At 47.4% G+C, this 286,849-nt stretch overlaps 5 protein-coding genes and 1 non-coding gene across 9 annotated transcripts; all 6 read right to left on the bottom strand.

Moving 5' to 3' along the window:
* Nucleotides 1–24,592: 24,592 nt before the first annotated feature.
* Nucleotides 24,593–24,733, bottom strand: LOC129483568 (U4 spliceosomal RNA). The gene has a single exon (XR_008658093.1). It is a non-coding gene; the product is annotated as a U4 spliceosomal RNA (small nuclear RNA).
* Nucleotides 24,734–29,602: 4,869 nt separating this feature from the next.
* Nucleotides 29,603–29,758, bottom strand: LOC129483241 (large ribosomal subunit protein eL39-like). Its single transcript, XM_055280343.2, has one exon. It carries the CDS (start codon nt 29,756–29,758, stop codon nt 29,603–29,605), a length of 156 nt encoding a protein of 51 aa, XP_055136318.1.
* A 33,972-nt stretch (nt 29,759–63,730) lies between these two features.
* LOC134736573 (spectrin beta chain, non-erythrocytic 5-like) lies at nt 63,731–65,917 on the bottom strand. The gene is made up of 5 exons (XM_063638514.1): nt 65,869–65,917; nt 65,415–65,680; nt 65,027–65,194; nt 64,032–64,046; nt 63,731–63,805 (listed from the first exon to the last, which is right to left on the bottom strand). Exons 1-5 carry the CDS (start codon nt 65,915–65,917, stop codon nt 63,731–63,733), a joined length of 573 nt encoding a protein of 190 aa, XP_063494584.1.
* Nucleotides 65,918–69,160: 3,243 nt separating this feature from the next.
* Nucleotides 69,161–148,231, bottom strand: EHD4 (EH domain containing 4). 3 transcript variants are annotated; one of them, XR_010120852.1, is made up of 9 exons: nt 147,871–148,195; nt 129,954–130,130; nt 119,303–119,400; nt 91,150–91,562; nt 81,932–82,096; nt 72,408–73,553; nt 71,343–71,513; nt 69,320–69,587; nt 69,161–69,216 (listed from the first exon to the last, which is right to left on the bottom strand). XR_010120852.1 is itself a non-coding variant. In XM_055278845.2 (6 exons), exons 1-6 carry the CDS (start codon nt 148,104–148,106, stop codon nt 73,017–73,019), a joined length of 1,626 nt encoding a protein of 541 aa, XP_055134820.1. In that variant the 5' UTR covers nt 148,107–148,231; the 3' UTR covers nt 69,161–73,016. The 3 variants fall into 3 exon arrangements, 1 of the variants encoding a protein (XP_055134820.1); XR_010120853.1 differs by having other exon boundaries at nt 69,161–69,587; XM_055278845.2 differs by having other exon boundaries at nt 69,161–73,553; nt 147,871–148,231.
* An 11,549-nt stretch (nt 148,232–159,780) lies between these two features.
* On the bottom strand, nt 159,781–229,148 carry PLA2G4E (phospholipase A2 group IVE). Of its 2 annotated transcripts, none has more exons than XM_055276934.2 (20): nt 228,966–229,148; nt 191,031–191,103; nt 184,485–184,621; nt 182,607–182,738; nt 181,554–181,594; nt 179,110–179,152; nt 177,605–177,668; nt 176,553–176,731; nt 176,366–176,449; nt 175,974–176,011; nt 173,584–173,719; nt 171,834–171,970; nt 169,168–169,390; nt 166,210–166,324; nt 165,512–165,649; nt 164,155–164,262; nt 163,279–163,482; nt 161,928–162,094; nt 160,521–160,704; nt 159,781–160,057 (listed from the first exon to the last, which is right to left on the bottom strand). In XM_055276934.2, exons 1-20 carry the CDS (start codon nt 229,146–229,148, stop codon nt 159,837–159,839), a joined length of 2,607 nt encoding a protein of 868 aa, XP_055132909.1. In that variant the 3' UTR covers nt 159,781–159,836. The 2 variants fall into 2 exon arrangements, with proteins under 2 accessions (XP_055132909.1, XP_063495671.1); XM_063639601.1 differs by lacking the exon at nt 228,966–229,148 and adding an exon at nt 198,581–198,676.
* Nucleotides 229,149–244,385: 15,237 nt separating this feature from the next.
* PLA2G4D (phospholipase A2 group IVD) lies at nt 244,386–270,965 on the bottom strand. Its single transcript, XM_063640003.1, has 20 exons — nt 270,818–270,965; nt 265,077–265,149; nt 264,749–264,885; nt 263,649–263,780; nt 262,920–262,960; nt 262,522–262,564; nt 261,128–261,191; nt 260,609–260,745; nt 259,691–259,801; nt 259,218–259,255; nt 258,900–259,035; nt 258,416–258,552; nt 256,961–257,183; nt 249,652–249,769; nt 249,150–249,287; nt 248,819–248,926; nt 248,498–248,692; nt 248,091–248,257; nt 247,282–247,468; nt 244,386–246,324 (listed from the first exon to the last, which is right to left on the bottom strand). The coding sequence occupies exons 1-20, from the start codon at nt 270,860–270,862 to the stop codon at nt 246,098–246,100; spliced, it is 2,457 nt and encodes an 818-aa protein (XP_063496073.1). The 5' UTR covers nt 270,863–270,965; the 3' UTR covers nt 244,386–246,097.
* Nucleotides 270,966–286,849: the final 15,884 nt, after the last annotated feature.

Raw genomic sequence — 286,849 nt, 5'->3', positions numbered from 1 at the left:
GTTGAAAGTTAACGTTTCTGTAGTTAAACATGCTAAATTTTAAGTAATCTCACCTTCTTCATTTTAAATAGTTAAATCTATCACAGAAGTGAGTTTATTAAAAATTTAAACTGCCCAGAAAGTTTATGCATAACCTGTAATTATGAATACATAAAATGGGAGATGGATGAAACAACATTTTTTGGTTGTGACCCACTAAAATCACTTCAGGATTCACTAACAGGTTGTGAACCACAGTTTGAAAAACCCCTGTTCTAGGCTCTTGTGATCACTTGCCTAAGTTACAGTTACTTCCCGTCTTGTCTCTTTGTCTCCAGTCTGGCTTCTGTGCAGCACCTTTCTGAAAAAAGACAGCTCTAACCCTGTCACTTTCCTCTTAGAAAAAAAAAATGTCCTTGGAGTCTGACTCATTATTACCTGTAAAGTAAAATCCGTATTTCTTTTCTTTTTTTTTTTTTTTGAGACAGAGTCTCACTCTCTTGCCCAGGCTGGAGTTCAGTAGTGCAATCTCGGCTCACTGCAAACTCCAAGTCCCAGGTTCAAGTGATTCTCCTGCCACAGCCTCCTAAGTAGCTGGGACTACAGGCATGCGCCACCATACCCGGCTAATTTTTTGTATTTTTAGTAGAGATGGGGTTTCGCCATGTTGGCTAGGCTGGCCTTCAACTCCTGACCTCAAGTGATCCGCCCGCCTCAGCCTGCCAAAGTGCTGGGATTACAGGCGTGAGCCACCACGCCTGGCCAAAATCCATATTTCATAGCATGATATCTAAGGTCCTCCACAACCAGCCCCACTGTAATATTTCACCCTTATCTCTACCCAGTGCCCTCACTCTCCACTACACCTCACTTCCATGAACTTTCCCCCTACTTGCTAACTCTCCTATCTCCATCTTTTCACCACTGCTGTTCCCTCCACTTGACATGCCCTTCCCCTCCGGATAGGTCTGTTAATCCTACTTTATTCTTCCATAGCCAAGTATCAATGGCATTATTTCTTTATACCTTCTCCACTTTCACCCTCACCTCCGAGAGTCTAGCAGATTAATTGCTCCCTCATTCAACATAGGTACCATCATGTTGGACACAAAGTATGACAGGGTTGAAACTGTAAAGTGCAATATAGGGTTTATTACCTGGAAAATAAATGAGAAAAAAATGGAGAGTTAATTGTTGTATTTAAATCTTGAGTAGATTCCCTCTCTTAGTTGCATTTTGCAAATTGTTCACATCTCATGTAAAAGTGACTTTATTAAAATTTGAACTGCAAAATGCATTTCTTGCGTCACAGTGTAAAATGTATTCTTACCATGCCTCATGGTCGAAGAAAGCTTAAAAATACAGAAGATGAGGGCAGTGGCTACAGGGTGAGAGAGAAGGGTCAAATCAGAGAACTTTCCCAGGTAAAATAATCAGGACTTATTAAGGACTCGTTAAGCCTTGACAATTTTGGCATTTATCATAGTTGGCTTTATATGAATTTTAACAGGTACCTGTGTCATCCTTCTAAGTATGAGCCTCTTGAAGGCAGTCTTGGCACCATTAAAAGAGATAAGACTGTAAAGCACTTGGAACAGAAGTCGGAAGGATCAACAAATATACATTTCTTTTCATCTTCATTCATATTTTGTGTCCTGTCACCTAACCACATGATGCTCAATAAATGTGTGTTGACTTTCAGTACATAACTGAATACAGTTACATTGCACATTAATAATACCCAATATTTATACACTACTTTACATCTTACAAACTATTTGTGACAATCCATGGGGTATATTGTAGGTAAGTAGGACAAAACAAATTCCAGTTTACCAAGAATGAAGCCAAGGAAGGACCCAGAGAGGCTGTGCTATTGGTCGAGGCCACATTGCTAAACTCAGATCTAGCCCTGACTCCAGATCTGGCTGTATCTTGTTTTCTTTTGGGCAGGACTATCCTAGGCCACGAATGCCTGCCTTGCAGTCACCCACTTACCAGTGGAGCCATGCCAAGACTCAGAAGTGACATGGGTCTCATTAGGTCCCAATGTACACCTTTATATCCCCAGCCTTGACTCTCCCGAGTTTCAGTCTTACTTCTTCAAAGACATTATGAATAAAGTTTCTTTTCTGAAGGTAGCTCCCCTCAAAAAAGAATTTTGGGAGCCATGTTCCTCCTTAAAAAACAACCAGGCCGGGTGCAGTGGCTCACAGCTGTAATCCCAGCACTTTGGGAGGCTGAGGCAGATGGATCACTTGAGTCCAGGTGTTTGTGACCAGCCTGGGCAATGTGGCGAAATCCTGTCTCTACAAAACAGCCCCCCCCAAAAAATCAGCAGGGCATGGTGGTGTATGCCTATGGTCCCAGCTATTCGGGAGGCTGAGGTGGGAGGATCACCTGAGCCTGGGAGACAGAGGTTGCAGTGAGCCAAGATAGCAGCACTGCACTCCAGCCTGGGTGACAGAGTGAGACCCTGTCTCAAAAACAAAAAACAACAAAAAACAAAAACGAAAAACAACCAATAAGCAGACCAACAGAGAAAATAAATGGAGGCAGTTTGCCTACTAACAACAGAGTGGCAATAAAAACTTAGGCCTAGGTTTCATAAGGTGTCTTAAAATAATAAGCGATAATGATGCGGCATGGCTAGGAACCCACTCTAAACATCTTTCCCTTTCACTTGGAGGATGAAGGGTGACAAGGATGACAGGCACAAAGCATCAAATGGTAACTCCTAAGCTCCATTTTAGCAAGTGGCGGGAAAGACAATCCAGATTTACCCAATGTTTTTTACATCCTGAGGACTCAATGCACACATTTTTTTCTAATTCTCTCATCCCCCAATCAATCAAACAGGTTCTTCCTGAGTGCCTACAACCATACACCTTGCCCTGTGCCAGGCACCGGGGAAATGGTGGTGACAGGACAGCTGCAATGTCTTTCCTGTGCAGCTGCCAGTCTAGGGCAGTGGCTCTCAGCCTTTCTCCCACCATGACACACTGGAGGGGTGCAGCACAGGATTAGAACCAGGGGCACCCTGTGCTCAGTACACACTCATGGCAGACTGGGAGTGGGGAGGAGTGGATGAGGTTTTGGGTGCAGATTGACAAAGTATCCCCAGTGACTCTGCTGTATCCCCCTTCCATAGGAATAAGGACACAGATTCAGAAAAGTTAAAAGACGCTTAGAACACAGTGTACAGGTGCTGCGACGGGAAGTGTTTTGAGCAAGCTGTAGGAGCACCTCCAGTGGAGCTGGGTGGGGTGAGGGACAGCTTTCTGGAGGAAGTGACATAGAGTAAGAAATGAAAGAGGCCGGGCGCGGTGGCTCACGCTTGTAATCCCAGCACTTTGGGAGGCCGAGGCGGGCAGATCACGAGGTCAGGAGATCGAGACCACAATGAAACCCTGTCTCTACCAAAAATACAAAAAATTAGCTGGGTGTGGTGGCGGGCACCTGTAGTCCCAGCTACTCGGAGAGGCTGAGGCAGGAGAATGGCGTGAACCCGGGAGGCGGAGCTTGCAGTGAGCCGAGACTGCGCCACTGCACTCCAGCCTGGGTGACAGAGCGAGACTCCGTCTCAAAAAAAAAAAAAAAAAAAAAAGAAAAAAAGAAAAGAAATGAAAGAGTAGTTGCAGCTGTTTAGTCAGAGAAGGGGCATGAGGATGGGATGAGACAGGATGACAGCATTCATTGTAGGACTAGCCTATGCTAAAGCTCAGAGAAACAACAGGAGGATTTGGCATCTTTAGAGGAACTGAAAGCACTAAGAGAGGCTGAAGGGTGGCATGCAAGCAAGAGGAGCAGTGGGAGACCCAAGTGTGGCCCAGTTTTGAGGAGCTTTGTAACCCATGCCATGCTTCATTCTGAGGGCAATGAGAGCCACTGAAGGGGAAAGATAGAGGAGATACAGCTGCTGGGATTTTAGTAGACAGAAGGCAGCTGACGGCCCAACCCGTGTTTAGCAGTTGGCCGTTAATTTCATGAGCTGGGTAAGGCAAAGAGGAGTAATAGCCAGGCTTTGACTTGAACATCTGGGTGGGGACATAAATAGGTGGGGTAGATTCTTATCAGACATAGCTGGGAGACAGATAATGAGCATTTCAGCTTGAAACATTTAAGTTTGAGGTATCAAAGAGGGAATGTTCTATATACAGTCAGATACAGAGGGCTAGAGCTCAGGAAAGAGGCATAAGCAAGAAAGAGAAGCTGCAAGTGGTTACAGGGGCATGGCATGGGCAAAATCACTCTAGGAGAGTGTGTTGAGTGATAAGAGACTGGATTTAGGGGGGAACACTGAGAAACACCAGCATTTAAGGGACTAGAGGAAGCCAGGTGGCTCACTCCTGTAATCCCAGCACTTTGGGAGGCTGAGAAAGGAGGATTACTTGAGTGACCAGCTTGGGCAACATAGCAAGTCATTTTCACAAAAAAAATACAAAAATTATCCAGGCATAGTGGTGTGCACCTGTAGTCTCAGCTACTTGGGAGGCCGAGTTGGGAAGATTGCCTGAGTTTGGGAGATCAAGGCTGCAGTGAGCCATGATTGCACCGCTGCACTCCAGCCTGGGCCACAAGACAGCAGAGAAGAGTATCAGGAGTAAGGCTAACAGCAGATGGGTGGCAGGTTAACTTCCATTTTACAGATGAGGAACTGGGTCTCAGACTCCACAGCTTATCTAAGGCCATCCAGCTGGGATGGGGCAGAGCTAGTATCAGGTACTTAGCTTCCAAATCAATCATTTCTATTATAGACAATTGTCGTTGTACAAACAGCTACAACCCCCCCCCCCCCCCCCCCCCCGCCCGTAAACGTTTCCTCATTTGAATTTCCCTTCCTGGACACTACTCACAGGCAATATTTCCAAACCACTGGCAGTTTCCCTTCCCTGGCTCTTTCTTGTCTAGATGCTAATGATCAGAAGATAAGGCAACCAAAGGGGAAAGCAAAGAGATTTATCTGAACTTGATTTACGTTATCAGCTAATTCTGAACATAACCTCACCCCTAATTTACATGATAAATCACTCAGTTCTTATTTTCATTTATTTAGTTTGAGACAAGGTCTCACTTTGTTGTCCCGACTGGAGTGCAGGGGTGCCATCTTGGCTCACTGCAGCCTCAACCTCCAGGGCTCAAGTGATTCTCCCTCCTAAGCCCCCCAAGTAGCTGGGACTACAGGCACGCACCACCACACCTGGCTCATTTCTGTATTTTTTACAGAGACGTAGTTTTGTCAGGTTTCCCGGGCTGGTCTGGAATTCCTGGGCTAAGATTATCCACCCGCCTTGGCCTCCCAAAGCTCTGGGATTACAGGAGCGAGCCATCACGCCTGGCCAAATCATTCAGTTCTTTAGTTTCCCTGTAGATTTAATGAGGAGAAAAGAATCTGCCATTACCCAATGGCCTGAACTAGGAGTAAAGTGCTATATAAAGATTAATCATTAAGCGACTTTATTATAGGATACTGTTGCAAACACGAGGCAATGAGAAAATGAGCTTAAGTATCTTGGGTTTTCCTAGAGTATCTCTTACATGAGGACACACAAAAAAACATGTCACCTGACACCTTCCGTGTTTAACTGGGACTAGGTTTATTAAGTTGACAGTAAAGCAGGATTGAATGAAGGTCTTTGCCTTCCGGGTATGAGGTGAGCCTGGAAGGTCCCCACCCAGACCTCTCTCCCCACCGTGATAATACGAAAGAGGTTAAGAGGCTTTGGAGTCAGACTGCCTGGGCTCACATTCTCCCAGCTGGTGGACACACGGATCCTCAGAGTCTGTTTGCTTATCTGTAAAATGGGGTAACAGTACTGGCTTCAACCAGCTACTATGACAATTAAATGGGATGATGACTGACAAAGCAGGCAGCATGCTGCCTAGAACATAACAGTCCATAATCATTAGCTATTATCGTCACCTTCGCGTGTGTTAAGCTTTGCCCAGGGGTGGAACGGGGCAGGACCCTAGAAATGGTTACTAAGGTTATCTTCTAATGACCCTGAATCTAGGAGTGAGGGAACGGCGGAGCAGGTGAAGCTAGTGTCAAACTCTTGAACGTGTTCCAAGAGGTCAAATGTACTAAATCACAACATTCTGTTTCACGTTTGTCCCTAAGGGATTTTTAACGGCAGCGACAAAATCTCAAGAGAAGGGTGCCTGATAGAGAACAGTCTTGTGATCACATCCTTAAATACCGAGATATGAGACCCTTCACAAGGTGTTAAGAAATCGTCCAGTCCTGCATGCTGCTAGGATCTCTCACCATTCACCACTTGTATTCCTGGGGTTGACGTGAGCTCGCGCTAAAACTAAGGACACCAGCCGAGCATTTAGCGCGCTTCCCTACGCCCTCCAGGAATTTTGGAAAGCCATCCAAGCGCGGGGCTATCTTTAAAAGGAATTAGTTGTGGCTCCTAACTAGCTTGCCGAGGAGAGCGTAGGGCGACACGGGACGGGGGCTCAGGGCACTGAGGCCAAGAGTTCCCGAGTTACGCCAGTGCTCGCCCCTTTGCCTTTGCCTAAAATCCTGCGATGCCTCGCTGGGGCAGCACCCAGTGCCAGCACCCACTGCCAGAGCCTGCGGCCCAGATAAGCTGCTCCCTGGAAACGCAGAAAAAAAAAAGGGGGTGGGGTGGGGAGAGGGAAAGGTTTAGGTTTAGGAGAGGAAGCCAGCCAGCCAGCCCTGCAGATGCAACCGTTGCAATTTGGGTCTCTTCTGTCTTCTGACGTAATGCCAGTTTCCTGCTTTCGCGCTGCAGTGTGCAGTTCGCTGGCTGGGAAGTCAGAAGATCAATCGATTGAACGCCAACATCATCACTGCCACTATCTTGTGATTTATTTTCCACGAATACACTTTAATTGGCCCAAGAGCCCCGCCCCCAAATTCCACGACTTTTGGCTTTTCAGGAGGCATTGTTCTCCCCTCCCCCCAGGAAGGCCGCCTCTACGCACAGCCAGCATCAGGAAACCGCGCCGCTCGGGGCTCCGAAGGAGGGCCGGGTGGGGTCGGCTCAAACCTTCTGCCCCCAGCTCTTTTGAGATTCCTGATCCCTGGCTTTATCTTAAGCAAAAGTACTGTAGAAGCTGCAGCGTTTCCTCCCCCTTTCCAGAAACCCAGCGAGGACGTGGGGGAAAAGCCACCCTGGAACGTGTAAGGACGCTCCCCCACACCCAACACGCCACAGGGCCGGGATGCGCGGCTGCCGCGCCGCCACCTCACGCGCGCAGCGCTAACTGCAGCTCCGCAGCCACCGCCGTCGCCGCCGCCCAGCCGAGCCCGGGGAGACTCCCAAGGGCTCTTTAAATACGAGCTATAAATACTACAGGCGCTCGGCGCGTGCGTCACGACACATCCGGCTCCCGATTGGGCGGCGTAACCTCGCTTATTTGCATAGGCCGATTGCACAACCGGGCGGCGACCTCATCCCGGTGCTCGCGCCACGCCTTCCCCACCTCTGCGGGCACGCTGGGCCGCGGGCGGGGACAGCGGTGTGGCGATTGCGGCGTCCAGAGTCCCTTGAACTCGGGAACCTTTCAAGTCCTGAGTCAGGCGGCGGTCCTCCCGGACGCCAGTGTCTCTCACAAGGCTCAGTTTTGGCCAGCCAAGGGCTTACCGTTTAAACTGGGTCTTTTTTATTTCTACAGAAAAGGACAGTTTTCAGAGTGACACCCCAGCAAACGCTCTGGGTGGCCCGCAGAGGCTGAGTTTAAACCACCTGAGACCTGGCCGCGGCGAGAGTCCTGTCCAATGACTTGCGACTTGGGGTGTTCAAAAAGGGCTTTTTGCATGATCTCTAGTAAGACCTCGTTATCTTGAAAACGAAACAGGGAGGATTCGAAAACGCAAGATGTGTGATGCCTTCTGGTTAAAACCTAGTTTTTAAAAAATGCACCAATGAGCCAATATGAAACAGCGACATGGAGACTTTCCCCCACTGCGGTTCTGGGGTTAGAGAATCTCTTGTAGCAATGGAAAATGTTCAGCTCCTTGACCCAGACCCGAGTGGATTCGCTCCAGGGAGCGGGTGGGGTGGCGAAGGTCAGAGAGGGGAAAAAAGACCACGCTTTGGAATTAGGGAAGCAACCCAGTGTTGTGGGGTGTAGAGGCACCGAGGATTCTGTTGCAGGGGGTGCCAGTGATTGCTTTGTAGAAATAGGCAGATACTGTTATATATTAATATTAGGTTGTTACAAAATCGTCTGTGTCTTCAGGATGCAAACTGAAAATAATAGTTGTTTCTGCTATTTGCTCCAAACACCGCTATACTATAGTGAACTCTTTACTTTTGAGTGGGATTAAATACGGTGACTTTTAATGCCTTCGCTTTGTTTTACAATGTTCTAACCTTAAAGTGCTCGTGGCATATTCTAAAGTTCTAAGCCTTCCTGTAGCGATACGGGGATGACTGCTTAAATATATATGTTGGTGTCTTACACAGTGGGTCTTCAGCAAATATTAGTGGAATGAATCAGACATAAACATTGATTCAGAAGAGACTAAGCATGTACTAATAACAAAGACCTTATTAAATTATATTTCATAATTGTTCTACTTTGACATCCCCCCCACCGCCCCGAATAAAACTCAAAGCTCAGACGGACTCTTGTTATTTGAAGACAATACTTTGAACTACTGCTGAAGGTTGGATGTGTAGCGAATATGCTGTCCTAACAGCTTTCTAAAAAGAACTGCGGATTTTAACAGAAGAGCTCCCCCTGCTGTCAAATGGCTTATGGGCAACGCGCTTGGAACGTCTAGAACACCTGGCATGGGCCCATTGCAAAGCTGGAAAGCTGAACTTCAAGATAGTTTTCACTGAGACTCATCTCTTAAAGTTACTTTTAATCATTTATTGACAAGCAAGTGTGATCATTCAGTAGGGAATACTACCTGAAATATCTTTCTCATATCCACAGCAATCGAAACCAGTTTAAAACCAATCTTGATTATATTAAAGTAAAAGATGGATTTGTGTCAGTCATTATTCTCTGGATTGACATAAACCAATGTAACAAAAAAACTTTTAGTCATCAAAATAGTTTTTCCGCCGGGCGCGGTGGCTCACGCTTGTAATCCCAGCACTTTGGGAGGCCAAGGCGGGCGGATCACGAGGTCAGGAGATCAAGACCACGGTGAAACCCCGTCTCTACTAAAAATACAAAAAATTAGCCGGGCATGGTGGCGGGCGCCTGTAGTCCCAGCTACTCGGAGAGGCTGAGGCAGGAGAATGGCGTGAACCCGGGAGGCGGAGGTTGCAGTGAGCCGAGATCGCACCACTGCACTCCAGCCTGGGTGACAGAGCGAGACTCCGTCTCAAAAAAAAAAAAAAAAAAATAGTTTTTCCAACAATGTTAGTACTGTACGGGTTGAATCATCAAGATGGACTGATTTGAATGCACACCGCTTACACCAGTCTTACACCAGTCTTTCCCTTCTCAGCTTGTTTCCCTGGGCCTTCATTAGTTTCTAGTATTCCAGACCAAGAATAAGTAGGCTTATAACCACTGCCTTCTTGGTAATAGTCTTATTTTTCTTTTTCCCTAAGTGTTTTAAATGTGACATTCCTTTTTACTAATTCGTTTCTTTGTTGTCCTTATTAATATGCCAAGATGAAAACATATTTTTAAAAAGTCCCGAGTAACTGTGTAAGTTGAAAACTGCACATCTTGGCTGTTAGCTTCCATTGGTTTTCAGAGCTGTTCATCTTGAGGAGGAAAGAGCTATCTTCAGAGGTCGGCTGCTGGTACAGCTTTGAGTCACTAGGAGGTAAGAGGATAACTGGTAAACCACGAATGAAGCGATAAAGGAGGTGTGTCTCTACCATAAATGCTAATGTGGGCAATTCAGCTGCATTTTTCACAATAAGCACTTTACCACACTTTACAGAAGCATACAGATAATGATCACCAATTATTCTGTGGTTCTCCATGCTCTCTCAGTTGCAGAGGCAGCGATGGAAATAAGAGTTGGTCTTTATGCAGCAACATGTATTTAGAAAACGCTTTGGTATTCTCCAGGGCTGCGAAGAGACTCTGTTCTTTTGTTAGCCAGAGGTAAACAGGCCAGCACTCTCATAGAAGTGACAAGTACTCCTGTTACTCTATGAACTGGGCCCTGTTATGGGCTGAATTGTGTCCCCCCAAATTCATATGTTGAAATCCTAACTTCCAGTCCCCCCAGATTTGTCTGTTGAAATTCTAATTTCCAGAGACTATATTTGGAGATAGGGTCTTTAAAGAGATAATTAAGGTGAAATGAGGGCATTTGTGTAGGCCCTAATTCAGTATGGCTGCTGTCCTCATAAGAAGAAGAGCTTGGGTAGGGCACGGTGGCTCACACTTGTAATCCCAGAACTTTGGGAGGCTGAGGCAGGTAGATTGCCTGAGCTCAGCAGTTCGAGACCAGCCTGGGCAACACAGTGAAACCCCATCTCTACTAAAAAATACAAAAAATTAGCCAGGCGTGGCGGTGTGTGCCTATAGTCCCAGCTACTCGGGAGGCTGAGGCAGGAGAATCGCTTGCACCCGGGAGGCGGAGGTTGCAGTGAGCCAAGATGGTGCCATCACACTCCAGCCTGGGCAACAGAGTGAGACTTCGTCAAATAAATAAATAAATAAATAAATAAGTAAATAATTTTTTAAAAATGAATAGCTTGGGATAGAGATAGGTGCTTGCATAGAGGAAAGACCATGTGCAGACACAGAGAAAAGGCAGCCACCTGCAAGCCAAAAAGAGAGGCCTCAAAAGAAAGTAAACCTGCTGACATCCTCATCTTGGACTTTTAGCCTCCAGAACTATGAAAAGATCAATTTCTGTGGTTTAAGCCACTGAGTCTGTGGTACTTTGTTATGGCAGCTCTAACAAACTAACACAAGCCCATTTTCCCAGTTAATAGTCCAGGGACCACATCTTTTTCATATGTGTAGTCATGAGTTCACCACGCCTCAAGCCAGTTCTAAAGTTAGAAAATGGATATTGGATGTTGGTGCCATCAGAATATGCCTGGCAATGTGTTTGCCTTTTTAGTGGTAATTTTAAAAATTGTCATATCTATAGAAGTTCACATTTCTATTGTACATGCACAGTAGGTAAAAATATTTCAAGGCTTGGGGGTAGATTCGCTGTGTGACAAAAGGCTTATGAATTGGCCCAGCTTCCATGAAGTTAGGACTGCAAGTACCTGAGGTCAGGGAATGATTAGTCAGTTAGTTAATCTGTAGTAGACTGCAATGCTTGCTTCTCAGATCTACCAGCTGAGGGATAGCCTCTGAACTGTAAGAAACTGTAAGAAAAGTTCAGCCTCCCAAATAGCTGGGACTAGAGGTGTACACCACCACACTTGGCTAAATTTTTTTTTTTTTTTTTTTTTTTTTTTTAGTAGAGACAGGGTTTTGCCATGTTGCCCAGGCTAGTCTCTAACTCCTGGGCTCAAGAATTCCTCCTACCTCAGCCTCCCAAAGTGCTAGGATTACAGGCATGAGCCATTGCACTCAGCTAAGTGTCACAAGTATTCTTAACACTTCTGGATTCAGATGGTATAAAATAACATCATTAATTACACTTACTCTACTCCAGGGGTGTCCAGTCTTTTGGCTTCCCTGGGCCACACTGGAAGAAGAAGACTTATCTTGGGCCACACACACTAACACTAATGAAGAACTTTAAAAAAAAATGGCCAAAAAAATCTCATAATGTCTTAAGAAAGTTTACAAATTTGTGTTGGGCCGCATTCAAAGTCGTCCTGGGCTGCAAGTTGGACAAGCTTGCTCTACTCTAAAGCAATATAATTTATTTTATCACCATATAATGATTTTGAGATGATCTTTATGGGACTCTGAAGCTTCTCTTATCCTGAAGACATTTCCCTAAAGCCCTATAGAATAAATATCCAGTACCAGCCGGGCGCGGTGGCTCACGCCTGTAATCCCAGCACTTTGGGAGGCAGAGGCGGGTGGATCACGAGGTCAGGAGATCGAGACCATCTTGGCTAACACAGTGAAACCCCGTTTCCACTAAAAATACAAAAAAATAGCTGGGTGTGGTGGCGAGTGCCTATAGTCCCAGCTACTTGGGAGGCTGAGGCAGGATAATTGCTTGAACCTGGGAGGCGGAGCTTGCAGGGAGTTGAGATGGCGCCGCTGCACTCCAGCCTGGGCGACAAAGTGAGACTCTGTCTCAAAAACAAAACAAAACGAAACAAAACAAAAACAAAAGAATAAATATCCAGTACCAGTGGCAATCAGCCCCAAGACACAGCAAAAATGAAAACATCTTCTGAATCACCAAAAAAGAGGCAGTATAATCTATGGTTCACAGCACATGTCCTGAGGTGTGGCAGACTTGGGTTCCTATCTCAGTTCATGGACACAATAGTTGCATGATCTCAGCATATTTATTCTCTGTGTCTCCGTTTCCTCAACTAAATTACATTAAAATAACGTCTACCTCAAACAGGTGTTAAGAGGATTAAATAAGATATTCTAAGTTTAGCTCTGAACACAGTGTCTTACACAGAGTGCTCATTTTTGTTGATTTTATTTTTATTAAATAGCCCTATTTTAATCTATATAAGGTATGACCCAAGAGGAAGCACTACTTAGCCTAAAGTATTACTGAATTGTTTCCCCAAAGATTTTATTTATTTATTCATTTATTTATTTATTTTGAGACGGAGTCTCTCTCTGTCGCCCAGGCTGGAGTGCAGTGGTGCAATCTCAGCTCACTGCAAGCTCCGCCTCACGGGTTCACGCCATTCTCCTGCCTCAGCCTCTCCGAGTAGCTGGGACTACAGGTGCCCGCCACCACGCCTGGCTAATTTTTTTTTTTTTGTATTTTTAGTAGAGATGGGGTTTCACCGTGGTCTCGATCTCCTGACCTCGTGATCCGCCCGCCTCGGCCTCCCAAAGTGCTGGGATTACAAGCGTGAGCCACCGTGCCCGGCCTGTTTCCCCAAAGATTTAGTAGAGCCCATTGACATTATGTGTAAGTGAGTCAATTACTTGGAAAATGGAAAAAAGGGAAAACTCGGTTTTTTCCTCGGAACCCTTCTATGGAAGGGTTTTCCTTGGAAGGATAACCCTTGAAAGATAACCCTTAGAAAGGCTATCTAGTGGATATTTATCTGCTAGAGCCTGGGTGTGACCTGGAAAGTCTTCGCAGCCTCTTGCTCCACAGAGAAAGAGGCCACTGCTCAGTAGTTAGGATGAAATCTAACCCCAAATCCTGTGTGGATGGGATGGAGGTGGCAGAACAATCTAAAAAAGGTTTTGCTGGCCAGGCGCGGAGGCTCAGGCCTGTAATCCCAACACTTTGGGAGGCCTAGGTGGGCGGATCACAAGGTCAGGAGTTCGAGACCAGCCTGACCAACATGGTGGTCTACTAAAAATACAAAAATTAGCCAAGTGTGGTGGTGGGTGTCTGTAATCCTAGCCACTCAGGAGGCTGAGGCAGGAGAATCGCTTCAACCCTTGTGGCGGAGGTTGCAGTGAGCCGAGATCACGCCACTACACTCCACCCTGGGTGACAGAGCCAGACTCTGTCTCAAAACAAACCAAAAAACATATTGCTTTCTTTCCTTTTCTGAAGTTACCATAGTCCAGGAATAAAAGGGAAGCTGTTCAGGATGCCCATTTTGATTTTTCAATGGCTTGATTTTCCGGTATTTATGGTAAAGATACATACTTTCTTTTCCCCTTTATTATCAAAGGAGTATTTACTTGTAATAAACTCAAAAATACTGAAGTGTCTAAAGTAAAACATGATAGTTGCCCTCGCAACACTTACTTTTAAACTCAGAAATCTCTCTTCTACTTCCAACTTTTATCCTTATGAGTATATTAAAATAAATATGAAAGTGTGTGAACAAAAGAAATTGGAATGCATTACTTTAAACTGAAATTAATTCAAAAGGCTAATTAAGGTTGAAATTATTCTAAATGACTCTAAGTGAAGATTCAACATTCATTCATTCAGTAAAAAAAGGTGTTTCCATCACATTCATGGCCTCATAGAAAGTTGCTCCTGAGGACACACTTCGCTGGCTGTCTCCTCACTTCCTTTTTCCTTTGACCTGAACTTACATAAACTGCCATTTGCAAACCATTTCTTCTTTTTCAGCCCTCAAAAACTCCAGCTTCTCCGAAGTTATTCTATCAGCTTGATGGGAGCCTACCCTTTCTTGTGCTGTCATCTATGATCTCTTAAATTACTTCATGTCCTTCATTGAAGATTGCAGCACATGGCTTACTGTCTCCTTCTTCACTCCGCTTTGGTCACCATTTTTAGCAACTGCGACATCCATGTGCTGTCCCTTTCAACATCACACCTTCACAGTTTCCAGATCTCCTTCTTTCTAATGATCTTTTTACCTTCCTCCATTTCATCCTCCTACTTCCAGTGATGACTTCACCTTACCGTTACCAACAATTAGATTACCTTCTAAAACATTGATTGTTTCAAGCCTTTCCTCTCCTGCCAGTGCATTTACCCTTGGAACTCCTACTTATTGACTCTACAACTTTTTCAATATCCGTTACCTAATGAATGGCTTCATTTCTGCCCCCGCCCACACCACCTTTTTTTAAACTTTACTCTCTATCTCTACCCAGTAAAATGTAAGCTCCATGAAGACAAAAGTCTACTTTTTCACTCTTAACTCTAGTGCCTGGACCAGAATCATGTCTGATACATAGAAGGAACTCAATAAACATTAAATAAATGCATGAGAGGCCAGGCGTGGTGGCTCACGCCTGCAATCCCAGCACTTTGAAAGACCGAGGCAGGCAGATCACCTGAGGTCAGGAGTTTGAGACCAGCCTAACCAACATGGTGAAACCCCATCTCTACTAAAAATACAAAATTATCTGGGTGTGGTGGTGCACGCCTGTGATCCCAGCTACTTGGGAGACTGAGGCAGGAGAATCACTTGAACCCAGGAGGTGGAGGTTGCAGTAAGCTGAGATCGCACCATTGCACTCCAGCCTGGGCAACAGAGGGAGACTCTGTCTCAATAAATAATCAAACAAACAAATAAATAAATAAAATTCATGAATGCCTTCTGTAGCCAAGCATTTGGCAGGAATAAAGAGACAAAAATAAAACCTCTACCCTCAAGAAGTTTAATCTATTTATGCATATGTATTTGCACATGCATGCACATTTCAACTATTTTTCCTTGAATCAACTGCCTATTCTTAGTTCATTTCAAAAATAATCTTACATTTTATTATTCCAATGTCCTTATACTAGATTTGGAAAGTCTCTTACTAGTAATAAAATCTTTCGGCTTTCCAAGCATATCTTTTAGGTATGTAAGTAATTGTGCAAGGCATTGAAAAACCCTAAAAATAATTAGCTATTTTTAAAATCTACTTGGTACAAACAACTATCAAATCAAAAACACTAGAAACTGATGATGTCGGCAATCACTCTTCATGAACAGGACAGCATTCAGGTGTGTTAGGAGTTTCATATTATTTTCATCTACTCTCATCTCTAGCCCCATTGATAGCCCAAATGGCACTATTGTGCAAAACAGAAAATTCCCCTACTCAAGACACATTTTTGCCATCTCCTAGAAAATTGTTGTAATAACTATATAAATCTGCAATGATTACCAGTATGAATGGCTCCCATTAATGTTATACACTTCCACAGTTTAAAAATATTGTTCAACCCACTATTTCCAAAATGTATTTGATCATGGAAACTTTCTGTATGCTACTTAAACATATCACATGGAACTAACATTATTATTATTATTCTTTTGAGATGGAGTCTCCCTCTGTCACCCAGGCTGCAGTGCAGTGGCATGAACTCGGCTCACTGCAACCTCCGCCTCCCAAGTTTAAGCAATTCTCCTGCTTCAGCCTCCTGACTAACTGGGACTGCAGGCGCCCACCACCACGCCTGGCTAGTTTTTGTATTTTTTTTTAATAGAGATGGGGTTTCACCATGTTGGCCAAGCTGGTCTCAAATTCCTGACCTCAAGTGATCCGGCCGCCTCAGTCTCCCAAAGTTCTGGGATTACAGGTGTGAGGCACCACGCCCAGCCAACATTTGCTGACAGATAATTTGAGAAGCATTGCTCTAGATTACCCATATAAAGTGGTTAGTTTTAGGCCTATGGCTTTTATTCCAATTGTATATATTTGTAATATTATTCTCTGTTCTTTAAGGGCTAGACCTGGAGTCAAATGGACTTAGATTTGAAATCTAGCTCTGAAACTAACTTTGAGTGAGTTATACAACCTCTCTAAAGATCAATTATCGCATTTGAAAACTGCAGATGGCAATACTACTTTCCTTAGAGGATTACCGTAAGGACTGCAGGCGACCTTGCTATGGTCTCTGAGTGTGCTAACATCATTAAATGGTATTCTACTCATAATGTTCTTCAGGCTATCTGATTTATAGAACAGAATTACTTAAAAGAAAGTATGTTTAAATGAAGAAGCATAAGTTTGAAGGAGTAATTGTAAAAAATAAAAGCCAACTGGATTTTGTCGTAATTTCATTTTTTTTTTTTTTTTTTTTTTGAGATGGAGTTTTGCTCTTGTTGCCCAGGCTGGAGTGCAGTGGCACGATCTTGGCTCATCACAACCTCTGCCTCCCGGGTTCAAGCGATTCTCCTGCCTCAGCCTCCCGAGTAGCTGGGATTACAGGCATGCGCCACCACGCCCAGCTAATTTTGTATTTTTAGTAGAGACGGGGTTTCTCCATGTTGGTCAGGCTGGTATCAAACTCTCGACCTCAGGTGATCCGCTCGCCTGGGTCTCCCAAAGTGTTGGGATTACAGGTGTGAGCCACGACGCCCAGCTGTAATTTCATTTTTATAAAAACAAAAGTTGTTTTGAATTTTAACCAGAATTTCTGAGCTCTTCAATAGGCAACATACACACAACTCAGGTCGTGTGTCAATATAGTGTGTGTATATATATAAAATCCTTCCTGTAGGAGATTTAAAAAAAAGAATACTAGTGACTCTTTACAAAAAAAAAAAAAAAAAGACAAAGAAAGAAAAGAAAACAGCCTGTCAAAGAGCCCCACTGATTCTCAGTCACATGTCTGTATCAGTCAGGGTCCTGACAGGAAAGGGATAGCACACCCAGCTGGGATTTTTAAAAAAGATGTGTTTATTAAAAGGATTATTTACAGAGTTGCAGGTGGATTAAGGGATTAAGAGACCCAACAAGGGATGTTGAGGCATCCAGGGATTAGTAACAGTGGGAAGCCATTACCTTACACATCCGAAGGGCAGGAAAGGAAATGGTATTACCTGAACCAGTGAGAGTGGTGACCTTGGAAGAGGCTTCCAACAAGAGCCATGGCTGTCAAAGGACCTAGCTACTGTCAGAACAGTCAGCTGGATGAAACCTCAGTGGGAGAAAATGCTCCAACCAGAAGCCCGAGGACAATGAGAGTGAGGAGACTCCCACCCCAAGGTCACCCCCGCTAAGGTGCAGAGCAGGGTGGAGAACGGATCTGGGGGCAAACTGAGAAAAGTAACCTAATATCTAGCAAGGCCAAATATAAGGGTGATAATTTAGAGCCAAATAAGTCTCCATTACTTAACAGGAACAAAACTACATCTAATAAACAGCAATACCTTGGGAAACAACTAACATAAATAGTAATTATTTTAGCTTTGAACTAAAACTAATGAAAGGCATTTTAATGTACATCACTGATTTATAGATTCTCATTCTTTTATTGTAAAAAAAATTAAGAATTTGCTTTTTGATGCTGCTTTTTTTAAAAAGTTTTTTAATTTAAAAAACAAGAGAGATATGGTCTCACTATGTGGCCTAGGCTGGTCTTGAATTCCTGGCCTCAAGCAATCCTCCTGCATCAGCCTCCCAAAGTGCTAGGATTACAGGTGTGAGCCACCACACCCAGTCTTGTTGATTATTCTTTTTAAACTTTTTGTTTAGAAATAATTTTAGACTTATTGAAAAGTTGCAAATCTAAAATAGAAAGTTCGTGCATACTGTTTACCTGGCTTCCCCTAATGTTAATAACTTATATAAGCATAACACAATGATCAAAACCAGGAAGCTACCATTGTTACAACACTGTTAACTAAACTTATTCATTTCACCAGTTTTCTCCCTAAAGTCTGTTTTTTTGTTTGTTTTCTGGCTCCAATATCCCACACTGAATTTAGTTGTGTCTCGCTAGTCTTCTCCAGTCTGTGACAGTTCCTCATTCTTTCCTTGTCTTCAGTGACCCTGACACCTCTGATGAATCAGTTATTTTGTAGAAAGCCTCTCAATCTGGATTTGTCTGATGTTTTCTCAAGATTAGACAGAACTGCATTTTTAGCAAGAATATGCTGGAGGAATGTATCTTTCTCTGCATAAAATTTCAGGGGACCCATGATGTTAATGTGTCGTAGAAACAGTGTCTTACGCTGTTTCCTAGATTGGAGTGTAGTTGCACCATCATAGCTCATTGTAGCCTTGAACTCCTGGGCTCAAGCGTTCCTCTTACCTCAGCCTTCCAACTAGCTAGGACTATAGGCATGTACCACCATGCTCTGCTAATTTTTTAATTTTTTTTTTTTTTTTTTGGTAGAGGCAGGGGACTTGCTATGCTGCACGGGCTGGTCTTAAACTTCTGCACTCAAGCAATACTTCTGCCTTGGCCTCCCAAAGTGCTGGTATTATAGGCATGAGCCACTGTACCTGGCCTGTTATTCCTATTTTAAAGATAGCAAAACTACATTCCTCCTCCCCCTTTTTTTTAATTTGAAGAACTATTGGATTTTCAGAATACTTACAAATATAGTCATATGATTTTTGACAAAGGAATCAAAAATTTAAATTTGTTTGATACTAGAACATTCGATCGATTGTTTCTTTCATAAGTCTTCAAGTGCTGGAAATGTGCTGGAACAGTCTTTAAAAGCAAATGATAGCTCACTCTGAAGTACCAATTTAAGAGCATGGCATGTCTCCAAAACTCATTTAAGAAACCAAGTGGCTAATTAAACCTTCAATCAGATTATTTGAGTGTTTTTTAATAAGTGTGCTGTGGTGCAGGCAAAAATGATGGTGGAATATACTTTGAAAATATTATGTCATTATTTTGGGGACCAATCCAAAGTTCATTTACTACAGATAAATAATGATAACATGAATAACTATAATGAAGACAACAATTTTAAGCTAGTTAGGATAAGAATTTGTCAATTAATTTGTGGTTGAATACCTTCTGAATAGACGTTAAATTTGAGTGAACATGGAAAATGGCACATTATCTAAATTACATTTTTATTGGCATAGATAATAGTGTAACATTGCCCAAAATGACTAAGGATCAGAAGGCTAAACAGACCCAAGCATTAGATATGTGAATACTTAATAATTGCCTCCAATAAAAAGAGAGTTTAAAATAAGTTGTCTTTGAATTGTGATTTTTTATAATAAAAACAAGAATTAAAAAAACCCTAAGGCTAAAGATTTAATAAGTGGTAATCTTTTTAAAAGAGATTTTAATTCTGTACCCTCTCCATATTTGATTCCAATTCCCCAGAGGCAAACATCTTCAGCTCTTTTTAGCTCTTATAATATTTACTTCTAAATATCCAAATACCTTTACACTGGGATATGGTTTGGCTGTGTCCCCACCCAAATCTCATCTTGAATGGTAACTCCCACAATTCCCATGTGTCCTGGGAGGAACCCAGTGGGAGGTAATTGAATCATGGGGTCGGATCTTTCCTGTGCTGTTCTCATGATAGTGAATAAGTCTCAAGAGATCTGATGGTTTTAAAAACGGGAGTTTCCATGCACAAGTTTCTCTTTTTGCCTGCTGCCATTCACGTAAGATATGATTTGCTCCTCCTTGTCTTCTGCCATGATTGTGAGGCCTCTCCAGCCATGTGGAACTGTAAGTCCAATTAAACCTCTTTCTTTTGTAAATTGCACAGTCTCAGGTATCTCTGTTAGCAGCATGAAAATGGACTAATCCAATAAATTGGTACCTGGAGAGTGGGGTGCTGCTGAAAAGATACCTGAAAATGTGGAAGTGACTTTGGAACTGGGCAACAGGCATAGGTTGGAACACTTTGGAGGGCTCAGAAGAAGACAGGAAAATGTGGGAAAGTTTGGAACTTCCTAGAGTCTTGTTGAACGGCTTTGAACACAATGCTGATAGTGATATGAAAAATGAAATTCAGGCTGAGTTGGTTTCAGATGGAGATGAGGAACTTGTTGGGAACTGGAGCAAAGGTGACTCTTGCTATGTTTTAGCAAAGAGACTGGTGGCATTTTGCCCCTGCCCTAGAGATTTGTGGAGCTTTGAACTTCAGAGAGATGATTTAGAGTATCTGGCAGAAGAAATTTATAAGCAGCAAAGCTTTCAAGAGGTGACTTGGGTGCTGTTAAAAACATTCATCTTTAAAAGGGAAACAGAGCATAAAACTTCAGAAAATTTGCAGCCTGATGATGGGATAGAAAAGAAAAACCCATTTTCTGAGGAAAAATTCAAGCTGGTTGCAGAAATTTGCATAAATAACGAGGAGCCAGATGTTCACCCCCAAGACAATGGGGAAAATATCTCCAGGGCATGTCAGAAAACTTTGCAGTAGCCCCTCCCATTACAGACCCAGAGGCTGAGGAGGAAAACGTGGTTTCATGGGCTGGGCCCAGGATCCCTCTGCTGTGTGCAGTCTAGAGATTTGGTGCCCTGTTTCCCAGCTGCTCTAGTTGTGACTAAAAAAGCCCAATGTACAGCTTGGACATGGCTTCACAGGGCAGCTTCCACATGGTGTTAAGGCTGTGGGTGCATAAAAGTCAAGAACTGAGGTTTGGGAACCTCTGCCTAGATTTCAGAAGATGTATGGAAACACCTGGATTTCCAGGCAGAAGCTTGCTGTAGGGGCGGGGCCCTCATGGAAAACCTCTGCTAGGGCAGTGCAGAAGGGAAATGTGGGGTCGGAGCCCCCACACAGAGTCACTACTGGGGCACTGCCTAGTGGAGCTGTGAGAAGAGGGCAACCATCATTCAGATCCCAGAATGGTAGATCAACTGACAGTTTGCACCATGCTCCTGGAAAAGCTGCAAACACTCAACACCAGCCCATGAAAGCAGCTGGGAGGGAGGCTATACCCTGCAAAGCCACAGGGGTGGAGCTGTCCAAGACCAGGGGAACCCACCTCTTGCATCAGCATAACCTGGACGTGAGACAAGGACATCATTTTGGAGCTTTAAGATTTGACTGCCCTGCTGGATTTCAGACTTGCATGGGGCCTGTAGACCCAGTTTCTCCCATTTGGAATGGCTGTATTTACCCAATATCTGTCCCCCCATTGTGTCTGGGAAGTAACTACTTGCTTTTGATTTTACAGGCTCATAGGCAAAAAGGACTTTCCTTGTCTCAGATGAGACTTTGGACTGTGGACTTTTGAGTGAATGCTGAAATGAGTTAAAACTTTGGAGGACTATTGGGAAGGCATGATTGGTTTTGAAATGTAAAAAGCATGTGAGATTTGTGGGGGGCTTGGGGCAGAATGATATGTTTGGCTGTGTCCCCACCCAAACCTCATCTTTAATTGTAACTCCCATAATTTCCACGTGTTGTGGGAGGAACCTGGTGGGAGGTAATTGAGTTATAGAGGTGGGTCTTTCCCATGCTGTTCTCTTAATAGTGAATGGGTCTCACGAGATCTGATGGTTTTAAAAACAGGAGTTTTTCTACACAGGCTCTCTCTCTTTGCCTGCCGCCATCCACGTAAGATGTGACTTGCTCCTCCTTGCCTTCCTCCATGATTGTGAGGCCTCCCCAGCCATGTGGAACTGTATAAGTCCAATAAACCTCTTTCTTTTATAAATTGCCCAGTTTCAGGTATGTCTTTATTAGCAGTGTGAAAATGGACTAATGTACACTGTTATTTCTTGATTTTTAAACAAAGGTGTTTAATATTAGCTATTGACTTTTTACTATGGGAGGTGAGGATTTAGCTTACCTATAGTTACATGCCCTCCTTCCATTTCCCCTTTTCTAACACATTATTATGATTTTACCATAATCCTTGGTAAGATAATATTCAGTATTTATAATACTAGGAGTATGTGAAAATTACTTGTAATTAAGCCAAATAAGGGGATTATGATTCCATTTCCTGCTTTGAGCAACTTTTGGTTTTCCTTGGAATTCATAATTGTCTCGGTTGTTTGCTTAGTTTTATATCTTTAATCCTAAACCTCTCTGCTAGAAGTGTCACACCATAAAGTGATATAACAATTGCTATCTTTCCTTCTCGTCTCTCCTCCTTCCCTCCTTCCTTTTCTTTTTTTTTTTTTTTTTTTTTTTTTTTTGAGATGGGGTCTCGCTCTGTCGCCCAGGCTGGAGTGCAGTGGCGCAATCTCGGCTCACTGCAAGCTCCGCCTCCCGGGTTCATGCCATTCTCCTGCCTCAGCCTCTCCGAGTAGCTGGGACTACAGGCGCCCGCCACCACGCCCGGCTAATTTTTTTTTGTATTTTTAGTAGAGACGGGGTTTCACCGTGGTCTCGATCTCCTGACCTCGTGATCCGCCCGCCTCGGCCTCCCAAAGTGCTGGGATTACAAGCGTGAGCCACCGCGCCCGGCCCCCTCCTTCCTTTTCTTTCTCTCTTTCTTTCTCTTTCTCTCTTTTCTTCTTTTTTTCTTTCTCTTTCTCTGTCAGCACTCCTGGTGTTCTCTCTTACTTCAATCTGGACTGGTTGCTCTCTCAACCAGCCTGCTGTACAGTTCTTTTTCTTTATTCGAGACAGAGTCTTGCTCTGTCACCCAGGCTGGAGTGCAGTGGCACAATCTCATCTCACTACATCTTCCACCTCCTGGGTTCAAGCAAATCTCCTGCCTCAGCCTCCCAAGTAGCTGGCATTACAGGCGTCCACCACCACACCTGGTAAGTTTTGTATTTTTAGTAGAGATGGGGTTTCATCATGTTGGCCAGGCTGGCCTCGAACTCCTGACCTTGTGATTTGCTTGCCTTGGCCCCCAAAGTGTTGATATTACAGGCATGAGCCCCTACGCCTGGCCTTCCTGCTGTACAGTTCTTATCCTGGGATCTTCCTTCACTTTCATATTGAGTATTCTGTTTGCTTTTCCTTACAGTTTTATTGGCTTGCTTGTATTGGTGGGACCACTTCCTCTAGTATCTTCTTGGAAAAAGTAAATGAGAATTAAATCTTTTGACACCTCACAAGTCTGAGAACTTCTTATTCTATCATTGCATTTACTTGATAATTTGGTGAGGTATAGAATGCTGGGTTTGAAATAATTTTTCCTCAGTACTGTGAAAGCTGCTTACAATTTTTTATTTTTTTTTTGAGACAGAGTCTTGCTCTGTCACCCAGGCTGGAGTGCAGTGACGCCATCTTGGCTCACTGCAAGCTCTGCCTCCTGCATTCACACCATTCTCCTGCCTCAGCCTCCCGAGTAGCTGGGACTACAGGTGCCTGCCACCACGCCCGGCTAATTTTTTTTGTATTTTTGTTTAGTAGAGACGAGGTTTCACCGTGTTAACCAGGATGATCTCTATCTCCTGACCTCGTGATCTGCCCGCCTAGGCCTCCCAAAGTGCTGGGATTACAGGCGTGAGCCACCACGCCCAGCTGCTGCTTACTATTATGTTCTAGCCTTAAAGCTGCTGTTGAGAGACCAGTGACATTCTAATTTCTGATGCTGTATATTTGACTTGTATTGTTTTCTGTACTGAAAGCTTTAGGCTATTCTCTTTGTCCTAGTGATACGAAATTTCAGAAATTATGCATTTTCCCATCTATTAAATGGGTATTTGATAGGTCCTCTTAATGTGGAAAGATGTATTCTTTAGATGTAGGAAATTGTCTTCAATTTCCGAAAAATAATCTTTTAAATTTAGTTTTCTGTTTTTTCTCTTTCTGGGACTACTCTTAGTCATATGCCTGTCAGTACTTGTAGGTCATTTTCCTTGGGGTGATCAGTTTCCCAAAATAGGAATTCTCTGGGAGTGAAATGCCAGGCTGCCAGTGTTTTGAGGGCCCAATAAAAGAAAATGGCTGTGAAATTTCACCATTCAATATGTGAACCCTCAACCGTCCATCAGCTGAAAGTGGAAGCCTCAAATTCAGAGACTATCTCTCTGGTTCAGCTTCACCAGAGAGTAAGTTTCTCATTATACAGGTTAGAGGGCAAAGTAATCATTTAGCTGTCTAGGGTACAGGAGGAGACATGGAGGTCACGTGGCTTCCTATAGACTTTCAACCAATTCTACTATTTTTGGTCACACCCTCACCTCCATGAAAGTTACCATGTACTTCCAAGTTCTGAACTTTTTCAGGGTCCTAGAGTTTGCTTTTTGTTGGCATTCCCTCACTGCCTGGTTTAGATTTCCTCTTCCTCAGGTTTCTTAAGTCAGTTACCATATATGCAATTGCTTTCTTTCATTAAAAAATTTCTATGCATCTGTCTCCATTACCATTTTTTCCTTGTAATATTTTACTTTTTGAACTCTTTACTCTTATTTGAGTATGATTAAGAGAGAAGAGAGAATACAGGTTTAAAGAAACTATATCTACCATGTCTTTAATTATTACAAGGCTATATGTAATATATATATACACAATATTATATTCAGTCTCCATAGAGACTGTCAAAAATTGCTAATGCCAACTATATTACAGGTCTTCATGGCAGGATATTGGGAAATGTTTTCAATTAGCAATAATTGTGCCTTGGATAAACCTCATTGGCTATGATACTGCCACTGTGCAAAGCTTATATGTAATACTTTAAATGTGGATTGTGAGAGACTATAAGAAGAAACATTTTCAGTTGCATGAAATAAATAATCTGAACAAGAATCTTTGCCTCCTGTTATCTGAGATTTTTCATGTAAATATGCATTTTACAGCTGGAAGACCGCATAGCTTTACCACGTAGATTCATTGTTTAGCATATTTGGCAGTAAAAAACACAGAAGAAAAATGTTAAAAGTTACCATTCATACTCCCACCGTTTAAAAAGAATAACTTATTATACAAAGTAAAAAGTAAAAGTATAATTCCCACTTCCAGGAAGATGGAGTAGATATGCTTTTCCCCATTCTTCTCACTAAGAACAACTAAAAACCCTGAACATTATATACAAAACAAACATAAGAGAAGACTGAAGCTGGGAGAGAGGAAAGCAGACTGGCTAGGGACCTAGGAACCTGAGGATCAACATGCTGGTGAGTTTCCCGGGGTTTTCTTTTTGGCTTATATATCCCAGCCCTGGAGCTTAAAAACCTGGCTACCCAGAAACATTAACTGGCATCGACAAAGCAAACAAACAAACAATCCCAACAAAAGCCCGCTCTCTCTAGCTAAAGAAGTAGGAAAGAGGTAACCTACCAAAACAGAAATCTTTAAGACAATATTTACCCTACTATAGCCAAACTCCATAGAAAAAACTGTGGCCCCACCCTCACCTGTGCCAGCGGAGGCCACGTGACAGAGCCTAGCCTTCCTGCCTCAAGAGGCTGTCACATTTATTCCTGTGGTAGGTAACAAGGCAAGCCCCCTGCTGTGTCACTGAAGACCACATGGAGAGTCTGGACATCAACCTCCACCAGGCAGCAAAGGGGCTACCTACCCCTTCCCACTGGGTTGGTGTCAAAGCAGGCCTATTGGAGTCAGGACTTTCACCACTACCCAGTAGTAATGAGACCACCCCACCATGGAGAGCTGGAACTCCCACTGCTGCCCCACTCTTGAAAATACAATTTATCAAAATTTATAGGACACAGCTAAAGAAGTGCTGGGGGAGAAATTTATAGCACGAAATGCTTACATTAGAAAAGAGAAAAAGTTTCAAATTAGTAACCTACGTTCCCACCTTAAGAGCCTGGGGAATAAAAAAAGAGCAAAATAAACCCAAAGCAAGCAGAAGGAAGGAAATAATAAAGAGCAGAAATCTGTGAAATTGAAAACAGAAAGCAACAGAGGAAATCAATGAAACAAAGAGCTGGTTTTGTGTTTTTTTTTTTTTTTTTTTTGTAAAGGTCAACAAATTTGACAAACCTCTAGCAAGACTAACAAAGAAAAAGAGAAGACACAAATTACCAATATCAGGAATAAAATGGGGGATATCACTACAGATTCTGCACCTGTCAAAAGGATGAGGAAATGCTATAAACACTTTTCACACATAAGTTTGAAAACTTAAGAAAAATAGAACAATTCCTCAAAAAACACAAACTACTGTAACTCACTCCAAATAAAAGAGGTAATTTGAATATCTCTGACATTTTCAAGAAAATCAGACTCATAATTTAAAAACTCCCAACAAAGAAATGTCCAGGCCCTGATGATTTCAGTGGGAAATTCTATGAAATATTCAAAGAAGAATTAACACCAATTCTACATAATCTTTCCCAAAAAATAGAAGAAGAAGGGATGTTTACAAATTCATTTTATAAAAATACTATTAACCTCATACCAAAACCAGACAATGACAATACACAACACAAAAACGAAAACTGTGGACCAATATCCCTCATGAATATAGCTGCAAAAGTCCTTAACAAAATATTAGCTAATAGAATTTAGCAATATATTAAAAGAGTTATACACCATAACTAGCAATATTTATTCCAAGGATGCTAGGCTGGTTCAATATTTAAAAATCAATCAATGTAATCTATCATGTTAACAGACTAAAAAAGAAAAGTTACATTATTATGTCAATTATTGTAGAAGAAGCATTTATCAAAATTTGACACGTTCATGATAAAAACTCTCAGAAAAATAGGTATAGAGAGAAACTTCCTCAACTTTATAAGGAATATGTATATAAAACCTATCGCTAACATTATACTTAATGGGTAAAAAACTAAATGCTTTCCTTTTATGATGGGGAAAAAGACAAGTATGTCCAACCTTATCACTCTTATTCAACATAGTACAGTAAAGTATGAAAAGGAAATCAGTACATAAACTGGAAAGAAAGAAATAAAATTATCCCTATTTGTAAATGATATGATTGTTCACACATAAAATCCTAAGGAATCTGCAAAAACAATCCCCTAAAACTAATAAATGAGTTCAGCAAGGTCACAGGATGTGAAATAAACATAAAAAAATCAATTGTATTTCTATACCAGCGGTGAATTCCTGGACACTGAAATTCAAAATACAATACCATTTTCAATGACTAAAAAAAATGAAATACTTAGGTATAAATCTAAGAAAACATGTACAGGCCTTGTATGCTGAAGACTACACAGTGCTGATGAGAGCAACTGAAGAAGATATACATAAATGGAGAGACATACCATGATCATGGATTGGAAGTTTCAATATAGAGAATATACCAATTCTTTCCAATATTTTTCTTTTCTTTCTTACTTTTTTATTTATTTAAATTTTATATAAACATTTTAAATAGAGATGGGGTCTTGCTGTGTTGACCAGGCTGGTCTTGATCACTTGACCTCAAGCGATTGTCCCATCTCAGCCTCCCAAAGTGTTGGGATTACAGGTGTGAGCCACTGTGCATAGCCAGTTCTCTCCAAATTGATATGCAGGTCAATTTCTTTGTTTTAATTTTTTTTTTTTGAGATGGAGTCTTGCTTTGTCACCCAGGCTAGAGTGCAGTGGCACAATCTCGGCTTACTGCAACCTCTGCCTCCTGGTTTCAAGTGCTTCTCCTGCGTCAGCCTCCTGAGTAGCTGGGATTACAGGCATGTGGCACCATGCCTGGTTAATTTTTGTATTTTTAGTAGAGAAGGGGTTTCTCCACGTTGGTCAGGCTGGTCTCGAACTCTTGGCCTCAAGTGATCCACCCCCTCGGCCTCCCAAAGTTCTGGGATTACAGGTGTGAGCCACCATGCCCAGCTGCAGGTCAGTCTGTAAGAATTCCTAGAAGGATTTTTGCAGATATGTATAAGGATATTTCAAAATTTTTATGAAGAGGCAAATACTTAAGAATGGATTAAAACAAATTTGAAAAAGAGGAATTAGTCTGCTTAATTTCAAGACTGATTTTATAGCTACAGTAATCAAGAATGTGTAGTGTTGGTGAAGGGAGAAACAGACAGACCTCAGGAACAGAATAGAGAACCCAGAAATTGTCCCTCACAAATATACCCAACTGACTTGATAAAGGTGCAAAATCAATTCAATAAAGAAAAAATAGTCTTTTCAACAAGTGGTGCTGGAGCAATTGAACTTCTATGGAAAAAAAAACACCACGAAAAGAAAGAATAAAAAAAAATAGAAAAGAAAAAATACCTTTGGCCTAAGTCTTTTTTTGTTTTGAGATGGACGGAGTCTCGCTCTGTCGCCCGGGCTAGAGTGCAGTGGCATGATCTCCGCTCACTGCAAACTCTGCCTCCTGGGTTCATGCCATTCTCCTGCCTCAGCCTCCTGAGTAGCTGGGACTACAGGCTCCCGCCACTACGCCCCGCTAATTTTTTTTTTTTTTGTATTTTTAGTAGAGACAGGGTTTCACTGTGTTAGCCAGGATGGTCTCGATCTCCTGACCTCGTGATCCACCCCCCTCGGCCTCTCAAAGTGCTGGGATTACAGGTGTGAGCCACTGCACCTGGCTGGCCTGAGTCTTACCTTATACAAAAATTAACTCAAAATGGATCATGGAATTAAACGTAAAATGTAAAGCTATAACACTTTTAGAAAAAAAATTATAGGAGAAAATATTTGGGATCTAGAGCTAGGCAAATAGTTCTCAGACTTGACACCAAAGGCATGATCCATAAAAAGAAAATTGATAAATTAGATCACATCAAAATTAAACATTTTTTTTTCTGCAAAAGTTCCTAATAAGAGGATAAGTTGGAAAGTTTCAGAGCATGAGAAATATTTGCAAATTAAATGCAAATTAAAACTACAATGTGATACCATTACATAACTGTCAGAATGGCTAGAATTAAAATAGACAACACCAAATGCTGGAGAAAATGCAGAGTAACTGGATCATTCATATATTTCTATTTTGAATGTAAAATAGTATGGTTACTCTGGAAACCTGTATAGGAGTTTCTTAAAAATTAAATAACTATCATACAACCCAGTCATTGCTTATGTTTAGCCATTTCTTATGAACAAGGCTTATGTTCACACAAAAACCTACACATGAACGTTTATAGTAGTTTTATTTGTAATAGCAAAAACTGGAAGCAACTCTCAGGTCGCCCTTTCACAGGTGATTAAACATACTGTGATATATCCATACCATGAAATACTACTCAGCAATCAAAAGCAATGAACTATTGACACATGCAACACCGTGGGCGAATCTCCAGAGAATTATGTGAGTGAAAAATGGAAATTTCAAAAAGTTAAATACTGTATGGTTCCATTTATATAACATTCTTGAAATGACAAATTACAGTTGACACTTGAACAACACAGATTTGAACCACACAGGTCCACTTACGTTTTAATTTCACCTAATTTTTTTTTTTTTGAAAGGAAAGGTTTCACATATTTATTACTGAATCCAACCTACCACTACACATGTAGCACATACACAGAGAAAAAAAATATTCCCAATAAAACATGTACAACTCTCCAGATAGTGGTGACATTTTCAGCTTGATATGGTAAGATGGCCATGACCTTGACACTATGTCATGTGCAATTCCTTATAGACCCAGCTTGGTTCTTCTCCAATGTCTCCTTTTGGAGTTGTACCTGATTGTATTACCAGTTTTCATCTGAATCCACTGGGGAATGGGATGATTTTGCTTTTGTTTCTTGGCCAGGAAATGCTTAATCCTCAAAGTCTTGTGAGAAGACATGGTGATAAGTGGAGTCAAGCACACACCATCATGTCAGAGAAAAAAAGAGAGCTTTTTATTTTTTTAATTTTTATTTTTATTGCAATAGTTTTTTGGGTACAAGTAGTTTTCGGTTACATAGATAAGTTCTTTAGTGGTGATTTCTGAGACTTTGGTGCACTCACTTTTTAAAAAATTACACTTTTTATTTGGAGTTAAATGTCGATTCACATCCAGTTGTAAAAAATATTACATAGAAATCCCATGTACCCTTAACCAGGTTTTTCCACTAGTAGCATCTTACAAAATTATAGCACAAAATCACAACCAGGGTGTTGACACTGATATAGTCAAGAACATTTCCATGACCACAAAGATTCCTCATACTGCACTTTTACAGCCACATCCACTTCTCACCATCTCCTAACAATTACTAATCTTTTCTGTTTCAATGCGGATGACCCTTGAATAATGCAAGGGTTAGGAGACAGTTGAAAACCTGCATGTAACTTCTGACTGTCCCAGAACTTAACCACTAATAGCCTACTATTGACAGGAAGCCTTACCAATAACATGAACAGTCAATTAACACATAAATAGACTATATCCACACATATTTTATGCATTAGATAATATGCAGTAATAATGTCCAAGACAGCTTTGTAGGTTAGTGCACCTAGTACTTTTCTCTCTCTCTTTCTCTCTCTTTTTTAATGACTACAGAGTGGCCTGTTGCAGAAATATAGAATTTGTTTTCCCTATTGATGGGCTTCCACGTTTGTTATGAGTTGAATTGTGTTCTTCACAAAAAGCTCTATTGAAGTCATAATCCCCTCTACCGAGGAATGTGATCTTGTTTGGAAATAGGAACTTTATAAAGTGATCAAGTTAAAATAACATCGTTAGGGTGGGCCCTAATCCAATATGACTAATGACCTGTAAGGACACAGAGACAGACATGCGACACGCACACAGGGAAGACTATGAAGACAAGGGATTGGAGTGATGCATCTACAAGCCAAGGAACACAAAGATTGATTGCTGGCAACCACAGAAGCTAGGAAGAGGCAAGGAAGCCTTCTCCTTCAGCTTTCAGAGGAAGCATGGCCCTGCAGACACCTTGATTTTGGACATCTAGCTTGCAGAACTCTGAGGCCATACATTTCTGTGGCTTAAAGTCACCTAGTTTGTGGTATTTTGTTACAGAAGCAGCTCCAGGAAACGAATACAATGATGTTCTGAATTTTTACTCTTATGAACTACTGCAATGAAAAATTCTTATATACATAGCTTTACATGCTCACATAATTTCTGTAGGATAGGTGCAATTTGCGAATCATACTGTATGTATATGACACGTTAGTGTGCATATGATACATGATACAGTCCCAAATTACCCTTGTGAGCATTATTTTAATGTGTGAGACCTGGAGAAATTTTATCTGTTACGGGGATTAGGGCTGGAGTTGCAGGTTCCATTGAAAGCCACTTCCCGTATGGTAGTTACTGTACTGCCTAGCTAGAAATTGTAATCTCACTTATGTGTAAACAAGGTATTATTGCTTACCAGTTAACACTGACTTATTCTTAGAGAATAGTCATATTTTTGTACTACCCATCTTTGGATTCAATAGCAGAGACAAAAAACAGAGGATTTAACAAATACTTCAGAGCCAGCCTTAGGTCTAATTTCAGTCAAAGGTTGGGTTGGTCTTCTCTGCTCCTAGCCTGACTTTTCTAGGCTCTTTCTCTAGGCCCTTCATAAATCTCCCTTCACTCCTTTTTCCTCTGTCCTCATAAATTTGCCAAATTTATTTTCTGAAAAAAAAAAAAAAAAAAAAAACAACAACTATAGGAACAGTCATTTATAGAACTTTACATATTTAGCCAAATATGCATTTTCTTTTACAAAATTTGCTTTATAAGCCTGGAATTTTACGCATTAATGAGCAGACTAGGGGAGTGTACAGAAAAATGAAGGACCAATCCTAATGCACTAAAAAATTAGACTGCAGGCTGGCGCGGCGGCTCAGCTTGTAATCCCAGCACTTTGGGAAGCCAAGGCGGGCAGATCACTTGAGGCCAGGAGTTCAAGACCAGCATGGCCAACATGGCAAAACCCTGTCTCTACCAAAAATACAAAAATTAGTTGGGCATTGTGGCACACGCTTGTAATCCCAGCTACTTGTGTGGCTGAGACACAGAGAATCACATGAATCCAGGAGGCAGAGGTTGCAGTGAGCCAAGATTGCTCCATTGCACTCCAACCTGGGCAACAGAGTGAGACTCTGTCTCAAGAAAAAAAAAAAGAAAAAAGAAAAAAAAAATCATCAGACTGGCCTGGTGCTTGTGGCTCACACCTGTAATCCCAGCACTTTGGGAGGCTGAGGTGGGCGGATCACGAGGTCAGGAGTTCGAGAATGGCCTGGCCAAAATAATGAAACCCTGTCTCTACTAAAAATACAAAAAATTAGCCGGGTGTGGTGGCGGGCGCCTGTAATCCCAGCTACTTGGGAGGCTGAGGCAGAAGATTGACTTGAACCCAGGAGGCAGAGGTTGCAGTGAGCTGAGATCGCGCCATTGCACTCCAGCCTGGGCGACAGAGCGAGACTTCACCTCAAAAAAAAAAAAAAAAAAAAAAAAAAAATCATCCGACAGCAGAGGATCCCTTGTACCTATGTGGGCCTGGTTAGCATGGTATTTCTTACCTTCCGTCTATTTCTAAACCTTTAGGCTGTGCATATCCATGATGTATTTAGAGTGATAGTCTAATCTTCAGCCACCTGTGAACTCTTTCTTTTCCTTGCCCAGCAAAAATGTCAGGAAAGGGGAAGAAAGGAGTTTCAACAAGTAGACAAGTGATGGAGCAACTCGCCTATTTCTCGGCTCGGTTAAGTCTTTATTCTCCTGCTGCCCCTTGAAATGCAGTAGGCAACACATGTAGCCTGTGAATGGAAAAAATTCTTGAAGAATAAGCTATGAAATAACATTGAAGTCCAAACTCATCTTCAAGGAAGGCCCCACATCGCCCTTTCTTGTCCTCTCAGCTCAACTCCTCTCTTCTGGGTGTTTCTCACTTGCTTTTCCCTCCTTGTCCTGAGGTTTCTTCTTTTGCTGCTGACCATGTAAGCTACTGATTTAGTAAGGGCTTGGTTGAACTTTGGAATAAAGCTCAAGCACAGCTTTTTCCTCCTCTCCATCATTTTTTCCTTTAAGTTGGAACCTATGATATTTTTAAACATTAGCCAAATATCTATATTTTACAATGAACATTGTGTTTTGAAAACAAGAGTCTCATTTATTTTTATTAAAGAACTGAAGTACCTGAAGTTTCTAGGACTTTAGCCACTCATGGTTCTGTTGAATATTAAGAAGAAAAACACTAAGAAGAAAAATGATTCATGGACTGTTTTGAATAGGAGGATAGCTGTGGTCGTTATTTTTTTCTTTCCTCCTGCACACACCTCAGGAAGGAAAATACAAAAACACCCTTTAGACTACTCTCCTGAGAAGTGCTCCTTAAGCTCAGAATAACTCCAAACAAGCAAAACCTTTATGTTGAGCAGAGAGTGGGTGTGGAGGAGAGAGAATGTTGAAAAAGACATGGAACACTGGGCTCTTCTTAGAAAGACATGCTGTTTTCACTGTCTCTAAATGCTGTTTACCAAGGAAAAGGATGGTAGAAAATGTACCCATTATACGAGTTGTTTGAATCTCTAAATTTGACTTCAGTTTCTAAGCTGAACGACCTGTGTAAATAAAACTAAAATTACTTCAGGTTTCTGTATGCAATATTCCCCTCCCCCCACTTTTTTTTGGCCCAGGGTTGGCACTCCAGTTTGGGTCAAGCTTGTTAGTAAAACACCAGGTGTGCAGACAGGAGAGACTTCCTGAATGGGCCCCTAATTTCATCAACTCTCAGCCCCTAAGTGGAAATCACTTGTCATTTGGGGAAGTAAAATATTTTTGGTATTTGGTCTTCTTTTTGAAAGACGATAGTCCCATGGAATATTAGACTGTATTCACCTTGATGGTCCCGTATTTCCAAATGTCTATTGTAAATATTCTAACTTACTGCCTTGTCGTTATTTTAGATTCAACCTATCCAAAATCAAATTTATCATTCCTCTTATCCTGGTCACTCACCAAATTTATTCATTTATTGGGGGAAAAATTGCATGTGTTATTTGTACCAGGGACAGGGCTAGGTGCCAGCACTAGAGGTGAATGGGGCAGATATCATCCCAGCCCTTATGGAGCTTACATTCTCACTGGTAGGATCAGATATTAAACCTTCATTACCTTAATGACTGTATACTTACAATTGAGAGAAATGTGATAGAAGAGATGTACATGGACAATGAATGTGTTTACCTGAGGGGGTGTGACCTAACCTGGAGATACATGAAAATTGCATTGAGGAAGTAGTGTCTGAGCTGTACCCTAAAACGACTAGATATTTTCTGATGGGGGACTGTGGGGTGTGTTCAGGGAAACAGCTTGTGAAAAGGACCTGAACTGTGAAGAAACATGACATGTGAAAGAAATTGGAAAAGGCTGGGGTGGCTGGAATAGAGAATGAGGAGAGAGCAACAAAATTTATTTGGGGATGTAGGCAAGGCTTGGAGCATAAAGGACTTTGAGCCATCTGAGAGAGTTTGAATATTATCTTAAAAGCAATAGAAAGCCATTTAATGATTTGAAGCAGGAGAATGATATACCATCAAATTTAACTTAAAAAGGATGAAATAAAATAAGTCTGGTTTTTATGAGCAGAATGGAAACAGACTCTGGTAGTTACAATTTTTGTTCATCCAGCCACTTTCCCTTTCCCCCCAGTACTGGTGGACAGAACCCCTCTGCTGTGGGGAGCCCTTTCCATAGGACTTGGGTGGAATTGACTCTCTCTCACTGCCCAGCACAGGAATGAGGATACAATCCAGTTCTAACCAATCACAGTTCCCTGTTCTCCTGGCCTTAGTGTTTGGTTCAGGGTTGGGCACATGACCCGGGTTAGACTAACCAGTGCCCACTCTAACTTTTGCTCAAACTCGCAGGGAAGAGGTAATCCTTGTTCCTCTGGATTGCTACCTGCATGGACCAGGTCAGATCAGCAAGTAAAAGATCAACAATTTTTTACATCATTTGCAGAGAGCCATCTGAGAATAAAACCAACACAGGGGGAAGTACAATTAAGAGTTAAAGAGAAAAACAGGCAATGCTGGATGGCTCACTCTGTAATCCCAGCACTTTGGGAGACTGAGGCAGGTGGATCACTTGAGTCCAGGGGTTTGAGACCAGCCTGGGCGACATGGCAAAACCCCATCTCTACACAAAAATAAAAAAAAAGTAGCCAGGTGTAGTGGTGCATGCCTGTAGTCTCAGCTACTCGGGAGTCTGAGGTGGGAGGATTGTTTGAGCCCAGGAGGCGGAGGTTGCAGTGAGCTGAGATTACATCACTGCACTCCAGCCTAGAGACCCTGTCTCTAAAATGAAATAAACAGGAAAACTGAGTTCTGAATAAATTAGGCAAATTCATAGATCTAGTTCACTTCTTCTTGGTTATAGAAATATATTTCCTTATTTTAAAAACATTAATCTAGTTTGAAAAGAATTTCGGTCATTTGCAACCAAAAGTCCAGATCAGTGCTGGGGGTAAGAATAGATGCAGGGGGAACAATTTGGTAGGTTATTAGACTGGCACAGGTGAGAGATGATGGCTTGAACTAGTGTGGTTATGATGGATGGAAATGGAGAGAAGCCAACACATTTGAAATCTATTTAGGAGATACAAATCGGCAGGCCTGATTAGATTTGGGAGTGAAGAGGAATGAGAATAATGGTGTCAAAAACATCTGCTAGTTTTCTGGGTTGCATATCTAAGGATGCCATTCACTGAGACAGAAAACACCCAAGAAAGAGTAGTTTTCGGGGTGGTGATGAAAGGAGATTTTTTTTTTTCTTTTTTTTTGAGACGGAGTCTCGCTCTGTCGCCCAGGCTGGGGTGCAACGGCATGATCTTAGCTCACTGCAACTTCCGCCTCCCGGGTTCAAGCGATTCTCCCTGCCTCAGCCTCCTGAGTAGCTGGGATTACAGATGCCCACCACCATGCCCAGCTAATTTTTGTATTTTTAGTAGAGACGGGGTTTTGCCATGTTGGCCAGGCTGGTCTCGAACTCCTGACCTCAGGTGATCTGCCTGCCTCAGCCTCCCAAAGTGCTGGGATTACAGGGGTGAGCCAACATGCCCGGCTGAAAGGAGATCTTTAGTTCAGTTGTGACCGTAATGAGTTTGGGATTGGTGAGAGACACATGTCTGTTAATGGCAGTATCATTCTACTAACCATGTAGACTTAAAACCATTATATTCTTTAACTTAACCTCTCACTATCATCCCTGCAAACCCAGAAAAATCTTAAGGTTTATATTTTTAAAAATTCAACTTCATTGAAGCATAATTTAGAAAACTAAAGTGCATACATTTCATATGTACAGTACAATGAGTTGTGAATATGCACATACCCGGGTAACCATCTACACAATCCAGATATAGAACATATCCATCACCCAAGAAGTTCCTCTGTGCTTCTTCCCAATCCGTCCGCTGCTGTCACAACCCCTGGTCCGAGGCAAACACCAATCTTCCTTTTATCACTGTAGATTGATTTTGCTTTTGCTTAGTCTTGTATAGATGGAACTATAGAGTATGCACTTTTTTGTGTGTCTGGATTCTTTAGTTCAGTGTAATGTTTTGGAGATTGACCCATTTTATTGCAGTTACTCCATTGTATGGATATACCATAATTTGTTAATTCAGTCTACTGTTAATGGAGGTTTTTTTTTTTTTTTTTGGAGACAGAGTCTCACTCTGTCGCCCAGGCTGGAGTGCAGTGGAGAGATATCAGCTCACTGCAAGCTCCGCCTCCCGGGTTCACACCGTTCTCTTGACTCAGTCTCCCCAGTAGCTGGGACTACAGGCGCCCGCCACCACACCCGGCTAATTTTTTGTATTTTTAGTAGAGAGGAGGTTTCACCAAATTAGCCAGGATGGTCTCCATCTCCTGACCTCATGATCTGCCTGCCTGGGCCTCCCAAAGTGCTGGGATTATAGGCGTGAGCCACCTTGCCCGGCCCAATGGAGTTTTAAACTATTTCTAGTTTTTGGCTTTTGGGAACAAAGCTGCAATGAACTTCTCACCTGCAAGTAAGTCTTTGATTGGATGTATGTTTTTATTTTTCTTGTGTAAATTCTTAGGAGTTGGATTGCTGAGTCACATGGTAAGAGTGGATTTGCTTAACTTTATGGGAAATTGCCAAATTATTTTCCAAAGTGGCTGTACCTCTAGCAATGTGTGAGAGAGCCAAGTTGCTTCCACATTCTTGTCAATGCCTGGTATTGTTATTTTTTTAAATTTTAGCCATCCTAGTGCAAGTATAGTGATATCGCATTGTGGCTTAATTTGCATTTTCCTGATAACTAATGATGCTGAGCATTTTGCAAGGTGCTTATTTGCTATTTGTATGTATTATTTGGAGAAGTGTCTGTTCAAATCCTTTGTTCATTTTTTCCTTTTTAGTTGACACATAATAATTGTACATATTTATGAGATGCAGAGTGATATTTCCATACATGTACACAATATATAAGAATCAAATCAGGATAATTAGCATACCTATCACCTTGAGCATTTATCATTTCTTTGTGTTGTGAACATTCCGAATACTCTCTTCTAGCTTTTTGAAAATATACATGAAATCGTTTTAAACTATATTTACCCTACAGTGCTGTAGAACATTAGGACTTACTTCTCCCATCTAGCTGTAACTTTGCATCCATTAATCAACCTCTTCCTGTCTTTCCCTCCCCACTATCCTACCAGCTGCTAATGTCCACTTCGATGAGCTCAATTTTTTTTAAATTTTATTATTATTATACTTTAAGTTTTAGGGTACATGTGCACAATGTGCAGGTTTGTTACATATGTATACATGTGCCATGTTGGTGTGCTGCACCCATTAACTCGTCATTTAGCATTAGGTATATCTCCTAATGCTATCCCTCCCCCCTCCCCCCACCCCACAACAGTCCCCAGAGTGTGATGTTCCCCTTCCTGTGTCCATGTGTTCTCATTGTTCAATTCCCACCTATGAGTGAGAACAGCTCAATTTTTTTTTAGCTGTTATATGTGACTGAGAACACGTGGTATTTATCTTTCTGTGACTGACTTATTTTATTTTGTTAATTTTTTATAACACCTTTTCATTTTGAAATAATTCTAGGTTCATGGTAAATTACAAAAAGAGTACAGAGTGCTGCAAATCCGTCACCTTGCTTCCCAATGGTGACATGTTAAATAGTTGTAGTACAGTATCAAAACCAGCAAATTTATATCAGTATTACTATAACAAAGTTTATTCAGTTTCACCTTTGATAAAATCTGCATTCATTTGTGTGTGTGTGTGTGTTGTATAGTTCTATGTAATTTTATCTCATGTTCAAATTTGTGTAATCAAGATACAGAGCTGTTCTATCATCACAAAAGAACCCCTTCATTACTTTGTATTCACATACCTCACTCTATCCTTTTTCCTGTCCTCTAGAAAACTCTAATCTCTGTCTCTAGAGTTTTGTCATTTTGAGAGTTTTACATATTAATAAATAGAATCATACAGTATGTAACATTTTGAGATTGGCTTTTTCACTCAGCATCATTCCTTCGAGATTTACTCAAGTTGTGTCTACAAATAATCTATTCCTTTTTATTTCTGTGTAGTATTCTATAGCATGATAGATGTATCACAGTTTTCGCATTCACCCATTAAAAGATATTTGAGTTGTTCCTAGTTTTTGACTATTTATAAAGCTGCTGTGAACATTCATATACAGGTTGTTGTGTGAACATATGTTTTTATTTCTTTTGCATAAATGCCCAAAAATATTGGGTTATTTTTTCATTATTGAGTTATAAGAGTTTTAGGAATATATTCTGAATAAACTCCCTGATGAAATATGTAATTTGAAAGGGTTTTCTTTAATTCTGCAGGTTTTAAAAACTTTCTTGATGGGATCATTTGCAGGACAAAAGTGTTTAGTTTTGATGAGGTTCAAACTATCTATTTTTTCTTTGGTTATTTGTGCTTTGGGTATCATACCTAAGAAACCATTGCCTAATCCAAGGTCACAAACATGATTTACACTTATGTTTTCCTCTAGGAGTTTTAGTTTTAGGACTTGTAAAGTGCTAAACTAATTGCTTAGGTCTTTGATCCATTTTCAGTGAATTTCTGATATGATGCAAAAGAGGAGTCTAACTTCATTCTTCTAACTGTGAATATCTAGTCCCACATCATTTGTTGAGAAGACTATAATTTCCCCACTGAATTGTCTTGGCACCTGTTTCAAAAATTAATTGTCCATAAATGTATGGGTTTACTTCCGGTAAAAGTCTGTTTCATTGATCTACATGTCTATTATACTAGTACCGCAGAGTCTTGCTTGATTCCTGCAGCTTTGTAGCAAGTTTTGAGAACAGGAAGTATGAATTCCTAAATTTTGCTCTTATTTTTCAAGGTTGTTAGGTTAATCAGAGTCCTTTGCATTTCCATATGAATTTTAGGATCAGCTGGTTAAATGCTACAAAAAAGCCCGCTGGAATTTTGATAGGAATTCTATTGAATTTGTAGATCAATTTGGGATGTATTGTCATCTTAACAATATTGTCTTCAAATGCATGACCATGAAGTGTCTGCATTTACTTAGGTCTTCTTCAATGTCTGTCAACCATGCAGTGTACAAGTCTTGTATTTCTTTTAATTATTTTATTTTATTTTGAGACAGTCACTGTGTCACCCAGGCTGGAGTATAGTGGCCCAGTGTTAGCTCACTGCAACCCCTGCCTCTCAGGTTCAAGTGATTCTTGTGCTTCAGCCTCCTGAGTAGCTGGGATTACAGGCATGCACCACCACACCCAGCTAATATTTGTATTTTGGGGTTTCGCCATGTTGGCCAGGCTTGTCTCAAACTCTTGGGCTCAGGTCTCAAACTCCTGGGTGCAAGCAATCCAACCGCCTTGGCCTCTCAAAATGCTGGGATCACAGGCGCACGCCACCATGCCTCGCTGTTAAATTTATTCCTAAGTATTTTGACACAATTGTAAATGGAATTGGTTTTTTAATTTTATTATGAATGTTTATTCATATTGTACAGAAATTCATTGTTTTTTGTATATTAATCTTGTATCCTGCAAATTTTTTGGATTTGCTTATTAGGTTGCATAGCATTTTAGTGCATTACTTAGGATTTTCTGTATACAAGATAATGTCATCTGCAAATAGAGATTGTCTTACTTCTTACCAATCTGGACATGCTTTATTTACTTTTCCTAACTAATTGTCCTTGTCAAAACCTCAGTGTAATGTTGAATAAAAGTAGAAAGAGCAGAAATCCTTTTGTTCTTCATTGTTCATCATTTTAGGGCTAAACTTTCCAAGCTTTCAACATTAAGTATGATAATCGCTGTGAGTTTTCCATTGATTCCCTTTATCATGTTAACGAAATTTCCCCAAACTAGTCCTGATTTGTTGAGTGCCTGCCTGCCTGCCTGCCTGCCTGCCTGCCTGCCTGCCTGCCTTCCTTCCTTCCTTCTTTCCTTCCTTCCTTCCTTCCTTCCCTTCCCTCCTTCTCTCGTTCTTTCTTTCTTCTCTCCCTCCCTTCCCTCCCTCTCTCTCCATCCCTCCCTCCCTCCCTTCCTTCCTTCCTTGCTTTTTTTTGTTTGTTTTTACCATGAAAGGATTTGGATTTTGGAAGTGGGAGTAGGCATGGGCTATTTGGGGCTCTCTAACAGTCTCTAATACAAACTCTTATTTTAGACAAAACGAACTTTATTTAAACAGTTGATGAATATCTAGGCTGTTTTCAATCTTATTGCAAATAATGTCACAATATACATTCTTGTACACGTTTTAGGTATCTGAGAAGGTGGGATGATCATGTACACTTTCTTTTAATAAATCTAAAGGGTATAACTAGCACCAGTCCTCTATATCAGGAAAACAGATCATGGCTGAATATATGAAGAAAATTGTAACAATGCAAACTGATTAGGAAGAGAGTAGACTCCTAGATGAGGCAGTGAGCTTTCTCTCACTGAGAATGTTTCAGCAGAGGGTGGGGTGATTCCTTTGTAAAGAATGCTGTGGAAAGTATTCTTGCACTAATAGGAAGATAGGCCCAATAATTTATGATCTTTAGAATTTTACAGAATCATAGTATCTCATTATATTCTTGCAAAATATGTTCTCTTGACAATAAGAACAACTCAGAGTCGGGGCCAAAATATATTAATTCTTTAGTAAGTTAATAAAAAATCCTTTACGATTCTATTCTTTCATCTTAGAGGGCATCTGTCATTTGCAATTCAAATAATATAAACTTTTTTCTTCCAAACAACCTATTCATCCCAATCAGAGGATTTCTTTTCCCCAATCCTTTTGACAGAGATAATAAAAAAAAGATTTTTTTTCTCTCCTTCATTCAGGTCCAGGTATTTATTATCATAATCATGAAAGTCTTTAAAAATAATTTAGATTTACAGTGCTGATTTAGATGCTGTTGAGCAGAGATAATATATCAGACATACCCTGGGGTGACCGTATTTTTAGAATTATTCCTTATTCTCAGCCTTCGAAAATCTGATACTACGGTGGGACTATCGAGTCATATTTCTACCAAGAGACTCCACTTGATTAAAACAGGAATGGTCATCAAACTCAAGGGGAACCAGGCCATTGACTGGGTTAAACAAACTTAGTTCCGTTCCTCAATAATTTACACCTAAAGGCAGAGAAGTGTGGTTAGATGGTGTAGGGAACTACAAATTCAAGGTCATGTAGAGCTAGGATTAGGGTTGACACAAGACAAGACAGAGCCACGTGCAGGTTTCTCTTGTGGGCAAATGTAACTAAATAATTTGGCAAAGGAAGTCAGTCTTCAGAGAGAAAAATGTGGCAGTGGTGAAGAAAAAAAACCGAGATGAGCATCAGTGAGAGTCCAGAGAGGGAAACAGACGAGGAGTTTCAGAGCTTGTTTATCCAGCTCTAAGCCTCATGTGAAAGCCGAAAGTAATTCCTTCCTATGGATGTATGCATTATTCAGTACACTTGAGACTTACATTTGATTTGGTTTAAAAAAATAAACTTTTAATTTTGAAAGAATTTTAACTTTGCAGAAAAGTGGCAAAAATAGTACAGAGAATTCCTGTATATTGCTCATCCAATTTTTCCATTGTTAACATATTACGTTTCCATGGGATGTTTGTCAAAACAAGGAAACCAACATCATGCCATTACTATTGATACAATTCCAGCCTTTATTTGGATTTCACCAGTTTTTCCATTAATGTCTTCCTTCTGCTTCAGGAGCCACTCCAGACACCATGTCTAGTTGCTATGTCTCCTTAATCTCTTATAGTCAGTGACAGTCTCTCAGACTTTTCTTGTTTTTCATGACCTTGACAGTATTTTGTAGAATATCCCCAATCTAGGTTTGTCTGTTCTCTCATGATTAGATGTGGGTTATGGGTTTTAGAAAAGAATGCCACAGAAGCAAAGTACCCTCCTCATTACATTACAGCACATCAGGGGTACCTGATATCCACATGACATCACCGGTGAGGTTAACCTTCATCACTTGGATTAAATGGTGTTTGCCAGATTTTTCTAATTCAGTGTTACTATTTTTCTCTTTTCCTGCTCTATTCTTTGGAAGTGAGTCATCAGTTCAATGTATTATTCATAGTTCTCCAGAGAAACCAAACCAATAGGTTTGTAAATATACACAAACCCTATATATATGTGTTGTGTATATATATATATATATATATATGGTGTGTGTATATATATATATGGTGTATATATATCTGTATATACCCATACGTATATACACACATGTATAAATATATGTATATATACACATATATGTATATGTACTTGTATGTGTGCACTATATATATAGTACACCCATATATACCTATGTAAAAGAGATTTATTTTACGTAATTGGCTCACGTAATTATGGTGGCTGACGAGTCCCAGTATCTGCAGAGCGAGTCATCAAGCAGGAGATGCTGGAGAACCCATGGTGTAGTTCCAATCTGAAGGCTGGTAGGCTCAAGACCCAGGAAGAGTCAACATTTTATTTTGAAACTGAAGGCAGGAAAAAAACCAAAGTCCCAGCTCAAAGGCAGTCAGGCAGGAGGAGTTCCCTCTTATTCAAGGGAGGGTCAGCCTTTTTGTTCTATTCAGGCCCTCAACTGATTGAATGAGGCCCACCCACACTAGGGAAAACAATCTGCTTTACTCAGTCAACTGATTTAATGTTAATATCTTCCAAAAACATTCCACAGAAACACCCAAAATAATGTTTGAGCACATATCTAGGCAAGCTGTGGCCCAGTCGACACATAAAATTAATCATCACACTCCCCGTCAAAGTAGGGGCTGGAGGATTAAGCTCTACCTCTTGAAGAAGGAAATATCTCTAGATATTATGTGGAATTCTTCTGTAAGGAAGATTTGTCTCTTTCCCTCACCAAGTAGGTTTTTATCCCTTGCACCCAGTCAAATGTGCCCTAAAATATAAGGCCTAAATGTGTTCAAAGGATAAATAACCCTGCAGTATGGTTTTTTATTTTAAATTTAAGTAGTATATGTATTTTCTGTTGAGAGCTTTTCCTCATATCCTATAAAATTTAATGTCTCTTCTCGTTGACTCTTGGTGAAACAGACTCCCACTATGCTACTTTGGTTCTCCCCAGCTCATCAGATATTTACTGGATGCCTACTATGCACAGGGCTGATGCCCAGCCTAGAGACTATGACGTTAAAAGGAAATCCCTGTAGTCAAAGCATTTACCACCCAGCGCGGCAAGCAAAAGTGGAGTTAGGAGATGTAATTTACCACTTTCTCTGATTTTAGGCAGGTTAGTTTAAAATACTTTGAGCCTCAGCTTCCTCATTTGTCAGAAGAATATAATGACTGTAATAATAATAATACTCAGTTCAACAGTAATAGCAACAAAATAAAATACTATTTTTGAGGAAAAAGTTAGTTTTTACATTGCCACACAAATGCTAGTTGTTGTTCCTAATAACGACTTGTTGAGATAGATAAGAATAGATGTGTCGCCCAGGCTGGAGTGCAGTGGTGTGATCTCGGCTCACTGCAACCTTAGCCTCCCGGGTTCAAGCGATTTTGCTGTCTCAGCCTCCCGAGTAGCTGGGATCACAGGCATCCATCACCATGCCCGGCTTATGTTTGCAGTTTTAGTAGAGATAGGGTTTCACCACTTTGGCCAGGCTGGTCTTGAACTCCTGACCTCAGGCGATCCACCGACCTCGGCCTCCCAAAGTGCTGAGATTACAGGCGTGAGCCACTGCACCCAGCCAGATATTCTTATCTCTAAGGTTTATAGCTTCAGAAACCAAAGTCGAAAATGATTAAGTTCCTGGCACGGAATCATGCCAGCAGTTACATGGCAGGGCTCAATTCAGAGCACAGATCTTTCCATTCTCTTATTTCTGCACCACTACACTTCAAGAATCTTATACACTCCTGTTTATAAGAGCAGCCTATTAAAAAAATATTCTGGGACACATCTAAAAAGCCATAATATGAGCTAAGAAAAAAAATAAAAGCTCTATTTTGGATTTATCCTGGAAGCTGGGAGAGAACATGTTTTTTGGACATGTTTGGAAATGTACCATAGTTTTTGATACTTATCCTTGTGCTCCAGGCTTTCTTTGGGACACTTAAGAGATTATCTTTGGGATTCAGGAAAGCATCATGTCATTTTATTTTTCAAATCCTCAAGGTTCTAGAAGTTTTGGGTCTTATTTCCTAGTCTGACCTTTTCATTGTAGCTATTTTTTTTGATATATAATATTCATAATTCATTTTGTCGAAGAGGAGATTTTATTTAATGTCAATAAATATGTATGAGTGTTGGGAGGAACATACCTGAGCTATGAGGGCTGGCGAGAATTATAGAGGACAGTACAGTTAAATAGAATGTGGGGATAACGTCATTGACTGTAAACCTCATGATTGAGAAAAAGATGGGGATCATCTTCTGCTGAAATTCATCGTGGAAAACTTCTCAAAAGCATATTAGAAACAGATGACAATATTAAAAGGACTCAGTTTATTTTATTTGGAAAATAGTATTCCCTTGTGGGAGATCTGGGATAACAGACTTCAAAATTTTGGCTCCGTTCAAAATTCCCTGACTCATTGGGTGGCTTGAAAAAATGATTTAAATCCACTATCCTGCAAGATAGAATAATGATAATTTATAACACTGTACTTGGCACTTGGGTGTAATTATATTAATGGCTAGTGTGTATGTATGATTACTATGTGTCAAATCATATGCAAGCACGTTACAAGCTGTAACTCCGCATCCTCTGGGAAGCATGTACCATTCTTGCTCTTATTTCACATGTGAGAAAATTGTAGGGCCAGGTGCAGTGGCTCATGCCAGTAATTCCAGCACTTTGGGAGGCCAAGGCAGGCGGCGGATCACATGAGGTCAGGAGTTCAAGACCAGCCTGGCCGACATGGTGAAACCCTGTCTCTACTAAAAATATAAAAGTTAGCTGGGCGTGGGGTGTGCACATGTAATCCCAGGTTCTAGGGAGGCTGAGGCAGAATTGTTTGAACCTGGAAGGAGGAGGTTGCAGTGAGCCAAGATTGTGCCATTGCACTGCAGCCTAGGCGACAGAGTGAGACTCCTTCTCAAAAACAAAAACAGAAAGAAAGAAAATTGTAGTAGGAGTTTTTCGGTATATTGTAACAATCTATTTGCATATTGGTCTTTTCCTCTGGATCTGAACTGGTGAAAGTAGGGATTGAATCATTATAGCATTGTCTCCCATGCTTAGCATAGACTCTGGTTCGTAGCAGCACCAGATCAATAAATCTGATCTAATCTGTACTTTAGAAAATCACCATGTGTAGGATGAAAGTGTGGAAAGATGAGGTGAGGAAAGAGCTGATACTATTTCAGTTGTTTAGGCAAAATGGAATATACACTTATATTTGGGTAAAAAAGTAAGAAAGGAGAACATGAAAAAATAAAGAATTACTGATACAAGATTTTAACTAAAAGCAACAAGGTAAGCCATCTCCAATAAGGCTATTAATATTTGGAATTATGTTGATGAGATAAAGAACATGTATGTTTTATTTTAAAAATACCTTCAAGAGTATTATAAGATGTATGTTGTGTTAACTTTATTATTCTTCACACTCAGTTTGATCTCTGTCCTACATCTGAGCTTGAGAAGTCCCATGCTTCTTTATTGAGAAATCCCCAATAAATAAAAATTCCATTGAGTGTTAGAGCTTTAAGCAGTGGTTTGAAGAAGAAACCTGGTAAACAGTAACAGGATGATATAAGCTGCATTAGGATATTCTTGGCATGTATCCTGCCAGAAACCTAGCTTGCACCTATGAGAAGCATCACTCATCAATAACAGAACTCTTCCTCAATAAGCCTGGACTTGGCCTGGGAGTCCTCCTCAACTCAGTACTCCTGGTTCCCACAAAGGATACATTGAGGACTACTACTATTCCAGGGTTATTGTGTGGGACTTCTCAAGCTCAGACACAGGAGAGAGATCACACTCAATGTGAAGAATAACAAAAAGGCTGACACAGCATACGTGTTATGATATTCTTGAAGATATTTTTTTAAACATATTTTATTGGAAATGCACTTTTTTATTTTTTATTTCTTTGAGATGGAGTCTAGCTCCGTTGCCCAGGCTGGAGTGCAGTGGTGTGATCTCGGCTCACTGCAAGCTCCGCCTCTCGGGTTCACGCCATTCTCCTGCCTCAGCCTCCCGAGTAGCTGGGACTACAGGTGCCCGCCACCACGCCCAGTTAATTTTTTGTATTTTTAGTAGAGACAGGGATTCACCATGTTAGCCAGGATGGTCTCGATCTCCTGAACTTGTGAACCGCCTGCCTTGGCCCCCCAAAGTGCTGGGATTACAGGCGTGAGCCACTGCACCTGGCCACTTTTTTATTTTTATTTTTATTTTTGGAGACAGGGTCTTGTTCTGTTGCCCAGGCTGCAGTGCAGTGGCACGATCATGGTTCGCTGCAGCCTTGATTTCCTGGGCCCGAGTGATCCACCCACCTCAGTCTCCTGAATAGCTGGGATTACAGGTGAGCTTCATCACGCTCCGCTAATTTTTGTATTTTTTTGTAGAGACAAGGTCTTGTCATGTTGCCCAGGCTGGTTTGGAACTTCCAGGATCAAGTGATCCTCTCAAAGTGCTGGGATTACAGGCTTGAGCCACCGTGAAGTGCATTTCCAGCTGGGCGCTGTGGCTCAAGCCTGTAATGCCAGCACTTTGGGAGGCCGAGGCGGGAGGATTGCCAGAGGTCGGGAGTTCAAGACCAGCCTGACCAACATGGAGAAACCTCGTCTCTACTAAAAATACAAAATTAGCCGGGCATGGTGGGGCATGCCTGTAATCCCAGCTACTCGGGAGGCTGAGGAAGGAGAATCACTTGAACCCAGGAGGCGGAGGTTGAGGTGAGCCAAGATCACGCCATTGCACTCCAGCCTGGGCAACAAGAGCGAAACTCCGTCTAAAAAAGAAAAAGCACTTCTGGCTGGGCCCGGTGGCCCACGCTTGTAATCCCAGCACTTTGGGAGGCCGAGGAGGGTGGATCATTTGAGGTTAGGAGTTGGAGACCAGCCTGACCAACATGGTGAAACCCCATTTCTACTAAAAATACAAAAATTAGCTGGGCGTGGTGGCGCGTGCCTGTAATCCTAGCTACTCCGAAGGCTGAGACAGGAAAATCGCTTGAACCCAGGAGGCAGAGGTTGCAGTGAGCCAAGATCGCACTAGCCTGGGCTGCACTCTAGCCTGGGCGACAGAGTGAGACTCTGTTAAAAAACAAACAAACAAATGCACTTCTGTGGTAACTTTTTGTTTTGATATACTTTCAAACTTTCAGTAAAGTTGTAACAATGGTACAAGGAATTCCTTTACACCCTTTACCTAGGTTCACCAATTGTATATATTTTCTCCATTTGCTATTTCATTCTATCTATCCACTATATCCATCTATCTACCTACCTACCTACCTACATCTACCTACCTACCTACCTACCTACATACATACATACATAATTTTTCTAAACCATTCAAGAGAAAATTGTAGTCATCACACTGCTTTACTTTTACTTAAAGCATTATTGTTATTAAATTTTAAAAAATTTACCTAGTGTAAAATCCACTGTCTGTTTTTGGTGTATTTTTAGCACACAGATAGAGCCATGTAACCATCACCACAGCCAGGATACCAAAGAGTTCCATTACCATAAAACCCTTCCTCATGCTGCCCTTCTATAGTCAAACCCTACCCCTGTTCTTAAACCCTGGTCATCACTGATCTCTTATCCTTCTCCATAGTTTTGGCTTTTCCAGAATGTCTTAGAAATACAATCATACAGAATGTAAACTTTTAAGATTGTCTTCTTTCACTCAGTATCATGCTTTTGAGATTTATTCATGTTCTGTGTATAAATCATTCATTGTTTATATTGCTGCTGAGCAATATTGCATTATATGGATGTGTCATAGGTTTGCTTATTCATTCATTGATAAAACATTCAAATTACCATTTCAATTTTCAAGCAATTATGAATAGAGTTGCTATAAACATTCATGTACAGGTTTTTAGGTGAACATAAATTTGCATTTTTCTAGTGTAAATACCTATGAATGGGGTTGCTGGGTCATATCGTAAGTGGGTATTTACATTTGTAAGAAACTACCAAATTTTGCAAAGCAGCTTTACTCTTTTGCACTACCACCAGCAATGTATGGAAGATCCAGGTGTTCTGCATTCTTGTCAGCACTTGATATTGCTGGTTTTTGCAAGTATTCCCAGCTCATTTGTTTGTAATGCTTTGAGTAGGATTGGTATTAGTTCTTTAAATGATTGTTTCAATTCAACAGTGAAGTAATCAGGCCTTGGACTTTTCTTTAATTGGAGATTTTTATTATGGCTTATATTTTGTTGCTTGTTATTGATCTATTTAGATTATATTTTGTTGCTTGTTATTGATATTTGGCTTATATTTTGTTGCTTGTTACTGATCTATTTGGATTTCTTCATAGTTCAATCTTAGTAGGTTGTATGTGTCTAGGAATTTATCCATTCCTTGTAAGTTTTCCAATTTATTGGCATATAGTTACTCATAATAGTCTCTAATGCTCCTTTGAATTTCTGTGGTATCAGTTGTAATGTCTTCTTTTTCATTTCTGGTTTATCTTTTTTGATATTTTCGGTTTAAAAAATTTTTTAGCCATTCTGATAAATGTGTAGTGGTGTCACATTGTGGATTTAATTAGTATTTTCTCAATGGTTAGTGATGTTAAACATATTTTCATGTGTTTGTTTACCATCTGTCTATCGTATGTAATAAAGCATTCATTCAAATCTTTTACTTATTTTTAAATTGGGTTATTCATTTACTCATTGTTGATTATCAAGAGCTTTTTTTTCAATGTTGAGGTCCTTTGTTAGATGTGTGATTTACAAACATTGTATTATAGTTTAAGTTATTAATGAAGTCCAATTTATTGATTTTTTCTTTTATGTATTGTTCTTATGGTGTCATATTTAAGAATGCTTTGCTTTATGCAAATTTATGAAGGTTTTATTTGTCTTCTAAAAGTTTGATAATTTTATGTTTCAACTTTGGGCCTATGAGCTGTTTTGAGTAATTTTTATATAAAGTGCAAAGTTTAGGTTGAGATACTTTTTTTTTTTTTTTTGCATCTGAACGTTCAATTGTTTTAAAACCACTTGCTAAGAAAGCTACTCTTTCTCCGTTGAATTGCTGTTCTACTTTTGTTCAAAATCAATTGGCCATATTTGCGTGAATCTATTTTTGGATTTTAAAATTCTTTTCCATTGATACGTGTGTCTATCACTTTGGTAATACCACACTGCATTTACTATTGTAGCTTTATAATAAGTGTTAAAATTGTCTACTGTGAATCCTCTAACTTTATTCTTGCTTAAAAAAATTTTCTGACTATTCTAGCTCCTTTACTTTTCCATGTAAATTTTAGAATCAGCTTGTCTATATCAACAAAAAAATTATTCTGGGATTTAACTGGAGTTGCATTAAATCTACAGATAAATTTGAAGAGAAATGACAAGGTAATTATACAGAATCTTCCAGTCCATGAACATAGTTTGCCACTCCATTTATTTAGGTCTTCTTTGATTTATTCATAAGTGTTTCTACTCTTATTATTTCTTTTCTGTCTGAAAAACTTTATTTGGCATTTTTTTTTTTAAAGAGCAGATCTGCTATGATGTATTCTCTCAGTCTTCCTTTTTCTGAGAATGTCTTGTTTTGCCTACATTCCCGAAGAATATTTTAACTGGATATAGAATTCTGGGTTAAAAGCTATTTTATTTCAGCATTTAAAAAATGTTTCACTGCTTACTGGTTTTCATGGTTTCTGATGAGAAATATGAAGTCATGTAAAAATTATCATTGCCACCCAGGCACGTTGTAGATCAGTTCTCAATGTCTTTTGCATGCTGTTTAGGGTAAGACCTAAATGCACAGCTCAAAGATGGGCCCAGTGATTCATACATCTTGGATCCCATATCACTTTCTAGAGCTTCTTTCTTTCCATGATTTCCCCAGGGAGATCTTTCCTGCTTCCAGGTAACATCTTCCTGGTATTCAGTATTCTGACTAGATAGCCACTGCCTTAGTTTCCCTGGTCTGTTATACACTTTCCACAACTGTGTCTGCCTCAGGGACCAAGTGGTGAGAGGACAGACAGAAATGAGTAACAGGACTGATGTGTCTCACACTCTTGAATCCATGGTTCCTCTGGTCAGACAGAAGGATTCTCCTCTCTCTCATTTTTAAGCATTTGTCCAGCTATTGCTGCTTCTGTGCCAGAGTGGGATTGCCTAGGAGCTGGGACAAGAAAGGAAATAAAACCCCAGAATATTTCTTCTACTACCTCTAACCCATAAGAGACCCTTTTCCTGATCCCCAGACAAGAAAGAGGGAATGCCTCTTAGAACAATTTTTGTCTGCACCTTGTATGTACTTCTGGGTTTCAGGTTGCCTTTGAGTCCAGGCTGGGAGAAATCAGATTTAAAAAAGGAGGACTCACCCCTTACTTTAGTAGTTCTCAGAGATCTGTTTGCCTTTCCTAACCTGCTTTCTACCATTCTCTTTTTCAAAGTCCTCAATGGTTTACATGATACATCCTTTCCAAGGTTTCCAGTTGCATTCAGGAAGAGAGACAGGGTGGGGTATGCTATCTCCATCTTAATTGGAACCCAGAGAGTGCTCCTTTACTTTTAAATACTTCAATGTATATTTCCTAAGATGAACGACTTCCTCTTACATGACCACACCATAATGATCAAAATCAAGAAACTTAACATTTTAATAATACTATTATATAACCCACAGTCCGTTTGATCAATCATTCCAGTGATTTCCTTTATGATTATTCTTTCCCTGGTCAAGATCTAATTAAGGATCATGAATTACATTGAGTTACCATATCTCTTTAGTCTCCTTTAATCTGGTACAGTTTCTTAGCCTTTCTTTGTCTTTTATGATCTTGACATTTTATTTTCTATCTATTTATTTATTTATTTATTTATTTATTTATTTATTTATTTTGAGACGGAGTCTTGCTCTGTTGCCCAGGCTGGAGGGCAGTGGCACCATCTCAGCTCACTGCAACCTCCGTCTCCTGGGTTCAAGCGATTCTCCTGTCTCACCCTCCAAAGTAGCTGGGATTACAGGCACACACCACCATGTCTGGCTAATTTTTGTATTTTTAGTAGAGATGGGGTTTCACCATGTTGGCCAGGCTGGTCTTGAACTCCTGAGCTCAGGTTATCTGCCCGCCTCGGTCTCCCAAAGTGCTGGGATTACAGGCAGGAGCCACCACACCTGGCGATCTTGACGTTTTAAAGAGTACAGGCCAGTTATTTTGTAGAATATCTTTCCACTGGTGTTCGATGTTTTCTAATGATTAGACTCAGGTTATGTGTTTTTGGCAGAAATATCGCACATGAGATGTTGTGTTCTTCCTAGGATAGCATAACAGGAGGTACATGATATCTGTTTGTCCCATTACTAGAAATATTATCTTTGATACTTGGCTAAGCTGCTGCTTTGCAGTTTTCTCTACTCTAAAGTTACTATTTTTGTGAGTTTCTTAAGGGCTAGAGTTTGAATATAATTACATTGTTATGAGGAAAACTCTAGACTAGTGCTGTCCAATAGAACTCTATGCCATGATGGGATGTTCAATTCGGCAGGACAGTAGTTAGATTGGAAAACTGAGTCACAGCAGCGGACCACAGGGAGGCAGGGGCAAGGCGAGGAGGAGATGCCAAGCTCCCAGGGCTGTACCTCATATTTGAGCTGCATGACCTCCAGGGTGTCAGCCTGGGGCTGCACCCTTTGGAGCAGCGCTGTCTGCTTCTCCAGCCACGACTGGAGCTCCCCACAGGAACTGCAGAAGCCGAACAGGGCCATGGCCTCCTCCAACTGGCCCCTGCGGAGCTGGGGAGAGGTGGCCCAAGGCTGGGGTGAGGGTCAGGGCCCCTGACAGGGCTCTCAGAGCAGGTCAAAGGGATGCTCCTCCCCATCCCAGCCCACCAGCAGGGCCCAGGGTCAGGGTGAGAGGGGGTCCCTGCCTCACTGCTGGGCCCCACATCCTCTCTCAGAGGCCTCTTGGCACCACCTGGAGGGAGCTGGCAAGGGCTTATGGTAGGGTAAAGGGCACTGGCAGTGTGCTCCTGTCTGGCCTTGCCCTGCTGAAACCCTTCAGTGCCAGCCCTGCTATAAGGTGAAATCCACACTTCTCCCTCCGCTTGCTCCACCCCCACCTGCCTTTCTAGTCTCTCCTCTGGCCATGGCCTCCCCAGCATCTGTGCTGCAGGCACCCGGGCCTTCGCTTCCTCCACTGGGCCCCCTTCCTACCTTTGCACAGGTCCTGGCCAGCACCCCTGGGTTTACCTGCTTTCTGTTTCTCATTCAAGCCTCAGCTTGAAAGTCCTTCCCTCCAAGGTGCCTTCCCTGACCTCTAGCCTGACCTGGGCTACCTTCTCATGTGATCCCATCACACCTGCATCTAATGAGTTGTCTGACATCTTCTCAGCCATGATAAAAGCTCCTTGAGGACAGGGAACATGTCAGTCACTGCCTTGTCCCCTGGGATCATTGCACAGGAGCTGCTGGCACAGGGTAAGGACTTGAGCATTTCTTGAAAAAGAAGTGTTACCTCTGCCAGTGCCCGCAGACTCTCGTAGTCCTGATTCAAGTGGTCCTGTGTCTGGAGTATAGTGTTGGGATCAAAGTCAGGGTCAGGCTCAGCTGGGAGGGCCATCTTCCAGGCATCCCCAGGGCCAGGGTGGCAGGAAGCCTCACTCCAGGGCCCTGGGTTCCTCAGGCTTTCTCTTGGAGGGCTCAGGGCAGAATTCACCTGTGTGACAGAGGGCAGCGTGTCTAGAGGGGACCCCATCAAGCAGCAGGGGCTTTGGCCAGGCCACCCCTAGCCTCCGTGCCCTGAGACCTGGAGGCCCTGAGCTGTAGCTCAAAGGGTGTGTGGGACATGGGTCTGGGGGACAGGAAGCTTCCTTGGGGCTGAGGGTCGAGGGGACAAACGTGAGCACATGATCTGATGGCTTTGATTTCCACATCGTGTGCTACATACACAGCTTCTTGAAAGAGGGCTGTGAGCCAAGCTATACGTGTTTTAAAGAACTTTGGGGGCTCAATGAACTGAGCAAGGGGTGTCAGAAGGCAGTCTGGGGCAGTGATGGGGCCACCCCAAACCAACAAGGCGGGCTAAGTCAGGAGAGACAGTCACTACTGGCCTGGGTGAAAGTGGAGGGGACCTTCCTAGAGGAAAGTGCTTAACGCCCTGAAACTGCCCGCAACTGGAGCCAGGACAAGCTGTATGTGGATGCCCTCGGTTGGTGTGGGCAGACAGGATTCCACTACTTCTGGGCTAGGTCAACAGGTGAGATGCCACTGAGGACTGGGGTGAGGGACACCCACACCCACGGGAAGGCCACGAATCCCAGGCCAGAGGCCACAAAGGCCCTCCCATTTTTGTCCTCTGTGTGGCCCAGCCGCGGTGGAGCAAGGGAGACCAGGCGCCCTTCCCTGTCCCGGTCCTCACCGTGAACAACGACGCCCGGGCCGAGGCCGCCCGCCCCTGCTCCTCTAGCTGCCGCAGCTCGGCCGCGAAGGCGCGCAGGACGCGCTCCAGCCGCGCGTGGCGCCGCAGCAGGGTCTCGGCGGCCGCCTGGTCCTGACCGCAGGACGCTCTCTCCAGCGAGGATCGCCGCTCGCGCAGCCACGAAGCCGCCTCCGCCGCTTCCGCGAAGTACTGCGGGAGGGGGTCGGGGGTGGTGTGTGGGTGAAGGGGCGCGGCTGAGCGCGGGCCGGTGCTGGCACCCCCACCCCCGCCTCGCCGGGCCCGCCCCCACCCCGCCCCCACCCCGCCCCACTACCTGCAGGACCAGCAGGGCTGTCTGCAGCCGTGTGCCCCGCCCCACCACCCGGGTCTGGAGCAGCTGCCACGCTCCCTGAACGGCCTCTGCCCGTTCCCCGGGATCCGGCTGCGTTGGGGGCCTGCTGGCGCTGAGGTCGCGTCCCCTCCGCACGAGATCTACACAAACGGCCTGGTGGCGGTGGACCTCAGCTTCCAGGGCCTAGCGGGGGGCAGAGCAGGGGGCTCAGTGAAGGGAGAACAGGGGACGGGGCCAGGGGCCCGAGAGGGAAGGGCGAGGAGCTGGCGACCGGTGGGCGCGCATGGGGAGCTGACACCTTGTGTTTCTGCAGGGCGCCTGCGATCTGGTTGAGATCCCGGCCCAGGGCCGTATTCCCCACCCGCTGTCCACACTCCTTCAGCCAGGCTTCCTCCTCCTCACAGTTGCGCAGGAACTCTGCCCGCTGCAGGGTCTGCTCCAGCAGGGCCCGCCTGAGGGACAATAGGGGCCACCGAAGGACATGGGGAGTCGTGGGGCATGGGCAGTGGGTTCCCCTCGGGGGTTAGACACTCCCCTTAGACAGGATTTTTCTTTTCCCTGGATGACTCAACAGGTGAGACAGAGGCTTTGGAAGTGAGGGTCAGTGTGGAGAAAACTGCCAGACCAACAGTACTTTAACCTGGGCAGGAGATAATTTGGGTTACAGAAAAGTTCTGGGGAAGGTGGAAGAGTTGGGGCAGGCTCTTACCGGGCCCTGACAAGAGCCACCAGGCTCTGGTGGAGCTGGGCCAGTGTCCTGGCCTTGGCCTGCAGCACCTCCACACTGGTGCTCAGGGAGGAGTCCAGCTCTGCGGTCTGCTGGGCAAGATGGCTCACATGGGCTCCGTGGGCCGAGACTTGAGCCTCCAGCAGGTCATGCCTCTGCAGCAGCTCCACCACTTCTGCCAGCTGCTGCCCACAGGTGGTGGACCTGGCCGGCCCCTGGCCGGAGATGATGGTCATTGCAGTGGCCCCAAGGTGCTGTGTCCCTCTGAGCACTGGCACTGGGGAAGTCCCCCACCCTGCTGTGTTTCCCAAGGGCCCGCTGGTCCAGTGCCCACCTGCAGCTCCTCCAGCTGGTGGGAGGCAGCCTCCACCTCCTGCAGCAGGCTCAGCACAGCCTGCATGTCTGCCACCTGCTTCCTCTGTCCCTGTAGATGCTGAAGGAGCCTCTGCCAGCGCACGGTAACTTCCTCCTGCCTAGAGGACATGAGAATGAGGGAGGTCTCTAGGTTGGGGCAGGGAAGCTACTTCAGGGTTCCTGGTCTGTGGTGGGGCTTGGCTGCCCTGGAGGAGTCTGACCTCTGTGGCTGGGGCAAGGTCAATGGACTCTGAGAGCATCCTGGCAGGCGGTGGTAGGGGCAGTGTGTCCTACCTTTGGACACATGTAGAGAAGCCAGAAGGAGGGCCTGGAAGGATCAGGCCTTTGGGGCCCCCTAACTTGCATGCAGTCCCCATTTCAGTTGATGAAAACTCCATCCTTCCAGGTGCCCAGACTAAAATCTTTTTTTTTTTTTTTTTGAGACAGAATCTGCTCTGTCACCTAGGCTGGAATGCAGTGGTGCAATCTCGGCTCACTGCAACCTCCACCTCCCGGGTTCAAGTGAATTTCCTGCCTCAGCCACCTGCGTAGCTGGGATTACAGGCAGTAATCCCATGGGCCACCATGCCTGGCTAATTTTTGTATTTTTATTTTTCTTTTTATTTTTTTATTACTTATTTATTTATTTATTTATTTATTTTTGAGACGGAGTCTCGCTCCTTTGCCCAGGCCGGACTGCAGTGGTGCGATCTCGGCTCACTGCAAGCTCCGCCTCCCAGGTTCACGCCATTCTCCTGCCTCAGCCTCCTGAGTAGCTGGGACTACAGGTGCCCGCCACCACACCCAGCTAATTTTTTTGTATTTTTAGTAGAGACGGGGTTTCACCGTGTTAGCCAGGATGGTCTCGATCTCTTGACCTTGTGATCTGCCCACCTCAGCCTCCCAAAATGCTGGGATTACAGGCAGGAGCCACTGCACCCGGCCAATTTTTGTATTTTTAGTAGAGACGGGTTTCACCATGTTGGCCAGGATGGTCTTGAACTCCTGACCTCAGGTGATCCACCCGCTTTGGCCTCCCAAAGTGCTGAGATTACAGGTGTGAGCCACCGGGCCCGGCCTAACATCTTGATAACTCACTTTCTCACACACCACGTCTGATCTGTCTGTAAATTCTACTTGGCACTACCTGCAAAATCTATCCAGAAGTCCACCCCTTGTCACCACTGCTGCTCTGTCCTGGATTACTGCAATAGCTTTGTAACTGGTCTCTCTGCTTCTGCCTTTGCCCCTTGGATATATTCCCAACATGACATCCAGGTGAGCATCACAAAACAAAAGTCAGATTGTGTCACTCGTCTGCTCCAGCCCTCCACTGATTTCCCATCTCTCTGAGTAAAAGCCAAATCATTACTGTGCCCTGCAAGGCCCGGCTTGACCTCCATCCCCACCCCTCGCCCCTGTGCCCCCCTGACCTCAGCTCCCGCCACTTGTTCACTTTGGCCAACACTGGCCTCCAGGCTATTTTTCAAACCTGCCAGGCATGCGCTCGCCTAAAAGGACACTGCATTTGCCGTTTCCTCCGCCTAGAATACTCTGTCTCCTACGTCTGCATGGCCAGCTCCTCATTCCTTTCTGGTCTTTCCTTAGAAGTCAACTTCCCAGTGAATCCCCTCTAGCCACTCAAACTTAGCACCTCACATTCATTCCCTTATCCTCCTTTATTGTTACTATTTATTATTATTATTTTTGGAGATGGAGTCTCACTATGTCGCTCAGGCTGGAGTGCAATGGCGCCATCTCCGCTCACTGCAATCCCCGGTTCAAGCGATTCTCCTGCTTCAGCCTCCTGAGTAGCTGAGATTACAGGCGCCCACCACTACACCTGGCTAATTTTTGTATTTTTTAATGGAAACGCGGTTTTGCCACGTTGGCCAGGCTGTCTTGAGCTCCTGACCTCAGGTCGTCCGCCTGCTACGGCCTCCCAAGGTGCTGGGATTACAGGCGTGAGCCACCGCGCCCGGCCTCTCCTTTATTATTATTATTTTTATTACCACATGCTATGAATTTCTCTTATTTGTCTGTTTTCCTTAGTAGTGTGTAAGTTCATGAGGGAAGGAATTTTTGTTTGTTCTCTTCTCTACTAAATCTCCAGCACCTAGCACAGTGTGTGGGACATAGTAGACGCTCAATAAATTCTTGTTTAGTGGATGAATCAGAGGCTACCTAGAAAGTGCTTTACTAATAGGGATGAATTACTGATGGTGGGCTTGCAAGCATCACTGGGAGAGAGATCTTTGTAGACGGAGCCCTGAGCCCATAAACCACCCCTCTCCTCTCTGGCAAAGAATAGGCACATGACATGGAAGGATGGGGGTGTGGTAGGACAGCCTCAGCCAGCTGTGAGGAGAGTTCATGTGCTGGGGCTCACCTGCGGGCCACATCTGCCCAGCTGTGGTACTGCTCCTGCCGGAGGATGTCTGCGATCTCAGCCAGGGCCTGGAAGCGCCCCTCCTGGGGCAGGATGCCAGCCTCCAGCATGCCCAGCCTCTGGACGGCTGCCTCCACTGTGGCCAGGCTGGCTGGCGGGGCTCTGGCCTGGTCCAGCACCTGCTCTGCATCCTTAAGGAAACTCTCCCGGAGGGCTGCCTTGCGCTGGAAGCGCCGGGCCAGGGTTTCTAGCCGCTCCAGCTGCAGTAGCCTCTGCTGCAGGGCCTGGCTCCTTGCAGCCTCTGCCCACTCCAGCCCTGCCCAACACTGGGACAGCTCTGCAAGGCCCAGGCCCTCACGAGGCAAGAAGGGCCTGCGGTTCTGGGCTTGGAGTGCTGTCTGTAGCCTGAAGAGCAGGGCCTCTGCGGCCCCTCGCTGCTGCAGCTGGGGTGGCTTCTCCTGGGTGCGGAAGATGGTGAATGCTGCCAGTAGCTGCCGCATGGCGGGCAGCGAGTCTGGGAAATCCCGCGCCTCCAGCTGCGCCTGCTTCTCTGCAATCCAGCGTAGCAGGTCGGCCACCAGCTGCTCGTACTGGGTCTGCAGTAGCTCTGTCTCCTGGAGCTGAAGCAGGATCTGGTGGAGGGCATAGGAAGGGGTCAGGGTCCGTCTCGGGGCAGGCCCTGGAATGGGCACTGAGTGCCAGCCAGAGTTCCCCAGGTGGGCTGTAGCTACTTCTCTGAGCCGAAGATGCTTTGAAGTGGTGGCACCCCCACCCCAGAGAACTGGGTTTGCTTGCATTGCACACTCAGACCCAGGAGCTCGGGGATCCTCTCCATGACTGAGGGTGAGGCTATCCTGCCTTCCTCCTCTTGTTTTACCCATTTGGCCTCACTGGTGGGGGTTGAGGCCCTTCAGCCTGCTGTTCTTTTTCTAGGCCGCCTTTCCCTTCCCTGAGCCCCCTACCCCATAAAGCAGCTCACAGCCCTTGGCCTGTTTCACCCCCACCCACACCCCAAATGAGATACCCACCCTGAGAAGAGCACTTCCAGGCCTCAGCCTCTGCCATCGTGTCCAGAGAGTAAGAAAGCCCCCCAAAAACATGAACTCTGCGTAGCCCCCGCTGGCAGAACCTCTTCTGTGCCTGTCCTTGCAGAATCCTGGCCCTCTAAGCCTTTTAATCCCATTAGAAGCTTAATAGCCCGAGAGTCGGGGAGAAGGGGGAGGCCCAGGAGGGGCCATTCCTCCCCTGGCTTCCCTTGTATACCAGGCACCGTGCTGGGCCCATTACCCATGCTTCCTGGAACACTCACAAGGGCCTTCTGTTATCCAGGCATCATCATCTCCATGTGATAGAGGGTGCACAGTGAAGTTGGGTGACTTGGCCAAGGCCACACAGCTAGTATGTGGCAGGGCAGGCTTCACGCTTAGGCCTGTCTGCCTCTGGAGCCCTTGCTCACCCCACCCCTCCTTTCTCCCCCACCTTAGTGAGTCTCCTCTGCACAGTCTGCCCCTGATGCAGGCGGGAGAAGTAGTGGTAGTAGAGGGAGACGTAGGTCATGATGGAGCGCTCATCTGGCTGTGCGGCTGCCACGTCCTCGGGGTCCAGTAGCTGAGCGATGCCCAGCTCCTGCTCAGCCACCAGGAAAGCAAAAGCGAGGTTGTGCAGTGGGCAGTCTGGACGCAGGGAGCCGTAGTCCAACAGGTCTGGCCTGGACAGACAGCGAGAAGGGCTCTTCACCAGCAGGAACCTACTGCTTTCCTTTAAGTAGATTCTTAAATGCACTCATGCTCCTATTGGCCATTCACATCTTCCTGTGAATTCGTTTTCCCGACAGTTATCTGAGGCCCTGTTGAAGGAGGAGGACTCTGACAGAGAAAGAAGAGAGTTCATTCGGCACAGGGACCAGGCTGGGGGGCTGGAGGAACCTCCAAAGGGCAGGTGCTGCCAGGGTGTAAACACGAATAGAATTGAGCGGCACAGAAAGTGGAGAAGGCTGGGGTCAAAGGTAAACTTGGCCAATCTCATGGCATTGTCTAGGGAAGGGAAAGGGGCTAACCCATCAGCCCTTTCTCCATCTGTGCCCACTTTCCCCCCTTCAAGCCTAGGGATGTGAGAGAACGGGCAGGCTGAGGACCCAAACCCAGGAGCTGTTGGCTCAGTGGGCGGAGGCCTCCTGACAAGGGCGGAGTCACACCTGTGGGCGTGGATGAGGGCATTGAAGCCCAGCCCATCCCTCCAGCTTCGGGAGAAATCTGTAATGTTCACGTTGGTGTAGCTGGCCGTCTTCCGCTGGCACCAGACCAGCAGGGCTTCCTTGGTGGACAGCAGGGCTGCGCTGGCCCCAAACTCCTCCTGGTGGGACATGGCAGCGGGGTCACCATGCAGGGACGGGGTGGGGAGGCAGAGAGCCTGCAGGCTGTGGGAGAGGCAGGCTGGCCACAGCCAGATCCTGCTCCTCCCTGGCCCGGGGCCAGTGTGACTCTCCTCTCTTCAGAGTATCTGATTTTACCCAATTTCATCCATGGTGGGCAGGGATTGGGAGTGACAGCGACTGACCTTCCAAAGAAGTGGAGCAAGGCAAAGCCGTCACTACAGAGGCGCTGGCACACGGCAACAGCTCCCGTTTTTTGAGCCCTTCTGAGGGGCCAGATGCTGTGCTAACTGACCTAGGCTCATGGGATTGTGGCTGGGCTTCGTGAGACTGGGTCCCGTCACTGCAGGCTCTCTGTGAGCCAGGCCCGATGTTATGGGCTGGAGTGCAGTGGCATGATCTTGGCTCATTGCAACCTCTGCCTCCCGGGTTCAAGCAATTCTCCTGCCTCAGCCTCCCGAGTAACTGGGACTACATGGACGCACCACTATGCCCGGCTAATTTTTTGTATTTTAGTTGAGACGGGGTTTCCACTATGTTGGCCGGGCTGGTCTCAAACTCCTGACCTCAAGAGATCCGCCTGCTCTGGCCTCCCAAAGTGCTGGGATTACAGGTGTTAGCCACCACACCCAGCCTCACTTCCTGTTTATAAACTCAAAATATCAAGGCTCAGCAGGCTGCACTTCCCCTGCCCTCTGGGCCCCAGAGCTTGGGTAGGAAGGACATGCATGGTGCCCACATGAGGGGGAGTGGAGTCTCGAGGCCCTGGGCTCCAGCGAGATCAGGCCCCAGTACCCTGCATGGTGGGGCCAGGCTGGCAGACGGAACTAAGGAAAATGCTGGGACGGCTTGTGAGGGATCAGGGCTAGCCTGAGCCCAAACACATCTGAGTCAGCAGGGAGCAGGGCCGGAGGGGGCTGCAGACAGGCAGAGACGGTGCTGGTCAGGGGAGGATGCCCACCTGCTGCTCCCAAGGGCCTGGGCTGCAGGGGGCACCTGAAACTGGCCAGGGGCCTGGGGAGGTGAGTATGGCTTCCTGAAAGGGCTTGAGGTCAGTTAAAAATTCATCCGTCCCTTCAGCCTTCAAATAGATGCTCAGCCTGCAGACACACAAGACCCCTGCTCTCCTGGGGCTCAGGCCCTCAGTTTCCAGGCCGTCCTGGACTTGTGCCAGATGTCTGGCTTCTTTTCACGAGGGTTTCATTCTCCAGGTTGGCTTTCCTTACCTACTGGAATTGAGTTTTGGGTGGCATTTTGGAAATCACGAAACTATGAAAAAGCATAAGCATAAGGACTCTCTCTTTTTTTTTTTTTGAGACACAGTCTCACTCTGTGACCCAGGCTGGAGTGTAGCGGTGCGATCTCGGCTCATCACACCCTCGACATCCTGGGCTCAGGTTATCTTCCCACCTGAGCCCTCCCGAGAGCTGGGACTATAGGCATGTGCCACAAAGAGTTTATAGTCTTTCTGATCCAGTGTGGGGGAAAGCGGTGGAATGGAGGAAGCTGGGGACCATGAAAGAAATGCTGTATCTTTGGTCTGCAGGGTGCCAGGGACTTTGTAAACCTCCAGAGCTGGGACTCCCTCCACACATTTCACTTTCCCCAACAGTATATTGTGGTGTAGTGGAAGTTACAGAGCCTCAGTGCCAAGTGGGGAGCAACACACAGGGGTGAAAGTGGGTGCTGGGCAGTGACCCTGAACCCTCCCTAGTGAATGACTTGCCCAGACCTGGTTTGAAGCCCGTAGCCCTGGCCCTCACTTTAGCATATTACAATGTTACAATATCTCTGGTATCCTGGGTTCTTCACCCATGGTTGGAGAGTGAATATGGACTTTGCAGTTTCCAAGATCTCCTATGGGGATCATAAAAGTTGCGTGAAACTTATCAGTCCCCAGGGGTCTGAGGTGAGGCCAGGGCTGGGCTGGGTCACCAGGTGCTGGGTGCTGGGGACTGAACCATACCTTGTCCAAGGAGATGTGGGAGATCTGGAAACGCAGAATGATGACCCAGATGAGTCCCAGGATGAGTGTCTGGTCTCCGTCCACGATGTTCTCTGGCCCGATGAGTGGTATTGGCACCTGTGGGCACAATTGGCTGGGCTAAGCCATGAAGCCAATGTCCAGAGAGGACTCAGTCACCAAAAGCTTAGGGGGCCAGCTGTGGGATGGGAGGGTCCTGGAATCTATCCTGCCCCAGCTGGGAGTTCCCTCAGGGAGAAGCAGGCAGGGGGTAAGTCCAGGAATCAAAGGCTTCCTGCCTGGTTGGAGCCATGCCTCACGCCCACCTGGGTGAAGCCCCAACTTGGTGAACTGGGCTGGGCCCCTAGAGCAGGAGGACTCCCTGTGTGTGGGCTACAGGTAGACCTGGGCCAAGATCAGTGGTTCAGCTGCAGAGTTTGGAAATGAGGGGTCATACAGTCAAAGTGTGAGCCCAACAGACAATAGCAACTGTCTGCCTCCATCTCCCAGGGTGTCCTGGGATCTTCAGGAGGTGGCTGGGTCCCTGGGCTCACACCCAAATCTCAGCCCTCTTCATCTGTTCCAGCTCCAACAGGGCCAGCTATAAATCCAGATTCCCAGGCTCCACCCAGTCAGACTGTCTTGGGCCAGAGCCTGGGAATTTGCACTTGAACACCTTGGGTGGCTCTTAGGTACACCAAAGTTGAGACTCCTCTGCCCTACATCTTGCCATTTGGACAGGGAGGATGGGTGAGTCAAGGGGAGAAGCCCTGCAGGGTCTGGCCCCCAGCCCTCTCTGGCTCCATCTTCCACCCTGTGGAATCACACAGCTCCAAGGCCCATGGGATTTTTGCAGTTCTGTGGGATTCTAAGCACAGGACTTCAGGTCTTTGCAGGGCCGTGCCTGCTGTCTGAAAGTATTCTCCCAGGTATCTGCATGGCTGTTCACCTCCCTGCCTTTAACTCTTCACTCAGATGTTGCCTAGCCTGACCACTTTATTTAACATAGAAACTTAAGGACTATTTCTCCCACCCAAACACACACTCTCGATCCCCTTGCCCTGCTCAAGTGAGGATCTTGGCTTTGTTTTCTGGTGTATCCTAGGGGAGTGGCACACAGCAGGGAATCGATCAGTAAGTACTGAATGGAGAAAGAAAAGGAGTGAGACTTTCCATAAGACCTGAAGGGCAACTGGCTTCAGCCGGCCACTACTAGCCCTGTGGGAGGAGCTGCAACCCTAGGCGTCCCCCTGGGTAAACTTTGGTATATCTGGCTGGCCTCTAAAGGATTCCACCTGTGCTCCGGGGGTGGATTCCACCTGCCATGTCAATCACCTTGGCTTAGAGTTGGAGCCTCTGGTGAGTGGGGTGTTTGTCTGCTCCTCCCAGCTCCTGAGAGCCCAACCTCCTGACTTCCTATTGAGCGATGTCATGCTGGTGGCTTAAACTCACCGTGATGTGGGTATTAACGCCATAGGATCAGCGAATACAGCACACTGGAGCTTCTATTTCCCCCAGAGAATCATTTGTTAAACATTTACCACCACACCGCTGATCTGGGTTCAATGAATCTGTCTCCCATTGAAGCCAGGTGCCTTGAGGTGGGGGTCTGGGCTTTGCTTAGCGTAGCCCAGCACCTGCATAGAATGCCCAGGGCATGGGAGCATCTCCATAAGCGAGAGCATCCCTCATTCTGCCACACATTCCCTGTGTGTTTGTGGCAACTCCGGCATCCTTTCTAGACCACAGTTGCCACCTATGTGTATGGAGACAAGGATGTCACTCTCACAGGTCTCAGTGACATGCTGTATATTAAAGCTTGGGGAGAGCTGCAACGCCTCTGACAAAGGCTGTGGGGCTTACACCCTTCTCAGGTTCCTGGAGGGGAGATGACTGGCTCACAGGGTCATTATCCCTGGATCAACTAGGGCCCAGCATTCTGCAGCTGGCAGCGTTCTGCTCTTGCACCTGCCCAGGACGGCAGTCACTCCCCTTCCCTTTGCTTGGGTTTCTCCCCTCCCTGGCTTTCCTCCAACACACCAGTGCCCCAGGAGGCTGGATGTAAGCTCCACTCCGGGACATAGTGATGGGCACGCACAGTCAGGCTCCGTCCAGCCAGGCCCAGCTCAGTGACTTCACAGCCTCCAGGGACAGCCACCTCCAGGAGCCCTTAGTCTTCACAGTTCCCGGTTCCCAATGATCCCTTTGCCCCACCCCACCCTTGCACCGGCCCCTCGCCCTGGCCATGAGGGTCCCTCTGTCCCTGGAACTCTGACCTCCTTCTAGCGCCCATCTCTTGGCCTGTCCCTTTCTTTCAGGTGACTCTGGCTCCCCACATTTGCTGAGGCCTCCTCCCTCCTTCTCCAAGACAGGCCCTGCTCCTCTTCTCCGCCTGCCATCTTAGTGTCTGGGTCTCTTCCCTGTGTTTCCTACTCAATGCCAGGCCCCCCCCATGGCCCCACATCTGGGCTCTGTTGGCCGGTTAACCATCGATCTTGCCTGGTAAATGATTCAGGGCCTCTGTTTCCTCATCTGTGAAATGAAAAGCCTAAGAGAACGCTAAGATTCTTTTGGCCTAGAATCCTGTGAGTCTCTCTTATGACAGACAGTGACATTTTCCACCCAAGTAGGGACCTGGATTGCTCCTGCCGTGGCCAGCTGGGTGCTCTCCAAGTCAGGGGTGCTGTGCGAGGAGGGCTTGGCTTCTGCTCCTCTGTGTCCCAGCCACTCCTCCTGTACTCAGGCCCTAGCTCCTCTGCTCCGCCCTGTGGCCTGGCGCAGGAAAGGTGACCCAGTAGTTTAGCCTGTCCCAGCTGCCTGCCCCAGCACCATCCCAGACCCCTTTCCCTGGGGCCCACCTTCGCCCTGAGGAAGGCCAGAGCTCGGCTGCTGTTCTCCAGGAAGTGCACACGCAGGCGGCCACGGCTTGGGGGTGGCAGGGCCTCCCCTGAGATGAGCTCCAGCAGCCGCAGGAGGTGGATGCCGTCAGCCAGCTCTGTGTACAGGTTACGGATCTTGATGCCCATCTGGGGAGGGGACGGGGATAGGTAAGGGGTCAGCCCAGCCTCACCTGTCCTCCCATCCTGGGACCTGAGAGGTGCAACCCAGAGCAGCTGCTTTGGAAGAAGGAGCTCTGGCCTCAGCTTGGCCTCAGGCAGATGACCCCACAGCTCACCCCCGAGGCCCACTGGCCGGAGCTGGGGGCATGGTACGGGTGGGTCGTGGGTCACAGCTGGCTATACTTACCTGGCCGCACTGGAAGACATTGTTGATCCACTTGGTGAAAGTCTTCTCCTGCATCTGCATGTGCCGGGCCTGCAGCTTGCGAATGTGGCCTGTCTCGTACTGAGAGTCCATGGTGAGACTTGGACTGGGCGGGCCCCGGAGCTCTGTGCTGGGCCTCCTGCTGTGGTGCCCTGCAGCTCTGAGGAGCACCCGGGGACTGTGGGGCTGACCAGCCATCAGCCCTGCAGAGCTTTGGGGATGAGGAGCTGCTGGATGACTCCCTAAACCTGGAGGGCATGCAGGTTAGGGGATGATGTGAATGGAGATGGACCCTCTGCCAGGGGCCTGGGGTCCCGCCTTGCCAGACTGTCCTCACATTTCATGGAGGTTGCAGCTTGGAGCCCAGCCAGGTAAGGGCCAGTGCTTCTGGTCCTCTGTGCTTGAATGGCCCAGGGCCCCCTTTGCCCCACCCCACCTTCCAGATTCTTCTTCTCAGATCCCCTGCTGCCAGGTCCCTCCACCATAGTGACTGGGACAGGTGGAAGGAAGACAGGAAACTGCTTACGTGGTGATGCCTGGGTCCCGCAGACGGCTCTGCTGGATGGATGAAGATGGCAGATAGCAGGGGCTGCTTACCTTGGTGATGCCTGGGTCCCGCAGAGGCGGCCCAGCTGGACGGATGGAGATGGCAGATAGCAGGGGCTGTGCAGGGAGGGAGAGGGACATCAGGAGAGGCCAAGGCTGGAGGAGGGCCGCACCACAGCCCTCCCCTTGAGCCAGCGTGCTGGGGTGACGGCACACAGGCAGCATTGTCCTCCCACCTGCCACAGGGCGTGGCCCAGACTGGGAGGGGGTGGTTCAAGAATGCTCCAGGGCCATTGCCAGATGATCTCCTCCTTCATCATCCTCCCTTCCCTGCCAGCAACTTCCCCAACTCCAAGTGGGGGTCCTGGCTCCTAGGACGCAGAGGCCCATGGGGCAGCCCTGCCACCGCATGGGGTGCTGCAGTCTGCGTAGGAGGCACCAAAGGACAGAGCCTCTGTGGGAAGCCTGTGGACGCACTTCCCAATCTGAGACTGCCCTCTGTACCCTCGTGGGGCCTCTCTGTGAGCACCCAGGGGGAGGAGATGAGGGAGCGTCCTGGGCCATGGTCTTCTCATTCACCCCCAGGGAACAGCCCATAGACTGAGGGCCTCACAGACCCTGGGCTTGGCTTTTCAGGCCCTGCCAGAGGTGCAGCCTGCCTAGCCTGGGGCTGAAGGGTAGGCTCCCCGGAGGAAAGGGGCGACCTGGAACTGCGAGGGCTGTGGAGTCTCCACCATAGAGACATGGTGTTAACTCTGGGCTCCACAGAGCTGGCCGTGGCCCGGGTCTCGGAGGCAGGGGTGCAGAGGGAGCTGGTGGGCGCCTATCCCTTCCTGCCTGAGCAGCTGTGGACTACATGCCAGAGTGAAGGCAAGTTCTAACTCTGGGGGTCTCACCCGCCTCTGGCTAAACTCAGGGTAGCAGTGTGGGCTGGGGTGTGTGTGTGTGTGTGGGTGTCTTCCAGCAGCCCCGGAGCCTCTGAAGCGACAGTCTGCTCCTCAGAGAGGCGCTCCTGGCAGCCACAGCCCACAGTAGGACAGCCACTCAGCCCGCCCTTGAGTGCTGGGCTAGGGATGAGTCACACCTGAACCGCCTGGGCCCACTGCAGGCAGTCAGGGGCGACGCTGAGAGGTGCCATGGTCTCGGGTGGAGTGCGGCTCCCTGCATCTGAGAGACGCTTCCTCTCCTGCTGTCCTCTCCCTGCCAGGCCCCTCCTGCACCAGCTGGCTTCCAGACACCCTGCGCTCCTCCCTTGCTTGCAGCAGTTGCTGTGGCGGTCCTCTCGCGCACCCCCCCCCCTTCTGCCCTCACTGCCCCTGAGGGTCCTCATCTCTGACCCCCTAGCTCAGCAGCCTAGGCACCACCACCCTGCAACTTTCCACAGTGCAGCTCTACTCACGCCTGTGAAGCCTCCCACCGCCTGGGAAGGAAAACCCAGACCTGCCAGACCTTGCCTCAGCCAGGCCTTTGAAGCCCGCCAGCTTACCTAACCAGGCTAGTCTGCCCCCCTCACTCTGGGTGCTCTCCATGGGCCACTCACCATTTCCTGAGCAGGACCAGAGCTCTCCTGCCCCAAGGCTGGGCTTCAGCTGTTCTTTCAGCTTCGAACGTCCCTTCCCACTCTCCATCATCCACATTCACCTATCCTGTCTGCCCCAGTTAAAATCCTGTTTCTTCTAGGAAGTCCCTCATCCCACCCGCTTACTCCAGGGAGACTGAGCTTGTTCCTTCTAGTAAGACCCTCAGCCCATGGAGTCCTGTGTGATGTTGTGAGTGTGGGAGGATAGACTGAACTGCTCGGCCCGTGGAGTCCTGTGTGATGTTGTGAGCATGGGAGGACAGACTGAACTGCGTGGTGCTTCGCACATAGACCTCAAGAGAGATTGGCATTTTGAAGCTGTTGGCGGGGGCTGTGGACTGCTTTTCTTCCTTTCTAGCTCAACGGCAGCTAAAGCCACTGCACACAATGCAAGGACTGGCTCCTGTTTGGCCGTGACTGATTGCAGCCCCTGGTGAAATGAGAACCCTGTGGGTCAGAACAAAGTTTGGATTATTTATGTTGCAAGTAACCAAAATCTCAAGTGAAACTGGTTTAAACAATATATTTTTATTATTTATTTATTTGCTTATTTATTTATATTTAATTCTTTTTTAGAGACAGGGTCTTCTTAGGTTGCCCAGGCTGGTCTTGAACTCCTGGCCTCAAAGATCTTCCCACTTCAGCCTCCTGAGTTGCTGGGATTATAGCTGTGAGCCACCATGCCTGGCTTACACAGTATAAAGGGAATGCATTGGCCCACACAGTGGAAAAAAAAAAAAATCTAGTAGGAATAGGACTTCAGGTGAGGTTTGATCCAGCAGCTCAAATGTTGTCACCACAGGCCTGGATTCCTCTGGCCTTTCTCACGGTCTCTTTCATTTTCATGCTCCACAAGATGGCTTCCGCCAGGCTGACCTCCCTCCCCTGACCCCAGCAGCTCTGGACACCCCTCTCAATGCCATTTATATTGTTGCATCAATAGGCTCATTTCTATACACTGCAAGGTTCAGAGAAGAGAGAATAACTCTCTCAAGAGTTCTAACAGAAGTCTGGGGGTCCTGGCTCTCATAGGCTTGAACAGGGCCACATGTCCATTCCTGAGCCAATATTTGTGACCAGGGGGATGTGGTCAATCTCATCCAAACCTCACTTGAAGTGAGGGTGGGAGGAGTGCCCTGCAAGGAGACTCTAGGTCTGGACCACCAAAAAGGTAGATGAGATGGGTTGGTGGGAAAAGCCAGATGCCTACTACGGTAGTGGGCAGGGGGAGGGCACACTGGCGAGGTGCAGCAAGAGGCAGGGGCAGTGCTGGCCAGGCAGGGGCTCCTCCCTAGCACGACTGGAGAAAGGACTCCTGTGAAGCGGTCACCTCCATGAGTCCCTCCTGTCCTGGCTTCCAACCACTCTGAAGTGGGGCTTTTGTCTGCAGACCTGGCCTCTGCCGCCTACCCTCTTCTGCCCCCACCTGATGGGGCTGCTTTCCTTCTGAAGCAGCTGCATTTTGGGTTTCTCTCCACAGGAAGAGTTGGGGCTCACAGGCACACCCTCTCCCTAACTCTTCTCCCCCAGTTCAAACTGGATCCAGGGATCCACACTCTGCTCTGAGAGGCCAGCACGCAGCCACTGGAAAATGAGCCAGGGGGACAGGGCAGCTCCATGTTTATTGATCAGCAGACTGTGTCTTTTTGTTTGAAACTTCTAAATGAGATTACAAAAAGAAGAAAAATAGAAGCATTGTGTATTAACTGCATTGGTTAACCAACACTGGAACCCAATACTCTGGTATTAGGCCCGCATTTACCTGAGTAAACTCAGTGGTTTCCTGTCCTAAGCATGCTCGCCTGCTACATCCCATGGAGGAAATAAACAGTGAAACACTTTCCTCATCTTCAAGGCAATTGTCTCAGGCATCCTCCAGGCATAATGAAGGAGGGGGAGCGAGGGTGCGAGGTGGAAAGGTCCAGGCCGCAGCTGTGACTTCCGCAGGTGAACCACAGCTCCCCAGCCCCAAATCCAAAGATGCTCTTGCTGCATCACGACAAGTGTTCAAAAGAGAACCAGGTCCATCCCTGGAGAAATGAAAGCCAAAAGCCAACTGAATGAATGACCCTCCCTCAGAAGAGTGACCCTGCCCCCAGGCCATCCAAGTGTGGTGAGTTGAGAAAAGAAGTGACAGACGCTGCAGGGCTGGAGCAGGAGGCGGAAGCAGGTTGGAAGGCTGTTGTGCGCCACCCCTCCCTGGGAGCTGGGGAGATTCCCAAGCCTTAGTGCAGTGTTTCTCCACAAACGGGGTCAGGAGACCCTCACTGGCAGGCTGACAACTTGGAAGCAGACTGTGGGAGCAATAGGCTGGAGTTTTCATTTTCCCTTTAAACTCAAGACCGGAAGGTTTGTGTTATGCGATACCATATGCTGTGTAGAAAACACGGCCTCAGCTTCTTAGATGTTGTAGTTCTAGAGTTTAGGTACTTCCACCCCTCTCTCCTATACATATACACTCTGGGGAAGAGGTTCTTTGAAAATTGGGGTGGTGCAGGAAGGGCAACAGTGACGGTGAGCAGGCCCCAGGGTCGGCCCTGCCGTCTGGGGTAGGGAGACAGCTGGTGGTGTGGACACATTCATAGAACTTTGTACTGGTCCTGGGAAGATACAAGTCCTTACTTGGTCGCCATCCCTCATATTTTCTAGTGTTTTCTTTTCCAGTCAACTTTTCTTGATGAATGACTGCAAGTAAGAGGATATTAAGAAAAGTGGCCACATGATTTCCTTTTTTCTCTCTCTCTAAGAACATTACCAGGTGCCAGCAGGGAAAGGACTCTGCTGCCTGACGCCTCTCCCACCTGAGAGCGCAGAGGTAGGGAGATCACGGTGCCTGAGAGGTTTTCCTCCACGGAGAAATCGGAGACCTCAACCTGCTGCCCTCTAAAGCAGCTTTCTGTATCCAGACAAAACTTACATATGTACCCGTTGTTTTAAAACGACATACTTGTGACATACATGTATATAAATTCATGTTTATATATGACAATTGAGCAGAGTTAAAGAACAAGATAATTCTGGATGGCAAAATCAGTTTGCCTGGGCATCTGTAAGCCTTTGAGCAAGTGAATTCCCTCTTCTCTTCCTCAGTTTACCCTTTGGTGACCTCCACCGTGGCTGCAGACTTCAGGTGGTCCTCACGCATTCACAGAACTGTCTGCTTAGGTTACAGCACTTTGGGAGGCCGAGGTGGGTAGATCATGAGGTCAGGAGATCGAGACCATATTGACCAACATGGTAAAACCCCATCTCTAGTAAAATACAAAAATTAGCCGGGCATGGTGGCAGGTGCCTGTAGTCCCAGCTACTTGGGAGGCTGAGGCAGGGGAATAGCTTAAACCTGGGAGGTGGAGGTTGCGGTGAACTGAGATCGCGCCACTGCACTCCAGCCTGGTGACAGAGTGAGACTCCGTCTCAAAATAAAAATAAAAATAAAAAAATAAATGGTTCTTTTCTATGCATCTAATGAATTTAAGTGCTTGTTAAAACTAAAAACCACGTTATGCATTTCCTGCTCTTAAAACTAAATTATGTAGAAAGTAAGCTAGGGAGCGTGAGGGTAGGCATCTCGATATAAATGCTTCTCCCAAATCAAGATTTTCTCATCTGTGCCTTTGACCCTGTCACCAAAGGTAGGTGACAGAAAAAAAAAATTATGTGGCTTTTGGAAGATTCAGTGGGATGGTTCTGATTTCATTCACTTCTGGTGCCAGCAGGACCCCATACCATGTGGCCATTGCTGTTTTGTGTCTCTTCCTGCATAAATAATGGTGGATGGCACCTACCTCCCCAAGCTGGTGCCCACAGAGGGGAGGCACCTCCACCTGACGCAGGTGTTGCAGCAGTCCAGAGAGGTTTCCTCAGGGGATTTGGGGAGAGCACACTCTGGAGCAAAAGTACAGGTATGTGCCCGAATCCTGCCTCATGATGGGCGTTCATGATACGAAGCACACAGCCTTTAAAGAAAAGGTTTTATATGAAAGGTTCCATTTTGTTTCTGTATAAAGGCTTTTATCCTGTAAGGAAAAAAAAAAAAAAAACCCTAGACATAATAAATGCCTGTTTTCTACAAAAACAATGTCTAACTCTGGGAGGACTGATCTCAACAGCCCAGGGCAGGGCTGGTCCCTCATTCACCTGTGTCCACAGGGCCGAAGACACTGCACACACTAGAACAGGATTTGATTGAATTTAAATCCTGCCACCCACCAAGGAGACCTAGGGACATTTAATGTTTGAGGGCCACACTAAACGATCACGGCAGAGAACCACCTCTTTTCTTTACTGTAGTTTAAGTATGATAAGTGGGATTTGCTATTACTTATTGGAAAAACCAGTAAGAAAAGCTAATCTTCAGGCTTCAATGTGATTTGACATGCAAATGGGAAGTTTTGCCAGGGGTTAATAAAGGTTGTGAATTCCAGATTCCTAGCCGAATATGGCTTTGCTGGAAAGCCCCCTGGAGGGGAGGCTGGGAGGGCTGACCAGATGGTCATCGGGGCACTGGGATGGATGCACACTGGGGCCTGGCTGCCTGCTCTGCTGGAGACTGCAGAATGGATGGGAGATCCACAGTGCATCCCCCTTCCAAACCCAGGAGGCATCTGTCATCTTCTCTTTGGTAGACAGTCTGGAGACAGCAGAAACCCTCTGCTCTGTTTTTTTTGCTACTCTAAATATAGCAGAAAACAAAATAAAATAAATAAGATAATCTTTGCTGCCTCCAGGTGCCCTCTGAGGGACAGACAGCTGCTCCAGAGTTGTTCACGAGGACAAAAAGCCCAGGCAGCCTGAAGACTCAGCTGCTCCGGGTAAGCCTCGGCTCACTTCCTGTGGTTCCTGGGACTCACCAGGCCCATCCCCATGCGCGTTTCTCCAGGCAGGTTCTGAGGACTCTTTGGACAATTTCTCTTTCTTCTCAACCCTTCAATCTCCTAATCCACCCCCCTACCCCCAATATTTTCAAAAAAACTAAGGGAATTTTGGAGGTGAAAGAAGTCATCTAGGCTGGGCACGGTGGCTCAAGCCTGTAATCCCAGCACTTTGGGAGGCCGAGGCGGGCAGATCACGAGGTCAGGAGATCGAGACCATCCTGGCTAACACGGTGAAACCCCGTCTCTACTAAAAATACAAAAAATTAGCCGGGTGTGTTGGCGGGCGCCTGTAGTCCCAGCTACTCGGCAGGCTGAGGCAGGAGAATGGCGTGAACCCGGGAGGCGGAGCTTGCAGTGAGCCAAGATCGCGCCACTGCACTCCAGCCTGGGCGACAGAGTGACTCCGTCTCAAAAAAAAAAAAAAGAAGTCATCTAGTTTCCAGTGTCCACCCTCCCCATTCTACAGATGGGGAAACCAAGGCACAGAGAGCGCAGTGCCTTGCCCAAGGTCATTCGGTGAGTCAGTGGTGGAGCAGGCCTGAGGCCCAGGTCCCCCAGTTCCTGCCCCGTTCTGCGGCCCACCCCTCAGTCGGCCTTGGGCAGGGACTTCCTGTGCGAGGGGGGCACGAGGTGCGGGGGCAGGCTGCTGGGCAGCTCGTAGCCGTCGAGCTTGATCTTGATGAGGTGCTTGGCCAGTGCGAACTCCTCCTCGTCCAGCATGCCGTCGCAGTCGCAGTCGGCCAGCTTCCAGATCTTGCCCAGGACGCTGTTGGGCAGCTTGGAGGTCACCATCTCCTTCTTGGCGTTGACACCTGATATCTTGCCATTGATGGGTGACAGAGTGTAGAAGAGCTCGTCGTAGACGGGCTTGTCTTTGGCCACGACCCACTCCTCCTCGTCGGCGCCCTCCTTGGCACCCTCCCCGTAGCCCTGGTTGAAGGGGCCCTCGGTGGTGCCATCGAAGGCGCCGCCCTGCACCAGCTGCGTGGGCGTGCTTATCTCCTCCTGGCTGATGAGGTTCATGAGGGGCGAGATCTTGTTGCTCAGCATGTTGTCCACTGCCTCGATCAGCTTGGGCTTCAGCGAATGGAATTTGGTGAAGTCATAGTTCTCAAGCTGTTCCTGCAGAAGGACAAACCACAGGATGGGTTACATGCGGTCTCTTCAGGGGGAAACAGCTGGGGGCTGTCGGAGGGAGACTAATTCTACCCCAGGCAGACGTCCCACCCACTACTCAGGAGTGCACTCTTTGGGAGCTTCCTACATCCAAATGTACCACATATCGGAGTGGTTGTTTTGGAACAAGAAAGAAGTGTTTTTCCTATGGCAGCCAATCTCTGCTGGTGGCCGCATGAGTGACAGCAACCTCCGAGGACTCTGAGAAACCTCCTTTCACCTGCCTTTTAAAAAATGCTCTAGAGTTAGTATTCTATTTCTCAAGGGATTTCACTACACACTTCAGCTGATCTTCACAGCAATCCTGGGAGGAAGGAGGGGCAGGCGTTTACAACCCTATTTTACAGAGAGCTGTGAGGGGCTGTCTGGCAGAGTCAAGGTAGAGCATGTCTCCTGGCTCTTGACTAATGCTCTCTGTGCTGGAACACAGAGCTGTGACAGAAGGACTATATTTACATAAAACAATTAATTAAATACTTTGTTTTCAGAGCACCTAAAAAAATGTAGTTTAGGGTAGCTTCTCAGTGGCTCTAACCTCTTATGAATGAGCTGAGGGGGCTACTCAATAGGAACCCTGTAGGACCAGCCCCACCAGGTACGGCCTGACCAGGAGCACCCATGCTACCCCAGGAAGGTATCGAGGCAGGGCCACGGAGACCTTGCATATACAACATAATCATCATGAATCCACTGTCATTTCAAAAATATGGACAAATAAGCAAAAGCTGGAACTTGTAAGAGCAGGGAGTAGGGCTGGGAGCACGAGGGAATAAACGTAGCTGGTAAGCCTGAGTATCACTGGCCAGGTCAGGACATGTCTTAGCTCCACCTGTTGAGTGAGGCAGCCTGTCAGCAGACAAAGCAGCAGAAGCACAGGCTCTAGAGGGGGCCTGGGAAACACTGTGACTGCCCAACCAGGCTGGGGCAGACTACAGGATGCCACAGAGGCTCTGTGGATGGCACCGTAGAAACTGACCTTCCTACCTTGGTTCTCCTTGGTTACTCCATCCATCCATCCATTCATCCATCCATCCATCCAACCACCCACCTGTCCAACCAACCCTCCATCTAACCATCCATCCATTCAACCAACCCTCCATCCATCCATTCAGCCAACAATTCATCCATCCATCCACCTACCCGCCCAACTTTTATTTGTCACTTACTCTGCACCAGCCCCTGTTCTGGGGCTTGGGGATATAGAATAAATATGAAAAGCCATAATTCCTGCTTTAAATGAGCTTATGTTGTAATGGAGGAAGGACACTCCAATTGTTTAAAAAAGGACTTGACATAACACAGTGAAAAGGATAACATGAAATTTATAAAGTCATTAGAAAGAAAAAAGCCAAGTCATTAAACGGGAGATGGGCCAGGCTCAGTGGCTCATGCCTGTAATCCCAGCACTTTGGGAGGCCAAGGTGGGAGGATTGCTTGAGCCCAGGAGTTCAAGACCAGCCTGGGCATGAGACCCACACACATATATATATGTATATGTTAGGGAGAGGAAGGGAATAATCACATCAGATGGCTAAGGCTAAGGAAAACTACTGCCTGTATATGGAGAAGAGCTCAGTTGCCCAGGGGGATCCCTGGGGACCCTCACTGTCTAAGGAGAGAAAACACTTGTTTATTGCAAGAGACAAACTTTCTGTGGCTCTGAACTGTGAGAGTTACCTAGAGCTTTACATGACGGGCTTCAAAGATCTGATGAAAAATGTCTTCAACAGTAGTTTTATTAAATAAATGCAGAAATGTTCCAGGTATGGCAGGTTTTATATGTGAAGTATTTCTGTATGTACAGTTCTAGAGGGGCCAAAAGAGAAGCCATGCAGTTGTGCAATTTTCTGGAGATGAGGCAGGGAGATTTGCAAGGAAAAGTCAGACCTTGCTGTTTTGGACAGAAGCAATGTGACAGGCTGCTGGGGAAAACAAAAAAACAAACAAACTTGGTGTTATCATAAATATCATGCTTTCTTGTAAAAAAAGAAACTGAGAAAAAACTGGTAAGCAAAACTAAAAATTTAAAATAATTTATAATCTCATCATCTGGCAAAAACCTCTGCTAGCATATCTGGGCATGCATTTCTAGCCATTAACATACACACACACGCACACATGCACATACACACACACTGAAACAATACCATACTGTTAACAAATAATATGCCATATATTTCTGTGGTATTAATTTTTACATAACCTTTCTCCTAACAGCTACAGAATATTGAACTTAGACTGTAGAGCTGGGCTATTCTTCATTTACCCTGTCCCCTGTAGCTGGACACACAGGTGTTTCCAACAGAGAATCAAAATCATGGTCTCTAGGGCGGCAGGGCGGGAATTCTGGGCTGACATTTGGAAGGGGATTCCTGGGTGGTAGATGGTGGAGGGACAGAGCTGAGAAATATCAGCTAAACGGGCTGACATTTCTCTAGGGAAGGGACTCTGACATTCTTCTCAGGTAGCAAAGTTTGAACCGTGCAAACCCAGCGTGTGGCCCCTTCTCAGGTCAGAGCAGCGGGTACTGCAGGCCGGGTCTCTCAAACGCAGTCACTAGCATGTCACTCCTGACATCAGCACCAAATAATGCGGCCTGCACTTCGGGCTCCTGCCACCAACATCTCAGTTAGTCAAGGAGATGGAAAAGAGAACGCTAAGCAGGTGGAGGAGCAGGCATCCCCCTCAAAAATCCCAGTGCTGCTGGGTCAACGAGTTTGGATTCCCCGGGTGCGTGAACACCTACCCCATTTCCTTAAGAATGAGCCTGTGCTCCGACCGCACACAGAGCCCCTGTGTCTGGCCCAGCAGACAAAGGAGGGTGATGCCTGCCCAAACTTCCCACCAGCCTGCAGGGGCTGTGGATTCCGACTGCAGAGCTCTGGAAAACTGGCAGGGGGAGTGGCCGCATATTTGCAGGGGTGGACAGGAGGCAGCAGTTATTCCCATCCTGGGAGGCAGGCAAGAAATAAACCCTCCATTCTCATCCCTGTGGTCCCCCCCAGGCTTGACCGGGGACTGCGGGGGCACCAGTTAAACCATCATCATGTCACTCCTGACATCAGCACCAAACCATCATCATCCCTGCCCTCTGCCAGAGTGAGTCCAAAACAGTTCTTATTGGGATGAATACACACTGGGGAACTTAAAGGTATTTGCCCATCAACAGTTGTATCCACTGAGCCAGGACCCTGGAATTGCTCCCTCTCAAGAGGCAAAGGTCAGTTCCCAGCCCCGTCTCCGGTGGGGCTGTCCCTTGCTCATTAATTGCCAACATTCACCAGAAGAGTTTTCAAATCCACCAGAGGGTCTGAGCAGATGGGGCTGACTCTGCTGCCCTCTGCTGTTGAAACGCTGCCAACTCATGAGCTGAGGGGTCCGAATTCTCCTTTCAGTCAGAGGAGCAGAGTCAGCAGTAACGGTGGCCCTTCAGGTGCTCATCTTGTCTTGTCGTATTAACACTGTGCTGTCAGTCACGGTCCCTCCCCAGAGCGTGCCAGGCACGCACAGGCAGCCACACAGGTGGGTTGCAGGGGCCTGTGCCAGCTCAGGGAAGGGCCTTCAGAATACACTCTCCTCTCACTGCTACAGCCAAGAGTCACTCTGACCAGCTGGCTCCATGAGAGAACAGGGAGAATAACAACCTAAAGCTGGCAACAGCGAGCTCTCTGCATGACCCTGATATATGCAAAGATCACAGTGTGGTCACTTCTAAGCGTATGTCCCCCCTCTGTCAAGGCCTATGTTACAGAGGATGTTAGACTTTAACAGCCTCAAGGATGGGACAGGCCCTAACCCACACATGCGCCCCTCAAAGCTTCTGGTGACAGCAAGCTAGCTTGCCATATCAGGTGTCACTAAGCATTCCTGACAGGCTCCAGGCTGCCTTGTTCCCTGGGGATTCTCTGAAGGAATGGGGTGGTGTGACCGGGCCCCAGCTTACTTCCCAAGGGGGCCTCTTCCTGCAGCTTCCAGGGGTTGGCACTGGGAACCCCTGGTCTATAAGCCCTGTGGGAATCAAGGCTGGGTCAGGGCCTGAGAGCCTGCTGTGATATGGCCTTACACTAACTTACTAATTCACTCGGCCTGTGTTAACTGAGCACTCACCACGTCCTAGAAGCTGGGGATATGGCAGTGAACAGGGCATGGGTCACTGAACTCATGGAGTCGCAGACTTATGTGGGAGAGAGATACTAAATATCAGATATCAGATAATTCAATTACATGGAAGCACAACAGTGCTCATATTGTAACAAGAAACGTGTCCTGACAGTGGGGTTGCTGTCAATTATTTTTACCCCCATTTGTTCATTTTTTCTGTTTTTTGAGACAGAGTCTCCCCTGTTGCCCAGGCTGGAGTGCAGAGGCATGATCATGGCTCACAGCAGCCTCGACCTCCTGGGCTTAAGCCATCCTCCCACCTCACCCTCTCAAGTGGCTGGGATCACAGGCATCAGCCAACCACACCTGGCTAATTTTAAAATATTTTAATGGATATAGGGTCCCACTATGTTGCCCAGGTTGTTCTCCAACCCTTGGACTCAAGCAATCCTCCCATTTCAGACTCCCAAAGTGCTGAGATTACAGGCGTAAGCCACCATGTCCAGCCTCATTTGTTCATTTTTTTGTGTTGATTTATTCCAGGGGCCTAGAACAGTGATAGCAGCAGGAGGCAGACAAATGCTGAGGCAGATAGGGGCAGGTCTCCAGTGAAACCCTATCTTCAAGCCAAAGGCAGTTTAAAGCCTGCAGGCCAAGTTACAAGTCAAATCCATGGACCGGATTGAGAACCTGTCTTCCCATTTGGCTGCTTTTCTTTGATTGATCCTCACCCTTCACCTATTTTACATATACCTACCCTTCCCTAATTGTTTTTACACTGTCATGTCCACCTTTGACTGGTGCCTTTGTTTTAACCTTTTTTGCATACTCACAAATCAATCAGCATGCACTCCTCTATCCTGTGCCTATAAAAACCCCAGACTCAGCCACACTGGGGAGATGACCTGACTTCGGGAGAGACAACCCAATCTTCCCATCCCCTCTTCACTGAGAGTTGTTTTGTTGCTCAATAAAATCCTCCACCCTCATCACTCTTCAATTGTCAGCATGACCTTACTCTTCTTGGATGCGGGACAAGAGCTTGGGACCAACCAAACGCAGGTACCCAGAAAGGCTGTAACACTGGCCCTCTGCCCTCACTGTTGCAGGGTAGCCACACCACTCAGCAGAAGCAGTGGTGGGGTTGAGCTGGACCGGAGCCATGGGCCAGAGTGGGGCAAGGGGGTGACTGAGCTGCTAACATGACACAGAACTAAAAGAGCTAATTAGCACACTGTAACAGCCCCTCTGGGGCTTTGGGGTTGTGGGCATCCCTGCCTAGGCACTGCCACATTCCCCTTGGGGTGACACACCTGGTCTGGCTGCAGACCATGTACAGAGCCTGCTCCTATGTCAGCACTTGGAGTGGCTGGCTGGATCCTGCACTTGCTTGCTCACCCACCTTCAGTGGTGCTAAGGTACTGGGCATAGACCTGACTCCAGGTGATTCTCAGCAAAGGCTTGGCCCTCCTTGTACCCTCCGTCTCAGTGGGCCATGGCTGCTCCTGAGATCATGCTTTCCTTGTTGCCTTCCCCCAGCTCAGAGGACCCTGGTGTCTTCTGACCTGGCCAGCCCCGGCTAGCTTTGTCATGAGTAGCTCTGGTCCCAGAGTCTGCTCCCTACGTTATCGGGCTCACAGGGGACCAGCAGGAGCGGCCTGGCAAAGGAGGCCTCTGCGGAGCCCCAGGACTCAAGAGCAGCGTCTCCCTGCGGCGAGGCACTGTAGCAACCTCAGGAAGCCAGCGAGGAACAGAGGCCCCCACTGGGCCACAGCTCAGGCTCTGTATTTCTTTATAACTTTCATTGAGGTCAAGAAACCAAGTTACCTTCTGAAATATCTGAAGGGTACAAGGAAACAACTGTCTTACTGCTTGGTCATGGGATACAGGGCATAACCATGGGCGTGAACGGGGAAGTTGCCCAGGGAGAGGGCCACAACAGCCCTCCTGGAGGCCACAACAGCCCTGCAATACCACCTGGTGACCATAAAAACCCAATTCAGCTTGTGAGCACAGGAATACCCATTTCACTGCTGGAAGAAAAAAGACATTTCTCTGTTGTGTGTGTGTGTGTGTGTATATTTTTTTGAGACAGGGTCTTACACTGTTGTCCTGGCTGGAGCGCACTGGTGTGATCTTGGCTCACTGCAACCTTCACCTCCAGGGCTCAAGTAATCCTCCCACCTCAGCCTCCCGGGTAGTTGGAACTAGAGACATGCACCACCACGCCTGGCTAATTTTTTTGGATTTTCTGCAGAGACGGGGTTTCACTACATTGCCCAGGCTGGTCTCCGACTCCTAAGCTCAAGTGATCTGCCCGCCTTGGCCTCCCAAAGTGTAGGGATTACAGGTGTGAGCCACTGCGCCCAGCCTCTATGTGTATGTGTATATATATTTATTTATTTTTTGAGATGGGGTCTGCCTGTGTCACCCAGGCTGGAGTACAGCGGCGCAATCTTGGTTCACTGCAACCTCTGCCTCCCGGGTTCAACAAATTCTCCTGCCTCAGCCTCTGAAGTAGCTGGGATTACAGCCACCACACTCGGCTAATTTTTGTATTTTTAGTAGAGATGGGGTTTTGCCATGTTGGCCAGGCTGGTCTTGAACTCCTGACCTCAGGTGATCTGCCTGCATTGGCCTCCCAAAGTGCTGAGATTACAGGCATGAGCCATCACACCCGGCCCTCTGAATATATTTTAAAATAAATACAGCTAAACCATATCGGGTCAGATCAAATGTACTAGACTCATTCACTCTGAATCCAGGCGTAAAGAGCTGTCATCAAAACTGCAAGAAAAACCCACCTCTGAGTTAGTGTGTAATTTATATAAAGCTTACATTAAAAAACCCCTTAGGATCAAAGTTCCCCTCTCGCCACCTGCTGGCCCTTGCCTCTTCTGCCTGACCTTCCCCTCTCTCTGCATCTTCTCTGCTTTCACCTTTCCCTCCTCCTGCCTCCGGCTGTACCTGCTTGCAGTTTTTAAACTATGCTGGCTTCAATGCTGTCACTCTGTGGCTCAAGGCAAAAGATGGCCACTGGTGGTCTCTGTGTGCAGCCCATATGCAGGTGGGCTTTGTTTGTCCTACATACTATTTTTTTGAGCCAAAATGTGAAAATCAGGTGATCTGACATACAAATCCAGATTTCCAGCTTCTCTTGACACTTCCAGGTCTGTATTCCCACAGGGCAGTGACCACTGGGCTAGACAGGGCTTCTGCATTTTCCAATCTGCCCTGCCATGAGACCCCTGACACGTCCTTAGCACACCTCGGGATGGTTTTCTTCCTTGCTGACTAATGTTTCTTGGAACGCTCTTCTCTATCAAATGTGGGAAAACCAAACGCAGCCAGAGAGGGTGACAGAGTTTCTCTTTCGCCTGTCCTGCTCCACTGTTTGTGTTATTGGGTGGTGGCTGCAGGCATCTGAGTTTGTGGCTCCTGTTTTACACAGAGGATTGTGGCCCCCAGGGCAGAGGGGTCCCTGCACCAGATAAGACGACGGCCAGCCTGGCTCTGTGAGGACTGTCAGCCCAGAAGCCACACGGGTGACCTCGCTTGTGAGGACACGCTCATCTAACAGCAGTGCAGAGAGGTAGATATGCCGGTCAGGCCAGGGTGGCTGAATGCAGCACCCGTTGTTGCCTGGCTGGAGCCGCCTGGCCACAACTCAAGAGAGGCCGTGACAGCGGGCCAACGGCTGCCCAGCACCAGCCTTTAAGCACAGTCCTCCCTGTGCCCACACAGTCCAGCAGCGTCCGCAGAGCCCCACAGCCCCTGCTGGAGCCCTTGAGCCTGCAGCAGCAAGGCTGCCTGAGCACATAATCCAATAGCGTGGGGCAGGTCAGGGCGGGGCTGGAGGAGGCCGCCCAAGGTGACCCTCAAGGCCACTCCTAGCTCTGATTCCCTCAAGGTTCTGGGATTCCAAAAAGCAGTGTCACCGAAACATCAACCAGCCTCCTTGGACACAGTCTAAGAGGGCTGCTCACCTGACTCTCTCATGGGAGCTTCATTTACCTTTGGCCATGTGTCTCCTTTGTTTACACATTTTGGAAGACAGGCAATTTCTGCTTTATTCATAGCCTATTATCATGGATCACCATTAGAAAGATGCATTCTCCTTGATCCTAAACCATGGGACCCTCATTTGTCTCCAGCAAACAGCCAGACAATGTGGCACTGCATCTCTGCCCTCTGCCCATGACATTGTAGTGGGCTCCCAGTACCTGCATAGCCTTGACCTCGGGGAAGTCCCCTGCAGAAATCTGGTATTCTCGCTGTAGCTGAATGTAGATTTCTGGTAGCCTGCTGATAAGCTCTCTCTTCTTGTTTTCCTTTCCAAATACACTTGGCATCTCCTTCTTCAGGTAGCTGATGATGTAGGCATGCACCTGGAGGGGTATAGATCAGGCAGGGAAGGGTCATTTAGAATTGCACCAGAGAAGGAACAAACAACATCGCATTTTAACTCTATCATAACACGTAACAGGTACCCACACAAACCAGGTCCCAAGGACAGGAGGAGGGGAGTGTCCAGAGGCAGTGGAGCTGTCTAAGGGTGGCTGGAATGTGGCCAGACTTGGGGAAATTCTACGGCTACTGTTTTGTTGTGCCTCTGGGTGGCAATTCTGGTGTCTGTAGGGAGTGAGTGGTATGGGTGGGGCCTGGGTGGGAGAGCTCTTAGTTCTGGCAATTAACCAGAATACCCAGGAGGAAGTTTCACCAGGCTGGTGCCTGGGAGCACTAGGAAATGAAACTGGAGGCTGGCATCAACGGCTGATCAACATGGAAATCTGTGCCCAGTGAACGATGAGATGAGAATCCCCATAACCCCCCTGTTATGGGAGGTTTAGACTCAGAGATCTCTACAGGTGGAACTAAAGTCATTCTGCACAAGACCAGCTGCCTGGGATCAGGCTGGATGGCAGAAGATCCCCCTGGGAGAGGAACCCAGAAGCCCCAGCAACCTTGATCACTGGGGCCTGGGGTAGCCAGCAGGCAGTCATTGGAGGGGCGAGAATCTGGCCTTAACATTTCCACTCTTCTACTGATTTACAACTTCAGGATATTAAGAAATGTTCACTACAAAAGTTCTCTTTGTATATATGTATTTTTTTAGATGGAATCTCGCTCTGTTGCCCAGGCTGGAGTGGAACAGTGTGATCTTGGCTTACTGCAACCTCCACCTCCTGGTTCAAGCGATTTTCCTGTTTCAGCCTCCTGAGTAGCTGGGATTGAAGGTGTGCGCCACCATGCCCGGCTAATTTTTGTATTTTTAGTAGAGATGGGGTTTCACCATGTTGGCCAGGCTGGTCTCAAACTCCTGACCTCTGGTGATCCACCCACCTTGGCCTCCCAAAGTGCTGGGATTACAGGCATGAACCACCGTGCCTGGCCTCTTTGTATATCTTGAATTCCAGGGTAATTGTGAAGTCAAGTAAGTAACTAAAATAAGAAAGGATGAAAAACAGAGTGGTGATTACAAAAAGAAAATGACTATGTAGCATCGGAAAATCCTATTAAAGAAAACAGACTTCTACTGTAATCTTGTGGAAGTTGAAATTAAATAAAGGGGGTAAGCAGATACATTCCATAGCTCAGCTGAGGGCCCGTGTGTGGACACATGCTGGACACAGCCAAAAACATTTTGCGAGGATTTGGACGCTAACCTAAGTACCTAACGCAAGGTCTGACATGCTGAGGTCAGACAATGCCAACTTCCCAACTGCACAAGGGTCGTTTAACAGAAGCACGCACTGTGCAGCCTGGCTACCGCTGAGAGGATGGACTTGGAGAGATGACGTTAAACCTTTCTGTCACCAGCAAACTTGTTTATGTACTTCTTCTTCATACGAAGACAACTGAAATGATTTACAAGATTCTTAGAGATACCTTGAGAAATCCGAAGTTTGGGATCCATTATTAAGAATCCTGGGCTTTAACCGCTGTGATGAGCAAGTGGCAAGACACCAACTCCTTTGCCTCTGACAGTGAATGCCTGGCTTGGTGGGTGGGCTGGGGAGGGCCAGGGCTCAGGGAGCTGCCACGTTCCATCAGGGAGAACCAGCTGCTCACCAGCTGTCCTTGCATCATTTCCTTGGCCTCCACCTTCCTGGAAACTCTGGACTGGGCCTATGAATATGTTCTCTATGTGTACCTATGCATACCTCTCTCTTCTGTGCTCAGGCTCACCCCACCCTGGAGCCACTCCAAGGGAAGCTGCTCAGTCTCCCAAACACAAGGGCTCCTTATTGAGACCACTCCCTTCCCTGCTCTGGGGCCTAGCCTTGGAGCAGCTGCCTAGGCCTCTGCAGGGTTTCCCAAGACCCCTCATCACCTACTAGTAAGGTACCTCTGAGCTGCCAGGCCCCAGCTCAGGGAGGGCTTAGTTCTCGCTCATCTGGCTGACTCCTCACCCAGTCCCTGCCCCCACCCCCCAAGGTTGGGCACACTGTTCCTGAACACTCCCTGGTGCCCAGGGCCTGCTTTACCTGCACTGAACTCAGCTGATGTGCACCTGCCACACCCTCCACCCACTGAGTGGCACCTGCTCCCTCGTCTCAGGCCTCATGGTGTTTGCTGGCTGATGACCGAGGCTGCCCTGATACTAGGCCTCCACAGCCCTGATAAACCTGGGGCTGATCTCATGCCAGGTCTCAACTCCCTCCTCCTTCCACCAGCTTGGTGACACCTGAGTCATGACCCTTAGGTGACCTGCTCACACTGCAGCTGCTCTCGGCCCCAGCCTCCACTTCTAGGAAGTTCTGTTAGCCAGTTTTGTGGAAGTCTCCTGTTACGCTGCCTCTGCATGTCCACCCGCATCCTGCCCTTCCTGGTGTACCCTAAACAATAACCCAGGGCCAGCTTCTGTGCACAGACCTGCTTTCAGAAGTTCATCAAGTTGGCCAGGCATGATGGCTCATGCCTGTAATCCCAGCACTTTGGGAGGCTGAGGCAGGTGGGTCACTTAAGGTCAGGAGTTCGAGACCAGCCTGGCCAACGTGGTGAAACCCTGTCTCTACTAAAAATACAAAAATTAGCTGGGTGTGGTGGTGTGCTCCTGTAGTCCTGTAGTCACAGCTACTCAGGAGGCTGAGGCAGGAGAATAGCTTGAACCTGGAAGGCGGAGGTCACAGTGAGCTGAGATTGCCCCACTGTACTCCAGCCTGGGTGACAGAGCAAGAATCCGCCTCAAAAAAATAAAAAAAAAAATCATCAAGTCACAAGGTAAATTATAATTCTTAGCATCATGGAATACTGAATCTGGAAGTGACCCCCGATATCTACTTTAATTCCTGGTTCCAGGACATCCATGTGACTCACTCAAGGTCACACAGCTAGTTGGTAGATACAGAGCTGGCACTAGCATCCAAGTGCCTCGTTCCTGTCCCTAGAGAACTAATGACTCCCTGTGGGTATGCCTTGTGGGTATGCATTAATAATCTTACTGAAGTCATTCAAAATCTGGAATTCAAAATAAACTGTGTCCCATAGAATGAGTTTGGAAAACTTTGATCTGAGGTTCGACTTCTGCTCGTGCCTAATTCACTGAGAGGCTTTGGAAGGGCCCTTTATCCTCCCTTTCCCCACACATCAAACACGGACACAGTGACGGCACACAAACGTCAGGACACCACGTGGGAATGCGGGTGAAGACTGCGAGCTGCTGGCAGGATGGCACCCTGTCATTTTCTCAAGTCTTCTGGTAAACAGACGGGACAGCTTGAATGGCTAAAACCCACAGTCAGCCTCCAGAGCTCACTCCTGCAATTATGTGTCAAAGGTGTCTCCAAATACATGCCAGACCCAGGGCCAGACCTGGCGGTTGTCCCTGGGGAAGGAGGTGGAAACACTCGGGTCTTTTGACCTTTATAGCGAAAGAAAACTAATTGGGAAGAGGAGTAGGAAAGAGAAGAGGGGGACTAGACCTGGAGCTGGAAGATGAGGCTCAGGCCCCGTGACCACTGCCTACCCACTGAGCAACTTGGGGCCAGGCATCGATCTCCGCCTCAGCGTGCTCATCCACAAATTAGAGATGACAACAACATTCATCTCACAGAGTTATTATGAGAATAGAAGAGGTCATGTATTTGAATGCACTCTGCTCATTAGAAAGAGGAGCAAATGTAACTTGTTATCAACTAATGGCCAAAGACCAACAGCTGGAGGTGCAGTAATGAGAGACAGGGCTCCCGGCTGGTTACTCCTTACCAAAGAATTAATAAACTCTCTCTATTTAAATAGTAATATAATGAATTTGGGTTCTAAGTGTTTAATTTACATTGACCCCTGGGGGCTTTTGAACATTCGCATCTTGTTCAAGTCATCCTTTGCCTTGTGTAAACTTGCAGATGCCCTAAGGCATCTAATGGGGATGACTGGGGGAAATCAAATGGATCAAAATGACAAAATGAGTTTTTCTCTAGGCTAATAGCTCAATGAGCAGAAAGGAAAGTCCTCCCTTTTAAATGTATATGAAGGTATATGTAGTTCACACTTACACTCTGACACAGATCTCATTAATTGTGTCCAATGATGTGTGTGTGTGTGTGTGTGTGTGTCTCCAAGACTAAGACACATGTACTAAAGAGTGATACTGGCCACATCTACTTTGGGCTTGGAGGGTAACTTCAGCGAGTGCTGGATGCTGGAAGGGACCACTGCTGGAATGAAAAGCTTCATGGAATGTGAGGATCAGGCAGTAGTTTGGGGAAGGCGGGCTGGGAAGGCATGGTGACACACTGTGCCACGCTCATCCGCAAACTTAACGCGACCTGCTACAGACCTGCAGCTGGAAGCCCAGCTCTGGAAACCTGCATAGAGTATTTAAAGCCAGGGTATCAGCATGTTTATAAAGTGGGTTTATGATAATATAAAAAATTCAGTTAATAAGCCTGAGACCCAAAAGATGAACCCATGGGGTAACAAGAGTGTGAGACTGTGAGAGGCAGAGAAAGGCAGCTGACGTGTTCCCACTTGAGCAAGGGTTTGTTATTCTGTTCAGATCAAAACTGGCACCAATGGCACATGTAATTCCATGCAGCCTTAAAGGGGACCGGAGGGGGCTGCACACTTGTCTGAGGTCAACCTTCAAAGAGACAGGCTTCCATTTATGGGCTCAAGCACTGACACACACACATCCACAGTAGCTCAGGGCTGCTGACTGAGTTATTTTTAGAGCCCTGCCGAGGACTAGGCAATACCAGGATCTTCATGATCCATTATATCATGATTCTCACACACTTTAGCCTGAATCCATTTGGTGCACAAAAAATGCCTCATTTCTTTATAGGAGAATTTTTTTTTTTTTTTTTTTTTTTGAGATGGAGTCTTGTTTTATTACCCAGGCTGGAGTGCAGTGGCATGATCCTGGTTGACTGCAACCTCCAACTCCTGGGTTCAAGTGATTCTCCTGCCTCAGCCTCCTGAGTAGCTAGGATTACAGGCGCCCGCCTCCACGCCCAGCTAATTTTTGTATTTTTAGTAGAGACGGGGTTTCACCATGTTAGCCAGGCTGGTCTCGTACTCTTGACCTCAAGTGATCTGCCCACCTCAGTTTCCTGAAGTGTTGGGATTACAGGCGTGAGCCACCGTGCCCGGCCTATAGAAGGAATTTGACAGTGCAAACAGACAAGAAAGCCAGGCTCTGCACATCACATGTGACTGGGAAGAGTCTGCGTTTGAAAGAATAAGCTAAATTCCACAGAACTATAGTGAACCTTGAAAATCACTGACCTCTCCTCTTCTTTCTCAGTTTTACTTGTTTCTTCCTCAAATGTTGCCTCATTTTTGTTGAGCAAAGATCTCTAAATGGGTGACAGCCTTTCCTATTCTTGGGCAATACGTTTCTAAAGGGTGGGGTCTGATAGTGAGCTTGCATTGTTTGGGATTTGTAAGAGTCTAATTTCTTTAATTTGGCTATTTTAATTATAGCTGAATAAAAGTAAATGACATTTTCCAAACCCTTTTTTGGGCTTTCCCAAAATAGCTTCCTTTAAAGAATCATGAAATGGACCCTGACTGGCATCTCAGAGTGTGAGCCGTCTTCCAAGAAGGATGTCTACTGAGATTGTAAGAAGTGATCTTTGAGGCTAACCAAAAACCCACTCTAAAGATTCCCTGTTCCTTAAATACAGCGATGTAAAAAAAATATATAAACAGAAAAAGAAGGGAAATAAACTTCAAGAGCTCTTTGGGAAGAGTATCTACTTTTCCTATTATTAAAATGTCACCTTTATGACACTTTGAGTTTGATTAAAACGATGACGCACTTGCTTTATCTGGATGGGCCATGAATCCTGGTTAATTATGGTATTCTATAAATAAACATACTCCACAACCCAACTCAGACTTGACACCTCTTAGCTGACATCTGAAAACTTACCCTTGGCATGTTTTCAAAGTGTCAGCTTGATAAACCTAAACTTTGTAGGGTTTCTGTGGATGGAGACTTTTATAGAATAAATAGAATAACAGATCAGTGCAGAAAACAAGGACACAAGGGAGGAGGTATTGTAGCTGCCGTTCACTCCCGATTTCAGGTGACTGCTTTCTGGACTGATGCGTCACACTGACTGAGGTTTGAACGTATACTTTGCAGCTTACAGGCTGTGAAGCCTTGCGGACATAACTTCACCTTTCTGAGCTTCCGTTCCCTGAGGTGGGAAATGAGGACAAAAATGCCCAATTGTGTAGTTGTCAACAGGATCAAACAAAATAACACACGTAATGCAGACTACAGAGCTTTGGGACACTGTTGGTGTGAAAAAGGAAAACTGGATCAAGAGAAAGGTTAATAAACCAAAATAAAAGCACTTTTGGAAAATATAAACACTCCGAAAAGAAAAACTCAGGTAAGTATCTGTCCATTTAAGCAGAAATAAGTTCAGCGGTGGAACATGAAACTGCAGGTGGTGTGAGGTCAATGTCATGAGTTAGCGGCCAAGGCCGCCGTGCTGAGTCCGGCTTCTCCTCCGGGTGAGCCCGCTTCCTGTCCCTGCTCCTCAGCATGGCACTGCCCACGAGCAACTGGCACTGAGAAGCTCCAGCTGCAAATACCCATACTTCAAACATTTTCCTTTGTGAAAAGGAACAAGCCAGATACTATTCTTAGGAAGAAAAAAACCACAAGCCTTTTTCCTGCAAGTAAGCTCAGCAAGTTTGACCGTCCCCCACTCCCCACATCCACACAAGGGTTTTCATTATTCACAGTGTCAGAATACAGAGCAGCGTTCTGTGCCTCCAAACCCAGGCTGCGCTGGCCCGTTCAGAGGGCCCGAGGCTCAAGGATGGCAGGGAAGCTCTACGGGTTAAGGCACTTGGCATTTCCAGCGAGCTTTCTGCTCCTTATTTATTTATTTATTTATTTATTTATTTGAGACAGAGTCTCGCTCTGTCGCCTAGGCTAGAGTGCGGTGGCACGATCTCGGCTTACTGCAACCTCCACCTCCTGGGTTCAAGCTATTCTCCTGCCTCAGCCTCCTGAGTAGCTGGGATTACAGGTGCCTGCCATCATGCCTGGCTAATTTTTGTATTTTTAGTAGAGACGGGGTTTCACTATGTTGGCCAGGCTGGCCTTGAACTCGTGACTTTGTGATCCGCCCGCCTCAGCCTCCCAAAGAGCTGGGATTACAGGCGTGAGCCACCACGCCCGGCCTCCTTATTTATTTATATGACTGAATACAGCAGCATCTCCAGTCACTGGGTCCTCAGCAATAACTGGTAAATGAAGAATGTCCATGAGCATTTAAAAATAGTTTAAAAAAATCCCAAAATCTGCGAAGGCTATGACATGAGTCACCAACTTTGGTTATAAAATAATGTGGGGTGTCACACACCTTGAAGGTTGTTCAGTTGTACCTGCTGGAGAAAGGAAACACCACAAACCAAGGGATCGCCGAGTGGAAAAACAGCCTTCCTGCTACCAAGCATTAGGCCCAGGACAAGGGCGAGGGTGAAATCATTTCAGGAGAGCTGCACATAAGTGGATTTACAAACTAGTTAGCACAACTGCCTTGCAGAACTGAAAAAAAAATGGCTTGTAGTTCTGGAAAGGAAGCCACTTGGACCAGGAAGAACGGATAAAGAAGGGTGACTCACACAAGCGCCACATCACTGCAGGTTAGCTGAGCCATATGGGAGGAATGTGTGCACACGCACTGGGACACAGGTGACAGAGAGGGACACAGGACATCGAGGTCCTGTGTGAGAGGCAGCAGCAGCCAGGGAGGTTTGTTTTCACCCAGGCAAGAGGCTGCCCTGTGAGCACACTGGCACGAGGACAGGCTGCTAATGAGCAGCAAGAAGGAGGAAGAATTGTCCCCATCTTGGCTGTCCCCATCAGGAAAGCCCTCCCTGCCTCCTGGCCAGGCACGTAGTCACCCTCCCCAGAGCACTCGTGGCAGCGTCCACACCATGGCTGGCACATAGCCAATCACCTAGGGAGCTTTCCACACACACACACACACACACATACACACACGCGTGTTTACACACATGCATATGCACACATGGCCATATGTGCACGCACATCCCTATATCCAAGGCTCTGGGGCAGGGCCTGGGAATGTATGTTGCTTCTGATGATCAGCCAGGTTTGAACTTCACTAGGACTAGATAAAACTCTAAAGGCACTTCCAGCATTAGAGGACAATGATTTTATGAAACGTGCACATATTTTTTAAAGAGCCATTTTTTTCTCTGTATTTTCTCTTGGAGGAGGGATACGCTTTTCTCTCTTTGGAGACATGAATTGACTCTGTCACTTGAGGGATGTCAGCAGGTCACCTCTCACTACCCCATTGGGCACACACTCCTGGGGCTGCTGAAAGGCTCAGCTATGAGGCAGGCGAGCCAGGAGCCCAGGCATGCAGGCTCACAGCCCGCAGCCCAGAATGAGGATGGGGTGTGACCCAAAACCAGCACACTCCAAGAGTAAGACTGAGCCAAACTTCTTCCCGGGGCTCCCCTAGATCCAGGTGGTAACACTGGCCTTTGGTGCATGGGGACCAGCAGTGGCCTCTCAGCATCCCGTTGGTCTCACCAATGCCACCTCTCTCAGGTTTGGCTGGTTATATTCCTATCGTCCTGACATCCTAACAGCTACGATGTAGCGGGTGTACTGATTGATCCCCCTCCCTGTGCACCAGGCACTATGCCAAGTGCTCTGTCACACTGACCAACTGTCACCCCAAGTCCTTGTGAAGTGCTCTTATTAGCTCCATGGTACAGATTGGAGAACAGGGTTAGTCATCTGCCTAGGAGTGCAAAGCCAGGAGCTAGGGTGTCAGCAGGGCCACCTGACCTTGAGGCTGTATTCTTAACCTAGCGCGCGTTCATTCCTTAAGCCTTCTGGAATGGAGCCTCCTCCCACCCACCTTGCCTCTGGAGAGGAGACAGCAGAGTCCCAGCCCCTGGCATCTGTGCAGGGCGTCTCCTGGCTTACCTTGGCCAGCCTCGCTCGCTTGATGAGGTCGTTGAGTTTGCGCACCGCTGCCTTCTGGGGGAGGCTCTGGATGTCTCTGAAGAGGTCCTGGGCCTCAGCCTCGAAGAGCCGGCGGTTATCCGTGTTCTGCAGGGGCTGAGCCCAGAAGGAGCCAATGTAGACGCGCAGCACCTCGGGCGTGTTGATGACCTTGCCCAGGGACCACATGAGGGCCCCGTAGACCCGCATCAGCTGCTGCGTGTCCACTTGGTCGGCCTTGTTCAGCACGACACGGATCTTGTCGTCCTGGCCCCGGAAGGCCTTGATGGCCTCTGAGAATTCATCTGAGATGTCCAGCTTGTGAGCGTCAAAGAGCAGGATGATCCTGTCCACCCTCTCGGCAAACCACTGCAGGACCTGGCAGAAGTCATAGCCTGGGTGGAGAGAAGGACACGTCAGTGTGGCCACTGCTGCAGGAGACACATTTACCGGGAGGGCTCGGGAACAGTCTCGCTCTCCAGCAGCTGCCAGGGGAGAGCCCTGTCTCCAACCTGGAGGCAGTGGAGGCCTAGTGACATGAAAATCACGGGCTGGATGAATCCAGGCAGGAAGAACCTGGGGAGCCCTTCCATAGGAGGAGGGAGGAAAGAGAATGGGGCTCATGGTCACTTTGGGAATTGCTGACTTCCATATCTGCGATTTCATTTAGTCCTCATGAGTGTTTTATTTCACCTAATACGGACCTTTTGCTTGATGGCAAAATTGATCAATGGTTTTATAAAAACACAGGCCATGGGTCAAAAGATCTTACTTCTGAAAAGTCTCACTTTTCTGAAAGCCCCAGATAGAGAAGAAAGAGAACCAGAGGCCACCTGGCGTCCCATGGGGTATCCAGTAAGCATAACAGAAGAGGCATCGCCTTCAATTAACCCAAGTTTGTAGAGTGCTGAGGAGGTCAAAGGTCGGCCCAGCCAGCGTTGTGATCAATATTTATCTTTGGACTATTTATAGCTCAGGTATATTGTGAATTTTTTTTTAACATTACATATCACAGCCGTTGTGTAAAATGGTCTCTTGCCAATTTCTTTTTTTAAAATTGCCTGGCCCATAGCAAATTCTGTTCAGCCTATTCTGGCCACCTCCACAAATCATGCAGCTGCATAAACACTCTTCACCCCAAGGTCAAGGCTCTCAGGCCTTTCCCCAGGGAGGCAGATTCCCATGAAAAGCAAACAAGAGGAGGCCAAGCCCACAAAGTTCATTTTGAATCTCAGTCTGATCAGTTGCAGAAGCAGAGTCTCAATCCAGCCCAGCTAGTGCTGAGATGTCACCTGCCTGACCCCCATGCTAGGGGTCGTCTCCCCTCTTCTTTTAGATTTTGAAAACTTTCAAACATACATAAACATCTGTAAGTCATATAATGAATGCTGATGTACCTACCACATAATTTTAACAAATGTTGACACTTTGCTTTGTTTGCTATTTGAGATATGTTTTAAAACCAAGTCTAGTTTCTTTAGATAACGAAATACCATACAGTGGTGAGAAGGAACTAGATCTTCACTTGTCAACACAGGTAAATCTCCAGAAAAGAACAAGAGTAAAAACTTAGTTTCTTTCTCTTTTTTTTTGGGACGGAGTCTTGCTCTGTCACCCAGGCTGTAGTGCAGTGGCACGATCTCTGCTCACTGCAAGCTCCGCCTCCTGGGCTCACGCCATTCTCCTGCCTCAGCCTCCCCAGTAGCTGGGACTACAGGCGCCTGCCACCACGCCCGGCTAATTTTTTGTATTTTTAGTAGAGACGGGGTTTCACTGTGTTAGCCAGGATGGTCTCGATCTCCTGACCTCGTGATCCACCTGCCTCGGCCTCCCAAAGTGCTGGGATTACAGGCATGAGCCACCACACTTAGTTTCAAAAAGACATATACAGCATGAAAACATTCACATAAAATGTTAAAATACAAAATAACCATCTATGGATACAGACTATAGCACAAATACAAAAATGTCAACATTGATTGTGAGACCCTGGTTGGCTGTGGGAGTGGAGAAGGTGTGGATCTAAGGCAGAGGAAAAAGTATCTGAGGTGAATAATCTATTAGGTGAAAATAAAGAGGGTCTGCGGACTAAGGTTTCTATGCATTTGAAGAACAGGTGTTAGAGGAATAGCTGCACAAGCAAACTGGATTCAGGTCCATTTTTCATAAAGAAAACAAGACACTCGGTAATGCTGAAGCCCCCTGTGCACCCCTCCCTGAACCCTTCCCCCTACTAGGAGGCCGCTGTCCTGAGTGTAGTGTTTATGCCGCCACACGCATGGATACTTCCAGTTCATGCTTTTCATTTCTCTGTTCTGTCTCACTGCGGCACTCCCTGACTCCTTGGGGATAAGGAAGACAAAGGCAGTTCTCGGAATGTGGGCCAGAGTTTATTTTCATTGCTGTCAGCAGCCAGTTTAGGTCAGAGGAATAACAAAGACCTACTGACAGGGTCACACATAGTATGCAAAGATTTAGAGTCAAGGTTTCACTCTGAGTTCTGTCCCTGAAAGGTCAGAACAAACTGCCCCCTAGGGTAACACTAAGTGCTACTGTCATTTGAGACAGACGTGTGCACAGACAGCCCTAGCTCACAGGATTGTAGGTCCTCAGTGGATGAATGAACTGGCTGTTCGCTGGGTGCCAGGAAGATGCTTTGGAGCCACCCATACATGGACCTGCATGGGGACTTGCTTTTCCAGGAGAGATGATTGATTCACCATGCTGACCTGACCACTCACCCACGTGGTCTTCCTAGTGATCAGATGGGGTATCTGAAGGTTCAGAAACAGATCAAAGAAAATGCTGTGTCCAGGGTGCACATGGAGTGAACGTGAGTTGCTTTTGCTGAATACCCTTTCTGTTGGGTAGGGAGGTATCCTTTATGGGCCGTGGAGGCTGAAGGTGTGGCAGAGAGTCCCTCGCCCCATTCCTTAGCAAGCTGGGGCATAAGCATGTGATCTAGAGTTAGACATTTACTTCCTTCCACCAGAGAGGAGTGCTGAACCTTGGGGAAATGACACGAAGACACAGTGAAAATAAGAATTTATTCATGGTGGTGGCGGCTTCCTAACTCTTTTCTAAGCCTAGTTCTCCAACTTTCCCATTAATCCTGTGAAAAATTCTCCAAAACATTTTCTTTTCTGCTTAAATTAGTTAGAATCAGCTTCTTTGGTTTGCTATTGAAAGCGATGATAAGGCTGGGCACCGTGGCTAATGCCTGTAATCCCAGCACTCTGGAAGGCAGAGGCGGGAGGATTGTTTGAGGCTAGGAGTTTGAAACCACCTGGCAATATGGTGAGACGTTGTCTCTACAAAAAATAAAAACAAATTAACTGGGCGTGGTGGCGTATGCATGTGGGCTCAGCTACTTGGGAGGCTGAGGCAGGAAGATCACTTGAGGCCAGGAGTTTGAGGCAGTGAACCATGGACACACCACTATACGCCAGCCTGGGTGAGAGAGTGAGACCCTGTCACAAAAACAAAACAAAACAAAACAAACAAAACCACAATTGGTAAACAATCCTCCCCTCACCCCCATTTAAGATTTCGGAATACCTCTTACTGTCAGTTCCGAAAGAAACCTGCCACCCAAACTGAAACACAGCTGCTGCCACTAGCTGTGCTCACGCCAACCCTGCCATGCTTGTGCCAACCCAGCCGTGCAGATGCAGTCTCTCTTCCTCCCAGGGCCGCCTGGGTTGAATGGTTAGCTTTGATTGCAATACTTGTGTTTAAACTTTAACTTAAATTTGAGTTCCTAACAGTTAATTTAAATATCTTTTAAAAAGATGCCATTTCAATGCTATAGTGAAATCAAAAGTTATTAGGAACAGAGCTGCCAGACTTCAGTTTACTGTAAGTGACGCCAATACTCATGTCTGGAGGAACAGGTGCATATCCATATTTTCTTGTGTTAAAGCAACAATGAGAGCTTAATACAGTTCGAGAAGTACAGGTAGGCAGAGCTGTGTTTGTTCTGTCCCTGAGTAGGTATAAGAGGGCCGCCTGTCACACATCAGGCAACACAATCAAAGGAGTAGAAATCACCGTGTCCAAAAGAGAGCAAGGAATGATCAAAGCTGGGAGAGGTTGGTCTGCTTACCACCTCCCCCTACAAAGTTAGGATTATTTTGTCACTTTAAGCATTTTAAGTGTACTGCACAGTGGCACTAAATAAGTCACATTGTTGTACAACCATCACCACCATCTAGCTCCAGAACTTTTTCACCTTCCCCAACTGAAACTCTGAACCCATTAAGCACTAATTCTCCCCTCCTCTCTCCAGCCCCTGGCGACCACCATTCTACTTTTTGTCTCTATGAATTTGACTACTCTAGGTACTTCAGAGAAGTGTCCTTTTGTGCCCGGCTTCTTTCACTCAGCACAACGTCCTCAAGGTCCATCTGTGGTGTAGCATGTGTCAGAGTCTCCCTCCTCCTAAGGCTGAATAGGTCTGCTTGATTCTCGTGTCATGAAGGACTCAGGCACCAAATACCTAGCTACCCAAAAATCCCAGCGGATCTAACTCCCAACATGTCATTTAGTCTGCCTGCTAAAGGAAAACAGTGATTCAGAAGGACCTAGAGATCACTGATCCTCAAAGCCTGTTCCTGTGTTGGAATGAAATAAGGGGCTTGCTAAAGTTTAGACCTCTAGGCCCCTCCCCAGAACCACTGAATCAGAATCCCTGGGGCTGAGCCTGGCAATCTGCACTTGGAAGCTCCCCAGGTGATTGCAATGCACGGTGCAGTTTGAGGATCACTGTCTAGACTGAATACCAGGGTGGGGGAATTGTACAGATAGGTTTATGTTCCTGTTGATTAGCAAGCAACAAAGCAAATCAAATACATCTAAAGTAGTATTAGTTCCTTTTATTCCAAAAAGTTACCAATAGATATTTAGGTGGTGCATCACAGGTCGAGGAAACAGAACTGAAACATGCTTATTTGAAGATGGATTTTAAAACTCACCCGAGCCCCCTGCTTTTGCCCATGCTGGGCCATGGCCCTGGCGAACCCTTCCTCTGTGGTCTAGACTGAGTCTAGAAAGCCAGCCCAAACCCTAGCCATTCTTCAAAATATCTGGGCCAACTATGATTAAGTTAGACATTAGTTAATTTTAAGCTCCGGTTTTTTTCACCTGTAAGATCGGGTTGTTGAGTGATTACATGAGAAAATGCTTTTATCCATACGGCATTGAGACTTTGTTAATTTTCAGCAAATTTGAGCTGTGGTTACTCTGGTTTCCTCAACTGCTCCCCATCCTGAGTTCCCTTGCCTGTGCTGCCTATGGCACCACTTCACATAGGGTATTAAAATCAGAGGGATGGGCTGGTCTCTCTCATTAGATTATATATTCTCTAATCATAGGAACCATGTCTTCATCATGGTCACACAAGATCGTGGTAAACAATGTGGGCCTTGGACCCAGACTGCCTGGGACCTTCCTGGCTCCATCACTTACTAGTTCTGTGACCTTGGGCAAATTATTTCACCTCTCCGTGCCTCGTTTCCTCATCTGTAATAATGGTGTCTTAGTGCTACCCTAGGGCTGATAATAGTATCCACAGGCCTCAAGAGCTGCAGAGTTATATACATGAAGCATTTAGAATCACCTTGGCACCTAGAAAGCTGTCCAAAATGCTATCTACTGGTTATTTTAAAAATCTTTGTATCCAGTGTCTGGCATACAGTGGGGAAGCAAGAAATATTTGTGGGAGAAGCACAGTCTGCAGTTATAGAAGGAAATAAAATTATTTAGGGTGAAGGCGACAGTGCACTGATGCTTGAGCCAAGTGAGAGAATCAGTGCTCAGAAGTAGATAACAGAAGATACCAAGGGGACAAAAACACTGCTCATATGCGAGCAATAGAGCAGCAGACTCACAGAAGCCCAGTGGCCTTCCTTTTCTACTGGCACGTCTTAAAGATTCCAGCTTGCTCCTAAATTGAATCTATGATTTTAATCACAGGCACTCCCCAGCTCAGGAAAGTCCTGTACATACCCATGCTGGCTGGGATGACGCAGGGGACACATTTGTACCCAGAAGGATGAGAATAATGAATTTTTCCAAAGGTTCTATTAGAGGGTGCTTAGGTTCCCGGGAACACTAGAGGTTAGCTACACTGTGCTAAGTAGGCCTGTGAAAGAAGCGATCACTTAGAACAAGGTTGAAAACCAGTGGGCCTCAGACTGAATGTGGTGCTCAGCTGCTGTTTTGTTTGGTCTGCATAGCAGTTTGTCTGTTTTAAGACAGGGTCTCACTCTGTCATGTGGGCTGCAGTGCAGTGGGGTGATTATGGCTCACTGCAGCCTTGACCTCCCTGGCTTAAGCAATTCTCCTGCCTCAGCCTCCCAAGTAGCTGGGATCACAGGTGTTCGTCAGCATGCCTGGCTAATTTTAAAAAAATTTTTTATAGAGATGGGTCCAGTGTTGCCCAGGCTGGTCTCAAACTGCTGGGCTCAGGTGATCCTCCTGCCTCGGCCTCCCAAAGGGCTGGGATTACAGGTGTGAGCCACCGTGCCTGGCCTATATGGTGTTTTTAAAATTCTGAGTGGACTGTGTTTGGTCTGGACGTGCACCGTTCAGTTCTTACAGACAGCCCAGTTCATAGATGCATCCACCTGGTGCCCAGTGCTGGGTAGAGACACAACAGCTCGGACTCAGCCTTTGAGACCAAGCTCTGTGTCCTCTGAGAAGCAGTCCCTGCTCTCCTGGGCTCCTACAGGAGTCCTACAACCCTGCTGGGCCGTCAGCTGTAAGGGTGGGCCTTCTTACCTGCTGGTCACAGCCCAGAACAGTGCTGACCAGGAGAAGGTCTCAGTCAATGCTTCTGAAAGGACTGAATGTTTTCTGTGAAAAAAATCTGTTCAAAATTCCCAACACTGGCTTTAAACAATCTTTTGGAATACATCTCTCTGGACATTGAGAGTACACTGAACATCTTGGAATTTTACGAGACACTTCAAAGACAAAAGTAAAAAATGGATTGGTGAGTAATTATAGAGTGTCTAGGATGCGGTTGGAACTGTCACCGAGGGACACACTTCTTTTTTTTGAGATAGAGTCTGGCTCTGTCACCCAGGCTGGAGTGCAGTGGCGCGATCTCGGCTCATTGCAAGCTCCTCCTCCTGGGTTCACGCTATTCTCCTGCCTCAGCCTCCCGAGTAGCTGGGACTACGAGTAGCTGGGACTACAGGCGCCCGCCACCATGCCCAGCTAATTTTTTATTTTTTATTTTTTGTATTTTCAGTAGAGATGGGGTTTCACCGTGTTAGCCAGGATGGTCTCGATCTCCTGGCCTCGTGATCTGTCCGCCTCGGCCTCCCAAAGTGCTAGGATTACAGGCGTGAGCCACTGCGCCTGGCCTGAGGGACACACTTCTATAAGCCCCAAACTAGAATCAATCCCAATGTCCCTCAACGGGACGGGATGGATACACTGTGGCACAACTATTCAGTGGAATACCACTCAGCCATGAAGAGGAATGAACTGCTGACCTGTGCATGGCTGAACCTCAGACACATTATGCTGAGTGAAAGAAGCCAGACACCAGAGAGTGCTTTCTAGGGGATTCCATTCCTATGAGATTTCAGAAGAGGCAAAGCTAAACTATAGTGACAGAAAGCAGGCAGTGGCCGCCTGTAACAGGAGCCCAGCTGGTGAGTGGAATGGACAAACAGGGAGCGTCTCAGGCTGATGGAAAGTTTCTATATCTTGATGATGGCCATAGTCACATGAGTATGCAAATATGTCAAATTCACCAAACTGTACAATTAGATAGAATAGATGCATTTTTCACGGCTGTAATCCCAGCATTTTGGGAGGCCAACGCAGGTGGATCGCCTGAGGTCAAGAGTTCGACACCAGCCTGGCCAACTTGGCGAAACCCTGTCTCTACTAAAAATACAAAAATTAGCCAGGCTAACTTTTGGCAGGTAACTGTAATCCCAGCTACTCGGCAGGCTGAGGCAGGAGAATCGCTTCAACCCGGGAGGCGGAGGCTGCAGTGAGCCGAGACTGTGTCACTGTACTCCAGCCTGGGTGACAGAGAGGGACCCCGTCCCAAAAAAAAAAAAAAAAGGTGCATTTAATCATATGTTATACTTCAACGAAAATGACTTAAAAAGCAAAAGTAAATAGGAAGAAAAGAAAGAAAAATCCCAAGGCTGCTAAACTTGTTTAAAGATACACATCTCCACAAACTGCTGAATGGACCAGGAAGTTGAAATCTGTTCATCAAGGGGCTACTACCTAAGCTGGCTGTATATGGAGGTGAACGAAGCTAAAGCTAAAGTAGAAGCCTGAAGCTTTAGAGGAAATCGGCCTTAAGAACCACTCGAAGTGGCTAACCTGTATCCTGCTTTCTGGCCAAGGTGATGAAAACCTCTCATGGTGACAGAACAGGAGTGAGAATGCTCCAAGTTTGTGAGAATTGGTTTCGGCTAGGCACAATGCAACATGGCCTGGGGCATGGAACGATCTAGACCTATGTGTGTTTGCACGTACGAGTGTGTGTTGTGGGCGCAGGACTCAACATAATCATAGAACCATCCCACGGTGCTCAGTATATTTTCAACACTTATTCATGCAATTAATAGAAATTTCAATTCTTTAAGACCTTCCAGTGAAACTTGTATTAGTCTGGAACAAAAAAGAGATGTAATCAGTCCAGTCGTTTCAAAATATAGTTTCTTTCTTTGCCAAAGGACCCAAAAGCTACACAGCTTGGGGAACTAGGAGTAAGAATTTGTCCTGCGGAAGATCCCAGATTGGCATTCCTGGCTCCATGTTCTGGGAACAAAAGGAGGGGGCAGGAAGGAAGGAGCCCCTTCTACCCAATCAAGGGCTTCCCGTCACAGCCCCTGTGGAAACTGCGGCCAACTGTGGTGGCCGGAGAAAGAGCCACCAGGAAATGGCATAAGGGGTGAGAACAGTTGCTCCCTGGCTCAGGTAAATATAGCACGGGGGTCCCTAAGGAAGCAAATTTGGCAGTCTATTTTTAATAGAACAAGAGAAAAATAATGCTTACATTTCTTTTCAGAGCCAAGTTTCTAATTATGAGTTTTAAACAAGATGTGTGTCTACGGCCAGGCGTGGTGGCTCAGACCTGTAATCCCAGCACTTTGGGAGGCCAAGGCAAGAGGCTCACTTGAGCTCAGGAGTTCGAGACCAGCCTGGGTGAGTGAGGCCTTGTCTCTACTTAAATAAAAAAAACAAAGAAAGATGTGTGTTAATGAAAGGATGCAAGGCAATGGAGGGCAGGCAGAAATGCAGCCGGGCTCCCCCTGCCATGTCCCTCCTCCCACTCCTGGGGTGGGCAGGACCACTTGCCCGGTGGTGGTGACAGAACACTGCCTAAGACTCTGCTCAAACCTCTCCTCTTTTCGAGGCCCTGCCCGCCCCTCCCAGAGTCAGCAGCTCCAGTTCCATGTGGGCATTCCTACCCCTGCCCCCAGCACTTTCTGTGTGGCTCTGTCTGTGCAACCCCAGGCTCTCCTGGCTGCATGTTCACCTTTGTGTCCCTCCAGCACCCGTGCAGTGAGCGTCCGGCACGAGGCAGGCACCAAGAGTGCCTTCTTGTCCCCAGGTTCCATCTTCACCAATCCAGCCCTCAGACGATCCCCACCCCTTCTTAGAACTCAGAGATGATCTCCAAAACTGTGAGTGTCCCTGATTACTTCTAGAATAAATGTTTACAGAACAAATTCTCCATGACTAGCCTCTGCCTCAACTCTCAACCTTTGCTCATAGTCTGTCTCTTACTAAGCCCCACCCTCTCCACTGCACAAACCACACTGGGCTCTTTGCTGTTCCCCAGTAGCATCCTGTACTTCCCAGTCTCCACACCCTTGCTCAGGCTTTTCTTTCTGTCTGGAATGCCCTTTCCTCTTCTCCATCTACAGCCACTCATCCCTCTGGGGCACTTTCCTCGGGGTGGCCTTCCCCCACCCAGTGGAACAGAACCGCCTTTCCTGTTTCCTCCTGATGGGGTCTGTAGCAGCCTGAGAGCAGGGCCAAGTCTTCACTGTGTCTGTGACCCAAAGGCCCACTGCAGATGCCTCACACTATCAAATCAGGTTCCCAGGGATAGACTCTTATAGCTTTGATGAATTTTCTTCACAGCACTTATACTCTGAAATGGTATATACATTTGCTGACTATAAGACAGAAATTCTGAGGGCAGAGACTCCACTCCTTATTCTATTCACCACTATACACCCCGGAATTACTACTGAACACAGTACGTGTTCAATACACTGGTTTAGTCCTCCAAAAAAAAATGGAATTATCATATCATCCAGCAATCCCACTTTGGGTATTTGTCCAAAAGAACTGAAGTCAGGACTTTGAAGAGATATCTGCACACGCATGTTCACTGCAGCATTATTGGCATCATTTCTTTATCCATTCATTCACTGATGGATGCTTAATGGCAATAGCCAAGATGCAGAAATAAGAAAAGCATCCATCAGTGAATGAATGGATAGAGAAAATGTGGTGTACACATCCACTGGAATACTATTCAGCCTTAAAAAAAATTCTGCAATATGCAACAACATGGATGGCCCTTGAAGAAAAAAACATGCTAAGTGAAATAAGCCCATCACAGAAGGACAAACATACATAATTCCACTTGTATAAGATATGTAATAGTAAAACTCACAAAATCAGAGAGGGGAACCGTGACTGCCAGAGGCTGTGGGGAGAAGGAAATGGGGCTTTGCTAATCAACCGGCATAAAATTTCAGTTAGGCAAGATGAGTAAGTTCTAGAGATCTGTGGAACCACACTGTGCCTATAGCCACATTGTGCTTGTAATCGGTACTTAAAAATGTGTAAAGAGGGTAGATTTCGTGAGTGTTCTTATCATAGTAAAATACAGTAAAATTGGTTTAATCAAGTGAATTCACTCGAACAAGAAATGTAACTGATTTTTAGCAATTTGGCAGGTTTAGTTGCTTAAATAGTGGTATGCATTTCTAAAAAAGGGTTGTTACTAACTAGGGAAAGTGTAAATCATCTCAAAGTAAACATCTACTATCTGGGATCGCTCAGGTATTATAAATACACTTCGAAAAGAGTCCCCTTAGTTAATAATAACAGCCACTTCAGGGCAAGGAGTCTCTGCATTGTTTCCAGGCTGAGTTTACTTTGCAACTAGAAAAGTCTGCTTCTGAAAATGTCATCGTGGCAGAGAGCAAAGTGATAGCTCTGAATCAACAACCGCAGCAAATATTTACTTAGCTCTTACTACATTCCTGCACTGCCGTGTGGGCTCCACATCACTACAATCTTGTAATCCTTGCAACAATCCCATGAAGTAAGTACTTTTATTACTGCCATTTTACAGGGGAGGAAAAAAGACTCAGAGAGGTTAAATAACCGACCCAAGGCACACAGCTGTTTCTCAGGGGAGCCCGGATTCAAACCCAGGGACTCGGATCCTAGAGCCTGTGCTTTCACCCACTGCACTGCACCACATGTGCACCAGGATGGTAGAATCAGAAGTGAGTGTACTTTATTTTTTCCTTTTTGATTTGTGGTTTTCTAAGTGTTCTACAATGAATATATATTATTTTTATATCAAGAAAACAAATACGCATATTGTAAAAATTATTGGCCCACTTGTATTATTATTGAGGAGGTTGTTCTTTTTCTTCTACAATGGCACTTTTGGTGAAGGTCTGGATTCCAGCACTTTCCTGCCAGAGGCTATGCTGGGTGTGCCAAGCACCACCCTGAGGGGGAAGCAGTATCTCAGCAACTACACCCCCGAGGAAGAGGCACTCCCCAAACAGCGGGAGCAATGGGAACTGCTGATGACCAAATAAGCCACAGAATGAATGGCTCTGCTCCACTGGCCTTCTCTCCTCCCTGGCCCCTTCTCCCCAGCTGACCAGACGCAGGGCAGTGGCAGGGAGGGGCTGATACCAAAGCCAGTCTGGGAGACTGCCCGGAGGGAACACAAGTTCCCAAGCTCCTTTTGGAGAGGCTGGATGTGAGTTCACCTCGAACCTTTCAGCTGGTAATGGCCACCTCTTGGAGAATGTAACTGGCTACCAGAAAACCCTGGAGGTTGTCTCCCAGTACCTAGCCTGAAGTGGGTGTGGCCACGGAACCTACCAAAATTTAAATAAAAGCAAGAACTAGGCGTGCCCAGGGATGGCGTTGTGCTGTTTATCCGCTCTCTGCTCTTCCCACTCCTCCTTCCTTTGGGATTTTGCCCAAGACTCTGTAAATTAATTTTTCTGTGCCTGTTTCCTCATAAAATAAACAAGCTAACCTCACAGCGTGTCCCTCCTTCCTCTGGGGGATGCTGTGACAATAAGAGATGGATGAGCCACATGTCCCTGAAGGTCCCTCCAGGGCAAGGGCGGGAGAGCCCCACATCACAGGTTCGTGCCACGCCACAGACATGGGAACAGAGGAAGGTTCCACGCCAGAACTCGGCCCACTGAACGCTGCTGCTTCTGGGCATGTGACCAAGTGAAAGGGAAAATTGGGTTTCGCATCTCACTTTCCATCTCAGATTAAACACCAGATGAAGAAGCAGGCCCATTTAAAGAAGGCTGAGCCCTGGAGAAAGACAGCAACACGGTATCATCAGTCATTTTAGGCTCTTTGCTGGAAAGGGAAGTTGGTAAAAAACCTACCAAGAAAATCCTGTAAGTCCTGGAGCCTGGCTTAACAGTTTCATTCTGCTGGGCCTCAGCTTCTATACCTGTGAGTCAGATGATCAATAAGGATTCTTTCTAGATCTTACATTTTAGCTATATAGGGTGGTTCCAAACAGTAAGCTTCTTTGAAATAAAAAGCCAAATTCCCAGGAAAATTGATTTAGCTCAGCGTCTGTATAGTACAGACACGAACTAGTTACAGTGCCAGCCTAAGATGACCCTTCAGATGGCCACAGTAGATCCTTCAGATGGCTACAGGAATAATGAATGAGCAACTCTAAATGACACAATTATCAAACAGTAAGTTTCATTTTATTACATCCCTTCCACTGGATTCATGTGCTATAGCATTTGGGCCAATTTGAAGGTCCTTGAATGTTTCTATAGGTGTAATTAGTTGCCCTAAAGTTTAACTGATTGTCATCCAATTCCAAACAACTCTATACTGAAAGAAACTATCCGAGGAAGGGTTATGGAATATATGACTTCCAAGGATGCTTAAGAAGTCACCCTATCTAACCTTCTGATATTATTATATATTAGGATGAACAGATCCAGGAATCCCGTGTCACGCACAAGGAAACTGTCCATTCCTCATTTTTCAAGTGGGCTTTGTGTATAAGTCAGGCAAGAAAGTCTCATACAATATGTCTATAAATCAGACGGAGTTGGCTTGGCAAACATTACTTGCACTGAATTTTCTTGAGGCAAAATGCCAACAGACTCCACCCAAATGTGGTGAGGTCAAACATTTATAAACAAGGCTTTGACCATGACAATACATCTTGTCATTCTGTGGTTCAGAAGGGCTAAGGTAATGTTTCTTCAGGTTACAGTTTTCTAAAGAGAAATGTTAAACCAAGGGGATGACAACTGGGGTCAAAAAGGGCTAGAAAGCAACTTCTGACGTGAAGACCCCACCCCTCGCCCTGCCCTGTTCCTCTTTTCAAACATCTTGGCATTGCACAAGTGTCCTGCATGCCTGTGGACAACAGCCAGCCCTGCAGACCAGCTCTAGCAATTAAGTTATCAGCTAACCAGCTCCTCAAGCCAAACTATTACTCAGAGACAGTTATTTCTGTGCTTACGTCACAGATGGAAAGACCCAGTCAGTGGGAACCATGGGAATCCACATGGGGCTACTTATAAAAAAATGACTCACTTATTTGCTAAAATTAGTCCATGTAGTTACCAAGAGTATTTCAAAATAGTCAAATACCTCCAGAAAAGGAAATACTTTAAAAAGGTATACATGAAAAGATGCTCAACCACACTAACCATGAGGAATGAAAATTAGAATTATAATGAGATGGTGAGCATGTAAACAGGCATGCCTTCTACAGTGGCATTTTTGGCACCAGCTAACATAATAAACAGACTGCAGTTCCTTTTGATTCCAAAATTCCACTTCTAGGAATGCATCTTAGAGTTACATCTGCACATTTTTTGGATTAGTCTCTATTTCATTTATTTTTTTACATTGATAAAGAAAAATTGTATATATTTATCATGTCCAACATGTTGTTTTGCAATATGTATACACTGAGGCTGGGTGCAGTGGCTTATGCCCGCAATCCCACCACTTTGGGAGGCTGAGGCAGGTGAATCACTTGAGCCTAGGAGTTTGAGACCAGCCTGGGCAACAAGGTGAAACCCCATCTCTACAAAAAATGCAAAACATTAGCTGGGCATGGTGGTGCATGCCTATAGTCCCAGCTACTCAGAAGGCTGAGGTGGGAGGATCACTTGAACCCAGGAGGTCAAGGCTGCAGTGAGCTGTGATCGTGCCACTGCACTTCAGCCTGGGTGACAGAGCTTCGAGATCCTGTCTCAAAATAAAATAAAACATAAAATAAAGTAAAATTAAAACAAAACAAAATAAAATATGCATTCATTGTGAAATGGCTAAATTGACAATGCAATTAGCATATGCATTACTTCACATACTTGTTTTGTTGTGGTAAGAACACTTAAAATCTACTCAGCAATTTCTTTTCTTTTTTTTTTTTTTGAGACGGAGTCTAGCTCTGTCACCCAGGCTGGAATGCAGTGGCGCAATCTCGGCTCACTGCAACCTCCACCTCCCAGGTTCAAGTGATTCTCCTGCCTCAGCCTCCTGAGTAGCTGGGATTATAGGTGCATGCCACCACGCCTGGCTAATTTTTGTATTTTTAGTAGAGACGGGGTTTCACCATGTTGGTCAGGCTGGTCTCGAACTCTTGACCTTGTGATCCACCCACCTCAGCCTCCCAAAGTGCTGGGATTACAGGTGTGAGCCGCTGCGCCCAGCCAGCAATTTCTTTTTTTTAAGCTCCTCCCTACTCAGCAATTTTCAAGATATATTTGCACGTTATTGTGCCAACTGTATATACTTGCACTGTACATGCTCAACTGTCTAAATCCACTGTGGCATTGTTTGTAACAGCAAAAGATTAGGAACAGCCTGAATGTCACCCACCAAAAAGGATGGCACCTATTAATTCTGGTCCATCTATATGATGGACTGTGGGAGGCAGCTCCAAAGTACAGACATGGACGAGCTCCAGGATTTACTATAAGTGGGAAAATCACAACACAGGGCAGTGGAGCGAATCCCGCCAGGGCTGCACGTGAGTGGGCGGCTGAGCTGGGAGGAGCCCCAGGGTCTGCAGACAGGGTCTGCTCTGGGAGAGGAACTGGGGGATATGGGTGGTACAGACATTCTTTACTATCTTTTTGTAGCCTTTTGTCCTAAGCACATACACACCCACCCACCGCAGGGTGCTTCAGAAAGGTGAAACGCTGCATACATGGTCTGATTTGTGCTTTGCATCCCGATTTGGATTCCAACGGGAAGCGATTTTGAGAAAGAGACTAAGATTACAGGTGAATGGAGGTTTCTTGAGGAAACTGCATCAGGGCACATGTAAGAAATGTCCCTAGATACAAGAAAGAGGATTATGGCAAAAAGAATTGGAGGAGTGCCAGAAGCCGGGCCCCTCAGCCACAGAACACTGCTCCCGGGTCATTCTCTTCAGCAGGTTTCCCAGCTCCAGCACTTGTCTGCACTCTTGTGGCTTTCCATAGCTCTACGGTCAGGCCCAAATACTTCATGCACCCTCACCGCCCCTGCTTTGGATCTCTGGAAGAGCAAGGCCCTTGTCTGAGTCCCAGGACTCGGCCATCCTCTGCCCTCCCCTGGGAAATGCTGAGCGCTTGGCCGAGCGGGCCCTCTGAGCTGGGTCCCTCTATTCTGGGACCACCCCAGTTCTATAAAATGAATCATGACCGCCCCTATCACCAGTTATTAATCATGATCCGTGTTAAATGGTTTACACATGTTATCTTCAAAACAACCCTGGGAAGGAAAATTCCCTTACTTTATAAAAGCAGAAAGAGGCTCACAGGGCCCCATGCTGGGACTCGAGCTCAGGTCAGCCTCCTCCAGGGCCCACAGGAGTGTGCCTGCATCTCCCCACCTCCCTCCGTCTTTCTAAGGAAAACACAGACGCTCCCTGAAAGCCTTGTTATTTTCAGCGTTTCCACAACCACAGGCTTGTTTGGATGCTTGAGATGCCTGCTTACCGGGCACAGGTACATGAAACCTGAATTCAAGCCACACGTGTATCCTGGGGAGGGCCTTTTGCTATTTCCCTCTCACTCTGCGCTTCATAGATCACAGGAACGGCTGATATCTATGGAGCGCTTAGATATGATCACAGATCATTCAGATTCTCTAAGATCCCACTGTACGAGAGAAAGTACTTTCCCCTGTTTTAGAGGAGGGGAAAATGAAGCTCAAAGAGGTGAAGTCACTCGCCCAGGTCGCCCAGCTGGCAAGGGAAAGAGCCGGGGACAGGGAGAAACATGCCCGGCCAGTGTTTCTCGGCATGGACTGCCTGCTGCCTCTCTTCCACCTAGAATCCTGCATTTATAATCTTTCCCTCCCACCTTCTAGGCTGGGGGTTCCCCACTGGTGCACAGTGATTAGGAGGGAGAGAGGCTTTACCACCTCTAGCAACAGGGATTGAGGCTGTGTAACAGGAATGTCCCCATAACACCAGGGAAGGTTATTAAACGTTTCAAAGTGTACCTGAAAACTTAAAAAGAATTCCTTCTTTATTTTCATTAGGGGTTCCTAAAAATCCTAGCTTCCAAAGTAGGCTAGGTGGGGGTGCTCCTGCAAGCAGTGAGACACAGACAGAGGACCCAGCATCAGGCCTCACGCCCTCCCTGTCAGACGCCCATGAGGCCAACCAGGTCACTTGGTGACTCCTGCGGGACAGTCACATCTGCTTCCTTCCAAAGCCCTGCCCTGGGAGGAGGCTGGTTAGTCACAGAGCCTGCCCCACCCCGTCGTCTCTCTCACTCAAGTTCTCCCCTCTGTTCTCTGAGAGGGCAGCCTTCACCCTGGGGCATACGGAGATGCAGGACAAAGCCCAGGTTGGTTTCAGTAGGTTCTCCAAGTTTGCCAGCCCCTTCTTTCACTTGTTTTGGGGATGGCAGGGTATGTAGGAGGGACAGGCTCAGGCTCAGGAGTGGTGGCTCAGCCCTAACCCAGATTCCTCAAAATGGGGACCCCCTGTATCAGAACCCTCTGGACCCTGCCCAGATGCCCCTGAACAGTGTGCCAGGAAGTAGTTTTTTTTTTTTTTTTTTTAAATAAATAAATGGCGTCTTGCTCTGTTACCCAGGCTGGAGTACAGTGGCACAATTATAGCTCACTGCAGCCTCAAACTACTGGGCTCAAGAATCTCTTGCCTCGGCCTCCCAAGGAGATAGGACTATGAGAACACACCACCACACCCAACTAATTTATTTTATTTTTTGTAGAGATTGGGTCTCCCTATGCTGCCCAGGCTGGTCTGGAACTCCTGCCCTCAAGTGATCCTCTCGACTCGGCCTCAAGTTCTAGGATTACAAGTGTGAGTCCCTCTGCCTGGCTGAAGCAGCATTTTAACAGCTCCCCAGGTGATAACTGTCTGTGGACCCTGGGGCTCACTGCGCTAGTCTTCCGAGCATCATTTGCAGCTGTGTGGACTCCAGAGCAGGAGGGAGCAGCAGGGAGAGGCTGGCCTAGAACACATATGCCACACATACGACACAGAAGGAAAGGACAGCAATTGTATGGCCCAAGGAAAGAGAAAAACCAGCAACCAAACACGCCCAGAGAACTGAGTGGCAGGCCCAGGGCTGTTCCTGCCCAGTACAGGAAGACCTGGACATTCCTAATAATTCTAGGTAATCAACAGAAGATTGAAAAAGACAATCCTTCAGTGGCTTCCTGGTACTCTCAGAGAAAAATCTATGCACTTCCCCAGGGCCTACGGCTCACAGCAGGTGGCGGGGGGGGCCTCCTGATCTCATCACCCACCACTTCCTGGCTGCTCCCTAGCCTCTGCCTTCCCCGAACCTGCCAGGTCTCACCTACTGTCTACCTTTGCCAACGCAGCTCCTCCCACTGCAGAGCTCTTCCCCCAACTCTCTGCCAGGCAAACCCTCCATTCTTTACGTCCAGCCTAAATGCCACCTCCTCAGAGAGCCCTCCCTGACTGCCCACCCCTTGCTGTGGGACACATCTTTGTTTCAATTGCATTTGTTTTGTGCTTTGGCTCCTCTATCTCCCCTAGTATATGCTTCATGAAGGCAGCCATGAGGTCTCACTGTTGCTGTGAAACCTAAGGCACCTGGTACCTGACACATAGTAGGTGCTTAAGAAATTGACCAGGGGGCACAGCAGAGTGGGGTGCACAGCAGACATTCAACATAAGAAAAGCTCTTTCCCCTTTCCACTATCCTAGGAGTGAGAATGCAGGGTAGTGTGTACTGTTTTCCAAGCAAAATATATCATCAAAAATTGCTAAAGGAAAAAAATAGAAGATTTGATGTTGTTGGGGGAAAGCATCAATTACATTTTCTCATGGGGTTTGCTGCCTTCTCCATGTGTGTGACTGGCAGCTGTATTTTGCCCTGGTTTGCATCCACGTCTCTTGTGGTTAACAGCATGCACTCTGGAACCAGACTGCCTGGTTTGAATCCCACTCAGCCACTTATTGGCTATTTTGGTCATCAGCCACCTTAAAATGTAGTGGCTTAAACAATAACTTCTATTTTCTCTGGTGGTTCTGTGGGTTGACTGGGCTCAGTTGGGTTCTCGCTTGGGCTCTGTCAGAAGGTGATAGTCAAACAGCGGTTGGGGCTGGAGTCACCTGACAGCTCAACTGAGCTGGTTCTGTGATGGCCCCTTCATTCACATCTCAGCTGGACCAGTCAAAGAGGCTGCCTGGGCCTCTTGGCCTCTCCCTGTGACTAGCTTGGGCTTCCCTCACAGAATGGCGGTCTCAGTCACAGTATGACAACTACTAAGAGTAGCTAGACTTTTTAGATGGCATTCGGCTTCCCACAGAATGAACATTTGAAGAGATTTAGGTGGAACCTGCAGGGCTTCTTATGACCTAGCCTTAGGAAATAATGAAGTATCACTTCTGCAGAATTCTACTGATCAAAAGTGAGTTAGAAGGTCAATCCAGACTCATGGAGAGAAGACTCCCAAGGCACGAATGCTGGGAGGCACAGGTCTTGGCGTGGTGGTGGAAGGAGGCAGCATCTTTGAAGACAAGCTACCATACTTGCTACATGATTGTCAGCAAATTACTTAAGCTCTCTGTGCCTCAGTCTTCTCTTCTATAAAATGGGATAATTGCTCCTACCTCACAGAGCTTTTGTGAGGAGCAAATGAGTTAATAATATGTGGAAAGCACTTAACAATGCACTATGAGAGTATTAGCTATTATTATTATTACTCAAAAGAGTAAGGCGCAAATGTTTTTCTCTGATTAATCTCTGTATCCCAATGTCTGGGATATCCTGTGAAATGTTTTATATCATAAACATAAATATGAAATGCTCTATATGCAAAGTAAGTGAAGTGTCCCTCTCCCCATCCAATAAAATTTTTTGTTTTTCATGTAAAAGTCAAGGTTTCAAGTTTAGATAAAAACAGTCATTTCTCACAATCAATAATGCATTTGATATATTAACAAAAACTCAAAATAGCTGCCAGGGCTGGTGAATGCTGTTGTGAGTCACAGTGGCGATATGCTCACATCAGGGCCGGAAGCAGTAACACTTGTGGTGTGGAATTTCCCGTGGCACCAGCGGAAAAGGAGTCTGGACGCGTTTGTCAAAACTTCCCCGAAACAAAAAGAAATCAGGATTTCCTGCTAGAGGCCCAAGTGGCTAGTGATGTTCCAGGACCTCCCAACCCAACCTCAGACTGGCCTTAGCCCTGGCTGGAAAACAGGATCTGCCAACAAATCATCAGGGCTGGGCCCCCGCCTCCAGGGATGGACAATTTTCTGTCACCGCCAAATCCAGACGAAGCTCAGAGTCAGGTCACTGAATGCAAACTCTAAATAAAAAAAAGGCTTCATGATCCGTGCCTGTGGCTGCATGTTCTATTCTACAGAATTCCCTACCACGTCCTCCCATACCTCCTACCCCTCAGTATTCCATGTGGCCTTCAGGACAAATTTGAGTCTCCTGCCACATGCGCCCACCTGCCATGGACCCATGTTCTAGCCACATGCACAGCTCCCGTTCCTCCAAGGGCCCTGAGCTCACATGTCTCTCTCTGTTCTTTCACACACTCTTTCTGCTGTCTAGAAGAGATATCAACAGGAAGGGCAGCCACAGTTATCTCTCCCCCGACTCGGTGCTAAGCAGAGGCTGTGGTAAGAGTGTCATGTCTTCATCTCACTTTGTCTGCACGCTGGCCCACAGCACCCCGCCTTGGCTGGCTAGAGAGCTCGCCCATCTCGCCAGCCAGGCTCTGATCAACAGCCTTTCAGAAGGACAGACACATAGACCAATGGAAGGGAACTGAGGGTTCTTGGTCTTTTAGGAAAAAAGACTCATTTCTTTTTTGCATATGTGTGTGTTTTCCTCTCAAATCCTTCTTGTTACCAAAGCCTGAGATGAGAGGGGAAGTCATTCTTATCTGGACATCTCTAAGTGTTCTCTCTCCTTTCCCGAGCAAGCTTCAAAATCCGGTCTTTTGTCTTCAAAGTTCAAAAGTGGATGCATTTGTACTTCCCTGATTGTGGTCTGCTGGTGCCTTTTTCATTTTTTTCTGCACCCCTCTTAGTCACAGCTTGGATGTTCAGGCCCCGTTTCCTAGCTCTGTTGATTCTTTTGAGAGATGGGTTGAGTAAACCTTATCCAAAAAGGTTGGGACCGGAAGTGTTTTGGATTTCAGATTTTCTGATTGGGAAATATCTGCATATATATATAATATGCATATATATGCATATTATATATACGCATATATATTTTATATATATGCATTTATATATACGCATATATATTATATATATGCATATTATATATATGCATATATATTTTATATATATATATATATATAGAGAGAGAGAGAGAGAGAGAGAGAGAGATATTGGGAAGGGGACCCAAGCCTAAACAGTAAATTCATTTATGTTTCATAGACACCATACACAGATGGCCTCAAGGTAATTTTATAGAACACTTAAAATAATTTTGTGCATGAAACAAAGTTTGGATTGTGCCCCGTCACATGAGGTCAGGTGTAGAATTTTCCACCTGTGGCAACATGTCAAAAAGTTTTGGATTTTGGATTTTGAATTTTCAGTTTCAAGATGTTCAACCTGTATTGTGTTTGAGCACCTTAGCTATGTTGGCAGACCCTTGAAACAGCCTGTTCCTGTTTATATCACTACCCAGGTGCCTTTTTGATTGTTGAGGGCTTTCCTTAACACCTCCTTAACATTGCCTAGGAGGACTTAAAGATGTTTGTATATAAATGTTAAAATGGTAATCAGTGATTCTGAAGTTTCTGTTATTGCCTGTCATGTTATCTGAAGTGCAGTTAGATCCTCCCGGTTTCATGTACTATTATTGTCCACTGCTTTACTAGCAGGGCATTTTCTGTCCTTTTATTTTTCATTGTCTTCCCAGTTCTATTCATTGGTTTATAATGAATAGGCTGGGATTAAGAGGCAAGGGCTTAAACATCAGGAAAAGACACTCTCGAATTTTCATTTGACAGCTGTTGTTCCTGAGAGAATAAGTCGATATGTTAGAAAATTTAGATAGAGTTTTTTCCTTCTAGAGTTATTTAAATTTTTAAAAGGGAAAAGCTGTACTATTTTTATTACCAAAATCAAGTCTATTGAAGGCTACACAAAACCTCATATTCTCAAGAAACCATAGGAATAATCTGTGGCTAAAACAGCACCTTGAAAATCCCAAATGCTAAATAGATTGACAAGAATACCAGTTGCTACATTCGAATTTTTCAAAGGACGTTATGATTGGAGTCAGAATCCGGAGGTTTGTACTAAGTAGCTGTGAACACACTTGTGTTCATGCTAACTCTAGAAATAAACCTAGATTATGTTTAGGTTCAGCATGGACTCAACAGTATTCTAGGAAACAGTATTTCAGCGGCCAGCATGATAAGAGGTCGAGTGGGAAGGAAAATGCTATGCGTGTGGATAAAGGTGCTCTTCTCATCGCAGAGTCAAACACCTAGCTGCTATCATCAAGGGCAAGGGATGTTCTGAAGAGTGAACCAACTCAGATTTACCCACACACTTCAAGAAAGCAATTGGGAAACCGCAGGAATCCAAACATTCTTTCATTGGCTACTAAAATACAAGAAAAGAAATCAAGAAAAGTTTGTAGGACTTTTAGGAAGCTATTACTTGATCAGAATATTATTATTACAAATATATCAGAACACTTTTATCCTTGCTTGATGGGAATTCAACACTTCACATCAGCCAGGAAAGCTACAGGTTAGTAACTAAACTGACCTAGTCTGTTGTCCCTAAAGATTTTCTGCCAATGGCCAGGCATGGTGGCTCACACCTGTAATCCCAGCACTTTGGGAGGCCAAGACGGGTGGATCGCACCTGAGGTCAGGAGTTTGAGACCAGTCTGGCCAATATGGTTACCATACTGATTATCATTTTAACATTTATATACAAACATCTTTAAGTCCTCCTAGACAATGTTAAGGAAAGCCCTCAAGAATCAATATGGTGAAACTCCATCACTTCTAAAAATACAAAAATTAGCCAGGCATGGTGGCGGGCACCTGTAGTCCCAGCTACTCAGGAGGCTGAGGCAGGAGAATCACTTGAACCTGCGAGGCAGAGGCTGCAGTGAGCACTCCACTGCACTCCAGCTTTGGTGACACAGCAAGACTCCGTCTCAAAAAAAAAAAAAAAAAAAAAAAAGATTTTCTGCGAACCATAATTGAACTAAGGAAACTTTGAGGGGTAAGGAGTTTCCATATGGAGTAGTATACTAAAAATTATTCCATAATCAATTGCCCTCATGGGTTTCATTTATACAGCTCTTTTTTTTTCAACATTCTTTTTATTATTATTATTATTATACTTTAGGTTTTAGGGTACATGTGCACAATGTGCAGGTTTGTTACATATGTATCCATGTGCCACACTGATTTCCTGCACCCATTAACTCGTCATTTAGCATTAGGTATATCTCCTAATGCTGTCCCTCCCCCCTCCCCCAACCCCACAACAGTCCCCGGAGTGTGATGTTCCCCTTCCTGTGTCCATAAGTTCTCATTGTTCAATTCCCACCTATGAGTGAGAACATGCGGTGTTTGGTTTTTTGTCCTTGCGATAGTTTACTGAGAATGATGTTTTCCAGTTTCATCCATGTCCCTACAAAGGACATGAACTCATCACATTTTTTATGGCTGCATAGTATTCCATGGTGTATATGTGCCACATTTTCTTAATCCAGTCTATCGTTGTTGGACATTTGGGTTGGTTCCAACTCTTTGCTATTGTGAATAGTGCCGCAATAAACATACGTGTGTATGTGTCTTTATAGCAGCATGATTTATAGTCCTTTGGGTATATATCCAGTAATGGGATGGCTGGGTCAAATGGTATTTCTAGTTCGAGATCCCTGAGGAATCGCCACACTGACTTCCACGATGGTTGAACTAGTTTACAGTCCCACCAACAGTGTAAAAGTGTTCCTATTTCTCCACACCCTCTCCAGCACCTGTTGTTTCCTGATTTTTTAATGATGGCCATTCTAACTGGTGTGAGATGGTATCTCACTGTGGTTTTGATTTGTGTTTCTCTGATGGCCAGTGATGATGAGCATTTTTTCATGTGTTTTTTGGCCGCATAAATGTCTTCTTTTGAGAAGTGTCTCTTCATGTCCTTCGCCCACTTTTTGATAGGGTTGTTTTTTTCTTGTAAATTTGTTTGAGTTCATTGTAGATTCTGGATATTAGCCCTTTGTCAGATGAGTAGGTTGCAAAAATTTTCTCCCATTCTGTAGGTTGCCTGTTCACTCTGATGGTAGTTTCTTTTGCTGTGCAGAAGCTCTTTAGTTTAATTAGATCCCATTTGTCAATTTTGGCTTTTGTTGCCATTGCTTTTGGTGTTTTAGACATGAAGTCCTTGCCTACGCCTACGTCCTGAATGGTATTGCCTAGGTTTTCTTGTAGGATTTTAATGGTTTTAGGTCTAACATTTAAGTCTTTAATCCATCTTGAATTAATTTTTGTATAAGGTGTAAGGAAGGGATCCAGTTTCAGCTTTCTACATATGGCTAGCCAATTTTCCCAGCACCATTTATTAAATAGGGAATCCTTTCCCCATTTCTTGTTTTTGTCAGGTTTGTCAAAGATCAGATAGTTGTAGATATGCGGCATCATTTCTGAGGACTCTGTTCTGTTCCATTGATCTATGTCTCTGTTGTGGTACCAGTACTATGCTGTTTTGGTTACTGTAGCATTGTAGTATAGTTTGAAGTCAGGTAGCGTGATGCCTCCAGCTTTGTTCTTTTGGCTTAGGATTGACTTGGCGATGCGGGCTCTTTTTTGGTTCCATATGAACTTTAAAGTAGTTTTTTCCAATTCTGTGAAGAAAGTCATTGGTAGCTTGATGGGGATGGCATTGAATCTATAAATTACCTTGGGCAGTATGGCCTTATACAGCCCTTAAACAGGAGATTTAGATGACGTTTACTCCCCTGGAATGCTATGTATTTTTTTTTTTTTTTTTTTAATAAACAGAGATGAGGTCTCACTATGTTGGCCAAGCTGGTCTTGAACTCCTGAACTCAAGGGATCCTCGTGCCTTGGCCTCCCAAAGGGCTGGGATTACAGGTGTGAGCCACCATGTCCAGCCACTCAGCTTTTGAGGATTAATCATCAACTGCACAAAGGGGAAAGGAGGAGCAGTGGAGGGCAGTACACCAGCGGCCACCTTTCCTCCTTCCCAGGCACAATGCCCATAAAGGAGGCAAAGACCTGCTAATAAAGTCAGTGGGGGATGCTTTAAATATCTTGTGGGGTCACAATTTGTACCCAGTCTATTATCCCATGTTGACATTATTATCCCATGTTGACGTTAATTCCTGGCAAAGGTGGGGCTGTGGTCTTATGAAGCTGGTCTTACGAAGCTGGGTGTAGGTGTGAGTATACGTGAGAACATGGCACGGTTTGCAATCGTTTGAGCTGAAGGTGCTTTACAACAGTATGCATTCTTTGGGGTTAATGTGTTGAAAATGTCAGCTGAGTGACTTCCACCACCAGCTGCGCCCCTAACACCGTGTGGAACCGGGCTTGGGAACCACGCCTGTGGCCCATCGTGCTGTCATCGCTTGTGGCTCTGGGTCCTTCCCCACCTGTTGCTGTGTCCGTCAGTGTGGCAGGGACTGCTGACTGGCTGGAACATATATGCTATTACTGTGCATAGGATGTGAGTAAGTACATGCCACAGTAAGTCAGACCAGGATATGAGTCAGATCATATTATAAAGTGATACAAAGAACTGATCTTCAAAGCATTCTGGAAGCATTAATCCATGTGTCAACACTATTGTAAGGGAGCTACAGTTTGAAAGACACGATTACTAAGCAAAGGAGAGACGCTGCAAGACTCAGGTGAACAGAATTGGCTAAAGGCCTACCAGTGAAAACAAATGCATATGGTGGGAGCCAAAATCTGGAGGCCTTAAAATTTAGAGGTAGAGTTACCAGGACCACATATTTCTCCAGCATATTCAGTCAGAAATGGAGAAGCAGTGAAACATGGGCAGCTCAGAATAGCTGTGGAACTTGGGCCTGCTTTATTATCCATACTATCTGCAGAGCAACCTTTCTGGGGCTAAATTAATGGTCCTCAACTGACTCTTAAAAAAAAAAAATTGATTGGCACTGAGGTATAAAGATACACATAAAAAGACGACCATCCACAGCACTATTTGTAAGCATAAAAATGATTAACAATCATGATGTCCACAAATCAGCAAAATGAACTATATTATGTCACTTTAATGGAACCCAAGCAGCTATTAAAAGGAATGAAATAATCTGAATATACTGGCATGGAATGATGTCCAAGATAGACTGTTATGAGGAAAAATCAAGTTGTAGAAAATGTGCATGTTAGGACAAAAAACCAAACACCGCATGTTCTCACTCATAGGTGGGAATTGAACAATGAGAACTCATGGACACAGGAAGGGGAACATCACGCTCCGGGGACTGTTGTGGGGTGGGGGGAAGGGGGAGGGACAGCATTAGGAGATACACCTAATGCTAAATGACGAATTAATGGGTGCAGGAAATCAACATGGCACATGGATACATATGTAACAAACCTGCACATTGTGCACATGTACCCTAAAACCCTAAAGTATAATAAAAAAAAAAAAAAAAAAAAAAAAAAAAAAAAAAAAAGAAAATGTGCATGTTAATCCCATTTCTATTAGAAATGTGTTTGCATATGCGCAGGAAAAAGTCTCTAAGAAGTGAGAGAAAACCATTAATAATTGTTAAATGTGACAGTGAGGTTTTTTTTACATTCTTGTATTCATTGACTGAATCCTTTGCCACAAACATCTATACTTTTATAATAGAAAATAAAGCCAACAAGATATTTATGAATAGCATTAACCTGTTTTTTTTTTTTCATAACTGCAAGGTTCTTGGAGGCCTGGGAAAGGTGGCCTTAATGGCATTCCATAGCTGGCAAGTCCCTGACTGAAACAGTGAAGGCACAGCAGGCACCCTGGGAGGCCTTGGCTCAGTGCAGCCCTGAGCTCTCTGCAGGGCCCTGGAGCAGCAGAGATGGCATTCCCAAAATGCCAAGAGAAAGGAGGGCTTATTGGCCTCGGAATCCCTTTCTTGACCCCTGTCATGGGACCCTCGCTGGCCTATGTAACTGCACTTCTGCTTTGTAAGCTATGGGGTGTTCACTGCCTGGTTGTAACCTGCGACCGTGACCCCACACAGGCTTCTGCTCAACCTTGGCATGCCCAGACTTCTCAGCACGGTGCTACCGACTTGCTGTTCAAGTGGTTGTGAAGAGTTCTCAGCCAGAAGTGACGGCAGCAATGCATCTGCTCCATCTCCTCCCTCCCAGCAACCCGCCTTTGTTTCAAGGGCCAGGGCGAGGGAATGACTTGAGCTGCCTCTGGACCTGTGATGGCAGGAACCCATCCTGACCCTCCTGATCAGGCATTTCCTCTCCGTAAGTCAACTCTGTCCTCTGGTCTGTCCCTGATGCCCCCTTCCTGTAGGACGGAGGGAGACAGCAGTTCCACCTGTTTTTTTTTTTTTTTTTGAGACGGAGTTTCACTCTTACACCCACAGGCTGGAGTGCCGTGGTGTGATCTCAGCTCTCCGAAACCTCCGCCTCCCAGGTTCAGCTCTCATGCCTCAGCCTCCTGAGTAGCTGGGACTACAGGTGCCCACCACCATGCCCAGCTAATTTTTGTATTTTTAGTAGAGATGGGGTTTCACCATGTTGGCCAGGCTGGTCTCAAACTCCTGACCTCAGCTGATCCACCTGCCTCAGCCTCCCAAAATGCTGGGATTACAGGCGTGAACCACCGTGCCCAGCAGACCCATCTGTTTTGACTACAAAGCACAGGCCTAGAAGCAGCTGTTGCCTCAGCCTTGTCTTGTGAAGGCTGGAGAAGCCCAGATGTCCTCTTCTGCACAAGCATTTTCTATCCTTCACAGATCCCCTCTGAATGCTTCACAGTCTCTCCCCACCCCCACAGCTTCCCTTAGGTAATTCCTACTCCTCCTTCAGATCCTAGTTCCAATGCTGCTTCCTCCAGGAGCCTCTCCCAACATTCCAAGGCCAAGCCAGGTCCCCTCACACCCCGATACCTCCCAGTGTTTACCCGACTCCTCATCTTCGTTTACTCATGTGTAACTTGACAAACGTCTTTCTCACAGAATATAAGGCCCTGGAGAGGGCAGAGTCTTTGATGGTGTGAACTCCTGGTTGACACTTGGGGCCCCTTCAGCTGCCCAACAGCTGTCCTGGAGGATGGATAGAATAATATAGGGACAGAAATCCTCTGCTCACAGCAGAGAGGGCCTCAGCCAGCACTTGGTGGGGAGGGGCAGGAACAGGCACTGACCTCGACTGATGCGCTGCTTCTCCCCAGAAAGGATGCCGGGGCTGTCGATGATGCTGATGCTCTTCAGGACCTGATTGGGGAGCTGTGAGCACATGAATCTGGAAGAGATGGATCAAAGGAGGGGTCAGAAACTGGGCATCGCACAGTGCTCCAACCCGGGGCTCCTTGGCCTCTCTGGGCTTCCTGACATCTGTAAAGTGGGGGCCTGAAGGAGACTGACAGAAACTGAGGATGCCTAATGACGTCGTTTGTGAAGTAGGAGCTTAGAGGAGATTGATAGTACCTCCATCCTGCCACAGAGAACAGATGCTGGCCCATCGGACAGGTATGGGAGGTGCACAGGCACTTGCTGCCATCTGCCACCTGATGCCTTTCTGTTCATTTTGATTTTAGCTAACATTTATTGAACATGTAGGTATCTTACAAATATCCTCTCATTTGATCCTCATATTGACCTCATGATGTGAAGGAATTATCCTTAACCTAAGAGAGTTTAAGTAATGCTCAGGGTCACTCAGAGCGGTGCCTTAAACCCAGGTCAGCCTGGCTCCAAAGCCATGGGCCTCACCTCTCCTGGCTCCGTGCTGGCCCCTGCCCAAACATCCTGGGCCTCTCCCCCTGGGAATCCCATGCCTTCTTCAGGGTGCACTGGCCCACTGGGCTGGAGAGCCTCAAGTTCCCTGCCTATTCCCTAGCATGAAAGCTGGAGGGACTGGGGCCTGTTTCCCCATCTGATGCCCCAGGGACTTAGCATCCAGCCCAGTGTCCCCTATGGCTTTAGGGCCAGAGAGGGGCAGGCACCTGTGACACCCAACATCCTCCAGGTGCTTAGGAGTCTAGGGGAGCTGGAGAGTAGGTGAGGGGACCGGGTTGGGGGAGGCCCTGGCTGAGCATCTTTAGGCCCCTCTTGTTCCTCACTTGCCTGATACCATCTCCTCCTCCTGATCCTGGTCCCTTTCCCTGTAGTCATTGCTCTTGCATCCACCCCACAGAAGCAGAGTGGGGAGGAAAAATCTAGCCTGTGGGTCAGCAGACCTGGGTTCAAGTTCTGCCCAGCGTTTCCTGATAATCTGCTATGGGACTCCGGGTAAAGGCCTCCCTGCTCTGGGTCTCAGGTTCCTCACGTGAAAATGGTGGCTTCCCGACACGGTCTGGCAATGTCCTTTTAGCTTTCAGACTGAGTAACTCCACAAGTGATGGCAGGAAGTGCTTTGTTACTTCCACCCTGGGCACCAGGGCCTGAGCTGGACCTTTGTGAGGCACTGTGTATGTTCAAGGCAGAAAGTGTGGAATGCCTCTCCTTTTCCTCTACTATGGATGGCTGACATCTGTGTCTGTGTGGGCAGAAGGCTAAAAGCTCAATTCTTCCGTGCGGTGGAAGTGGTGGGGATTACTCACAAAGTAAAAATGCTGGGAATGCAGGACAGGGAGGCCTGGCCAGCCTCCACAGCGCACATGTGGACACCACAGCCCTGGGTATGAGCGGCCGTTACTGACATTTCAAAATCACTTTCTCTGAAGGGGCTTGGGACACGATTTTCACACAGTCTTTCCTACATTTTCAAATTGGCCCAGGAAGATATAGGAAAAGATATTAGGATCCTTTTGCAGGTGGAAAAGTTTAAGCACAAAGTAGTTATGACATTCTGAGGCCATGCTGCTAATGCACGGCTGGTTGCAGACTGCAACCTACTGTTTCTGATGTCAGTGGGGTGGAATTTAACCCACAAAGTTAAAAACCTCATAACATTAAAAGCAAAGGGTCAAGTTAGTGGAAGAGAAGCCCCCCATTTCTACCTGTCTGCAGATACTTGTGCACAGTCCCCTCCTGCACCCCAACCTTTAAATAAACCCTACTACCCAACACGGGGAGAGGTTTGTGGGAATAAAGCACATGAGGCTCACCAAGCATTCTTTGTAAGTTCACAGAAAAACCCCCACCATGCCATTATTCAATTCTCTAGAATTGGGGTAGGAACAGGGCTCTGGGTGCATCTGTGGTGAACCTCGATTCTTGTCAGGAGTGATTGTCTCTCAGTGCCATCCCATCCTTTCCATCAGATGGCCCGAGACATCTGGCAGAGCTGAACACATCACACCTATGTGAAACAATTTTCTGCAAACCATTCCCGTGGAGAGGCTGATCTTTTCCACAAACCACAAGCTCACACTCAATATCCATTTTTCCAAAACAGCCAACCCCTAGATTCTCAGGTGAGGCTAACAGAGGGATTCAAAATTTGCACACTGTTCACTCCCTGTGTGTAAAGTGACAGCCTTTCCACAGCTCCCAGGCCTCGACATGACAGCAGAGGCCAGGCACGGGAGCCACACAGCAAGCCACCGTGAGATGCGCTGACATCACCATGTGGCATACAAGTGGGCAAAGCGAGGAGCCCAGGATGGCTGAAAAGAAAGAGGACAAGGAGGAGGAGGGGGAGGCGGAGGGAGAGCTTTGGCTGGGGCACCTCAAGAGTGGGCGGCTGGGGTTTTGTGTGCACAGCTGGACTCTGCTCCCTGAAAGACAGTGTCCAGGGGTGAGGGGCAGGCAAGAGAACAGAAAGTAGCATTGAGACCCCGTGGTGCCACGCTCATGCTGTGAGGTGACAACTGCATATGAATGCATTCCTACGAAGTTATGCTGGGATCAGAAAAAATCCTAATGCTGTTCTAGCAATCATGCCTCACGCTTCCGCTCTGAGAAAGGGAGGCGCACGGCAAACGTACTTGTTGTGTGTGTAACAGCAGTGCAGTGGTAGTCGTAGCCCAGTAGTGAAGAACCTGGGCTCTGCAGTCGGCACTGCCAAGTTCATGTCCCGACCCCATCAACTCACAGCTGTGGGACTGGGCAAGGTATGTCGTGTGACTCCTCTGTGCCCAGTCTCCTCCTTTATAAGCAGAGGCTCACAGCCCTACCTGTAAGGTTGCGGTGAGCCTGGAGTTAATGTGCACGGAAAGTGCTTCAAACGGTGCCTGACACCCAATAAGAGGGCCCTGGCTGGCCCGGCTTATTGAAATGTTTCCAAGCACAGATTTGCTGTCCCAAGATGGATTTCCTACTCCTTCCTGGGGAGATTAACACAAGGAAGATCTGTGCCTTGCCTTCTACATTTCACGTAAAATATGCAGACACATGCTGGTTCAACCCAGGAGCCTCGCACGGCTTTTGTGAGTGGCCCTCAACCAAGGATGACCTGATAAATGTTGTCTTCTGAAGTGAAGAAGAGAAGAAGAGGGAGCAACTGAAGATCCTAGGCTGCCCCACCCAACTCCACTTCCTCTCCACGTCTAAGGAAGGGCCAGGGCTAGCAGAGAGTTGGGATAAAGTAATGGTCCAGGCTATGAGGTCTCAGGCAAGCTGCTAGGAGTCCTGCCACACAGTAAGAGGAGAGAGTAAAGCCAGGCACGGTGACTCTCTCCTGTAATCCCAGCACTTTGGAGGCTGAGTAGGGACGATCTCTTGAACCCAGGAGTTCAAGACCAGCCTGGGCACCATAATGAGACTTTGTCTCTACAAAAAATAATATTAGCCGGGCATGGTGGCATGTGCCTGTAGTCCCACCTACTCAGAAGGCTGAGGTGGGAGGATGGCTTGAGCCCAGGAGGTCGGAGCTGCAGTGAGCTTTGATGGTGCCAGTGCACTACAGCCTGTGCAACAGAGTGAGACCCTGTCTCAGATAAATACATACATACATACATATCTACAGAAGGAGGGGGCAAGGAGATTACTTAAAATTTCCCCCAAACACTAAAATTCCAATTAAATGATCAGCATTTTAAAAACTAGACTTTTAGAAGAACCAGAAAGTACCTTAATACTGATTTTGATTTCTCAACAAAACAGTAATATCTGTAGTAGTTATAATAATAATAAAATAGCACAAACATTACCTCACCTCTTACTGGGTGTCAGGCAGAGTTCAAAGTACTTTCCATGCACATTAACTCCAGCCTTACTGCGGCCTTATAGGTAGGGCTGTGAGCCTCTGCATTTAGAGGAGGAGACTGGGCACAGAGGAGACACACGCCATAACTTGCTGAGAAGTGATGGAGCTGGGACATGAACTTGGCAGTGCTGACTGCAGAGCCCAGGTTCTTCACTCCTGGGCTACTATCACCACGGCACACACTGGAACCACTGCTGTGTGGCATATCATGCGCAGGGCAACATCCTAAAACAAAGGGGTGACGTGCCACAGCCCTGGAACTCACCCCTAAAGAGGCTTCCTTGTGTGGTTTGCTCTCTACCTAGTGGTGTGGAGTGTCAGGGTGGGGAACAGGAGGTAGGAGGTTTGGGCTCCAGATGTGTCTCCCTTACTCATTCTGAGACCTTGACCTTGCACAGGTCTCTAAACCTCTCTGAGCAATTCTACCAGCCCTGCGGACTTCCAGGTTTGCCATTAGGTTCAAATAAACCTAAGCTTACAATGGAGAGAGTACAGAATTGTTTCAAAGTACTTCTTTTCACCAGCCCACTTTATTGATGAGGGTAAAACCAGAGAGATAATACAACTTCCTAAATTTGCAGAGTAAATAGGACACAACCCACAAAAAAGATTTTGACAACTGAACTGTAATAATTCTTATTATATGGTCCTACCACAAATGGCTGATCTTATCTTCCAGTGCCTAGGAGGAACTAGGAACTGAATTTCACATCCAGATTACAGCAAAGCCCCTGGTTGCCCTATTAGATTGAAACTAATTACCACTTTTAAAGGTTAAAGATTGTTTAAGAATGCCAATTTCATATGGTTCAACTTAAATATGTACTTTTATAAATCCCCTCCTGACTGCCACAGGGGAAAGCCCAGTGCAATGACCCAGCCAGGAAGGTCTGCCTGACCCCAGGGAGAAAGGCATTTCTGGAATGTCAGGACCAGAAAGGTACAGACAGCTGCCAGTCAAGAACAATGGTTTAGGCTGGGCGCGGTGGCTCATGCCTGTAATCCCAGCACTTTGGGAGGCCAAGGCAGGTGGATCACGAGGTCAGGAGTTCAAATCAGCCTGGCCAACACGGTGAAACCCTGTCTCTACTAAAAATACAAAAATTATCCGGGCGTGGTGGTGAGCACCTGTAATCACAGCTACTCGGGAGGCTGAGGCAGAGAATTGCTTGAACCTGGGAGGCAGAGGTTGCAGTGAGCCAAGATTGCACCATTGCACTCCAGCATAGGTGACAGAGCAAGATTCTGTCTCCAAAAAAAAAACAAAAACCGATGGTTTAGTGACCAGGGAACTACCACAAATCTTTATTATTATTATTATTATTTTAGAGACAAGGTCTCTCGCTGTGTTGCCCAGGTTGGTCTCAAACTCCTGGGCTCAAGCAATCGGCCTGCCTCGGCCTCCCAAAGTGCTGGGATTATAGGTGTGAGCCACCGTGGCTGGCCAACAAATCTTGAGATTAAAGAATAATGGGGAAAGCTTCAGCAAGTTTATTACAGATAAATGAACCACAACACACATGCATAAGACAACCCAGTTATTCCCTCAGATTAAAAAAAAATTATTTTGCTGGTGAATCAAGAGTGATTCTTGGCAAGAGCCTGTTTTCCTTAATTTCTGCAGCTAAATTGGCTGGGGGAAGCAGCACATGCTTGGACTGATGCTGTGAACTTTAGTAAGTCAGTTTTTAAAAATTCCCAGTGGTACACAGTGACTATGAAATATTCAAAACTTGGCTGGGCACAGTGTCTCATGCCTGTAATCACAGCACTCTGGGAGGCCAAGGTGGGTAGACTGCTTGGGCCCAGGAGTTCAAGACCAGCCTGGTCAATATGGCAAAACCCTGTCTCTACAAAAAACACAAAAATTAGCTGGGCATGGTGGCACATGCCTGTAGTACCAGCAATCGGGAAGCTGAGGTGGAAGGATCACTGGAGCAGAAGTTGAGGCTGCAGTGAGCTGTGATTGTGCCTCCGCACTCCAGCCTGGGCAACAGAGTGAGACCCTGTATATATATATACACACATATATATAAATTCGGTCAGGCATGGTGGCTCATGCCTGTAATCCCAGCACTTTGGGAGGCCGAGGCAGGTGGATCACCTGAGGTCAGGAATTCAAGACCAGCCTCGCCAACATGGTGAAACCTTGTCTCTACTAAAAATACAAAAAGTAGCCGGGTGTGGTGGTGGGCACCTGTAATCCCAGCTACTCCAGAGGCTAAGGGAGGAGAATCACTTCAACCCGGGAGGTGGAGGTTGCAGTGAGGCGAGATTGTACCGCTGCGCTCCAGCCTGAGCGACAGAGTGAGACTCCATCTCAAAAAAAAAAAAAAAATCAAAACTCAAAAGCTAAACTGAGTGAAGCCTTGCTTAATTACAAACACAGAAGTAACAAATGGAGTAGAAGCCCAATAATACACCTGAGTATTTTATGATGGGGGAATATCATTCAAGCATAAGACAGTGGTTGTTTATCATCACCATCATCAGGCCCAGCTAAAATGACCGAGCCCTGGAAGGGCTGTTCACATTCCTTCAGCTCAAAGGGAAGTTTCGAAATTTCAATTCCCGGGGCCAGTGATTCAAGTAATTTTTCAGAAAGAAACAGGCAATGAGGAAGTACATGAGATTAAGAATTTCTTCTGTGGAAGATAACAATTTAAAATAATTCTAGATCCTAGTTAAAAATATCTATAGCTATCTGAACTTGAAAATATACATATTACCATTTTTTAGAAAAGGAGATTGAGGAATAACATAATATCTTATTCAAAAGCAGACTGCAGGGGGAAATGTCAGACCCCAATGCCTGGCACTTCTTGAACTGACCCAAGTACCCTGGCGTCTCCGAGGATGCAATGCTCTGGGTGCCCTTGGCTGTCTCCTCCTCTGTGGGGGGCAACTGCCTCCTGATAGCAACCTCTGGAACGTCAACAAGCACCTCCCCAGAGCCGCTCCCAGATGGGCCGCTGAGGAATTCGTCCTGAGCACAGCAGTCTGCTGGAGTTTCAGAAAGTCCCACTAAAGCCATTTCCATAGACCTCTGTGTGTTCTACACTAAACTCCTTTTATTGTTCAAGTATGGAATTTCTCTAATATAAACCTTTTGAGGAATTTATCTTCATTTCTCAGAAATGCACCATAGACTCCCTTGTCGCTCCTTAGAAGCCAGCCTGGGAGGCTGTGACTTGGGCTCTGCTGGTTTGCTTAATGGTGGAGGGTGTTGTCCCCCTCCAGGTATCACCTGGTACTGAACTCTTTTAAAGATGCCCCTGGGGGCAGATGCCCAAGCCAGCACTCCTTAAGGAGAAGGCCAGGTAATGACGATCTGTTGCAGAGAGATTCTGGTGTGGCTGCTTGGGGGAGAAAGTTCTCCATAGAAAACAAGCAATTTTCTTTACTAGGTGTTACATTTTGACCTAGTTCCCAGAGAAGTATGCTATGTGAAAAGAGGTTTGCCTCTAGTGCTAACCCTGTGCTGTTCCCAGACGGAAGCTATAATTATGTACACACATTTGAACGCCCTAACTAATTGACTCTTTCTTAAATAACTGCTGTGTGACGCAGTGGTGCTGTCCTGTGGATACTACTTAATCAGGCTGTTTACTCTTAAGTAGCTATGAGTTTACATGAGGCATGTCCCTTACACGTGAGCTTGACACACACTTGGCTAGAAGGCCAGAAACTCCTCTTGGCTGGTGCTGAGCAGAGGCATGGGATGCGGGACAGGGGAGAAGGGGAAACCTGGATTCCAATCCTCTCTCTGCCTCTCCCTGATGATGGCCTCTCCCTGAGCAAGTCATGTCTTTGCTTTCTGCTTTCTCATTTGTAGATTGGCCACAGTATTGTCTGCGATATCAACCCTAAAAGAATAATGTACATGAAATTATGTAAGTGATGACTTGGGACATAATCACCGTCATCTTCATTATCATTACTGGAGGGCTATATTAGGGACAGCCTTACGAATTAAATAGGGGGCACTGAGCAGTGATTCCCAGTCCAAACATCATACTATTCATCAGCTGGCCTGGGTTCCAATCCCAGCACTGATCTCACTGGTGGAGTGACCCCCAGAAATTAAAGTAACCTCTTTATGCCTTGATTCCTTCCCCTCCACTGAGGATAACAGTAGCACCGTGTCACAGGGGTTCTGTGAGGATTTAAAGCTAATACATAAGTCTAGAACAGAACCTGACACATAAATGCCATATAATTATTTGCTCTTATTTTTCTATATGTTATTCTGAATTCAATTGACAGTTGCTTTTACTATAAGGCATGGATTATTTTCAGCAAGTTTTAAATTCTGAAACACGAGCTTTGCCTTTCAAAATCGTTCCTAAAAACTTATTTTCTGTACTCATCTGTCATGTGCTTGGGATCTGAGAAAAAAAAAACAAAACATTTTTTTTTGTTAGGAAAGTAAATCATTTGCCAAAATAAAACAAGCCAATAACCACTTTTCCTGGTTTCTCCCTTGTGAATTCGGACTTCACAAAGAGGGAATTTGAAAAAAGTGGCAGCTTATTTCATTAAGCCTTTGTTGGGCAAAAAAAGCCTCAGGCAAAGGGCAGTGGCAATGAAATCAGAGGACCCCAGGGAAGCCTTCCACAGAGACAGATCCTGTGCCTTGAACTTTCTGGGGCCTCCTCTTCTGGTCCACTTCCCCTCCACCCTGGGCCACTCTGTCCTGAGAGATCTGGAGAGTTGACCCTCTGGGGTTCTCCCGCCCAGGGCTTAACCCCCTATCTCACAGTGAGACACTCCGGTGCCAACCAAGTCAGCTCTGGAGTTGAAGAGTAAACTCCTCCTAGAAAAGTCAGCCCTGCAAGTTGGAAAAAATCACCTGGACAGTGTTCCTATCACCATCAGTAATAAGATGGAACTTCTCTGCGACTCCTTCCACATCACCTGCACGTTTCTGTTCATCCCACTGTCAAGTTCCCTGGGTGCGTTCTTTGATTTGCAATAGAAGCATCAAAAAGCCCCTAATGGAGAGTTCAGCTCCCCGGAGAGTTCCATCTTCCACAGAAGGCACCTGTGGAGGGGCCTGGGTGGCCCTTGGCCGAGCCAGTGCACAACCACAGCATCCAGCACATCATTCATTCCACAGGCCACGTGAATGGTGCCCCTGGAGCTGTGCCATGAGGTGCTTCGGCCTTTGGGAGGACAGCAGCCAGCTGGGAGGATCCGTTCCTATTTTTAAAAACTTCTAGAAAGGAGATGTGGACTGTCAGCTCTAATGCTACTTCCTCTCCCTAAAGAGGCTCAGATGACCCTCCCTAGCTCTGTGCCTCCTACAATCCACTCCCCCAAATCAGCCACATGAAAGCTAGACCCAGGAAAGAGGGAAATAAAGGGGTGGGAGAGGGATGATAGGAAAAAAGGGAAAAGCATTACACAAAGGCTAGGGGTAGCAAATGGGAGGTGCAGGAGGGAGGAAGGAAGGCAGATCCAGTGGGAAAGGGCAGAGCTGCAGGCAGTGGCACCAGCCAGCCTGTTTTCCCCACCCCTAGCAGCCCTCAGTTCCACTGGGAACTCTAATGAAAGGTTATGGGAGGAGTACAAATAAAACACATCTCCAAGTAAGGCAGAACCTCAGTGATCCCACAACTTTACATCTATAAAATAATGACCACGTAGGCTGGGTGCAGTGGCTCACACGTATAATCCCAGCACTTTGGGAAGCCGAGGCGGGTGGATCACCTGAGGTCAGGAGTTTGAGACCAGCTTGGCCAACATGGTGAAACCCCGTCTCTACTAAAAATATGAAAATTAGCTGGGTGTGGTGGTGGGTGCCTGTAATCCCAGCTACTTGGGAGGCTGAGGCAGGAGAATTGCTTGAACCTGGGAGGCGGAGGTTGCAGTGAGCAGAGATCATGCCACTGCACTCCAGCCTGGGAGACAGAGTGAGACTCTATCTTCCCCACACAAAAAAACAACAAAAAAAAACCCAAAAAAAAACCCCCCCAAAAAAACCAGGTAAGAAAATCAGCTTTTCATGTTTTTCACTGTTTCCCTGGCCCTGCTCTGATGAATAAAGAAACAGCTCAAAGCTGGGAGTGAGAAGCAAAAGGGACAGCCAGGGAGGTGAGGGGATCTGTCCTGGAGTCAGCAGGTAAAACCCGAGTGTCCAGTGAAGCTTAGGGGTCCTCTGGGCTAAGTTTTCTGACTGCAGAAGCCCAGTGCACCACGCCTGAGAGGTGTCTGTGTAACCAGTGCTTAACATTGCCAGTGACGGGGAGCTCACTGCCTCATGAGGCAGCCTAATCCATTTCTGTGCAGCTCAAATTATTAGAAATTTGTTCCTTATACTGTAAGCATTTTTATTTTTTAACTTTTAAAATTTTTTGCAGAGACAGGGTCTCACTTCGTTGTCCAAGCTGGTCTCAAACTCCTGGCTTCGAACAATCCTTTTGCCTCGGCCTCCCAAAGTGCTGGATTACAAGCATGAGCCACACACCTGGCCCTGTGCAGCCTTATAATGTCTAATCCTGGGCCTTAGCTCTGCCCTCTCAAGTTACCCAGAATAGGCATAAATGATCATTTCCTATGATAGTCTTTCAAATATCTTAATATGATAAACATATTTTGTATGACTTCTAGAGCAGAGATTCTTTGTTCTTCTGTTTTTGAACCTTTATATGTAACTGGCAGCAATTCAAAGAAAAGGTTTAAACAGGCTTGCTGGTCCTTACCGATTCAGGAAAGCGTTTCCAAAGCGACTGAGCTTTCTAAATGGCTTTTTGGGGTCCACGACTAAAGCATTCCCTGGGGTGCTGCCCTCAGTCTCTCCATACATCACGGCGATGAAGGAGTCAGTGGTGGGCTCTGGACCAATCCTCATGCCCGGGAAATCCTGCTCCAGTAGGTATCTGGGAGAGGGAAGAAGAAGAGAAAGCTTAGCATCTTATCACAAAGTAAGGGGCCAGAAAGCTGCCTGGGATTACCAATTTTTTTACATAATCATTTAAAAATGCAGAAACATAACCCCCAAGAAAAGCACAGTGATCCTTCTTTGCATTTCTGTTGATGCAACAGATGCTACCCCAAGGGAAGTGTACCGTGCTGGCTCCTGGGCATCCTGGAAGCTCTGTTCAGGCTCAGCTCCCTTAGGGGAGCCTCCCTGACCTCCATGTGGGGACTCCTCTTCTGTGGTCCCTGGGCACCCCGTGCCTGCTGCCAGCGTGGTGCTCAGCACGTGTACTATAATTACTTGTTTATGGGCCCTGCAAGGTGTCTGAGCTGATGAGGGCAGACTCATGTCCCAACCATGCCAGGAGGATGATCTTCACCTTATAAGCCTTGAAGGGGCTCAAGGGAAAAAACCTGCACAGCCTTCTGCAGCTCCCCATTCCTGCAACTAACAGTCTATTTGGTCCTAAACTATTTCTTTGTTTCTAAAAAGTTCTGACTGATTCCAGTGTAAGCCCACAATCTGTGACTATTTCCAGGGAAAGAGAGAAAGTGCTGAATTCTATCAAATGCCAAACACAATTTTTCCATCTTTAAAAGAATGAGAAATTAAGACACCATTTAGACCTATGTTTTCTACGTAAATAAAACTGGAAAAAAAATTTTTTTTTGAGACTGGGTCTTGCTCTGTTGCCCAGGCTGGCTGGAGTGCAGTGGTGCAATCTCGACTCACTGCTGCCTCGACCTCCTGGGCTCCAACAATCCTCCTGCCTCAGCCTCCCAAATAGCTGGGACTACAGACACACGCCACCATACCTAGCTAATTTTTTGTAGAAATAGGGTTTCACCATGTTGCCCAGGCTGGTCTTGAATGCCTGGGCTCAAGCTATCCACTTACCTTGGCCTCCCAAAGTACTGGGATTACAGGCATGAGCCACCGTGCCTGGCCTAAAACTGAAATTGTTTAGCAACCTTAAGGGGCTATATTCTAAACCTTTAATTGATGTCATTACTAGTTTTCACATCATCCAAAGTTTCTACATTTCTGTGAAGTTGTGGCACTCCAGAATAGATACACCATTAAAATATGTCTCCTAAATTTACAGTAAATCTATCTGATGATATCTTTTATCTCTAAATTTAGAGAAAAAATCTGCTAATAGCACACGGCATTTACTGAGTGCTCGCTATATTCCTGGTATGGCACGGAGCCTTCTATGTTGTTTCACTTCACGCTCTGAGGTGGATGATGACATTATCCTCGTTTCATTTACAGGTGGGAAAACTGAGGCATCAGAGAGGCCAAGCGGCTTGCCCAAGGTCACACAGTGGACGTTCCAGTGGAAATGGAATGCAAGCATTCAGACTCCAGAACTTGCACTGTCTTCAGAAATGGCCTTGAGTTAGTGGTTTGCTCAGGGGTGAAGAGCAAAGCAAAGTTCAGGGCCTCATCCCAGGGTGTGGCACTTGGCATGAGGGACGAGGACCCCCATTTCCTCTCAGGTGAGGGGAAGAGCTCTCCACAACATCCCCCTGCACGGTCCTCTGGCCACCCTGACAACAAAGGCCAGCTCTCCCTACTCTCCCTGGAGTAAAGCTGGGCTCAGGAGGTGCTACCATTTCAAAATGTGTTCAGATTTAATTTTTAAAATATCTTCAAAAGTTTCTCCATCAAAACCTTTGTGTCCCTAATAGCCTAGAAACGTTCGTGTTGATCAATTCTTACACATTCCACACAAATCTGAGAAATGCTGGTAAAAGTTACTGTGAGGGATGCCCACTCTGTGAAACTCCAGCCTCTGTGGAGTGTATGCAGAGCGTGTGGACTCCATATACCCACGGGAATGTGGAATTTAGGTTTTACAGCCCCTCTGGGATCTCAAGTGTGAAGTCATTCACCAGCGAGGCTGGAATTCAAAGCCAGATCACACTCTTGCCTCCACTCACGTTCAGTTTGATTTTTACGCCCTGTGGCCTGGATGGGGCTATGTCTGGAGGCTGGTAGGAGAGACCGAGGGAGGGGAGACTGCTGGGGAGGGAGGGGCTTGGGAGAACAGCAGCCAGTGTCGCCCAGCTCCCCGCAGCACACACGGTTCGCAATTCATGAAAATGTGAGGTGCGGGAGTGGGTTTGAAGCTTGACAGGCACTTTGCTCCAGAATCAGTGCTAACAGCAACGGTGGGCTGGCCAAGATGGCCTACAAAAGGTCACGCTCACTGATTAAAGGGATGAACCAGACGAGAACTGCAGCGTGTGCTTTTCGGGGAAGAGCTCAGTGTGGAGCTCCACCTTGGGTGGCTCGTGGCAACACGGCCCCTTCTCGGCACCTTCACCAAGCCTGGCCAGGATGAGGCCCTCCAGATTCCGGGCCAGGGAGGTGAGCATACGGATATCGTAGTTGAGCAGTGAGTCCCCAGCTGGACAATCACTCACACAGCACAGGTGTTGAAGTCAGACATCACTGTCAAGGAGTGCCTGAATTACTTTCTGATGTTTCATTTCTGTACAAGTACAGCAAATCCCACTACTTTTGAAATAACAGGGGTTTCAAGGAAAAATATAAATGAAAAAATTGTTTAAAGAAGAGCAGATGTTTCCTACTTTCAAGTTTATATTGTAATCGAAGCCAGAGTTTTCTAAGTAGCGACCCTATCGGACAGAACTTTAACAATAAATTATTTTTAAAGTGTGCTTCAAATGTGAAATAATTTGAAGTCAAAGGTGTCCCCCTTTGACTGTGACCTTGGTAAATCAATCTCTGGATCTCAGACACAGAGGAAGAAATAGAATTAGGAAGAATTACTGTATTATAAAGCTTGCTTGCATTATCAATTTGTTTGGTGATACTTTCTCTCACAAATAATACAAAGTTAACATTCAATGTTCAATTTCACTATCAAAGAAATACCAGTAAAGACAGAGCATATTAACAAATTTTTGAAAACTCGGAATCATCAATGCTGGCAAGGGTCCTGTGAGATAAACACCCTTATATGTGTTGGTGGGGGAATAAGTTGGTCTAACTTCACTAAAAAGCAGTTTGACACCATATGTTAGAAGCCTTTAAAATGGGGGTCTTGCTGGCAGCGGTGGCTCGTGCCTGTAATCCTAGCATTTTGGGAGGCTGCAGTGGGAGGATCGCTTGGCCTAGGAGTTCGAGACTAGCCTGGGCAACATGGAGAAAACCCATCTCTACAAAACATACAAAAATTAACCAGGTGTGGTGGCGTGCACCTGTAGTCCCAGCTACTTAAGAGGCTGGGGTGGAAGGGTCGCTTGAGCCCAGGGAGGTCGAAGCTGCAGTGAGCTGTGAACATGTCACAGCACTCCAGCCTAGGTGACAGAGTGAGACCCTATCTCTAAATAAATAAATAAATAATAAACTCAAATGGGGATCTTGCAGAGCTGACCTTTAACAGCTTGTGCTGGTGTTATTTGAGGGCCTGTTTCCTCTCCTCTCTTGGGCTGTCATTTCCTTCAGGGCATGGTCTATATACTCAGTACTTTAGAAACCTGGAGTCTGGTAGGAATGATTTGATTCAGCCTCTTATCTTTATAAGCGACAATGCTGAGGGTTAGCGCAGGAACATGGCTTGCTGCTGGTCAAACTCACAGGGTGGCCACACAGGATCCAGAACTTGCAGCCCCTTTCTCCTGGCCCCAGACTTCTGCTCTTACACCAGGCACAGCACCATCACCCTGGGGTCCCACGCTGCCCCCAGCTCCCTGGTGCTCTAAGCAGGACCTGGCAGATCCCTGAGTTGACACATGACACTCTAAGCTGATTGCCCTGAAGAAGATTTTTCACTGGGGGACTGCAGAAACTCAGATTCACTTATGTCACACTGCTGGGTAGGCAAGTACGTGTCAGTGCAGTGAGGGAACTCAGAACAACGAAGACACCAAGTATCTGACATGGAAAAAGGGAGAATGAAGTGATGGATCCACACACAGCAAGCTGGAATGGAAGAGTCTGAGCTGATGCTGAGGTGCAATGTGCATAAATGGGTCAATCACACAGCCACACGGGACAGACAGCCTGATCAACTGTGTTAGACATTTCTCACGGTGGGAGTGCCTCAGAGGCTTTCCCAAAGCTACGAGTTTCAGGGACTCTAGTATTATCTGCAATAACAACAATTCAAAGGAACAAGAGGACACAGGAAGACCACTGTGATTCAGAGCTGATTAGCCCCTCCACAGGCATCCTGTGCTTTGGAGACTTGATTTTTGTCCTTGGCTCCACTTTGCTCCCCCTTTCCTGTGTTCTCAGAGAGGCCTGCCAATTCCAGCAGTGATTGCTCCAAGGTTCTCGAGCCAAGCCATCCACATAAAAAGGTACGGACATTTGGATTCCAAGCAGCTGGGTGGAAGGGATGGTGGGGTGGATGGGAGACCTGACATCCCCTTGTCCTGGTCTGATGAGGTCCCCAGTTCAGACTCATCCAAGTGGCTCTGGGGCACCTCGGCTGCCAGCATTCAGCCCAAGCTCACAGAGCTACTTTGATGCAAGAGTATATATGGATGGTGTCTTCTTTTTTTCATTGCTTAGGCTAGAATTTTTTTTTTTTTCACTTCATAGAAGTGAATGTCATTTATGACAGGGGGAAGAAAAAAACTCTCATGATATTGAAAACAGAGATACTATCAGTATGTCCAAGCACCATCTTCTCAACGATGAGCTTAAGAATGAATGAAAACCAAACAAATCTAAGTGGCACAATATTCAAACTTTGATTCCCCTGGATATTCATCCTGCATTATCTGGATTTTGACTGTCACACTGGTGCCTGGTGTAGTGGGCAAAGCATTACACTTTAAAGAAATATACCTAACGTTTGAGGACTCATTATGTGCTAAAGTCTTTACATGAATAGTCTCATTTCACCCTAACTACCTTATGGGCAGGTACTATTTCTATCCCTATTTTACAGATGAGGAAACTAAGGCTCAAATGGGTTAAGTGGTTTATTAAGATGAAGGATTTCTTACTAGTCCTATGAGGACACTACCCACCCTAAATCAGAGCCTGAGAGGCCGACGGGTTCCACTGGGAATGTTTACAGGAATGTATCCTGTGAATCATAACAAATAAACACATGTAAGATTTTAAAAATAATACGGCACATATATTTTGAGTGTTGTATGAGCATTATTTTTAAATTCTCAAGCCAAATCTAAAGAAATGGTTTGTGTGGGCTGGGCGTGGTGGCTCACGCCTGTAATCCCAGCACTTTGGGAGGCCGAAACGGGTGGATCATGAGGTCAGGAGATCGAGACCATCCTGGCTAACACGGTGAAACCCCGTCTCTACTAAAAATACAAAAATAAAATTAGCCAGGCATGGTGGTGGGCATCTGTAGTCCCAGCTACTCAGGAGGCTGAGGCAGGAGAATGGCGTGAACCCAGGAGGCTGAGCTTGCAGTGAGCCGAGATTGTGCTGCTGCACTCCAGCCTGGGTGACAGAGCAAGACACCGTCTCAAAAAAAAAAAAAAAGGCAATGGTTTGTGTTATGATAAATGGGATCTTAAAACATGTTCGTGCATACCTTGGCATCTGTGCATGGTGTTTGGCGGTTCGATTCATTGCGATTGCCTGAAACATTTTTAAAATAAGTATTGGAAAGTTTCATGTAATATATTTTTCTTGAAAATACTTACTTGATCCACTATTTCACTAGGAAAGGGATGAAAAGGAAGGGTTAGTCCTTCTACTCTGATTTGATTCGAGCCTGGAAAGATGTTTTAAGAGCAGTTTCTGGCCGGGCACGGTGGCTCACACCTGTAATCCCAGCACTTTGAGAGGCTGAGGTGGACGGATCACCTGAGGTCAGGAGTTCGAGGCCACCCTGGCCAAGATGGTGAAACCCCGTTTCTACTAAAAGCACAAAAATTAGCTGGGCGTGGTGGTGTGCACCTGTAATCCCAGCTACTCGGGAGGATGAGGCAGGAGAATTGCTTGAACCTGGGAGGCGCAGGTTGCAGTGAGCCAAAATTGCACCACTGCATTCCAGACTGGGTGAGACTCCATCTCAAAAAAAAAAAAAAAAAAAAAAAAAAAAGGGCAGTTTCTATTGTTTAATCTATCCTCGTGTTTCACACCAGGAAAAGTAAGTGGGAGAATCAAGAATTTATTACTTTCGAAGTCTTATAAGATAGGCCAAGATATATAAATATTTCCTAGGAAAACAGTACAACCTGCACTATCACTGCTTCTAGTACTAACAAATGACAGGTTACTCTGAAACTGTACTGTACAGTTTATAATGCATTTCACACATTCAGCTTATTTCATCCTCACTGCCATGGGAGTAGGTATTTTTATTCCTAGTTTATAGAGGAGAAAACTGCTTATGGCAAGTTAAGTAGCTTACAGGAGACCACATTAACACAGGGTAATGACTACTTTTAACATTTTGATGTATTTCCATCCCATCATTTTTCAGTAAATGTAATTTTCGTTTATAAAATTGAGATTAAAGTTAAACAATTTTGCATCTTGATTTTTCACCGTTAGTTTTTCCTCATACCATTAAATATTCTTTGAAAACATGATTTTTAATGGCTGTATACTATTCCAAGTTGAATATGTATCAATTTGTTTTGTCATTTCCTGTTACGCATTTAAATAGCTTTCCATTTTTTGCTGTTATAAATAATGCTGAGACAAACATCCCTGAACAAACATCTCATCTACTTAAAAAAGTCTCCTTTGAATTACTGAAAAACTAAGGCTGATCTTCATTTACATTTTTTTTTTTTTTTTTTTTGAGACGGAGTCTTGCTCTGTTACCCAGGCTGGAGTGCAGTGGCATGATCTCAGCTCACTGCAACCTCTGCCTCCTGGGTTCAAGTGATTCTCCTGCCTCAGCCTCCCAAGTAGCTGGGATTACAGGCGTCCCCCACACACTGGGCTAATTTTTGTATTTTTAGTAGAGACGGGGTTTCACCATGTTGTCCAGGCTGGTCTCAAACTCCTGACCTCAGGTGATCTGCCTGCCTCAGCCTTCTAAAATGCTGGGATTACAGGTGTGAGCCACCGCGCCAGCCTCACTTACATTTTAAATGTGAAAACTAAGTTTTATTTTCATTTTTCCTTTAGTTAAATCATTGACATGTTATCACCAGGACTGTTTGTTCAGATGATGTCACCTTTGAAACTGCTGTGCCAACTAAGGGAATGGACATTAGGTCATTGAACCAAGAAACTGGAATTTGTTGGGTAAAACTTTTCGCATTGCAGGCTATTTTTCCAGCTGTGGACGGGATTTATACTCCTCAGGGCTGAGATGTGCTTGGAAGCACACTGCTGTCTACCTACTGCCATTACCTGTAAGTTGCTCCACTCCACCTTCCATTCTGTTTTGGGAGGAGGGTGAAAGAAAGGGAGGGGAAGTTCACTAGAATCAATCAGTTTCTTACAGTCCTATTTGTTCTTCCAGTCTTTCACTCATGCAATGAATATTTATTGAGTGTTTTTGATGTTGTGACTTGTAATTTAGGAATATGACAACAGACTTTAGGTTGTAAACTCTTTGATCTGGGAGCACTGTAAATTATCATGAGGAGGTTATGGAACACAGCATATCCCAAAGTTACTTGACTATGGAACCCTTTTATTTTCTTTGAACCCTTACAAATCATCTCCCACAACTGCATTCCACAGAACACAGGTTAAAGGAAAAGGCTAAAGGGCATCTAACAAACTCCATATCCATTTTGTTTTTTTCTCCAAATAGAATCATTTAAATGAAATCCTTTTAAAACTAGTAATAGATAATTTCTTAATGCAATTAATTTATAGATAAGAAGCCACCAGCTGACATGATCTCTTAAGATGAAATAACATAGGCAATACCATTAAGATGAGAAGCTTGATATGAATGCCTACTTCCTGGTATTATGAAATATGGAACAGAAGGGGAGACAAAGTAATCAGGAAGGTAACTGATACAGTTATCTATCTAGAAAACATAAGAGAATCTACTGACAAGCTGTCAGAATAACTTCTTGAGTCAAATGACCAGATATAAAACAAAAATGCACAACTCAGTAGCTTCCTTACATATCAGCAATACCCCGCCAAAAAAATAAGAGAAATAAAAAGCCCATTCACAAGAGCAACAGGGCATAAAATACCTAATATATTAATAAGTGCTCCATAGGACCTGTGTGAGTAAATCAATCACTTTTCCAAGAAGGTCTGCGTTAAAGCAATGGTGAGCTGCTGCTTGGGAAAAGCAAATACAAAAATGTAACTTAGAGACAGAATGCAGTTCCAGGACAAATGGATCCCAGTGGGAATTTTTGTTTGTTTGTTTTGAAGACCCTAACTAAGAAAGTTCTTCTCAAAGAATGACAGAAAATGAGAATTGATAGCATTTGGAAAATAAAGAGTAATGAGCGCAGAAGGGTCTTGAGCTAAAATTATTAAAAAGTATTTCAAAGTGACAATATTTAAGATGGTATGGTGCTGGCATAAAAATTTACAAACAGAATAACACGAGACAAAGGTCCTAACAGACTCAATATAGTATTTAATAACAGCATATGAGGAAGCCTCATGTGACAGCAGAGAAAGGTAGAATTATTTAATAATAGTATTAGAAAATGACAAAAGACAAACAAAAACCCCAAAACAATATAATTGAGACAGATTTTACTTCCAGGTGGGTTAAAAAGTTAAATATTTAAAAAGTAATACTATTTTAAAAAGAGACAGGACACGGTGGCTCACGCCTGTAATCCTAGCCCTTTGGCAGGCCAAGACGGGCAGATCACTTGAGGTCAGGAGTTCAAGACCAGCCTGGTTAACATGGCAAAACCCTGTCTCTACTAAAAAATACAAAAATTAGCCAGGCGTGGTGGCTCATGCCTGTAATCCCAGCTACTTGGGAGGCTGAGGCACGAGAATCGCTTGAACTGGAAGGTGGAGGTTGCAGTGAGCCGAGATTGTGCTACTGCACTCCAGTGTGGGTGGACAGAGTGAGAGTCTGTCTCAAAAAAAAAAAAAAAAAAAAAAAAAAAAGAAAAAAAAGAATATGAGTAAACATTTCCCGAGTCTTAAGATAAACAAGGATTTTCTAACCAAAAAATAAAATATATTATAAAAGAGGAAAAATTGTTAGATTTGATCACAAATATTAAATATATCTGCATGGAAAAATTATTACAAAAATTACAAGGCAAATTTCAAACTGGAAAAACACTTTTACAACTGTGACAAAGGATTGATATCTGTTACTGAGAAAAACACTTACATTTATTTATAAGAACAAGACCAGGGCCAGGCTCGGTGGTTCATGCCTGTAATCCCAGCACTTTGGGAGGCCGAGGCAGGTGGATCACGAGGTCAGGGGATCGAGACCATCCTGGCTAATACAGTGAAACCCCATCTCTTCTAAAAATGCAAGAAATTAGCCGGGAGTGGTGGCGGGCGCCTGTAGTCCCAGCTACTCCAGAGGCTGAGGCAGGAGAATGGCGTGAACCAGGGAGGCAGAACTTGCAGTGAGCTGAGATCGCGCCACTGCACTCCAGCCTGGGTGACAGAGCAAGACTCCGTCTCAAAAAAAAAAAAAACAAAAAAACAAGACCAACACTTCAAATGAAAATTGGACAAAGTTCACAGACAATTCAGACAATTCACAAAGTAATATGGAAGACAACTATATATTTTATAAGTTCAACGTCACTAGTAAGAAATAAACAAATTAAAATAATTCTGTTCTGGCTGAGTGCCCCATGGCTCACGCCTATAATCCCAGCACTTTGGACTTTGGGAGGCCAAGGCGTGACGATCACTTGAGCCCCGGAGTTTGAGACCAGCCTAGACAGCACTGCGAGATCCCATCTCTACAAAAAATAAAAAAAATTGGCTGGGTGTGGTGGTGCAATGTACCTGTAGTCCCAGCTACTCCAGAGGCTGAGGTGGGAGGATTGCTTGAGCCCAGGAGTTTGAGGCTGCAGTGAGCTATGATGGCATCACTGCACTCCAGCCTGGGCAACAGAGCAAGGCCCTATCTAAAACAATTTTTTTTCCTATCAAATTAATTTTAATTAGTTTTACTGGCAGTTTGGTGAATTACTGATCCTCATATTTCTGGTGAGAGTCTAATTTGGAATAACTTTCCTAAAAAAGAAAGATAGATACATAGATTTAGGAATATATATAAGCCTGAAAGAAAAAAAAAAAAAAATATATATATATATATATATATATATATATATATATTTTGAGACAAGGCCTCACTCCGTTGCCCAGACTGGAGTTCAGTGGTGCAATCTCGGCTTACTGCAGCCTCGACCACCTGGGCTCAAGTGATCCTCCCACCTCAGCCTCCCAGGTAACTGGGACTACAGGCATGCACCACCACATCTGGCTAATTTTTGTATTTTTTTTTTTTAGAGATGGGGTTCACCATGTTGCCCAGGCTGATCTCGAACTCCTGGAGTCAAGTGATTTGTCCACCTTGGCCTCCCAAAGTGCTGGGATTACAGGTGTGAGCTGCTGCGCCCAGCCTATTATCTATATTTTTTGAGGTATTAATTTATGCTTAGGCTATTCTAAGAAAAAAACTAGAAATACAAAGATTTATGGCCAAAAATGTTCAGTTCATTGCAACATTATGTATAATAGCATAAAAATAGAAACAACCTAAATGTTCCAACCTGTACTATAGATTATGATGCAGTCATTGAAGTTATTTTTGAAGACTATATAATGACATAAGAAAATGCTCATCATATCATATTAAGCAAAAAAGAACCCGATTTATTAAATTATATTTATATAATCCTCAGTTTTGTAAGCATGAATTCTATGTCTTCATCTAAGTCACTGAGAGAAATGTGAACAGATGGAGTTTGGAACAGATGGAAGGTTCAGCGAAGTCAGCCTCCCTTTTCTGGGTTGAGGCTAACCCTCTTCCATTCCTCCATTAACTGAACCTTCATCTAGCAACGGTTCCCAAATGTTTCCTAGGGGAGGGTGCATAAGAATTACTGTGAGAGATGGTTTAGAAAAACAAAAACAGATTTTGGAGCCTGACCCACAGAGATTTCGACGCAGGAGGTCTGAGGTGGGGCCCTGGAATCCATGTCAAAAGGCCTCCAAGTGATTCTGATGCACAGCCACATGCAGAAAGAACCATGGCCTTCTGGTTCGAGGTTTTGAAAAGTACACTGAACACCTTCTATAAGTCAGCTTCTGAATGTGAGTTAGGGAAGATAATGTCAGGATGGAAAAAGCCTTCCCCCTCCTACATTTCTCCAAATACTCCATTGCTGCTTGTCAGGTGGATGATGTGACGACTGGCCCAGCTGCTGGCCTGCAGCACCTCCCTGCTCAGACTGCAGCTGCCAGTGCACCCCTGCCCACCCCCCGCCCCACCTACCCGCCCTCCTGCCTACCCCTACCCCCCCACCCAGCCCTGCCTGCCCTGCAGCTCCCTGCCCTGCTCTTCAGGACTTTTGCTCCAAGTCTTGCCTCCTCTGTGTCTTCTGAGATGCCAGCTGCTCCCTCTCCATGGCTTCCCTTCTGTCCACTTGTCATTCTGCGGAGGTTGTGCTCGTCTTTACCCAAACCCCTGTGATGCCTGTGCCCAGGCCTCCTTCCCCCAGGCCTAGCTGCTGAGAATTTGATGCCTCACATCCCACTCATTCCTCAACCCGTGCCATCTGGCTTCCTTCACCACCACTCACAGGCACACCTCTTGGCAAGGTCACCTGGCTCTCGAAGGCTAATCTACTGGTTCTGTTTCAGTCCTTTTCCTGGAAGCATCTGACACTGCTGACCACCACCTCTCTCCCTGGCTTTTGTGGGAGTCATCGTTGCTTTACTCGCCTCGTATCCCCTTTTCTTGATAGCAGCATCCTCAGGAGCTGCCTTCCCCAGCTCTCAGGCCACGTGGTTGGGGTTGACCTCCCCACTCCCCACATTTCATGCCCCTGCCCCTAAGGATTGGTTCAGGGATGGGCATATGGCCAGGGTCAAACCAATGAGACTCAAGCCTGAGACTTTTACTGGGGCTGCTGAGCCAGCAGAATTCGAGGCTGGAAATGGAGGTGGCCGCCTGCCCACCCCTGAGAAGGAACCCAACATGAGGAGGGCCACAGAGCCAACAGAGTCCTGGTGTGTCTCCTGCAGTCCTGGGCCAAGCCTGAAGCTTGCACATCCTGGGTTTCAGTAAAACGTTCTTATCTTTTTATCTAAGCTATCTTTGGTTGGATTTCTGTCACTTGCAACCTAAAGAGCTCTGAGACAGCGCTGAGCCACTACCCTCCCAGGCAATTACCCACCTCTCTGGTACTTTCCCCGGAGGGTCTCCACAAGCTCTGCTTCCTCTCACTTAAGAGTCCTGTGCAAGGACTTCTATGTCCCAGATGTTGGCTACTAAATGCTGACACTCCCAAGTCAACAGACCAGCCCAGATATCCCCCTGAGCTCCAGACCCATGTCTCACCCCTCATGGACATCGCCACCTTGGTATCCACTCAAACATGACAGGTCTAAATCTAAACTTACCATTATGCCCCAACCTTCCTCTTCTTGGATTCCCATCTCAGTGAATGGCTGTACTCCCCAGTTACCCCAGAAACCGAGGCCTCATGGGTGACACTTCCCCACCCTCACTCCCTGGCCCTCTTTGGGCAGCTAATTCTCTGCTCATTCCTCAGGGCTCAGCTTTTAGGCTGCAATCTCAGGGAGGCCGCCTTTTCCAACCTGCAAGCCTGAATGAGGGGGTCCCTCCTATGCCCCCAGCCACCCTGTGTTTCTAGTGTCACAGCCCTTGTCACTCAGAGCTGTGGCCTGTTGACTCTTTTCTGTGATGGCTGGCCCCAACCCTGAAATCAAGATCATTTGAATAAATGAACACTAGCATCTGTAGGTGTGATCTTATATTGTATATTGAAAATATAGTCTAATTTTCTGTAAAAATTAAATATCTCAATATTTTAGAGAGACCTGTAAAGGGTATAGTATTTGGAACAGAAGATTGATTTTCAGGAGCCCTAGTATCTGGATGAGTGTGAGAACCACCAAATAGGACCCATAGTTTTTCTGTGTGAGATTTTATTTTTTTAAAAATAGATGAACCAGGCTGCCTATTAGTGAATGCCTTCACTTCCCTTTCCCTTAATTACTGAGTCTAGAAACTTATCAAGGGAATGAAGCAGGCCTTTGTTCCTATTCAGAATCCATTTCCCCGCTTTTTTGAAAATGAGAACATCTGCCTGCTTCCAGTGTTCCAATACTTTTCATATTCTTCACAATTTCCTAAAAGTCACCAGATACAGTTCTTTGAGCAGAAATGCAAGTTCTTTCATCCATGTGTCCGGCCAGAGATTTCCTGGGCCTCGCCTGTGGCAGGCCCTGGGAGAGCTCCTCAGCCTGTGGTTTTAATCCCCTCTTGAACACAGCTGGGCTCCCTTCTGCCATCTCTGGGGCATTTTCTTTGAGGAAAAGGAGGAAGCTGAGTAGTTCTGCTTTTTGCTAATATTGCAGCAAGAGCCCAAGAGTGGGCCGATCACTTCCTGATTCTTGTTCTAATCATACCTTAAAAGGCTTTTTAATGTCCAAGGCACTTTTACCCTCTCAGCCCACTTCGGCTTCTTGATCCTTCATACCGCCCATAAACCTTGTCTGCACCCTTGCATGTGCACCCCTGCCCCTTTTTTCCCTATTAAATGCTATAGTTCAATGTTAATATCTAAAGTTTTTAAACACAATTACGGTATCAAGCATTTTATTAAAAATTTTTATCATACTTTGATTTTACCAACTTGAGTGTTATGAACAATGAACATGTTTATACATTGACAAGAATACTCATACAGGGGTTGTGGGATGGCTACTTTCACTCCGTTTTCCCTCATCTTTACTCCTTTTTTTTTTTTTTTTTTGTAGAGATGGGGGTCTCACTATGTTGCCCAGGGTGGTCTTGAACTCCTGAGCTCAAGCGATCCACCTACCTCAGTCTCCCAAAGTGTTAGGATTACAGGTGTGAGCCACTGCACCTGGCCCCTCATCTTTACTCTTTAGTTCCTTTGCCCTTGGGTTCTTTTAGCTTATTTCTACTTTGTTTTCTTTTTGGCATCCATTTCTATTTTAAATTATTACACATAGATGCAGAAATTACTTGGCTGGCGCTAGTTGCAGAATCATGAAAATTAAATCACAGGATGCTTAGTGTTGAAAGACTGAATTGTTTTGGTTTTTTATTGAGATACAATTCATATACCAGAAAATTTATTCTTTAACAGGGTGCACTCTTTTAGTATATTCACAAAGTTGTGCAACCAATATCGTTATCCAATTTCAGAACATTTTCATCACATCAAAGAGAAACCCCACGCCCACTAACAGTCATTCTCCATTTCATTTGCATGTGGCTATCCAGTTGTCCTAGCACCATTTGTTGAACTATAGTTTCCCCCATTGTTCTGATAGTTTTTAAGTGGTTTCTTAGGATTCTCTACATAGAAGATCATGTCATCTGCAAAGAGTTTTACTTTTTTCTCTCCAGTCTGGGAGTTTTTTTATTTCTTTTCTTGCCTTATTTCCCTGCTCTCTACCCTTTTAAAGCCTATATAGTTTCTTGAGTGACTTCCCTCTTTTTTCCTCATTAGAATAAGTTTTCTGGGGAGAGGGGACAGAGCATAGGAAGGGAGAAAGTGGAGCTCTTAAAAATATGTAGTTTGGGGCAGGGCGCGGTGGCTTACGCCTGTAATCCCAGCACTTTGGGAGGCCAAGGCAGGCAGATCACCTGAGGTCGGGAGTTCGAGACCAGCCTGACCAACATGGAAAAACCCCGTCTCTACTAAAAATACAAAATTAGCCAGGCGTGGTGGCACATGCCTATAATCCTAGCTACTCGGGAGGCTGAGAAAGGAGAATCACTTGAACCCGGGAGGGGGAGGTTGTGGTGAGCCAAGATCATGCCATGGCACTCCAGCCTGGGCAACAAGAGTGAAACTCTGTCAAAAAAAAAAAAAAAAATGTGTAGTTTGAATTCATTTCAAATGGACTTCATACTTTTTCAGTGGAAATGTCTTCCTTCACAGCACCTGGGCCCAGGGATTTTCTGGAGGAATCTTTGAAATCTGTTTTCCTCAAGTTTTGGACACAAGCCTGGGTGAGCTCCATATCCATCCTTCCTTGGCTAGTACAGAGTCTAAGATGACATGGTCACTTTCCCCCGCGCCCATCTCCCCTCCTTCTCTGGCCAATTCTTCATTGCCAGTCAAAGGCAGAAGAGCCAACAGCAATAAGAGAAGCTTCCCACCAGGTCAGCACAGGTTCTGTGTCATCAGTGACCTCTTGGAATGTGCAGGAAGCCTGGGAGATAAGAATCTATGGCTATGTAGATTAGGTACACCCCACAGCCAAGTATGAACTTCTAGTGCCCAATCGCTAGAAGCAAACAACCCAGACCACTAACCAGGCTCTAACTAAGGCAGGATCCAGGATGCTCAGCACCCTGGGCCAACCCTTCCGCTCAAGATGAATCCACAGTTCATTTAGAGTGTCTGGGGTGATATTTAATTCCAAGTTCACAAGTCTCCAGGGTAGCTGCCCTTTTGTTTGGGGATTTCCTCCCGGGTGCTAAATCACTTCCTCCTAGCTCCAATCTGAAAAGCAATTCACGTCTCCTGTGGCCTCACCAAGCTTCCTGCCCACGCTGATTTTCTTCTAACCTCATCGGTCTACCTTGTGTACATCACCTAACAACAAAGCCACTTAGCTCAAGGAAAGCCTCAAGAACAAATGGCTTCCTAATAAGGTGATTCCTCGCTCACCCTAGAGTGGCCCACAGCTCCAGCACCTACAGAGAGGCGGCCAATTTGGATGAGGTAGCTGTCAGGAATCAAATCTTAGAACACTTCATAAAACTGTGCTTAGCTATTCCACAAATTTCTCCAAATAATGAAACAGAGAGAAGAGTGAGAATATAATGAGAGAGAAATCTGGAAAAATACAAAAGATAAATTCATGTTCCTGTGAGTTGTGTTCATCTTCCTGGGAGTTGATAATCAGGCTGGCTAGCTATCCAGTCTATGGGAGCAGAGAAGAGGGCTGCATTATCTCCAGGTTGGCACAGCATCTAGCAGGGGCTCCCTGATGACACCTGGGCACAACAAGGATCTCACAGCAAAGACAAACAGGAGGAAATGCCTAGGGTGCGGGGACATGCCACCACTAAATTACAAAAATATACGCCCTTCTTCTTTGTATGTTTCAATAGTACCGCTTCCCACTCTTGTACCACTTGGCCATAACACTTTATTATCCCTAGTACCTAAAAACTGGTCAGTATTACTGAGACCTTAAATGTGACATTTGTCATCTTTCAAGGTGCCAGTTACTGTAATACAGCTATGGTTCATTTTGAGTGTCTGGGTGACGGTGACATATTTAATTCTATTTTTGTCTTGTTCATAAGCACCAAATAAAGCAATTTTGAAATTACTTTCTTCACACTCAATTTATTGTCTAGAACGACATTTCAATACACAGTATATTTGTTTTGTGGAATTCATTCGCAGTATATCTGGAGGCCTGGATTTAACATATTTCCTGTAGTGATAGCTACTCTGTTTGTAGTAACTATTTAGGTCACTGGAGTGGAGAAAAAGAGGTCCCTACTTAACAGAAATGACATGTATCCAAATATAGATGCAGTTTTCTGAATACCTGTTGAACATCAAATGATGAAGAGATTGTTACAATTTCCAAAACCCTGGACCAAAACCTTAAATGATCAGTACTTTGTTTCAACTGATACACGGCTTAAGTCAGAAAAATAAGTTCTTCTTACCAAAAACAGTGAGCCTAAATATGCTGGCTGCTTTAGAAATAAAACAGGTGATCAACAAAGCAATCTGTTTCTATCTAAATAATTTCCCAGCAAAAGTCACTTCTGATGAAACTATATGATTTGAACCACAGGGCACGCACAGTGATTGTGTGCTTTCGAAAACAGGGTAAGCATGACAAATATTTTCAGTTGTCAAGGGTAAGCGAGGAGGGAATGACCCACCTAAGAAATGGAAACTAACAAATAGTAATATGACACTGCCCCTTACTTCCACAGGCTGGTGCGGCTGCTACACGCAGCTCACTTCCTACGGGCGGCTAAAGGCAGTGCATGAACTGAACGAAGGCGGCCTCTTTATCCCCTCCCCACAACACTGTGGGGTGGCACGTAAAGACCTCAAGGGAAGGGGGTCTGGGCGATACGCTCTCCTGCTGCCACTCATTTGTTCAAGAAATAGTTGAACAAATGAGTAGTTAAACAAACTCTCCAACTAGGACTCTGTCCCATTCGGATACCCCACGCCTCTCCCCCCATTTCCATCCCTAGGCGTCATTCCCTCGTCAAGAATATGCTGAATATGGCTCGCGCCCCCTCCCTCCCTTGGACCCTCCGGCCAGGGCGACGGGACAATGCCGGCGGGAGCAACGCCTTCCGATCCGCAAGGAAGGAGGGCTCGGAGTGCGCAGGGCGCGGGTTCGCGGGACCCTCCAGCGCGCGGGGCTGGCCAGCAGGGGCGGGGCCGAGGGCACCGGGCGCCGAGCTCCGGGAGGGGTCCCCGAGGTCGCGCCGGCCGGGAGGGGCAGCGGCGGGAGGCGGCCGACTGGGGCGCACACGTGGGGAGGGCGGAGCGGGGCGGGGGCCGGGCGAGGGGCGGTGGCAGTACCTGATGAAGGTGGTCTTGCCGGTGCTGTACTGGCCCACCAGCAGGATCATGGGCTTGTTCTCGAAGTCGGCGTCCTCCAGCGCAGGCGAGTGGAACTCGTGGAAGCGGTACGCCTCCTCCAGCGGCAGCACCTTGCGCAGGTAGAGCGAGCGCAGCCCGCCCGTCACCGTCTGCACCGCGTCCGCGCCGCCAGCGCGTTCGCGCCCGCCCGCCTGCCGCCCCATCCAGCTGAACATCCTGCCGCCAGTCCACGCTCGGCTGGGACCCTGCTCCGGGTTCGACCCTCCCCGGCTCGCACTGAGCCGCCCCGGCCGCGCTGGCCGCAGCCCGAGCCCGGCCCCGCCTTGTGCTGCCACAGCCAATCTTCGGCCGCTACGTCACGCGCGCTCGCCCACTATTCAGAAGAGCTCTCTAAGGTCCTTCCTGATTGGATCTCTGCCAGCGAGGGCTGAAGGCGTCAGCCAATTGAGAGGAGGTTCTTAATGAATTATTGATGACGGAGTCATTCTAGAGGACTGGGCGGGGAGATGGTGTCTCCCCAGCCGGGTGGCACTAACCAGTCATGCTCAGGTTCCCTTCTGGTTGCCGGTGCCCCACCTCTGGCCAGGTGGCATCGGCTTCCGGGTAAATCTGAACTGCCCAAAGCAAGCCTCCGTAGGCTGCTCCATCTCCTGGAACGTTTACTCATTCAGGCCTCCGGACGTCGATACTGGGGATGAAAAGTTCAGAAAGTGGACAGGCAGGTTCTGTCTTCCCGGGGGCAGGTGGTTATGACTCCATTTTACAGGCCAAGAGACCCAAGCTCACGGGCATAATTGACACAATCTTAAGGAGGGGAAGTGGACTGGAGTCTATTTGAGTAGCTGTTTCTCCTACTTCTCCACATTGCCCTCACTAAATTCTGGATCAACTAAAGGCCTTTTCCCCTTAGTTTTCTTTATTTGTTTTTCTGTACAGCCGAAAAGTTAGTCATTACTCTCATTATTACATTATCCTCATTATTACAACTTTATTTCCACATATTGACATGTGAGTCATTGTGACCTCCTGTTTTTGTTTTTTTTTTTCTGAGACGGAGTCTCGCTCTGTCGCCCAGGCTGGAGTGCAGTGGCACGATCTCGGCTCACTGCAACCTCCGCTTCCCGGGTTCAAGCAATTTTCCTGTCTCAGCCTCCTGAGTAGCTGGGACTACAGGCGCTCACCACCACGCCCAGCTAATTTTTGTATTTTTAGTAGAGATGGGGTTTCACCATATTGGTAAGGCTGGTCTTGAACTCCTGACCTCAGATGATCCACCCGCCTCGGCCTCCCAAAGTGTTGGGATTATAGGCGTGAGCCACCACGCCTGGCCTGTTTCTTTTCTAGGTTAAAAGGACACTCACTTATCTAAGTTGAGATTGGGGGAAATAATCACCTTTTGTGTCCTTGATTATAGCTTAGGAATATTTCTCAGTTGTTTTAGAGCATTTCTCAAGTGTGATCCATGGGGCCACCTGCATATATGCATTTATGAGCTGGGATGCTTGTTAAAATGCAGATTCCTGGTCTTCAGTCCAGACCTACTGAGTTAAAATATTGAGGAGAGATGGAGCTCAACAGATGCCCTAGGTGACTCTGATGTGGCCTAAGTCTGGGGAAACAGTACACACTGCAGTACTTCTCCAACCCAACAGAAATGCGGATTCTGATTCAGTAGGTATGGGATGGGGCCCATGACTCTAACAGGCTCTCGGGTATTGCCAATGCTACCCATCCATGGACCATACTTGGAGTATGAGAGAACAGGACTTTGCATCAAAAGATCTGGGTTTGAATCTTGACTATGTAAATTAATGGCTGTGTGACTTTAAATGTGATGAGTTACCTCTCTGCCCTAGTTTTCCTCAAGAGCAAAATGGAAACTCCTTTGGAGTTGTGTGGGTCACATAGTTGGAGGGAATTGTATGTAACTAGGGAAGTGAAAAGAAAGCCAAGGGAAAATAAAGTTAGACATCTGCCTTGTGTCAAAATAAAACAAAGATTGAAATGCAAAAAGAAAATGAAACCACTGCACTACTAGAAGAAGGTACAAGGGATTTATACAATTTGGGGGTGGAAAAGCCTTTCTAACCAACACTAAGGACAGAAATTATGAAAGAAAAGGCTGACATATTTGACAACAAAAGTAAAAGCTTCAATGTATTTTTTTAGAATACATAAAAACAAACATATAAATACAATCTTACCATATGATGCAGAAATCAGCTCCTTAGTATTTACCCAAATGAGTTGAAAACTTACATCCACAGAAAAGCCTGCACATGGATGTTTATAGTGGCTTTATTCGTAAGTGCCAAAAATCGGAAGCAACTAACATGTCCTTCAGTAAGTGAAAGGATAATCTGTGGCACATCCAGACAATGGAATATTATTCAGCACTAGAAAGAAATGAGCTATCAAGCCATAAAAAGACAAGGAGGGAACTTAAATGCCTATTACTAAGTGAAAGAAGCCAGTCCGAAAAGGCAATGTACTGTACAATTTCATCTTTATGACTTCTGGAGAAGGCAAAATTATGGAGGAAGTAAAAAGGTCAGTAGTTTCTAGGTGTTAGGGAGAAGGAAGGAATGAACAGGCAGAGAACAGGATTTTTATGGCAGTGGCTCTACTTTGTATGGTACTATAATGATGGATACATGTCATTATATATTTGTCAAAACCCACAGAATGTACAACACCAAGAGTGAATGTTAAGTGATAATGACTTGTGAATTTCAGATCAGTTTTAGGTTCACAGCAAAATGGAGCATAAAGTACAGAGAGTTCCCATATACCCCCACCCTCCCCGACACACAGCCTCCCCCACTATCAATATCTTGCACCAATTGAACATTCGTTACAATCAATAAACCTAACCTAAATAGACGTATCATTAAATTAACTCAAAATGGAACTAGATATAAAACTAATATAAATGTAAAACTTAATGTAAAACTTAAGATTCTAAAACTTCCAGTAGAAAACATGGGAGAAAATTGTTGTGACCTTGAGTTAGGGAAAGATTTCTTAGGTGACACCAAAAGCACAATCCTTAAAGGGAAAAAAAAAGTTAGTAAATTGGATTTCATCAAACTTGAGAACTTCTGACTTTTGAAAGCACTGTGAAGAGAATGAAAAGACAAGACAAGGCACAGAATATACTCGCAAATCACATATCTGATAAAGGACTTGTATCCAGAATATTTAAAAACTTCTTAAAACTTAATAGTAAAACCCCAATTTTAAAAAAATGGAAAAAAGATCTAACAGATATTTTACAAAAGAAGATGTATGGATTGCAAATAAGCACATGAAGAGATGTTCAACATTGTTGTTCGTTAGGAGAATGTGAATTAAAACCACAGCAAGATACTACCACATACCTATTAGAATGTCTAAAATTAGGAAAGACTGATCATGCCAATCATTGATCAGGATGTGGAGCAACTGGAACTCTTACACATTGTTGGTCAGAATGTAAAATGGTACAACCACTTTGGAAAACGTGTGGCAGTTTCTTAAAAAGTGGAACATACACTTAACACATGACCCAGCAGGGGAGGAGCAGAGGGAAGGATTGCAAAAGGCACTAGAAAGCTTTTGGGGCTGAAGGGTTTATTCATTACCTTGATTGTGGTGATGGTTTCACCATCGTATACATATGTAAAAACTCATCAAATGATGTACGTTGGATCCTCCATATCTCTGTGTTCTGTATCAATGGATTCAACCAACCACAGATGGAAAATATTTGGGGAAAAAAATGGATGGTTGCATCTGTACTGAACACCTACAGACCTTTTTTCCTTTTCATTATTCCCTAAGCAATACAGTATAACAACTATTTTCATATCATCTACATTAATAATAAGTAATCTAGGTAGGATTTAAAGTATATGGGTTCCTGATGGATGGAGTTTTAAGTTTAAAAGAAAGTATGTGGAGGATGTGCTTAGGCTATATGCAAATACCTTTTTTTTTTTTTTTTTTTACAATACCATTTTATATAAGGAACTTGAGCATCCATGGTTTTGGTATTCCCAGGGGTCCTGGACTCACGGATAAATGTACTTTAAATATGCGCAGTTGATCATATGTTTATTACACCTTGATTAGTTGTTAAATATGGTCATACTTTTTGACTCAAGAATTTTTATCTTGAGGAAATTTATCCTGAGGGTATTTAAACTGAGGAAATGATGAATGTAAATTTTTATCTAAGAGGATGTTTGTCAGCATGGAGCTGTCTATCATCATGGAGGATTAGTTAAGCAAATTATAGGTTCCTATGTGGTTACTGAAAACTATGTCATTTGAGAAGAATATTAATGATGTGCAAAAATGCTCAGAATATATTTTTAAGTGGAAAAAGGCTAGATTACAAAAGTGAATGTACATGCAGCTGCTATGGAAGACAATATGGAGGTTCTGCAACAATTTAAAAATAGAACTACCGGCCAGGTGCAGTGGCTCATGCCTATAATCCCAGCACTTTGGAAGGCCAAGGCAGGCAGATCCCTTGAGGTAAGGAATTCAAGACCAGCCTGGCCAACATGGCAAAGCCCATCTCTACTAAAAATACAAAAATTAGCTGGGTGTGGTGGCAGGCGCCTGTAATCCCAGCTACTTGGGAGTCTGGGGTAGGAGAATCACCTCAACCCGGGAGGTAGATAGAGGTTGCAGTAAGCCAAGATTGTGCTACTGCACTCCAGCCTGGGTGAGAGAGCAAGACTGTCTCAAACAAAACAAAACAAATAAAAGCTACCATATGATTTACCAATCCCCAATTTGGGTATATATCTAAAAGAACTAAAAGCAAGCTCTCAAAGAGGTATTTGTCTACCCATGCTCACAGCAGCATCATTCATAATAGCCAAGAGGTGGAAGCAAGCCAGTGTCCATTGATGGATGAATGGATTAACGAAATGTAACACACACACACACACACATGCAGAGAGGAGTATTATTCAGCCTTAAAATGGAAGAATATTCTGGTACATGCTACACCCTGGAACATGGATGAACCTTGAGGACATTATGCTGAGTGAAATAAGCCAGTCACAAAGAGCCAAATTCTGTATGATTCCACTCATATGAGGTTTCTAAAGTAGTCAAATTCACAGAAGCAGAAAGTAGAATGGTGGTTATCAGGGGCTGGAGAGAGGGGAATGGGGAGTTGTTCAATGGGTATAGAGTTTTAGTTTTGCAAAATGAAAAAGTTATGGAGATCTGTTGCACAACAGCATGAATATGCCTAACACTGCTGAACTCTACACTTCAAATTATTAAAATGGTAAATGGTGTGCGTATTTTTTTACCACACTTCTTTTAAAGTGGACGTACAGGATTTTTGTGCTTTTGTTTTAAAAAGTTTAAAGTATCCAAGAAAAAGATGGGAAGGAAAAACCCCCCAAATAATAACGATATCTGAGTTTTGGACTGGTAAATGATCTTAGTTTCCTCTTTATAAGCTGTAGCATTTTTCAAATGTTACACAGTAATCATGTTCCTGTTATAAAAGCAGAAAAAATTATCAGGAAGAAAAAAATGTACTGTCTTTAATCTTAAAAAAAAAAAAAAGAGAAAGTCCTAAAAGCACCTGGCCCAGAGGAGGCACCGGTCCCATCTTGCTTTGCTCCCTGCTTACCTTCATGCAGTTGCAGCTTTCTTGTTTATTATTTTTGTAAGCACACAGTAGGTGTGTATATTCATGGGGTAGCAGCAGCTTATTTTTGTGGGCACATAGTAGGTGTGTATATTTATGGGGCAGCGGCAGCTTTCTTATTTATTGTTTTTTTTTTTTTTTTTTTTTTTTTGAGACGGAGTCTCGCTCTGTCCCCTAGGCTGGAGTGCAGTGGCACGATCTCGGCTCACTGCAACCTCTGCCTCCCGGGTTCACGCCATTCTCCTGCCTCAGCCTCTCCGAGTAGCTGGGACTACAGGCACCTGCCACCACGCCCGGCTAATTTTTTGTATTTTTAGTAGAGACGGGGTTTCACCATGGTCTTGATCTCCTGACCTCGTGATCCGCCCGCCTCGGCCTCCCAAAGTGCTGGGATTACAAGCGTGAGCCACCGCGCCCGGCCTCTTATTTATTGTTTTTGTGGACATATAGTAGGTGTGAATATTCATGGGGCAGCAGCAGCTTTCTTATTTACTTTATTGTTTTTGTGGGCACATAGTAGGTGTGCATATTCATGGAGCAGTGGCAGCTTTTTTTTATTTTATTGTTTTTGTGGACACATAGTAGGTGTGCACATTCATGGGGCAGCAGCGGCTTTTTTTCTTATTTTATTGTTTTTGTGGGCACATAGTAGGTGTGCACATTCATGGTGCAGCAGCAGTTTTTCTTATTTTATTGTTTTTGTGGACACATAGTAGGTGTGCATATTCATGGGGCAGCGGCAGCTTTTTTTCTTGTTTTTGTGGGCACATAGTAGGTGTGCATATTCATGGGGCAGCAGCAGCTTTCTTGCGCTTGCTCTGCCCTCAGTGAAGCCGGACAGTGGCGGATCCTCCCCGCCATAGTCATGTTGCATCTGTTTGCAAATCATGCTGCTCTTTGGTTTTCTTTCTTCAGACTAAACAGTCCCAATTGCAGTCACTCTTTCATCTGAATCCAGTTGTTTTTCAGGTCAAATCCTATCACAGGCAGTTCTACAAGGGAATGCCATTAGTTGTTCGGAAATCTATTGTATTGAATGCATGCTTGAAATTAGGAAGCTGGTAATAATGGTCAGAAGATTTGCTCTAGACTGCGTTCAGTGGTTGGCTTTAAATGGTGATCAAGTCCAGCATTTTACTCTGAAAACTGGATTGCAGAGTGGTTAAAGGCCTGGGAGGCTCGTGCTGAGACCAGAGGCTGTGCTGTGGACTGGTGCTTTCACACGCTGATGGCCTTTCTCTGTGGCCACTCACCCAAGTCACTGCCACCACCCAGAGGAGGGGCTTATAGGACACACAGGTGGAGATGGCTAGGAGGTACTTGCAGGAAGTCTGCTAGTTGCCTATAAATTGTCCTCCTTTCGCAGCAGAACTGTGATTTTTAGGTGGGCAAATTGCCACCCATGCAAAAAACAAAAACTTCCAGTCTCCCTGCAGTTAAGTGTGATGATGAGACCAAGTTCTGGTTGGTGATATGTTAGCTGCAGGATGTGTGGGACTTCCAGGAAGTCCCTTTAAGAAGGAGTTCAATCTTTTTTCTCCTTCCTTCTGGTGGCCTGGAATATGGGTGTGATAGCTGGAGCTCCAGGGCTCACCCTGGACCATGAAGCCAAGGACCACATAAGGGTGGATAAAGCAAAGAGCCAGAAGAAGCAGGGTCCCCGATGAATTGTAGATGTGCCTTGAACTGCCTTCCTGTGGATGTCTTTTACATGAGTGTGTTTAAGCCACCATTTTTCAGCAATAAACATGCAATTCCTACCCAATAATCAATTTGTTACCAGAAATGGAGTCTGCCACAATGGAACCTAAAATGTGACATGTGCTCAGTGGACAAGGGGGAAGATCAATATTAAGGATTCAAATATCGTAGCTGGAATTTAAAATACGGCTGCACAGTTCTTGACATGCCCTCCATCCGGAGATGGGTTCATTGTTTCCTCTCCTTGAATCTGGACTGGCTTGTGACTACTTCTACCAATAGATTTCCATGGAAGTGGAGCTATGTAACTTCTGAGGCTAAGTCATAATGGGCCATGCTGCTGCCACTGTAACAGACACTCTTGGAACCCTGAGTGCCGTTTAAGAAGACTGACCATCCTGAGTCCATCATGCTGGGGTCACCAAGGTGCTCTGATTGACACTCCTAGCTGAGATTGCCTTTCATCTTTCTCAGACTTCCCAGCCCAGGCACCAGACACAGGAGTGAAAGAGTTGTTGGACGAGGGCCCTTCAGCCCAGGCTGTTCCCAGATCCCCAACCATTGGAGTCCTCCCCAGCAGTTCAGATCATCCGAGCTGTGGCCCCAAACATGGAGCAGTTATGCCCTTTTCAAATTCCTGACCCACAGAATCTGTGAGCATAATAAAATAGTGGTTCATTTATGCCATTATACGTTGAGGGCTTTTGATGCTCAGCAATAGATAACTGAAACAGCTGGTAATTCTTACTATCTTAAGATAAAAGTTTAGTTCTTTTTCACAGAGAAGAAGTCCGGACATAGGCAGTCCAGGACGAGTTTGGTCACTTTATAGTCAGCAAGAACGCAGATTCTTTTATCCTCCCTGCTGCCTGGAATGCGGACATGATGGGTGGGGCTCCAGCAGCAATATTGGACCAGATGGTAATCTTGAGGATGACAGAAGAGAGCAGAAAGGAGCTTTGGTCTCTGATAATAGAGAAATAACTTTCTCTCTTGTTTAAGCCATTGTAATTTTAGATCTTCAGGTTATATGGCAAAAGCATTGCGAATGGGCACAGAATTGGAATTCATGGGTTTGGAACTCAGGAGATTTGCTTGGCTAAAGCTAAAAGGTTAAGAATTTTCAAATTAGAAGTAATGGTTGAAGTCCTGGGTATAAATGAGGTTGCTTAAGGAGAGTACAGAGTGAGAAGAGGAAAGAGCTAAGGAGCCTTGAGGAATGGCAGCAGTCAAAAGAGAGGCCAGAGGAGGGGCTCCCACCTTTCCAGGGGAAGAAACCCAGACAGAAGGTGTTCACTGAACATGTCCTTTTCCCCTCTGTGGCTGGGTTGGGAGCCCTTCCTATGCCTCTTCTGGACACAGCTAACATGCAGCTTTCTCTTCATATCACAAGGGCTCTGTTTTACATGAGGGCTTCCCACATGGGACCAGAAGGAACCTCCTTAAGGTTTGGGATCGATTGTTAATTCTTCTTATGGCCCCAGTGCCTACAACAGTGACTGGCATCTAATGGGCAGGCGGTAGTTATTTGCAAGCTGAACTGAATTGAACTGCTCTTGGCAAGGAAGTCCTGGGAAGGGAAGGTTTCCAGAAGGAGGGAGTGGTCTGCAGTGCAAACACTTAGAACAATCAAGTCAGATAAGGCCTGTACAAGACTGGTGGGTTTGGCTCAGTGCATCTGGCAATGAGGAGGCCATTGGTGACCTTGAGGAGACGTGTTTTCGTGGGGAGGCAGCGGGGACAGGGTAACTGGTGTGTGGGAGCGGGTGGGGTGCTGGCTGCTCTTTTGGGAAGAAAAGGTGGAGACAAGGAGGGACGGGTTTCATTTATTTTGTCAATTTCATCATCTTCATCCTAGGCAGAGAGCAGGGAACTGGGAAGGGAGCCTCCCCTGACTTCTGCAGGACACCATGTGCTTGCCCTGTCAGAGTTGATGACACTTCTGTCATTTCCGTAGCCAACTCATCATTTAACTTCTCATGTATGCATAACAATCTTTTCATGGTTTTCTCCCGAACCAAAATGTAAGTTTCTGGAAAGCAGAGACTGTTTGCAGCTTGCTGTGCACAAAGTAGGTGTTTTATTGGTGTTAATTGCCTCTGGTTCCTCTCAAGCAATGTTTCCTGAAATATACCTGAGCTTGGAACAGCACGGATCTGTACGAGCTGGTGCCCCACTAGTTGATGACATGGCTTGATGAAAACGGAGGAGCACCTCACCACAAGAAGACACCCTTGCAGTAGGAAACAAAGCTGCATGAGAAGAGGTGGGATGGGATGGAAACGGCCTACTCACTCCCCCAGGAGTGGAGAGGAGGAAGCCTGGAGGGATAAGGGCAGGGTTATGCATATCTTGCAGCATCAGATAATGAAAGCAGATGAGTCAGCAGCATTCACCCAAGTGGCCATTTTATTCCATGCACAAATAATATGATGATTTTATGAACCTCATTTCACAAACTTTTGATGAATCCAAGGCATGGCTGCCTTCGCTTTACAATAAACAAGTCCTGTCTGTTGCTTGGCTCACTCTTTGATACTTAAAGGAGAGTCTGTTGCAGTCAGAAAGAAAAGATGTCAAAGTGGAGGCAGCCAGTTGCTCTGGTGGAGGGGAGGGCTGGTGTGCCAGGTTAGCATTACCTGGGTGGGCACCAGTTTTGTAGGTCCAGAGCTCAGTTTATCAGTGGCTCAAGGGAGCACTGATTCATACGTTCCAAGCTCATGGGAGGGAGTGGCATAAATCCAGGCCTCTCAAACTTTAATACACATAGGAATCACAGGGGGGGCCTGGGGGTGGGAATCTCCTGAAAATGCAGCTTCTGATTTAGTACAGCTGGGCTGAGCCCTGAGATTCCGCATTTCCAACCAGCTCCCCACTGCACTTTGAGTAGCAAGGATGTACGTTGGAGGCCAATTTTTCTAAACTTTTGGTACCCGTCACCACTGGTTTCCTCACAACCCAGACTGCTTAGGGAGCAGGGTGGCCCAGAAAGTGGACTCCGCCTTCCAGGGTTGCTGGGTTTCCTGCAGAGCTCATGTCTTCCTGCCTTTCTGCTTTCACCTTCTATCAGCCTGGGCCTGTCAATGGCTCCGGTTATGCATTTCCTTGGTTATGTTCCCAGCCTGAAGGGAGACCTGCTGACTTTGGCCTTCTCTGTGTCCCAGGGTTTTCCCAGAGATTCATTAGGAAGCAATCTTCAAGGGCGGGCTTCTTCCTCTGACGGCTAACCTAGTTCTTTTTGACTAATTCCTCCTAGTTTCAGTCTCTGTGGGTGACTCTCCAAGAGTTGGAATGCACTGGTCACGGTGTTGACAACACAGATAAGAGGAATCACATTTAGAAATAAGTAATCCCATCTGGCAGCCGGATAGATGGGCGGTAAGAGGCTGAGAGGCGCTCTTGGAGCAGGGTTGTCAGTGAGCACCGACAGCTGGAGTGGGCAGCGCTGGATGCATCATCTGCCTGGCACCCAACCTCACTTACCTGCAGCCTGCCTGACCTTGCTCAACTCCATCCCAGATCCTCATTTGGTGAACCTGGGCTATAGACTTAGGCTTTGCCTGGCATTTCTTTGGAGCTGGATGCTTGGGCATGGCTGCCTGGTCATGATTACATGGATCACCAGCCCTGGAGCTCTGGGTAGCTGGAGAGAGCCACTGAAACTGGCCACTTATTTGGCTTTGTTGTGGCAGAGACTGGCTTATCTCTAAGGCTCCATCTAGATCTTCCAGCTTCATGCTTCCTATTAATACTCCGATTCATAAAAATAAAAATCATGAAATATAATTGCCTATAAAAATAATGAGACTAGGGCCGGGTGCGGTGGCTCATGCCTGTAATCCCAGCACTTTGGGAGGCCGAGGTGGGTGGATCACCTGAGGTCAGGAGTTTGAGACCAGCCTGGCCAACATGGCAAAACCCCATCTCTACTAAAAATACAAAAAATTAGCTGGGCATGGTGACAGGTGCCTGTAATCCCGGCTACTTGGGAGGCCGAGGCAGGATAATTGCTTGAACCTGGGAGGCAGAGGTTGCAGTGAGCCAAGATCACGCCATTGCACTCCAGCCTGGGCAACAGAGAGAGACTCCGTCTAAAAAAACACAAAAATCACAAGACTAGAATTGCCTTAAATTTTAAAGTGTTTTTCCAGGGAAACGCCGAGTGCCTCTCAGGTCCTTCTGTGCATTTCCCTAGGCCCGCCACATGAGGTGGGGGACAGAGAGAGGAGGGCTGCCAGCCCTGGGCTGTGCCTCTGAGTCAAGGTTTCTAGGGGCCCAGCCTCTTCTCCAGGCTTTCCCTCTCCACAGACGTGTGGGGGCCTGTGGCTGTGAGACCACCTTCTCTATAGGGAAGCACTTGAAGAAACTCTAGTGGGTATAAAACCCCAACAGGGCTCCTCTCTCTCTCTCTGACTTTCTCAACTTTTTAAAATTTTTTATTTTTCATTAGAAAGCCCAGGCCAGCCTGCTTGCACCCATTGCCAGAGAGCAGAGCTGGCTGTGTAGTAACCTGGTCAGCCCTGATGCGTCCTGCGCCTCTGACGGTAGAAGCTGACCCAGAACAGGGGAGGCTCCCTGGGGCCTAGGAGGGACACTGGCCCTTCAGGCGCTTCTTCTTCTCCACCGCGAGCCGCAGAGCCTGGAGGAGAGTGTCCTTATTATTCAGGATGTTGTACTCTGAGAGTTTCACCAGCTTATCGAAGGTGGCCTCTGTGTACGTCAGCTCCTTGGTAGCATAGGGAGTTTTGGGACCATAAATGTCCACCTGGCCCTGCTCCAGCTCCTCAGGGCTTCGCTCTACACCTGCGGGCAGCAGGAGGACTTGTTATAGACCCTGTCATGTTAGGTTAGAATGACTTGTTTCCACATCTCTCCCCAAGGCCCACCAACCTGCACTCACAGACACACACACCTGCGTGAAAACGTGTATACACACCCTCACACACACCCCTGCACACCTGCAAGCTCCTCAGGGCGGGGTGCGGGCTTAACCATTGGAGGATTGTCCTAGCACCAAGCACAGTACTGGGCACATGGCTGAATGTCAGAAAATGTAGAATGACTGAAAGAATGGGGGATGACATTACCAGCCCATGGGGGTGAGGGAATGGGAGGTGCCCTTTTCTTCTTTGTGAAAGCCAAGGTTGGCTCAGGCTGGAGCTGAGCCAGGCTTCCCTGATAGTGCCCTTAGCAGAGTCTACAGATCTAAAGGCATTCCCGGGCCAAGGGCAGCGGGTGCTGGGAACTGAGCGCAGAGGCAGCTCACCTGGTGCCTTGTATTTTCGGAAAGTGTCATTGATGAGTGGGAAGAAAGTCACGATGGGGGCATCGGGTTCCTGGCGGTTCTCCATCAGGTAGCATTCCTTGAGATTTTCGTTCTCATCTGGCAGCTCATATTTGGGGAAGGGGATGTTCTGCACAGTGCAGTACTCACAAGTTTGTTTCAGGGGCTGGAATAGCACAGACGGTGTGTTTGAACATTAGGAGGAGTGGAAGTAGAGAAGAAGCACAGAGTTCTTAGCCTCAGCTTCCTGATTTCTCCAGCTAACAACTCAGCTCCCCAACTGCTTTGCCAGTGTGTGGTATTTTGAGACTAAAGCCAGGTCAAGACAAAAGGCCCAAGGCAGTAGGTGGACGCGCCTCCAGCTGCAAGCTGCTTCCCCAAGTAAAATGGACAGAAGCCCTTTCGATGGTGTTTGCATCCAAACACAAACTTGGGTGGATGTGGTGGGTAGCCTGGAAGGGTGACTGGAAACAGGCCATACACAGCCAGAGCTGCCCAGGCCCCTGTGGGATGTGCATGGGCTTTGGAGCTGACAGTAGTACAGGGCTAGAAAAGACTCTGCAAGGGCGTCTCTAAAAGCATGATGTCGCAGGAAGAGCACTGCCTTAGAGTGTCAGAACCCCCTCAGTTCTGCCCCTCGTTCCTCTGCTCACTAGCTGTGTGATCTTAAGCAAGTCTCTCTGTGCCTTGGTTTCCTCATCCATAACACGAGAAATGATAGCAGTTGTGCTGTCTCCCTCCAAGAGCTGGTGTAAGGGCCAAACGAGATCACACGTAGGAAAGTACATTGTTACCCATTTACAAACTTAGATTGTTTTCATTGTTGCCCTGTTGGTCTGTGTACACTTCCCTTCCCCTGGCTTCAGGGTAGGACCGTGCACACATAGAACTTTCCGAAGTAAATAAAAATAAATAAAAACCTCTGGTTCTGACAAGTGCCCTCCTCTCCCCACCACTCTTCCGTCCCACCTGAGAGCACTTGAGTGTAATTCATGGAGGGTCATATACCCTGGAGGAAGGGAGAGTGTGATCATTTTGAAAATAGGCTATTACACGCTCTTGAATGAAATGGGCTCTACTAAGGTTATTTTTAAAAACTCATTTTTTGTAGCTGAAGAATTGCCAAATATGGCAAATGCTCCAAGGCAAGAGTAAAATTCGAATTTGCTAAGTCAACGTGGGCCCCATGGCGTGTGAGAGCCAGCTGGCTGCCCGTGAGGTCTGGGCGTCTGACTTCCCATCATGACTGCTGCTTGGCTTCCTCTGATGCTGTCTGGCGGCTGTCGAGAGCGTGCCTCTTCCCAGTTCACAGCGAGTGAGGCCGCTGACTGCGGGGCCCATCTCAGGAGAGGCTGCAGCCCGTGCTCAGGAGGGAGGCTGCGCACTTGCCTTTGTCTGGGACCCAGCACAGTAGTTGAGGTGGATGATGAGGTCGGCTTTTCGCTCTGGCCTGAGGAGGGGCGGGTAGCTGGAGTTGACAAAGAACGCGGTGTCCAGCAGGCACAGGTGGTTCGCGGACTCGGTCAGCTGGTTTGGGAAACCATCCAGCACTGTGTCTGAAAGCCAAGCCTTCCCGTTACCGACACACCTGGTGCCCTGACCTCAGCCAATGGACAGAGGCACCTGGGGGGATGGAGCGCCCTGTCTGGAGAGTCCTTCGCCTCAGCCTGACCAGGACGCCCACTGAGTTCCAGTGCCCTCTGGGTGGGCTGAGGAAGAATAGCGTTATCTTGGGCTTTTAGCTAGTCTTTTATGGGATGTTGATACTTGTGGGGTAGGAGGGGCTTAAGACCACCCATAAATAGTGTAAACCCTGGGCCCTGGCCAGCTGTCCCATTGGCCCCAGATGGTGAGGATGAGGCTTAACAGGCCAGGCTCAAGCAGCCATTTGCAGGCCATGGCCAATTAAAATATTAAGAAGGTGAAATTCAATGCCTTAGAGCCTCAGCAGCAGAGGAGGCGGCACTGAGCTGACGCTGCAGGACCACAGTTTAAGGCCTGGCTGTGCTGCTTACCACTTGGGGGTTCCTGAGCTGGGCCATCCCTGTCCAGTTCCAAGTGGGCACCACTCACATTATCTTCTTCTTCTTCTTTTTTTTTTTTTTTGAGACAGGGTCTTGTTCTATTGCCCAGGCTGGAGTGCAGTGGCATGATCATGGCTCATTGCAGCCTTGACCTCCTGGGCTCAAATGATCCTTCCATCTCAGCCCCCAAGTAGCTGGGACTACAGGTGCTCATCATCATGCCCAGCTAATTAAAAACTTATTTTTAAGAGATGGGGTCTCACCATATTGCCCAGGCTGGTCTCAAACTCCTGGACTCAAGAGATTCTCCAGCCTCGGCCTCCCAAAGTGCTGGGGTTACAGGTATGAGCCACTGTGCCTGGCACCACTCACATTAAAGGGCATCCCCAGAACACAACTGCAGGAAGTAAGACCCCCTGTTTCCCCATCTGTAACACGGGGCCAACTTCTACCTGCTAGGGACTGCTGTACAGATTCTGTATAGAATTGCTGTACAGATGCAGTGAGTTAAGTACCCACACCACTCCCTGCTGCCAGACCCATACAGTGTTCAAGACGACACCACCAAATGTGGAAAACACCATGAGGAGAGAGCTGCCTGGCCCAGGGAACATAGCCAGAGAAGTTTTCTTATTCTTTCTGCATGGCAGCCTTGACATCCACATCTTCCTCCTCCATATGGAGGCAGGCCTCAAGGAGTAGTCAGGTAGGGTTACCTTTCCACCTAGAGAACTGGCCATTCTGGAGGTAGTTGGTGTGCAGCTGCAGCCCAGACAGGAAGTTGTGAAACTCAGACACGAAGGACCGATGGGTAAGGATTTCTCGGAAAGAATTGGACAGCCATGACCCTGGGATCACTACCGTGGTCTCCAGGATGTTAGCATCACATTTGGGGATTTCAGGCAGGATCGGCTCGTCTTCTGCAGGGGAGGGAGGGATGAAGGACAGGTCATGAGAGGTGGGGTCCCCAGATTGCCCACGTGAAGCCCCACATGGTTGCCTGGCACCCAGGGGTGAGCACTGTAAAAGCAGCTCATACCTTCCTTGCTGGGCTCTCAAGGCCCTGGCACTGGGGTTAGGAGGACCCAGGTGAGAGACATGGAGTAAGCAGAGAGGTAGTAGAGAGGGAGGGGGAGCGAGACAGCTAAGAAGTGTCCTGGAGAGGACAGGCAGTTTCAAAGAGTGACCTGTGACTGCTATAGACCCTACTCTCCTCACTTCTCCTGGGTGCTGGGAGCCTTGCCTCCGGGCCTTGGCACCAGTGTCACTCACCTACAGTCACCCTCCCCTCCAGGCAGGGAAGACACTGTAGCCCCAGCTGCCCTCCCGTGTCTTAGGCCATAAGTGACGATGCGGAAACATGTGGCAGGGGGCCTCATCCTCGGTTCGTGATCCACACCCTGCCCCCCATCACCCAACCATGAAGGAAAGCCGGGGGTCACCCATCACCCAGCCATGAGGGAAAGCCGGGGGCCGTCCCCCATCACCCAGCCATGAGGGAAAGCTGGGGGTCACCCATCACCCAGCCATGAGGGAAAGCCGGGGGCCGCCCCCCATCACCCAGCCATGAGGGAAAGCTGGGGGTCACCCACCGATGTCTTGCACTTTCTCCCTTGTCCACCTGTGGAAAAACTCCTCCGAGGTGTGTGACAGGTTCCAGGCATCCAGCAGGTTGAGAGAGAAGATGCTGCTCCACAGGCCTGGGAGCCAGGGCCAGCGTGAGCAGCTCCACCCAGCAGCCCCAGGCCCCACACTGACACTTGATTCCCCACCCCCCCACCCCATGCAAGCCAGGCTGCTCCGCAGGAGGGACCGACTTCAGACTTCCACGTCCTTCTCCCCTCCCCCGTGCAGCTCAATATAGTGACTGAGGGGCTCAGCTCTCAGCTCTTCTCTTCCCTCCCCTCAGTGCTGGGAGACGTAAAGGTGTATAAGGCACAGCCCCGGCAGGGATTTAATGCTGGCAAGTGCAGGCTTTGAGTTTAAGTCCAGCTGCCGTCAGTGAATACATCTAAAGCATTTAGGGCAGCACCTGGCACATGGTGAGCACTCAATAAATGCAAATGCTATTTGTTATTATGATTTTTAAATGTAGGGCATTAGGCATTGACCCGTTTGGAATCTCTATAAGGTAGGTTTTACTCTTAAGCCTAATTAACTAATGAGAAGATGGAGGCTTCGAGAGGTGAGGCAATTTGGCCAACTTTACACAGCTAGTGAGTGAGAAGCCAGAGTTCAGAGTTCTGTTCACGTGTTTTGACTACAGTTTTCTAAACCACATGCTCAACAGCATAGGTGTTCAGGGGAAGGAGAGGCCACCGTGGGCTGGGGGCTTCTGGGGGAAGAAGTGACGGGACTGAGTTGGATCTTGCAGGATGGGTTGGTTTGGGATAGACAGAAGGGGAGGGCACAGACAACTAATTTAAATAAGGGCTTGTTGGGGCTGTGAATGTGGGTCTGTTTCTGAAGAAGCCCTTTGACGGGCGCAGCTAAGACTCTGACGGGAAGAACTCGAGTGGGTCCTGCAATCGGTGGGCCCAGCTCCTGAAGGACCGAGGTGCTTAGGGTGGGAGGCCGGGCCAGGCTTCCCTGGTGACCCTGCCCCTTACACTGTGGTCTCCCTGGACCCTTGGGTCCCAGGTCTGGGTTGGCCCCTGGAAGCAGGCACACTGCTAGCTGAAGCCAGATGGGAGTGGGTGGGAGTTACAGAAGCTTCCTTCTGAGTCTGCTGTTCCCAGTGTGGTGCTGAGCAGGCCACAAGGAGACTGCTGGCGACCAGGAAATTGGGAGAGTCCCCCGAACAACTCTGGTCCTCAGTGACTTGGGACCTCTCCTAGGATGAGGCAATGCTGGCAAGTGCCTCGAGTGTCACATAATCAGGGCCAACCCAAGGTGGCCCAGCACTGGGGCAGCAGCCCCCTGTCATTCCGCCAGTTCCAAGGCAGTCACCTAGCATGTAGCAGATTCGAGACTCTGGGATCCTCTTCACCAGCCGCCCCATGAAGAACTCGGAGCCGAAGAGCTCGGAGGGGATGAAGGCTCCATACTTCTGCAGGCCCACCTCGTAGGGGGAGAACTCGAACCACTCTGCACATGAAGCAGCAGGACGGTGGTCAGTCTCAGGCCAGGGAGCCGTCCACACAGCCGGGCCCCCCTCCTGCCTGCAGGCACTGGCTCCGGCCTTGGAAAGCCTGGGACAGGGAGGCCGCAGTTCCCCCAAAGGACACATGGGGGCACCCTTGGCCAGCTTCTGCTGGCATGGCAAGGCTCAGCTTTGCCATGCTTTGCAAGGAGGATGGCTCGTTTGCACCTCAGAGCCTGTTGAATGGGACAAAAACTGACCCTGAAGCAGGGCAGGTCTCTGGAGTCTCTCTCTCTGGGCAGCTTAGAAATATCTTCCTTTCACAACCTTTGTCTTCCCCAGTGCCATCAAACACATGCCCAGGGAAGCTGCAGACAATGCCCGCAGGCCTCACTCATGCAGCAGGGCAGATTGGGATAGCAAAGGTGATTTCTCCAGCTGTGCACACAGTCTGGATGTAGAGGTTGACAAAGATGGATGGGATAGGGGGACCTGGAGGTGCTGGGTGCTTTTGCCCACCAAGAAGGGCCCACCCCCCTTATAAATCACCAGCCACTGGTGTTACCTCTGAAGTCCTGGTTGCTTACATCATCCTTGACATTGATGGTGAGGTAGATGGGCAGGGGGTTCTGGCCACAGCTCAAAGCAGCACGCTGATCTGACAGTTTGCATTCATTTCTCTGTGGGGAAACAAAATGTTCAAAGAGAAGCAGCAGCCCAGGGGGTGGGGGAGGCAGTGCAGAATGAGAGGACAATCTGGACCCCTGCAGCCACTTCCTGGCTCCTGAGCTCACCGGGCTGCTGTATCAGCCCCAGCTGACACCAGCCAAATCACTCTGAAAGGGCACCAATGGCATAGGCACCACCCCCTCAGGCTGCCCACCACCAGACAGGGGCCGGGACTGGATCCGCAGTTTAGGATAGTCCCTCAGAGACCCAGGGTCTTGGTCTTAGGGGTCAGCAGATACAGAGGAAGGGGTGGGAGAGGCTAGCACTGCCCCTCTTCTGCCCCATCGTCTTCCCTCTGCTAGAACTGGAGCAGCTCCATTTTTAGCAGCTCCATTTTTTTAAAAATCAGCTTGGCATGTTGAGCTCCCTCAACTGAGGGGTAAAAAGTTGGAGGAAAAAGAAGTTTCCCTTCCTTTGCTCCCCTCCCCTCCCCTCCCTTTCCCTTTTTTTTTTTTTTTTTTTAACAAAAGACTTAGGACTTGAGCACTAGATGGTGGCTGAGGTCCCTCTAATCCCCAGACTGGGGAGACTTGCAGATCAGCCCAGGCCACAGTCCACCTCCCAAAGTGAATTGGCCACTGCAGACGAGGCAGAATCAAGGTCTTAGAGGCCCAGGCTGTGACCCTAGGCCAAGCAGCTGACTTCTGGGTGACCAACCCTGGTCACCCAAGTGTGCAAAGGCTACAGAACCCGTGTGGAATGGCAAACACATGTATACGCCCAATGACATGTGGGTCTCCTTTGAAAGCAAACAGGGTCATAACTGGGCCCAGAGATCTGGGCATCAGAGAGCCGACTGTCCTGGAAGTAAAGCTGCAGGCTCAGGGAGGAGCTGGTCCACATTCATTGTCAAGGGGGCCCAAGGGAAAGGGGCTCCTGTCCTGGCCACAGTGCAAGAGCAGAGGCCTCTCAACATCAGCCCTGCCCTTGCTTTCCTGGGAACCCAGCTCCTTCCCACCAAACCCCCAGAATGCTGAGACCCCTGATGTCGGAAGACTCGGTGCTTCCTCATCATATGCGGCACTCACGATTGTTACAATATTGTTGAAAATGTTAACTGGCACTTATTGATGTAATTCCCACTTAAGGAATAGTAAAGAGCAGGGCCTGAATTTCAACCCCATCCTTCCTGAATCCCAAAGCTGACGCCTTTGGCCTCTGCCTGCTCTGCTTCATAGGGAGGACAGGTTAGGTGGTGGGTTGTCACACGGGCAGGGTGGGTGGGATCCCTCAGAAGTGGTGAAGGCCTCGGGTTGGAACATGTCCGGTTCCTTTCTGAACCCCCATTTGCCAGCACAGTGCCTGGCATGCAGGAGGCACTCAAGTAATTTAACTGAAGGAATGAGGGAAGATCGAAGATGAGGGTCTGGTCATTCTAAGGCGCTCAAACTGCCTGGCTTTCTGGAAGATGGAACACACTATTATAAAAAATAATTGCTGCAATGATTTTCTGGCAAGTTCTGATTTGAATTCAGAACTCCCCAGACACCTCTAGAGTGGAGCAGGGAAGCGTGGGCCTGGACAGACACCTCTGGAGTGGGGCAGGGAAGCGTGGGCCTGGACAGACACCTCTGGAGTGGGGCAGGGAAGCGTGGGCCTGGACAGACACCTCTAGAGTGGAGCAGGGAAGCGTGGGCCTGGACAGACACCTCTGGAGTGGGGCAGGGAAGCGTGGGCCTGGACAGACACCTCTGGAGTGGGGCAGGGAAGCGTGGGCCTGGACAGACACCTCTGGAGTGGGGCAGGGAAGCGTGGGCCTGGACAGACACCTCTGGAGTGGGGCAGGGAAGCGTGGGCCTGGACAGACACCTCTGGAGTGGGGCAGGGAAGCGTGGGCCTGGACAGACACCTCTGGAGTGGGGCAGGGAACCGTGGGCCTGGACAGAGGTTAGGCGGGAAGCTCTGCTTTGGGGTCAAGCAACAGCAAAAGTTGTTCAGCTCGGCTTGTGCAACCTAAAGGGCACAGATGTCAGCTGAGCCCACCCTGATGTCCAGGATCGAAACACCCCTTGGAGATCCCTGTGCTCTGCCATGTGTCCAGGAAAAGGACCAGCCTGTGTTGGGTCGCAGCTTTCACAGCAGCAGCCACCCAACACAGGCTGGTCCTCTTCTTGGGCATGTATTAGTCAGATCATTGGATCTCAGAATAGGAAGGAACCTCATTGGGCCCACTGGTGGCCGTGAGAACGAGCCCTGCAGACCTCCAACTGTAGAGAGTGTTATTGACTAAGGACCCCGGCTGCTGTGCTCTGAAATCCACAGCTGAGTCTGTGCTGAGGCTGCACTTCCTGTGACTGAGTGGGGCAGGGATACTGAGGCTGGCCCGTTCTGGGAGATGCGGGACACCTGTGACAGCCAGCTTTGGCTGGAGGACCCTCCAAGGGCCTTGCAGACCACATCGTGGTCTGGGATGCTGCCGCCTGACCTTTCTTCCTCTCGCCACCCCTAGGGTCAGACTCGCTTCACGGCATCACTGCTCTCCAGTCTTCCCCGGCTTCCTCCCCGTTTTTCCCTCACAGGTGTCTTGGCGTGGCTCTCAGAGGACATGCTGCCCTAGGCAGGTTTGCCTCCAACCCGAGGGTCTCAGCCATCCTCTAAAGGGTACACGGGAGACAATCCCACCACCTTCCTCCACCATAGATTCCGACACCTCATGGGTCTTCCAGCCCAAGGATACTTCCGCAGGTCTAACCTAACTCCCTGTGCGCAATGGAAGTCCTGACTCCCCTGAGGAAGAAAGAGAGCCAGGCATCAGTCAGGGCAGGGTGGGGACCGGGAGAAGCCGAGCACCTACCTCGTCCCCCAGGCAGGTCTCTATCAGCAGGCCCCAGAAGTCTGTAAAGGTGACCCTGTAGCCTTCCTGGCTGCGCTGCCGGAGCTCCTCCTGGAATTTGCGGAGCTGGTCTGGGAACAGGGAGGGTAGCTTGTCCTTTACCACATGTCTCCGGGCCTCAAAGATAGCAGGCTCCAGGTTTTTGGAGGACCAGTCAGGGTCACGGTACAAGGTAGCCATGGTCCTGGAGAGAGACAGGCACAGCTGATAGGGTTGCACCGGCTCCTGTCTGATCAGTCCTGGACCTGGGCAGGAGGGAAGGTAGGCAGGCCATTGGGAACCCTCACCTGTAAGGAGGGGAACCTGGAGAGTAGGGGTGAGGCAGAGGCCTGGCAGGCAGCGAGGAGCAGGGGAGGTGAACATTATTACTCATAATCACAAGTGCTACCAGTTCTTGAATGCCCACTCTGTGCCAGGCATAACAGTGGTTAAGATGAAGATTCTGGATCCAGATCTTTCTGGATCAAGCCAGGCTCTATCGCTCACTAGCTGTGTGATCTTGGGCAAGCTACTTAGTCACCGTTCCCTTCAGTTTTCCTGTCTGTGGAATGGGGAGAATTACAATAACTGTACCTGCTTCATAGAGTTCTGGTGAAGATTACACGAGTTAAGGTGATGTGGGGTAGCTAGAACAGTGCGTGGCACAGAACAAATGCTGGAGCCCACGTTTAAACCCAGGCTCGACTGATTTCAGGTCCTGGCTTTCCTACTCTGCCATGTTAATTCCTATAATTCTGCTGTTGACTGAGGATTTATTGCCCTTTCTCTTCTTAACTTACATGTTGGTTGTCGGGGGAGCAAAACAAAGAGGTGACCCCGCTAGCCCTGGGTCTGGCCTCGGTCTGCCTCTCCTTGGCCTGGATCCAGCTTTTCTATGTCAGGACAGGAAAGGGCCCTTTTCATTCTGCGCCTGAGAACGACCTCCCTGGCAGTGGAGCTAGTCTTCGGCTGCACATTTAAGGAAACAGGGGCCTCTTCCCTCACAGGACTTGTTTTTGGGAAGGTGGGAGGTGGTCAGGAAACTTTTCAACAAAAAGCACCCTGCTTTCCATAAGCTTCACCCATTCATTTTATCCTTTAAAACAGCTTCCAGAAGCCATTGCAAATGAGTTTTTAAAATAATACAACTTGTGCTTTCCCCAGGCCGGGGGACCCCACCCATCCCACGCCAGCTGGGCCTGAGTTCCTTCCGCTTTCTGTCTATCGCATAGTAGTCCGGGAGGACACAGGTGCCCCCCAACCTGCTGGAAGCAAGTTACCTTCTTAACCTACTACCCGGGGCAGCCATTTAGTGTGGGGGTTAAGGATGTGGGCCCGGGACTAGGTTCAAATTCCACTCCACTGCTCATTAACTGAGTGTCCCTGGCAAATACTTTGTTTCTCCAGCTGAAAAATAATGACAGTGCCTCCCTCATAGTTTTTGTGAGGAAGAAACAAGATGAGCCATAGGAAGCAGGGACTCCAATGCTTAGCAAGAGGTAAACGGCTCCTTCTGTCTCACCTGGGCTGGCGCCTCTGCCCCCTGGGGAAGTGTGTGGCACAGGAGCCCTTGGCTTTCCAAGGCCCATTCACATCTACTTGCTCACATGGGGGGCTACCCAGAGCTCCTCCAGTATACAAGGCACAGCAAGGGACCTCGGGGCTCACAGGCCCACCAGTCACAGACAGGACACGGCCCTGCTTGATAGGCTACCCCTGAACCAGGGCCACAGGAGGATTTTGATGGGCCCCACAAAAAACGTTTATATGTTTTTTATTTTTATTTTTTAATTTTAATTTTTTTTTTTAAAGACAAGACCTCCCTATGTGGCCCAGCCTGGTCTTGAACTCCTGGCCTCAAGCAATCCTTCTGCCTCTGCCTCCCAAAGTGCTGGGATTACAGATGTGAGCCACCATACCTGGCCACATAATTTATATATTTAAATTATATATATTTAATTTATATAATTTAAAATTTATATTTCATGCTGGCCACATAAAAATATTAAAATTTATATTTCATGACCGTGTTGTATAAAGACAAATGTATTCATATTATTTATTAAAACATTTCCTTCAACCTATAAGTTTGTTAATGAAAGGATCCTGATTTTAAAAGAAATTAACCTATTTTTGTGGGCCCCTAAAAGTACAGTGGGCCGCAGGCACTGTGCCTTCTGTGGGTAAGCTGACCTCACCCTGGCCTCCCTGTGGGGGAACCCAGTGCTCAGCCCCCGGCCCTGCTCACCAGCAGAGGGTGAGCAGGAGGGAGCTCAGCCACAGGGCCCTGCCCATTGCATGTCCCCAGCTGTATGGGGTCATGTTCCTGGGTCCATACCACAGCCCCAGGGAAACAGTAACACCAAGAAAGGCCAGCGCATACAGTGTCTCTGGCATGCTTAGTAGTGGGAGAGCCTCTTACACCCGCTGCATGAGGTCAGAGCTATTGTTATCTGCACTGTGCAGGTACAGAAGCCAAGCCTCCAAGGAGCCAAGCTGCGTGCCCAAGGCCACACCACTGCATGTGGGGCACTTCCCAGGCTTCAGGAGTCACTTTGGGTGGCGGGGAGGAGCTTCACCTGAGACCCCAGGCCAGCCTGTTTGGGGCTTGCCCTGGGATCCACAGACAGTGGCTCACATCTCCTTACCAGGTGGCCCCTGACAGGCCAGTGATGTAGCTGGCACAGTCCAGGAGGTTCAGCTTCTGCAGCCCCAGCAGGTGGCCGTACATGGAGGTCATGGATCTTGTTCCACCCCCAGTGGCCATGATGGCTATCAGCGGCACCTGGGGTTACACAGAGGCAGACGGTTGGGGAAGGCTCCAGAGGCAAAGCTTGGGAGAAGATTTAGAATGACGGAAACTTCGAAAGAACAATGGAGGAGGCAGAGCTGGCTACAGAGGGCAGGGAGTGTGGCGTTGAGCCACCTGACACCTGCCTTTCCACAGAGCAGTGGGTCTAGAAATAGACCTCAGCTCCACTCCCAGTGGTTGGTGTCAGTGAAGGACTCTGAAGCCTAACACAGGCTTGGTAAATCACAGAAGGCTGTGGCTAGCAGAGTTCTTAGTACTGTTAGTCCAGCCCACAGTTAACAGGTGATAAAACTGGGGTCCGAGGGGGGTGGGCAGCTTGTTCAAGAACCCTACTAATGTGCGATCCCTCAATAGGATAAACCAACATCTTCTGTAGCTGGATCTGATGTAAGGCACCAGGCCTGGCACGTGGTACCTGCTCAGCAGGTACTGTACTGGCAAGGCCAAGAGTCAATGGACTGGTGATGTGGGAAGGAGCAGGGTTGCCAGCTCTGGGTGGATAGAGGTTTAAGAGGCCCCTGGAATGTTTCCCTAAAGACAGGGCCAGGCACAGTGGCTCACACTTGTAATCCTGGCACTTTGGGGGGCCGAGGTGGGCAGATTGCTTAAGCCTAGGAGTTCAAGACCAGCCTGGGCAACATGGGGAAACCCACCTCTACAAAAAAATACAAAAATTAGCCAGGCATTGTGGCTCGTTCCTGGAGTCCCAGCTACTTGGGAGGCTGACGTAGGAGGATTGCTTGAGCTTGGGAGGTGGAGGCTGCAGTGAGCTGTGATGGTGCCACTGCATTCCAGCCTGGGCGACAGAGCAAGACTCTGTCTCAATAAAAAAAAAAAAAAGGAGGGAGGAAGGGGGTCTTTGTCAAGACTCACTCTGTCTGTTTTCCTTTGAGTGGGGGCTGTAAGAACCTTCCATTGGCTAAAGCGCTATCACAAGTCCTCCCCGGGCACCCGCCAGGTCTCTGTCCTCACCTAGGTCAGCCTCAGAAAGCAGGCACTTGGAGGGCTTGCCTGCTGCCCAGGGGAGTGTGGGCCTTGGTCCACACAAGGGAGGCAACAGAGGGCTGTGACAGAGGCCCACCGTCTGCTCCCGTGGGAAGAAGGGGCAGCCTGGCCCTAGGAGTGCAAGTTGCTTCTCTCCTGCTTCCTAGCGCTGTTATTTCTGTGAGTGTGTCTACCTGTGCGGATTTGAGAGGAGAGACAATTGAGGAAAGAAGGACCTAAGGCCTTTTGGGTGGAGGTGTGGGGTGCAGGAGGTGGTACAGCTTAAAATGTTTTCCTGGCTGGGGTGAGGAGGGCATTTTGTCCCTGAGTAAGGCCCCTTTAGCCACTACAGGAGCTCTTAGTGCTTGGGAGGAGCCGCTGGGTCTCTGTCCTTTCTCTCTCCATTTTCTCTCCCCTTCCCTTGTGAATATAAAACAGAATCACTTCCAGCACAGCCCTCACCAGGGCGCCTGCCTGTACCTCAGCAGTAAAAGCATCCATGGAGGTGGCGCCTGGGGCAGGGCAGGGCCTGGGTTGGCTGGGAGGGCGTGGTGCTGGAAGGACCAGCTGGGCCTAGGCTGGCCACACCCCTGATTACCCACCTCGTCCTCCTGCAGGTCTTCCTCCAGCTGCAGCACCTGCTTCAGGGCCTTGGCCACCACCACCTTCCGCTTCTGCAGAAACTCCAGCTCTGCTGGGCACAGGCTGAAGCCCAGCCGCACATCCGGTGTCTCAGGGCTGGAGGGAGAGAGGACTCTGTAGTGGGCCTGCAGCCTCTACCTCCCTGGAGTAGACACAGCTTTAGGGTCCACTGGACCTAGGCTCAAAGCCTGCTTCTGCCAGGGACCATTTCTGTGACCTTGGGCCTCCACTTTCTCATCTGTAAAGTGGGGCGAATCGTGCTGAACTCTCAGCACTGTCTTCAGCACTTAAAGAGATAACAAATGCAAAGCCCCCAAAGCCTTAGCTGGCACAATGCTAGTTGGTACTCAACAAAAGATAACTGTTGGCACTGCGTTAGGGACGCTTTGAGTCCTCTGTCTCCTCGGCCAGATCTGGAAAGTCCAAAAAGTCTTCCCCCGGGTGCCTTCTCTAGCCCAGGGCCAGGCATAGGTGACAAGAGGCACTGAGATCATTTTGCCAAATCCCTCTGAACAAGGCCCCACGGTATGGACTCTTCTGTGCTAGGTAAACAAACTCCCTGTTCCTATGGAGCTCACATTCTTCAATGAGCTCTTCCTGCTCCTAGAATAACAATTATCCTGTGTGTGTGTGCAATTGACAAAAACCGTCACATCCGTGATCTCATTGTGTCACCTCACAGTCTGCAGGCAGGTGGGGCAGGCACCTCTGTGACATGCCCAATGCTTGTCCTCTTTTTTTTTTTTAATCACATCCCTGCCCCAAACAAGTCCAGGCTCCTGGCCTGGCATCCAAGATCCTGCCTGACCTTTCCAAGCTCACCTCAAACTACCCTCGAAGCTTCTGGGTCAGGTCCCAGAGCCCCCAAAAGCAGTCCTGTTTCCGGGTCTTGGCACAGGCCCCTGCCTTCACCAGAAGTGTCTTCCCTTTGCCCACCTCCAGCCTGTGCATCCTCCAAGGCCCAGCTCCCCAGTGACTCCAGATGAATGTACCTTGACCATTTCCAACTGAGCCTTGGCTCACTAACAAAGCCACATCTCCTTGGAGGCAGGGCCTAGGAGGTTTCCATCATGTCTCCTCTCTGTCTAGCACAGGGCTGCAGACACAGCTGTTAGAATATAATTCTTTCTTTGGCTTCAACAGGGAATGAATAATAATACAACAACAATAATAACAAGAACATTAGTTGACGTTTGCTGAGCATCCCACTTGCCAGATGGATTACTGAGTACTTCGCACGTGCTGTCTAGCTGGATCCTCAGAGCAACCCAGTGATGCACAGGATCCTTATTATTCTCCCAATGTACAGATGAGGAAAACAGAGACTCAGGAAGGGCAAAGAGCTTTTCCAAGGGCAAATAGCTAATCAAACTGTAAATAGAAATCACGGCCACTTGATTTCTGACAATCAAGATTTCTGAAAACAATGTTGTTTTTAGCAGATGGTGCTGAGACAACTGGATATCCACATGCCAAAGAACGAGGTTGAGCCCCTCTTTTATACCATATAGATTAATTACCTAAAAATTGATCATAGACCTAAATGTGAGAGCTAAAACTAAACAAGTCTTAGAAAAAAAATGGGAATATATTTTCAGGACCTTGGTCAGGCGCAGTGGCACAGGCTTGAAATCCCAGCACTTTGGGAAGCCGAGGAGGGTGGATCACTTGAGGTCAGGAGTTCGAGACCAGCCTGGCCAATATGGTGAAACCCCGTCTCTACTGAAAATACAAAAATTAGCCAGGTGTAGAGGTGTGCACCTGTAATCCCAGCTACTGGGGAGGCTGAGGCAGGAGAATCGCTTAACCCAGGAGGCAGAGGTTGCAGTGAGCCGAGATCGCACCACTGCACTCCAGCCTGGGCGACAGTGAGACTCCGTTTCAAAATAAAATAAGTAAAATAAAATAAAATAAAAATTTCAGGACATGGGATTAGGCAATGATTTCCAGTTTCTTAGATATGACAGCAAAAGCACAAGTGACAAGATAAAAAAAAAATTTCATCAAAAGTAAAGTCCTTTGTGCTTCAAAAGACACCACCAAGAATGTGAAAAGATAAGCTATAGAATAAGAGGAAATATTCGCAAATCATATATCTGACAAGGGATTTGTATCTGGCATATGTAAAGCACTCTTACAACTTAACAATAAAAACATAAATAACCCACATAAAAAGTGGGCAAAGGATCTAATAGAAATGTCTCCAAAGAAGATACGCCAACCAGCCCATGGAAAGATGTTCAACATCATTAGCCGCAGGGGAAATGCAAATCAAAACCACAGTGAGATACCACTGCACACCCACTACTATGAATAAGTGAGAGGCACGGACAGAATGTGGGTACTATACCAGGATGTAGACTTCATGTGTAATTCATAACTCTCACCCTGGGGAGGGAAAGATGAAAAGCTTGTCAGAGGTGGCAATTCAGAGCTAAGTGATCCCAGATCCACACTGTCCACCCAGACCCTACTCAGCACACACATACACACACAGGCGCTCCATCCCTGCCTCCCTCTTCTGGACACAATCTCCCCACCATCTTCAACTCAGCCTCCATACAATCTTTGGACCACACTGTAGCTCATCAGTCTCCTGCCCCACAAGACTCCTCCATCCTGCCTGAGAGAGACCCTCATGAGTCACCTTCTCTCTTGTATCCCCCCAGGCTCTCCCCATCTCCCTACCACAGGAGCTCCAGGGGAAGTAAGTCAGGGCCCTTCCCAGACCCAGGCACTCACCACAGGCAGGGTCATCACCTGACCATCGGAAAGGCAGTCGAGGGGCTGGCTGATGGGGCTGTTCTTGCGAGAGCAGCAGCAAAGCTGGAGGGATGGGCGGATTCTGTGAGAGGGGCTGTGGAGCTCCTCTGGCACCCCACACCTGCCCCAGTCCCCCACACCTCCCCCAGTGTCGGCCGTCTTGTACCCCACAGCTCCAGTGACTCTTGGGCACTTCCACGTGCACCTGGGACTGGAAGTACTTGGGGTAGTGGAAGCAGGCAGCAGTTTGGAAGCAGGCAGAGGTTGGGCAGCAGGGTTCCAAGCAGGGCCGGACACGCTGGGTGTTCTCAAAGGACTCATTCACCATCACCAGGAGGTCCTTCACTGGGAGAGAGGGCAAGAGGGTGAGACCCCGGGAGCCTCTCACTACCCACCCGCAACCTGGTCCAGCCAAAAGCCTATTTGGAGATATCCAGGAGGAGTTTAGAATCACCTGGGGCACTGGTTCAAATTCCCCAGAGATTCTCAATTTATAGGGTAGGGCAGGGCCCAGGAACCTGCATTTTAATGAGGTTTATGAGGACGCGGACAAACATGGTCCCCAGAAAACCCTTTGAGATGCTGAGAAGGTCCTCAGGACCAGTCCTTGGCTCAGCTTTGCCAGAAGATGCCCCACAGTAACCTGCCCACTGTAGAGAGGCAGGCCCTCAGCACACTGTTGCTTTTGAGGTAGACGCCTCTTCTATCCTCCCTCCCTCCCTCATGTCTGGTAGCCTTGCATGGGCAACATGGGGTGGGGTGGGGAGTAGGGTGGGGGTATGCTATTCGTGGATCTCTTAGGTCTCTGCCAGCTATAAAGTGCTAGGACCCTCTGTGAGCTGTGGTCTGCCTAGAGGAAGGGGCATAGTTAGAGGGGCCCTGGGCTTCGGGTGCTGACCACCTCACTGACCCAGGCAATCTGAGGTCCTGGCATGGCACAGCACAGATAAGCGTGGACAGAGGGGGCAGCACTGGGACCCCAGACCTGGGACACTCCAAGGTTATGTGGGTGCTTGGGAGAACACGCCCTTTACAGAGCAGGATGGGAGGCCAGGGGCTCATGATTACCGGGGGTGAGATGATTCTGAGGGGTTTCAGCCAAGCTTTTTGTCCCCCTGAGCCCAGGGAAACCCTGGACTAGGTGGAGTCTGATGCTGATGGGATTTGGAAGCAGCTGCCCCTTGTCCCCCAGTAGGCAAAAAAGGCAAAACAGCTCACTTTTCTCCCTCTTCCTCCGCCTCCTGGATTGTGCATGAACCTCCAGGCAGGAGACTTGTCGAGACTGTAAAAAACAAAGGAGGGTCATGGAGTGTCTGAGCACCAGCCACCTCCTTGCTCTTCCAGGCTGAAGGGAGATGAGGGAGCAGAGGATAAATTCAGCATTGGTCTGACTGGGCTGATGCTGGGGAATGCAGAGTGTGTTGATCACATTTTCTGAACCCAATCAAGGCATGCCATCTCACTCAGAGATAGGATACTTGACCATGAAGCTGTCCTAGGATGTCTAGGACCCACAGTCACAGTTTACTAGGGGTCAGGTCCTCAGCTGCAGGTCAGGGATCTGACCTGAGGGAATGTTCAGCTCTGTGCTTTCAAAGTGAGGGCTTCCAACAAAATAGCCTTGTCAAGATTCTGAGGCAGATCATACTCCTTTGCCACACATTCCCAAAGACTCTTCTTTTTGAGGGAGAGGTCTCCTTGAACCCTGAGGCACTGGACGCATTTAATTAAAATAGCTGTACCAACAGCTGAAATATGAATTTTTGTTTTTGACGCAGGGTCTCACTCTGTCACCCAGGCTGGAGTGCAGTGTCATAATCACAGCTCACTGCAGCCTTGACCTCCTGGACTCAAACGATCCTCCCACCTCAGCCTGCTGAGTAGCTGGGACTACAGACACGTGCTACCATGCCTGGCTAATTTTTGTATTTTTTTGTAGGGATGGAGTCTCACTATGTTGCCCAGACTTGTTTTGAACTCCTGGGCTCAAGTGATCCCCCCACCTCGGCCTCCCAAAGTGCTGGGATTATAGGCATGAGCCACCATGACTGCCTATGAAACAATTTTTAATACAGAAATTATACTTGTAGGCCAGGCACGGTAGCTCACACCTGTAATCCCAGCACTTTGGGAGGCTGAGGCCGGCAGATCGCTTGAGCTCAGGAACTTGAAACCAGCCTGGGCAACATGTTGAAACCGCGTCTCTACAAAATACAAAATCCAAAATAATAGCTGGGCGTGGCGGTGTGCTTGAGCACGGGAGGCAGAGGTTGCAGTGATCTGAGATCGCAGCACTGCACTCCAGCCTGGGCGACAGGGTGAGACCTTGTCTCAAAAAAAAAAAAAAAAAAAAAAAGGGTAAACTGTGCTTGTAGAATTACTGGGGTTGTGGGGTACAGGACCAAGACGGAGTCTGAGAGGAGGCTGCACTTAGTGGGTTCTTTTATTGGGGAGGTTCTTAAGGGGAAGGGTCACTTTTGGGATATGAAGTGCTCGGCCAGTGTGATGTCCCAGCTACCTTCTCCCTCTGTACAGAAGCCCCAGCTCGTGCCCCAGTGCTGCCTGTGCCCCATTTGGCTGGCCTCAGTTAGTCTAACTCCTGCAGAGGTCAGGATAGGACGGAGACAAAGCTGGGCCCACTGTTTTCTCCCTTGGTCCTGTTCCCCTGAGAGCAGCAGCCAGCCGTGGCCTCTGGAGTGACAGGAACCCAGGAAGAAAATTACCACCAGCACGCCATTGGTGACGAGGGTCTCAGGTGGAGAGGGACTGAAAAACAAAAGGAAAACTCCTGGTCAATTCTAGCATTCTTGACTGGTTTCTTCTAATGGTGACAAAGGGAATAAATGGGGTCAATAACAAAATATCAGAGCCTTCTTTGTTCTCATAAAAAATATTAGCTTCAGAAACCTTAGCCTTATAGGTTGTCAGGGAGGAAACTGGCATACATTTGAAACAGAATGTCCAGGAAAAAAATAGATTTATAGGTTAGAAGAGTAGGAGAGTTCTATTTTTTTTAAAGGATAACTGTTTTTTATGTCTAACCAGATGCAAATGCATGGGGTTAGAAAAATAAATAGGTTGTAAGAAATGGCTGCAACCTGCCAGCTAGAGCAGACATAAACAGTTTTGGTAGCAAAAATGATCCATTCTCCATTCTGTGCTTTATTTAACTTATGCGTTTAACAGTCTGACCCAGCCGAGAGGGTGAATGTTAAATGCCCTTGTGTTATAAAGTTGAGAACATAAGCCTCCAAGGTTTCAATTAGCCTGGCAGAGTCCACAGCATCCCTTGTCAAAATTAAGCCCAAGGTGACTGTGTCTCCAGATCAACTTTATTGTTGTTGTTAAGGAGTCTCGCTCTGTTGCCCAGGCTGGAGTGCAATGGCACGGTCTGGGCTCACTGCAACCCCCACCTCCTGGGTTCAAGTGATTCTCCTGCCTCAGCCTCCTGAGTAGCTGGGATGACAGGTGCATGCCGCCATGCCCAGCTAATTTTTTGTATTTTAGTAGAGACTGGGTTTCACCAGATCAGCTCTTATTACCAAGCATGACATGTTTCATTTTGCAAGCCACTTTCTAATTCAGCCCAGGAGTTTTCCCCGCCCTCTAAAAATCCTGTCAAATCAAGAATTGGAGGGGAGAGCTTCGATTTTCTTCAATGTTAAGTAAATAAAGTTGATTTTAATTTGCCAATCAGCTGTTGATGGGAGGTAAGTTCCGTCACATAGTTTGAAGATCCCCTAGGCAGAGGATTCTCCGAGTGGCAGTTGACGAGCCCTCTTGTCCTGTCTGCCACCTGTCATCCTCCTTCTGTTCCCGGGCTTATCACAAGCATGGGGGGCTCAGCCCTGCCAGGTGAAGAAGAGGGAGCAGTGAGGAACGAGCTGCCCAGTTAACAGGGCACTCTGCCCGGCCTGAGGCAGGGGTTGTCCTTCTTTCTTTCTTTTCTTTCTTTTCTTTCTTTCTTTCTTTCTTTCTTTCTTTCTTTCTTTCTTTCTTTCTTTCTTTCTTTCTTCCTTTCTTTCTTCCTTTCCTTCCTTTCTTTCTTTTCTTCCTTTCCTTCCTTTCTTTCCTTCCTTCCCTCTTTGTTCTCTCCTTCCAGACCTCTAGCTCTCTGAGTCCTCAGCACTGTCATGTCTCCAGGATCCTGGGTTGTTTTCCTAATTGAAAATGATTGGGGCTGGGCGCGGTGACTGGCTCACACCTGTAATCCCAGCACTTTGGGAGGCCGAGGCAGGTGGATCACCTGAGGTCAGGAGTTCGAGACCAACATGGTGAAACCCCATCTCTACTAAAAATACAAGAATTAGCCTAGCATGGTGGTGTGTTCCTGTAATCACAGCTACTCGGGAGGCTGAGGGAGGAGAATTGCTTGAATCCAGGAGGTGGAGGTTGCAGTGAGCTGAGATCGCAGCACTGTACTGTAGCCTGGATGACAGAGTGAGACTCTGGAAAGAAAGCAAGAAAGCAAGAAAGGAAGGAAGGAAGGGAGAGAAAGAAAGAGAGAGAAAGAGAGGGGGAGAGGGAGAAAGGGAGAAAAAGAGAGGAAGGGAGGGAGGGAGAGAGGAAGGGAGGAAGGAAGGAAGGAAGGAGAAAGGGAGGAAGGGAGGGAGGAAGGGAGGGAGGGAGGGAGGAAGGAAGGAAGGCAGGCCAGGCAGGCAAGAAAGAAGATTGGAAAGAACCCTGCAAGGTGGGCCTGAGCCTCCCACTGACGTGGTTCCAGAGTTGGCTGCAGAGTTGGCTGCTTGCAGCCAGGGTGTGGGGTGTTTGTTCTAACAGTTCTGGTCAAGGAAGAGACCCCTGGGCTCTGACCTCTTTCTCAGCTGGGCCTCAACAAGGCCCCCATCGCCATGGTGGCAGGAACTCTTCCCAGAAGCCACCTCGGGAATGCAGGGGGCCTGAGGCAGGCTATATGGCCAGAGTACTAGATCTTTAGAGCAATGCTGAAGGCAGGAGAACTGGGTAAGTGCAGGGGGGCCCAGGCTCCTACACTATGGAGAAGGTCCTGGGTGATTCTGATGCACAGTAAAGAGTCAGGGTTAGTGCCAGGAGTGAGACTGGAAGAGGGTGAGGCAGCAGAAAGGCCCACCTGCCTCTGAAATGCTCGTTCCCAGAAGCCACTTAATGGCCAGGACCTTGGTGGGCCACGGGGTTCGGGACTACTCACCTCTTCTGCAGCAGGAACTCCACCTCCAGCTCTTCCATGCCCTGGTAGGGGAGGGAGGGAAGGCAGATGTGAGTGGCGTCTGCACATCTCTGCTGACCAGAACCCTTTGCCACCCTGGGAGCCGCTGTGGACCTGCCTCCGTCCTTCCCCCACAGCTGCCTGCTGCCATGGAGTGCGCTTGTGGTCTCCTCTGCCAATCTCTGTCCCCAAGTCTTTGACATCAGGAGCATCACTGACAGCCCAGGGGAGGTCAAGGTGTGGAGCTGACCCCCAGCCCCAGCATGTGCATTCTTCTGCCCGAGAGCATCTCCTTTCTGTCAGTTCCCTGGCTTCCCACCGCTCTCCTGCCTTCCCAAGGGGCTCAGTGCCTGTGGCAAGGGAGCGCTGAGATATGCCTTCAGAAAGCCCATTCCTTCCTTCACTGAGTCCCTGACACCTCTTGCTGTGTACTGGAGGCAAGCCAGGGCCTCACTAGGTCTTACTTTCCCCACCAGAATGTAAGCTAGGTGAGGGCAGGGATGCTAGTTCCCAAGGGGACTCAGTGCCTAGAACAGTGCTGGCCCCTTGCAGGCACTCAAGTGCTGGTTGAATGATTGAATTGACAGCATCCTGGGGGCTCCAGCTCCAACTGTCTCTGATCTGCAGATTCGCCCACCTTTACCCTCATCTGTCCTCTGTTCCTAGGGCCATCCCAGCAACGGGACTCTGAGGGAAGAAAAGGAGGGAAGGGAACCAAGACTTACTACCCCTCCATTGTGTTCTGTGAACACTGCTAGTTGCCTGAATTACCGTTTCTCATTTAAGTCCCACAACAGCCTTGTGTGGTAGGTATTATTGTCACCATTTTGTAGATGAGGAAACAGAAACTTAGGAAGTTATTTTTATGGCATCACATAGTGAGTGACAGTGCTGGGATTTAAACCAGCAGCACCATCTTTTCTCGACTTGACTGTGTACACAGAGAAAACCCTGGGGAATGGCTTTGTGGGAATCAGCAGCAGCTATGAGGTTATTATGAGGCCAGAGTCTGAAGGCCTGGACCCCTGCACCCACCTGCGGGTTGAGTGGAAACTTCACATGGGTTTTCTTTCGGAAACAGAGCTTGGTGAGGTCATAGAGAACTGTCAGGAGATGGTCATCTGGTGTCACTGTGTCTTCATCACAGACGCTCAACTCTAGCACGTTCTAGGGGAGAAGGAAGGATGCCAGTCTGGTTACCGCAGTTGCATTGACCCCTTCCCAGAATGAGGGGCCTGACCTCTGTCCTAGCAAGGAGGTAGAACTGGGGGATGGGAGACAGCCCAGAAGTCCCTATTCACATGTGAGAGACATTTGTAGGGAAACAAATTAAGGAAGGCAAGTGTCTATTCTCTCCTTTCCAACTCCCTGAAGCCTTCTTGGCCTTCTGTTCTCACTCTCCTATTAGAGAATTTTGCCTCTTTTACAAGCTTGGCAGAGACCCGTGAAGTATGGAAGGATTTCATTTCACCTGAGGGGAAGGATGGATGGGAAAGAGCAAGCAAGACCCCTGCCAGGATATAGAATGTGACCAGCACTGGGCCCCTGGGCGCTGAAGACAGTCCCTTTGGGGCTAGAAAATCCAGATCAGGGAAGCTAACATCTAACACTCCAGGGAGTGATGTGGCAAAGCTTGCAGGGGTTCTGGTAATTGGTGGGGTGTGTGAACTCTATCCTTTGACTCATCAGCCCCTAGTAAGTTCTCATGGATGGTCCCAAAGCAGCTACCTTGTCATCTGGCTGAACTCTGAGGTCAATGTTCTCAGGTAACATGGACTAATCTCTGAGGCCTCTTGTTCCAAAGATCCTGGGAGATGTGGGTTGAGGCTGCCTCTTAAATACACCTAGTGGACATAAGGTGGTCCTGGAGGTTCCCAACTGGATGTGATTGTTGATCTCGTAATTACTAGAAACCCAAGTATGTCCCAGAACCAACCCAGCAGCTCTACAATCCAAAGGAAGCTCAAATTCTGATTTCAAGATAGCAGACTGAACCCACATCAAAGTCCTCCTCTCTTGTATGATAGAACTCACATGTATGATAGAAAAGGTATTTAAAAAATACCTCTATCAAACTCACATGTATGATAGAAAATGTATTTTAAAAATAATAAGATAAAGGTATTTAAAAAATAATAAGATAGAACATGCGTTCTATCAAACTCACATGTATGATAGAAAAGGTATTTAAAAAATAATAAGTATAAAGCCCTTCTTGAAAAGATACATCACGTAACAAAAATAAATAAGTTTCCCTAAAACATGGAGGCAGTAAGGTGGAGCTGTCAAGCCTCAAGCACCTCCAGACTGGGGCTGATGCCACAAAGATGAGGCCAAATTTGTCGTAAGGGATCTCTGCTGAGGTTGTCACAACTCAGGATGCTCAAAGGATAATTATCCCATGGGAGATGTGAACTTAACTTAGAGTCATCATATATCTGAAGAAGACCAATCCTATGAAAAAACTCAACACATAAAAGAATAGACACCCAAAGAAATGGAAATAATAAAGCAATATGAAAAGAATTTAAGAAGGAGAGAACCCTCTGGCTGGAAGTAGACTGGCCTCAGACCTAGTGAATAGAATGGTTCTTCCAGTCTGTGTATTCCCCTGCTTGGAGAAGGCTCTGGAAACACAATCTGTTTTGGATTAAGAGACACCTAGTTTCAGCAACAATTAGGACAAGAGAGACCAGGAGAAAAAGCCAGAAAGATAAATAGACTCAGAGAGGGGCAAACATGAGACAGGCAGAAGGAAGTAGTGGGTGAGTGGGAAGACAGGTTTGTAGGACAAGAAGTAGGCAGAAAGAAAAACAAAGAGGCATATGAACACAGAGGCAAAGAGAAGGACAAGTGGGCAAGAGGGGAGTAAAATGCAGACAGGGCAGACAGGTGCAGTCCTCCATGTCTCACCTTCACTCGGCTCTGGATCCGGAAGTTGAAGCTCTCATTCCACTCTGGATTTGGGCAGTTGGAGATGGTCCTTGTCCTCAGCTTCTTCTGAGAGGCAGTGGGCAGCCAGAGGCTCACAAAACAGTCTGTCTGGCTCACTGTCCAAGAAAGATAAGTGGAACCAATCAGGTTGAGAGAGAACATGTGGAGTCAAAAGGAAACTTCAGGAAAGCCTCTTCCAGAGCCAGGCCTCATCTCAGCTCCAGTTCCTCTCCTCACTCCTGGGTCTAACTTTCCAGAGACCGAGATCCCCAAGAAGTCACAGACCGCAGGCTATGGGTCTCACAGAGGGTGACCCAATCCCACTGGCCATTCTCATAGACACAGATGGTCTCCGGCTCTTATTAGAAGCACCCTTGTCTCTGAGCAAACATCCGCTGGCTTGGGACAAGGTATGGTCACACAGTTTCCCCTCTGCCAAGGTAAGATCTGGAAGACTAGTCCCCAAGGATCTGGATTACTTCTTGTCTTAGCCCAGGGGACCAGGAAAACCAAAGAAGGGCCAAGCGCTCCCTCTGGGCTGAGGAGAAGTGAGGATGAGAAGGAACACTCTGTTGTGAGCCAGCCAAGAGGAAGGGCCCCAGTGGGCAAGGGCTTGAGTGAAACTAGCTATTCAGCAAGACATAGGAGCAGGAACCCCCATCTCCATATGGCTTAATGCCTCCACTGCATCCAGCCAGGCTCTTCATACCTATCCTGATCTACAGCATGAGGTTATGGCCAAAGAAACCCTCCCCTCTGTGGCCACATACTTCTTTTTCATTCTAAATGAACAATCCAAGTGTGATGTTGCTGGATATGCTCTGGAGAAGGGACAGAGGCTTTGACCCCAACAAGCCCTCCCAAAATGACAGAAGGTCTCCTAAGTCTTCCACCTGGAGCGGAAAGGATAGGGTGAAAATAGCAGCCCAGGCTGGCTCCCTGCTCTAGTCTACCTGGGAGGAGGGAGGCAGAGGGGCCATGACTGCCCTTGTCACTCTCCTGGCAGTCGGCGAGGGTGAGGCCCAGCGTACACACCAGATACATAGGAAATGGTGAAAGCCAACACAGTTTCCAGTGTCAGAGAATCCTCTCAATGGTAAAGCTGGCGGGAGGATGGGAGTTCTACACCGGTAGGACTGATTCAAACTAGTTTTTAATTTTTTTTTTTTTTTTTTTTTGAGATGGAGTCTTGCTCTGTCGCCCAGGCTGGAGTGCAGTGGCGCAATCTCGGCTCACTGCAAGCTCCACCTCCCGGGTTCACGCCATTCTCCTGCCTCAGCCTCTCCGAGTAGCTGGGACTACAGGCGCCCGCCACCACGCCAGGCTAATTTTTTTGTATTTTTAGTAGAGACGGGGTTTCACCGTGGTCTCGATCTCCTGACCTCGTGATCCGCCCGCCTCGGCCTCCCAAAGTGCTGGGATTACAAGCGTAAGCCACTGCGGCCCGCCTTAGTTTTTAATTATTAATAGTCACTAACGAGAGTGGAGCCAGGGCTTTCTTCGCCCTGCGTTGTCACCACACTGAAAGGTTTATCAGAATCAAGAGCCCTGATCTAAATCACAGGCGTTCCTAGCTTCTGATTTCATCCCTGAAGTCTGGTTAATCTTTGAGGCCTCATCATCCAGTGAATTGGAATTCACAGCCCTCCTCCTATTGAAGAAAGGTGAGATGACACTGTCCTTTAGATGTCATGATAATCACTTAATCCAAACAAAAAGAATGACTGAAACCCAACAGAATCAAAAGAAAATGATGACCTCATCACCCTACTCTTCCCCTGTATGCTCAACCTGCTCTTCCTTATCATCACTCAGGTGTCCAGGCCAGAAACCAGTGTCATCCTTGACTCTCACATTCAGTTGATTTAACCCTTTGTCTCTCTCGGGCCCCCCAACTTCTCATCTGCTCTGCCACTGCCCTGGTGTAGACCACCATAATCTCTGAGGCCACTTCCCAGATGGGCTTCCCATCTCCTGTCTTGCCCCGCTCTAATCTTTCCTCCAAAGAGAAGCCACAGGGAGCTTTTTTTTTTTTTTTTTTTTTTTTTTTTTTTTTTTTTTTTTGAGACGGAGTCTCGCTCTGTCGCCCAGGCTAGAGTGCAGTGGCGCAATCTCGGCTCACTGCAAGCTCCGCCTCCCGGGTTCACGCCATTCTCCTGCCTCAGCCTCTCCGAGTAGCTGGGACTACAGGCGCCCGCCACCACGCCCGGCTAATTTTTTGTATTTTTAGTAGAGACGGGGTTTCACCGTGGTCTCGATCTCCTGACCTCGTGATCCGCCCGCCTCGGCCTCCCAAAGTGCTGGGATTACAAGCGTGAGCCACCGCGCCCGGCCAGAGCTTTTAAGATATGACCATGCCATTCCCCAGTTTGAGATCCTCCAGGGGCTCCCTTCTGCCCTCAGGAAGGAGTCCCAGCCACTCAAAGTGGCTGCCCCTGCTTGCTTCCCCAGCCTCAGCCTCATCTCTCCACCTTCCCTAATACCCCACCCTCGCCCTGTGTGTGTGAGCATGTGTACGTGTGCACACACGTACATTCACACACATTTACACACATACGCATTCACTCAAACTTACACACACACACTCACACTTTAGACTCCAGCCAAACACAGTCACTTGTATTCAAAACTGCCTTTGCACGTGTTGCTCCCTCTGCCCAGAACACTCTTCCACTTTCACCCACCCTTCTCCTGGCTAGCCCCTTGGGGCTTCAGAAGGAACCTCCTCTGGAAGCTTTCCCTGAGCATCCAAGTCTGGGCCAGGTACCCCTGAGCCCAGAGTCCTCTGTTCCTCTCCTGGGGAGCACCCCTATGCTGCACTGCAACAACAGGTGGGCTCATCTGTCTCCATCACACTGTGGCCACAGGATACAGGTACAGATACGTTACTGCAGATACAGGTCAGAGGTCAGTGTGTCTCATTGCTCTGCTGATAGGGAGACTCACCAGGGACCTGCTCAGCCCTCTTGAACCATTCCCTTGGCTTTTCCAGAGCACTGGCCCCTCCTCCAGGGCCTGGACCCCACCCCTCAGGTCTGTCTTCTGTATGCTGGGAGCCTGCAGGCAGGGAGCCAGCTCTATACCTACTGGCTCTGTAACGCACTTTGCACGCATTATTTGATGGACCCTGTAAGAGCCCCTTCCCTCTAAAATTGTTTTCTTGTCATTCGTCCATGCCTAAAATTCTCCCATGAAGCACATTAAATAAAAACTCAGTATTTTTGGCCTAAGGCTTAAATGTCTAGTTAAGATAAAGAAATATTCCTGGCAGAGACAAGATTGATCAGACACCCACATTCCAAGCATTACTTTTTCAGTTCTTTTGCAGAGAGCTACTTCCCCTGTCCACCTCCAGCAATGAATGGTTAGGCAATGTTGACCTGGTTCTGAGAATTTCATGGACTATGGGGATTTCCTAGGCACAGATAAGTTCTAATCCTTGTTCCTAGTGGAGTGACAGAGGGCTTGGTCATCTGAATGACATGTCTCCTTTCCTGGAAAGTGGGTGGCAGAGATGACTCAATCATCTCTATAGATGTTCAGAACTTTGTCTCTCTAATACCTCTGGAGACACCTGTCTGATATCCCTTGGGGTGCTGGTTTCGGTTTTAATTTGTTTTCTCAAGAGAAACAAAAACTCCTGACAACTGGGAGGTTTCTAGGCCTGATTGTCTCAGTCCTGGCCAAGGCTCTTTCAGTCATCGAGGAGTCAGCCCTGAATCTGAGTATTCACTGCCATTCAGCCTCTTGGAAATTTTAGGAGACTCAGGCACAAGTTACAAAACTAAATGGAAGTGCTGTTTATTTTGGATTCAAACTAGAAGGGAAAAATTTGGGAAAAGAGTAACCCAGGACCTAAAAGACTTCGGGATATTCTTAATCTAACCCAGGCAAGGTAGCAACACAGCCCAGCCTGCAGCAGCTGTGGAATCCAGACCAGACATGACTGGGGTTGGCACCCCGAGATGCCACATGTGCCTTCCGCCTTGTTCCTCAGGGGAAATAAGGAAAATGTAAGCAACAGGGGCGTTTCCAAAGAGGACCAGGTATCGCCCAAAGGCAGCCTGCCTGCCTGAGGGACATGTAGGGAAGGAAGGAGGCTTGTAGAGCCAGACCACAGCCTGTTTCTCTAGCTGCCTGCCCTTCCTCACACCCCGTCACCCGCTGAGTGACAGGTGTGGCAGGAAGAAGACAGAAGAAAGAGCCCTGGACAGTGGGCGGTCTGAGCATGCAGGTGCAGGCATGCATGGGGGCATGCAGCCAGATGACTGGAGGGGCTGGGACAGACACACCTCAAAAGGAGTTGGAGGGCTGGGCATAGTGGCTCACGCCTGTAATCCCAGCATTTTGGGAGGCTGAGACAGAGGATCACTTGAGCCCAGAAGTTCAAAACCAGCTTGGGCAACATGGTGAAACCCTGTCTCCATGAATAATTTTTTCTTAAAGTTAGCCAGGTGTGGTGGCGCATGCCTGTAGTCCCAGTTACTTGGCAGGCTGAGGTGGGAGGATCACCTGAGCCCAAGAGGTTGAGGCTGCAGTGAGATGAGATTGAGCCACTGCACTCCAGCCTGGGCAACAGAGTGAGACTCTGTCTCAAAATAAAATAAAATAAAAAGAAAAAAGAAAAAACAGGAGGAGTTGGAGGAAGGTAAGCACTGCTGTGGATATGTGGGAGCTGGTTTGTCCCAGGGATGAGGGTGAACTCTGTCCAAGAGTGGGATAGTGTCTGAGTGACCATCGTGGCATGGACAAGAAAGACAAGAGAGGCAGCCACGGCCTGGACCCAGCGGACACTCCCTGGATCCTCAAATCATTCACCGATAGGCTGGGAAAGACCCCAAGAAGCTTGAGGAAAAGTCCCTGGCCCTCTGGTTGGCCACTTGGCAGACACAGACCCAAACTGGAGGCTACTGGAGCCACTCCTGCTGGTGCAGGCTCTGGACACGTTGCCCTCCAGAAGCTCTGTCTCTGGAATCCTGCTTGGTCCCTTTGCTGGCTCTGGGGCTTAGGGCCCTCCCACGCTTATCCATTCACACTCAGCCCTGCATTGGAGTGACAGCTTCCTACAAGTTCCCAGACTCTCCGCACCTGCAATCTAGCACAAGCTGCACACAAGCCCTCAGAAAGTCATGCCATCTCTCCCTCAAGACCTCAGGTACCCCAACACTTTGAATCCCTCCTCTGCCTCACTTCCTGGTTCTCCATACCTGGCTTGTCTCCTCTTCCCACACTCTCCAGACCTGGGATCAGACTCTACTTTCCTCTTAGGCAATCATTAACCTCTCGTTGCAAAATGGGCCTCCAGGGCCTCTCCTGAAGTTGTTGGGAGCATCAGGTAGTGTGTGGATGTCTGGCTACAGGTCAGCCAGGCAGGTGCTCAGGGGGTGTGGCTCCCCTCCCTCAGGACAGCCTCTCCCCAAGATCGGGCTCCCAAGGCCTCTTGATGCTCAGGTCCTGCCCCTCTCAGACCCCAGGCTTTCTGTGCAGCCTTTCTTGGCCATTCCCAGCTCTCAGTGTTCTCCTCTGCTTCTAAACTCCCTGGTGACAAGATGGGAATGCTGTTATTCCATAACTGCTTTGGACATAGATAGCTCCTCTTGTTAAAATGTACGCTCAATCTCAGGGCTCTGTGTCTTCTCTGCCCCTCTCAAGCCCTCCCTAGCCTTTCGGGTTCCCTGTTGCGCTTGAGTCATTCCTGCGTGATTACCGGTGAGCAGGGATGCTCCCCACCTGTGGGGCCTGGACATAGAGCTTTTTCCCCCTTGGGGGCCAACTTCCCCTCTAGATGGGGCCAGGGGTGGGCAGTGTGGGGAGGGGCTTTCGGTTCTCATGATCTCTTAAAATGCTACTCAAAGACAGGGGTGGGGAGGATTCTGCCCACTGAGATGCCTCCATTGGCCCCCGTGGCCTGGAAATGCGGCAGGCTCTGGGATGAAGGAGGAGGTTAGGGCTGCCAGGAAACAGCACTGCACAAACAGCACTGCTAAATCAAGCCACACCCATGGACCAAACTGTAGAACTGGGTGCTGTGGGCTCTCGCATGGCCCCCAGAACCCAGTTTCAGATCTTTGTCCTGAGAAGGGGCTCTGGGAGTCACCTGGCAGCTGGCTCCACGATGCCTAAGCACCTCTCCTTCCACTTCACCCCAACAGGCCCTAAACGAAAGGAGGAGCAAGGAGTGCTCCGTGTCGGCAAAGCTGGTGCTCTTGGAAATCGATTCCAGGAAGAGAGAGTGGAGAGGAGACAGCGGGCGAACAGAGCTCTTGGATGCAGGCACAGACTGCGGGGCAGGTAGCGCTGAGGGAACGGCATGAATGAGGGGCCTGGAAGAGTGACAGAAACCCCAAAGTCTGAACTACAACTTCAGTACAGAACACACATGCATGCACACACATACACGTATGCACCATGCACGCGCACACACACACGCACACATGGATCCACCTGACCATTTCTCCAGCCAGGGCCTCTCCCATCCAGATCCCGTAAGCAGAGGAGAAGGAGAGAAGCGAGGTGGATACTCACGCATATCAGCCTGACGGACATTTTTCATCCGGATTATCCGCACTGTCAACAGGTGGCATGGAGACAGCCCCTCCTGTGGAAGAAGAGGACAGAGGACTCAGTCTTAAAGCATCACCTCAAGGCCATCGCCCCGGGGGAGACTTTCCCTCTGTGCCTCCCCAGGCTGGCCCACTTGCATTACAGCAACCCCCAGGCTGGTTTTTTTTGTTGTTCTTTTTTCGAGACAGAGTTTCACTCTTGTTGCCCAGGCTAGAGTGCCATGGCGCGATCTTGGCTCGCTGCAACCTCTGCCTCCCAGGTTCCAGTGATTCTCCTGCCTCAGCCTCCCATGTAGCTGGGGTTACAGGTGCCTACCACACGCCCAGCTAATTTTTTGTAGTTTTAGTAGAGACAAGGTTTCACCATATTGTCCAGGCTGGTCTTGAACTCCTGACCTCAGATGATCCGCCCGCCTCGTCCTCCCAAAGTGCTGGGATTACAGTCATGAGCCACCACGCCTGGCTCCCATGCTGTTTTGTCATTGTTTGCTTGGGTTTCTGTCTGCTCTTCAGCCTAGAAGGTCCTGGAAGCTCCAGAGAGCCTGGGACCCTGACTGGGTTTTCATCTTTGTACCTCCAGTACCTATAGCATGCTCATATCTAGAAGGTGCTCAATACATGTTCATTAAGTGAGTGAATGAATGTTCCAGCCCCATGCACAGAATGAACGCCCATGGCAAGGGAGTCCTGAGGTGTTCCCCCTCTCCTTTCTTCACCAATAGCTGCTTATTGGCACTCTCCTCCTACCGTCCCACATGCAGACATTTGTCCTTGCCCAGGCAAGATGGCAGCCTGCTTGGGAGGCAGGCACAGCGTGGCTGCGGGAAGGGGGGTGACAGACACTGATCACACACGGTCACATCTACTCACTGGGAGACCACGTGCCAGGGGCTCACCCCCACTGGTACTTACTTAGCTCCAGCCCAGGCCTTTGCATCTCCCTTGCCCTTTAGGCCTCTTCCCCAGGGTATCCTCCCCCAAGTCTTTCTGGTCACTCTATTTTCCCTTCCCAGGAAACAGTCTGCCTCTCGCCACTCCACTGTTTCTGGCAAGAGGTCCTTGTGGAGTCTTGGCTGGTCTGTGATGACCTCTCTTTCCTGATGGCAAAAGCTCAAGTAGTCCTCGGTTTGATGACTGGCTCCTGTCAGATGCCTCTGCGGGTCATGATAACCCCAGGGCACCAGAGCCCTGAGGTGTCCCCCTTCCCTAGCACCTTGTCCTAACACCTGGGGTGTGGGAACACCCCCAGCCCTGCTCATGTGGTGCTGATGGCTCCTCCTTCCATCCCATCCCTCTCCTAGTTCTGATCACCTCGTGGGGGTTCTGCCATCATCTCAAGCCTGGGTCCTCAAGGAACACCCAGAGCCCTCCCTGGGCCACAGTGTCTGGGGCAGTGGCTGTGGTTCCTTAAGACCCTATGCCCCTCCTGAGCTGCCCCTGCACTCTGAGTCTCGCAGCAGCCACTACTCTACTTTGACCCCTTTGGACCCATTACTTTCTGCCTCCCAGAGGCCCTGAAACCACCTCTTCCAGCCGCACCAGCTTCTCTGGACCCTGCAGCCACAGAGCGTCGCTGGATCATCCTTCCTGCCTACTGAGGGACCGCAGCTCTCTCCCAGTGCCCCTCTGCCTGTTGCCTTCTGCCCCAGGCTTTGAGCCTGTGGGAGTCGCTCTCGTTTCACCCCTCTCTTGGCCAGCGTCTCTTCCATGGGCTGTTTTCAGAGCTCAGGGCCTGTGTGCTCGCTGGTGGGGCTCCCCGCCTCTGTTGCCCTGAGAGTGCCAGCCCTCTGATTGTTCCTCTGAATCAATGAACCATCTTCTAGAGTATTATTTTTGAGCACCTACTGTGTGCCAGGCCCTATGCTAGATGCTGGGGGGTCAGGGGTGAATACGAGGCAGAGACAGAGGTTAAAGGCAACGGCGGCCAGTGGCTTTGATGGGGAGAGCAGGTCAAGCCGGCCACAGGCTGTTGCTTTCCAGGCTTGGGGCCTCTGGCTGGTTCTAGAAGCTTCCCTGCCATCAATCATGCTCCTGGACTCTGGAAACCTCTTCTGGTCCCTAGGGGCCCAAGGCTGCGGAGGTGAGGCGCGTTTCTACTGTGAGCCAGCACACCCGGGAAGGGGCAGCCTCGCGCCTGTTCTCTTCAGGTGTCCTGGTTCTGTTCTTGGTTCATGCCTTTCCCGTTGGAACTCAGGACTTGAAGCCCCTTCGCTGAGAGTTTTACCCGGGCTTAGAAGAGTCTTTGTTGTCGTCCATTCCCAGCCTGAGCCCACGGTAAATGCCTACCAACCGAATGTCTGTATTTATAGAAGCCTCTGAACTGGCACCCTCGACACGCCACCCTGCATGTTCTACTCCGTGTTGCCAGAATCGCTTTATACCTTTTTTTTTTTTTTTTTTTTTGAGTTGGAGTCTCCCTCTGTCGCCCAGGCTGGAGTGCAGTGGCGCGATTGGCTCACTGCAAGCTCCGCCTCCAGGGTTCACGCCATTCTCCTGCCTCAGCCTCCCGAGTAGCTGGGACTACAGATGCCCGCCATCACATCCAGCTAATTTTTTTGTATTTTTAGTAGAGACAGGGTTTCACCATGTTAGCCAGGATGGTCTCGATCTCCTGACCTCGTGATCAACCTGCCTCGGCCTCCCAAAGTGCTAGGATTACAGGCATGAGCCACCACGCCTGGCCCACTTTATACCTTTTTAAGAGGATTCAATTCTTCTCTCTTTAAATATTATTGGGATTGGGGGCAGGGGAAACAAGATACGAAGAAAAAAAAGTTTCTATAATCCCACCACTCAGAGACCATCTTTTTATCTTTACTTTTTTTTTTTTTTTTTTTTGAGACAGAGTCTCACTCTTTTGCCTTGGCTAGGGAATCTTTTGATGCTGGTCCTTTCAGACTTTCCTGGGGCTTAATTCTTTTTTCTTTGGAGATGGAGCCTTGCTCTGTCATACAGGCTGGAATGCAGTGGTGGGATAGCTTGGCTCACTGCAACCTCTGCCTCCCAGGTTCAAACAATTGTCCCTCCTCAGCCTCCCGAGTAGCTGGACTACAGGTGCTCACGACCATGCCCAGCTAATTTTTGTATTTTTAGTAGAGACGGAGTTTCACCATGTTGGCCAGGCTGGTCTCAAACTCCTGGTCTCGGGTGATTCTGCCTGCCTCAGCCTCCCAAATGCTGGGTTTATAGATTTGAGCCACCGTGCCCGGCCCCTGGGGCTTAATTCTGATCAGTAACAGAATGCTGATTCTGGGAAGGTCACGTTATTTAGCCCCTTTTAAGGTCTCTTCTCCTCTCCTCAATAGCCGCCTCAAAACCAGGACAAAAGTCAAACTCACGGTCAATTATAGGTCTGGAGATTTATTTTGTGAGATCAACTCTGAAATATTGAACATTTCATGATCAATAACTTGCTCTAACAGCATTCTGTTGGGAGCCGGAGACTTGGGCCAAAAGCCATGCACACTGCTTCTCTTCCGGTGCTGGAGACACGGCTGTGGTCTTTGGCCAGACCTCCAAGGTGCACTCCTCCTTTCTCACTCTGCCTGAGCGCAGCATGCACCCTGGGCTGGCCTGGTGAGGAGGCAGGGTGACAACTTTCACCAGGCAAGCAGTTTTGGCAAAACTTGTGCCCACCGGCCCACTTTCTCAGAGGGCAACTAGAGTCCAAGCTGTGAAGGCTTCAGCCCAGGCAGGAGTCCGTCCTGAGGGATATTCCACAGTGTTTTAGGGCTCTGAACCCAGGTCCCGTGGTCCTCTCGGCCATCACAGTCCTTCTCCTGCCTCCAAGAGGGGCTGCCTGTGGCCCAGCCTGCCTCCTTCAGTATCTACTCTGGCAGGGAAGGCACAGCCACACTCTCCCTCAGGACCTCACTCCAGGTGTCCTGCCTTCCAGGACAAGTTCACTCCCATCATCTAACCTCAGTGCCTTCCAATGCAGGCGACCATTTCTTCCTGCTCTAACTCAGCAACAATAATAGCTAGCATCTGCTGCATGCCAGCCATGCGCAGGTGCTGTGTACAGATTCTCTGTATATTATCTTGCTTAATCCTTACAACCGCCCCATGAAGCGCTTATTTTTAGCCTCGTCTTTACAGATGGAGAATCAGAGGCTAAGCCCTTTGACGCAGGGCTTACAGCTAGAATCAGAGACATCCAATGCTACTTCCCAAGCCTGTGTTTCTCCCACTGAGATCATCTCAGTTTACTTGGCAAACAGGAAGACAAATGTTGCTTGCCCTCATCTCCTCTTCCTTGCTTTTCTTCTCTTTAAAACAATTTTTCTGACAGATTCTTCTTTTCACTCAGCACTCCCCCAAAGCCAAAAAAATAACCACCAAACTCTGACAATTCTTCTATGGCCTACGCTCTTACTGGCTGTTTCTACCAACACATTCTAGGATATCCCTCTCTTTTTAAACATCTAGAGCACCTCAGAGCCATAAGGGTCTTTGGAGAAGTTCCCATTTTCCAGTAGCCACAGATTGCTCTACTTGAGCCTCAGATCACACCCTCCAGCTCACGAATTTTCAGGAGAGACCCAGTTTTCAGGAGACAACCACACTTTGCCAGCACGGAATTGGGACTGGGAAGTGGGTTCGAGAGACATCCCAGCCGGGCCATGCTGGGAGGAAGGCAGCAGGAATATGGGACTTAGCTCTGGGGCCCAGATGCATTCCAGGAACCAGGTCTATGAGAAATGGCCTTCTTGGGTTGCAATGAATGTATCTATTTTGCTTCTGATATAATCTGTTCGATCAGTGTTGCTAGAGATCAGCACAAATTCATGGCCTGGAGGTAATTAATCTACAGTGGAAAGATGTAATCGAGCAAAGCACCGTGTCTGTGATGTGCGTGTGGGAACCAGAAACCAGGGAGGCTATGGAACCCAAGTTTACAGGGTTGCTCACGGTGTGGTAAGGGCCAAAGCTTTAAGGACTCAGACAAGCTCGTCCCTAGAACAGGATGCCCTGGCTGGGATTGGGTATCAGGGTGAAGAGTCAAAGTATTTAAAAACAGACATGATCACACACCATGCCAGCTGGGCTGCAGCCCTGGAGTAGGGACAGGCATTCATCCTTCATGGGGGCATTGGGAGGGCCCTGGGGTAAGGACCACGGAGCACTTGGGGACTTGGAGCTCAGGGCAGGAACTGTTTGGCAAACAGTACAGAGGTATATGTAGCCACTTTGCCAACCAGTACAGCTGGGCCAGGGAGGACAGGCTGGACAGCAGTTTTCTGGGAAGCCAGGGGAGGGAGAGGGCCCCACTGCTCAGGCTGCAGACACACGGTCCCAGCCTCCTCCCTAGCCTGGATTCTGGGGTTGATCTTGCCAGGACTCCACTGCCCCCTGCGGACCTACTGGGGACTGGGGGACCTTGCTAGCTCATGTGGAAAAGAGGCAGCCCCTTGAATCTCAGGATTGGCTATGATGCAATCCAATGCTGCCCCTTCCCACCCCTACTTTTATAGATATGACCTTTGGCAGGGGTGGGGGTGGGGAACAAAATGTATGACTCTGCTCTGGCAGGCCCAGCTGGGCTGTGCTCTAGGTGCTGTGCATATGCTCTTATCTAACCCTCCAACTACCGCCAAGGAAGGCATCATTATCCCTGCTTTACAGAGGGGAAGGCCGTGTTTAGAGAGATTACATCTCAAACAGGCTCACACTGCCCCGGAGTGGCAGAGCCAGGACTTGGGTGCAGGTCTCCAGGGCCCATGCACTCCATCCACCTGGCTCTCACTGTGAATGTATAGCACCAGCTAGCAGCTTCCTCCAGGCCACGTGCTAGACTAGTCAGTAGCAGAGACAGAAGAAAAAGCCTCAGCCTCCACGTTGGAGCTCTCCCTATACCCCAAGAATATAGCCGTTACCACAAATCAGTCAAAAGAATATTGAATTACCGAAGGGCTCCCAGGGTCAGGCTCCTGGGTGCGAGTGGGGTCTGGGGAAGGGTCTGACAACCACGTTTCAGAAGTGGTGGGTCTGATGCCCATCGCTGGGCCAGACATACCCTCAGCAAACCATCCCATGAAGTCTGGGGTGCCTGGAAAGAGGGGAAGATGGCTCCTGGGGAGCCTGCAGGAACTCCCTCCCCAGGGCTTCTCAGGTCAGGTCAGGCGGGTGATGCCACCTCCTCCTCCCTAGAGAGCTGGGTGTACCCTTCAGTTCCTTGCAACACCTGTGTCAGAGCTTAGACTAGCCAGGTGCTGTCTTCCAGAACATGTGGGCCCTCCTTTAAGGAGACCATTGGGAGGGGACATGATGGGACCCTAATACATGTCCCAGCCACTCTGAGCAACATCCCAGACTAAGAGTCACCTGGGAGGAGCTACTATGGCTGTTTTCCTTTTTATCACCAAGCTAGTTGAGTGGTCAGGGCAAGAAATCCCGGCACCAACATGGACCCTCCAGGCCTGACAGGGACAGATGCAGCTCATGGAGAGGCTCCTGAAGCCACATTTGGGGTCCTGGGCTCTTAGCTGCTTCACTGCCCCCTTTGAGGTAAATTCTGTTACCTCTGTGGAAGCCCTCTCCTGGTCCAAGCTCTTGGAGGCTTAAAAAGATTGGCAGGAACAATAGGTGGCCAGAGGCCCTTCCAGCCACACAAGTGCTGTGGGGAAACCAGGGCACACCCCAGGAGGCAGTGTCTACCTGGCTGGGCAGCGGGGGCACCAGCCACCACCCACCACGGAGCTCCCTGACTTGGGCTCCTTGGAGACTGAACAGGGTCTCCATCTCCCCCACCAAGGGACAAAGCACTTTCAGGGCATCACCCATGGCATTCAATGATTTAACTTGAGCCAGGGAGGTGGCCCTGGGGAGGGTAATGAGGAAGAAGTGCTGCCTTCAAGGAGCCAATTAATGATCCTTCCCAAGATGAACCTACAGCAGATTGAAGCATTGAGGCCATCTCCCTATTGCCTAGATGGGGAAACTGGGGCAGAGTTTGTCTAGAGCCCTAGACCTGATCCATGAACCCAGAGGTCTCCCTGTGAGGCTGTGAGGAGTTGGATGGACCCAGGAGCCTTGACTGTAAACCTAGGTGGGCAGCTTCGTGGCTGATGGCAACAGATTGACAATGCCACCAATTCTCACCATACACTATACCATACTCTTGCACAGAATAGAAGCTTAGGATGTTTGCAGGGTTAAATCCTGCTTGCCATTAGGGCAGGCCAAATGTGGATCCCCCTGGCATACTCTCTACCCTGGGTGCTAGCCTGGCCCCAGGATGGCCTCAAGCCACTTCATGATGCCTTGAAAAGCTTGAGGGTACTCTCAGCTGGGCCACCCAAGCAGGAGCCCTGGCCTCAACTGGGCTAAACCACTTCCCCCAGGTTTTAAGATGAGGCTGCCTGCGCCCAGGTCCTTGGGATGTCCAGTGCCTCCCAGCCCTCCCTGAGGCCCGTCTCCTGCCCTCAGCTCCCTGCCCCTGCCCCTCACTTCCTGGCCATGCCTCCCTAGCCCTCAGCCTCTGGCCCCAGCCACTGAGCACCCCTCCCTCACCTTCAAGGCACAGGTGGCCGAGGGCCTGCTGTCTTCTGCTTGGCATGGGTCTGGCAGGGAGTGGGAGACCCAGGCGGGCATCTGCCTCAGGAGCATCACGGCGGCTCTCCAGCTGGGTGGCAAGATCAGGAACTTATACTCTGACTCAGAGCTCCACCTTCCTGGCCACAGCTTGGCAGTAGCTGGGATTGCTCTGGGAGTGGTTTGAGTGAGTAGACAGATAGGGTGCATGGGCCTAGATCTCTTCATATCAAAGAAATCACAGGTCTTTAGGTCATAGAAATACAGGGACCCGCAGGGCTCTGGCCTTTGGGGTCAGCAGTCCGTAGCCCCCAGCCACTCAGAATGACCAGGTCTTCAAGGGCACAGTAGGTGGCAAGAAGAGGACACTGGACCCACACAACTGTAGGACTAGCCCGCCATAATTTGGGAAAGCTCTGTCTCTTCAACTTATAGATGTCATGGCTCATAGATGCCCCTCCAGGAGGATGTGACCATTGCTCCCAACTCCACTTCAGTTTCATGGCTTGGTACCCCAGGAGCTGTGACCTTCATGGGGTCCCTGGCCACAACTCCCAAACAGAGGAGGGTCAGGGCTCCCAAAGCTAGAGGGTGAAGAAAGAAAATAATTGCCCAATACTTTGTGAGAAAAGGGTCTGGGGCAACCATCCCCTGTCCCCCCTTCTGGGAGGCCAGGTGGAGAGAGGGCGTGTCCAGCCCCTGCTTGGTCTCAGGACAGCTTGGAGGATGCGCCCGCCCCACCCAGATGATTCCTATCTCTAGCCTGGTGGCTCATTGAGGGGCCTGACAAGGGCAGCTTTGCCTGCTCTGCTGCCTGACTGTGTACACTGGGAGTTTCCTGTCTGAGCTATTGCCTGGGGCCCCACAACCGGCTTTTCTGGCCCATAGATAGAGGTGCTTTTTTGAAATTGAGGATGAGATCTGAACATGGGACAGATGGGGCGTGAATGCAGGGATGGAACCCGGTGGGAGGTACCTGTGGGAACTCTTCACGTGCCTGGCTCTCCAGAAAGTGGAGGGGCCTTAGCCTGCTGTTCTCCCGGCTTCGTTCCTTGCCCTGCCCTCCTCTCCTTTGCCAAGGACGGAGACTCAGCACCACATCCCTCAGCAAACTTCACAAATTCAATTTAGCTCATGTACCTAGTAAGCATCTGCTGCATACATCCTACTAAGAGAGGAAATCCTAAGCTTGAAGTTGCTGACAGTCTGGCTGAAGAGCCAGATGCATCCAACCCCTCAGAGGCTCAGAGATCCAAGTTTCCCTATGGTGACAGGGGGCATCTTAGAAGGATCAATAACAATCCTTCCTTCACATTTGTGAGGATCCATGGTTTACAGCAGTAGTCCCCAACCTTTTTTAGTGCCAGGGACTGGTTTCATGGAAGTTAATTTTTCCACGGGTGGGCAGGAGATGGTTTTGGGATGATTCAAGTGCCTTACATTTATTGTGCACTTTATTTCTATTATTATCATATTGTCATATATAATGAAATAATTATACAATTCACCATAATGTAGAATCAGTGGGAACCCTGAGCTTGTTTTCCTGCAACTAGATGGTCCCATCTGGGGGTTATGGGAGAGAGTGACAGATCATCAGGCATTAGATTTTCATAAGGAATGTGCAACCTAGATCACTCGAGTGTACAGTTCACAATAGGGTTTGTGCTCCTATGAGAATCTAATGCCACTGCTGATCTGACAGGAGGTGGGTTTCAGGTGGTAATACAAGTGATGGGGAGTGGCTGTAAATACAGATGAAGCTTTGCTCACTCGCCCACCGTTCACCACCTGCTGTGTGGCCTGGTTCCAAACAGGCCACGGACTGGTACTGGTCTGTGGCCAGGGGATTGGGGGCCCCTGGTTTACAGCGCTCTGCTGCACAACTAAGAACTGGCTAGGGAACACAGAAGATGGAAAATGGATTCCAGCTGGAGAGGGAAAGAATGGATCTGAAAAGGCCTCACAGAGGAGGTGACATCTGAATTGGGCTTTAGACGAGGGATGGGATTTCAACAGCTAGTGAGCCTAGGGACTACTAGGAGGAAGAGAGAGGCATCCTAGGAGGAAGGAACAGCATGAACACGGGCAGGGAGGCCAGAAAGCAGGGCACGCTTAGGTATGCAGGTGGTCTGGTGTCTGTGCAGTGAGTTGTGTGGGAGGAGATACCGGGGGTAGAGAGTGGAACACAGGGGTGGTAGAAATTGGGCAGAAAGAAGGGGGCTTTGTGAAAGAACAAATCTGGAAAACAGCCAGGTAAGGCCCCTCTGCTCTCTGGAGGGCCAGGCATATGAAGAGGTCCCACAGATACCACCAACTTGGTTCTGGCCCTGCATTTGGACCCAGTCTGCCCTGTGTTCAGAGGTCACCCTTCATTCCATACTAGATTATGGTCCAAATAATCATGACCCTAAAAGGCCGTACTTTATATTTGGACATAGTCTCTAAGCAGTAGGGGGCTATTGATGGTTTTTGAGCAGGAGAGCTGAACTTTAAGAAGGCAAGGATGATTGATGTTGAAACAAGGGATCAATTAGGAGGTGAGATGTGAACCATCTGGGATAGGGGAAGTAAGGTGGGAAGTTAAGGGAGAGATAAGGCCAGAACAGGCCATACAAGCTAAGTCCAGCAGCTTCTGTGGCAACTCGACCCACAGCACTATACTGTCCTGAAAGTCATGGGGTCCCATCTGTCTCCTCATCACTTCCACTCCCCCATCCTTCCCAATCAGATAGGCCAGAGTGAGCCCCAAACACCAGGGCATTTCTCAAGGCCTCCTATTTGGCCTCTTCTCACTGAAGAAGCCCAGCCACAACTCCCAACTCCACACTCATCCATTCTACGCAATGTGTGGAAAATCTAGGTCTCCAACCCGTATGTTTCCTCACTGTCTATCAACTCCTCGAGAGCAGAGTCTCAACTCATTTTAGTTAAATTAAATCAAATTGAATAGGGGGCTGATGGGAGGTTGGTGGAAATTTCTTCCCCCACATCCTCTGTGGTGCCTCTGTCCCAGGTGGGAGCCAGCGTGACCTTGAACTAAGTGGACCGATCTACTGGAAAGTATTTACCGACTGCCTGCTGGGTGCCCATCTCTGTGCTGACCACTCGGGTGGGGTCTGGAATAAAACAACCAAGAATGTATAATCTAGAAAGGGGAGGAAAGGGGGCAAAATTAAAGGGTAAATTGTCCAGTGTGGGCTCTAAGTGGGACAGGAGGGGAGCAGAGGACTGGGGCGGGTGGAAGTGGACTGGGATGGTGAGTAAGGAGCGTCAGGCAAACAATGACATCCCCATGTCAGGGTGCGGGTGCCAAAGCAGCAATCTTGGTACACAACTGCTGCTCCAAGTCAAGTGCTCCTTTGGCAGAGTTCCTTCTGTGTGGAAATTCTGAACCCATCTCTGCGACAAGGGGAAGGAACAGTTTCTTTCCACCCAGCACTGATGACCAGAGAGCCCCAGGATCCTCAGATCCCCTGGGCTACTTGGGCCCAGCCTTGCTGCTGTGTGCGCTGAGGCCTCTGACTCCAGGCCCATCGCCAGGCTTGTTACCTGGCACTTCAGCTGGGGTGAACAGGCACTGCCTCTGCCAGCAGCCTCTTGGCCTAGGTAACCCAATATTGAAAAGCACGTTCCTCCCAGAAGCCCAGTGGATGCCACTCCCCTGTGGGCCCAGCAAGGATGACTCCTCACTGTCCTCTTTCCAGGGGCCTCAGGGCCCTGTCCCTTCCTTCCCACCTCCTGCCGGCAGCACCTGTCTCCAGCCTCCTCTCTGCCTCCTGCAGCCTGTGAGCTTTAGAAACACTCCCTTCAACCTCTCGTTCTTCTGCCGAAAAGCACCTAACACTTTTCCAGTCTTTGCCAACAAACTCTGGATTCCAATACCTTCCATAAACCAGGTGGGGCCCAGGAGCAGCTCTATGTATACATGGAATTTTAGCATACAATAAAGGAAGTATGTGAAATCAGGGTGAAAGCGTAAGAATTAAAGAAAGAGGAGCCAGGCGCGGTGGCTCACGCCTGTAATCCCAGCACTTTGGGAGGCTGAGGTGGGCTGATCACGAGGTCAGGAGATCGAGACCATTCTTGCTAACACAGTGAAACCCCATCTCCACTACACAAAAAATTAGCCAGGCATGGTCGTGGGTGCCGGTAGTCCCAGCTACTCGGGAGGCTGAGGCAGGAGAATGGCATGAACCCGGGAGGCAGAGGTTGCAGTGAGCCAAGATCGCACCACTGCACTCCAGCCTGGGAAGGAAGTTTTTTTGAGACAGAGTTTCACTCTGTCTCAAAAAAAAAAAAAAAAAAGAAAGAAAGAGGAAAGAAACATGAAAGGTGACTCGCCAGTCAAGACAGGTTTACTTAAGAGAAAACAAACCTGAGAGGGGCCTCTGGCAAAGTTAGGTCAGAGGCATACTCTCTTACAGACTAAGAGTTTTTAAGGATTCAGAGTGGGAGAGTTTATCTTAGCCTTGGACTGCTTCTGTGTCTCTTTGTTGTGCTTATCTGGGAGGGAGAGTTGTGTGTCTGTTCCCATACATCTTCCTGTAGCTGCAGGCATACCCCCCCACCCCCCACTGGAGTCTGCTTTTAGCTTCCCTATCTTAGTGCACCTGAAGGGAAAGGAATGTGCTTATTAAGGCCCAATGTTTTACTGGGACCCATTGTATGTGGGTGAAGTTTGGCAGTTACCCAAGAGACGTTCCCCTACCTCCCTCTGTGCCCAAGCTGTCTTATCTGTGTTTTACTGCCTGCTCTTTCTGACTGCTTGTAGTTAGAAGAGAAGTGATTTCCTTGAAATGCATGAGGCTAGAAAGGGAGCTGGAACTTAGAGTGGTGGTGTTTGTCTGAGATGACGGTGCTCCTGCTCTGTCAGAAAGGATGGACCATTCATTATTGGAAAAGCTTGCTTACCATTTGGAATAAAATCAAATTAACTTCACAAAATAAATTCCAGATAGCTTAAATATCTAACCATTAAAATAAAACTATATATAATTTAAAATGAAATATGAGAGTACATTTATATAATGTTGGGTGGAGGAGGATCTTCCTAAACAAGGTATAAAACCTAGAAGCAAGTAGGGAAATATTGCCAGTTTTGAATACACAGAAATTTTAAACTTCGGTAAAGCAAAAGATGCCATAAGCAGAGTTCCACCTGTACAATAGATCTCACATTTCCCCTCTTAATAAATATTCATGCATAACAAAATCACTTAAAAAAAAAGATATAGAGGAGAGTCTTGCCCTACCAGGTACTAAGATAAATTACAAAGCCATACTAAAAACAGTATATTATGGGAACAAAATGGAGGGATCAGAGACAGACCCCTGCTTTTCAAGGGAACTTAATATATGATAAAATTGGCACCACAAGTCAATGGGAAAAGAATAAACTGTTTAATGGGTGACATGGCAAAAGTGACTTACTATATAGAGTAAAAGAAAACAGCATTCCCATTTAATACCACATAAAAAGGCAGGCTATAAAAAATTAACACAGGGAAAAACCAGGGAAATGCAAATTCATCAGAAATGCAAATAAAAATGAAAGTGAGATTTTACTATAGCTACTAAATTGGAAAACATTGAGAAAGTAGGATAATGGCAAATGTTGGTGGGGATATGGGAACAGAGTCACCACTGTGCTCTGCTGTGGAAGAGGAGACTATCAGGTCAGTGAGGACACTCTGTCATCACTTAGTCAAAGTAAGGATATCGGACAGCAATTCTGATTTGGATATAGAAAGATATGTATGAGGGTCGGGTGTGGTAGCTCATGCCTGTAATTCCAGCACTGTAAGAGGCCGGGGGCGGGGGGGATCATTTGAGGTCAGGAGTTCGAGACCAGCCTGGCCAACATGGTGAAACCCTGTCTCTACTAAAAATACAAAAATTAGTTGGGCGTGGTGGTGGGTGCCTAGAATCCCAGCTACTCAGGAGGCTGAGGTAGAACCGCTTGAACCCAGGAGACAGAGGTTGCAGTGAACCGAGATCACACCACTGCCCTCCAGCCTGGGTGACAGAGCAAGACTCTATCTCAAAAAAAAAAGAGAAAGAAAGAAAGAAAGGGAAAGAAAGAAAGAAAGAAAGGGAAAGAAAGAAAGAAAGATGTGTATGAGGGCATTCACTCCACATCACTTACAGTATGAGAAATGTGGAACCAGCCCATGTGAGAGCGTGGCCGGAAGCATGAATGGGGAGTGAAGGACATGCAACCTGATGCAGTCATTCAAAGCAACACACAAGATGCACGCAGAGCAACACGATGGGTCTGGGACACTCAGTGTTGACAGGAAGAGTCAGGAAACACTGGTAAATCTATCAAGGCATCCACAACAACTTCAATATGGCCAGGGAATATATTCAAATAAAATACACATTGAATACAGTAAAATAATTGCCTTTCTGCTGGGAGGGGATGGGGAAAGTTTTGTGGGTATAGGGAAATAGCAATCAATCAAGAAAGCTGGGAGGGGCCCCCCAGGGACCAGTGAGGATATTGGGCCATGTCTTGGAGTCCTCTGCACCTCAAGTGAGATATTTTTTTTTCCCTCCAGCTTTTTCCCAGAGGTGGCTGCCACTGCTCCTGTCCAAGCCATTATCTCCACTTAACTCCTACATCGCCTAACAGGTCTCCCTGCTTCTACTTTTGCCTTCCTATAAGCCACTCTCTACAGAAAAGCAAGAGTGATCTCCTGAAAACATAAGCGAGATTATGTGACTGGCCGGATTCAAGCCCGCCCCTCACTTCTGGCGGCTGACTTCAGACCTTCTCTGAAGGTCTGTGTGGTCGGGCTGCTCACGTTTGTCCTACTTTTCCCTTCACACCCAAGCTCCAGCTACACTGGTCCTTCATGCCCAGCCTCCTTCCCACGTTGGGAATTTGGCCTGAAGTCCTTGACCCCACTCTGTTCATAGCTGCTCTGTCTCATCCATCACAGCCCTGCTCAAATGCCATTTTCTGTGGCAGCCCTCCTGGGCCACCCTCTATAATGTATGGGGCCTGGGCCACCCTCCACCTCTCATCTACCTACTTGCTTCTGTGTTGCTCTAGTAACATAACTTATCATATGCTCATTAATCTTGTTTTCTTATTCTTTTTGCCTTTTTCCACCAGACTGTAACCCTTTTCAGGACATGGACATTGCCTGTCTTGTTCATCAGCTGGAAATACCTAATGCCCACCAGTAAAGGAATGGCTAAATTAGTTACAACACTTTCACACACATTACACAGATGTCAACAGGAGCAAAGTGGCTCTCACTTATTGAATGTTTACAAAGTAGCAGGGACTGGTCTAAGTATTTTATATTGCCTGCGAAGCAGATACTATTATTATCTCATTTTAAAGAAGCAGAATTGAAACACAGAGAGGGTAAGAACCTTGCTCAAGGTCACGATGGTAAGTGACGGAGCTGTGACACTAGCTAGTTTGGATTTAACCACTATGATCCCAGGTAGAAAGCTGCTGACCTGGAAAACTGAGATTCTGTACTGTGTTTTTATTTTATTTTATTTTATTTATTATTTTTTGAGACGGAGTCTCACTCTGTTGCCCAGGCTGGAGTCCAGTGGTGTAATCTGGGCTCACTGCAACCTCCACCTCCTGGGTTCAAGCAATTTTCCTGCCTCAGCCTCCTGAGTAGCTGGGATTACAGGAGTGAGCCACCACGCTGGGCTAATTTTTGTATTTTTTGTAGAGAAGGAGTTTCACCATATGGGCCAGGCTGGTGTCAAACTCCTGACCTCAGCTGATCCACCCACCTCGGCCTCCCAAAGTGCTGGGATTATAGGCATGAGCCACCGTGCCCAGCCTGCACTGTCTTTTTAAAAGTCTTCTTCTATGTGCCTATGTTCCTTGATAAATAAAATCCAATTTCCTAAAACAAATGTACAATGAAGAATATAATTTTCATGACATAAAGTAAAACAAGCCTTACAGCTTCTCTGGGTAAGACGAGATTAAAAAAATCAACCATGGAAGTTAATATGTTGAGATGTCCCAGAACTTCTGGCCAACAAACTAGATGTGACTCTATTTCATGATGACAAGATAACAAAGTATAAACATTACAAGGAAGGACCTTCACTCCAATGTAGGTAATGTTTGTATTCTTAGTGTCATCAATGTATCTGGCTCATGAATATTTTCTGCTCTGCCTTTTCTTTACAAAATATTAAGGGCAGCTTAGTGTTTTTCTTTTCTTTTCTTTTCTTTTCTTTTCGAGAGAGTCTCGCTCTGTTGCCCAGACTGGAATGCAGTGGCACGATCTCAGCTCATTGCAACCTCTGCTTCCCAAGCTCAAGCGTGATTCTCCCATGATAGCCTCCCGAGTAACTGGGACTACAGGCACACATCACCACGCCTAGCTAATTTTTGTTTTTTTTTTTTGTAGAGACAGGGTTTTGCCATGTTGCCCAGGCCAGTCTCAAGCACCTGGGCTCAAGCAGTCTGCCCACCTCAGCGTCCCAAAGCACTGGGATTACAAGCATGAGCTACTGTGCCTGGCCCTTTTCATTTTCAAAGCACTTGTATCCACAGCTCAATATTTCTCTTCCTGCCATTACAACTTGTGGCCTCTGGTTTCAGCTAGATGCCAGGCTTTATTTCCCTGCTCTGTACTCTCTTGCTCACACAGTGAGGTGCCAAGAGCCTTCTGCACACTGAGTTTACTCCTTATCACACATCACTTTGGTAAGGATGACATCGTCATTATCTCAAGACTGAGTATGGTATAGCGGTCTAGACTTTAAGTTTAATAGACCTGGGTTTGTACCTTCATTCTGTTATATATAAACTACGTGGACTTGGGTGAGTTTATCCCTCTAAGCCTGCGTTTCTCCATCTGTAAAGCGGGAAGCCTAACAGTTTCTACCTCATGGGATGGTTGTCCAGAATAAATGAGGTAAAGGCCTTAGCACATGACTGGCACATGGCTGATTGTTAGTGATGGATTCACTGTAAGTGATCCACAGTACAGTAACATCAGGGATACAAAGATATCTTCGCTGCCCCAAGGACCTCCCAATTTAAGTTGGATGAGGCAAGAAGGTTACACAGATAGTTTCAGGACAATCATGTCATATATGAGAAGAGAGGTAAAAATAAGCTGCTCAGAGAGCTTGGCCACTCAGGGCTGGGGAGGTCAGAAGAGAGCCTGGAGGAGGAAGAATTTGAATTTGCTCTTGAAGAAGGAAGGATATGGGCCTGACAAATGAAGAGGAGGGGAGAGGACATTTTTCTCCGATGAGGTGGCATCAGTAAAGGAATGATGGTTGGAGAAGGGAATTAAGGAGGTTCATGGATACGGAGTGAAAGAATTGCAATCTTTCTTCAGTCAGCAGTGGAACTCATGGAAGGTTTTTGAGCAGAGAGAGTTTAAGAAAGAGAGGAAACCCTGCTCCTACAGTAGAACAAGTGACCCTCAGCACTGTGTGGTTAGGGTGAGCTGGAAGGCCTTCATCAGCCATCATGGGGCTCCTGGAGCAAGTGGTAGCCTGCGAAAGGCCCCAGATCAATGCCTTTCCCTCTTTATCTGCGAGGAACAGCCACCAGATTTAGTTTTCCCCAAATACACTATAGGATCCCAGAGCACGGCACACTTTGCATCAGGCTTTCCAACTATCACTGTGGGCCCCGAGGGGATGGAGCTCAGGAAAGAGAAATCTGCACGTTTGTGGAGGAGGAAGAGAAATTTGGAGCAGGGTCTGTGTGAGAGGGAGATGGTGGGAGGCCAGGTGGCAGCCTTCATTCATTTCTTCACTTTGCCTCTGGCCATCCCCCATTAAGCTAGAACAGAGTCCTGCTCCATCTTTGTTGAGGTGGTCTCATATCCTTCTGCTTCCCCCTCAGCCCAAGTAACCACTCATTTGCCTCCTGTTGCTGTAGACTAGGTGTGTCTTTTCTGGAATTTCACATAAATGGAATCATGCAGTGTTTGCTCTTTTGTGTGTGGCCCCTTTCATTTAGCATAAGGCTTTTGAGATTGGTCCAGGTTTTTGTGTGTAACAAGAGTTTACTTTTTCGTTGCTGTGTAGTATTCCATTGTAAAATTATTATAATTTGTTTATCCATTCATCAGTTGAAGGGCAAAATTTTTTCTTTTCTTTCTTCTTTTTGAGACAGAGTGTTGTTCTGTTACCCAGGCTGGAGTACAGTGGCACAATCAGGGCTCACTGCAGCCTTGACCTCCCTGGCTCCAGTGATCCTCTCACCTCAGCCTCCTGAGTAGCTGGGACCACAGGCATTTGCCACCATGCCCAGCTAATTAAAAAAAAAATTGGTAGAGTTGGGGTCTCACTATGTTGCCCAGGCTGGTCTTGAACTTCTGGGCTCAAGAAATCCACCCACCTCTTCCTCCCAAAGTGCTGAGATTACAGGTATGAGCCACGGCACACAGTCACAAAGTTCCTTCCCTTCATGCTTAGCAATCATAAATAAAGCTGCTGTAAACATTTGCACACAGGTTTCTGCATAAATACACATTTTCATTTCTCTTGGCTAAATCCCCAGACATGAAATGGCTGGGTCTGATTGATGTTTTTACAGAGTGATGGCATATCTGGGCTTCTCTGAAAATCCCAGCCTCCTGCACAGAGCCTCCTCTCTTTGGCACTTTCCCATTTTTCCTCCTCTCATTTTCCTCTCTTCCTCTCCCTTCATCCTCCTCTTTCTCCCACTGGCTTCCCTTTTCCCTCCTCCATCCCACAGTCCTCTCCTGCCAAGCTCCTGGGTTCTCCCACAGAGGGTTGATTGTAAAAGGCAGCCCTCATGTTTGCTTGGTCCGAGGCTGGCTGACCAAGCACCCACAACTAGACTCTGCCAAGCTTCTTGACATCAGCTCCTGAGCCAGGGCACCTCTGGGAGACTCCCAGACAGGGAGAGGGAAGGGGAGGTCTTCTAGCAAGTTCAGCCCTGCAGTAATTTAGCAAGGCTGGGTTTCTCCTAGTTCCACTGTCTTAAGAACTATGTCAGATGGTTCTAGTCTACCTGATGTTGTTTGGATGTTTGTCTCCTCCAAATCTCATGTTGAAATATGATCCCCAATGTTGGAAGTGGGGCCTAGTGGAAAGTATTTGGGTAATGGGGATGGATTTCTCATGAATGGCTCGGTCCTTCTGGTGGTAATGAGTTCTCGCTCTGAGTTCACGCAAGATCTAGTTGTTAAAAAAGAGTTGACCTCCCAACACCTCCTTGCTTCCCCTCTTGCCACCCAACACGCTTGCTCCCCGTCAGCCTTCTGCCATGAGTAAAAGCTTCCTGAGGGCTCACCAGAAGCCAAGCAGATGCTGGTGTCATGCTTGTATCACCTGCAGAACCTCTTTTCTTTGTAAATTACCTAGTCTCAGATATTCCTTTATACAATGCAAAATGGACTAATATACTACTCCATTCACTGGTGCTCTATGTTTTGACTGAATTGGGTTCCAGCCAAGTTCTAACAGAGAAAAATAATTCCCCATGGACACAATTTGGTTCAAACCCCGGAGTCAAGGGTCCCTGCCCACCACCCCACAGGGAAGGGAAGGCAGAAGGGGCAGTGTCAGGCCTGGGAGGGACATGAGCAGGAGATGCCTTCAGATCACGTCCTGGGTTTGACAAGGACAGCACAGCTGACGAGGGCCTTGGCTCCCTACTGACTTTAGGTTAATGTCCATTTGCATTTAGGAAGGCAGTGTGGGGGTGGACAGAACACCGGGTGGGGAGACTTCTGTATATTTTCACCGTCTCAGGTGAGTGTGAGAGGCAGCCGTGGTGTGGACTATCCAACCAAGTGGCCTCAGAGGCCTTTCTCACTGCTGATTTCTGGGGTCTGGCTTGTTCCTTGCTGCCTGGTGAGGCTATGCCATGCTTGGGCACAGAGAAGAGAATAAGGTGAGAGATTTGTGGGGTAAAACACAGACTAAAAATTGTGTTTGATGTCAGAAAGGAGGAACACAGCAAGGAAAGAGCTTTAAGTAACTAAAAATAAGCTGATATTTAGTGAGGGGACCGAGATTTGGGTTACATGAAAACGGAATTTGTGGCCTGTCCTTGGCAGGATCCAGGGCAGGGGACTCCTCCACCCCTCCCCACTGTGTGTGTGAGTGAGAACAGGTACGTATGTGGGTATGCTGTGAGCGTGTCTGAGTGGTGTGTAAGTGTGCAAGTGTGTGTTGTATGAGTGTGCTGTGTGAATATATTGTGTGAGTGGTGTGTGGTGTAAGTGTGTAAGTGTGTGTTGTATGAGTGTGTTGTGTGAATATATTGTGTGAGTGGTGTGTGGTATAAGTGTGCAAGTGTGTGTTGTATGAGTGTGCTGTGTGAATATATTGTGTGAGTGGTGTGTTGTGTAAGTGTGTAAGTGTGTGTTGTATGAGTGTGCTGTGTGAATATATTGTGTGAGTGTGTGTTGTGTAAGTGTGTAAGTGTGTGTTGTATGAGTGTGCTGTGTGAATATATTGTGTGAGTGTGTTGTGTAAGTGTGTAAGTGTGTGTTGTATGAGTGTGCTGTGTGAATATATTGTGTGAGTGGTGTGTGGTGTAAGTGTGCAAGTGTGTGTTGTATGAGTGTGCTGTGTGAATATATTGTGTGAGTGGTGTTGTGTAAGTGTGTAAGTGTGTGTTGTATGAGTGTGCTGTGTGAATATATTGTGTGAGTGGTGTGTGGTGTAAGTGTGTAAGTGTGTGTTGTATGAGTGTGCTGTGTGAATATATTGTGTGAGTGGTGTGTGGTGTAAGTGTGTAAGTGTGTGTTGTATGAGTGTGCTGTGTGAATATATTGTGTGAGTGGTGTGTGGTATAAGTGTGCAAGTGTGTGTTGTATGAGTGTGCTGTGTGAATATACTGTGTGAGTGGTGTGTTGTGTAAGTGTGTAAGTGTGTGTTGTATGAGTGTGCTGTGTGAATATATTGTGTGAGTGGTGTGTTGTGTAAGTGTGTAAGTGCGTGTTGTATGAGTGTGCTGTGTGAATATATTGTGTGAGTGTGTGTGTTGTGTGAGAGTACTTGGGAGGGGATGCTCACGTGTTCTTGCTTTGATCTTTAGGAGGAAGAAGGCTCCTGAGCTCTTGCTGGGAAATAAAGTCCAGTTGCACTGTGATGGATTAAAGTCAGCAGCCCTGTGGTGCTGGGCCTGTGGTCCTGGAGCCCCGTTTCTGGCTGTCCCGATGAGCCTCGGCCCTGCTTGCCCTGCCAGACAAGAATGAGTGCAAGTCTTGTAGCCAGTAAAGGCAAAATACCCTGGGGATTTTTTCAGTGCCATTTAGTTGGTTTTAAGGTTTGAGTTAAAGAATTTTCACTGAGGAAATAGAGGAGTGGCTGAGCTGGCCCTTCTGACACTGTGAGGGCTTCTTGGAGGGGCCCTGCCCAGCCTCTGCACTCTGTCTGGTTGGTGACTAGTGGGCTCCAGGGCCAGCATGGTGAGATGCCAGGCACCTGGAGGAGGCACTGGGGCAAAGGACATCCTGGGTGGTTGGGGTGGGAGGGGCAGGTCCTTTGGGGTGACTCTGCAGTCCTGGTTTCTGTCATCTAGGCAGCACCTGGGTGAGGCTGAACACATGGATGACCAAGCACCAAAGGCAGAAGAGGGTCCTCTGGTCTGTGAGGAGCAGGAAAGGGACAAGAGCCACCACCTGGAACCCTCTCCCTGCTGCCACCCCACAGCCTGTGAAAGCAGCCCCTGGCCCTGGGTGGAGTGGGCCCTGGTGGGGATGGGCTCCGGCCTCCTGTCCTGTGTGAGGGAGCTGGCAGCCTGGCAGAGACCCCTTGCCAAGGTGCAAATGACACTTCACCTCTCTCAACTGCTATTTCCCTTTGTGCACATGTATGTGTAAGGATTGGGTGGAGTGGGAGAGAGGAGTTCAAGTCCTTTTTCTGGTGATGTAGAAATTCAGAGGGAAGGACCCTGGGCTCCAAGAGCACAGACCTGACCCCCTGTAGTACCTGCCTTGTAGCCCTCAGCAACTGTCTGCTGCAAACAATAACCAAAGACACATTTGAAATTAACCAAACATCCTGGTTTGTCCAAGACCAAAGGGTTTCCTGGGACTCAGGACTTTTAGTGCTAAAACTGGAAAGTTCCAGGCAAACTGGGATGATCAGATCACTTATTTCTAATTTCTCTTGACAGTATTTTTGGAAGTAGAGACATACCCGTTATGCCAGACCCGGAGTACTCCTAGGCTTTGTAATTATTTGAGAAAGAATAATTTGATTACTTTCTGATTTTATTTTGGAGAATATGAAGAAAATCTGTATGTGCTGATTCTGAGTACATAAGCCAGTCCTGAGGTTAAGGGTTGACTGTGTCTGTATGTGGGATGCTGGTATAGTGGACACATGACCCCTAGAGTCCCTTTCCCCTTCCTCTGATAAGAAAGCACCGTTTTCCTTTAGGATTTTATGGAGCTGTCATCAGGGAATCATCCTCCTTTCTCAAAGGTGGGCCCCGACCAGTCTGGCCAGTCTCATTCTCATCATCTTAGACTCAGTGATTGGTTCAGGAACAATTAAATCTCCTCCTCTGCCTCCTCCTCTTCTACATCCTCCTTTTAAGGATTATATGAATATTGAGAAAGAGAGAGAAGAAGAGGTCAGCTTTGAGTTATTGGTGGCCATCTTTGTCACCATGTGGAAGGACTCAGCCTTAAAAAGTTGAGAGGAGAAGAGAAAAAGACAAAATCCTGAGGACATGATCTGGACTGCTAGATCCAGCTATGCCTGAAGCCTATATGCCCCTTGGACTTCCCAGTTACATGAGACAATAAAGGCTTTTTATTTGCTTAAGCGTATTTGAATTCAGCTTTAGTTACTCTGCCACTTGCAGCTGAACAGAACTCCACGCATACTCCTGATCCGCCTGGCTGCCACATCTGCAGGAGGGCTGTACTCTGGGCTCTGTGCAGGGGATCACAAGGGTGGCGCCCTTCACTGTCCCCTGAACTGAGTCCCTTATGCCTTTAAATTAGGGCATATGGTCCTCCAGGGCACATCTAGGGTGGGAGGCACATGTCTGAGCGTTTGCCTTCAGGAGCTCTCTTCTCGGAATCATGGGGGAAGAGATCTTCCAAGTTCCTTCTCTCATCTTCCCATTCTTCTCACCTCATTTCCAGGATTTTCTCCGATCTCTCATTTGTCCTTGACTGGAAGTCAACACTGTCATACATCCACCCACCACTCACATACCTTACTGCCTTGGTGACATCCCCTGCATAGGGAAAGCCTCTCCCAGTCATGGGAGGAGCAACCAGCACCTGAAACATTACATTTCAACACCTGTAAACTGGGACAGATAAAGAGCGTTGGTTATTGTCCATGCCTAGGGGCCAGAGAGTGGGGACTCACCCTTGTTCCCCTGCTGCGGATGGGAGAGGCAACCATGCTCTCCCAGCGAGTAAGGCTGAGTTGAAGGAAGGGAAAGGCAGACAGGATGGGGCAGGCCCAGGGCATGTGGCAAATCAGCCACAGGAAATGGAAATCATGTCACATGCAAGTCAGGATAAGAATTTGCAAATGAGCTCGGCACTTGGGCTTCAGGTTAACTTTTTAACCAAAGGTTAAAAACTATCCCTAGGAAGAGAGAGAGGGGAAGTGATTGGGTAAGGAGCACACTGGGGCCTTTGATTCTGTCACCAATGTGATTTTTTTAAGCTGGACAGTGGAGTCATAGGTATCCATTTTATTATTCTCTATACACTTTTTATATCGTATATATTGCTTAATACATTTTAAAAGCAACCCGAATTCATGTCTATCACTCCCAGGCATTTCTTTACTCTTTCTCTACCTATGTGTGTATTCCTGAGCTATACTTGGTATTATTTCACGTTTTAAAACTTTGTATAAGCTAGATAACATACAAATACCCATTCCGCTATAAACATGTTTTTTTCTCCACTCTACATTAGGCTTGTAAGATTCACCTATATTGGTAAGAATAGATATGGTTCATTCATTTTCACAGTTGTGACCTATTCCACAACTTATGATTTTGTGTGATAGACATTTAAGCTGTTCCTAATGATGGCAGCGTCGGATCATCTGGAGCGGCCGCTGCCATCACCGGCCGCAGCAGGGAGGGTGCGGGGAGGAGGCCAGCAGCCTCCTCTGCAGCCCACCGCCCTGGGGGCCGCGGCGATGGGGCTGGGCCGGGTCGCCAGCTGGCGGAGGAGCAGCGCAGCTGGGGAGCAGCGCGAATGGGGAGAGCAGGGCCCTGAGGTGGAACCGGACCCGAGGCGGTGCTGCTCTTGCACAGGGAGCAGGAGCCCCGGGGAGGGGGAACTGGGGACGCGCCTCTGGGTCCCGGGTCTGAAAGTGGGAGCGGTGCCGCTTTGGGGACCAGCCGGCGGAGCAGCCATTGCTGCCATCCACCGAGAGTGCCGGGTTCCTGTGCCTCGGGTGGAGGCTCTGCTTGGCGCTGCTCAGGGCCACGTCCCCAGGTCCATCCGGCATCTGGGTGACCGCCAAGCCTGACACTCCCAAAGGCTGGGCCAGGGCCTGCCATCCACACCACCCTGGACTGCCCCTGGTTGTCAGGGCAATAGGAGGGAGCTCGTAGCCATGTCGTCCCTGCCCTGGACACCGGCCAGGGCCCAGCCAGGACCTGGAGCCCCGGCCCCAGGCTGCGAAGGAGGGGCGGATGGGGCTGCATGCTCCACGGAGCTGGCGGGAGCCGGGAGCAGGCAACAGCCCAAGTTGGGGCTGTGGACCAGGGCCTCTGTGTGCTCTTGGGGGCCCGGGAAGTCCCCCTGACCCCCCGGCCTTGCAGGCTTGGAAGTGCCTGCTCCCGTTGCCTGGCTTCTCCCCGCTGTCGGCGCCCATTCCGATCTGGGAGCACCGTGGGGCTGAGCCCAGGAGCTGTTGCAGCCTGGCCGGGGGTGCACATATTTGGGGCAGTGCTGATATGCCAGCCCCCTGCCGCTTCAGCCCGCTCCAGACTTTGGTTGCCAACAAGCATGGGGTTGGGGGTGACGCCAAGGGTGGGGGACTGAGGGCAGCTCCGTGCTGGCCTGTAGGTGCCCCTTGGCACCAGCCGCCTGGGCACCATAGATGGCAGCAGGAGGCAGACAAGCTCCTGGGTAGAAGAGGTTGGGTCCCTGGTGAGGCCCCACCTTCAGGCCAGGCTGCCAGTTCTGCAGATCAGAGTGGGAACTTGTGGTACCTTTTCCAGGCTCACCCATGGCTGCCCATGGACCAACGTGCGCGCACTTCCTCCCCTCTGAAGCCCTGGGCTCAGCCAGAGCAGAGCGGTCATCAGGATGACCAGCTGCTGGGAGGAGCTTCCCACTCCAGGGCCTCCACTCTGCTAGGAGCTGAACACTGGTAGGGACACCCTGGCTGGGAAAAGAGCTACCTACTGCGGGTCTCCTCTGAGCTGTTCTATTGCTTGATAAAGCTCCTTATCTTCTTGCTTACCCCCCACTTGTCTGTGTACCTCATTCTTCCTGGTCACAGGACAAGAACTCGGGACCCACCAAATGGCGAGGCTAAAAGAGCTGTAACACAAACAGGGCTGAAACATGCCCCTTGCTCACTTCATTGTGGGTGCAGAGAAAGAGAGAAGAGCTGCGGCCCTTCAGGGAACCCAGACCTGGGAGCTCATGGAGCCAGGTCTGTGACTCTCTCTTCGGGGCCCTGTGGTTCCTGGCATCTCCAAGCTTCTGGGCACCACCACATTCCCTGGAGCCATCTGTGGAAGCTGCTTGCAGTGCACCTACAGCTGCCCACCTCACTGCAGCAGCTGGCATGTAGCCAGACCCCACGTTTGCTCACACACCCATTGCTGCTCCATGCAGTCTCCCTTGGCAGGTGTGGGATCCAGGCTGGTGGTGTGAGCTGAGCGCAGCCTGCCAGGCTGAGTGGGCAGAATGAACCCAGCGGACCCAAGCAAAACTCGGGCAAAGGTGCCACCAGCCACAGGTTTCTGGCCAGAAAAGTGACACCCCAAAGATCCCATAACACTAAGTTTTGCTGTTACTGTATTTCATCAATTCCAAGGTACATATTTTTTCCCATTTTAAAATCTCTGAGATAAGAAATACTTTTTAAAAAATTATAATGTGTAATATTCTGATGTGTAATATCTAAGATATTGATATATCTTAGATCAGTGGTCCCCCACCATTTTGGCACCAGGGACTGGTTTTGTGGAAGACAATTTTTCCATGGATGGTGGGGGGGCAGGGATGATTCAAGTGCATTACATTTATTGTGCACTTTATTTCTATTATTATTACATTGTAATATATAATAAAATAATTATACAACTCACCATAATGTAGAATCAGTGGGAGCCCTGAGCTTGTTTTCCTGAACTAAATGGTCCCATTTGGGGGTGATGGGAGACAGTGACAGATCATCAGACATTACATTCTCATAAGGAGCATGCAACCTAGATCCTTTGCATAGGCAGTTCACAATAGGGTTGGCACTCCTATGAGGATCTAATGGCATTGCTGATCTGGCAGGAGGCAGAGCTCAGGCGCTAATGCTCACCAGCCTGCTGCTCACCTCCTGCTGTGTGGCCCAGTTCCTAGCAGGCCACAGAGCGGTACTGGCACCATGAGCTTTCTTAGAATTGACTATGGTAAGGGAGGATAAGAGGCTTGAAAGCAGTGTGGGGGCGGGGAGTACAATGCTACTGTGCACTTTCTTGTACATGTCATGTTTCTTTAGTGTCTATATTCCTAGGAGTATAAATTGCTGGGTTATGAGGGATATTATCACCAATTTTACTAGATATTACCGAAGTGTTCTCCAAAGTAATTGTTACTGATTCACACTTCCAGTACTATGTATGAGAATTCCCATTGGGCTATACCATGGGGTATCATCTGACTTTTTGAGTTTTGCTAATCCAGTGGATATAAAATGGTATCTCACTATGGTTTTCATAGGCATTTTCCTTATTATTAGGGATCTTGGGCATCTTTTCAAGATCTTTTACTTTTACTAACCCATGTTCTTGGGACTCCACCCACTGCCCCCACCCACTGCCTTCAAGCCTCTTACCCTAGTCAAATCTAAGCACCATCAACACTTATGAATATACAGCAGTAGTTATCCAAAGCTACAAGACTATTTATGCCCAAGTAATTACACTCTTAGAAACTCACACCAAGGAATACAAATGCTACCTGCTCAAAAATTTCATTTAAAATTTTTGATGGTGAAGAATTGAAAACCACATATATGCTCAATATTGGCAGAAATATTAGTAAATGATTGCATATTTCTATAACTGAATTCTATGCAGTCTTGGAAAAAGAACTATAAAGAGAATGTACCAATATAGAAAAATACTTTTGTTAATGGTGTGATACTGGTATACTGATTAGCAGACAGATCAACAGAATAGAATGAATATCTTCAAATAGAACCAAGTATACATATATACATACATATGTATGTGTGTGTGTATATATATATATATATATATATATGAAAACTTGAATTTGCATATGTATGTATATATACATATACTTGAATTTAAGATATAAGAAGACTGGATTATAAAGATAAATAAGTAAAAAATACTAATTTTTCTACAAAAATCATAGCCACAGAAGAAAACAAGATCACATACAAAATAGCAATGAAAAATAAAATAAATAAACCTAAGGAAAAATAAATAAGAAATTCACAGACACTATGTAGAAAGCTATAAAACTCTCCTAAGAGACATAAAACAACTTGAAAAATTATGTTCTTAAATGGGAAAACAAAATGATCAATTCTTCCTAAATTGATCTATTTATTTAGTACAATAACCAATTAAATTTCCAACCAGAAGTTTTGGGGGAACTTAACCAAAAGTTGTAAAATGTATGCAGAAAAATGAAAATGAAAACATGTTCAGTGAATGTGTAAAACAGATAAAATTAAGGAGAGAAAACTAATTCTATCTAGTAAATGTATTTTAAAACTGCAGTATTTGGCCAGTTGTGGTGGCTTCTGCCTGTAATCCCAGCACTTTGGGAGGCCGAGGTAGAGGATTGCTTGAGGCCGGGAGTTCAATACCAGTTTGGACAACATAGTGAAACCCCCTCCACCATTCTACAAAACTTTAAAACACATACATACATACACACACACACACACACACGCACACGCACTACAGTATTTAAGGCCTAGAGCATCCAGAAACAAATCCAAGTGCATACAGGATATTTACATGTACAAATGACAACATTGCAAATTAATAGGGGAAGGACAGGTTATTTGATAAATTATGTTGAAAAAATAAGTTTTCTGAAAAAAATAATCATTTTGTCATTTGGGGAAAAATAAGCTGGTTCCATATCTCCTTGTATTAAAATAAATTCCAGATGTATTGGTATTGTTTTATCATTATTAGTGAGAAAGCAAGATATGAAATTGAGATGCAATAAAGGAAAATGAATGGATAATTCTGACTATAAAGTTTTCAGATACTAAGTTTCTCTATGTCAAAACACATAATAATACAAGACTAATTTGTAAAAATGTTTACTAAACTTACGATGAAGGGTTAATTTTCCCAATAAACTAAAATCTCTTTCACATAAATACTAAAACGCAAACAACATAAAAACTGACAAAAGATACAAACATGCAATTAATGGTAGTAATGTTTATGTCAGCAGTTTCAGAACTTCGCTGAACATTGGAATCATCTGGAGATCTTTAAAAATAGTATTGTTGCCTGGCTGCCAGATACTCTGATGTAATTGGTATGGTGTATAACTTGGGCACTGGAATTTTTAGAAGCTCCTCTGATGATTCTAAAGTTCAATAAAGGTTGGGAATCAGTGGACTATGCAATAAGTCAATATAAAAGATTATTGCTAATAAATTAAAGACTGTAAATTAAAACAACAAAGAGATGCCACGTTTCATTTATTAGATTGGCAAGGATTAAAAATTATTAAGATGTAGTCTTGGTGAGGGTGTGAGGAAGTCAGTAAAATGTTGGTGATAGGATGTAGATTAGAGCGAAGTTTTTGGAGGGCAATTTGGTAATCTTATGAATATGCAAACCTTGCACTGCCTTTGACTCAGCAACTGTATTTCTAGGAATTTATTTTACACAAACACTTGCTCAAATCCTCAAAGATATTTAATTTGGTATTATTCCCATAATATTTTCATTTTTGTTGTTGTTATTTGCCTGTTTGGTTTAACGAGGGATAGGGCTTAGAAGTGGTTGATGGATAAAAGGAAAAAAAAAAGTTGTTGATGGATGGAAATAGCAGTGCCCCCACTCCACTCACACCCACTGATGTATCCATGGCATCTAGGCATTGGATACTGGTGAGTAGAGCTGGGCAGCACCCTCCCTTACGAATCCAGCTGCATCCATAAATTTACATAGGAGCAGACAAGCCTCCTGGGGACGGGGAAAGAGGTTGGGACTCGGACTCCTCATTGAGGAGTCAAGTTATTGCAGTGTATATGATGAACTAAAGAGACCTCCCCAGGAGACTCATTGAGGTCAGATGACAAGGAAGGACACTGAGAGTTCCAGAGAGGAAATGTGCCCTAAAGAGGGAAGTTTAGACCAGTGTCCTGAACTCAGTATTAGGGTTTAGCTTATCAGAACCTAAGGCACAGAAATAATACTGAGACTCTTTCATGCTAATTCACTTTGCTACCATGGGTCTCTTTGAGGGGAACTGGCTCTGTGTGTGTGTGTGGAGGGACAGAGCTGTATCATTATCGAGAGACACTTGGTCACCAGGTCCCTTTGCTGAGGGACCCTCCTCATTGCTCCTGACAGGGCAGATGCATTCTTTAGCCTGGGCAAATCAGAAGAGAGGCTTTTTGTAAAGTTTCAAGTCAGCAGACAAATGATGGGGGTCTGTCTCATGGACGGGGACAATGGCCATGCGAATTCTGTGCTATTTGGAGGGAAATCTTGACTTCTCTGCCAACTTGACAAGGAGGGGAGAGGAATCATTGTAATTTGCATACCAATGGCATATTTTCTAGGCTTTTGGGTGTTCATAGCACACCCCAAATGGTCATAGCATCCGAAATTGGAAACAACCTAGATGATATGATGCTATGTTATATAGCCATTTTCAAAAATCTGGTTTTTAATAGCAGAGAAAAATTAATCACTATTCACTGATATGTAGAAATGACAGGTTTTACAATACGAGCTTAATTTTACATATATCAATATATGTATATATAAAGAAAATTAATTTCTAAATATATGTGCCTATAAAAAAGACTGGAAGGAAGTATATTAAGGGTTCAGGAAGTTATTTCTGGATGATGTTATTGGGAATGTTTTTTTTCTTTATTACATTTTTCAAATTTTGTAATGTCTGTACTGAATATATATATTATTTATAATCAGAAAAACAATTTTGTAAAAAGAACATTATTATAAATAAAGTTGCTCTTTAAATAAAGCAAAAAATGCATTTAGAGACAGGGAAAGAAAGCTAACATGTTTCATGCCTACCATGTCCCAGGCCACCATACCAGATATTTATACATGTCAGCTCTGTTAAAAGTATCTTCTCCCATGGCCATCCTCTGGGAGTAGCAGGAGGTGTAGCTTGAGGATGGGGTCAGGCAAACCCACCCAGGGAAGGAATTTTTTCTCGAGAGCTGGGAAGCCCTTTCTTCCTTCTACCAAGCAGCTGGCCATCTGTCCACCAACCAGATCCTTCTCTTTGCCTTGGGTGAAATATCCACTCACTGGGCAAGGAAGGGGGCAGAGGCGTGGCTCACTGAAAATGTGACTGAAGCAGATACTGGAGCCCAGGCCAGCAGGGGCTTGAAACTATAGAGCATGGAAGGCAACTTCAGATATGAAAAGGGCTGTCAAGCACCAGAAAGGGTTAGACTGATATTGTGCCTGACCTGATGGTGGAAATAGGGCCTTTCTGAGTGGGTAGATTTGACCTTGGTGTAAGAAAGAACTTAGTCACTTGGAAGGTAATAAGTTTCCATTCTTAGAATTAGGCAAGGGGTCCCTGCCTGGAAGGTATGGCGGAGATTCCTACGCTGGGCAAGCGGGGGTGGCTCTGGAAACCTCATGATCTGTTCCAGTTTTGAGAGTCTGTTACTCTCCATCCCACCACGCCCCAGATTCAGAGGACAGCTTGCTCATGCCGTCAGCTGCTGGAAGCATGTGGGAGAGGCCTTCCGGAGGCCAGGCCCACCTTTGTTGCCTAAGAGGTAAGTGGCTCTGATGGTGGGAACTTTACTAGGCAGGGAGGAGGGAACAGGGAAGGGCCAGCCTGGCCTAGCGAGGGAAATATGTGAGGAAGGTGGGCCTGTGGGCACCCGTAGGTCCGGACCTGTGGGTGGCCATCCACTTGGCCTTTCTCAGGACCAGCCCTGGAACTCACCTCATGGGGCAAGTCTGATGCGAACATGGAGTCTCTTGTCCCGGGTGGCCCTCACCTGCTAATGGACACATCCTCACAAATGTAGGTATTTAGGGAGCATGGCGATGGAGGATACAAAAAACAACAACCACAAACCAAAGAGGCCAGTGATAACAAGCTCACAACATCAACAGAAGCTCACAGGCAAGACCCATAAGCCAAATGTAGAGGAAAGAGCAGGAGATCTGTAGTTAGAGAGACCCGAGTACATATCTTGGCTCTGGCACTTAGTGGGGCAGCATTCAGCGTTTACTCTGTCTCTCTGAAACTCACTCCTCACTTTCCTCATCTGTAAAATGGGGTCAATAGTACTGATTTCATAGGATTGTTGAAAAGATTATATATTATATATATATAAACACTGCACATATACATCTGGCACACAGAATCTGGCATGTCATAAACCTTAATAAATTGTTATGGTTACTGTTATTCTTTTTGCTACAGGACAAATAAATTGGAAAGAACTAACCGTAAGTGAACTTGGAACGCAAAGAACCTCGAGGTTGGCATGGGCTGGAGAAGTCAGTGAAAGCTTTGTTCACTGACGACGGAGACTTTTGAGTACCTCCTAAATGCTAGGCACCGTGCTACAGATTCCCAGTATCAAAATCAACGTGGTGCCTGCTCTTGGGAAGCTTCTAGGGAAGTAGCTTTGAAAGAAAATAATTTCTAACCATCAACCGTGATAAGTATCAGGAAGGAAAGTAACAGGGTGCTATGAAAGACAGGAATGGATTCTGATTTGGGGAGAAGTCAGGGATGACCTCCCAGAGGAAGCAGCCTTGAAGCTGAAGCCTGTAGGAAAATCGGGGTTAGCTACATGCAGGCCACGGGGAGAGTCCCCTAGGCTGAAGGTACAGCAGTGCAAGGCGTTGAGGGGTGGAAAAGGCTGGCGTGTTCAGAAACTGAGCACCTGTGTCTGGGGCACGGTGAGGAAGCAGTGATGAGGTCAGAAAGGCCTTGGAAGCCATGGTCAGGATTTGGGATTTTATCTTAAGAAACTGGATGCCACCGAAGGGTATTAAGCAAGGACAAAAAACCAAACCCCGCATGTTCTCACTCATGGGTGGGAACTGAACAATGAGAACACATGGACACAGGAAGGGGAACATCACACACCAGGGCCTGTTGTGGGGTGGGGGAGGGGGGAGGGATAGCATTAGGAGATATACCTAATGCTAAATGACGAGTTAATGGGTGCAGCCCACCAACGTGGCACATGTATACATATGTAACTAACCTGCACGTTGTGCACATGCACCCTAAAACTTAAAGTATAATAAAAAAAAAAAAAGAAAGGAAGTGATGTGAATGAGATCATCTGGCTGCTGGGTGGGGACAGAATTGGGCAGGACAGGGTCAGGAAGATGTGTTGTAGTGGCTCAGATGGGAAACAAATGGTCACTTGGGCCTGGGTAGGGGGCAGAGATGGAAGCAGTGTGGACTCTAGAGGTATTTCTGAGCAGAACCTACACGGCATGGTGATAGATTAGATATGAGGGCATCCAGTGGGCTTCAGTGACCCGGAAGGTGAAGGCGTGGTACACAGGGCTGGTCTTGAAGGGGAGGCTGTCAAGATCCCACGTGGAGGCCGGTGGGGAGTCTCAGGGGGCTGAGCCTTGAGTTAGGTGCAAGGTTTGGAAAGGTGGCAGTTGTGGAAGGGAGAGCCTCTACGACGGGAGGCAGCAGAACTGGAGAAAGAAGTAGGAATGAGCTTGCCTCACTCCACGTGGGTGGCACAGAGTAGGGCAAGCCCTGCTGGCAGGGAAGGGCATGAGCTGGGGGCCAAGAGTGTGAAACTGGGAGGGTGGGGTGGGGTGGGGCCCCTGGAGTGGGCGGAGGCCTCTGCCTCCCGTGAGATGCAAGAGATAGTAGGGAGCTGTTAGGTTCCCAGGCCAGCAGCCAGCCACCCAGGCAGCACTGGCACTCCACAGCAGGGCCGGGGGATGAGAAGGCATGAACAAGCAGCTGCAGAGCTTGTGCTTTCTGAGAGTATTTACTGACCACCTGCTCTGTGCTCAGAAAGATAACGGGATGGGATGTTTATGGAAAAAGTCTCTTGGCTCCCAGGACCCCACTTTCTCATTGGTTGCTTCCAGCTTCACTGGCTGCTGCTTTTCATCTACTCTGATGGCTCTTCATCCTTGCCGGGCATCTGAAAGGTGGAAAATGGGAGAGCACAGACTTCTTCCCCTTCGCTTCTGTCTCTTTATCCTTTAGAGATGTCATCCAGCTCCATGGCTTAAAAACCTCCTACATTCTGCTTTATGATTTCAAATAGATTTCCTCCTCAACTTGTCTCCTGAGTTCCAGATTTGTATTTTCAACGGCCCACCTGACATCTCTGCTTAGATGTGAATCTCAAGTTTAAAATACCAAAGACAGAGGCACCCAGACCCCTCCACCCCAACCAATTTCTATCCTAGCTGAGTAAGTGGCATCTCTCAGTTATTAAGGCAAAAACCCACTAGGCATCTGTGATTCCTCCTTCCATATCCAGTCTGTCCACAAGTCCTGTAAATTCAACCTCCAGGAAACCCAGAATCCATCCACTCCTACTGTCCAATGCTACCACCCCTAATCAATCCACCTCCATTTCTCTCTGGGCCACAGCAAATGCCTTCTCACTTGGCCCGCACTTCGCCTCTGGCCCCCAGGCAATCCATGCTCCACAGACCAGACAAAGTGATGCAGGTAAAACATAAAACAGATCAAGTCAGTCCTCAGATGAAAGCCCTCCACAGGCTCCCCCTGTGTTTTGGAACAAAATCAAAGCTGCTTTCTGCAGCATCCGGTCCATAAGGCCCTGACTTCACCTCCCACTGCTTTCTTCCTTGCTTCCCCTGCTCTCTGCTCTCCAGTCACCCTGGTTTTCTCCCTGTTTCTAGAAAAGGTCAACCTTGTGTCCACCTCAGGGCCTTTGCACTTAGAATGTGCTGTTTCTGGAATACTTGCCATCAATCTTCTCATCATTCAAATCTTAGTTCAAATGTCACCCTCTTCTGATGTCCCCTCCCTGCTGCCTGTCACTCGCTGTCACATTTTGTCCTAATAGCACAAATATCAGAAATAGTCAGATATTTATTCACTGTCTCCCACATTGAAATATAAGTTTCATGAGAGCTGGATCTTGTCTGACCTGCTCCGTGCTCTCTCCCACTCCTAGAACAATACTAGGTGCAAAGTGGGAGTTCAGTAAATATTTGTTCAATGAATGAAAAAATGCTTTGGATATGGTCCTAGGTCTTCTTGAGGGAGTGTGACAAGCCACATGAGAAGTTATCTAAGAACACAGGGCAAGAGATGGTAACTCCTCCACAGGGCAGGAGATGCGGTGATTCAAAGGTAATCTGATAAGCTGATATTTGCTTTAGGGTTACTGGATGACAATATGCTACTCAGTAATGGGAGCCTCCAACTGGCTCCAGAAAAGATGAAGGCCTGATCCATAGGGGTGGTCCTGGAGGGAACACTTCAAGGACCGAAATGGAGGGCAGATGAGGAGCTATTTGAAGACTGGTGAGTGTCTCAGTCCATTTTATGCTACTATAACAGAATATCTGAGACTGGGTAATTTATAAAGAACAGAAATCTATTTCTTTAAAATATGTTTTTTGGCAGCTAGAGATGGGGTGTCACTATGTTGACCAGGCTGAACTCCTGACCTCAAGTGATGATCCTGTCTTGGCCTCTCAAAATGCTGGAATAATGGGTGTGACCCACAGCACCTGACCAAGAACAGAGATTATTTCTTATAGCTCCAGAGGCTGGGAAGTCCAAGGTCAAGGGGTCCACAGCTGGCAAGGGCCTTCTTGCTGTGTCATCCCATGGTGGAGGGCAGAAGGGCAAGAGAGCACGAGAGAGCAACAGGGCGCAGAGCTCACTTTTATAACAATCCCACTCTCTCAGTGACTCACTCCCACGATAACGACAGGAATTCATCGATGTGGGCAGCAGCCTCGTGACCGAATCCCCTCCCAAATGTCCCAACTCTCAACACTGTTGCATTGGGGATTAAGTTTCCAACACATGAACTTTGGGGGGCATATTCAGACCATAGCAGCGGGTCCTTGCAGTTCCCTCAAAATCTGCCACATAAGTAATTGAAGATTCCACTGTTACCTAGTGTGCACAAATTCCCCAAGCCTACATGCCCCCCATTCATACATATATACACACCCTCTTGCAGAGCTGGTGGTGACACTTTTTATCATGTTCAGATATTTCACAAAGGTCTCAGGGAATGACCAATTGACCAGTCTCTGAGAAATTCCACGGAAATTTGCAAAAATAAAACACCTATAAAAACTGACATTTCATCACAAAAATCCTAATAAATTTTGTTGCATACATATGCACAATAGAATATTATTTGGCCACTAAAATGATACGAAGTTTAGGTAGCAAGATAGAAAATATTCATGACTATAATTTTAGGCTAACCCCCCTCCTGGGCATAGATATGGTATAAATATTATGCCATATCATTATGCACTGCATAATGACAGTTTGGTTAACAACGGACCACATATATGATGGTGGTCCTGTAAGATCAGAATACACTTTTTTTTACTGTAGCCTCTCTATATTTAGATACATTTAGGTATACAAATACTTACTGTGTTACAATTGCCTGCAGTGCTCAGTACAGTAACAGGCTGTACAGGTTTGCAGCCTAGGAGCAAAAGGCTACACCATATAACCTAGGTGTGTAGGGAGCTATGCCACCTAGGTTTGTGTGCACACACTCCGTGATGTTTGCAAAATGGTGAAATTGCCTAATGATGCATTTCTCAGAACATGTCCCTGTTGTGAAGCAACACATGACTGTAGTTATCGTGTTGGGTTAATGGGATTATAGTGGATTGTCCCTTTATATTTTCCAAACATTTTTAGAAATTACTTTACACATATCAAAATTAAAATATTAAAATTAAATACAATGTCTTTTTGCGGTTGTCTGTGTCCCAGTCATGTGGGCCTTTCTGCTCCCCCTCAAGCAGCTGGAGAAAGACCAGGGGGCCATGGGTACAGCCTCATATGTGCACTGTGACAGGCATGGGGATGACGTGGCGGAGGGGAGAAATCACGGTAAAGTCATAATGATAACAATGACAGCAAGCCACATTGCTCCAACTTCATACGCCGCAGGCACTGTGCTAAACACGTTCTTTACTCCACACATCATTTTCCCCATAGAGGGAGAAACTGAAGTTCGAAGAGGCTGAGGAGCTTGTCTGAGGTTACAGAGCTGGCAAATGACAGAGCAAGGGATTGAACCCGGTATAACTCCAGAGCCCGTGTTCTTAACCACTTGAATGAGGCCAATAATTTCACAAATATTAAGCCATTATATTTTCATCGCTCCCAAAACCTTTCAGCTGCCACTTCTAGGTGTGAGTCAGGAGGCTGAAGATGCCAGGGCAGGCAAGGGCAGGCCATTGACCTCGTTAGCAAGACAGCAGGGGAGACAGCTTGCCCCAGTTCCCATCCCCTTCCAGCGTATCAACAGCAGGCCCGGCCGATGAGACGCAGAGACTTCCAGAACGGAGGCAGAGTCAGGAAGAGGAAGGGGAGAAGCACCTGCTCACCGGAGACTGGGAGACTGCAGAAGATGAGCTCTTGTGGGAATGGTGGGATAGTGTGGGGCAGAGACACCGAGGGAAACCCTGGGGCGGGGCTCTTGACCCCTCTTCACATGTGACTCCGGGAAGTGTCACCAGCAGAGGACTGAGCCTCCAGTCTACCTGGGTTAAGGGATGGAGGCCGAACTCACTTTTATAACAATCTCACTCTCTCAGTTACTCACTCCCATGATCACGACTTGAATTCATCCATGTGGGCAGCGACCTCATGACCAAATCCCCTCCTAAGGGTTCCACCTCTCAACACTGTTGCATTGGGGATTAAGTTTCCAACACATGAATGCTGGGGGACATACTCCCCCAATATGGAGGATGGAGCGGTGTTTGCATGAGGACTGGGTCATCCCCAAGCAGCCCTCACTTACCTGTGTGATGGACGCTGTGGTAGGTATGAAGTGGGACCTTCTGGAGCCAGACAAGGTGACCCCGTGGTTGGGGCTCAGGATGGACCCTCCAGGCCAGGGGCCAGACAGAAGGAGGCAGAGACCAGAGGGTTTCATAGGAGGCAAGGGGACCTTGGCCAGTGCTCCTTGTGAGCCAGGCCTCGGCTGGCGGGAGGAAGCGACGCTCACTCCCTGCAGAGCTCAGTCTGGTGCCACTGCTAAGACTGTAGCAGCCAGAGGGGCAGAGGAACCCTGTCACCTCCCCAAATCACTGAGAGCCTCCCAGAAGCTCACACGCCCACCGAGGAGAAACTGCACGAGGCAAACCTGGATCACCTGATAATTACCTTCAGATGCGGTTTGATTTCTGTAGCCCACTCAATTTACCAGATGGGAATTACGTATTCGCTCATAGGTGGGGTTTGCGAGGTAAGCCAGATCTATATGTGCCCTCCAAGTCTCTCTGACTTGCATGGAATTATGCTTATGACCCTGCCAGGCCACTGTGCTAGACTGCATGGTTTGAGAGCCTATGTGACAGGCACTCTGCCAGGTGCTTCACATGCATGGTCTTGTTCACTCTTTTCAGCATCGTATTGACAAATATCTTCCATCTCAGGTGCCCATGAAACTAGCTATGTGGCCTTGGGCAGGTTCCTTGACCTGTCTGTGCTTCAGTTTCTTCATCAAATGCAGATACTGATTCCTGCCTAGCAGTATCAGGTGCATAGAATGCACTTGATAAAAGGTCACCACCGTTGTTAACAGTTCTTTTGAGCACAGAGGAAGATAAGGACAGATAGGTGATGGCAGCGGGGTAAAGGGACTCCTCCGGAGAGAAAGAAATGAACAAAACCACAACCTCTTAACTCTGCAGCAATGCAGGTGATCTTTTTCTGAGTCAGGAAAGTGAGGGTAAAATTTAAGGGACCAGACCCTCCTCCCAGGAACACAGACATACCTCAGAGCCCCAAGGAGCCATAGGACAGAAAGGTGGGAGACCAGGAGTGTCCAGGTCCTGTGTATCCTCGAACTCACTGAAGCTTCTTCCTGACCTGCTGCCTTCTTCATCCTTTTGTGGGCTCTGTGGGACAAACACATTAGTTCCCAGGCCAGGACAGCTTTCTGAGGCCTGGAGACTCATCCCAGCCTCCTCTCTGGGACTCAGGACAGACTGTGTGGAGCTGAGGTTGGTCCTCAAAGTAAGGTGTTGTTGGAGCCTCCTGGGGTAATTTCAAGGGAGTTTTGTGCGAAAGGGAAGCAGTGCCATCAGACTCCTCCTGAAGCTAAGCCAGGATGAATTATTAAGGAGCTGAAGGAAGCCAGGGCTTAACTAAAGGAGCCCCACGTCTATCTCTGTGAATATTTCAAACCATCTGGACCTATTTTGTGGAGAGAAATTTCTTGCGCTGCCTGAAAGACAAGCAGGGAGCTAGCATTCTGCTCACACAGGGCAGCTCTCCGTCAAGGGAGGCCTGCGTTTCAGGGCTGGGATCCACGCTCAGAGAAAGCTTCTTAGTGCTGCAAAGCTATTTTTAAAGTGCGAAACTCAATATGTCAGTGGGAGCGGGAGGGAGAGAGGGCTGGGGGTGAAATGGCTGAGGCCATCCAGGCCCCTGAAGGAGCCTCACTTTCCTGGGTAGTCCTTGGCTCTTGCCTGACACCCCCAGATCTCTATTTTAAGCCTGAAAATAAATACTTAGCCTTGTGTTCAGAGCTGATGGTGGGGCCACGGGCCAGAATAGAATTTAATCATTTACTTTGGCTCTCTTTGGTTTAATAGATGCCATATTTGGCAGCTTAAAGGGGATGTGTCCTAGTTCCATGTTAAACACAAAAATTAAAAAAAATTAAGAACCCTTCTTTATGTTCTGTTTACAACTGTTTTTAACATACATTTGAAATGTTCATCTTCCTGTCTTTCTGTGTGCCGGCTCTGAGGCACCCAGCATCCTCTCTAGTTGGGAGTATCCCGCCGTCCCCCTCTCTTTTCTGAGGCTGTGGTTTTCCAGTGGGTGTCTCTGGCCCAAATAGCCCTATCAGAAATGAAGCAACAGGCTGGGTGCAGTGGCTCATGCCTATAATCTCAGCACTTTGGGAGGCCAGGGCAAGTGGATCGCTTGAGCCCAGGAGTTTGAGACCAGTCTGGGCAACTGGGCAACTTAGCGAAATCCTGACTCTACTAAAAATACAAAAATTAGCTGGGCATGGCAATGCATGCCTGTAGTCCCAGCTACTTGGGAGGCTGAGGTGAGAGGATCGCTTGAGCCCAAGAGGTTGAAGTTGCAGTGAGCTGAGATTGTGCCACTGCACTCCAGCCTGGGCTACAGAACAAGACCCTGTCTCAATCAATCAATAAACCAAGCAACAGCCAGACCCACACTTAGACTGACCAGTCATGTGTTTGGGTAGGAGATGCTTATAAAGCGTCATTTTTCCGTTTGTGCTATATAGGAAAAAAATAGCTTGAATGGCAGTGCTAATAAGGATAAAAGGAGTTGGCGTTTGTCAAGTACACACCTGGTTCCCTTACAAAGCAAAGGCGGTTTGGAATAAAACAACGAAAAGTAAACTTTAAAATGAAATAAAATAAATGGAAAATACATTGTAAAAATATCAGTTTGGAATCGACTTGAAGAGTTGCCAGATCTCTTCCCCGCATCACATTTCACAGTTTACAAAGCTTGTTGGTTTATGTTTTCCATTTCTTAGGGGACTTGTTCTGGAGGTCTTTACTAGAAGCCAGTGCTGGCAAGTGATTGGGGAAAAGGCAACTCTTCATGGAGGGAGTGTGTAGATACCAGACATGGCTATAATATTTTACTTTTTATTTTGCCACAAGGGAGAAAGGAAGCTTGACATTGGAAGAAAAAACTTCTGTGGATGGAGATGTGTAGATACAAAGGTGTTTGAAATCAAGCTTCCTTGAAGTCAAAGAGAAAGTTATGTGTAAGACCCAGAATAACTTCTGATTCAAGGTGAACTTTTAGAATGTGAGAGGGAGACCTGGATTAGACTAAATATTGATAGGTGATGGTTTATTGTGCAATTAAAAAAACACAAATTATCAATTCTTATCCAGTTTCCAGTGAGAATTACTTTCGTGAATAATCAATGCAAAATAAAACCAACACCAGCTAACATTTCATGTGGTAAACTTTGAAAGAATCATATCTTGGGGATAAAAAACCAACCTGGCAAAAACAAAAAAACAAACCAAAAAAACCCAAAAAACAAAATTAGACTTGGGCACAGGGGCAGGATCAGAGAGGAGCCCTCATGTCATTTCCAGATTGGTGTCAGGGAGTATCTGAATGTTTATCCTTTTAAAATGTTTCTAGGGGATGTCTCCAGGCCTCATTAAGCTTAGTCTCCTGTAAAATTCACCTCCTACATATTAAAAATAAAAACCAAGCAAAGAATTTTAACCTCAGCTGAAATAACAGCTCCAACAAACATTCTTGCACTGAGCACCATGTGCCCAGAATCCCTCCAGGGCACCTGGCCACTCGTCCTGCCAAATTCCCCACTTCCCTGCCCAGCCAGGCCCTGGGTGGCCCCACAGTTGGCCACTCCTAGAATAGGCTCCACAGGACTATGTGTATTTTTTGTATTTGTTAGTTTTTTTTTTCTTATTCAGTTCCTAAAGTGGAAGATCTACAGGTGGATAGAACGCTCACTAAGTAAGTCCTCAGCTTCCAAAACCTAGAGGCACACTATTACCCTACACATTTAGTTAAGGGAAAATGGCAAGGAGAAAAGGAAGGAGGGGAGGAGACAGAGGAAAGAAAGAAAAGCAAGGCACGGCTTGGAAAGATTTGCAGAAGTAATAACAGCTTTTTTCTTTTTTTTTTGGAGACATAGTCCCACTGTGTCACCCAGGCTGGAGTACAGTGGCATGATCTCAACTCACTGCAACCTCCAGGTTCCAGAGATTCTCCTACCTCAGGATTCCGAGTAGCTGGGATTACAGGCACATTTTTATATTTTTAGTAGAGATGGGGTTTTGCCATGTTGGCCAAGCTGGTCTCGAACTCCTGACCTCAAGTGATCCGCCCGCCTGCACCTCCCAAAGTGTTAGGATCCCAGGCGTGAACCACCGCACCTGACCAGTAACGACAGCTTTTAATGGTGAAAAACAGAACAAGCTGAGAAGGCTACAGTGAGGACTGCAATGTTGGGCCCTGATATGTGGCTTTGATGTGTATATGTTTGAGCTTCTCCCTTTTCTACATCCCTGGGGAAGTTTTAACTTCATTCTGTTAAGCTTAAATGCTTTTATGAGAAGTATCCTAATTTAATAAAGTCTTATCTAGAAAATGTTTTATGAAAAATACCTAAGATGTATAATAGGGAGTAGAATAGAATCTGGTGGGTAAAGGTGGGCTGTATAGGCAATTTTAAAGAAAACAAAAAGAAAAACGTATTTTCTGGAGCAAATTCAATTAAGCCAATTTAATTTCTTGATCTTCTTGATTATTTTTAATAGAATAATACTTAGCGATTTCCAGTTTTGCTGCTTATCTTCGTTGGGACCAAGTCTTTTCCGCACACCATGAAATCGTACCCTTTATGATGGGTTTTACCTTTTTCTTTGTGGCCACTATCTCTTTACAAGTCTAATTTTTGCCAGGACAATTTTTTTATTCTTAAGATGTAGTTCTTTAAAAGTTTATAATGTGAAATTTTAGTTGGTTTCATTTTGCATTGGTTATTCACAAAAGTAATGCTCATTTCATTGGATAAAGGACTGATTGTTTTTATTTTTTATTGCAAAAACAAAAGATAAAGAAAAGGCATTTTCCATGGTATGGTTAAAATGTCAGGAAGTTTTGTTACATTAAAATAGTTGTTTAAAATGTGGGAAAGCCTACAGATAGAAAAAAAACAAACAAAAAACATCCTTAGTTTCCAGGGGCAGGCTCTTTAATAAGGAAGGATTTTCTCCAATAAGAGAGGCCCTTCACGGGAAGCAGAGTGGGGAGATCACATAGGGAAAGGGGCTGTTGGACACACCAGAGATCTGAAGCTACTCGGGAAGAACCATCCCACTGGGGCCTAAATTAAAATGTCCAGATTGGCTCTTGGCACATTTAACTAAATGTGTAGGGTAATAGTGTGCCTCTAGGTTTTGGAAGCTGAGGACTTACTTAGTGAGCGTTCTATCCACCTGTAGATCTTCCATTTTAGGAATTGAATAAGAAAAACAATTAACAAATACAAAAAATACACATAGCAATTAATGTAGGTTGTTTACACATGATAATGTGTGAGATCACAATAATGGTTATGGTGTCATATCATTAGGAGGACTCTATTCAAGAAAGGAGGATTTCACAGAGTATAGTTGGGGACAGTTAGTAGAAAAAATAAAATTGTTTCATGTTTGCCCCCGGAGTGAGCTGAGGCTCTTCAATGAACTGGTTCAGGTTGTAAAGGGCATGGAGTAGAGACGGTGCCTGGCAAGACCCCAGGGACAGCAGCTGCTGCTACCACCCTTAGGTAGAAGCAGGATCTGCCCAAGGCACTTGCACTTACGTTTCAGGGAGCAAAAGTCTATTTAATTTTGCTCTACAAAAGGGAGATGGGGCTTTATCAAAAGGAGCTGATTACCTTCAGCCCTGGATCCAGGTGTATCTCCTTCCAGGTCCATGGAAAACATACTGGGTGACATCAGGAAGACATGAGAGGCTAGGCTCAGTGCCTCTCCAGTGGTTCCTGATTCAAAAGTGGATGGTGCCCACCCACCCAGGAGGTGCTGGGGCGCTGTGGGAGGATGGGGCTCCCACAGCTCTTAAGAGTATTATTGGCAAGTTATCCAGTCTTTCTGAGCCTTAGTTTCTTCCTTGGTAAAACAGGGATAATAATACTGACTTTATAGGAGTGCGAGAGCTAACGCCTGCCAAATAGTAGGGCACAATTAATGTTAGTGCCTTTTCTGCCCAATTGCCCAGTACAGAAAATGTTGCTTCAGTAACCTAGCCAAATGCCAGGACTGATTCATAGGAATATCATAGATCTATTCACAACGTCTAAAATGATCTCATTATAACAATGATCGTTTTTACAAAAATAAGATATATTGACTGTTTTGTATCCCATGAAGGGGAGGGGAGGGATTTTCCTAACTTTCCTTCCAGAACCCGCTATTAGGGTGAGGGACTCAGCGCCTTTCTGTCCTCCTCTCCCCGTCTTAAGAGTTCCTCGGCACAGAGTCGGAAATGGGGATAGAGCTTGGCCCAAGTTAGAATTTTCCCCATTCCAGGGGCAGAATACAGAAAGAGGAGGAAAGTAGCGGGGGGCCTGGCGCAGCTGCTGATGCTGTGCAGAAACTCTTTGAGCTGCCACCCTGGCAGGGCCGGCCTTGGGGAATGTGCCTGAGGATGGTGGGTGAGCAAAGCCACCTGCCCCTGCACAGAACCTGCGGGTTGTGCTCTGCAAAGCCCTCCTGGTTTCATCCCCAGAGACAGGGTGAGAAAGGGCAAGCCAGGCAGCAGATGCTGGGGGGCGCTTGGCCAGGCTACCCAGATCGTCCAGCGCGACATGGAATCTGTGTGTCCGCACCGGTGCTGCGTGACAGGAGCCGGGCACCACCAGCGCCATAGGCTTGTCGGTGTCTCAGCACTGACACCGTGTGGCCCCGAGCAAAAGCAGGTGAGGGGTCCGCTGAAAGCCTTGGAGACGGGAAGTTGTCCCGTTTCCTTTCCTCAGGATGTTAATCAGCATCCCTGGGACTTTCCTGGTTATCGCTGATGGGAGAAGTCCAGGAAGGAAAGGAATGTGTCTAAGCTCAAAGGCTGAAGGCGTCAAGACTTAGAAGTCAATTTGATCAATAATGAGAAAGAATATAATCTCAAGGTGAACTCCAGAGTAGGGAGTGAGTGTGTATTGTGACGTCGGGGTGCTAGTCATCACCGCAGCCTAGACAAAGATGATGTAAAACACCTGCGTCAGGGTTGTGACATCCTCCTGACGTCGAGGAGCGCCTGCCCCTTCCCGGATGATGTGGCTTGAACAGCTTACACTTTCTCCACCTCCGCTGGCCGTGCCTGCTTTAGTAAGTGGCCCTGCCATCCACCCAGTTGTGTAATGGATTAGTCAAGACTGCCTTAGTCATAGGTAGGAGCCAAACTAAACAAGCTGAGGCATAAAAAGCAATTTACTGCCTCACCTAGCTGGGCAAGAGGCCGAACTAATTCACATGTTTGACACAAGGAAGATTCTGGAAAGTTGAAGAAGAACAGAACCTGGGATTGGCAGCGGCCAGGGCTGTTTGTCCTGCCCTTGTCTCCTTGGTCTGCCTTCACCCACTGGCCTCATTCTTTCTGTAGACAGGCCCCCTCCACTGGCGGGGATACAGCCCCTGGCAGCCCAGGCTCAGCCACCCCAACATCAACGGAGAAGTTTTGTCAACAGGAATCTTTATAATAGGGAAGGGCTCAGATGGGCTTGCTCAAGTTAGGTGTCTGCCGCCCGAGGCAATCCCCAGTGGCAAGGAGATGACACACTGAGATAGGCCAGTCCTGGTCACACCCTTTCTCCTGGGGCCGCTGGGCAGGAGTTGTCAACAGAGAAGAGTGACAGGAACATTTACTTGGCAGGCACAAATCACACGTTGCTGTACTCCACTATGCAGATGATGACACCCTCAGATTTTTTCTCTTTAGTAAACTCTTAAAGCTAGACATATACACAGAAAACTGCATGAATTATGAGTGTGCAGTGTTTATTCACAAGAGCAAGGACATAGAATCAACTCAGGCGCCCATCAAAAGTAGATTAAAGAAAATGTGGTGCAAATACACCATGGAATACTACACAGCCATAAAAAAGAACAAAATCATGTCCTTTGCAGTACCATGGATAAGGCTGGAGGCTGTTACCTTAATTGAATTAACACAGAAACAGAAAACTAAGTACTACATGTTCTTACTTGTAAGTGGCAGACACAAAGATGGGAAAAATAAACACTGGGAATTCCAAAAGCAGGGAGGGAGAGAGTGGGAGAAGGGTGGACAGACTGCCTATTGGGTACTATGTTCTCTACTTGGGTAGAGCCCAAACCTCAGTACCACGCAATATACCCATGTAACCCCAAACCTGTACATGCACCCCCAGAATCTAAAATTTGTTTTAAAAAAGAAAATAAATATGTATAGAAATAGCAAAATGTAAGATACCTTTAAGTTCACCTTTCAGAGATAACACTGATGATGTTATCACCATTTATTATTATTTTCTTTAAGAATCTCATTTCTATTTATTTATTTATTTATTTATTTATTTATTTATTTATTTTTTAGAGACAAGGTCTCACTCTATTGCCCAGGCTGGAATGCAGTGATGCAGTCATAGTTTACTGCTGCCTCAAACTCCTCAGTTCAAGTGATTCACCTGCTTTGGCCTCCCACAGCGCTGGAATTACAGGCATGAGCCATCACACTCGGCCAAGAATCTCATTTTTATAGTCTCACTTTTAAACAATAAAATAGAAAGTATACTGCATAAATAAAAAAATGTGCAGCTTCATGAAGTTTCCCTTTTGAATACACCCATGTAACAAGCAACCTGATTGAGAAACAGAACGTCACCAGCATCCTAGAAACCCTCCTTGGCTTCCTTCCAATCATGGCGCTCCTGTCTTCCAAAGGTAAATGCTATCCTGATTTCTGCTACTGTAATTAGTTTGATCAATTTTAGCACTTCATACCAATGCAACTGTTAAATATTTTATTCTTTCATGCCTTGCTTCTTACATTCAACATTATGTTTGTGAAACCCATCCATATTGTGTGTAATACAGAGTGTTTGTTTTCATGGCTGCATAATATTCCATTGCATGAATACTCCAAACATTATTTGCCCATTTTACTGCTGATGGACACCCTGGCCGTGAAGAGGAAAATCCCAAGTGCCATTGGGTTGTGACAGTATTGTGAGAGACTTTACCTAGGCATTTATGTCTTTGAATTTTGCTTTGAATCATGTCCTTCTTTGAATATATGTGTAAATGCTGGCTGCTAATTAATATATAAGGTTGTTACATGAGTTTAAAAGCATTATTTCAGCCAAGCGTAGTGGTTCATGCTTGTAATCCCAGCACTCTGGGAAGCTAGGCAGAAGGATTGCTTGAGCCCAAGAGTTCAAGACCAGCCTGAGCAACATAGCAGGACTTCTATAAATAAGAGCGTATTTTGTGGAAAGGTTTACAGAGTGACTAGTATGCTCTGTGCTCTTGGGGACCACTACTCCAGGCAAATAATTGTCCTGGCAACACGGTCACTTGGCAACACAGCCCCCTGGTGGCAGTCACCTGAACTGCAATCTTACCTCATAGAAAAAGTTAATCGCCGTTTTTCAAACCAGGCATTACAGCAAGTGTCACAACCCAGGACATAATTTATACTTAAACGAGTAATCATTTATGTGAATAAAAGTGCTCCATCTCCATGGCATTGTATCTAATCAGGATACAAGTCCATCTCTAAAATAATGATAAAAATTTTTTTAAAGGACTACCATTTACCAAGTACTTCCGGTGTCTGGTACTGTGCCAAACCCTTCACATACAGTATTCAGCGTCATCCCTCCAGCAGTGCTGCGGAGTGGCCATTGTTGTCACCCTTTAGAGAGGAGGAAGCAGAGGCTTGCAGATGTTCAGGAATCATCTCAAGGTAAATGGAGCCAGGATGGCTTCTCCCACAATCATGGTCTCCTCTGCCCCCTGCGATTGGAGGCACCTGGCTGTTCCACGCTCACTCAAGGTTCATTCCCACAGACCAGCCCCCGCCCCGAGGAGGGCTGGAGTCAGAGAAGAGCTCACTTTTTCTCCTGCGGCTCTCTGCTGGGAGGCACGTACTTCTAGCTCCTCTTCCCCCGTCCATACCCACCCGAGGGACAAGCTGTTTTTCTGCTAGTAGAAGCCCAAGGCATTGTCTGGGGCACATTGTACTAGCGCCTGGGATTCACGTGGGTGTCTTCCCCATCTTTCTGTGCCCAGGCAGTGTCAGGCTGGCCTGACCTCCGTCCCTCCTTGGCTGCTCATGACCAGGTGGCAGGTAGAATAACCAACCTGCCCCACTTTGCCCAGGACCTTCTCCATTTTTGCACTGAAAATCTCCCATCTCAGGAACCCCCTTGGCTCCAAACAAGCTGCCTTTCCCCCTTGATCTTGGGAAAGTCAGGCCCAAATTGCACCACAGATTCAGCTGTCCTAGATCCTGTGAGAGGGTGAGAAACTCGTTAGGCCTCCTGGCTTATGATGCATTGGCCAATCCAGCAAACCAGAGCTCTGCGTTGGGATTGAGGATTAACAGGAGCTTGTCCTGCCCGTGAAAACAGGCCTTGGCAGCACGTAGGGTAGTCTAGCATGTGACTTCTGCAGGCAGGTGGCCTGGATTCGGATCCTGGCTCCACCTCCTGCTGGCTCTGTGGCCTTGAGCAGGTTATTTCACCAACCTAACCTCAGAACCCAATGCTTAGCACAGCACATACCTCACTGTGGCTGTTGTGAAAATTCAGTGTGAAAATGCAGATGCTCGGAAGCATTCAGCCCACAGGTCGTGCGCCACAAATGACAGCCCTTGCCATTCCCTTTGCTCCTTCAGCTGCCAAATTGCCTCCCAAGTTCTGATCCTGAGACTTACTTATTTTTAGTATGAAATGCTTCATAAATACAAACGAATATATATCACACATTCATATATAAAATGTGAAGAGTAACAAAATATATACCCATGTACTCAAACCTCCTCTCCTTCAGCTTAAAATAGAATATTACCGACCAGTCACGGTGGTTCACACCTGTAATCCAGCAAGTTTGGGAGGCCAAGGCAGGAGAATTGCTGGAGCCCAAAAGTTTGCAACCAGCCTGGGCAACATGGCAACACCCCACCTGTACAAAAAAATACAAAAATTAGCAGGTGGTGGGGGGTGGTGTGCACCTGTGATCCCAGCTACTTGGAAGGTTGAGGTGGGAGGATCGCTTGAGCCTGGGAGGCAGAGGTTTCAGTGAGCTGAGATCATGCTACTGCACTCCAGCCCAGGTGACAGAGTGAGACCCTGTCTAAAAAAAAACAAAAGAAGAAGATTCCTAATGCTTTTGTATACCTCTCTAATCATAAACTTCCCTGTAATGATAACGAATCGGAATTTTGCCATTTCCTCACTTGAATTTATCATTTCCTCACTTTTTGTTATATGTTTACTACATATGTACGTATTGCTGATAACGTATTGTTATGTTTGAGATATTTGGGTCCTGATGCAAATGCAATCATACTTATTTCCTTTTTTCCCTCAACATTGTGTTTTTGAGATTCATCCATGTTAATGTATGAAGCTGTAGTTCATTATTTTTCCTTGCTGTACAGCATTCCACTGTTTGAATGTGTGGTCATTCATTGATCTACTCCCCTATGCAAACAGTGCCACTGCAAACACGTTCATAGGTTTCGTGGTGCACGTGTGCACAAATTACTGTACCGTATCCATCTAATCCGAAAAGTCTTCACTGAAGGCTCAGTGGCAGTGACCTGCCCTCTGGTTTGGTTTTCATTGTGACCAGAATTCTGAGCCCAACACTCTCTGCTCCATTAAAATCTTTTTCTGTATTTTAAAGTGGGATTCAGGATTATGAATGAGAAAAAGCTCAACTCAAGTGATATCAGGCAAAAAAAAAAAAAAAAAAGGTGGGGTAGAGAGAACTGTATTGGGATGAATGATGGAGCAATTTAGAGGGGACTGGTTGAATCTTAGACTAAGTGCTGTTCACACAGCCCTGTGGATCTCTCGGTCACAGGGCTTGGCCACCCCCGTTTTCCTTCCATCCTTGAACAGACTCTTCCCTCGTCGGAAACAGATAGTAGCAGTCACTTCTGCCTGCAGTGCCCAGGTCTGTGTCCAGTGGGGGGGAGCGTCCATCTCTGCAGCCTTAAAAAAGCCTCCTGGTGTGTCACTGGTCACCTGCGCATCCTTATGCTAATCTCTGTGGCCAGAGGAACACAGTCCATCCCTCAAGTTAGGGTGCAGTCAGCCACTGCCCTAAGCTTTTGGGCTGAGAGTGAAGTCAAGGGGATTTCTTCCCAGGGAAATAGGGGTACTGTTCCTAAAAGAAGGGTAATGACCACAGAGGGCCCAAAACAGTAAGTGTCATACAGGCTTGGTGGTTCACACCTGTAATCCCAGCACGGGGAAGCCAAGGTGGGCAGATTGCTTGAGGCCAGGAATTTGAGACCAACCTGAGCAAAATAGTGAGACCCTGTCTCTACAAAAAATAAAATTAGCTAGGTGGGGTAATGCACACCTGTAGTCCCAGGTTCTCTGGAGGCTGAGGCAGGAGGATCACTTGCACCTAGGAGATCGAGGCTGCAGTGAGCTATGATCACGCCACTGCACTCCAGCCTGGACAACAGAGTAAGACTCTGTCCCTAACAAAAAACAAACAAAAAGTGAGTGTCCAACCTGCCCTGGGCTTGCTGTGTGACCTTGGATAAGAGACTTCACATCCCAAGTGCCCGAGTCTTCATCATGGATGAGTGTGGCAGAGCTGAAGGTCCCTGAGATTCCATCTGACCTTGACCTCTGATTGTGTGCGCTCTGGCTGCCCTGTCCTCCTCTTCCTTGCCACTCCTGTGCCCTTTAACATCATAGCTTGTCCAGTCCTCCAGATCTTTCCACTGTAACGTCGAGTGCATACTTCTGGGATCACCTCTGTGAGCTCATTCCTCTTGCTGACAACATGGCTTCTCAGAGGCAGCCCACAGGACGACAGCTCCTCAAACCGCACCCTCTGCCAAGACCGGGAGCCTCTCTACAGTGCCTCATCGTGCTCGCCAGCACCGGCCTTTCAGGCCACAGCCTTCGGAGTCTTCTGTGGATCTCCATCTTCCTTAAGCCCCTGAACCTGCTCTCTTATGGAATTTGGGCCTTTGTTTCCTCCTCTCAGAGTTCTTCTTGCTTGCTCACATCAATGAAGCCAGCTGCTGTATTGTGACAACCCCGTGGATAGGCCCATGTGGCAAGGAACTGAGGGCGGCCTAGGGACACATGGCCCACGAGGAGCTGACCCCTGCCAGCAGCCACATGCGTGAGCCTGGAGAGAGATCCCTCCCCAGCTGAGCCTCGGGGCGAGGTCAGTCCCGGCCAACAACTTGATTGCAGACGGCCAGCCAGCTAAGTCATGCCTCAATTCCTGACCCACAGAAACTGATTGAGCTCCAGAAAACCATTGTCAAGAAACAGAGATAGTGGGCATCCTGATCTTGTTCCTTAGCTATAAGGAAATGAATCTAGGATTTTCCTTCACTATTCAGGATGACAGGTTTTGTTTTTTCATCAAATATATACTGTATTTGTCAATGCTCTACAGAGAAACAGAACCGAGAGAGAGAGAGTGTGTGTGTGTGTGTGTGTGTATGTGTGTGAAGCGAGAGAGAGGCATTTTGTTTTTTGAGATGGAGTTTTGCTGTTGTCACCCAGGCTAGAGTGCAATGGCGCAATCTCAGCTCACTGCAACCTCTACCTCCTGGGTTCAAGCAATTCTTCTGCCTCAGCCTCCCAAGCTGGGATTACAGGCACACGCCACCATGCCCGGCTAATTTTTGTATTTTTAGTAGACACGGGGTTTCACCATGTTGGCCAGGCTGGTCTTGTACTCCTGACCTCAGGTGACCCACCCACCTTGGCCTCTCACAGCGCTGGGATTATAGGTGTGAGCCACTGCACCCAGCCAAGACATGTATTGTAAGGAATTAGCTCAACGTGGTGGAGGCTTGGTGAGTCCAGAGTCTGATGGGGCAGGTTGACATGCTGGAGACTGAGGGAGGAGTTGTAGTTGGGGTCAATGGCACTCTGCCAGCAGAATTCCTTCTTGCTGCAGGGAGGTCCGTCTTTGTTCTATTAAGGCCTTCAACTGATTGGTTGAGGCCCACCCACATGGTGGAAGATAATCTACTTTACTCAAAATCCGCTAATTTATTTATAATTATTATTATTGTTATAGAGACAGGGTCTCACTTTACTGCCTACTCTGGTCTTGAACTCCTGGCTTCATGAGATCCTCTCCCCTCAGCCTCCCAAAGTGCCGAGATTACTGGCATGAGCCACTGCATTCAGCCCAAAATCCAGTAATTTAAATGCTCACCTCCCTTCACAGAAACACCTAGAATACTTTTAAACCAAATCTCTGGGCACTGTAGTGCAGCCAAGTTGACACATAAAATGAACCAGCACAGTTACCCTACATCAGGTTATGCAGATGCCCTAATTTATTAACAGCTGTTCATAACCTCCGAGTTTGTGTTGAATTTTATCAAGCAATTACTTTTACATTATTATTCTCATTTGTTTATACATTGTTTTTAAAAATTGTAAATTTTCTAATATAAAAGCATTCTTGCGTAGTGGAGATAAATCCAACTTGATGAGGAAAAGTGAGCGTCTCTCAGTTCATCTTGCTCGCCTTTCCCCTGGCCACAGCCTGTGGTGAGCGGAGGGCAGAGCGGCAGCCGTGTCCTGGGACTGGTGACAGACAGCCTGCTGTCTTCCTGTCTCTGAGCTGGCCCCGGGAGGGGCCCACAGGCTGCAGGAAGAGCACTGTGCGATTTACATAGATGCCTTTGTGTGGGGGCCTGACAGCTGCTGGAGTCACGGTCCTCACCCGGGTCAGGGTGGGGCTGAGAGGGCCTCCGGGTGTTTGGGTATACAGGGGCTGGGGTGACAGCAGCTAGTGGGGGGCGGGTGTATGAGACAGATAAACATCCACACTCACATGCCAGGTGTGGCTTTGAGCCTCAGCCCAGCCCACTCTCCTTGACTGTCCGGCTGGCTTTATTGAAAGTTCGCCAAATGGAAAGGGTCTTTTTTTTTTTCTACCATGCCGGCTCACTCTCCAGAGCATCCGTTCTGGCAGTTGGCCAAACCCTGAGGTTGGGAGCACAGTCCTCCAGACCACCACATCTTCCGGGACGCCTGACCTCTGCAGCAGAGGTCACCAAACTGTCCAGTCCGAGGGAACAGTCCCCACAAGACTGCCCCAACTTCAGTCACCAGCCACAAGTTCAGAGTCCCCAGGGCCACCTTGACTTCAGACCAGCTGGCTGCAAATTTGGGGGTGCTTACAACCACCCTCAGCTTCAGTAATTTTCTAGGGTGACTCACAGAACTCAGGAAAGCACTTATGATTACAGTTTTATGATCATGAAAAGATACAAATTAAAACCAGCTAAAGGAAGAGAGGCTTAGGGCAGAATCCAGGAGGGGTCCAGTAGCAAGCTTCCAGGGAGGCGTCCTCTCCCTTTGGGGTTCTAGACAGCGTTGCCTCCTCTGGGCCGCAATGTGTGAGGATACCCACAGGGTGTTGTCCACCAGGAAAGTCTACCTGAGCCTTTGGTGCCCAGAGACTCTACTGAGGCTTGATCAGACACTGCCTGTGTGACCGACCTTTAGTCTCCAAAGCCCCCCAGCAAACAAAGACACTCCTGTCAGACAGGACATTCCAGGACCCAGAGGTCACCTCCCACTAGCCAAGGGCAGAGGCTGGACCTCTCTTTGGTGAGGTTAATTCTAAACTATGAATAGGGCACTCTACAAAGTCAGTGCCCAAAGACGCAGAGAGGTGTGGCTGTCAGAAGCTCCAGTCCTGGATTTACCATCTTTGAGGTTAGCAAGTTACTTAATCCCTGTGGATGCCTACCAGCCAGAGGCCAGCAGGAACAGCCCAGTAGCCAAGCAAATTTGAGTTAATTGGTACCCATTGCACTAAGAAGACTGCACACTAGGGGGCAGCGCAGAGTCTCAGTAAGTGTGTGTGTGTGTGTGTGTGTGTGTGTGTGTGTGTGGTGGGGGGGTGCTTATGGAAGGATTTGGGCATTTGTAGGGTGATATTAGGAAATGTCTAAGGAAGCAAAGTGTTGCTCTGGATTGGGCGTCAGGGAGTGGAGTGAGTCTACAATTGAGGATCTTCACAATTTTTATCCAGGAGGTGGAAGAACAGGGGAGGGACAAAAAGCCTGGTAGAGAAACCGCAGTCTCTCATCTGAAACAGGAGAGGGCACTGTTTGGCCATTTTTGTGGTTTCACGGTAACCTCGTTTTTTGTCCATGCTCAGGCATGTTAATGGAGTGGCCTTGATTCTGTCCTGCTGCGTCACAGGGGCACGGTGACCCTGCCTGACATGGGTGCTCTGTGAAGTTTGTGTGCATCAGGCGGACACCAGGGCCCCACAGACGAGTCACGGGATGCTTTGTTCTGTTCCTTTCCCAACCCTGAGTTTCATCACTGATAACACGGAGACGGTAATTCCACCTAACATATTAGGCAAATGTGAGAATGAAGGGTAATAATGTAAAATGCCCAGCATAAAATAAAACACAACAGCTAGTCAATTCCCATATCACTGTTAAAAAAATAAGAGTCCATGATAAAATGGAAAAAGTGAAGAATCAAAATAAAGCCAAATGCAGAAGAGGCACAGGGAAGGAAGCTGAGATAGGACATCAGATGAGGGCAGTCCCTGAGCCAAGGTCTGTTCCGAAGCTCTCACTGCAACCCCCACCTGGGGCCGGGTGTGTGTGCGTGTGTATGCGTGCACTACCCTTGCATGAGGGAGGTAAGAAATGTGCCAGCAGCTGGCTGTGGTGGCTCACGCCAGTAATCCTAGCACTTTGGGAGGCCGAGGCAGGAGGATTGCTTGAGTTCAGGAGTTCAAGACCAGCCTGGGCAACATGGTGAGACCTCATCTCTACAAAAAAAATTTTTTTAATTTAGCCAAGTATGGTGTTACATGCCTGTAGTCCCAGCTACTTGGGAGGCTGAAGTGGAAGGATCACTTGAGCCCAGGAAGTTGAAGATGCAGTGAGCCATGATTGCACCATTGAACTCGGCCTGGGTGACAGAGTGTGATGAGATTCTGTCTCAAAAAAAAAAAAAGAAGAAAGAAAAAGAAATGTGCCAGCAATAAACAAAAAGGTTTATATACCATAATCAAATGGAAACTGCCCCAGGAATGCAAAGTTGGTTTAATATCCAAAAACCAATTAATGCAATAGAGTACATTAATAAAATACATGACAAAACCACATGATCATGTCCACAGACACAGAAAAATCACTTGACAAAACCTAACACCCTTTCATCATAAAACACTCAATAAACTAGAAATAAAACAGAACTTACTCAACCTGATAAGGATGTCTAAGAAAAACCCACAGTTAAAATCACACTAAATGGTGAGAGACTTACGCTTTCCTCTCAGTGTCAGGAACAAGACAAGATGTCTGCTCTCGAAACGTGTGTTCATCATTGTACTGGTCAGGGCAATTGGGAAAAATAAATAAAAGGCATTCAGATCAGAAATGAAGAAGTAAAACCATCTCTATTTGGAGATGGCATGATCTGTCTACAGAAAATTCTAAGAAATCTGCAAAAGTATTAGAGCCAGTAAACAACTTCAGCAAGATTGTGGAATACAAGATCAACATTTAAAAATCCATTGTATTTCGACAAAATAGCTATGAATAATCTAAATGAAATGAAGAAAGTAACTCCACTTATCAAAAATAATAAAATATTTAGGAATAAATTTAAACAAGACTTGGATACGGAAAGCAGGAGAAAGAGGAGAAGGACAAGGAGAGGAGGAGGTGGAGGAGCAGGAAGAAGATGAGGAGGCAATGTGTTCAGGATGTCTTGTGATTCCCGAGGCCTGAAGCCACCTGTCAGGTCAGGCATCCCCTGTCCTTCCTGTCCCTACTCCTGATCTGCTGCCTCCGGCTTGCACTTCAAATCTATTCTGCTCAGGCATGGAAGTAATTGTGGTGTGAAAGTCTGTCTGGTTGGACCAGCTGTTCTACACACTGGCCTGGCGAAGTTATTTTCAACTCCTCTTAAGCCAGCCATGAACGTAAGAGAGAACGCTGCGTGTGCAGTTCCCTCTGGGCAGTAAGAGCAGCTACAGAGGCCACCCAGGCCTGAGAGAGCCTAGAACTCCAACCAGGAAGGCCTATGGCTGAGCCCAGCTGCAGATCAGGTTACACCCGCAGGCCCTGGAGGGTCAGATTGTGGCCTTCAGGGTCCTGGGGCCTCTGAGCAGCCTCAGGTCTGTGCCCTTGGAGGCCTCGCCTCTAGGGTCCGGTGCTTCAGCGCGGTCCTCAGGGCCTGTAGGATGGCACCCTGGCTAGTCTGCACGTTGTAGTCGCTGAGCCGCAGCAGGCACTCGAAGTCTTCCTCCTTGTAGGTCATGTTGGACAGGGTGTAGGGGCAGGTGGCCCCAGTGAGATCCACTTGGCCAGCCTGGAGCTCTGCGGGGCTGCGCCGGACACCTGCCCAGGGGTGGGAGGGGTGTCAGGAGCAGGATGCTGGGGCCTCCACAGCCTGGCAGCGGCGCACAGGGAGGGCTGCCCCTGCTGGAGGGGCCCCTGCTTTCCTCCCAGCTCTCTGTGTCCTTTGCCCAGGAATGTAAATGTGGGTGGCAGGGTGCTCTTTGGATGGGTACTATTTGATGGTAGAAAATACAATTTCATATTTTGTTGCCTTGTGGTATGACACCCCTTAGGCTATTCAGGCAGCCCCACATGTCTCTACATCGCTTCGAGGCAAGGTGGAGACAGCCAGAAGGGGGAAGTCAACTGGGTTTGCGAATGGATTCTTAGAACTCACGGTGGAAGCAAGGGGGTAGTGAGAACTTGCTGAGAGATGAAGGTTCTTTAGAATTCTCAGATGTGGGCTGAGCATGTTCAGAGGAAAGCTGGGAGATCTAGAATGATGGTGGGAACCAGAAAGCTGGGAATATCGCACAAAGGCAGCAATGAGTTTTTCCCACCAGAAGGAAATAAAATTCTGACCAGTTGGTGAGAAGATAGGATAGGAAGGAATGTGATAGGGGTTTAAATTTCAGGAGCCCCTGAGGAGAGGCCCAGCTCCCTGAGAAGGGGCCCAGCCTGGGCTGGGGAAGGATGGTGGACAGGCCAACTGAGTCCCCCACAGGGCAGGAGAGCAGAGGAGCCCTGGGCAGCTGGGGGTACTAGGGCAAGTGGAAGGCCGCAGGAGCCCGGCATCATGACAAAGGGAACCCCTGCACAGCGACCCTGCAAACAGAGGGCCTGCAGGGATGTGGGCATCAGCAAGGAGGCCAGGGTGGGCTCCAAGGCCTGGGTGGGCCTAGCCTGAAGGCTTCTCCTGGCAGACTCGTTTCCCTTCCCTCTGCTGGGCAGCCAGGGGGCCCAGGGCAGGCCTCTGAGGGGCCAGGCAGCCTGGGTGCTCAGGAGGGGCTGCCTCACCGGGGGCTGAGTGGTCTTTGAAGGAGGCATTGACCAGCGGGAAGTGCAGCAGGATCGGGGCCTCGGGGCAGGCAGGGTCTGAGAAGAGGTGGCACTCCCTTGGCTGGTGCTGGTCCTGAGGGCTGGGTTCCACCCGGGGGAAGGGCAGCCCCCGGGCCCGGCAGTACAGCTCAGTCTGCTGCAGCACCTGGTGGGGAGAAGGTGGCCCGGAGAGAACCAGCCCGGCCCAGGTCAATGCTGGGCCAGTTCCAGCCCACACCAGCTGCTTCAGTGTCAAGACAATAGCCTGGGTCTGTCCTGTTTGTGGTCGGGCCAAGCTGCAGAGTGACTCGGAGGGAGACCCAGGGGGGAGTCCAAGGACTCTGGTGGTCTGCAATGTTGTTTGGTTAAAATCTCTAGGTGGGGTACAGACCCACCCCCCAGCCCCCCAAACCTCAACTCTGGATTGCTATGGCTGGATTGTTCAAATCCCAGAGCCGAGAGGGGACCCACATTGGCACAGCGTCTCAGGGGAGGTCTGGGGGATGGACATGGAGATGCTAGGGTCTCCTCTCAGCTCTGTCCAGCTGTTCTTTGGAGCAGGTGTGGGGAGGTCCCTCCCTGTTCACCTGTCTTGGGAGCCCAAGGCCCCTGCACCACCATAGCCTTCCCACCTAAGGACCCTGGCAGGAGCCAGCAGATCAAGGCCTGACACCTCTCCTTCCCTTCGGGACCTGGGCGGTGTGGGGCAGGGGCTCAGTGACCCTGCTGCTAGCCTCTGGAGCTTGGCCTGGCTGGGCAGAGGGGTTCCCCTGGGGTGACCAGGGTACCTCGAAGGGAGCAGATAGGGAGTAGTCGAAGGAGAGGATGAGGTCCAGCCTGCGGCCCGGCCGGAACATGGAGGGACAGCTGGTGTTGATGAAGTAGCCGGCATCCACCAGGCAGAGCCGGGGCTCCTGGGGGGTCAGCTGGCTGGGCATGGAGTCAAGCGGGCAGTCTGGTGGGAATCACAGGATGGTCAGAGGCCACCATCCTGCCACAGGTCATCCATGTCCCCTTCTCTCCTCTGGGGGTCACTCCCTGAATGCCATCCAGCCCTTCCCCAGGACCTTCCAAGGGGATCGTCTCCAGGCCACACCCCAGAAGTGGATGCTGACCTCCTAGGCCTTGGCCAGTCCCTGCCACACCACCCAGAGGCCCAACCTTGTGACCTAGGGACCCCGGCCACGGCCCTGACCTGCCCAGGTAGAGAAGTATTTGTTGCTACAGTAGTCCTGGTGCAGCTGGAGGCCCTGGAGGAAGTTGGGGCTGCGCTGGTGGAGGGGCCTGCCAGTCAGGAAGCCTTTAAATGCCTGGGCCAGCGCCGTGCCCGGCTGCAGCCACGAGGCCTCCAGCCACGAGGAGGTCCCCGAGGTGGTCAGGGGCTCCTTCTCTGAAGCCAGAGAAACAGACATTGGTTCCTTCTTCCCCTCACTTTTTCCCCTCAGACATCGCACACCGCAAGCAGTCTAAAGGAACGGCGTCATCCCAGGCCCCTCAGTGCCCCTGCCCTTCCCACCTAAGCTCCTGGTCTTATCTTTGATGTGCTGTTTCCAGGACTCCCCAGAACTGGTGAGGTCATACCAGGCGTCCAGCAGGTTCAGGGAGAAAATGTTGCTCCAGATGGCTGAGGAACACCAAAAGAGGTCAGCCTCAGGCCCCAGCCAGCGGCCCCACCCTCAGGTGCTGATGGAAAATGGGAGTGGGGCGGGGACTACCCCTACAATGCACCCCCCCCCGCCACCCCTTCCCCTCGTCCTGAGGTTCTGTCCCACCTGAGCTACAGGACCCATGTCCATTCAGACACCTGGCCCAGGGCTGCCCAGGGCCTTCACAGCTACCACCCTCACCTTCCAGAAAGCAGATCCGGGGCTCCGGGATCCTCCTCATCAGCCGTCCCATGAAGAACTCAGAGCCGAAGAGCTCAGGAGGGACGAAGGCCCCATACTTCAGGAAACCGATCTCATAGGGGGAGAACTCAACCCACTCTAATGGGGTGGGAAGGAGAGGCAGGAGGGTGAGGGGAGTGGATTGTGGGAGCCCCCAGCTCTGGCCAAAGATACTGCCCCTGCCCCCAGCAGGCCTGAGCCCCGCTGTGCCTGGCACCAATGCAGCAGATGTGAGGAACGTGCAGTCCTGGACTGACCACACCCTTCCCAGCCCTTGGTCCACACACTCAAGCACTCCCCACTCTCAAGCACAGAGAGCTGCCCTGAGCCCCTCCGCACCACTGCCCTTCCGGAAGGTTGGGCAATCTGTGCGGAGCTTCCAGCGTGAATTCTCTGGGGGATCTTGGGGTGCAGAGGGTTTGGGGGGTGGAGTATGTGGTAGGGGGAGTAGGTAGAACTGTACCCTTGAAGTCCAGTGTCTCCAGATTGTTCTCTTTGACATTGAGGCTCAAGTAGAGGGGCAGAGGGTTCTGACCCCGTTCCAGGGCGGCTCTCTGTCCTGACAGCTTCTGATCCATCACCTGGGGCCAGAGGGCATCAGGGCCTAAGTGAGGCTGGGAGTGCCCTGGAGGCAGCGGCTCCGCCAGGACAGGGGCAGGATGGGGGACCATGCTGGGGGTGAGGAGGCAGCTCCTCCTGTGGGGTCTGGGGACCATATGTGGGTCAGTTTCCACTCCTGCCCCTGTGTTCTGACCAGCCCTAGATGCAGGGTTGCTGGACAGGGCATGCAGGCTGTGTACTGTGAATCTCCAGCGAGGGCCATTCACAGGGACCACAGTGCCAGCAGTGCTTCCAGGCCTATCTTCGTGGATTTAAGGGTGAAGTGGGTGTGGATACTGACACACAGACACAAGGACGCATGCACACACCCATGTATTGCTTTGCAGAAAGGACGAGCAATGCCCTTTTAGCATATACTGCAACCTATGCCAGGGGATGGACTGCCCCCTCGTCTAGGTTCACCTTAATGCAGTTCAAGTTTCAGCCCCTCCCGAATGCTTTCCTGACATCCTTACCTCCCCCTCATCATCCCTCTTCTTTCTTGCTTTGCATAACATGAGGTTGTACCCCATTGTTTATTCTTGCCTTCTGTTCTTAATTTCCTCCTCAATAGAGCTCCAAGCTCTGTCTTTGTTTTATTTTATTTTGAGACAGGGTCTCACTCTGTCACCCAGGGTGGAGTGCAGTGGTGCAATCTTGGCTCACCGCAACCTCCGCCTCCCAGGCCCAAGTGATCCTCCCACCTCAGCCTCCCGAGTAGAGTAGCTGGGACTACAAGTTACACTTGGTTAATTTTTGTATTTTTTGTAGAGATGCAGTTACACCATGTTGCCCAGGCTGGTCTCAAATTCCTGAGCTCAAGCAATCCACCTGCCTTGGCCTCCCAAAGTGCTGGGATTACAGGCGCTGAGGCACCATGCCTGGCCCAAGCTCTTTGATGGCAACGACTATAGCTTGCCTTTTGGGGAGCCTCCACAGAGCCTCCCTGAATTGTAAGGGAACAGAAAGGCCTCATTCTATGCTGAGGTAGAGTTGCAAATAGAGCTCTTCCCAAGTACCAGCAAGGCGAATGGTGGTGCCTGCCTAGAGCACCACCTTGGGAAGGATTCTGTCGCCAGAGCTGAGGTTGATGCCGTCAGCCCTGGGCTGTTTCTGCTGGGCAATACATGTACCACGAATAGGTCATCCTTCCTTTGGGCTCTCCAAGATGGAAGAGTGTCTAGTTCTAGAGGCTCCCAGCCTGCCACAGCAGCCCTTATCATCAGATTGACTCAGTGAATGTGTGCACGTGAGAGCATGTGAAGCATGCGGACTTCTGGGTCTCCACTGAGAATCAGCCTGTCAGAAGTCACTTTGGAGTTTGCCTTTTAAAAACCCTCAGATGATCCTGATGCCCAGCCAGGTGTGAGGATTCCTACCCAGCCTACCCAAGGAGGGTCCCTCTCCCACATCCATGGCAAAACCCAACACACCCGGTGTGTGTGTCCTCCTTGCTGGCAGCTCTTCTGTCCCTGACGAGAACACTCATGTGTCAACCACAGTCGTCTTTCCACCCCATTTTCCAATGGTCCCCAGTCTGAGTTATAGGGACTTTGCAGGAAATCTCTAAATAGGGCTCAATCCCCTGCCCCTGATGGTGGTGGTGTATGTGCAAGTCAGTCCTTAGGTACAAATGTGTGTGCGTGATCCCTTCTCACAATCTTTTTATTTAGAAACTCTGTTGCTCTTCTGATACATATGACAAGGGAAAATGTGTCCTTTTACTACAGTTGCACAATTTATGCCCTAGGGAAAGTTCTGGAAAAAGGTCAGCACACCCCTCCATCTACACTGAAAGAGTACCCACCCGGTATATCTAATGGCTCACCAGCAAGCTGCGGCAGGACTCTCAGTCTCTAACCCCCCCAGTTTCCAAGCGAGTAACCCCAACCCTGCAGAACACCATTCTGATGATTCGAGGGTGCCATGGGAAACACTGGAGCTTGGTGCAGTACCGGCAATGCAGACGAAAGGGAAGGAAAGTGGGTCAGCTCCTAACTCAGGAAAGGATAAGAGAACCACTCTGAGTTTCTCCTTGAGGAATGATAAGCAGCTTCTAAGCAGTTCGGTACTTGCCAGCAAAAGACTGAAGAAAAACGTTTCAAAGAGATGAGAGTTTGAGAAGCACGGATTATAGCTAGCGTATTTTACGAGTGGGTTTTTATAAAAACCTAATCAATATTAGAGATATATGTAGACTAATAAAGTCATTCTGAGCAAAGTTTCAGGGTATGATATTTGTTAATATTAATGAAATTGTGATTTGTCATAAATGGAGTTATATTTTCTGACATTGTAAAGTGACTTTTGGTACTTTAGATTATTATATTATGCAGGTAATAAATACCTGTTTTTATCTAAAGTCTTTAAAAAATTAGAAATCAACACTAAAATTGCCTGAATAAAACATTATTTTGTAAAGTCTACAATGAATGTTAGCTTTAAGAGGTAAGGTATGATAACCAGAAGAAAAAAAATAATAAATTGAAAATCTTTCATATTGGGACAAAATTTTAAAAACAGCATAGGTGCTTTTTTTGAGACAGAATCTCACTCTGAAGCCCAGGCTGGAATGCAGTGGCATGATTGTAGCTCACTGCAGCCTTGACCTCCCATGTTCAAGCTATCCTCCAGCGTCAGCCTCCTGAGTAGCTGGGACTACAGGTGTGCGCCACCACACCCAGCTAATTTTTAAATTTTTTGTAGAGATGGGGTCTCATTATGTTGTCCAGGTTCATTTTTAAGAATATATAGGTGTCTAATAATACCACAAGCATTTCTATTTTTGTGAACAATTAAAAAATTGTCTTCTAAAAAATGTCTACAAAGCTTACACATAAAACCATGCATTAAGTCATCACTGGAGGATCCAATGGTAATTAAATAAAAGTCTGCTTTATAGCTTAGGATCAAACTGCATTTTCTAGCACCTTGTAAAGTGAACTGTTAAAACAAGTTTCTCCCATTCTATAGTAACTAATTGCTGCCACCCGGTAGGAAAGTCAGTTATTAAAACACAACACCATCAAAACTGAATATGAACTTAAACAGTAGATCCAACAACTACATAACACATAGTAATAAAATGAAAATATTTCTAGTAATTATGTTGGCTTCATAAATTCAATGCCATTTCAATAAAAATCCCAACAACATTTATCACAAAACACGACTAGGTGATTCTATCATATAATTAGAACAGCAGGCCAGTCGTAGTGGCTCACACCTGTAATCCGAGCACTTTGGGAGGCTGAGGCAGGCGGATCACTCAAGGCCAGGAGTTCAAGGCAAGCCTGGCCAAAGCAGTGAAACACCATCTCTACTAAAAATACAAAAATTCGCTGGGCATGGTGGTGCATGCCTGTAGTCCCAGGTATGCGAAAGGCTGAGGCACAAGAATCGCTTGAACCCAGGAGGCAGAGGTGGCAGTGAGCCGATATTGTGCCACTGCACTCCAGCCTGGGTGACAGAGCAGGACTCTGAGGAAAGGAAAGAAGGGAGGGAGGGAGGGAGGGAGGGAGAGGGAAGGGGAGGGGAGGGGAGGGGAGGGGAGGGAAGGAAGGAAGGAAGGAAGGAAGGAAGGAAGGAAGGAAGGAAGGAATAGAAACAGCAAAGGGGTAAGTAAAGCCAAGAGAACTCTGAAGAAGAATTCAAGTGGACTGGTAACTTGGCCTATCAGATACCAAGATTTATCACAAAACTTTAGTCAGTGTGCTGTTGGCATAGGGATAGAGAATCTGTCCTGTTGGAACAGAATAGGGCACTCAGGAAGAGTCCCAGGAATATAAATATATGAAAAATACATGAAACCTGATACATGACAGAATTAGCAATGCAGATCACTGGAGAAAAAATTTAATAGATGAGACTGGGAAAATTTGTTATTAATGTGAGAAAAAACAAAATTGTATCCCCATCCACATGATACCTGGAGATAAATTCTGGGTGGATTAAAGTCCTATTAGTAAGAAATAAGTCTTGAAAAAATTTTATAAGAATGTATAGGAAGATATTTTATAACTCTGGGAGAGTGAAAAGGAAGACTCCCCAAAACACAAACCATAAAGGAGAATGATAAATTAGATTATATTGAAATTATGCATTAAAACCATTAGAACTGGTGAGGACTCACATCGAGAATATATAAAGAATTCCTACAAGACAATATGAAAAAGACAAATTAAACAAGAAAATGGAAAGGGGTTTGAATAGGTAATTCATGGAAGAGGAAGCCCAAATGATAAATATACCTAAAAATATGAACTAACTAAAAATCAAAGAAATGCAAAACTATGATAAATGTTCCTTTCACACCCCATAGTTAAACAAAACTTTAAAAGTCTGCCCAAGATGTAGATAAAAAGCAACTATTATACACTGGTAGTGGGAGTATGAATTAACACAACTCCTTTGGAGAATGGTTTGGCAATAGCTATGAAAGTTGAAGGTGCACAAACCCAGTGGCCCAACAATTTAACTACTGGGTATGTATCTTGGAGGCTTAGAGAATCTCTAACGCAGGTGTACAAGGAGACTTGCACAAAATTGTTAATGCAAATAATATCATATTTTTCTTAAGGATATATATGTGAAAATATTGTAAACTGGAAAACCTAGAAGAAATAGATAAATTCCTGGACACATTCAACCTACCAAGATTGAACCATGAAGAAACAGAAAAGCTGAACAGACCAATAAGCAATGAGATTGAAGCAGCAATAAAATATCACCCATCAAAGAAAAGTCAAGGACCTGATGGCTTCACTGCTGAATTCCACCAAACATTTAAAGAACTAATACCAATTCTACTCAAACTATTCCAAAAAATTGAAGAGGAAGGAATACTTCCAAAGTCATTATCCAAGGCCAGAACTACATTGATACCAAAGCCAGATAAGGACACAAACAAAAAAAGAAAGCCACAGGCCAAGATTCCTGATGAACATAAATGCAAAAGTTCTTGACAAAATACTATCATATGAAATTCAGCAACACATCGAAAAGATTATTCACCATTGATCAAGTGGAATTCATCCCAGGAATGCAAGGATGATTCAACATACACAAATCAATAAATGTGATACATCACATCAACAGATATAGTTGGGATCAGTGCCCTGGTTACATAATCAAAAATGCCTTCCCAAGTCTTACCTCGTTCTTACCTCTCCTAGGACCTTTGATAGCTATTTGGTTATTACTAATCTTTGGCCCTTGTTTGATTAACCTCTTAGTAAAGTTTGTGTCTTTTAGATTACAATAGTTGCAGGTAAAGACAATGCTGGCATAAGGCTTCCAATCCATCCTGCCTACTGACCAGGAGAATTAAAGTATTCTGCCTATGGGCCCCTTAGATTGGGTATCCAGAGATTTTCACTCCTCTGGTGCTTGGCCAGGGCCTACGCCCATAACATAAGCAGGAAGCAGTTACAGAAGACAGATTTCTACCCTTCTGCAGCCCTGTTAAGATTAAGGAAGAGTGTCTAATCTCTGAGACAGGAATAAGGTAGGAGGCGGGGCTTGACTCTGGAACTAGATTGGAGACTGGCTGAAACAGGGAAGGGCTGAAAGCACCTCTCTGTAAGACATGCTTACCAGTATCATGACAGTTTACTCATTCCCTGGCAACAACCTGGAAGTTACCACCTTTTTCTAGAAATTTCTGAATAACCTACTCCTTAATTTGCATGTAATTAAAAATGGGTATAAATGTGACTGTGGAACTGTCCCTGAGTTGCTGCTCTGGACACACTGCTGATGGGTGGTCCTGCTCTGCAGGAGCAGTCACAGAGCTGTAACACTGTGCCCTTGATAAAGCTGTGTTTTCTACCACCAGCTAACCCTTGAATTTCTTCCTGGGGGACACCAAGAACCTCCATGGGTGGAACCCCAGTTTTGAGGCTCCGTTGCCCTGCAACATGATGATAAACCTAAATTCAGGATGGTGTTTGCCCCCGGGGCAGGAGGGAAATGAGACTGGGGAGGGTATACAAAGGGCTTTAACTGTATCTGTAACATTTCATTTCATAGGCTGGTTGGTAAGGTCATGCATATTCATTATGTCATTATGCTTTATTCAATGTCTTAGGTGTGAAGATTTTCATAATAAATAATAAAGATTGAGATTTGCATAATAAATATTTATAGCTAATAAAAAATAAGGATGGTAGTTTCTAAGCAGTGTTGTTATACTTAACCAGTAAGAATAATATTTAAAGAAAAAAGTTGAAGGCAAATTCATTTTTGGTTAGTTTACATGATAATCATTCTTTTTAAATTCCTTCTATATAAATTTATTTTCATACCCATTAACGAAGTTTTCTTTCTCCCCTCGCATGATAATCATACTTGATTAAACCCCTGACCCAAAGATAAAGATGAGTCCTTCTGCTACTAATATATTCCATACTTTTTGTCTTTTCATTGTTTCAAATGCTTTTGAAGCTTTGTTCAGATAGTTATGTGTGGTAAAACAACAGCGTGAAAAAATGGCTGATTTTAATAATTGTATCTGTGTAAAGTTCAGCAGTTAACTTACTAAGCTTTCTCTCAAGCAGCATTGTAATTTTTTAAAAAAATGTATGTTTAGTTTTGTCTTGATGCTGTTAGAATACTAAAGAAATATAATAGCTGATACTTAATGCTTATTCTATGGTGAGGTATCATTGAGTATTCAAAACAGCTCTATGACTTAAGAACTATTCTTATCCCCATTGTACAGATCAGAAAACAGAGACACAGAGAGGTTAAGTAACTTGCCTAAGGACACACAGCTAGTAAGAGGCACTGGGGTTAGAACCCAGGCAATCTGGTTCCAGAGTTTGTGCTTTTAACACTACCCTGAAGATGAAGAAGAACAGTAAATTTCACATTGCAGGATAAATAAAAATGGCTCTAGCAATCTTACCCATTCAAAACAAAAGCTTTGTTTGCTTAACTGACTTTGACATTGACTCACTCCCAGCTTTTGGGAGATCCAGAAATTTCTGTTTTAAAGCGATTAATTAAAGAATCTGCTAACTCAGAAAGGCAGCATTCCAGTCAGGCAGACACTAAAACACGGGCTCTTCCACGCTGCAGGAAATGCGCATGCGCATGTCAGCTGCTTGGGAGCCCTGCCTTCGCTCCCGCGGTGCACACACGCGTCTCCCCCACGTGCGCAGGCGCCCTACCTGGCCGTGCAGCATGGACTCCAGCACTAGCGCCCACAGGTCCACTTTTGTCGTGGGGTGGCCCTGCTCAGCCCGCAGCTCCAGCTCCCGGCGGTAGCTCGCCAGGCGCTCTGGGGAAAAGACCTCCAGCTTGCTCTTGGCCAGGTGCTCCCGGGCATATCTGATAGGTCCCTCCAGGTCCCTCTGCGACCACTCAGGGTCCCCGTACAGGTGGGCCATTGTCCTGGGAGAACAAGGGGACAGAACAGTAGGAGCCCGAGGCCCATAATGGGGCGCCGCAACTCCTCATTCCCACCCGGCAGCTTCTCCTGACACGTGGCTCCTGCCGCCAAGGCTCTGCGGATCTGGTAAATGGGTCTCAGAGCTTTCTCTCCTTCTAGATCAGCGCTGTCCAATATTAATACAATGTGAGCCACACACGGAATTTTAAATTTCCCAGTAACCACATTGAAAAGATATACAAGCCTGTAAAAATTAATTTTAATATTTAATTCGCTATATTCAAAAATATCATTTCGACAAGTAATAAATACAGTTATTGATGTAATTTCTATTTTTTTCAAAATTAGTCTTCCAAATTCACTGTGTATTTATAACACATCTCAGTGTGGACTGGCTGCATTTCAAGTGGTCAATAAACAATGTGGCTAGTGGCTACCATAGTGGCTTACTGTACTGGACAGCCCAGTTCTGGACCCTACTCCCATATTCATGGTCCTGTACTGAAGCCTTTTCACGCTCTGCTTGTCAACAGCTGTCACCTAAACTCCTCTGAGGAGTTTCCTCTTCTTTTACTCCTTAAAGTCGCATTTCGATAAGACTCAAAGGAATGAATCTCTAAGAGCGGAATGCTGCACCTTGTCGTGCTGCAGGGTGAGGGCGTAGGGAGGTAATGCTATCTTTAGGTAAAAATAGTATCTCGACCTCAATGTCTACACAGTCTTAAATGGACAATAAGGGAATCTACCTCAAGTGTGGTGAAGATTAAATGCAATAATAACAATGAAAGATAAAAAGAGCTACCAATTAGGAACTCCTGGCTGTGCTGGGCATTAAGTTAAGTGCTTTACTTGGGTGATCCCCCCACCCCAGTCCCACAAGGTGTGTGCTATGATTGTCCGTTTGGAGCTGCGTCAACTGAGAATCAGAGGAGATAAGTTGCTCGGTGTCAGCCAGCCAGTAAGTGGTGCTGCCGGGACTCAAACCCAGCTGCATCTGAGTCAGCTACCTCACAGCCTTTCAGTAACATCCGTAACGCACCTTCTGCGCCGCCTTGCTCACAGCAGGGTTTCTGTAAACGTCTGTTTTCTTCCTTGTGGGAAAGCTGCTTGGCGCCCATCAGATCACAATGCTCACACCTACTTGGCCTCCCCACAGAAAGTGTCCCTCTGGTGCCCACTCTGCCCTGCTATGGCCCCTGATCGTCTCTGCCATCCAGTCCCCCAGGATCCTCACCACGTAGAGCCAGAGATGCCACTGAAGTAGGTCACACAGTCCAGGAGGCCCAGCTTCTGCAAGGCCAACAGGTGGCCGTAGAGCGAGGTCATGGCCCGGGCACCTCCTCCTGTGGCCATGATGCCCACGACGGGTACCTGGACCACACACAGACACAGGCTGGATTAACAAGGAGAGGGGCCAGCTGCCTCCTGTCTCACCCAGGGCCCCGCCCTGCTTCTTGTCTCCAGGGAAGGGACCGCATAGTTGGGTCCTGATAGAGTCAGGGTTGGAGCTGGGTCCAGCCCTCCTCTGGAAGCAATGGCTCTCAGCCCAGGATGGAGCTCCCAAGGGAGTTAGAACCACAAAGCCCACCCATGCTCCTGTATCTCCACACACATGCCCACTCTCCACTGACTGGAGTTTCTGGAGAGGCATAGGAATCAGGTACTCCCTTATGGCCAGTCCAGGATATCTGCACACACATCCCTCTGCACCCCGAGACCTCGTCCTCCTGCAGGTCTCTGTCCAGCTGCAGGGCCTGCTTCAGGGCCTTGGCCACCACCTGCTTCCTCCTGCTCAGGAAGGCCTGCTCCTCTGCACAGAGATTGAAGCCCAGGTGCACGGCCAGCTCCTCAGGGCTGTGGCAATGGAGGATCCAGGGGTCAGGGGACACCTGCATAGCTCAGCCACTGGCTGGCCAAGCCCACAATGAGCTGCCAAAGAAGCCCCCTCCTCCAATCTCAAGGACCACCCTTGTCCATAGCCCTCCCCTCCTGCATGCCCGCCTCTCACTATCCCCACAGATGTGAATGTCCCTTACCAGCCCTCTGCCTTGAGCTGCAGCCTCACTCCTGGGGCCTGAAATCAAAGCCAGAGACTCTGCTCAGACCCTCCTAGACCCTAAGCGGTACATGGGTATCCCTGGGGACTTGGTCCCCTTCATCTTCATTCTTTTTTTTTTTTGAGACAGAGTTTCACTCTTGTTGCTCAGGCTGGAGTGCAATGGTGCGATCTTGGCTCAACGCAACCTCCGCCTCCTGGGTTCAGGCGATTCTCCTGCCTCAGCCTCCTGAGTAGCTGGGATTACAGGCATGCGCCACCATGCCCGGCTAATTTTTGCATTTTTAGTAGAGATGGGGTTTCACCATGTTGGCCAGGCTGTTCTCAAACTCCTGACCTCAGGTGATCCGCCTGCCTCGGCCTCCCAAAGTGCTGGGATTACAGGCTTGAGCCACAGAGCCCAGCCTTATCTTCATTCTTACTGGCATTTCCCATCCAGTTGAGGCCACTTACATTTGGAGCAGAAACATCCATGGTCACCTCCTTCCCAATGGTCAAGGGCCTTAGGGGCACAGTGAGGTACCCAGCTGAGTTGTCCCCATTCCAGCCACTGCTTGTGGAGCTCTGAAAGGAAAGCATCATTCATTCATTCAACAAATCCCTACTAAGTATCTAGACTGTAATCCAGACAGTCTCTCCCTGATAATACAGAATATTATCATATTGATAAGTATCATAATTATAACTATAAAATTATAAAAGCTAATATTTATGTAGTACAAAGGCATTGTTCTCACTGAATAGCATGTATAAATTTATAAAGACATGGGTAATGAACTGATGTTAGTAAGTGTCGTGAAGGAAATAAGTGGTGTGATATGACAGTTTCTAATGCAACCAAAGGTGGAGTGCCTGGGGTTTACTTGAGGTGGGGGTCAAGGAGGACCCTCTGAAGAGGCACCATTTGAGCTAAGATGTTGAGGAGGAGGAGGAGGAGGAAAAGGAGGAGGAGGCAGGCTTGGAAGAAGCCAGTTGGGGACAGGGGAGCACTTGGCATATTGGAAATGAGAGAGGAGACAAAAATGGCTGGCGCATCGTGCATGGGGGGAGTGTGGAACAAAATGAGGCAGTGGAGGTGGGCGGGTGCCAGGATGTGCAGGGCCTTGTGGGCACAGATGTCACGTCTTATTCTAAGGGTATCACTGGAGGGGCCGCTGGAGGATTCAAAGACTGATATAGTGCAGCAGCCCCATGCCCGCTCTGGCTCCTGGTGATCCTCCGTGTCTGCCAAGAGCGAGGTGCCTAACTAGGGGAGGCTGACAAGGTCACAGGGGCCTTAGCCCTGGTGGGCAGGGAAGGCAGGGAGGGGCCTGCAGCAGCTGGAGCTGCCCAAGCCTGGGATTGCAAACGAGGTCTAGAGCCAAGACCCACCCTCAGGCGCCCGCTCAGCTCTGTCTCTAGGGCTGCCATGTAGTGGAAGTGGAAGGCAGAGGCTCTGCCCAGGGAGGATGTCTGTGTGTCCTCATAGGACCCCTTCAGCACTAGCTCCAGCTCCAGCTTCTCCTGATCTAGGGAGAGAGTGGGTGGGTTAGCATGAGAACAAGAGCCCGGAACCCCAGCTCGGACCTGGGACAGCAGCACCACCACCTGGACTCAGAGGATGCCCGGGAGGCTGGGCCATTGTCAATGGCATTCTGAAAAGGGCCCTTCCCAGCCCACGGGGCCCCACAACCCCCCCGCCCCGGACTCCTGCCTTCTGCAACATGCTCTCCCCCAGGTCAGGGGACTCTCCTGCCCAGCGGAGACGCGTGGCTCTCTGTGCCATGTGGGTGAGAAGGGAGAGGCAAGCTCTATCCTGCTGCTGGCCTCCCGCCCTGCGCAGCCTTCCCAGCAATCCTCCTCACCCCCACATCCAGGCAGAGTCCAGGCCTGATTCCAAGCCGGTCTCACCTGCAACCACAGCGGTGCTCCCTGTACTGTCCAGATGCACATCCAGGCATGACAGCTCTCGGGCCTGGGGAAGACCACATCATGGGCAGGGGCCTCTGCAGGGTAAGCTGAGGTCCCCTCAACCTCAACCCTCTGAGCCCCACTGTCCCAAATCCACCACACACACAAGGAGTTGTGTGGGCTCAGGATGCGATTGGCTGCAGAGGCCCTTCACCCCATCGCCGATCCTCTGCCGCTGCTGAACCTGATATTCCCCAGCAGCCAGGAGGGCCCCGGCTCCACACCTCCCCTCCAGCTCTCCTGGCTTTGCCAAACTCCCGAAACCTCCTAGAGTACCCAGCCCTCAGACACAGCTGTTTCTTCTCTTGTTTCCGTGTGGCGTGGAGCTGGAGGAGGTATTCTACCACAACTCCAAATAATCTAAGCAAGCCGCCCACCCACAGGAGGGTAGACTGGGCGTCGGAGAAACCCTCAGAACATCTCCTGGCTGTCCTCTGTGGCCTAACTGGGGGACAATGACAAGGCCAGTTCCCCGTGGCCTTGCCAAGGGAGCCTCTGTGTGCTGTCTGTGAAGCATACCAGCAGATGCCCGCCACCCACGCTGCACAGTCACTGAATTTGCCCACTTGCTGTGTGTCTCCATCACCTCCTAAGAGGCAGTGCCATTGGCTTGACTTTATTTTCATGTGTATTTTTAAAAGTAATACCCGCCATCAAACAGCCCCTGGGAGCTTAAATGCTGGGCTCTAGGTGCCTTCGCACGTGACCCTGGACCCGCGTGCTCCCAGGTCTGTGCTGCTGGTCTGGGATACTGTGCTGCTGGTCTGGGACACTGTGATAATCTAGCGCGTCGCCCGCTCGCCACCTTGCGGCTATTTCTGTCCACTGCAGCTTCGTGAGCCCGTGGTCAGGAGCGCTGACCAGGACTCTCCCCAGTCCCAAGGAAGAGCTGCCTGAGCCTCTGATCCTCCTAGGTTGGCAGTACACCGCCCTGGGAACTCCCTCTGAGCCTCGGTGACCTCAACATGAACAACCGGAAGGTGGGCCTGGCCTGCCTGATTTCTTCACCACTTCCCAGGGAAGCACTCAGTCAATCCCTAGAACTATGAGTTCACCGCAGGTGACTAAACACCTTCCGGAAGCACCCCGAACAGCCGTGGGCCAGAACCTCCTCTCAGCAGAGCCCTGCCTCTCCTCTCTCTACGCGCCCCTTAGCTCCAGGCCCCTCCAAGACCCACAGCCCCAGGTGACCACCTGGCTGGAAGGCTAGGGGTGGTTTTACCACGAAGCCCTGCCCCTTCCTTGTCCCTGCTGGTCCACACCCCAGGCAGCTGCCCTCTCTCCCCAGGTGTCTGCTCTGGGGCCCCTCCCCTAAGCCTGGGGAAGGTGCTTACCACAAGGACTTTGTTGGTGACGAGGTTTTCTGGGCGATCTGACCTGGAAAAATCAAAGCATGCAAAGGCAAACACTTCTTGCATTGACCTTCCCGTCCCGCCCATGTGGGGTCTCTCCGGGTGATGCTGAGGGCTCTGTAAGTCCTGGATTCGGTTCAGGGGGAAGGGAGATGCTTTGTAGGAGGAGAGGGGAGGGGAGAGAGCAGGGAGAGAAAACATCAGCCTTCCTCTCTGCATTTCCCTAAGAGAAGCCCCGCCCCACTCCCGACCTCTCTGGTGGGAGTAGGAGATGAGGGACAGTCAGGCTGGACTGACCACAGGGAGGTCTAGGTCAGGGCCATTTCCTCAGACAGAGCCTGAGTCCCGAGACACTCCCTGGGCTGTGTGACATTACTCACGTTTCTTCCATCAGGAACTCCACATCCAGCTCCTCCTCTCCCTGAAATCAGAGAGGGTGAGCAAGTCATCAGCACATACCTATGTCTTCAGAGTTGACACAGTTCTTTTACAGGTGTCATCAAATCCTCTCAAGCGGTCTCTAAGGGAGGCACGTTAGTACAATTATTTCCAATTTACGGATGAGGAAACTGAGGTATGGGGCCAGATGGGCTACCTGCCCACATTGTTCACAGCTAGTAAGTCTGCAGAGAACAGGTCTCCCTCCCTTGGAGGTCCCACAACTCTGGGCAAGACCGAAGGGGAAGACAAGGAGAACAGCCAAAGGAGGCATGATGTGCAGGACCCATATCTTTTTCTTGAGGAGGGCCAAGACCCCCGAACTCTGCCGTCCCCACCCCCAGGCTGCAGCAGGAAGGGAGGTGAGGCCTTCACAAAGCAGGCCTTGGCACCACCAGCAGGAGTGATGGATGCTGAGCTGTGTTTTGAGGGGTGGCCTTCCTGCCACAGGTGGCTACAATTCCTCCACTGGGTGATTCAGCCTATAACTGTAAAGTGAAGCCTTCTCCTTGCTTATTAAAATGCAAATATCTCTGGAAGGGGTTTAGATTTTTCTGTGAATGAGTTCACCCCAGCAGCCTCCCAACAGGTGGGAGAAATAGCAACTTCCTCAGCTTGGAGTCGGAAGAAGTGGGGCCCACGGGGACTTCCCCACCCACCCACCCACCCACCTGGGGACTCTGAGAGAAGGTTTTCCGGAGCAGCTTGCCAGGGAGGATTTCTGAGATGTCGTAGAGAACCTTGAAGCAGATGTCATCCTCCGTGACTGAGTCCTCATCATAGATGTTAAGCTCCAGAACATTCTAGGAACCAGGAACAGCGACTTAGCATTTTACCTGCTCATAGTGAGAGTAGCTCACCTCTGTTGAGCCCTTACTTGATGTCTAGAGTCAGAGAAGATCATTATGCCCCCACACTTCTGCGCTTCAAAATTTAAAAAAAAAACAAAACTGTAAAACTTAAATATAAGGAAATCTTATTAAATTTCAAATTTCCTCCTTCTAATTTTTGTTTTTATCAAACATAAAATTCTGAGCTGGGCATGGTGGCTCATGCCTATTATCTCCCAGCACTTTGGGAGGCTGAGGTGGGTGGATCACCTGATGTCAAGAGTTCGAGACCAGCCTGGCCAACATGGTGAAACCCCATCTCTACTAAAAATACAAAAAATTAGCCAGACATGGTGGTGGGTGCCTGTAATCCCAGCTACTCGGGAGGCTGAGGCAGGAGAATTGCTTGAACCTGGGAGGTGGAGGTTGCAGTGAGCCCAGGTCGCGCCATTCAACTCCAACCTGGGTAATAAGAGCAAGACTCTGTCTCAAAAACAAAAACAAAACAAAACACATAAAAGTCTGTTAAATAATTCTCTCTTCCTCTCTCTCTGTGTCTCTCTCTCTCTCCCTGGCTTTTCTGGCTCCCTGAGGTGCACCCTAAAGTATGTGCTGGGGATCTTTCATGGTCTTCCACGCATTGTCTCATCTCACCCCACAGTGACCCGGTCAGGAGGGGGCTCTTTCTGTCTCTGTTTCATAGCTGGGCTTCGAGAGGAACCCAGCTTGAGGGAGTCAGTCCCACAGTCAGTTGGTGAAAGGACCACGTTCATTCTTTCATACATTCCCTTGCACACAGCACAGACAGGCCAGGGCACAGAGACTCCCTTCTCCTGAGAGTTTCTCTGACAGCCCCAGAGGAAGCATGCTCGACCCCAGGAACCCTCGAATGGGTGTCCAGCCTGTTCACAGGGGAGTGGCCAGCAGTCCTGGGCCTTCACCTTGACCTGACTTTGGATAAGGAAATGGAAGGCCTCATTCCACACAGGATGACTGGTGTCGGTGAGCGTCTTGGTCTTAAACTTCATTCCAGGCGCGGTCGACAGCTGTAGGATCACGTAAGGGTCGGCCTCACTCACTGCCAAGGTTAAGGAAGCCTTCGTGAGGGAGTACTCCCCACACCCCTCTCCATGAGCCACGCCAGTTTCCTACCAAGACCCTGGCAGTCACCACAGGTGACCCAGCCCAGCCCCCGGGCGCTCGTCTTGGCCCTTCCTATGGAATCTGGTCCTCCCTGCTCCGGACAGAGCGCACAGGGCGGTTACTCACACAGGTCAGCCCAGTGCAGGTTCCGCGCCTCCAGGACCCTCACGGTGAGCTGCCGGCAGGCAGAGGCCTCCCCCTGAAGAGAAAATCAAACTCCAGAGTCCTTCCTGCATTCCCTCCCCTATGCCTGGAGCTGTAGCCCGGGCTGCCGACATCCCTCACCACTCTCCTGGTACTTGGTGGTGCTGACACCGCTGCCAGGCATTCCGGGGACACCCTCTGGGGACCAAAGAGCCTTTGTCCACTTCTGCTTTTGGGGTCATGGTTCTGGGCTGCAGCAGTCAGGGAATAGCAGCCCACCCAGGGGTGGAATTTGTGGAACCCCTTCCCCTTCGGGAACAGAGCAACATGGATAGTGGACAGAGCAAGGAAGTGAGGGCCAAGGAGTGGCAACCACAGAGGTCAGTTAGATGTCAGCCATTCCCAGAGCTCCCAGGGAGGGCAGCCCTTTGGCAAAACAAGGGCTACCTTTGGTGACCCTGCTGCCAGCACTGCCCACCCCTCAGCCCTTCCGGACAGGAAGCAGGCGCATGACTTAAGGGTGGCTGAGCCTCGGCAGCCCAGTCCACAGGTGCAACCCTGGATCTCAGCTATGTGCACTGTAAGGGGTATGAATGAGGAAACTCCAAGAGCATCCGGCCATCACAGGGAGCAGTGGGTGCTGTGGGTGAAAGGCCACTGTGTATTAAGATGCTGATGAGGCCATGTCAGCCACAGACAGCCCAGGTGTGAGGGAGAAGCAGCTGAATGGGCAGGAGCTGGAGGAGAAGATGAGCCAAGAGTAGGTGGCAGGAGGGAAAGCAGACGGCCAGTGGGGCGTGGCTGAGGCCTGCTGGGGTCAGAGCACTGGGGGTGTCCCCACACCCTACTGCTGAGGTCCCCGGCACTGCCACGATCAGGAGGGCACTGGAGTTTCTGTTCTTCCTGGGCCCTGCTGCACGGCTTTTTCTGGGCATCTGGCACAGGTTTCTTATAAGCCCCTTTCATGTGAGGTTACTCAAATGGGTTTGGCAGGGCAAATGGCATTTTTTCCTGTGGGCTGACCCCAAGGAAGGTTGTTGGCCTTGCATCCTCTTGGAAGGGAGCCTTCCCAGGAGGACCACCTATGAGGCACGTGGCCCCAGCAGAAAGAGCCCGTGTCCAGAGGGTCCGTTAGAACAGGGGCTGTCAGGAAGGAGCACTGCCGGTGCCAGGGAGTGGGGCAGTGGGAGCCCCAGCCAGGAGGGGATCCTGCAGGGCCACAGGGTGGCAGGACCCCCAAGAGGCACCAGGCACATGAAGGCCTATGAAATGCTAACCCCAGGAGCCATGCAGTGTGGCGGCCCTGCTGAACAACCCACAGACCACCTTCATTCCAGAAAAAAACCCATGCGGGGGCTTCTGCCATTCAGCGGCTCTGCCACCAGGTTAGACTCCCCATTAAGTAAGTACGATCTTCTCAGACCCTATGTCCCTTCACCCGCTCCTCCCCGACCCTGAGGGAGCCAAAAGCCAGTGCAGTGTCTGCACAGTGAACATTCGACATCGCATAGCTGGGAGACTGTTGTGGCGAAACCAGAGCTGTTTCCTGCTTTGCGCTCTCCCGTGACCAGACACACTTCCATGTATGTGGTTGGAAGTTCTCGGTGCCCACAAGGACTGGTCCCCGCTCTGCACAGATGCTGCTTGCTAGGGGCTGGCTCAGCACGCACAGGGACCTGACTCTCCACTCCCCACCAAAAACTGTAAAGGACCATGGGCCACAGCAAAGCCATATACCTGGTGGGCCTGCCCCTGCATCTTTCCTCTCTGTGGTTCCATGCCAACGTCCCTATCATTCCAGGCAGCTTCCCAGCAGAGCACACGTGACCTCCCCAAGCAAGGTAGATTTGTTTCTCTCTTCTTGGGGATTAACTCCAGTGGCACCAGCAACCTGTCAACTCTATAAACCTTAAACCTTATAGAGGTTGTCAGCAGCAGAGATTTCATGAACTTTGGGACATCTAGCTCCATTTCCTCCCCTCACTCAGATTCCACCACTGCCGGCCACAGGGAGGTGATGGCTGGGATGCTGGGGCCCTGCAGGGTATTGAGTTTGAATGTCCCACTCCAAGACAAGACAGGGGAAGGGCAGAGGCAGCCCAGCCTCTCTCCCTTGCTCCCCGGGCCATGCTGACACTCCACAGGTCCACAGCTTGTGGGCTGCTCTAAAGTCACTTAGGCTACTGAGAAGTGGCCCCAGTTACTCACTGTCTAGCCAGTCGCCATCCTGGGTTTAAGCACTGTGGTTCATTTCTCCCTCCCATCACCGAGAGCTTCTCAACCTCAGAAAGCCCACCATTCCCCGGCAGGTTATTTTCCCTAGAGAGAAATCCCAATTCTCTCCACCTCTAAGATCATCGCTAACATGGAGTGCCCAGAACATGGTATTATTGCGACGATGACTACAATGACTGGTCTTTACGGGGGCTTAAAGGCAGACTCTGGAGCCAGGTTGTCTGGATTTAAACCCTGGCCCTGCCACTTACTTGCTGTGTGACCTTGGACAAGTCACTAAACTTCTCTGTGCCTCTGTTTCCTCATGTGTAGTGGAAATAATAATAGTTTTGACCTCACATAGTATTCTGAGGCTTAAAATGTTAATGCCTGCAGACTGCTTAGGAATAAAGTAAGCAGTTTTTAGGTAACTGCTATTGCTACTACTGTTTATTAAGTATTTGCCATGTTTTCAGGAATTGTGAATGTTGCAGATATCAAGATGAAATCACTTTTGTCAGACCCCGACAAATTAGGGCTGGGAACGCATGAAAGAGCAGAGCTCGTGTTTACACATCTGAGATGAGAGTTGTTTCCAAGGACTTCCTACAAACCCCACAGAAAACAGCTTCACATCCTTCATGCCGAAGTCCCTCTCTGACAGGATGAGGGAAATGAGCAGACCCGCCCTGTCCCCTGCTGGCACCGGTGCCCTGTGGTGGGGCAATGCAGGAGGTCAGAGAGAAGAGGAGTGGAACCCCTGGGCACAGCCCCTGGTCCTGGGGACTCAGTCCTGTGAATGCCGGCTGGAGGCGAGGTGCTTTCCAGGTGTGGGGCAGACTCAGGCTCCCAAATCGCTGACACTTAGGCTTTTGTTTTACCTGGGACCTAGACCTAGAGCAGGCTGAGGGAAAAGGGGGAAGGGGCACAGCCTTGCCAGGGAAATGAGTTGACAAGGTTCACCACTAGACATCCAAAAGGACTGCAGTAATTCAGATAAGATGCTCTCAAACAACACACGTGCCCAGTAACAGCATCTTCACCAATGAACTGACAACTCTGGCTTTGAGCCTCTGGAACCAATGAACTCTATTTCCAAGCAGTTTCTGTGAGCCTCTCCCGTTTTTCCGGTAAAAGCTTCCCTTTCCCCTTCCCTCACCATTGCCCTGGTGGCCTGTCATTTGGCACATTCCGAGCCACAGTCATTTCTCATTCCAGAGTAAACACAACATAGAGATCATTTTCTCTCGTGTCTTTCTATAGGGTGACAATACTGTACTAAGAATATTACCTATTGTAACTTTATTTATCCTCCCACAGCTTCAAAAGACAGTACTCCCATTTCCTCCCATTTTCTACATGAAGGAATTGAGGCTCAGAGAGGCTAACTTGCCCAAGGTCACAGAGTTAGCAGGGACAGAGTTAGAATTCCAACTTCAAGGCCAGAGCTCACAACCCCTGTCTATTCTACCTTCCCAGGACTTTTGCTTCTTTGGAGAAGCATGCAACTCTTCCCTCATTGCCCCACGGATATCTAGGATATCTAGACACTAGATTTTCATAGATTTGTCTAATTTGACTAATAGATATTCATAGATTTGTCACAGATTTGACTAATATGATTACTGAGATAACCGACATTTTAACTGATATGAATCTTTTCTCCTGAGGGCATAGGGGCGTCACATTCCCTTCTGAAAGCTCCTCCCATCTGAAATACCACCTTAATTGATGACTAACCTGGAGGCTTCTGGAGGAAATTTGTCAGCCCCGTCACCTGTAGGATCCCCGAATGCCTCCCTGTTGAGGGTCTCAGCCACCCTGCTCCCAGTGGAGAGGCCCAGGGCACACGTTTGCCAGGAAGTTTTGTGAGAGGCTCTGTGCTGCCCCCTGACCATCTTGGGAGATGTTGCCCAAGAGAGCTTAAGGGGGTTGGGTCTCCCCAGCTGGGGTCCAGAGTATCCTTGCCCGTGATCCTGGGTGTTCGGCAGGAAGAGGGAAATGAGCAGACCCTCCCTGTCCCCTGCTGGCACCGGTGCCCTGTGGTGGGGCAATGCAAGAGGTCAGAGACAAGAGGAGTGGAACCCCTGGGCACAGCCCCAGGCCCTGCACCTCCCTCAGGCTGGGCTGAGTCTGCTGGACCGCACGGCAGGTACGTTCCAGAACAGGTACCGGACGGCCAGCCTAGCCTGCCAGCCCAGGTCCCGCTCTGGGGCAGGTTCCAGGCCCCTGTTCCAGCAGGAATGAGGCTAGGATAAACCGCTGCTGAGGCTTGCCCACCACAGGAACCAACTTGAAGGCTGGGGCTTGAGGACCCGGTCCTGGGGACTCAGTCCTGTGAATGCCGGCTGGAGGCGAGGTGCTTTCCAGGTGTGGGGCAGACTCAGGCTCCCAAATCGCTGACACTTAGGCTTTTGTTTTACCTAGAAGCTAGACCTAGAGCAGGTTGAGGGAAAAGGGGGAAGGGGCACAGCCTTCGCCAGGGAGATGAGTTCAAAGGGGGGATTATTTCAGAAACCTCCACAATGGGCTGTTCTGGGCTCAGGGCTCCTGATGGGACGGGTGGTGGAGCCAGGGCCGCCAGCCCCTCCACTGGCCTGCATCTGTGGACTCCCTCACATCCAAATGTCCGCTGATGTCTGACTTGTGGGTGGATCCACCTGACCTCAGGCTGGGGCAACAGTGTGGTCCTCCACTGAGGGGTCCCTCTCATCTTCCCCCAGGGCTCCTTAGCGTCTGCCCTGCCCCAGGCTGAGCATCTTCCAGGAGCACCAGTCTGGAGCTGCTTGTCTGGATCCAGCTCAGGCCTGCGTCTCTAGAAGCCCAGCGAGGTCTGCATATGAGGCAAAGGACCTCAGGAGAGTGACCTTGACACACTTAGCCTCATTCCTGGCCACCACCTGGGGCACCGGGGGAGACCTCAGGAACCAGCTCTGCTGGCCGTGGTCTCTGGCAGAGGATGAAAATTCTGGGCTTTGGAGAAACACATGACAGAGGGTGGGGGGGTGGCGAGCAGTTTGCAGGCCTCCTTGGCTCGGATGCAGCCCCACAGCTCTTGGGCCTAGTAAATACTTGGCAGTGGATGGGGATTTGGGCCCTCAGAGCTCTGGAGACACACAGGGTGATCCCAGGGCTCCAGCCAGTTCCAGGAAGTCTGCCGGCCTGTGGTGGTGGGGCTGTGGGCCTGGTGGGTCTCCTTTTATGACACACCCAGCCACTGTGTTCTCCGATGTTGGTAGGGGGGAGGCCCCTAAGGGCACTGCTGCGGTCACTGGTGGTGGGGAGAGGAAGCTCTGCTGACCAGACTCACATTTCCCAGCCCCCGCATCTACGGATGCTGCCCACCCACCCCCACCCACTCTGCATCCCAAATCTCAGACTCCCTCGCCCTCTGGCCCAGTCTGGCAGAGACTGAAATCACCCTGATTCCAGCTATCACACTTCCCAGAATGCACCCTGGCCCCAGGTCTGCCCTGACTGGTGCCCACATACTCTGCAGACACTGTTACCTGGTAAGGGTGGCCAGGTGGTCCCCCAGGTGACAGGCTCTCCATGCTAGCCCTTCCAGCTTCACTCCAGGCCCAGCCCTTGCCAAGACGCTGGCTCTCTGGCTGAGTGGCAGCGACGGTCCCAGTGGGATAGGACCAGCATGAATCTGCCAGCCTTCGATGAGCCACGGTCCTATAAACAGGTTGGGGCTCCACCCCCAGGTCGCTCCTTCAGCCCTGCACCTGCCCCTCTTCCCCAAGAGGCGGGTCAACCAGCATCTCCAGAAACCTCTGGCAGGGCTCCAGGACCTGCAGGCGGAGCACCTCTTCCAGACCTGGAGTTTCAGGACAGAAGATGCAGCCAGGGGGAGGCAGATGAGTCCCAGGAGTGGTGGCAGGAAGCTGGTTCCCCTGAGGCTGAGGGCAGAGGATGGGGTGGGGGTAGAGCTGAGGAAACCCCCAGCTCCACCGGAGCCAGGCCAGCCTCTAGAGGAGGAGGGCTGAGCACCTGAGACTAGGCAATGGGCCAGCCCTCCTGGGCAGCTCTGTGCAGCAGGGAGTCCAGGGGATGAAAACAAGAGCAGTCGTGGTGACAGGCCCAAGCTAGTGCATCCTCCTCACCTGACCTGAGCAGGCTCCAGGAAGCAGCAGAGGGGTCCGGACATCCCCCATCACAAGCCCCTCACCTCCATGCGGCGGGTCCTAAGAATTTAGGGGATTTCAGTTAGACTTTGTAATAAAGGTAAAAGAGACCAATCAGGAGACTCTTAGGTTATGAAAATTGTAGAAGAAAACTTCGTGAAGCCACCTCACTATTTAAAGCATTCAGTGTACACGTTAGCACCGAACGCTCTCCTAAAATGGCATGAATTCAGTCATTTTACCATCAATTCTGTATACAGTTGAACAGCGATGATTTGTTTTTCAAAGCAAATGAAACTGAGTTAATGTTAAATTACTACAAATGGATCTAAAATGTATTATTTTAGAGTTGGCCAAAACAGGAATCTAATGGTCTATGAACAAGTAAACATTATTTGGGTGGAAATATCTGTCATTTGCATGATATAAAATCTAATAAAAAAATGAATGTAGTGGTTGAGCGTGGCAGCTCACGCCTGTAATCCTGGCACTTTGGGAGGTCGAGGAGGGAGAATTGCTTGAGGCCAGAAAATGGACACCAGCCTGGGCAACATGTTGAGACCCCATCTCTGCAAAAAAAAATTTCTAAATTAGTGGGGCATGGTGGCACGTGTCTATGGTCCCAGCTACTCAGGAGGCTGAGGTCAGAGAATTGTTTGGGCCCAGGAGTTCAAGGCTGCAGTGAGCTATAGTTGCACCTTTGCACTTCAGCCTGGGTGACAGAGTGATACGCTGTCTCTTTAAAAAAAGGCGGCGGGAGGAAGAAGTAAATGTAATATGTAGAAAACTACAAAGAACAACTCATTTCAAGTGGATCACAGACAAAGCGATACAGAGTCTCCCAGCTGGTGACTGGAAAGGCTGGGATTGTACTGTCTGTCCTGAAGCCTACCCACCAGAACTTCCCTGGTCCTTGGTGGCCTCCATTGTTTAGGCCCGTTCCAGAGGAATCCTGGGACCTTAGGAGTCCTGATTAACCTCCCTGCCCCTGTCATCCCCGTACGCCGGCTGGGATCCGCTGGGGGAACCTAGGGAGGCAGGGCCGCAGCAACACGTTCCTTGAGGTGACCCCAGCCCCAGCGCCCCACTCCAGTATGGGAGGGCCAGACACCCCCTCACCCCCAGAGGACAGCTGGCTGTGCCCGGAGGAGGGCATGGTGCTCAGTTTTCCCACATGTGCAGTGATGGTGTGGTAGATGCTGGGCCTGGTGAAAACCATGAAATTCCTAATTCAGAGATTCTTAATTTGGGGCCAGGGTCCATGGATGGGAATTAGGATACTTTTAACCGTCCCTGAAATTGTATACAAAATTATGTGACTATGTATGCATGTGTGAATGTTTCCAGAGAAGGGGTCTAGAACAGCACAGTCCAGTATGTGACTATGTATGCATGTGTGGATGTTTCTAGAGAAGGGGTCTAGAACAGCACAGTCCAGTATGTGACTATGTAGGCATGTGTGAATGTTTCTAGAGAAGGGGTCTAGAACAGCACAGTCCAGTAGGAATGTTCTGGGAGCTCTACAGATGTTATATTAAACTTTCTAGTGGCCACACAAAAAGAGGTGAAATGATACAGGTGAAATTAATATATATTTAGCCCAGTAATCTAAGGTATTATCAATTCAACATGTAATCAGCATATAAAATCATTAAGGAGATATTTTACTTTTTTTCATACTAAGACTTCAAAATCCACTGTGTGTTTTATGCTTGCAGCACATCTTATTTCAGCCCAGCCACATTTCCAGAGTCCAGCAGTTGCATGTGGCTAGAGCCTACCTTACCAGAGAGTTCAGGTCTATAGCTTTAATCAGATTCTCAAAAAGAGTTTGAAAAAGATGGAAAACCATTGCTCAATGGGTCACACAATGTGCCACTTCAAGTGGCTACCCCCACTTGAAGAAAGCCGCGGGGTTCTACATGGATGAGAGGAAATATTTAGGATGCTCCCATCACAGTTTCTATGAATTATGTGCCAAGACTTAGGGTTTTGACACATGGTGGAGACCCAAGGTGGGAAGGGGGAAGGACCTGCAGCAGGGAAGCACAGTGGCTGGCCTCGGACTGAAGTCCTAAAGATCTCTCCACTCCAACTCTCCAAGGGCTGTGAACAGGGGGCTGTGAATAGGGATCAGACCAAGAAAGACAAAGGTCAGGACAAGAAGACAGAAGACAGGTAGAGGTGACCTGGAGGCAGTCAGCCTGGAACAGGGCTGGCAGGCACAGCGGGGCTGGGCTGAGGACACATGCTGCTCACCCAGGCCACGGGGCGGGGGGCGGTCCTCAAAGGAGGGCCACGCCTAGATAGCCCATCAGAGCAGAACTGACCCAAGCAGCCATGCTGGAGGAGGTCTTGGACGCCATGTTTTCCACTCTCTCATCCCTCTCCCTTGTTGGGCGTCCTTCCCACCACTGTCTCTTCTCAACATTTGCTCTACACTCACAGAACATGAATATCTATTTTTTCATTCGGCACTCAAGGCTCCTTTAATTTCCCCAGATTTTCTCTGGAAACCAGCCCTCCCCTACTCTCTTCCCCCCTCTTGGTTTGGGTGCTGTTGACTCCACCTCCAGCTGCAAGAACACAGCATGTGGTCCAAGGCTGGCCAGTCAGTTCCTGGAATCTTTCTGACCAAGGCATTTGGTTCATTGGACTCAGGACTCCAGCTGGTGCAATCACAATAAATGCTGGTGCACGGAGTTCTGAGAGAGACACTTTGCGTTTCCTGCTGGGCAGAACTTGGGAGGATATGAAGCTGGGGCTGCTAAATGTATCCATCTTGCCACCACGAGAGGAAAATTTGTCAGGAAAATGGAGCCAGTGATAATAAACACCTATATAGCTAATACTTCCTATGTGCCAGGCGGAGGCGGGTTTATTGTGCAGCTAATGATACAGCTGAGTCTTCTTGCACACACACATCCTTCCAAGGCTCCAGGGGAGCCCTAGCAGTAGGTTCGTGTGATCATATATTTTAGTAAAACTCACAGTAGTAAACGATTTTATCCACAATTGGTAAAGACTGCTGTCTTCCCATTCCTACCCCTCTGTTAGCATTGGTGTGGCTGTAGATATTTTTAGGATCTGGTTAAGGAGAGGTTGAGTTAGAGATATGTTTTATTTCAGTTTAGTGAGATATATTTATGGGGTTTGCAGTCAGCTTCACATATAGTGAAGTCAGCTTCATGTATAGTCAGCTTCACGTATAGTGAAGTTCACTGTGATGTGGGTGTGTCCTTTGGTGCCAGAAGAATTGGATAGAGGAAGAGAAATGAGATCTGAAATATCCAGAGCCAAAAACCAATCTGAAAAATTCCTCTAACCCAACACACAACATTGTAAGTGGAAGACTTGGTTTTCCTTGACACCTGATCAAAACAGTTCTCTCCTGAAAAGGGTGTTTCCCATCATGTCTTGATTGCATGTTTTCCTTTATTTGAGGGTAATTTTAAGAAATATTAATAGAATATGTATCGTGATTCCTGTACTACAGCAGCTAGCACAACACCTACAACAGCTTATACACCAAAGAAGCTTGATGGAGGCTGCAGCAGATTCTGTTTTCCAATAATGGTTGCACCGATATCTCCTGTCCATGCTCTTCCAGCACCTTGTCACTCCCCATCAAAAAATAGAGCCCAACTCCCCTTCTCTTAAATCTGATGGGCTTGTGATTGGTAACTTACAGGATGTGAGAAAAGTGACTGTTTGACTCCCAAGGTTAGATCATAAGGTGATGCAGCTCTCTTTTTTAATGGCTAGAACACTCCCCCTTAGAGCCCTGAGCCACCAGGCGAAACACCCAACTCCCCTGAGGCGGCCATACTGTGGGGAAGCCCAGCCATATGGACAGGCCACCAGTGGGTGCTGGAGTCAGCAGTCCTAATCTCCAACTGGCCCAGCCCAGGCTCCAGACCCACGGACGAATGAGCCTTCCAATGATTTTAGCCCCAGTGGTTGGGTCACCCCTAGCCAGGGCCCTTTCTGAATTTCTGACACACAAAATATCTGTGAGCCTAATAAAGTGGTTGCTGTGTTATGCCATTACATTTTGGGTGATTTGTGACATAGCCATATTAAGTAAGCAGATGTTTTCCTAAATTTGTAATGATCCTGAAGTTTTATGTAACATTACCAGTAAAGAATTATGAAGCTGAAAGAAACAATCAATAATGAACTACTATTAACTATCAATAATTTTCTAAAAATTCCAATCAACCAGACTGGAGGAAAGATTGCTATCTATTTGCACCTAAGAAAGTGATATTACAAAATTGGTATTGTTATATAGCAAGGAAGAAATGAAAAAAAAAGAACAACTCACAAAATGGGTGTTGAACAAAAAGGCAATCAAGGTGTATTCAGGCAAGCAGTGGAGGGAACAGCATGGGGGTGTGCCTGGCAGCTGATTCACACAAATATCATGGTGTTTTTTTGTTTTGTTTTGTTTTGTTTTTGATACAGAGTCTCGCTCTGTGGTCCAGGCTGGAGTGCAGTGGCATGATCTTAGCTCACTGCAACCTCCACCTCCTGGGTTCGAGCAATTCTCATGTCTCAGCCTCCCCAGTAGCTAGGATTATAGGTGTGCGCCACCATGCCTGGCTAATTTTTGTATTTTTAGTAGAGACAGTGTTTCACGATGTTGGCAAGGCTGGTCAAGAACTCCTGATCTCAAGTGATCCACCTGCCTCAGCCTCCCTAATTGTTGGGATTACATTTGTTTTTTTTGTTTTTTTGAGACGGAGTCTTGCTCTGTCCCCCAGGCTGGAGTGCAGTGGCGCGATCTCAGCTCACTGCAAGCTCCGCCTCCCGGGTTCACGCCATTCTCCTGCCTCAGCCTCCCGAGTAGCTGGGACTACAGGGGCCCGCCAACACGCCCGGCTAATTTTTTGTATTTTTGGTAGAGACAGGGTTTCACCGTGTTAGCCAGGATGGTCTCGATCTCCTGACCTCGTGATCCGCCTGCCTCGGCCTCCCAAAGTGCTGGGATTACAGGCTTGAGCCACCGCGCCCGGCCGATGGGATTACATTTGTGAGCCACTGTGCTGAGCTCATATCATGGTTTTTTTTTAATGTTGTAATATTTTGGAATTTATCAACCTTTTAAAATTTTAATTTTTGTGTGATTTCTTTTTATCATTTACAAAGAATATTAAGTTTTGTACCTAACTTTGTGTCAACTTGTATAACCTTCAGGCTCCATAATACACGCCCTCTTGTCACACTATTCAAAGCACTTTATATAGAGAACATCGTTGTTTTATCCACAATTGGTAAAGCTGGCTGTCTTCCCGTTTCTGCCTGTCTGCCGACATTGGCGTGGCTATGGATGTTTTTAGGATCTGGCTGAGGAGATCCCCCAAGACCTATCAGGTGGGGAACTTTTATTATCCTCATTCCACAAATGAGAACACGGAGGCAGGAGTTGGTTGATGAACTGCCCCCAGGTCACCCTGGGAGTGGAGCCCAGAGACCACAGTACAGTCTCCTTCCAGAGGAAGTGTAGGCAAAAGGGAGCAGAGAGAGCCCTTGGATCAAGCCTTGCCTGAAGGAGTAGATCCAGTCCTGGGCATTTCACTTGGGTCTCAGCACCTCCCTACCTACTTTAACCCCAGGAAAGAAGGGTTTGGTCACTCCCTTCCCTTTATCCTTGCTTAGAACAGCACTCGATGACAATGTCACAGAGAAGAGGAGGCAGCTGAGTGACAGGGGTGTAGGAAGTATCAGGGCCGATGACCTGCTGAGTTTCCATTCCAGGCAAAAGCCCTGGAGCAGGTTGTGGGTCAGATGGCAAGATATGTAGCATGAGGCAGGCATGACACACGCTTCGCTGTTCCGCGCTGAGTCCCATGGGAAGGCACAAGTGGGCCTGTACTCTTGCCTCATGAGGAAGTGGTTATTTACCCTGTTGACATGAGGGAAAGGACTATTTCCTGTCCAGGAGTGCTCAGGACCAAGCAGGAAAGGGACACCTCACCCCTGCCCTCATTCTAGGGCTACTGGAAAGGACAAGCCTTGCTGTAAGCAAGAGACAGGGCACCACCCAGCCAAGCCATTCATTCATCCCACAAATTGTTATTGAGTGTCTACCATGTCCCAGACAGAGAGCCGTGAGGGTGAAAACAGGCCTGATCCCCACCTCCAGTGTACAACCCACCTTCCACTCCATGTCTCTCAGCCAACGGGCTAAGTCAGTGTTCCAGAACCTGGGACATGACACCTCAGGCCCTGGAGTGCTGGGGTAGATACACATCCCAGAACAGAGTCTCTGGAATTTCAAGGTAAAGAGCCATGGAAGAGCTGTAAACAAATATTAGTCAGCTAATTAACTTAGTTTGGAGGCAGTGGTAGCAGGTCCATGAGCTTTGGGATAAGAAATAGAGACGTGTTTTGTTTTGTTTTTTCTCCGAAATTTTTGTTTGTTTTAATACAATTGAACATTTCATTTCCCCCCAACAGTAATCAAAGCAAACATTTTATCATTATTTTTATCATATTATTCTTGGTATATCAAACTAAATTCCAGGAATGTAAGAAAATCTGACTTGGAAATATTTTATATAGAAAAAGGCTGAATTAACACATTACATTTTTTAGTTTTTCCTTGTAAGTATACATTGACATCTACGTATCTGATAGCAGCACTGTGGTTTTGAGTGAGTTTGGTTTGGTTTGCTTTCCTTCCAGAGGGAATGCAGTATGGCAGTATTATCTTTGGAACAAATTAAAAAGGTATTGGCAAATAACAGAAGAAATACTTCTACACATATATTTTCCATGGGCAATAAATAGATAAGCATATAATTATGAAAAAATATGCCTCAACTATGCTTTTTAAAATTTCTTTAGGTTTACTGGCTTGTTTTTCTTATTAAAATATAATGCACTATCACTACTATCTGTCCTGGGAAAAACAAACCCTGAGGTTTGAGTTTCCTCCTTCAGCCCATAGAGTGATAGCAAGAGTAAACTTGGATTGAGGTCACCCTGTTTGAGCCAACAGAGAGTCCTGTAGTATATCTGGTTATTTTACTAATGTATACATATTCTAGGTTATAATCAAGATACTCATCAAATATTTTCTATGAAGGTTTTATATCCCAAACAGGTTCTTTGATGATTTATCAGGCTACCATAGGAAATTTGAAGAAATAAATTGTGTAAAAGAAATAGACATGCAATATAGAGGACAGAAAAGATACAGCTTGACCCTGGGTTTTTCCCTTAGAATAATTCCTTCCATAAATCAGACTTTATTTTTACATATAGACTCATCCTATAACTGGTCTTGGATCATAAAGTTAATGACATAGTTGGAAAAATCTAGGCCACACATTTTTGTGGTCTTTTGTCACCCTAGACCACACACAAAAAAACATTCTCCAAGTGGATGCTCGGGTTAGATTATGATGCTCTTACATTAAAAAATTGACTGAAGCTGAGAATGTAAAGCACACAACTATTTGCAGCAGCAATAGTCTTTCAAAAATGACTAAAACTTTTAAATACAAGGCATATAAAACAGACTATTAAGGAGAGTTTTCCAAACTATATCTAGAAATACAGGAAAATATGTATTGCCTCATAATAAAGTTAAATAAATATTATTTCTGAGTTCTATAAACACAATAAGAGGTTACCATTTTACTTGAGAATCATGTTTTAAGACCTCCTGAAGTACCTGCTCCGACCCCTCCCAGAACCCCTCTGCCTCTCCTCACCAGGCCTTCTCCGTCTCGAGAGGATCTCCCCGCTCCCCACTCCGCCCTGTTGGCCTTATCCTCTGATTTCTGTTTTCATAAAGCTTCCAAGCAATGGAAATGTATATGTGTGTTTTAAATGTACTGTATTTGTCATTTTAATATTCTAGTTCATAATATTTTTTAAAAAATAGATTGAGACTTTCATACATTTTCAAAACATAAACCAAAACAAAACTGGTTTAAGTGTGAATAGGGCCCTCTAAAAGATTATTTCTGTAGGCTGGTTGATCTGAATAGAAGACACATCTTTCTCTAAACTCCAGTAGTGATCTGCTGACCACAGATCAGTCCAGACCTATGTTCAGAGTTTCATCTTAACGCTCTATTGCCAGGAGTTCTATGAAATTTTGCCCTCCTCTCCCCACATGGCACTGACTCATCTGAAAGGCAATAGGTTTCCTGTAAACACCCAACTCACCAACAGCTGCCAAGGGGGACGACTGCAAGGTAATGACCTGCCTGCCCTGGGTTCAGGAGGGTGTGGGGTACACCTATGCCACCTGCAAGGCCCAGGGCCCCGGCCAGCCTGCTCCCTTCCTGCCCCTGAGGAGGCAGCACCTGAGCACCCCACCAGTGCGGAGGAGACTTCTCTTCTGTGCGCCACCCGGGGGTGGCCCAGAGGGACTTGAGGTGAAGTCCAGAGCTGAGGCCCAAGCCCAGCCCTCCCCATCACACTCCCTCAGCACCAGCTACAGTTGATGACTTCCCTCACGTGACAGGATTTGAAATGCATATGTGAATGTGCTTTTAATGTTTTCCCCTTCCTCCTATTCATTTCTCCCGTCTTCAGCCAATGGCACCAACTGTTAAAGCTGGAGATGAGAGAAAGAAAGGGGCCCTCCTGGCCGGGCGCAGTGGCTCACACCTGTAATCCCAGCACTTTGGGAGGCTGAGGCTGGCGGATCAACTGAGGTCAGGAGTTCGAGACCAACCTGGCCAACATGGCAAAACCCTGTCTCTACTAAAAATACAAAAAAAATTAGCCAGGTGTGGTGGTGCACACCTGTAATCCCAGCTACTAGGGAGGCTGAGGCAGGAGAATCACTTGAGCCATAGAAGTAGAGGTTGCAGTGAGGCAAGATTGTGCCATTGCACTCCAACGTGGGCAACAGAGTGAGACTCTGTCTCAAAAAAAAAAACAAAAGTGGGGGGAAGTCTTCCTTCTGCCTCAAATCTCAGAGCCAACGTTCTAGAAACAAGGCTCGAAGGCTGACCACTGTGAGGAAAATGAAGACTTTTCTAAATTCCCAGAGTTTCCTTTTACAGACCATAAGCACAGCTTTGAAATGTGGGTCCTGTGAAGAAAGAGTCTTAGAGAAAGTGCCCACCCAGCACAGGATGAAAGGAGAAAGCCCCTGTACTTCCAGGAGGGAAGCAGAGAGAAGGACTCACATGTCTTCCCAGCCCAGCCCAAGCCCTTGGGGGTATTCTGCACGAACAAATCAGGTGGGTGAAATGCCTTAACTATGGGCTTAGCCCTGTCTCCACAGGCACATCCTGGGAAAAGTCACATCCCCGGACAGGAGCACTGTGTCCCGCATAGTGATGCCTGCCCATCGTGGGTGTGGGAAGTGATTGGGGAAGGGCCTAGGTAGGATGGGGGCCTATGGTGGTGCCCTCTCATCTTCCTAGGCACCCTTGTGTGATGGAAGGATCCAGAGGTGTTCCTGAGCTCCCACTGGGGGTGTGGAGGTAGCTCAGCTGAGAGCAAGAGGCGGGCCTGGAGCTGCCATGGATGGGGTGAGGTGAGGCAGAAGCTGGGGATGGTCAGCTTGAGCCAGGGCCCGCCCTGACCTGGCCAGCATGGAACACAACAGCGGTCCCATCAGCTGTGGCTTTGACTGTGCATATAAGCAGGAGTCCAAAGGCCTGGTCAGAAGACCCCACATAGATCCTGGACTATAACCCTCCCAAGACCACTGAGGGTCCCGCATGCTTAGCTGCCATCTCGGCTCCAAGGATGGGGTAGAGAGAGCTCCAAAATGAGCATTTCCTAAAAGAAGCTGAGTTTAATCCAAAAGTAAACCTGAATTTTTTATGTTAAGTGGGAAATTGTAATTCCTCCCAGCCTATTTATAACCTCCTCCTTACACAACCGTCCAGAGGTCTGGGGACTAGGAAATAAGATGTCACAAGTTATGAAGCAGAAAAGGAATCTAAATGGGGTATCTGGAAAGAGATTCACAGAGGAGGCATTTCTTAAGATGAGCCTTTAGAAGATGGGTTGGTGCTTACAGATTATTGCAACACCAATTTGCAGTATTCTGTGCTATTTAAAAGTGGAGTACCACTATTAGGTATAAGCTGTTACTTCAGAGGTCATACAGCAGCGGCATTCAACCTTTTTGGCTGTCTGTAAACCCCCTCCCCCCATATTCCCGCCTATCCTCTTCTCAGAGCCTCTCACCACACTCCATCCTAAGCCCTCTTCCTCACTCAGCTACTGCAATCCCCCATCTCCTCCATATCATATTGCCAGCCCTTCTCAAAAAAGCCTGAGTTGGGTCAGGCATGGTGGCTCATGCCTGTAATCCCAGCATTTTGGGAGACTAAGGCAGGCAGATCACCTGAGGTCAGGAGTTTGAGACAAGCTTGGCCAACATGGTGAAACCCTGTCTCTACTAAAAATACAAAAATTAGCCGGGCGTGGTAGAGTACACCTGTAGTCCCAGCTGCTTGGGAGGCTGAGGCAGGAGAATCACTTGAACCCGGGAGGCGGAGGTTGCAGTGAGCCAAGATCGTGCCACTGCACTCCAGCCTGAGTGACAGAGCAAGACTCTGTCTCAAAAACAAAAACAAAAGCCTGAGTAGAGGAGGTCTCCAAAGCAGATGCTCCACCAGGCACGGGAGGGATTAGGCACCCACCACAGCCCCTTCACCAGGGCAGAGCAGCGGCCCAGAGGCAGAAGTCCTGGGAGTTCCATTCCTAGAAGCCTCAAAGAACAGGAAGGAAATCAGCCCCTTTCATCAAGGGCTGCCCCTCTGAGGACACCCAGGGAGGATGGCACCAAGATCAGAGGTGTCAGAGCCAGGAGGACAGAGGGACAAGGCCCTAGAATCCTTTCTTCTGGCATTTAAAATATGGAATCAGAATCATCTTGAAGCCAGTATCAGTGACTCTATAATTCTATGTAAGCTGAAAATTGTTACTGAATACAACTCTCCCCTGTGTAGGCAGGCAGGCAGGGCCTGCAATAAAATGTTAAACCAAACTAAGGGACATTCTGTTTTTAAAACCTCTCAAAGTTTTCCTTCATCTTTATACTTCTTTAATCTTTAAGAAAAGAAAGAAAATTATGATCAACAAGGCAAAGCTCTTACTGCAAAAATAATGTGTACTTTAAAGAATTTCTGGGCGGGGCACAGTGGCCCACGCCTGTAATCCCAGCACTTTGGGAGGCCAAGGCAGGTGGATCACCTGAGGTCAGGAGTTGGTGACCAGCCTGGCCAACATGGTTAAACCCCATCTCTACTAAAAATACAAAAATTACCTGGGCCTGGTGGTGTGTGCCTATAATCCCAGATACTTGGGAGGCTGAGGCAGGCGAATTGCTTGAGCCCAGGAGGTGGAGATTGCAGAGAGCCCAGATCACGCCACTGCACTCCAGCCTGGGCAACAAGAGTGAAACTCCATCTCAAAAAAGAGAGTATCTGGACTATAAATGTGGCAGTATTGAAATTAGCAAAGATCATTCTGAACAGAATATGCCATCTGTATACAATGAAATCAAAGACCAAGACAATGCTTTCTTTGATCTTAAAAGATTGCAGGCTGGATGCGGTAGCTCATGACTGTAATCCCAGCACTTTGGGGGGCTGAGGTGGGAGGATTGCTTGAGCCCAGGAGTTTGAGACCAGCCTGAGCAACATAGGAGACCTAGTCTCCACAAAAAAATTTTTAAAAATTAGCCAGGCATGGGAGTGCTCGCCTGTGGTCCCAGCTACTCAGGAAGCTGAAGTGGCAGGATCACTTGAGCCCAGAAGGTCGAGTCTACAGTGAGCTATGATTGCACCACTGCACTCTAGCCTGGGTGACAGAATGAGAAAAAAAAATTGCAACTTCTACAAAAAGATATTAAGTAAATTTTATTAAGAAGATGCCCTTGGTTTTCAAATAAGGGGTGGCCTTATTTGAAGATGAAGGACTGAGAGAAAAGTTAGAAGTTTGAAAGTTTGACGTTAGTTTCAAGTTAGCTCTTTACCATTCCCACAGCTCATATAGATTCAGAAGAGCTTTCCTAGCAGGTAGAATTATTGGCTCTCAACTTTAAGATAACAGCTTGGACACACTTAGTTTCTTCAATAGCATACTTTTCAAAAATACCGCATATTACTGTCATTCTGACCCAGCGGTGTCATGCCTGCCACCCTGCATGCTGAGCTGCCCACAGTGAGGCTGTTGTGTGGCTTGTGCTGCTGTTTCCACTGGTCTTTAAAAAGGGATGTTGGGGCCGGGCGCGGTGGCTCATGCCTGTAATCCCAGCACTTTGGGAGGCTGAGGCAGGCAGACCACCTGAGGTCAGGAGTTTGAGACCAGCCTGGCCAAAATGGTGAAACTCTGTCTCTACTAAAAATACAAAAAATTAACCGGATGTGGTGGTGGGCACCTATAATCCAGTTACTTGGGAGACTGAGGCAGGAGAATTGCTTAAACCCGGGAGTCGGAGGTTGCAGTGAGCCAAGATTGCGCCATTGCACTCCAGTCTGGGCAACAAGAGCGAAACTCTGTCTCAAAAATAAATAAATAAATAAAATTTTTAAAGGGGACGGGTGGACGGGGGGGTGTCGGGAGGAGACCACTGGGTCAGAATGAGTCTCCTCTTCACAGCCTAAAATCTTCTGACCCTAAAGAAACTCACAATATTTGGTGGATCCAAGGGGCTTGGAGGAATGAGAATCAGATGGACAGAGAAACAGACATGCTCAGATCAAAAGATGCATCGTGAAAGAGCCAAGAATTCAGATCAGACCTACATACCCCGCCACACACACTTTCTCACAGACACTGTTTAGCTACCAGGAACAATGAACGTATTTAATGTATTTGCATGGGGTGGCAGTTGTGTACCTGGCCCAAGTTCAAAGAGCTGACTGTGGATAATTATCACGGAAACTGTGCACACCCACCAGCTGGAGCCATGCCGGGATGGGTTCGTCCCTTCACAGCCATCAGAAAGCTGATCAGAGGAGACGCTGAGTTGTGAAGAGGGACAGGTGAGGCCACAGAGTCAAGGGGTGGAGAAGAAAGGATGGTGAATCAGAAAGCAAGACTAGCAACTCAAAACAAAATACCTGTACAGACATAATGTACCCTGAAAGAAGCCAGGCACAGAGGAGTGCAACTGTGTGATTCCGTGGATGCCAAGCTCTAGAATGAACACAGTTAAGCAGTGGTGACAGAACTTAAAATTGTGGTTACCTTTGGTTGAGGAGTATTTTCTGCTAAGAGTCACAAGGGAATCTTCATACATGATGAAAATGTTCTGTATCTTGATCAAGGTGGTAGTTACAGGGGTAGAGACATGTAAGCATCCATCCAGCTGCATAGCTACAGTCTTGTGCTTTTCTGTGTATGTTATACTCAATAACATTTTTAAAAAAACAACAACCATTAAGAGTCTGCAGTTGGGGGTGGGAGCAAAGAGCTATAAGCAAACTGATTGATGGTTCAACTTCTAGGAGAGCTCAGTTACCATGAAAGGTAAAGGTGCAGATTAACCTGAAAATAGGATTAGTTGGAAGTTGGCAGAAGCATAATAGTCCCACAAATCACCTGTCCAGCCTCAGCAGAAGGTTAAAGGTTTATCTCTGGGGAGGAGCAAGCAGAAGACATGGGAGTCCACGTACTGAAATGGGAGTCATCACCTTCCAACCTCTTTCCCCACTCAGCCCTGAGAATACTGGCAGCCAGTCTTACACCTCCCCTGCTGCCACCACCACCAGTATCATCAGGCAAGAGAACAGAGGATTCCCTTCCAGGGAAACACACTAACACAAAAGGAAAAACAAAAACAAACAAAAAACTACCAGTACTAATAGGTGATTGTTGTACTCCGGAGTTTCAGGTCCCTGCCTAATCAACCTACAATGAAGTTCCTATTCAGCCAGGTCAGACCATGTGCACAGAGCTTCCAGTGATCACTTTAGTGCCTCACTCTTAAATGTGACCAGACAACCTGGGATCACTAAACATTTGAAGAAATCCTCTAACATGATTAAAGATTAAAACTACAAACCAAATAAAGAGACACAGAAACAGAGACAATGCTGGAAGTATGAGAAAACTTTTTACAAAGGTGTAATTAATGTTGTTAAAATAAAAACTTCAGCCAAATTAAATGTAAAGGAATTTAATTGGGCCATGAACAATTCACAAATTGGGCAGCCCTCAGAATCACAGCAGATTCAGAGAGACTCCAATGCAACCACGTGGTAGAAGAAGATTTATAGACAAAAATGGGAAGTGATGTACGGAAATCAGAAGTGAGGTACAGAAATAGCTGAATTGGTTACAGCTCAACATTTGCCATATTTGAACACAGTTTAAATGCTCGACAGTATATGAGTGGTTGATGTATGGCTGCTGGGATTGGCCAAGACCCAGCCACTGTTAAGGCACACATTCCCAAGGTAGGTTCTCAGTCTTGTCTACCTACTAGTTAGGTTGCAGTTCTCCCACAAGGACTCAAATATAGAAGTACAGAATCCTTCTCAAGCCATATTTAGTTCGCTTCAACAATGTCTTTATATGAAAAGACATAAAAAAGACGATGAAGATAAAAAATGATGGATCTTTGCAACAAAAGGGTGGGGATGCCATGAAGTGGAATGTTCAGAGTATAAAGAACCCTCGTATGCTAAAAATATGATGGCAGAATTAATCAAAGAATTAGATAATAGAGTTGAGAAAATCTCCCTAGGAAAGCAAACGAAAAATTCAAAGAAATGGGTCAGGTGCAGTGGCTCATGTCCATAATCCCAGCTCTTTGGGAGGCTGAGGTAGGCAGATTGCTTGAGCCCAAGAGTTCTAGATCAGCCCGAACAACGTGTTGAAACCCCATCTCTACAAAAAAATACAAAAATTGGCTAGGCATGGAGGCATGTGCCTGTAGTCCCAGGTACTTAGAAGGCTGAGGTGGGTGGACTGCTTGAGCCCTGGAAGCAGAGGTTGCTGTGAGCCGTGATGGTGCCACTGCACTTCAGCCTGGGTGACAGAGTGAGACCTTGCCTCAGAAAAAAAAAAAAGAAAAAGAAAAAAAAAGAAAAAAGAAATGAAAATAGGAGATGAGATTATGTATTTAAAAGAGCATGCCAGGAAGCCTAATTTATTCTTTCTTCCCCGCTCCTCTCCCTTCTCCCTCTTTCCTCCCCACTCTTCTCCTCATCCTCCCTCTTCTTCTTCTCTTCCTCCCCCTCCTCCTCCTTTTTTCTTCTTCTCTTTAGTGATGTGGTCTCACTTCGTTGCTCAGCTGGAGTGCAGTAATATCTTCTTCTTGAGAGTTCCAGGAATGGATAAAAGAAATAAAGAAAATTATCAAAGAAATAATGCAAGAAAAGATTGCAGAACCAGAAGACTCTCTAGATAAAAGGGGTCACTGAGTACACAGAACACCCAGCAAACAAGTAAAACAAACAAACAAACAAA

Source organism: Symphalangus syndactylus, chromosome 5, assembly GCF_028878055.3.
Source record: "Symphalangus syndactylus isolate Jambi chromosome 5, NHGRI_mSymSyn1-v2.1_pri, whole genome shotgun sequence".
Taxonomy (NCBI): domain Eukaryota; kingdom Metazoa; phylum Chordata; class Mammalia; order Primates; family Hylobatidae; genus Symphalangus; species Symphalangus syndactylus.
Note: the sequence above shows the minus strand (reverse complement) of the source record. Positions and strands in the feature narration are given on the sequence as shown.

Excerpts from the sequence above, each read along its gene's own strand:
- PLA2G4E (XM_055276934.2), bottom strand. The coding sequence starts at position 229,148 with ATGAGTCTCCAGGCCTCAGAAAGCTGTCCTGGCCTGGGAACTAATGTG. Across the intron at positions 179,153-181,553 it reads GAGTTCCTGCTGCAGAAGAG|TCCCTCTCCACCTGAGACCC; the intron begins GTGAGTAGTCCC and ends TTTGTTTTTCAG. Across the intron at positions 165,650-166,209 it reads AAGCAACCAGGACTTCAGAG|AGTGGTTCGAGTTCTCCCCC; the intron begins GTAACACCAGTG and ends CTTCATGTGCAG.
- LOC129483241 (XM_055280343.2), bottom strand. The coding sequence starts at position 29,758 with ATGTCTTCTCACAAGACTTTGAGGATTAAGCATTTCCTGGCCAAGAAA.
- LOC134736573 (XM_063638514.1), bottom strand. The coding sequence starts at position 65,917 with ATGGTGGAGGGACCTGGCAGCAGGGGATCTGAGAAGAAGAATCTGGAA. Across the intron at positions 65,681-65,868 it reads TGAGAAGAAGAATCTGGAAG|GTTTAGGGAGTCATCCAGCA; the intron begins GTGGGGTGGGGC and ends CATGCCCTCCAG. Across the intron at positions 65,195-65,414 it reads ATGTCTTCCAGTGCGGCCAG|ATGGGCATCAAGATCCGTAA; the intron begins GTAAGTATAGCC and ends TCCCCTCCCCAG.
- PLA2G4D (XM_063640003.1), bottom strand. The coding sequence starts at position 270,862 with ATGGAGAGCCTGTCACCTGGGGGACCACCTGGCCACCCTTACCAG. Across the intron at positions 262,961-263,648 it reads CCTTCTCTCAGAGTCCCCAG|GGAGAGGAGGAGCTGGATGT; the intron begins GTGGGTGGGTGG and ends CTCTGATTTCAG. Across the intron at positions 259,256-259,690 it reads TGGATGTTTCTGCTCCAAAT|GCCCCAGGAGTGAGGCTGCA; the intron begins GTAAGTGGCCTC and ends CTTTGATTTCAG.
- EHD4 (XM_055278845.2), bottom strand. The coding sequence starts at position 148,106 with ATGTTCAGCTGGATGGGGCGGCAGGCGGGCGGGCGCGAACGCGCTGGC. Across the intron at positions 82,097-91,149 it reads AGCGAGCGAGGCTGGCCAAG|GTGCATGCCTACATCATCAG; the intron begins GTAAGCCAGGAG and ends ATACCCCTCCAG. Across the intron at positions 73,554-81,931 it reads CCGAGGTCAAGGCTATGCAG|GAACAGCTTGAGAACTATGA; the intron begins GTACTGGGAGCC and ends GTCCTTCTGCAG.